The sequence below is a fragment of the Falco peregrinus genome, chromosome 3, assembly GCF_023634155.1.
Source record: "Falco peregrinus isolate bFalPer1 chromosome 3, bFalPer1.pri, whole genome shotgun sequence".
NCBI classification, from domain to species: domain Eukaryota; kingdom Metazoa; phylum Chordata; class Aves; order Falconiformes; family Falconidae; genus Falco; species Falco peregrinus.
The window spans coordinates 92,747,735-92,963,873 of NC_073723.1; the positions used below are offsets into that span (position 1 = coordinate 92,747,735).

Here is a 216,139-nt window from a genome sequence, read left to right on the forward strand (position 1 = left end):
GACTTATACTTGATAATTTTAGTCTTCTCTGGTAAAAGTGCCTAATCATTGGGTCTGGTGAGTCCATTTTGACCATCTGCACAGTTCCTTACTTATTTTATATTCTAGTCAAAGTAATGCTTAGTTAGATCAATCAGTGACCAGCTGATTGATATCCAAATAGCATAGCACACATAGATAGCAAGTCATATGGTATGTCAGTCAAGATTCTGAAGTATTTCTCCATGCTAGTCACTGCAATCACTAATGTTTAAGGTGTAAATACTTGTAGGATCACCTCAGTGCTCCATGACACTGTGGTCCTCACCCTTTCATCCAAAGAATCAGCTTTTCCGCAGTGATTACGTTAGCCATCAGCACTTACAAGGGAATAAACTCTGGTAATCATGTGAAGCAGCCCCTAAGGCCAGCTTGTAAATAACATCACTCATGTTTTCATGCACCTAATGGTGTTACACAGATGCAGCAGTAGAGCTCAAAACTACGTTCCTAAATGATTATGTATTATACGGTATTTGGCTGCCTACACCATTCCATCCTCACCTATAATGTGTATCTGTTGGCATACTAGAACTATTATGAGTTGTACCAATAACTGTCAGGACCAAATTTAAAACGGTCTTCCAATACAGTTCTATGTGTCACTGTCCAGAACTTTTGCATCTATGTGGATCTTGATGAATCAGAAATTAGTGTATTTCTTTGGAACCCAAACACAGCTTAATTATTACTCCATTTTTTCAGGAAAACCCCAACATGCTCTTACTTATATTTATGAGAGGTTATGGGCTCCCTCTGGTGGTTTTTCAAAACCAGAAAACTAGTAGAGAACATAAATAAAAAACCCAGTAGTTTTGTGCATAAAAATTGTTGATCATTTGCAGAAGGCTGCATGCCTAATTCCTCCTCTGTCTGTCACCCCACTTGTTTTTAAGTTGAGATAGTTTCTACTATCAAGGCATTTTACTGTGTTGATGTAGCTTGAGAGAGGAAAAATGCATATTGATGCATCAGAGAGCAATAAGGTAGATAATTCTGCTAAGGGTCTGTGCCTTCATTAATGGTTTCACCAGCAAAACCTGCATGTTTGTTAGTTCTTCAACTCCTGCATTGGATTTGAAATGGCTCTGTAGCTATTTACAGTAGAGAAATATTGTTACATTATTTTTTCTTGGTAGCTACTGTGAAAATTAATGATAACATAAACAGAGAGTCAGACCTCACTCTTCAATAGATGTTTTCTTAATGTAGCATTTATACCTGAAGGCTGAAAGGGAAACAAAAGAAGAAAACCTTGACACCAACAATGAGTTTCTCTCTCTCCCCAGGCGCAAATACATGGATATGGCTTTTGCCGGTGAAAAGAGAACTTGTATAGGAATGTTCCGCACTAATTCACAGCTAATTACAAACATACAGAACATGCAAGGTGAAAACTGCTTCTAATCATGTTCTGCTTCTGCGCTGGCTTGCAGGCGGTCTGGCAGCAGGCTAGAATTTCAGTACAGGCGAGCACGTGGGGGCCGAAGCCCCAGCTCTGCAGCAGGGTTGCTCAGATGCCAGCTGCACATCTGCTGCGTGACTGCCGTGGGAGTGTTTGGGCAGCCAGGTGATTATCAGAGCCCAGGAATGTCTCTGGGACAGTCCCCTCACCCTTTACTATCATCAGTCCCCAGGTTTTTTTCCCAGATCAATTGCATGATAGTCTAGAGAGGAAAACAGGGAACTACCTTTGATCTGTAGGAGTCCAGAGGCATCGTGGTTACGCTTCCTATCGGTTTTCCTGCCTTTGGAAGTAGAAAAGCTTTTTCCATTGTGTTCAACATAAACAATAGTTGCAGGGAAGGGAATAAGACTTGGAATTGAGAAAGAGTTTTACCTGTGCAAAGGTGTGTGGTTGTGTTCAAAATACCTCTGAGTTACTGTAACTTTTTGGCTGACTAATTTGATCCTTCTGTCCCGTTTGATGAAAATTCAGGAAACAAATCAGTTGCATTGAAATAACATGACTTCCACCTTTTTTATTTTGATTGTATTAAGCTGATATTATGGGCTAATTTGGTTGCTGGCCATAGGAAATTGCCATTTAATTTAATATTAAAATCAAATTCAGAGTTAGAAGAAGGATGAGCAAAATCCTGGCCTTATGACAAAAATGGCAATGCTCCCATTTTGTTCCATAGAACCAGAACTTCTACCCACTGATTTAGCAAAGTCTTCTTGTTCAGCTTTGCATATATAATTATATTTCTAAAATCTGTAAGTAGCTCCTATCAGGTGGTCCCCCTGCCTTTGAGGGTGAGTGTTACAGGTGTTATTTGCATATTACAATTAGGAAACATGCCTTTTTCATTAACAATAACTTTTACTCCACCTAAGGAATTTGTTTAATATTCAGACTTTCTGTCGTGAGTGCCAGCAAAGGGCTCAGTCCTGTACGGTGCTGAACACCCTGGCTCCCATCTAGCAAGGCACTTAGGCATGTCCTTAATCTTAAACATGGCTCTAATCCTCAGGACTTCACCCAATAAAGCTAAAGAGCTCAGTACCCTGCAGATGCGACCCCCAAACTTCCTCTGCATTGGTCTTCCATAGTTTTGTTATAGTAATATGGTAAGAATTAAGCCAATGGCATTTAAGGTATTGTTTTAAAAATACTGCACAAAGATAATACATGCTATATCATACAGTGGATCAATTTTCAAACCAGGAAAATGAAGTTTTCTGCAAGCTTCAGCTCCTTTGTTTTTTCATACAATAAGGAACACTCCTATAGCATCTTACATGGTTTTGATTATAGTATTTGTGATTCTTTAAATATTTATTCTTCAGCAGTTAGGAAACTTGGTGAAGGGGAACTTTATAAACATTTATCATGGATCGAGTGTTCACGTGGAAAGGAAATGAGGCTCTCTCTTCCTATAGGGTAGAAGTACCTTTTCTTAAAAGCTGTGGCCTGAATTTGGCAGAACATCTTGATTCAGGACAATGATTGAGCATATACCCGGCCTTACACATGTCCAAGTTCTGTGAAAGTGCTCCAGACTCCCCAAAACACATAAATGCTGCCCTGAATTGGTGTCTGTTCCACTTGGCTGCCCACGGATCACTTCAGCAACATTAGATGTGCCATTGGGCAGTCACAGCACACAGCTCTCCAGACGACAGATGAGTAAACTCTCCCTTCACCACCTGAAAGATTTGTTTGCTTTGCGGTGATTGGCAGTGGTGTCATGTGAAATACCACCAGGCAAATTCCATTTGATTAAATAATTATCACATATGACCAAAAAATGTACCATTATGTGTGAAAACAATTTCAAATTCCCCAAATTCCCTCCACTTCCTTCCTTGCTCTGTTAATTGCTCTTTCATAGGCAAGTGACGGAATTATTGACTTTAAACTAAAAGGGTTCCAGGATAGGTACAGTACTTGGAACTTTAATTATTCTGTGATGATTAAAAATTTTACATAGCTTGTTTAAAACAGCTTCCCCAAGCAGAGGCGGCAACTGTATCACTTGATGGACCCCAAGTAGTTTTCAGCATATTCAATCCCGAAGAACCTTTCCTATGGAGGGGCTGGAACTGGAAGGAGATGGTTTCTGCCTCCTAAGGCAAATAATTAAGGTCTCTTATTGTGGCCCAGTCTTTCCAGGCTCTATCTGGGCAGAATTCCCAGTGACTTCAGCGCAATTAGGTCTATTAAAAAGACTTGCAGGATGGCTTCCAGTTCTCCGAACGGTGAAAGACAATGAAAATGGTGTGTGCCTTGTAAATAAATATGATCAACCAGGTACAGGCACAGCTGCGATTTAAATGGGTGCCTGGGGTCAGGGCAGCACAGCTGGGCACCACTGGCTGCTTGCTGTGACATGGGATCATGCCCACACTAGTAGTGCGGTAAAAATGTTTCTAACTGTTTAACTCAGGTGATACTGAGATGGATACACGGAGCAATCTTGGCCCCACAGAGGCTGGTGGAAGACCCATCATCTCTTCCTGACTTCCAGCCGTGGCTGCACTTCTTTTGTGTGCCTCTCTGCCAGCCACCCTCTGTAAAGACAGCTGCCTCTGTAAGAGGTAGTATGTGGGTCTGGCTGGTGGGATGAGGGTCTCCTGTGATGCTGCAGTGCCACCCTCAGCTGACAGTCGCAACATCAATTGGATAGAGTAAAATAGGAGGGCATCTGTTGGGAAATGTGGGCTGGATTCTTTACCTGGATTGGTCTTCCTCTTCAAGGTTCTTTCCTTTTTCATTTTGTTCTTCATGGTTTAGGCACTTGCTTTCAGGATGAAGGCCTGGCACAGCTCCTTCTGTCATCAATAGGAACCCTTCCTCTGACTTGCAGAAAGAAATGCAGTTCTTTTGTGCTTTTTGGGTTTTTATCTTCTGAAGTGCTTTGTCCAACTCAGTCTTCAAATATCTTCCAAATACTGCTTTGTCTATAAAGGCTGTGCTAAAAAGTGTTTCATTCCTGCTGCTGTGTGCATTTGATTGGGCAACATTTCTGGATTCCAGGCAGATTTACTCCGAAAGTGGCATCCCTCCACCCTGGTCAGTATCTGTTGATGGTATTACTCCAGACAAGCCTGACCTGTTGAAATGTGATGTTTCTCATACTAGCTTCCCAAACTAGCAAAGCTGTTGCTATTTCAGGTGGCTTAAAAATATGTGCACAGTTTGTACTCTGAATGTTTAATAAGCTTAAAACATGAAATATATAATGCAGCTTGAACTTTCTAGTGTTATTTCATCACCGAAAAAGCAAAGTCTTGAGGCTCAGCAATTGCCTTTGTCAGAATGTAAATTCCAGCATGTAATACCCAGGCTGTATGTTTCAGGAAATCAGTATTAACCTATTAGCATGCAGTTTTCCTTGGAGAAGAGCCATCTTCACACTGAGCCTGTATTCCTGCTTCAAACCTTCCTGTCACTGTTCCGTATCCACGACCCAGCCTAAGGCTGCCTTTGACGGTTCTCCAGCCATTTCCTGCATACTGCACTAGCACTAATTGAAAATTTGGGTGGCCTTGCTTATTTATTTTCCTGGAATGTAGTGGGTTATATTTTCATGGCACTTTCTCAGCAGTGCAACGTTTCAATTTCAAAACCGCTGCAATATGAGGAAAAGTACCCCCCAAAATTAAAAAAATAACAATAAAAATCGGCATACCTTTGATTAATTTTTACAGTAGTTCTTTTGTAAAAATATATAATGGAAAAAGAATTCAGTGTTGCTTTTGTCTTTCAAGATCAGAGGCAAGAGCAGCAATTTAAATACATGTACGAGATGATCACATGCAGACACAATAAGGCATGAAACTTTAAATGTACAGATGCCGTGGAAATGAAAAGATAATATAACATGTATTCTTTGCAAGTCTTGCAGAGTTCAAAAGCTACATAATGTGTGGGGAGAGAAGAGAGAAGCAGCCCCCCTGCATGCTCTAGGAAAATTCCAACTATGTCTGGATGTGCCATTGGCACTAGAGCTGTACTTTGCCTCCCTGGATTTCTGCAGGAATGTGACTCCACAGCATCCAGGGTTAGTGTGTCATGGTTACCTCTGTGCTTGGAGGTACATGTGCTTGGGTATGGGCGTCTGCGTTAGATTTCAAGTTTTGATCAAATATTTTCCCCATTCTGTCCCCAGAATTTCAAACCTACATTTTTTCTTCTCTTCTTGACTAATTATTTTGTTTTATTGCTATTTTTTTGGTGTGTGCAAAAATTAAAGGTTGGTGCAACCAAGGGGACCTCAACAAATAGTAGCCTGTTTGGTTTTTTGCTAATACATTTAGGTGCAACTATTGAAGCCTTTTGGGCATCATGTTTTGTTCCCTGGCATGCAGGCATACGGAAGTGTTTAACAATAAATATCCCATTAAGATGCTCATTTGTATCTCAGAAGTTATTTGGAGGAAAAGTGAACTGAAGACAGAGTTTGTTTTTTACCTACAGGCACATACCTTACAGATTACCCACCTATTCAAATTTATAGATGTTTCATAATGGAGACAAAACTGGAGGCTGAAAGGGAGAGAAATTTTAAAAAAGAAAACGTCTGCTCCTATTTCTGAGTTTTCAGGATGCCATTTTTCTGGTTTTGCCTATAACTGAAATTTGGAGACTTTTTAGTCCAGCATTTTCTTGTAAATGGGCAAAATAACAAATAAGCAGGGTGTGTGGGGGTGTGTATGTTTGGTTTGTTGTGGGGTTTTGTTGTTCATTTTTAACAGAGACAGTCTCAAATCAAAATGTCAGCCTTAGCATCCTCCCGTTTCCATTTCCTTCTCTGAAAAGACTAGTTCTCCTTACTGGGGTAGTTCAGATTTGGAGTGGACCTCTCCAGCCTGTTCCAAATCCTATTTCCAGACTCCCTCACTATATATTTCCCAGAGAGAAGGTTGATTTTGGCAGTTGAAAAGTGCCCCAAGCTAAGGGTAGTGTAGCAATCGATCAAAGTCTATCTTGCATGTGCATGTTGTGCTTTGTTACAATTAACAGTGAATTCTGGTTCAGCTGGATATTACAAATTCCCTGAAGTGTAACACAAGTGATTAAATGAACACTTACCTTTATATTTATGGCTGGTTAATTTTGCCTTGTAATCAATTAGGAAAAATGGGTTAAAATGGAAGAAGATGGTGCTCTCCCGGCCCTGTCCCCCCGCTGCACTGAGGGTTTCTGTTCCTTGTCAAGGGTGCAGCCGCACCATCAGCTTGGCATTTGGTACAACTGAGGCACACCACAGCATGGGAGAGACTCTGTGGTGGGCACAAGGGGCACTTTTAAAAGTGGGTTTGCTGCCCATAGAGGGAATTCTTGTTGTTTGATCACCAGAACATAATCTGCTTTAGAAGATTCTTTCTCCAGGCTTTTTCCTTTACTTCTGATGAAAACAGCACCAAAGGGTTTTGGGGTTTGGTGGTTATGCTCTGGAGACAGCAGATACATTAGCTGCAAGTTGGATCTCTTACTGTCCTGAACAATAACTAGCGACTATCACATTTGCAGATGACCATCGATGTACTAAAATCCTCTATTTTTTTTTTCTCCAAATATTCCTTTAAATAAAACACCAGGATTTCTGTTAGGTCATGACTGCTGTTGTCTTTAGCTGCAGCTGATAGCTTTGGGAAATGAAAAAGGGAAATGGAAATTAATCTTGCCAGTTTTCACATGCCATCTTTTTTCTGTTGCTATAAATACTTGCACAAGCCAAAAACATTGTCTAATCCTGCCACTTGCTCATAACTGAATCATGACACAGGTCCTAAGTGGCCAAATGCAGGGGTATCAGCATAGAAGGCTGGCAGTGTGTAGCAAGAGCCAAACACAAGCCTGATACTGATTCTAGCAGTTGCACAGGGCTCTAAGGCACCTTATGAACTTGCCTAGTACATCCCACCAGGAATAGCATCGTTACTGTAGGTGCTTTATCTAGCCAGTTCTTAAAGGCTTCCAGTGAAGGAGGTTCAGTCCATGTCCTAAATAACCTATACCAGTATTTCATTGTCCCTAGTGGTGCAGTTCTTCCTGTTCTCTCACCTGAACGCTCTCAATAAGTGTCTCCCGTTTATTGTCCTGTGCCTCTCAGATACGGGAAACTGACTCTTCACCACTGCTTTGGAATTTTCATCAGACCTTCAGAAGTGGGCAAATATTGCCTGCAAGTTGGATTTGGATGGGCAAAACACAATAAATAATAATAATAATAATAGCAATAAACAACAAGTAGAGACAGGACAGAATATTTGTTCTAACTGTATTTAGATATTGACCATAAAGTATATTTTAAAATGTGTGTCTCAAAGCAGGTTCTGAAAGTGTGTCTGATGGGCACTTGGCCCTTTTGAAAGAACAGGCCTGAAATCTGTAATATGCTTGAGTAATTTTACTGCTATGACCAGTCCCACTACCACAACAGGGCAAGCCACACGATTAAAGCGAGTCAGTCTTGGCTGTGGGCAGAATGGGACTGGGGGGTGTACATAAGGCTGAGTCCAACAGGCTACTTCATGCGCATGCTTAATTTTAAGTATTTGAATTCAGCAGTTTTGGTAAAGTGAATAATAGACCTGACTGTGGTTTAAAGTTAATGGGAACATGTAAGTGCTTTCTTGGATGACAGCCAGAGTGCTCAGAACATTGCTGGGCTAAATACAGATTTAACAGTCTAAATTTAGGCCCCCATCTTTTAATACACTGACCAACATTCTTTTCAGAAATTTCTGTGGAAATTGCTGTAGATCTGAAGTCAAAGCCAAACTCCTCACGCAAATGTACTTCTGCATCTAAGAATAAATGTCAGTAAGAAACACTAAAGACTAGAACTGTAAGTTCATTAAAATCAAATATTGTCATCTACTTAATGAGTTTCAGATTAAGCTGTCTGATCAGGTACCTTTGATTGTACATTTAAGGCATAGATCAAAATCCACATTTTAATGTTAATTGCTTGTTTGATATATTAAAATAATTTTTGTCTCTAAGAAGAACTTTGTAACTCTATCTAATTGATGTAAAATGTAACCTCTTCCTAATAGCATACAGTTGTGATACTAATTTGAATGCAAATTACCTAAAAAGTTAGTTTTTGAAAGAACAATTATACTTGGCCCAGATTGTATAGTCTAACTAGCCACTTTTTGCCATTCTTGTTCCCTTTCCCCAAGCCCTATTTTGTAATTTTCCCTTCACTTTTTCAACACAGAAGAATTAGACATCAGGAGAACGGAATGAAGAAGAGAGAAAAGAATAAGAAAAAGACAGACAGGGAAACTTAAAAAGAAAAAAAAAATACAGTCAAGAAGGGGTTTAGAAACAGATGGAATTTTATTTGTAATATTTGTGTTTATACAAATATCTTTACTTGTGTTTACACACAAAACCTTGTATCATTGTCTTTAAAATATGAATGTGGTTTTGCAAGTATGTGTGTATGTGATACACTTAACTGTGTTATCAGACCTGATTATTTATTATTATGTACCGATTGCCAAAAAGCAGTCCCTATTGTATTACATATTGAACAGCTGTAAATGGATCTGGTCCCTGAAATGCGTGTAAAATAAAGCCATGTTCCTGCAAGAAATTGCACATACACATGAAACTACAAGCTGATAGGCACTCTGGCAAGCAAACAGTGGCAGCGGCAAACGCAGCTGACCTTGGGCTGCTGGTTATGTCTTCTCTCTACAGACGCATGTCAGCAGAGCCACTGAATGGGGCAAGTGAGGGAAACAACTGGGTTCCATCAAAATGAGCCCGACTGATTAATAGTTCCTTGTTACTCCGGCTGATTTTCACTAGGATGTATCGGGAAGTGCTGGCTGCTACTGGAGCAGAGGCATGCTCGCTTCCAGTGAAGGGGAGCCGGGGTGTGCAGGCACTGATGGACTGTCCCACGGGTACAGTTCAATTCAGAACATGAGATCTGATCTCTGCCCTCGCTCAACACAATTTCAGAAGCCTGTGAAAAAATATCTAACGAACATGTTTATTCCCCAAAGTATGGAAATGAAAGCAGTTGTGCCAGAGTTTCATCTTGTGGAAAAGAGGCACAGAATTTGAAATCTGAGGGACAAAAACTGTCAAATGCTCTTTGGAGTGTTCTTTTTTTTCCTTTGAGAAAGAAATGTGGCAAAATTTTGAATTGATTTAGGCTTCAACTTCCTCCCCCACCCCATCTTTTGTTTTAAAATACACACAGTAGATGAAGGTTGGTTGCAAGAAGTATTTGAACTGATGCAACTTAGTAGTGACACACTTGACAGAGCTGTAGTATTCAGCATTTAGTATTTTTAGCTGCACGAAGTAATTTAATAATTTGTTTCACTGGTGCTGTTTAGAGAAACAATGCCTCTGGGTCAGCAGTGCACAGATTCCTTGGATAGGCCTTGAAAGGGAAGAATTAGGGTGGTGTTAGCCAAGAAAGTAAAACAGTGAGAGAATTTTGTGTACTGTTGGAAATGGTTTAAAGTGCAAAACACTGTATTTTTTGTTTGATGTGGAAAAAGTGACTGTATGTGTTCTGGAAGAAAACTCAAAATATTGTGTGCATTAATTTATATGTTGTTTCTCTTGAAGCATACCAGAAATCATCTGGGGGAAACAAGTGATCAGTAAGTTGTTTCTTTCTCTCTCGCCTTTCAGCTAACATAAATATATTTCACTTCATAATTAAGGTTTCTGGCTTAAACTCCCGGATAATGGCCAAAAATTCTGCCAAGGTCAAAGAACTTATTCCTATACCTATTTATTTAGAAAAGAAATAGAAGCTTAAGATTAAAGAGCACTTCCTGGATGTTGGTTTGACAACACAGATACAGGTGATTTTCAATTTAAAAGGAAGCAGAAAACAGATGGCCTTGGGAGCATAACACAGCACAAGAAATCTTGGAAACTGAAATATCTGTATGAATTTTTCATAAAATCTATGGCAGCTGCTACATGCCAACATCTGCAGGAATGTTCCATCAATGGATCAAGAAAATAAAGGCAGGTGGAACCAATGAGTTAAATAAAGGTTGTGCAGGAATTATAGATTTGTTAGAGCAGCCAAGGACAGGTTGGGCTTCTTGGCTCTGCTTCTGGTTCTAATGCCACAGCTCTGGCACGTTACTGATCTCCAGTTCAGAAGACATCTCTCGTGGTCATGGGAGCAACCCTCTTAATTTCAATCAGGCTTAAAGTTAAGTAAACACAGGAAAAAAAGGAGGAGCTGGTGAGTCACAGTTCAGGTAGCTTCAGTTTGTGGAAATTATCAAGTGGACCATCTGTAAGCATTAGAAGACAGACAAGTAACAGTGAACATGGATTTGTCAAGAACAAAAACCAATCTGATTTCCTTTTGCAAGAAGGCAATTGGTGTTATGCAAAGGAGAGAAGTATTAAAAAGTCATGTATCTTCATTTTAGTAAAGCTTTTGGCAATGTTTCTCAAGAATAAACAAAGACAACAATGATCCAGACTGAAAATTCCATGGGGTCAGAGAAAACAGGACTGAGGAAGAGTTAGCAAAATGGGACCACTATTAAAATGGAGAGTTGTATTGAAAGAGGTTCCTCGAGAGCCTATCCTGTACCTGATACTACTCATAAAACATCTGAAGAACAGAGCAGAGACTAAGCTTATTATGTTTGAGGAGGATGTGAAGAAGAGAGCAGCTAAAAGCATGTTAGAGAATAGAATTAGAATTCAGAGGGATTTTGTCAAACTGAAGATTTTAATTTTTTTTTAAAGAAAACGCCATAGGTGCAAGTGTAGTCTATTAGACAGAGCATCATCGGTTCCCCAGATACAGGAACAGGAAAAGTAAACAGGTTTACAGTTGCATAGAAAAACACAGGCTAAACATAAGTCACTGCTGTTAAACTGTTGTAAAAAAGCAAATGCCATACGAGGGGGTTAGGAACAGGAAGACAGCCTGTAAAATAGGCAAAGCAATTCTCTTGCTCTGTTAACCCATGATGCAACTTCAATTTTAGTTTTTCCTTTTTAAAAAAATGTTTTTCACCTGAAGTATGCTTGGCTTGGGATACTGCACTCCCAGAATGACATTGAGTGACTGGAGAAGAGCGTAGCAGAGGTAAAGCTTGATTACTAGTCCAGAAATCATTAAATATCAGGATACTAATATGACTGTTTGGATTAATGAAGAAAAGAACATATAGAGCCTTTAAATATGTAAGAGGCTGTTACAGGGAGGAAGCAAGAAATCCATTTTCTGGGCCCAGCAAAGACAGACCTTTCACTAACAGACTGGAATTGCAGTAGGGAATATATTCAGAGTATACATTAGAAAAAAGACCTTTAGTGATAAGGGTAGGGAAACACTGCAAAAGATTGCCTGAGGAGATGGCAAAAGCACCATACCGGGAAGTCTTTAAGAACAAGACTGAAAAAACAATTTTGTTTTAACAAAGGAGTAGTTGATCCTGTCTTGGGGCAAGGGAAAGGACTAGAAAGGGTGAATTCTTAAGGTCATTTTCAACCTCATGCTTCCTAGCTTTTTTCTGTTCCTTAGATTTCTGTGGTTGTAATATTCACCTCACAAATTCAAATAAAAGTAAGGGAAGGTCTGCTTTGGATTCCACATGTCAAAAAAGTAAGGCAATAGCGGTAAGCTTGAAGGCATTCAGAAAAGGGAACAGTTCTGGAAAGGCGGTTATAAAGTGCAGAATCAAAGTTAATCCATCCAGTTTATCAAGAGAAGGTGAAGGAGTAAATCTGCTGTATGTTACAAACATCTTCAAAAGGAAGATATTTCTGTTAACAATAAGCAGGCTTGCAATGGTGAGACGCTACAGCTAGATGAATTTATCTTTTCAAGCAACCTTTATATTTCTATCAGTTATTTTTTACATTTTAGGGTAGCATGGTACATGTGAGGGTAACCACTGGGAAATCTTCAAAAGGGCAATGATGGATTTGCCACTTCTCCAACTCTTTAAAATAAAATGAAGATGTCTTTCTAAGAAACAACTACAGAAAGATCTTGGTGTGGGAATGGCTGGAGGAAGTTCTACAGCTTTCAATATTCAGGTTAGACAAGATGGTCATAATAATCTCTTCTGGCTTTCAGATCTGTTTACTCAACTTTGTAGAGAGATGTAATGTTTACAGATTACTGTCAAAACTGCATAAATGGATTAGAAAAAGGCATGAATGAACAATTACTCTTGTGACCTCTATGAGGTGTAATACTTACTATTTACCAGGTCTTTGTATTACAACTTGTGATTTCTTTCCTCAGTTTTAAAAGCATAAATTAATCTCTTTATCAGTATCTGGAGTTCCATGGAGTAATATATTACGAGCATTATATATGTCAGCAAATATATACTATATATTATGGTATACACATATATATTCATATTTATATATATATATATATATATATATTCATATATAAGTTCAGCTAAGGCATATGTAGGGTCCTGCCCTGGGAAGGGACAGCCCCGCGCACCAGCACGGGCTGGGGCTGAGGGCTGGGAGGCAGCTCTGCGGGGAAGGGCCTGGCAGTGCTGGTGGGCAGCCAGTTGCCCGTGGGCCAGCAGTGTGCCCTGGTGGCCAAGAAGCCCCACGGGACCCTGGGGTGCGTGAGGAGGAGCGTGGCCAGCAGGTCGAGGGAGGTGATCCTGCCCCTCTGCTCGGCCCTGCTGAGGCCGCACCTGGAGTGCTGGGTCCAGTGCTGGGCTCCCCAGCTCAGGGGAGACTGGGAACTGCTGGGGAGGGGCCAGCGGAGGGCCATGGCGATGGTGAGGGGGCTGGAGCACCTCCCTGGTGAGGAAAGGCTGGGAGAGCTGGGCCTGTTCAGCCTGGAGAAGAGAAGCCTGAGAGGGGACCTTATCAAGGTCTGCAAATACCTCAAGGGCGAGTGCCCAGAGGCCGGGGCCGGGCTCCTTTCAGTGGTGCCCAGCGACAGGGCAAGGGGCAACGGGCACAAGCGGCAACACAGGGAGCTCCGTCTGAACGGGAGGGAAAACTTCTGCACCTTGAGGGTGCCGGAGCCCTGGGACAGGCTGCCCAGAGAGCCTGTGGGGTCTCCTGCTCTGGGGACATTCCAAACCCGCCTGGATGTGACTGTGCAGTCCTAGGAGACCCTGCTTCAGCAGGGGTTGGGTAGATGCTTTCCAGACCTTCCAACCCTGACTGTTCTGTGATTCTGTGATTACAAGAGCTAGAAATCAGCTTTCTTATTTGACACCACACAAGTAATTGCCCCAGAAGGGTAACCTGGGCAATGCTACTGCACAAGGATAAAACGTGCCTGCGAGAGAGATTGTGCCTTCTTCAGAGACTGTACCAGGATTAGTCCAGTTGTGTTGCTGACTTTGGAAGTTTTGAAATGTAGAACAGATTTTATCCTTGTGAGACAGAAAATTTGCTGGGTTTTTTAATTATTTAATTAGTTTTGTAGTGTTTTAATTATTACAGAGTCACCTCACTGTCTGAACTGTACCACCTTCTCCAGCTCTCCAGAACAGGTGGATGGAGATGTCTGAAGAGACATGGATGGAGATTCCCTTCCCTGCACAGGCTCTACTGAAGAGGGTTACAACAGGTGTCTACCAACATTTTTTAGCTCAATGGTTCAGAGTTGTCTGGTCTCTATTAATTTATTTTCAAATCTATGTCTGCCTATATTTGTCAGGTTCTAAAAATAAGTAGCACCGTTAACATTTTGAATTTTAATTATCTACTGAATATCTAAAAAGATAAGCTGGAATGGGAAGCCCCTCTGCGAGCAGAAATACAATCTAGTTAAATGAGTGAAATTTATCAGAAAAAATGAGTAATAAGCAGTGAGGAAGACTGTCTCACTTGCTAATTTTACTTTATAAATTATCTGATTTGACATTCTGTGCTAAAAATCTGCTTATGAACCAAGAAGAGCAAGGATTTTGTGCAACCTGCTCTGGGTGAACCTGCTTTAGCAGGGGGCTGGACTTGATGATCTTCAGAGGTCCCTTCCAGTGTTGACAGTTCTGTGATTATAGGCTATAAAGAGATGTGTGGGGTGACCCACTTTTCTCCAGTGGGTCAAATCTACAGTCGGTCACCATCAGCTTTGTTCTGGAGTCACTGATGGGGTAGGTGATGTGTCACCACACATCAGCTGGGAAACCCACCCACAGCAGAGTCAACAAAGTGCAGTGCACAGGAAGTTCTCGATCAACAATATTAGCCAGGTCCTCTGCAGATCGTAAGAGTCCTGGATACTGCTCTTGGCAGTAGGAGGATTTGCCTATGCGGATGCCTGTGATGAACTTACATACACCATTTATACGGCTTCTGTCACTGCAGAGTTTAGCCTGGTTGTGCTGTTCTGACAGGTTCTATCCTGACCAAGATCTGGATAAACCCACTGCTGATCAGCTGTTTAGAAACAGCGGGTTAAAACCTCTAAAAGGGGAGTCTAGGTTACATTTTCAGAAACAAAAGGCCTCAAAGATTTTTCTCACTTCAGCTCATGTTGGGGGGTTTGTCTCTTCTCTCTCTTAATGAGCCACCTTTTAAGGGCTCTCTCTTAATGAGCCACCTTTTAAGGGTATTTGCAGCTACAACAGAGGTGAAGATGCAGCCAACTCCGCAACAAAACTTCAGTCTGGCACTGAAGTTTGTCACTTGAACTACATCTAAATTAATGATTTAACATGAGTTAAGATTTTAAACTAATTACAAAACCTTTTCTTAAACTCATTACAAAATCTTCTGGGTAGACAGCTCCCTTTATGGACCCCCACTAAAGTCAATGGGCTTTTTGGGCGCAGGTATCCACTTCCAGACAGCATCGGGCAGGGCTGGGACCCAGGTATGCAGCGTGCTAGGTGGGGCCTTCTGTATCACCCAAACCTTTCAAAGCAGTGGTTTTATTTGGCACATCCAGTGACAGGCTTTTAATGGGAAAATGCAAACAAGCTGTCATGGAGAAAAAACATAATTTTGAAATGGGTGACAAATAGCAATTTTTTTTTTTTAACCTGATGCCAGCTTTTCTTGGAGGGCCGAAGAGCTCTCTTTCTGCATTTGGGTATCAGCAGAAAACTGCAGAGTCACTAGTAATGACTATGGAGATAATTACAGAAAAGATAGTTACCAGATGCTCCTATTTTTCCCCAGAGAAATGCTGTGCAATGTTTTACAGAGCCTAGAGGAAAGAGTCAGAAAAGTGCTGTTTATTCATGCGAGGAGATATTATAGCCTATTAATTTAGCTTGAGCGGCTTTAACCTCTGAAAAAAAGTGAGGAAAATTATGTTTCTTGGCTATAATGCTTCTTATGGTTCTTAAGTTCTCTGAGGTTTTATGAAAGGTAATTTGTTTTCCCACTAATGTCCTGGTTTAGGTCTGGTTTGGCAAAACTGAGCAATGGATTCTTCCATCTTTGTTTTTTCTCTCATTGCTTTTCCTCTCCTTCCCATCAAGATTTTGTCTGAACTTGGCTTTCACAAATTAGTTTTGAACAATCCAGCAAAAAGGGGAAAAGGAGATCTCCTTACCCCATCTAAAAGGAAAAAGAGCCAGTGTTCAGAGCCCCCTGCGGTAGACAGCATATTTGGTAAACGACATCTTTACTTTTATTGTTGGTAAAGGAGGACTGATGCGTGTTACCCAGCACTGACAGCCTGCTTGCACCTGGGCCTGTTTCCACCACCCTTCCTCCTTCCACTCACGGCAGCAGGGCCTCCAGGCCCCCTCACACCGCAGGGACCTTGATACGACACTCGGGGCGGCTTTTTTATCACTTATTATTGTTGCTGTTGTTGCTGTCAGCATTGCTATTATAATTTTATTTTCTTCTTGTGCCTCTTCCAGGAGGCGAACAACCGTGCTCCCGACCCCGTCACCGCTGCCCGTTCAGGGAGGAACAGGCACACGAGCGCACAGGGCGGTGCCTGTAAGGGGGCGGCGCTCGGGGGCACGGCGACGGCCGGGAGCGGCTTTCCCACCCAATCGATCGCTCCGCACTCCATCGATTTTCTCGGGCAGCGGCTGGTGGTGCCTGTGCCCGCCGGACGCAGAGGCGCTGCTGGGAGCGGAGCTGCCCCAGGTGCCGGATACGAACGCGGCGGCGGCGGCCGGTGAGTGACAGCCCCTGGCCTCCCGCCCCGCTCTTCCTTCGCCGGGCTCTGCGGAGCCGGGTCTCAGCGGGGCAGCTCCGGCTCCTTCCCAGCTCCCCGGGGCGGAGGCCGTCCCCCTCCCTTCGGCCTCCCCCCTTCTTCCTCCCCCGCTCCCCCGGGGGGGTCGAGGCTCTCGCCCGCCGGGCGGGGCCGAGTGTCGCGTCCCAGGCCCCGCCCCCGCGCGGGGGTGAGGGGGGAAGCGGGGCCGGAGCTGTGATTAGCGGCCGGTGGGGCGCGGGGGTGTCGCTGTCCCCCTGCTGTCCCTCGCATCGCGGCTCTGCCTCAGCCTGCTCGAGGCACCTGCCGGCCGGCCCCGCCCCGCCGCGGGGGCGAGCCGCCCGGCCCCGCTCGCCTCCCCGGGGGCAGGGGCTGCGGGAGGACGGCGGCTGGTCGCCGGGCCCTGCCGAGCCGCCTGGCGAGGGAAGGAGGTGGCGGCTTCCCGGTGCCGCAGCTCGCGTCCCTCCTCTCCCAGCCCCATGACAGGAGACGGGGCACCGCCGGCAGGGCAGGGGGGTTCCGCGTCACCTGTGAACCCCCGGGGAGGGGGGGTCACACGGTGCCCCGCTGGCGGGTGGGTGCCCGCTGGGTGACGGTGGCTGTGGCAGGCAGCCCTCGGGCCGCGGACCGCGGTGTCCGGCCGTGGGCGCGCTGGTGAGGGAGCGCTGTGCAGCGCCGGCGGGGCTGGCCCTGCGAGCCCCGGGCCGGGCAGCCGTGCAGCGGCTCCTGCCCTCGTTCGCTTTGCTGACAGCGGCCGTGCAGCGGCTCCTGAGCCCGCCTGTACACGGCGGAACCAAGTCGTTCCTGAATTAAGGAGGCTGAATTAAGTCGTTCAGCTTAACGAAGTGTGTGTTTGGGTGTGCTGGGTGGGGAAGGAGAGGACATAAGGGAAAGGTGAGCTCTGACCTCTGAAGAGCTGATTACTTGGAGGTCTGATTTTATTATTTTTTTTAACTTTGCATTCAGTGCTACTGTGAAGTTTCAGAAATAATTGCCCCAAATGAATGTGTACTTAGGCAAGTGTAGTAAGAAAGTACCGTAGTAAGGAATGTGGAACAAATCAAAATAACATATACTGGTTGAGAGACAACTGTTTTCATTGATATCTAACTGGAAGTGTTACACTTCCTCTGTGACTTAATTTCCCCCCCCCCCTTCCTACCCATTTCTGCATTTCTCCCTCCTTGCAGTCCAAGAGTCTGTGAGCTGGGTAACCAGATATTTCTTCCTTGTCTCTTCTATATCTTAATTAGGAACCTCAAAAAGATCTCTTACCAAGAGGAGTAGGTGTTTGAAATTGGGAATGATCCCATTTCCAGAAGGGAGTTTCCCATTCTGTCCAGATTAAATCTAGACTACAAATACTCATTCTTTAAATTGAGTTTAAAATCCTAATCTCACTTCAACTTTCCAGGCTTTCTGATCATTCTTAAAATAAGTAAACAATCTTCTCCTGTTGTGATTTGTGTGCATTTCATTACTGTAAACTTTGTGGGGTTTTTTGCTTTTGATAAAGTTGTTGAAACAGTTAAAGGTTTGTTTGGGGTTTTTTTATGTAAACTGCAAATAAACAAACTTGTGGCTTAGGAAAACAGGTCTGTTTTCTTCCTTTACCTTTTGCTTACCTGAAGAAGAAAAGCTCAGTAATTCTTGATTCCCTGTTTCTATGGTATTTATCACAGCTTGCGCTGACCTAGAAAGAAGCAGCAAAAGGCATCTCCTGCTTCTGATTTCTTTCCCATGGATAGCTTAGTTTACAGTTGTAGTGATTTATGCCCACCCTTGGACAACAATGTTTTTACTTAGATGGGATTTCTGTTGTCTTAAACATCATTTAAAACAGGATGCAATTATTTTCATTATCCTGGTATGACTTATGTCAGTGAAAATACCATTCACTTACACTGTAATGGTAAGGGGTTTTTCTATATGGAAAATATAACTTTTTTTTAGTATGTGTCAGAGGTGAAACTATTTAATTAAAAGCATGTTACTAATCAAACTTATGCTGATTTTTAATTTTTTCTGTACAAACTAAGTGTAAAGTTGTCTTGTGTTTTCTTGGTCTTCATTCAATAAATTACGATATTTTCACTGACTTGATAGCTTTTTTTAAAAATGCTGTAATTGCTTTATCAGATATTAGCGCTGAATAGCTAAGTTAATAGACTTTCAAATTAATTCTAGAGAAACTCCTTAGAGTTCTAAGTAATGAAATTTAAAAACAAATAAATTTAAATGAGTCTTTAAAGTAAAATTTTTAACACCTTGCCCTTTGAGCAGTGGATACTGTGTGGAGAAACTGTTTCATCATCAGTACAAAAGGTACTATTCACTAAGTATTTTTTAATCTGTAGTATTCAGATTTTAATTTTTTTTTTTAGTTGTATGATTCCTTGTGAATATAAGCAGAGGGTGTTTTTCTAGCTGTTGAGAGCATTTGAGGCAAAACTAGACAATAAAAATATTTTAATATGTAATCCATCTATTGTTTTCCTGAGGTCCTGTTAGAAAGAAACTATATCCACTGACAGACCATTCTTTATTATGCTGCTCCTCACAGTGAATCTGGACTAAAGCAAAATAAGTGGGTTGACTAGAAAGGCAGAGGCCACTGACTTCTTTTGGTGATGAAAACTTTTAGATATGTTATGGTAAACCATACTTAATCAATTTCTTTCAATGTACTGATCTGTTTAGTTGTAAATCCAGTAAGTCTCAAGTACTGTACTGGAAACTAAACATCAGTTTTGAGTTATTTTAGTTCTGTTTACTCTGTGCTTTTCTGCTTTCCTACTTAAAAAAAAAAAAAAATAACATCTCAATAGGATGGTGACAGAAGACTGAATATGAAAAGCATTCTTAAAAAATAGATTCTGACAGCTATTGAAAGTACCCATGAAATAATCCACAGTTACAGTTTTGTACTCCAGGATGAAACAGCCTGCGCAGCACAGACAGACAGTACCTGCATGTATTTTGAATGGCTGTACATTACTACTTAATTATGCAAACAGGCACAGATCTTCCATGGGAGAAATCAGTAGTACTTCATTTTACAATGAAGGGTAGAAGAGAATACTCAGAAGACCGTACATGTTACAATGACTTGTATTTTCTATATGAGTTTTTCAGTAAGAGTAGAATCTGCTGCTGTACATAAAAGTACACTGAAAGTTCAAAATCTGAAAGCAGCTAAATTAATATCTTTTGGCAGAAGTCAGATGTTAGCTCTTCAGCTTAACTTTGACCTTCTGTCTTGGACCACCTACATTCTGTAAATCTGTGCTGTGCAACATTGTCTTTCAAATTACTTTTCCCAGAGGAGAAATACAGTGCTTGGTAATGGGGGAAATCTTGTTTGTAAAGGTGCTTGTAGGATGGGGGATTGATTAGGCAGCACATGCATAGCGCAGTCGTCTGATTGATGTTTCATCTTTTGCGCTGAACATGAAAGCAAAGGTCAGTGTTTACAGCTTGCAAAGTATCAATTTAAAAATAAAGTCGATTAAAATTTTTGTATCTCAACCCAAAATTTTTCTAGAATTCCTGTCAGTATTTCAGTTCAAAAGCAGTTAGATTGCTCTCCCAGTGTCAAAAGTCAGAGGAGGAGGGAAGGGCAGGAGGGAGAGCTCGTGGTTGTGATCTCTGAGGGTGGGGGGGAACCTGAAGCAGTTTTCCTAGAAACTGAGTAATGAGGGAAATACCTGAAAAAAAAAGGATTAATTGTATGATTGGTATATTACATGCTTTGCAGAGAAAGGTAAGCTAAGTATTTAATATTTTAAACTACACTAAGTCAAACTCCTTCCCCCCCTCCTGTGGAGAAATTGTAATTGTACTTTTTATATTGTTTTGGAAGTATTTAGTGCTTTTTCTTCAAAAGGAAACTGGTCTGTGTAGCCTTTTTTGACAACAGAAGTTGTTAATCAATCTGCAGACAGTATGTTCAGCATTTTCAATTAAAAATACTGTGATTGCACTCAGTGATGGGTGTGAAAGGGTTTCTAATTTTGGGGGGTTTATTTTTAAGAAAAAAAAATTCTGAGACACCAAGCCCTTAATGGATCTGCTTTTCTCTTGACCTTCAGGGAACTACAGCTTCCAGATTTTCAGCTTAATTCTCAAAGGCAGACCCTAGGCTATATTACACAGAAGCCAGTGGGGATTCTGGCAGTATAGAAACGTCTGGATCAGATTACAGTATAAATCAGTGATTTCTAGGTGTATTTAGACTTGTATTTTATTTTTTTTTTTGTTTCCTTTCACTTCATGGATAATCGGAAAGCGATGTACCCTGTATTTGGAAGTTCATCAAAAAGCCTGTAGTAGGTAAAGATCTAGGGCTATGCTGAGCAAAATCTCCCTTTTAAATGCCCACCTTTAAATTAAGGACAAACTAAACTGATTTTCTGAAATAATCCTAAAATGTGTCAATTAAAGAAGCAATAACTTTACATTTTCTATTTAAGAATTATGTGAATCCTGTGACATTTTGTATCTTACTGTGGCTTTAGCATGTACCTTGCTTATTACTGGAAAACTGAAATCAGATTTTTGGTAAAAAGTTAAGGAGCTCTGTGTATAGCTGATGGGTTTTCCCCACATTTCCTTTTCATCAGCATAGAAGGCAGGGGATCTATTGTTTCTGACAACTTCACTAATCTGAAAGCATGGTAATTCCATAGAGGAGGTGGGTTGTTAGGCAGATGAGTGGAAATGAAGACTGAGAGTATGTAAGGCAGAGTCAGGCTGAAATATATCAGAAAAATACCTGTGCACACAGGCTCTCAGACAGTGAAATACTTGAGTGCATTTGACCATGTGAACAGAGAAGGATGCTATAGCATGTACCTTGAGTATTCCCTGAACAGATGCCAGAAAGAGGTGTTCAGGAGACTGCATTAAAAATACAGGAATCTCAGTAACACAAGTGCACGTCTCATCTTTTAAATATTTTTGAAACAAAAGTAATTGCCAAAAAAGTCACACGGCAAATGTTAAATTTAGTGTTGCAGTCTTACCTACGAGCACCCAAGTTAAAACTTCAGCTATATGAACTGTATAATTACAGTGGTTATACAGTGTTTTTATAAAGAATATTGTGTATAGTTACAGGGCTTAGAAAAAAACCTATGGTGTCTTGTTTCTTTTCTCTAGGAATAAAAAAAATGCCATCCCATTGGGATTTATTTAGTTTATTTTCCTGAACTTCTGGATCTTTCTGAATACATTTGCATAAACGTATTTGAAAGTTTTTGATGCCTGAAGTATTGTTTTCAAATTTCTGCCTGTGAATAACGTAAGAGGGAGGGATAATGAGGGTATTAGGATTCTTTATGGTCTTCCTAATTGCTAAAATAATGCACAGAAAATGATGAACAATTTTAGAACAAAAGAGGTGCAAATTGTTTAAGTGGAGGACGGTAAGGCGAATGACTTGTAGATGAAGCAAACTGCTGGATGTTGGACGTGGAAGCAGATGTAGGAAAGCATGTGCTTTGTGAGAATTTAGAAATTAATGGGAGATTTATGGCCATCTGTGATACGGTTTTGTGTAAAGCTGAGTTAATTTTTTTTCTGTGTATGTGTTTATATATAGATGTTTAAGCCTTTTCTTCACAACTTTGGTAGATTATAGTGATGTGTCACATAATAAATACAGACGCTTTTAACCAAGTAGATAACTTAATTTCTGGGGAGTTTTAATGCAGCATATAATAAAAATAGTGGAAATTTTGGGGAGAAATGTCTGTGTTCAGACTTTCTTAAATTACATTTTCTTCTATGCTATCACCCTTTTCTAGCCAATTCGATATGACTAGAACAGACCTTCAGAAAACCTAAATTGGTTTGACTTGAGTCTTGGTAATGAATAGTTGCTGTAACACTGAATATACTAGTGGAAATGTTCGTTTGGGAACTGGTATAAACCAGTATGCAGACCTGACTAATAAATTGGGGGAACAATTAATTTTCAGTGTGAAGTTATGGAACTTTGAAGCTAACTTTTTTTGAAAATGTGTTTGATAAAGTGAAATATTTTTAGGATTTTTTTCTTAAGGTTTTCCTAATCCAAGTTTATAGGGCTAATATTGATGTGGATTATTGTAGTATCAATGGTTTTGTTTAATAATGCCACTTGGAGATTGTCATTGTCACTTAGGTAAACAAATTTTGTGCTGAGGTGAAAATGTGACTCTGGCTCTGGGCTGTTCGGCCTGTATATGTGGATTAAATTAAATTCGTGTGCTGGTGAGTTTGATGGAGGAGGTATGTGTGTTCACTGTAGCAGAGTGGAGGGAAGGGAATTTTTGTTTTCTGTAAAGTAGACTGACTAAAATGGATTTAAAAATTCTTCACAAATTTTATTCAGCTTTTTCTGTTTGAGCAGGTGATATAATTGGCAGATGAAATGGTTTTCTGAACTAAAAGAAACAAAGACCCCCCCCTTTAAAAAGTATCTGTTCATGTGTATTATAGATTAATGTTCTTTTTATTCTATTTTTAGAGGTTTGCTATTTTTACTCCTTGCTGATAGCTCACAAACTCAGTGTTGTACGTAGGGTCATTTATTTCTTCCAAGTTGTTTATAGTATAAGATACTAATGAACAAAACTTCATATTACAGTGGAATGTTTGTGGAAAAATTCAGCGTTTTGATGTAATGGCATTTGTGTGGTTAAGTGTTCTTTGTGGGGAATCTCTTCCCTCCCCAAATAAATAATGTGCCAGAAATCCTGATGTAGATATACATCAATATATAGGTATGCTGTTCATCATAACTGATAAGATGCTGTCATTTAATATGTACAAGGAAAAGGATTTATACTAGTGTAGATTTTTTTGTGACATGTGATAGATAGAAGGTTAATTGATGTTAAATGGATGCTTTGTTAGCCCTTCATCAGCTACTAAACTAGTACAGGGGGAGTGCAAATCATTACTACAAAAGGCCAAGACCAGTATGTTTTCTTAGTGAGGTTTACAGGTCTTTTTTTATCCCTCCCTTCTTTCCCTCCTTCCCAACCACACAAAACATAACCAGCTGTAACGATAGGAGGAGAGAGCAAGCAGCTTTCCTAAACCCACGCACTCGCACTCCTGCCCCCCTTTTCCTCCTCATACCTCAGCAGAGTGACAGCTTCTAGATGTTGCGTGCGAGTGAGTTCAGCTGGTGCTGTGTGGTCTGGGTGTGTGGTCTCCAGCTCAACTGAGAGGCTGCTAACAGAGTGGATGAGAGAGAGCAACACTGTTTACTTTAATTTATTTCGGATGCCGGAACTGTGCCCGGAGTTTCTCCTGAGCTGGGTTCCACAGTGAGCGGTGTCAATCCCTCGCAGCTGCAGCGGGCGCTGAACTCCTCTGCCGAGGGCTCTCGCAGCGTCTGCCTCGGGTCCAGCCTTTTAATCCCTTGTGACTCCGAAATGTTAATGGCATCGCTGAGTGCTGCGATTATTTTGCTTTCGCTCTGCCAAGATATATAGCCATGAAGATGTACCTTGCTGGGTTAAGGAAAGCAGGACTTCTGCGATAACGGAGGAAACAGGAGAGCACGGCTATTGTGAAAGCAAAACTGCTGCGCTTATTCCTTGGCTACCCTAAAACTAAAATTGCTATAATGTATAATAATTCGTGACTGACTGGAATATTCATGAGCCCTTTTAAAAAGAGGAGGGTGTCGTATTATGTCATTTAATACTCCAAATCTTTTCTTTTTGTGCTCTCCATTGCAAAACTTGCACATCTTCCCAAATTGAAACTGATTTTGGCATGTAATGTTGTCCTGTAGGGTGATGTGTTTGTCAGTGTTAATATTGGCTTGAATCAACATGCCGGATATGACAGGGCAAGACAAATGAGGCTTTGTTTTTTTCCTCTGTGACAGTGAAATTACCCCCTTTCTTATGTTTGTTCATCTTTTCATTATAAGTAGCTTAGTGGTGTTTTGAAGAGGTTCGCCCCCCCTCCCCCCAAATGTAAGATTCGTGGGCACTTCTTGTTTAAATTGACAAGTCTTCTTTTATTATTTAAATAAACATGCATAGATTCTTAATATCACTTGGAATTTCAGCATTGTTTAGCTTATTCACTTCCCAGTCTTTTCTGGCAGGCTTGCAGAATGGACTTTGTATTATTAATGCAGTGTTGAAGGCTGTGGAAATTCTAGGGCACTTCAGATCTCCAGAGGGGTTAATAAATGTCAGTTATTTTCACAGTGCTGCTTTGTGGATGCTTTCAAACCTTGGTTTATGTGGATTGTCTGTCTGAATTTATATTGTTGGGAAGATAAAGCACAGAAAAGGTTGCAATAGTGTTTTCCATCATTTTGTAATGGTTTTGAGTACAAACGCAGGAAACTTTTTGCTTTGTCATCCTTCTTGGGGTCATTTGCTGTGTCCCTTCACTGACTCTGTCATAGTGTGTTGTACTCAGGGGACTTCTTGGGTTTTCTAGTGAAAACAAATTATTATATTTATTTAGTGGAAGCACAAGTTTGTGTAGTTTAAGGTGAAAAGGCCAGCACCTAGGTTCTGGAATCTGCGTATTTATTGCTTGTTTAAAAAAGGGTGTTTCATAAATCTATTCATTTGGAAAGCATTTAATGCTGCAATGTTAGTGTGAGAAGAGTACCTTACCTACTGTTTTCAGGTTGGTTTGTCTTTTAGAAAGTAAACAACATCATCTGAGGAATACTGTAATTTGAACATGGGTGATGCTTTGGTTGTTCCTGCTGTTCCTGCCTGAAAAATTTTGAATTTGTATTCTGTCACGTATATATGAGTGAGAACAAATAAATAACTGTTACCTGAAGACTTGCATGCTTGCTTGTAGCTTTAGACTTCCTCAACAATTACAAATAGGCTTTTTCTTTCCTCCCTTCTTGACAGCTTAGATTCCCTTTGCTAGATGACCATGGCACTTGCATTGACCTTGAGTCTGTCTTCCTCCGGGAGAGTCTTTTACATTCAGTGTCTATGACAAACTACCGCTGAAAACTTAACTGGATTTTCAGTCACTGGAACCAATTTGCTATCTTATTTTTGAAGTCAGAAACTCCTTCACTTCAACTGCCAATTTTTCCACTGGTGAAATTTGTAAGGTGGCACCTGATTGTTACTCATCTTCTGAAGTTCAATGTCTTCATGATGTTTGTTGTTTTTCTTTTGCGTTTTGAACTTACCAGCCAATTTAATATCCTTACATCCTGAACTTCTGTTGTTTGCTTATTTCATATTCTGGTAGTACTTCCAGAGTGGTAAGCAGTACTCTGCTTTACAGAACAGATATGGTAGCTATTGGCACTTTGTGTTTCTTTTCTGCTTGCCATTGAAAGTTGAATGGGGAAACCTGTTTAAGAACTTTCCTTTTAAACCAGACGAGGGTTTTCAAAAGTCAAAAAAGCAACTAGACATGTATTTTCCCGTATGTTGGACAATATTTCATTTTTTCATTATTTCTTTTTAAAGTGGCTTTTCTTAGGATAGAGTGAAGGTGTCTCCTCTTTAGCAAGCTTGTAATGTTCAGAGTAGTCTGGTTTTCTTATTTTTTTTTAACCAAACCTTTGTGAGAGGACAGTTTATTTGAGAAGCTCATGTAAAGACAAAGAGATGTTTATGAAAGGCATTTTTCAAGATGGCTTTGTAGTAGGTGGTCTTTGCAGAGGCTTTCTAATTCCTTGCACTTTCATAACAAGAATTATGACAGAATAATATAATAATATGGGTAAGATCATGGGAGCAGTCAAACAGATGTCATCCATGTTAAACTGTTGGGGAGATATTGTGAGGAAATGAAGGTTTTTTGCAAAAAAAAAAAAAAAAAAGGTGGGGAGGACTAGGAGGGAGAGAGACCTCGGTTAGTGTAGAATAACATTGCCCATTCCAAAAAAATAGATGTGTTAACACATTTCTTCAGTGAGCCTGGCTCCTCAAAGGAAGTATCTTGTATAGAAAACGTATGCAATTGCCCCTAGTCCGTATAAGAAGCAGTCTTTCAGTACGAGGGCTGCTTGGTTTTGTATTATTTTACACATAATACATATTTGTAAAGAATATAATTTCTCTTTAGGGCAGTGCATAGAATTGCAACAAAACCTCTTCATTAGATTATTGTATCTTTTCATGAAATGAAAAAGTAATTATTTTTTTCAGCTTTGCTTTGAAAAAAAATTTTTTTAAAAATTAGAAACTTGCTTTTGGGCTGCAGTAGTATACTGGCTAGGCTTCCCGATAAGCAGTTCAGTCATTTTAACTATCGGCATGTTTGTCAGGAGGAGGAGGAGTATAAATGAATTTAAGGCCCCCAAGTGTTTGTTTGATGTTTGTAGTAAGGACAGATTCCATAGAGTTCCTTCACTCACTCTTTGAAATAAATGAATCCAATTGCTGTTTAATAATAATAGAGCATCTCAGTGCCGTAGTGCTTTTGTAATGTGTTGAGATTTACTGTGGTATTCTCATTCCAGTCAGGTATTTTAAAGCAATTCTGCAGTAAGTATGGAAATACTTTAGAAGAAATATTAGACCTTGGGAGGCTCAGCATTTTTATTACATTTATTTAGCTCATCATGAAGGGGGATCTAGTGCCAATTTCTGAAATCCAGAAAAATATGTTGTAATATTAGTTTTGAGTTTTGGTATTGATTCAAGCCAATTACCTGTGTGCCTAGGTATTTTGAAAGAAAGAATGGTTGCAATGCAAGGGAACTGTAACTTTTTTTTTTTTGGCAGGGGGAGAGAATCAACCAAATAATACCAAAGTAGCTTCTATTTCACTTGTTTTCCTCAAGATTTCTTTCTCTCCATATTACCACTGAGTTCCTCAAGATGGCTTTTTTACATCTGTGTTACTGACTAACATTCTATAAAAATTTTTACAAAAAATTGCTCACAGAGGTGCTTTATGTTGTCTTACTGGTATCTAGACACGTGCTGTTTCCTAGCTGTGTATGTGGGGATATGATCCCACTGTTTCTTTACAGCTGTTGTATATCCTCAAGCTTTGCTGAGGATCTGTGAGAACAGCTGCAAAGACCGTGTAGATAAGATTACAAGGAAGAGATGCAGTTTGTCCTCCTTGCTGTAAGTAAACTTGGGCACCTGATGCTTCTCTGAGATCCTCTTTGCACAGGACTGCAGAGGAAACTTCAGACTGAAAGGTCCGAACTTCTGTGCATATGTGTCTTGTACAGGAATAAACAAGACTTTCCCTGCATTTTTTGGATTCTGATTGCTCCAAGTAGTAATATTAGGTATAGCAGTGGGAATTGGAAGCTTAATTTCTATTGTGCTGCCCATTGTTTTGGCAGGTGATGCTGTGGTAATGGCAGAGTTAAATGCAGCACAGATGAGAGGAGAGCTGGGCAAGCATTGTGGCTCCAGGACTATCTGGGTCTGTCACTTTCACCTGTGGCAATGACGTGGACCAACAGTAGTGCAGGTGGGCTATCTAGACAGGAAGGCTTGGGGTAAGGAATGGGAGGTAAGGAAGGGGAATTACCAGGGCGTCTGGATTTGAAAGGAGAATTGGGATATTAACACTCCTCTCCCTCCCTGCTTGAATTTACGGATAAAAAGTCAGAGGGCGAATCGGCAGGACAGGAGCAGGAAGTAGTTCAGCTGCAAGACTAGGACCTGGCCTCGGATTTGAAGTGAGGCAAAGACTGTCTAGATGTCTCTGCGAGGAGGGAAAAAACAGTGTTGGGAAAGAAGGAGTAGGTTATGAGGGAGCAGGAGGGAGGGGACTGCCTGCCAGAGCACAGCCTTCTCTTCTGTACTGGAGATGACTGTCAGCAGATTTCTTTGTAATCTGCTGGTAACAGTCCTCCTCTCCTTCAGTGCTGTTATACCCACAAGGTTATAGATTGCATCTGTTGAGTACTCAGTTCTCTAGCCTCATGTTGGGTTCATGTTAAAGGTTCCAGTATTTTACATACAGACTTACGAGAGCATCCATGTGGCACTAAATTCCTGTTCTCATCAGTTTGTTTTTGCGAAAAACTGGGGAATTAATGTTTTACTAAAAACATAATGTAATTTTTAATGTTGTGAAGTCAACCAGTCAAGAAATATTATGTTTGCCAGTTAAAAACACAAAACCAAAACAAACCACCTTAGTTCCCGGCATATGTTGCGTGCGTTATCATGGGCTCTTACCAGACTTCCTTCATGTACTGGACATGGCTCACATACTGCAACTTACTGTGTTCTTGCTTGTTCAACAGGAATCTGCGTCTCTTATGAATTGTGCACTCTTCAAATGTAGTCTCAAAAGTTCTAGTAGTTTTATGGTGTTCAGAGTACCTAAATCCTTCTTCCATATTAATGAATTTGTATGTGAAATGGGTATTTAAGATCAAATGTATTTTTAGATTTGAGGTGGTTTCTCAGGAAGTGAGTATTTTGGAGCATTGTACAGCATTTCCGATGTTCAGGCTACATTTCACACTGACTCCAGCTGTGACTTTGGGCTGAAGGTGGACACCCAGAAACTGAGAAGAAAAAAAAAAAAAGTCATTGTAAAGTTTTATTATAAGTGACCTGCTATGTATCTGTGATATAGATAGAGACACGATCATGTCCTGGGGGCACTATTCGGTTACTTTCACCACAAGATCTTCCTCCTTATTCCTGCCTTTTTGATTTCTATCTTCATTTTCAGTGTGCGTTCCAACTTCAGAACATGAAGAAAGAAACCCATCGATGGGAGCTTCTTTGATCCCCATGGCAGATCTATCTAGTAATGATGAAAAATTTGGGGAGGTTGTGTGGAAGCAGGGTGTATGAGGATACAATGAATCTATTTTGTATACGCAGAAGTGGCTGAAACAAAGATATTCTGGTATTTCCTAAATGTAGGTGCTTAGAAACTGCAACTTCACTGCAGTTTATTGTTAGGGATGATTTACAGAGGTTCTGGTTTTCAGGGACTTAACTATTTGCAAGTAAAAATAGAAAATATACCTTGATCCAAAATAAAAATAGGTTAGAGAAGCCTTATGAAGCTTGGTTATATTCCGTGTTGATTTTTTTACCAACCTGAACTTTTAAAGTTGTGTACACTAAAGTGTTCTATATGTGTACCTAAGATTTTTGAATGCTGACCTGTTTCATCATTCCTGAATTTTCTTAGAAATAAAAACATTGCTTCCTGTAGGTTATTTTTGGTTCTTACCTTTCCAATCCAGATGAATTCCTATTAGAAACTGATTATAGATAGCTAAATTCCAGAGTACCAAATTAAATTTTTTTTACTAGGAATGTTAAGGATGATGTTGTCTCTTAGCAGAAGAATTCAGGAGTCATGAAATGCAGTAGGTGATGCAAAATTACTGTGGAAATCCTTCAAAGAAACTTTTTTTGCCTGCCTTATGACTTCTGTAAGACCTGTGTACCTATGGGCAGGTTCTATGTTCAGTTGGTGATGTAAAAGTGGAGAAGTTGGTGGGATCTAACGTGCTTCAGGTTCTACTAGTTTGCATCTTACAGCTGCAGAGCTGTACAAAGGAAACTGCTAATAAGCCAAAGGAATTTGTGATCAGTTGCATAGTAAACTAAATGTAGGCTGCATAACATGCCTGCCCTGTTGGTGTTTGTATTACAGAGCTAATTATCCTGACTGGAGTTGACTCCTGTAATTTCAGGTGCAAAGGAATATTCTTCTGGAAATGCTTCTTCAATAATTTTATGTACATTTCTGTTGGGATATTATTTGTTTTGTTGATGTTCTCTGCTACTGTAGTGTCTGTAATGTTTTAATTTTCTCAGTTTACGTTAAAGTTAATGCTTTGTACAAATAAGTGCTGGGGGCTTCTTCCCATGGGACTGTCTGTGGCAGTAAGTCTAATTTTGATGGGGAAGTTATCCGAATGTTTACTCATGGTCTATTACTTAGCTTAGCAATTCTAAACTTTCCAAGGAATACAATAATAGCTTTCTAATAGAGGATTGAATAGGCTTATTAGAATTCTGACATAAGTGATTTAGAGTGTGTGTGATAGTTTCATTAAGCATTTTGAGGGTTTAATATTTTTCTGAATATATTTTTTATTTATAGTTCAGAACTAGAGCTGTAGTTAAAAAAAAGAAAAGTGCAAAGGTGCAGGTATTCTTTGGAGCAAAAAAGACTTTGAGGGTGATGTTCCACACTTCCATTCACATTTCTCTACCATTTTAAAGAACATTTTAAAAGTTTTTAGTAATTTTTACATAATTACTGTTTCTTTAAATGATTGTTTCTTGCTGAACAGACAAAAGCAACTCGGTTTTCAGTAACTGAGTAGACATCATGTCTCGAGCACGGCAGCCTCCACTTGTAACTGGCATCTCTCCCAATGAAGGCATTTCATGGACAAAAGTGACAATTAGAGGAGAAAATTTGGGGACTGGGCCTACAGACCTCATAGGTAAGTTGAGGAAAAAAAACTTCTTTTGAGACTGTAGACTATCACATTTGGAATATGATTAGAGATTTATTTTTTTGCATGGTAGTCATCTGTGTTGTGTGATATGAGGAATGCCCTTTTCACAAGTATGTGCTTGAATCCACAGGGATGCTGGCCGATGTATAACTCATCAGAATGATCATACTTTGCTAGATGAACCCCTTAGCCTGACTTGTCTCATGCTGAACACCAAGAGTGAATGTCTATGCAAGCATACTAGAAGAGGGTAGATGTAATGACATTATCCTTTGTTACTTTCCCTTGCACTGAGAATTTCAGCATGAAGACTTTCGTATCAGAAGTGTTTTCAACATACTGCGAAAGTCACTGAGTGTTGCTATTCCTTGAACTAGTACAAAGGTCAATTTGTGTAACCACAACAGCTTTGTCAAAGCTACACATTATATGAAGAACCATTTCTTTTGCTGTTTTGATTTTAACAATGTAACTTTATTTGAATCATCATAACTTTTGTGTTGAAAGAGGGAACAAACAGTTTTCTCTGATTCTCCTGACCATACAGATCTTGATCATCACTGCTCTGTTGCTTTTTTTTCCACACTGAAAAGTCCTGGCATGTTTAAATTTTCTGCATGTATCTTTGACCCTTCTTGTTGCTCTTCAGTGAATCTCTTTTGGTTTCACTACCAGTCATGGGTGAACATCATTTTGGTTACATGCGGTGTGCAAGATGTGAATACGCTGTGGCATAATACTGTACTTTCACTTTTGTTTTGTATTACTTCCATAGGACTCTGTTTTATGTATAGCTCCTGCTAAGCATTGAGCTAATGTTTTTCATTGTTCTGCCTATTAAAGGCCCATGATTTAATGCTTGAGGGTTAGTAGTTAGTTTGAGCCTGTCATCTGTGAATTTAAAGTTTTGCCTGTGTGTATCGTGTCTTTGTTCACTAAATTTCAGCTGTGGTTTTATAGTGCATCCAGTCAATCACACAAGGCCTGTTCCGCATTTTTTCTAGTGTTTACGGTCTTTACATTTTGAATAAATCAATGTCATCAGCAAACTTTGTAACTTCTTCATGTTGTCTTTTATGAATATCTTGAACATAAGTGATCCCAGCCCATGCCCTGTGGAAACTTTCCTCAGTGAAAACACACCATTTACTGTAATCCTGTTTCTATCTTAACAAGCTGTTTATCTGTTTGAGGATCATATCCTATAGCTGCTTAATTTTCTTAAGCCTTTTGCGAAGGATTTCGTAAAATCTTCTGGAAATCCAAGTTAACTATTACTACTGGAGTTTCCCTTATTTCTTTTGTAAGTTAAGCATATGAGTACTTCAGTATTCATGTTAGAGACAATTTATCTAATTTGTTGTGGAACCATGACTCCTTTGAAGTCCATTGGAATTTTGTTTGGCTTTGTTAGAAACAATATTTCACTTCATGGCTGTAAACCAAGATTCCTGAATTCCATTCATGGTCACCACAATGAACTTTATGGCCAAGCATAAGTTACTACAATTTTCCCCTTCACTTCAGTTTGCTGTCTCTCAGAAGGGGAAGTACTGTTTTCCTGAGCTGCTAGGCAAGGTTGTGGTATACTAATGAATCTTTATTGAGAAATAATCAAATAACTGATGATGTTAAAAGGTGAGTATGTTTCTGTGTATTTGTGTAGTTGATGTAGTTTGATAACCTCACTAGTTTGTTGGTATGATCCTCTTAGAAGTGATCAGTTCTGGGTTCTGGGAAAGAAGACATCTTCTGTACTGTGCCTCAATATTACAGCTGACTTAACTGCTAGTGTTTTTTTCTCTTATGTTTTTTGGAGTAATGCTTGTAACATAGAGCTGCTAATAACCTCACCCTTGGAGGTAAATATAAAAAAATAATGAAATGTCTTTTTTTTTTTTTTTTTTTCCCCTTAGTTCAGTTCTCAGCTTTCTCCAGTATAGTGACTAAGGCTTAAGACATGTAAAGATTTCTTTTCATGGTTGAATTAGGCATGTAAATATTCCCTGTGACTTGAATGGAAACACTTGCAAAAGTGAGCCTTTGTAGGCACAAGATTTAAGCAAGTTTGAGTGAGGGTTTTATAATTTGTTATTTGAGATGCATTAGAGTAAAATGAAAAACAAGAAACTCTTTTATGTATCATAGAACAGTTTGGGTTGGAAGGAACCTTGAAGATCATCTAATTTAAAGCCCCCTGCCATGGGTAGGGACACCTTCCGCTAGACCAGGTTGCCCAAAGCCCCATCCAGCCTGGCCTTGAGCACTTCCAGGGATGGGGCATCCACAGCTTCTCTGGGCAACCTGTTTCAGTGCCTCACCGCCCTCATAGTGCAGAATTTATTTCTAATATCCAATCTAAATCTACCCTCTTTCATTTTAAAGCAATTATCCCTTGTCCTATCACTACTTCATGCCCTTGTAAAAAGTCCCTCTCCAGTTTTCCTGCAGGCCCCTTTTAGGTACTAGAAGACCACAGTAAGGTCTCCCCTGACCCTTGTGTTCTCCAGACCGAACAACCCCAACTCTCTCAGTCTGTCTTCGTAGGAGAGGTGCTCCATCCCTCTGGTCATCTTTGTGGCCCTCCTCTGGACTTGCTCTAACAGGTTCATGTCCTTCCTACGTTGGGGGACCCCAGAACTGCACACTGTGCTCCAGGTGGGGTCTCACGAGAGTGGAGTAAAGGGGGAGGTAGATACCTGTTTATATATAAACAGAATATCAAATAATAGAACATGCCTTTTTCTTTCTTTTAAGAGAGAGCCTTCTAGTAATCTCTTTGTATCTTTGTATCAAATAAACTTTTTTTTTATTTGTAACTATAGCTTGGTACAAAAAGTCAAATCCAGGAGATACCTGTAGCACTTGTTCTCTCAGGGTTTAGTTTGTCTCTTAGAACATTTGCAGCTGCATTTTGCAGGCATTGTAAAATTGTCAATATATGAACTTAACCAAAATTGAAAAGTCTCAGTAAGAGAATTACTTGTGCCTACTTACTGAAAGGCACATGAAAGATTGAACCCAAGTGTGATGTTCTCAGAGATCTTTGTATCATGCAAAAGATTAAAACGAAATTTTATTTTAAGCAAGTTTTCTCTTTCTGGAGAAAACAATGTTGTACCTGTACTATCAAAAGGTCTCCTCCAACATACCTTTATTTGTTTTAGAAATTGTGCCATTACTGTATCTAGTGCGGTACATGAAATGTTAATAGAGACTTACTTTCTTTTGCATTTAAGATGCAGACAAAGGCTCTTACCTTCCATTTCAGAACTGTCAGATCTTGTGATCTTGTTTTCTTGGGAACCGTACAAACCTTCAATGAGTAGAAAATAATTGGTACAACAATCTTTAAAACATTTGTTCAAAGCTTTTTTACACTGTTAAATTGCTATAGCTCAGATCTTGATTTTAAAGTAGTACTTAATTCAAGCATGAATCCAGACCTTTGAAATTCCAGGGTGAAAACTTCTTTATGAAGGGTTCAGACAAATTCTTTCAGGTAGTCTCAGTTCCTACCACAACCTTTTTTTTTTTCCCTCAGAGAGGTTGCTAGCATAAAACCAGAAGAGATGTAATAATATAACGTAAGGTTAAAAGCCATGCATCATAATTGTGTGGGTTTTTTTATTCCCCTCTGAAAAATAAAAACTGGCCTGATTAGAATGTTGTAAATAAATAACAACACAAACTTTTTTTTATTATTTTAAGGTTTTTTTAACGTGTGTGTATCCTATTCCACCTTCGTGCGCACACACACCCCCACACCCACCCACCGTCTCCCTTTATTCAGGCATCTTTTAAGAAACAAATCTATTGTCCTTGTTCAAGTAAAATTGCTTTCAGTTGTAATAAGATTCAGTGCCTTTCTGTTTTTTGGGGTTTTTTTTTTGAATTTCATTTTGAAAGTAGTTTTTGGCAGGGAGTAAGGCATTTTTACATCTGACAACTATGAAAACTGCCAAATTTGTCTGCTGTATAATGTCAGAGACTTAAACTGTGAGAAAAAGTAAGTGTGAAGCTTTGGTACGGAGCCACATGTGCTGACCCTTTTGTCTGTAAGTATTTTTGAAATTGATCAGAGCTTTCTAGAAATTAAAAACAAAAGCCAAGCCAACAGGGGAGGAACTGCTATGCCTGACTAATTTATACTCCAGTACAGCCTTGTCCTTTTGGACATAAGGCAAAATGTTTCTAGGTAAGGGTGTTACTCAAGAAGAATCTAATGAAGTTCTCCAAATCGATGCTATAGAAATTGGGGTCTTGCCAATTCTTCAAATCAATAAAACTCTGATTAGGAATATGGAAATTGTTGCTCTGGATATGAGAAAACAGTCCATCTGTTCCAGCATTCAGAGTCTTGATCTGACCAGGATTGGTCACATTGATCAGTCAGCTTGATCAGCTGGTCAGACTGATTTAACATGAAACCCCAGGAAGCGCTGGACCTTATATTAAGGTGTACCTTGAAACTTAAGTGTTAAGAGGTGTTCTAAAACACTAAAGCTTGAACATACTAAAATATGCCACAGTCTTCCTGTGAGAGAGCTTCATGGCCAAAATGTATGTTATATTGTTATTTCATGACTCGTCATTTGTACTTCTGTTACGAGGAAGTTTAGAAGAGGAAATAGATGAACATTACATGACTATTCTTTTATAAAACAGGGGTAGTTTATTCGGCAGAATCAGTCTTGCATCATGCATTTTGAACAGAAAAGACTGGAACAGACTATTTGTCAATTAATACTTTTCTGACCAAAAAATGCCTCCTGTGTCCACAAAAGTTTAGCTAAACAGATAGGGTTGAAAAAACCATTTTTAATTCTGAATATTTTGCAGTGATTCTTTTTTTTTTTTTGCTATTCAAAGTCATATGGAGTGAACCTATGAAAGATTTTTTGCATGCAGTTTTGATGAAAGTTTCATAGAAGTACAATATGGAACAGTAGTCCTCTAGTGTCTTGTAGACAGAAGGTCTATTGTATAACATGAAGTAAAAGTTGCAGTAGAACAGCCATAACTGGTGGAAAAGATTAAAATAAGCTTCAGGCAGCGCTTGTGTGTATCATATGAAGTGTCGCTACGATAAAAGACCTGAAATCACTTGGGGAACATCTGAAACATGTTTTTGTGACTTTCACTGTAGTTGGCTGTAAGGGATTCGAGAAGGGTCATATGTTTATGTAAAGTATGTGAAGCATCATAAATGTACTTGTGTTACAGAATTTCAAAAGGTACTTCTATTCACGGTAGCGTATTACTTCTTTTCTTTTTCCCAGGTTTAACAATCTGTGGGCACAACTGTCTGCTAACTGCTGAATGGATGTCTGCCAGTAAAATTGTGTGTCGAGTTGGACAGGCTAAAAATGACAAGGGAGACATTATTGTTACTACAAAGTCTGGTGGCAAAGGAACTTCAACTGTTTCCTTCAAACTGCTTAAACCTGAAAAAATAGGTATTTTTCTTGTTCAAATTCACATCTGTTTTCTTTGCTAAACAAATACATGACTGAGTTCCTTTTAAAATAAAATTCATGTTTAAAATGGATCCACCTCAGGACAGTTCTTCAATTGTCTAGAAGCAGAGTGTATCAATAAAATGTGCAAATATATACATAGATAAGCTCATGGTATACATGAAATTAATCCTGCTATCTCAATATCCTGCTAAAGCCCTCAATGACTAATGAAAAGTAGCCCTTTATTTTTCTGTAAGGAATAGCACTAAGCTTCTAAAATTTAAGAATTTTTAATTACCTTAGGTGTACTAGATTAATACAAAATATAAACCAGCTCATGAGCTTCACACCTGAATCCTGAGCTGACAGTTAATCCTTTAAAGAAACTTGAATCCTCAGTGCCATTTCTTATTTGTAATTCAAACCATCCTGAAAGATGGGAAGTCTGAAGTATTTCTCATGAGATGCTTAACGATTGAAATGATGTGGCCAAGCAGACCTCTGCTTAATCTAGAATCCAGTCTAAATACTCTCTGGATTGAAAATATTTCTTTCAGAACACTTCATTGTTGAAGTTGGATGGTTATCTTTTCTAACATAGGGGTTCCCACAAGAACCATTTTAGACTTTTTTCTCTCAGTTAAATAACACCCGATTTCTCCCAAGCTGTACTAAGATCTTAATAATAGAAAGGTGAATCAAGTGCATATGTCACACAGTGAAGCTTTTGGTGATGGGCGAGGAGAATTGATATTTAAAAAACAGGTAAATGGGGTAATCTCTGGTGCTGAGCATCTGATGGGTATATTAGAGAAGGGCATGGCCAAGAGTAAGGCTGGCTGCACTTTTGGCTGAGGGCCAAGACCTATTGTGCCTCACCTTTATGCTTTGTTGTAAGTCAGTCCTGTGTCCTTTGAGTCATCCATCTTGGCATGTGGCCAGAGTTTACTTACTTTTTGGCTAGTGAGTGGCACAGAAAACCAATCTTCCCTAGTATATGCAAATAAGATGACCTCCAGGTAATTGCTCGGTTTGAAAGTAATAGATGACAAAATTTGGACAGATATCAAAATAGTTTGAGGAATGAAAAAATATTAATACTCTGTGATTAGGAAAATGCTCTTTAGGTATATGAAACTATGTGCTCTGTAAGAGGGTAATATTTGATACCCAGCCATGAATACCTTTTCAGCAGCTATAATAAAATAATTTAGCGTAATTGCATCCAGGTTGTTTTGCCATGTATCTTCCAATATATTACCTAGGCATGCATTTTATATTTATCAGGATTTTTCAAATTAATTCAGTATGTCAGAAGTTGATGGTGCTGGACTGCCCTTGTTGTTTTAAGGATCTGTGCTTTGTTTTCTCTAGGTATCTTGGATCAGTCTGCTGTCTGGGTGGATGAAATGAACTATTATGACATGCGCACTGATAGGAACAAAGGGATTCCCCCCTTGTCCCTACGTCCAGCTAATCCGCTTGGTATTGAGATAGACAAGTGAGTACCAAATGCCTTTAATCCACATTTTTAGTGGTTTTCTCTATATGTGCCTTAGTGAATTCCAGAAAAGTTTAATGGTTTACAGGGTAGGGAAAGATTTAAAAAACCCCATACGTATATTAGCTGTTGGTGTGCTCTTTGGTGCTCAGAAGAGTTGTTAGTGCACATTCTATCCTGCTTCATAATCCTCGTTTTTGTACCATCAATTAGAACTGTAGATAATCGAAAAGCCTGATATATTGAACCCCAGTGATGTTTAGATTTTGAGGATTGGTAAATAACCTAAGGCTTTGGATTTATACATTGTAGCTATGGAATACTTACTGTTGCATTTGAGTTTCATGGGGCTTTTAAGGATGTTTAGATTGCTATCTGTTGCTAAAATTGCACTGTAAAATGTGATTTATTATACCACATCAGCTAGTTTATTGAAATATTAATACTGTTTTCCAACCCACAGACTTCCTTACTTTTGTTAGTAAGTACGGTGGAATTTACGACATACTTTTTTTCTGAAATAGAAACTTTATAGTGAGTGATAAATGGAATTAGAAGGCTTTAAATGGGACACTTTTTGGGCTCCAAACCTGCCCAACTCCTAGAAATAGCATCAGGAATAATATTTCTTTTGATCAAGATACCAGCTCTACCAAAACCAAAGGGTATTTAAAATTTAACTATTGCTAGGGGTCTCCTCTGCTGAATAGTCTGTGAGGGGGAATGCATTGGAGAGAATCTGCAGCATCTGTTGTTACCTTGTTCTGATGGGGAACCTGCGCTTTCTCAAAACCCATATGGGATTTCCAGTGGATCAGTCATCACCTTCCAGCCTCTGGCTGTACGTTTTTTTTCCTAGTTTGAGTATGTATATTTCTTTCTTTTCAAAGTACTAACCCAATTTTTTTGTACTACATTGAAGATTTTGTCTCTTTGTAAGTATTTTTCTCCATCTCGTGATGTAACTTCTGACAGGTACTACTTTCATCTTCTCCAGTTTTCCAGTCCTGTTAAAATGTTGACTCTAGGACTGTGGACAATATTCCAGTATCTTACTAGAAGACTTCCTGTCTCTCCTCCAGTCTCCCTTTCCTGTTCATAAACTAAAAAAAACAGTAATCCTTTTTACCACAGTGCTGCACTGGTAACTAGCAGTGAGTGGCTTGTTAGCTGATTCTCTGAGTTGCTACTTTGCTGCTGGCACAATTGCTCGTTATTCTGTAGGGATGGCCTGGATTCCTTTATCCTGACTGTTTCTTTTTGCATTTGACTGTGTTCCTCTATTTGTTTCTTCGTTGACAAGTCTGTCATCTTAGTTCAGATGACAGTCTTTCTACTTAATGTTTTTACCAACTATTTATAAAAAAAATCTTGGTCATAAAGGTGTTATTGGTGATGATGCAAATACTGGTGAAAGAGTAATGTGGGCTTTAGTAAAACTTTACCTACATATGTTCTCAAGTTTGCTTCTTCAAGTATTGGGTGTTTTGGTTTTTTTATAGTTAGTACTTCAGTCCATGTAACGTACTGTTCTATTGGCATCGCATAAAACTATGTCTGTAATCAGTCTTATGGTAGCAAGTCTCCTTTAAACTGATATACTAATTTTGCCTGGTTACTTTATTCAATGAAGCACTTAATCTCAAAGCCAATATAATACGTTCTCAAACATTGTAACAAACAGGTGCGACTGGCTGACATTAAAACTGATTAGTTGAATTAGTTGAACCCTGCAACAGCTTTTCCAATATTTTATCTGGGATTTAAGTCAATATAACTAATTTGATTATGTAGTCCTCTCTCCATAGGTTTCTTACAATACTTCTTTCTGTAAATACAATGGTTATGACATAGTTACTTTTAATTTGTTCTTATTTTAACAAAATGTCTAATGTACTATTTGGCATCATAACCAAAATTGGTAGTTCTTACAGTTCAGACAGTGTTGATGTGATAGATTAAGGATTGTCTTCCAGAAACCTAATAGCATTAGTTTGAGATTTGTTTAATTTAGTAATGTTTGGATGTTTGTTAAATAGAAACCCAGTGATACTATATTTTAAATGTTTCATCTAAAAGCATTAGAAAATACCATGTTAATGAAACCTCAGATTTTATGTGGGAAAAAAACCCATCAGAAATGTGTAAGTACAGATAGGAAATAACCTTTTTGTAAGGGGGGGAGAAATAGGGAAATCTTTGGGCAAGTATAGTATCAAGCCTCGTTTATTGGAGGTGAGGTGTGAAGATTATTGCAAGCAGTGGTGTTGAAAATTACCTGTTTGAGAGAAGGAACACTAGGCAATATAACAAGTAATTTTATAGAGGGATTGAGGAATAAGTTATGGAGAGGGGGAACTGGATGTCAATTGGAAGTCAAATACTCTCATTGGGAAGGAGAGGAAAAGCCTGGTCTGCCCTTGTGCTATGGGTGAGCATGGTATTAATACTTGTGACTGTAGATGGAACATCCTGTGTTATTAATTAGAAAGTGCCCCCTCAATGGAAAAGCTTTCATAATTTCCTTGAGAAATAGGAGCAATATATTTACTTTTATGAAATAATCTCTACTACCATACGGTTTAACTAAACTTACATGTTTGCAAATACTTGATGTGATGGGTGAGTAATGAGAAGTTGTACAAGGTAGTGAAAAAAAGCAATTATAAATTAAGAAAGGGAGTAGATAAGCAAGATACTAGCATTTACTATTGCTAGACATGGGAATAATCTGTCACTAAAGTGATAAATTGTTAGAATTTTGGTGCTTTAACAGAAGGGGATGAATGATAGTTGCGTATACAAGGAGATGGGACTCTGCAGCATAATGGATCTCTCTTTTGTTAATACCTTTGGCTTCTTTAAACTATTTTAAAATGTGTAAAATTTGGGGTGTATTTTAATTTTGAAGCTGAAGCATTCAGCATTGATCTGACTTGGTGGGATTTACAACCCTTGCACCCTAATGGCTGCTCAGGGAAAGGAGTGCCTTATATTAGTGCTGCAAATAGTAAACAAAATAAACATTTGCAGAGAGGACCAGGGAGAAAAACAGTGAAAAACAGATGTGAGAAAATAGGATAGGAATAAGCTAGATAGGAGCATGCTGAAGAGAAGGTAGGAAGTGGCTAGACTGCAGACTGAAGTAAGTCCTTCCTCTAGAAAGTGGTTGTCAGTCATCAGCAAATGATACAGAAGAGACAATCTGCAGCATGGGAAAGAGGTGTATCACCTATCTGTTGTGATTTTTTTTAAAGTTTTATTTCTTTTTAATATGGGTTATGCTTAGTTCTAAAAGTTTCTTTTATGGCTTTTTTAAAACATTGTTCATGTTACTTTGTCCAAATAAAATGTGTTTTAAAGTTAATTGTGGCTTTTGAATCATTCAGATGGATACTTTCAAAGTGTTGCAAATGGGACATGGGTATACTGCAAAAAAGATCTGGTAAGGCGCAGAAGTGCTTTAGTACAGCATTTCATTAAACTATTGGGCAAGCACAGAGACAAATACGTTTATGCTGACTCAGTAGACATAACGATTGGAATTTAGTTGCAAGTGACTGGGATTTAAGTGAACAAAAAGTTTCGACAGTAAATTAGATAACAGGGGGTCTAACACATTCTATTAATTAGAATACTGCCTGTAGATGCATTGTGGAAGTAAAATATATTCTCAAAATAGGCACTGGAATTTTCTTTTTACATTCAAATGTTGCAAGGATGCAAAGTAAGAACTATGGGTATATACTCATCCTCCTGGTTGTTTTTTACACAGTCAAGTTATTTTAAATATTATATTTATATGCAATGTACAAGCCATTATATCTTGCAGCCTACATGTTTAACAGGTAGTAGGTATATGTAATTTCTGGCTGATAGGTTCTTCATATTTTCTAAGAATCAATTGTTGTTCTCATGCCATACAACTAAGAATCTCACTTGCTGAATAGTATCATTTCTGTTGTAATGAAACTTGAACTTGCTGGTTATTATGTGTCAGTGGTGATCCTGAAGTCACAAATGTTTTCCTAGAAGAATGTTTGCACACATTGGTCTCCTTCCTTGCTTATGGTTCTGCGTTCATCTTTCAAAACACAGAACTGATTCCATTAGATGAGGTTTCTTACATTGCAGTCGCTTACTGCATATTGTGTGCGTGCTATGAAGTATTTCATTCACACCAGAAGATAGATACTTAAAATATTTAATCTTTAAGTTCTAGTTTTTTGGTTTTCAGAGTGGAGTAAAGACTGATACAAAGCTTTAGTTTTCCGTCACTATCTTTATGCTGGCTTTAAGTGCAAAGCAGGTCTGTGCCACCTTCCTCCCCAGGGAGTGTTCCTGGCTGTGGTGTTAAGCATACGTAGCCAGGAACGCTTACGGAAAGCTTAAGTAACTTGCAGGAAGAAAAAGAGTATACAGAGCAGTCGCCTCAGACTGAGAAACGTGGAAACCTGGTGTGAAAATACTGACATTTACAGTGGTGTTGCAGTACTTTGGTTTTTGCAGTTTAGAGCTGTTACAAGAGCAAGTTGGTAGTTATGTCCTACCAACATAGGATTGTTCAGAATTTTGAGTGGTTCTGGGAGGGAATATGTGATGCTTGTTTCGTAACGGCACTGGTTGAAATCTGTTGGTGGAAAATTTAGTTCTGTGTAAGACTGGTGAATGAATTGCTTGCTCATTTGTACCACATACTTTTCCTCTCCAGCACAAGTCCTTGCTTAATCAAAGGTTCCCTGCCTCTTTTACCTACTCTGTCAGACCAAGAAAATCCATTCTCTGCAAAGCGGTAACAGCAGTCAGACCTAGTGGTGGTTAGAAAATCTTTGAATAGTGTTTGTTGTTTTGCATGTAGCAGAGGTCATTATGGTGGATCCATCTCGTACATGAAAGCAAATACTGACATGCTAAGTACATTCCACATACTTCTGTATCCACCCACTCAGTACAGATGCTTCCCTCTTCCCACGACGGCTTCCAAAACAGTTCATCTGGGAGGAGGGAACAGATGATCTTACGCTGCCACCTAATGGTAAACATCAGCTTGCTACCATGAGATCGGAAAAGACTTTCTGGAGACTTTGATATTTATTTATAAGTGGCTTGTATGGAAACGCAGTCAGTTTCATCCTTCAATGCGATGGGCTTGTGAAAACGTTTATCAGAGATCCACGTGGAAAAATTATGAAACCTGCAGGTGTACACAATATATATGTGTACATATGTACATATGTATATGATGCTGTACACAGTATATAGTCCTAGTTTTATGACTTTAAAAACATAGTAGCACTTAACTGCTTGTAAGGCTGATGCATCGCTTGCAGCTACCAGCCTGTAACCTCTTAGTAGATATCTCACATTCTGCCATGTCTCAAATATGGTTGTCATTTTGTTGTCGTATTTCTGATAAACCCATGCTACTAGGGAGTAATTGCCAGAGGGCATCCTTGTCTTTTTGCTGTTGGAGATCTTTGTTAACACCTCCTGATTTGTTGTGTTTAGTCTACTCCAGGGTCCCTTATGCTGGTCGTCTTGCATGCATTATGAGCACAGTAGAGCTACTACAAAGCCTGCTTCTAGGAGTCTGACTGGTACCAGACAGAGGGAGGAGTGTACAGCAGCTCTAGCTGGAGCTTGTTTATGCTGGTTGCTATTCAGAATCTGTGTTTATTTAAAGTTGCTCCTTTTGACCTATAAACTCCTGTGGAATTGAGGTTCAAGTTACCTTTTGGTGGCTGTATCCTGTTTTGGGACCTGCGTTTAATCTGCAAATGTTGTCATGTATGCTGAAAAGCATACTATGAGATTTTGAAACTCTGGGAGGAAAATAATCTTGACAGAAAAATCACACCTTGCTAAGCTGCATTCATAGTCAGGCTCTGCTCATGAGTATCCATTGCATTCTGTTGTTGTTACTCAATTGTGACTACTTGGAGGTTGTGATTTACCCATGGAGATACAACTAATCTTAAACCTCTGCAGAATATAAGTGCTCTGTATGTGCACAAGTTCTGCAGTAGAATTTGTAAGAGCCAATATAGACTGTGATGTTAAATTAGATTTATTGAGTGTCAGGCTATAGAGAACCTAAAGTTTGGGCTACTAGAGGGAGTGCCTTGTATTGTTGGGCGCGTGCGGTGCAAGTGAATTGATTGTACCCTGTGTGTTTTGAATCCAAAGCAGACATGCATGGCCTTTACATGGAAGTAAGGACCACTACATTTAATACCGCATGACTGTATTAGCTATACTTAAAATATGTTTGAGGGAAGTGAAAGTGTGTAGTGGACTGAAACCAAATTTATTTTAATTCTAGTTCTTATGAATATAAACAGCATGTGAAATCTTAACTACTTTTATATTTAAAATCGTTACTGATGGATGAGTGAGACTACTTAAAAATGTTAACTACGTGTCTTGTACCGGGTCTGGTTCTGTTTTAAATAGAAGTCTACCTAGCAGAAAGCACTACTATGTAGATCCTATATGTGTACCTTTGCTGAAATTATAAAGGTAGTGAAATATGTGGAGTTATCAAGGATGGTGAACTTCTCTCTTCTTTTTCTGAGGTTTTCTGAATTCAGTTTGTGGTTCTCAAGTTTCTTTTACAGTGATTGCTTTCTAGTCAATGATTAAGTATTCAGAGTTGCTTCCTGAAGTGATTCTTGTATAATGAGCAAATCAACAGAAAAAAGATCAACAATTTCATTGCATGTCAGCTCAGTCTCGGTTTTTGCTACTAGTTCATATTTGCCCCATAATGTTGAAATGAGTAAAACAGAAATACTTTCTCAAGTCACATATGTGCTTTTTTATAAGTAAACCGTAAGCAGATTTTCATGAGAACTTCCAAGGACTTATTTAATTTACTAATGGAAGTTAATGAAACAAACTTGTGTATATGTGGAATCAGTCTCTTTTTAGATGCATCTGGCCAGGCCAGACATTTTAGAAGTACAGTTGCTTTCAGTTTGAACTTTTTAGTGAGCAGCTAATTGTGAAGACAGCTGTACCAAGTCATTACAAGCTGCTTCTATCTGTTAGTGGAAAAACTACTGGTAAAATTTATGATAAAAATGAGGATACTACACCACAGAGTATAATATATTGTTAACAGACTGCACACATTCACATTCATATTTCTACTCTGTTGTGACTATGTCTAAAATATGTCTGCACAGATAAAAGTACCCATAAACGCATTGATAATTTATGGTTCTGCACAAGTACATCTGCTGGGAAAAAAGCTCCTAATAACTTTTCAATGCAGCGAAACATCGCACTGAAGAAACCCCACCCTTCATTTCTGCCCCACTGTCTGTGGGCAAAAGTAATTTGCAGGAATTTATTACATCCCTGGCTAAATTATTGGGGTTTCTCTCCCCCTCTCTCAAATAGGGTTTTTTCCCCTAGGAATTGTATAGCTCATGCATAGGCTTAAACTGCTATGCGTACGTCTTACAATCTTGCAATGAGTAGCATTTGGTAATGGTATATTTGTTGAGTGAGTGTGTGTGCTTTTTGTGTTATATCTATTCTTTTGTCTTCTGAGAAAATGTACTGATGTTCTGAAAAATATGAACAGAATTCTGCTTCTGTATTGTGTGTGTGCACTTATACAGTGCTTGTACTGGAGATCTGAGTCTCTTCTGAGGTAACTGTAATTTTTTTATTGTTTCTGGGTTTTAGCATTAAAAAATGGGTTTGACCACAAAGGTGCCACCATGTGTGGATTTAATAAAAAAGCTTTTTTGGACAGTCATGCCAGGTATCACATGTGAAGTACCATCCTGCAGATTCATGTGCCTGCTGGGCACTTCTGACTACTGTGTGTGAAAAGTAAGATATCTTTACATGTCTTTAAAGGAAGGATAAATTAAAACTTTCTTCGCCTTCTTCCATGCATTGGCATTTTCTGTGCACTAACTGGCATTCATGAAATGCAACGTCATTGGTAATTCTGAATCTTACTGCTTATGTTTATATATTTTTATATTAGTATTATCACTTTTTCATTGAACAGAGAGAAATGTTGGGACCCTCATTTTTAGTTGTTACATTTGCTGCACTAGTTGCTACACTAGTTTCCCCTGTCTCTCTAGTTTTCACATGTCATTGATTTTCCTTGCATCTAATTTGATTTTTTTCTTGGTTTTAAAAAGTATTGTTTAATGCCACTGCTGTAATCAAGTGCTACTGATGAAAGACTTCTGTGCCATGTCATTATATATGTAAGTCCTTTGTATCTGGTTGTGCTAATGGCCATTTGGATATGAATAGAAACTTGTACAGAAAACAACTATTTTTTTTCTGTATAATTGTACTTTTTAATGTGCCTGCCTTTAGATTTGCTTCACTTCGTCTGCTGTTCAAGATAGCTTTAGCTATCTTGAAACATGTTTAGATTACAGAAAAATTAAAACTAACAAATCACTGCCTTCGTGTCCGTTGAAAATGGCTTTTCATACTATTAAATGTATTTCCAATAGCTGACTCCAGATTGCTACTCCCACCCAAGTTTGATCTCAGATGCAAAGTATGGCAGGTTTGCATTTGCATACAGTGTGCTTTGTATAGCAGAGCTCACCTAGCTTGTGAGCATCAAGGAGGGATTTTTATTGACTTGAGTTTGACATTTGTAATCCAAAAATCCAAAAATTTTTAGAATAGAGTATTTCATTTGGAAGGGATCTACAGGAATCATACAGCCCAACTGCCTGACCAATTCAGGGCTTACCAAAAGTAAACTTTTGCCACAAAACCAAAACCTTGTTTGCCACAATTAGTTTCTGAAGATGGGATGCAGCTGTGGGTAAAGAATAGAATGGTGAGTGCACCTGGTGATGTACTGGGAGCACACGATGGAATGAATGTAGCCAAGTGTTAAGTGTGTGTCTGGACTGCAGGATGAAGATTGTCATGTTTCATGTTTTCATCAAAAAGTGCTTTAAATATTTTTATTACACTGACTTTAAATGGAATACATTTTCTGTATGAGTATCTTAGAAGCTACTTGTAATGTCAAATACACTGTTATAAAGAATCTGCTTTTACAAGGAATTGGCTCGCATGCTAGCTTTATGCATTGTAAGACTGAATAAAAACAAACAAAACATGCTGTTTCTCACTCGAGACATGCCCACTTTTGTTTTGTGTACTATGAACAGAGATGGATCAGTATATTCTGTTTTGCAAGAGGGTGATTTTAACTCAGGGTGTTTGTATATAATGGAAGTATGTTCCATGTATCTTCCTTTGTGTTTCCGTGGGACTTGGGCTGCACATGGACCAATAGACAGTGATGGTGCGAGATCAATTACTAGCTGTCAACTGGTGATGTCCTGTCATTTAAAAGTTAAAGATACTGTTCCATGGCTTATAGACAATATTATTTCTTATTTACTTGGTTTGATGTACTGATTTTCCTATTTAAAAGGTAAGAGTTGACTCTGAGTACATCCAGCATTAGTGGTCCTGCATGTGAATATTAGTAATACCATGGTGAGTCTGTCTAGTCTCATTTTCTGAAGGCAGCAGTTCTCTTTCTTTAAAAGCGTTTTGTACAGGCAATATTTCTGTCATGTGTAAAGGTGAAATCAAAATGGTAAAATTAGGTTTACTTAATTAGATTTCAATCTCTTCTTTCCCAGGCAGGCTACATGTGTGTATAATACCAGATTTAATTTCATGGTGAGATACAAGTTTATATTTACATCTTGTTGCAACATGATTTGGTTGGTTTGGGTTTTTTTTTGTTTTGTTTTGGTTTGGGTTTTTTTATAATGTGGCATTACTAATTGTAAGCTGTTCACAAGAACATGTCTCACTGAAGAAATGAATATTCATTTTTCAGAGGCAGATTTCCTCAAAAAGATTTAGAGGCACTGTTTCCTGGGATGAGTGCTGATTTCACTAGCGAAAACTTTTCTGCTGCCTGGTATCTGATTGAGAATCATTCAACAACAAGGTTTGTTACTATCATAAAAATAATTGTTTTAAGTGCAAGTCACTCAATGTTATTTCATTATCCAATAGACGTGTCATTGGTGGTTGATGTTTACAGTAATAGACCTGTAGTTTCTACTGCCTGTGATGTTTCTGCTTGGCTAGAAACGTGAATCAACAAGTTTTGCTCAATGTGGTTATGAAGAAAACTTCATTTTTAACCAGATCTAATTTATGGCTTGCTTCCCCCCCCTCCCCCATGTAAGATGGGGAAGAAGAGAATGTCTTTCTTCAGGCTAAAGCCCTCTGTGTATGAAGAAGTTGGGCAGCATGGCCTTAAGTGGACACTCCAGGGGTTAAGTCATGACTAGAGGCTCAGGATCACTGAACAGACTAAGAGTAAACCAGTAGTATCAGTTAGCTTTTAGTTAACTCTTGTGGAAAATGCTATAGTAAATTAAGTTGGACAAATGAGTAAGATCTTTGAGGTAAATCTCTCAACGTCATTAATGTCTTAATTTTTAAACCTAGTTCATAATATCTACTTACATGAATGCATTACATAAATACATTTTGCATGTATAAGTGAGTTCTGAAACTTTTATCTGCTGGTGTTTGGATAATACTGGAAGCCATTTTTAGTAGAGAGGATGAGCCTTTTTTTTGTTGTTGTTTATAGCTGGGTATTCTGATTAGCATTTTGAAAGGCAATACCACTTTGCAGATTTAATATGTTTTTTGTTATCTTATGGTAGAAACAAGGTTGGATTTGTTTGAGGTTTGGTGGGTTTTTTGGGGGGGGGTTGGTTTTGTTGTTTTTTGGGTGGTGGTGGTTGATTTTAGGAGCTCCAGAAATAACCATTAATCTGCTTGGGAAATTCCTCGCAAAGTGGTGGCAGATTGAAGAGGCAAAACAACAGCAAGAGAACATTATTATCTAATACATATGAAGTGACGGCATGTTTTTATATCCAATAACTAAAAGAGGAGTGATTCAAAATGAATTCTACCTCGCACAACCTGATAACTTCAGGGATCACGAGGTTTTTAAAAAAGCTGGGGGGTTAACAGTGAGAAGGAACAAACAGCTTTTGATGTAACTGTTTTATGTTTGGCACTTGGACTGTTGCTGTTTTGTTGCTCCTTCATGTGGGCACCAGTGACACTGCCAAGGAAGATGTGGAACAGATCAAGAGTTGATTGCAAAACCCTGGGGGCAAAAGTGAAGAACATGGGAGCCTAGGTATTCCGTTTCATTTACATGTGAAGGAGAAAGCTTCAAGTGTTAGCGGATGCATCCTGTAGTTTCAGAGGTGGCTGTACCGCTGGTTTCAAAGGCAGCGTTTTTTACTCCTGTAGCCATGGATCCATTACTAAAGAACAAGGACCGCTAGTCAGAAATGGGATTCATTTGGAGAAGTGGGGCGGGAACATCTTTGCCAGCAGGTTTGCACTTTGGTGACAAGGACTTCAAATTAGGAATATCAGGGGATGGTGATAACAGCTTGAGTTAATGAAGGGACGGAGTGCTACATACGTGGTTCAGTGATGGCATTGAGAGTGCTGTTGGGAATTGCAAAACCAGCTGGAAGGATCTAACCTCAAGTGCCTTTACACATGTAGCCTGGGAAACAAGAAGCCAGAGCCCCACATATGGGATTAGACAAGCACATCACTGGAATAAAGTGGGGTAGCTCACGTGCCTGGTGTTCTATGATGGATGGGAAGAGGCTTTCTCAGAAATACATCCAAGAAAGAACAGATGGATTTGACCTTTGTGTGAAGGAACAGCTTGAATAAATACATGCTCCCTCTTATGGAGCAGGTAGCAGGATGGTTGAGAGCTTGTTAAAGAGGCTGGAAAGGCTAACATCGCAGTGGGATGAGGAATTGAACAAAATCTTCCTTAAGAAACTTGAGGAAGCCTGCACAGAGCAGACCCTGGTTCCTGTACAGGACTTTAACCTCTGTGATTTACAGGAAGGGCAACCATCCAGGAGGCTTGTGGAGAGTCCTGGGAATGTCTTCTAACGTAGCTGCTAGGTGGGCAATCAGGGGTGCTGTTTTCCTAGATCTGATTCGTGCAGGCAAGGCAGGGGACATGATAACCAGTGGCAGCCTTGGCTGTAGCAGTCACAAAATACTTGGGTGCAAGGCTCTAAGGGATGTGGGGAAGGCAGGCGACAGAGTACGTGCCTGGGTTGGGCAACAGTAGTATAGAAGAAAATCTGGTGTTTATAACATGCCAGAAATACCAGTTGGCTGTCTAGTCCATACCATCTTTTGGGGTGTATTAGCAAGGCTGTGTTATGTAAGATATGGGGATAATTACTCTGCTCATTGTTACTAAAGCTGTAGTTGAAGTGCTCTGCCCAGTTTTGGCCACTGGTTTAAAAAAGATAGGAAAGCAGAGACACAAAAACAGGAGTATGTAAGTATCTGTGGGTGTACAGCTTGAATGAGTTATGTGCCTTTAGAAAGGAAACAAGATTAATTCAGAAATAATACATTAATATATAATTTAGGTTAGGTGCAGATTAAAACCAATATTTGATTGCTTAAACCCTGGGACTGTGTAACTGAGTGCTGCAGAATCACCATTATGGAGAGTGCTGAGATTTAATTTAACAGCTGTCTGTCATGGGTGGCTTGGGTACATTTAAGGATGCTGTAGACCCAGAAAATTAATTAAATTACTATTTAGACTGATTTAAGTTACTCTTTTTATCAGAATTGCCATGGAATATGAACGACAGCATAATGTGGTGGTTGTAAAGCCTAGTATGGCAAGGTGTCAGTAAGAACATTGATTTTTCTGGTCATCAGTACTATGAGTTGATAATAAATAATTACATGAGCTTGCATGGTGCCTTTTTAACTTGTACTGTGCCAGTGGGTCAGTGCCTGAGTGTCCATTCTCATGGACTTTTAAAACTTCCTATTAAGAAAAAAAATATTCTTAACACTTTGTCTAGCATCAGCTTAAATACTTCATCTTTCTTGGGGGAAAAAAACCCACAAACAACTTTCATTCAAGTCATGAACCCATCAGTCTAGTGGAATAAAAGATACTAATTTCTGGTTTTAAATGAAAGCTGGGGGTTTTTGCATATTAGCTCAGTTTATATTGGTTTACAAAGTCTGAATCTTAGTGTTGGACGTACAAAAGCTGTATAAAACTCAACAGGAAGAATGGCTCAAAGGGTAGGGTGAATCCAGTCATGTTTTGAATCTAATTATAAATAACTTTTTAAATAAAGAAGGGGAAAAAATGGATTTACTACTTCTCACTTCAAAATGTGTAGTCTTAGAAATATTCTGGAATTGTATAATTATCTGCCTCCTATCATTTGTGCTGTTTTTGCGGAAACACACAGCAACGGTTTAGTTCTTGTCCTCTACATAACCTCAGGTATTGGGAATGCTAAATTTGTGGTGCAGTGATGTTTTGGTTAGCTTATGTCTGTTTTTTCCTTGAAGGAAATTCTTTGTAAGCAACCAAAATAACTTTTTTTTTTTTTACCTCAGCAATATTCTGACAAATATAAATAAACTGTGCAGACATAGTATTAGATCATCAGGTAAGGTGAAACAGTGCTTAAAAGATAACTGTACAGATTTTTTTTAGTTTGAAAATGCTGCTGGTAAGTACTTCTTGTATGCCCAAATAGACCCATCCAGCTATTGAATAATGTGATTTCTGTCCAGCAGATGGAAACAGGAAATAAAACAAAATGTTGTGACATCATTAATATAAAAAGGAAAATGCATGTAAGTGCACCAGTGTGTTTTGTCTTCCAGCAGGTGGTGACAGCTTTCCCACTGCCTAGGCTAAAGTTTGGTTTGTTGTCTTAACATGTCTTTTTCTACCTGTTTAAAATGGGCAAAGAGTATTGGTGGAATTGCCTTATGCCTTAATTTCCTTACTTCATTGTTTCCCTCTCCTCACCGAGGTATAGTGCAGTTTTTTTGATTCCTTTGTGTCAGGGAGATGGGTTTAGCCTGCAGGTAGGAGAAATTACTTTAAGCATGAAAATCATGTGTTATATTTGTGTTTCTGAGCTTGTTCATGATAGTGCTTTTGTAATTAATCCAGCAGCATAACTACTGAGATCATATTCATAGTCATCAACAAAAAGATGATATGCAAGTAATGAAGAATTAGTCATGATGTAAGACTTCTAAAGTAATTGCAGCTGATTGCAAAAAGTAAAAATGTGAAATCAAATGTAAACTGGCAGTAATCTGGAAATATTAGGAAACTAAGATAAAAAGTAACCTACCATACAAACAATAGTGATGAGTTGGCAGTTAATACTGCCCTGTGAAGTGTCTTTCAAAAATAATTCAGTAGACTATATATAAAAAACATACTTCCATAAAGCAGGAATCCATTCAGCTTTTCTTTATTTTTGCACTAATATTGTCTTCGATTCTGAGCTGTATGTCCAAACTCATATAAAAATATTGAAGGAATTCAGAAACAGAAAGTGAAAAAGGTTTGTGAACTAAGCTGCAGAGTTAAACAAATAAACAAATAAACAAATATCTCTTATTAAAGAGACTTCTAACATGCCAGTTACATAACCAGTAGTTAATCTGGTGTGCTAAGTGTAGTGAGTTGGACTATCACCTATTTAAGGTAGTACAGTTAAGAGCAATATTGCATGTTTAAAAGAAATTTCTTGACTAATTTGTGTTATAAAGAAATCTATTCCATCACAAGTGATAGAAACCCTCCATTTGGGATTAAAATTAAAACAGGAAAGCTCTTTGGACTAAAAGTAAGCTGTCATCAAGCAGCACACTTTTTAGCAATTACTCAGTCATTAATAGTTGTTGCAGAAGTAGCTGGCTTGCTTTTCCAAGTAGTTGTTCCATTTATTCATTAGCTGACCTTGTTCGTTGTTTGAACATCACGGGTTTTCTTGTTTCTTTTCAGTTTTGATCAGCTCAAAATGGCTGTTGTGAATTTGAAGAAACAAGCCAATAAGAAAAATGAGGGCAGTCTAGCTTATGTGAAAGGAGGTCTCAGCACATTCTTTGAAGCACAGGATGCTCTGTCAGGTAAATATGCTTTGTGCTTACTAAATGCAGATACTGTCTTTTCTTTTATATTGCGTGTGGTTGAACTTAATATTAAAAATACTGTTTTTCTTCACAGTCCCGTCTGAAAGTGTATAACAAGCCCAAAGTCTGTATTGTGTTGCTCAGAAGCTGGGACTGGCTGGCTGATTATTGTGGTAGTTTTGGAAAAGATGGCACCAAATGTTTATGGAGGCATTTGATGAAACTGCTTAGACCACAAATCCAGAAAGGAGAAGAAATGTTAAACTGAGGATAATATTAAGATGACTTACAAACTGTAGCAATATAAAAAATAGTTTTTATGATGACTTATCCCATAGTCAGACTGCAATATTTATATGAATATTCATTACACTCTGACTTGGGAAATCAGACAGCCTTTATATTCTGCTTGCCATAGGGAAAATGCAACACACTAGTGAGATTAACTTAGTTGTCTGTTCCATTTTTATATATAGCTTTATTTTATATATACACACTTTAAAACATAAAATGTCTCTGAGGTAAAAGCTCATTGCGGGCTGCCATAGCCCCGTCTAGTCAGGGACTGTGCTGAATAAGAAAGTGACAGTGCTGGGCCATCCCCAGTAGGGTTGACACTAGCACTATGCAGTTCTTCATAGCTACGGTATATTGCAGGATTATCATTCCTGATCATTGATCCTGTGTAATGGGTACCATGGAGTAAGGAAACTTACATTTAGTCATAGCCTCAGCCAAGCTAGTGCTTCCATTGGCTTTAGGAACACTGCTTTGGAGAAGTAAGAGGTTTTTCTTGAACTGCTTGCAGGCCACTCGCTGTCTGATACTTTCCACGCGTCAGGGAAAAGGGAAGGTAGTGCTGTCTCACCTGGTGGTCCACCTGTATTACTGCCCCAGGCAGATTAACCTGTGACCTGCCCATCAGATGACAATGTTTTCAGAAGTGGTTGCTGGCTTTTGGCTACCTGCCTAATTCAGTAATTTTTAAGAGAACTTTTTCCACAAGTGCAAACATACGTGCTTTGGTAGTTAAGACGTCTTCTTGAGACATCTGAAGGTTCTTGCTGTGAAGAATCTTTTTAATTCCTAAACCTCTCTATTACCCCACCCAGAACTGACCTATTACTGATCTGTTTTGGAAAACCTTGGCCTAAATCTAGATAGGCTTAATAACAGAAGAGGAGTATTAAAGGATTTAGTGGAAATACTAAAATATGTGATAGTAGTCGTAGGAAAAGACTCTTAAGAAGAATCACTGTTCGGCATTCTTTACCTTTTTTTTTAAGCTGAGTTTGTATTAAATGCTAGGAAGAATGATAATAGGCTATTTGTTTGTAAGTCTTAAATATCTTGAAAATGTTGAAATCCTAATTTTTCTTAAATAGTTCAAAATCCTAAATAATCCTGAACAAATACTGAAATATGATTTGTTTTTCACAACCAAATCTGCTCTGCATATAGAGTATCAAATAGACCAGAAAAGTTAGTAGGATTTACAAAAAGCTAATGCAAACTATGAATGTTGTGAGGTTTTAGAAAGGCTGAACACAACTGACAAGTTTTCTCTTGTCCCATCTACTAAAATGTAGGCTTCTTGCCTATTCTATCTTGCCTTTCCTGATCATTATTTTATTAATATTTTTATGTTCCTACTTGTTCTCTTAACATCTTAATTTATCAGGAACCAAACACATTTGTTTCACTAACTACTATGTTCTCAACCTAAATAATAGCTGCTATACTGTTCTGCATCTCTTATCTGTATCAGTGTTATCTTTACCTAAAATTTGAGTTTATCAGTGCAGTCCTTTAGATAAATTATGAACTCAAACAACTTGGGATGACTCATGTGGTACATGGTGCCACTTTTCATCTGTAACCAAAATGGCTTGGTTTTGTCTTCCTCCCAGTGATACCCCTTAGGTGCTCAAAAAGAAGCAGACTTGTATCTTGTATTGTTATGAACAGTGAATTAAATAATACTAAGAAAGAATGGCCTTGATGCTGTTGTAGAAGAAAATCAGAAACTTGAAGTCTTAATCACTTACAAATCCAAAGCTATAAAACTGGAGTTCAAGAGACTTGTCAATACAATATTTAGTTGTTAAATTCTGAAACCAAATTCTTAATGAGGATGCACTGCAGGTCACAGCTGCCTTGTGTAGCATTTTAGTATGCATTTTTCGTGTGAAATTTCCTATTAAATGTGCCTGCCAAAGTGTTTTTGATTCTTTTCAGTCAAAAAAACCCCAACCCAACACCCTTATTGCCTATCAATTTCAGCTTTGTAATGCAGAACTGCCTATTTGCCCTTTTTTCCTCTTTATGCAGAATATTTTTGAGGGAGCAAAGCTGGAAAAATTTCATCATTTTTGAAAGACTTGAACCTGTGATAAGTATAATCAGCAGCTAAGTTGGATGTGGAGAGTGTTCCACTAGTAGGAAGAAAAAAAAGGTGTCTTTGATGCCACCATCCAGCCCTCCTGCCAGATGTCAAAGCTTTTCTCCAGAACATTTGATCACTTCAGGTTTCTGAAACACAACAAGACTTAAGCATAAGCATTATTAGCATTGTTCTAGAGAAGCAGCTTAGATGCAAAATTTTAAACCCCCCACAAAACAAGCAAAACCCCCATTAATTCTTAGGCATGCAATTTAGAAATTCAAGCTCTTTAAAAGAAGAATGTTTACTTAAAAATCCCGTTACACTCTGGTATGGTGGGTTCATCCTGGCTGGATGCATGCCTGGTGCCCACCAAGCTACTCTGCCACTCCCTTTCTCAGCAGAATAAGGGGAGAAAGTAAGATGAAAAAAAACCTGTGGGCCAAGATAAAGGCAGTTTAATAAAGTTGTAGCAAAAGTCACACATGTGGAAGTGAAGGAAAACAATGTTATCCTCTACTTCCCATCAGCAGGCGATGTTCAGCCACTTCCAGGAAGCAGGGCTTCAGGATGTGTAGCAATTGCTCCGGAAGAGGAACATCATAAATAACAAATGCCCCCCGTTCCTCCTCCTCTCTCTTAGCTTTTATATCTGAGCAGATGTCATACGTTACGGAATAACCTGTTGGTCAGTTTGGGTCAGCTGTCCCGACTATGTCCCCTCCCGAGATCTTGCCCCCCACCCCAGCCTGGCGGTGAGGGGTGGGAAGGCTGGAGGGGCAGCCTTGATGCTGTGGGAGCGCTGCTCAGCACCAGCCGGAGCACTGCTGTGTTATCACCGCCTCTCTGGCTACCAAAAGAGAGCACAGCACTGGGAAGGCTGCTGTGGGGCTCAGCCAGGACCAGTACAAACCATTATTGAGCATATGTAGTCTGTCTTCCAATATAACTTGAATTTCCTGAGCTGCTGCTTTTTAGTTTGGATTTATTTTTTTTTTTTTTACTCAGTTCCTTTGGGAAGATTTCTACTATCTGATGTGTTTTCAGAAGATAGGTTTTTGTTGATGGGCAGAAATTTAGGTTCTCGTGTTTCCTTGTCAGATATCCTAGAACACATCTTCCAACCACAAGTTACGCTTTATAAACTGCAGATCCATTCTGCAGTTGTAGTGCAGAGCTATCTGTCTGCAGTTATTTCTCCTAGGTCTCCCTAACTTGGTGCAGTATGTTACTTTTCATAGGAGGCTCACTTTGAGAGATATAATACTGGCTTTACCAGGTACTTCATACTCATCTATTTGCTTGTCTGTTTATACCTGCTTTTATAATTCATACACATTTAACGGTGTTTGTTTCAAATACATGAACTTGATCTGGGAAATCCTGTTATCACTGATTAAGGTGCAGCTTTTTTCGTTACTTGTGATCAGTAAGATTGGTCTGATCTTAAGTATGCTGCAGTCTGTATTACGCATTTAAATGGGTATTAATATTTTCACAAGTAAGCAACAAAAAGATAAAAAGTTATCCTGAGATGTGTATTGTATTTTGCGATTTAGAAACTGTTTACTAAGAAAATAAGAGGTCAAATAGGCCAGAACCCTTGCTTGGTTGACTTAATTTCTTGGAAAATAGAATAGCCTTATCAGATCCTCACATCTCTCTGCCTGTTAACTTGGCCGACAGTTTGACAGTGACTTTGCTGTGGAGATGTTCAACGGGAAGTTTGTTTCGTCAGCTGAAGGGAGCTGTAAACTGACCTGGGGGGAACTGGGCTCACCTCAACTTGACCCACTTGACCAAACTCCAGTGTTGGGGAGTTCAGCTAATTTATTTCCCATAATTCTCGTTGCAACCCAGAAAGCAACAGTCCTAAAAGGGCTGCTGTTCATATGCTCGTAGGCAAGTTGTGTTTTATTGTCGTGAGCAAGTCATGTCCTGCACAGAAGTCTTTGGAAAGTTAGCAAATTAATTTGCTTCTAATATACTTTTTCAGAAGTGCTCTTTACAAAGAGTCTTAGGCTGCAGAGTTTCTTTTTATTTAATTGAAAAGAAAAAAAATAGGGAAATGACCACTTCAGTCACTCAATTATGCAAAAACATGCAAGTGTGAAATTTGTATTGGCAAGTAAAGAAGATGCTGTGTTGTCTTTGAAACACTGATACGTTGAACAAATTTGAGGTTTGGATTTGACTCTCTAGTTTGCTATGGCAACAGCTCTTGTGCAGTTACAACTACAAATATGGTTTATATGATTTTCAGAAAAAAATCTATAAAAAAGAAGCACTGCTGGCTGCTACAGCACTATTCCTTTTTTCCCTTTCCACTCCTGTTCAGATGTGTGGCCTATGGGAATGCTAGTATGATCAGAAACTTGAACTGCAGTTGACCTTTTGTCTAATACCTAAATACATATGTTAGGTTAATGTTTACGTGGCTGAAATGATCCTATATCTGGTCAACGCCTATTTTTTGGTGATTTTTTTTTTTTTTTTCCTTGCTGTAGAATACTTTTACACTTCAATCCCCTAAGGCCTGTTCTGGGATGAGCATGTCAGTGATCCAGGATCTGATTCAGTATGAATAAGCGTATTCTGTTGCCATTATGTCTGTTAAATTAATTTGCTCTGAAACTAAAACAAAAGAAACCACTGGATTTATATTGAACTCTGAGTCGGACTGGGAATTTCAGAAACTAAAACTTGGTGCTCATCTGTGATGTAAGCTTCTGGCTTTTGAGGAATTGTGTCATGTTTGAATTTCGAGTACATACAGCCAATTTTTCATTAGTGATTCTGTTTGCGAGCTAGACTGATGACTGACTAATTTTGAAGTGGTTATACACTGCTAGCTCTTATCTTAGTTCACTGTCTTTTGTCTTTTTGTTTATTTGTCCAATGAAATGCTAGTCCATAACTTGGTTTTGCTGGGTAGTATGGCATCAGGCTGTTATACCAAGTTTTGCTGTTGTCACACTCCTGTTTTGTCTTATATACCTTTTCCAAAATGGTATGAATTTTTATTAAACACATGGATTTGGGTAAACAAAATTCAAACATACAATTACTACCTAAATGTTATGCAGCTGACTTGAAATGGCTAGAATAGCTCTGTGTTGAGTGCTTTGTGGTGTGTGTCTATTAATGTTATCTTCCTCATCCCATATCAAGTGATAAATATAATCTTTGCAGAGTAAGAACAGCCTGCTATTGTAGCTAGTTATTTTCAATATGGTAATTCCTAGAGGTGCAGAAGGAACTGGGCCATGGAAATAAACAGGCAAGGTGCTGCATGTGTCAGGCATGTATCTAACAGTCTGTCGGTGACTTCAGAGTAACAGTTTACATGCATGTATGTACCCCACAGTAGATGAAAGTTAAAATTATTTCAGTTTAAGAATTCAGATCCTGCCTGCAAGTAATCATGAAGCAATACTGATGTGCTCTAATCTCACTGTCTAGCTTTCCAAGTGGATGGTCGTGTCTGAAGGTTTGAGTTATCTTTGTGCAACACTTCAGAGACAAAAGCTGAATTAGAAGCAGTTGCACAATCATTGCTACCTATTTTGTCCTTACATTTATGAATAAACAGGCATGATGATTTAAGTTTGCTTGTTGAAAACTTTTTTATTCTGATCTCACAGCGCTAAATAACTAGGCGGACATTGCAACAAGCAATGTATGCCAAGAGATGACCTGACAAAGGAGTGTTAGCAAAGTGTTTTAAGTGGTGGTAAACAGTTTAGTCAGGTGGATGCTTCCTTTTCATGCAATGCCTACAATCAATTTCTGTAGCAGACCAATTAGTATCTTAATACAGCTCTAAAAAAGCAAAAGTTCTGTGATCATGATTATTAAAAGGTTCAAACTTGCCTTTCATGCAGGTTCTAGCATAGCATTGTCTAGGGGGTGGTTTTTGTCTCAAGCAAGAGGTGACCTGATTTGAAAAAGTGTGAAACAGCAGGAGTTGTCTCAGTCCATAGTGAAAATTCTGTGCTCAAGCCTGTACCTGCTTTTATGCTGACTGCTCACATAGCTTCTTTTAAATCAGAAGCTCTTTTAGATGTGGAAGCTAGTTACTAGCAGAATTGCTCCAAATGGATGCAGTCGTAGCTTTTAGCTGCTGTGTGGCTGTCACATTTTATGAAGTTTTTGTTTGCTTGCATTTGAAAAACAGTAAATCATCAAAAAGATTAGTTTTGCAATTACAGTTTTCAAATAGCAAATACTGCAGTTCATCGCAAGTGTGCAGAAAATTACTTATGATTAAATTTGAGCCAGACTTGACCTACAAGCTATAAAATGAGCTTAATTTTATGTTACATCATTCCATTTTGATTTCCATACCACTTTTAAAATACATGCAATATTTAAAAGCTGCTTTTATTTCTACCATTAGCTTTTTAGATCCAGAAGGTTAGCACTGTGTCAGTAAAAAGAGAATAACATTTCCTATACTCTAAAATTCTGAAGTATCCTGGCAAAGGCCTGGGTCCAGTCCTGGAATTTTTAGTGGATCTATAAGCAGAATAATAAACTATGCTTTCCTGTCTATTTCTGAGCTATTTGCGTAGAAATACCCCACTTGCTTAAATATAAACCTGTGTGAGAACAAAATTATCAGGCCTCATAATGTTGTTAGACTACAGTTTTTAGTCTCATATTTCTATAAAACCTCCCTTCCTAGCACTATGCTTTCATTACTTTTTTTTAAATAATTTTCATTCTGTCCATTTTCTTTTGATTTTTGCTACTGTGTTGAGTAAACAAGCTTGAAAAAGTAAATGCTAGTAAAACAAAACACAAAAAGGCAATTAGAGGCAATACTACATTTAATATTTTGTAATTCTTGCTTGGTTTAGTAGTGTTTACCAAAATAAAGCTAAGTTTTCTATGCAGTTTGCAAAAAGATCTAGAAATGTTGGGGGAGGGGGGGAAGCCCAAACCACCCACCCCCCAAAAAAAAACCCCAACCAAAAACAACAACAAAAAAACCCCACCAACAAACAAACCCAACACAAACAACCTTAAAGTATTGACTAATGGCCATAGTAAAGAAACTTTGGGGTTTTAGGTTTTGATAGTGTAATGGGTTACTAGCTCTGTTCATGACATGCTGTCTTTACATGTTGCTTTGCTCATTACATACAGCTATGCACTCCTGTTGAATCCATTCAGAAGTTTTTGCACTACATAGCAGTGCTGTCCTCATCTATAGCCTTCTTATGTTTTGTTCAAATGACAGAAAATTGTTAATCTTTCAAGAAAGGAAACCAAAGGCATTTTTATTCATGCATTGGCGTAAATCATGGCAGCATGTTAACATGTGTTCTTCATCCCTCCATTACTGTGCTTTGGTGGCAAGTTCTTTATAGTTACCACATCAGATCCTCAGAAATACTATGCTGAGTCAGTCTTTCCTTTTTCGTATTCTCGTGGCCCCCACCTCCACCCCCCACCCCCACCCCCCTTATTTTCTGCATCTGACTAAAAAGGGTCAGATGTGCTGACTGCTATGTGAGCAGTCAGCATAAAAGCAGGTACAGGCTTGAGCACTAAAATTCATTTCAGGTACTTTTTTTTTTTTTTTTTTTTTACCATATTTCTGGGAAAACGGGTAAGATTTTCTGATACACCAAATGCATTTCCAGCCATCTTTTAATCAGAAAACGGTTGAAAACTTGCATCAATGTTGCTTTAAGCTGAGTTAAGCTGAAGAAGTTTTGAGAAAGGCACTGAGTGATAATCTCAAAATACATTTTAAAAATATCTAATGAGAATGAAACTTGCAAGTCAAACTGCATGACCATGGCAAGTGTGGTTTACTTTGTTAGATTTTTAGCTGCCGAGTAGAAAACCATATCTTTCCTTAGAGTAAATACAACTCTTTTCAACACGAGCAGCAATGAATTAATTGCAGTGTATTTTACTAAAAGACCTGTACTATAGCTTATTTGCTAGATTGAACTTTGCATGTATTTTGACCAATAATAACTAATTCTGAAGTATTCAGTCAGTTTAGAGATTGAGAGCTCTGAACTTAGTCTTTGCACTAGTATCTCACTGCAACTCTCAAGTTTGCAAGCCTTTAAATACTCTGATTTAGCTGGCAAACTTGAACACTTACTGGCAAAGGTGATACAAAATACAGTTAGTTTTCTGGCCTCAGGTGAAGCATCTAGACTCAGCCTCTCCTTATCTTTATTTATTGTGTGCTTCTTAGGGTAAAGCTTCTCAAAAATAGTAAACAGGCTCTCCTAAGCTTCTAGCTGCTGTTCCAACTTGTATAGTCTGTATTGGGTAAGGCCAGGGTCACAGGCAATTCAAGAAAAAATGCCGTCCATCCTTTACTTCAGGCCTTCAAAAAGCTAACATTCTCCTCTCCTTGCTGCAGCCCGTGATGAGTTGAGGGTATGAGGTTGCATTTGAAGGTAACCTGAACTGCTGGCCGCTGTGAGAGGTGTAGGCTGGCTTTCCACCGGCCCTGGGCCCTGCGATAGTTCCCTTTCCCTTACATTGCAGTGGTGCAGCTGGGGCAAGGTTTAGACAAGCTCACTGATCAATGAAGTCTCTTACTGAGGGACTTTTCCACAAGATCTTCTCACTGCATCCGCCTGGCAGCTCTGTGATTGCTAGATCGCGCAAAAGGAAGCACGTGAATGCAGGAGGATGGGGATTGTCCCAGACAGCACCATCCCACTGTTACATGGGTTTAGTACTCTTAAAATAAAAGAGTAACTTGAGTATCTCTAGATTCCTTCCAATCACATTAGGACTGTAGATACTTTTCTTGACTGCATATATTTTTTCTTGTCCAAACTGCTAACTTTGGAGACTTTTTGTCTTATCCACATAGAAGGGACATGTCCTTAGATTTTTAAAAATCAGTTGATGTAAACTAAGTAAGCTTATGCTTTCTGATAAAGCATTTTTATAACATTTTTCACTATGAAAACTTAAAACTTTCCTCAACTTTTGTATGCTTATGAATGCACTTATTGCTAAATCTAAATACGATGTATAAAAATAGCATCAGTACAAAAGTAAGTATCACATTAAATGTGGAAGGAAATACAGCAAATCCTATTGTGTGTACACAGAGTAATTTAGGTAGGTCTACATTTTTCAGTATGTCCTAACTTATTTCAGACAGTGGTCCAAAAATACCTTTTGGTTTACACTACCAGTTACAAAGGCTTTGTATGACTTTATCTGTACTCTGCAGTGTGTTCCACCTTTCAGGAACTTAATGCCTTGTTTTATTTTTATTTTTTGCTCCACTGACATCTTTTTGTCTGCCTGAACACACCTGTGAGTTGGCTTAATCGGGTCGCTCTTCCTGGGTTTCCAACACCACTATTTTCAAACTAAGAATTTCAAGTACTTTGTGCCAAGCCACTAACTTTAAATGCTACCAGTGTGAAGAAATGTTATCTTCCATATTCTAAAAGCAAGAAGAGAGAATAGTATTGCTATTGTATATTCTCATCTAAAGGAGATGAGATGGGGAAGTGCTTTGGAGGTGATGTGTTTTAAAACTTCCAGGAACTGATTAATGAGCATGATACAATTTCTAAATAAGCTCCTTTCAGAATAAAAAACTACAGTTCATGACTTGATATTTTTGCAAGTGTTAACATGGTAAATCATGCTTTGCCAAATCTTCTTGTTCTGTACATGGTAAAGAAATCTTCATGTTTCACTTTCTGTTGCCAATATATGTGCTTTGATAGAGGTTTAGATGTTACAGTTCAGTTTTGGAAATTCTTAGATGCGTCCTCTTCAGGCATAACATTATAGTTACTTGGTCAGTAATTAATGGTTCCAAAATATTAAATTTGAATATCTAACTCTAGGGTTTTTTTATCCACATCCATTTAGAAAGGATCTTTCAAAAATATGCTTCATAGTATTATTTCAAAATACGTAAATTAAAATCATTACACTTTGATGCAGTTCCAATAGTACTTGCAACATTTGGTTTTAAAATATCTGTTTATGTTGTGGTTGCTGTTGTGATGAACTTGCCTTTCAGTATGTAACATTAATTGCAGTACTGTAATTGGCCACCCCAACCAAAACTGGTGTATATAAATGGAATAATATCATTAAAACCTCTAATGTTTTTGTTACAAAATTGTAGAGGCATTCCTGTAGGTAAGTGGTGTCCACATAATTTATAAAATCTGTGCTACAGTTTACTATGCATCATTTTTTAAGATAGACCTCTTAAAATATTCAAGAATCTCTTATTTTAGTTCATTAAGTGTTGATTGTCCTAAGAAATATGGTGTCCTAAATTAGATTTATATTTTTCACTTCTAATGACTTTAATAACAAAAATAAAGAGGCATTTTCAAGAAAGCAAAGTTTCCTGAAATTTTTTTTGTAGGATCAAGGGATTGAAGGGTCAAATTGAGATGTTTGAGAATAATGGAATTCTCTCCCTCTCCCTCTTTTTTTTTTTTTTTTTTTTTTTTTTTTTAAAATATCAAACCCATCCACCCCATCCCCTACATGAAAATTCCTTCTTTGAAGGAGGCTGGAGACTTTCCAAGGGCCATCCTGTCTCAGAACAGCCACCCTCTTTCACTGCTTATGGTAGGACTGAGGTCACAGAGCTGCCTTACTAAAGGTAGTTTCTGTCCTTGTTTCCTTGAATTCTTAATTGGCATCTGCGTAAGGGATAGCATTGCAGAGGAAACCAGTTTGTAATGACTTTTCTGTGTGCACATTATATGCAGTTTGGGGTGGTGTTTTAGACTAGCTTGAGTATAACCAAGTGGGCTGAGTTCCAGGTATCTCCTGGAGCTCATTCGGTAGGTATAGGCATGGAATGCATCTTCTAGTTTTGTTTCATCTTAAAAGAACCCTGCTGACGAACTTGCATTTCTCTGCCATGCAAACCAAAGCAAGGTAAGCTGGGACAATTGGGAGAGTGGTTTCAAAACTGCATTTGTGTGTTGACCAAAATATATCATTACTCACTTGCTTCAAAGCACTGAGCATCACTGTTTTCAAAGGCAGTTTAGCTTAGCTTCTCTTCATTCTACTGAGAACCAGCAGGAAGCAGTAGGAAGCAATTTTGAAGCCTTAATTTTGTCTAAAGCAACAGCAACTGATGGCTATTTGATATAGCAGATTTTACATCTGTTAACAGGTTAAAAATTTGAAAAGAAAATAATATTTTTAAGTAATTGTTTTGTATGTGCTGTATGCATATATTATGGGAATACTACCTTTAAAAAAAAGGGGGGGGGGGGGGCGGAGAGAAAAGGGAAAAAGAATCACTGATCTGTGCCAGTTGTACTGGACAGAGAAAAGGAGGGAAGGAAGGCTGTGTAAGAGAGGGGAAGTAGAAGAAAGGAATATTTACACTCTATTCACTGTTCGTATTTCCAGAGTGGTATAGAATAGTCAGGCTATGCTGGTAAATATCTCTCTTCTGGAAAAATAAAGTATAATAAAACAAAAAACTAATGCAGATACTATGTATTTCCACATCCATTTGTAATACCATGTGGAAATAAGAATTGAGGCTTTTGGCATTTTAGGACAGGAAAAAGATAGCATCTTAAAAAAAAAATAAAATAAAGCAAACTCCTCTCTGTTTTCATGTTGTTTTGAACAAAAGCATGGCAATGCTTCTGTGTAATGGTTAATGCAGTGTGCTACAAGATACTCTTAAATGGTGTATTTTGAGAGTGAATTTTTATAGGTGAAAACAATTGGTAGGGATATGTTCTAGCACTTGATTTTGGGGTCATCCAAATTCCCCGTGACTTTTTCTACCAATTAATTATTGGTAATTTCTTTTTGGTGAGATCAGTGTAAAAACTGCTTCACAAAGCAAAAGTATTTTGTACTTAAATGATTCTTACTTCTCAAAATACTGAACACTTGTAGTACAAGACAGCCAACTGGGATTAGTCTCTCTATGGTCGTTTGGGTCTTTTTTTTTTTTTTTTTTTTTTTTTTCTTCCTTGAGCATTACTGTCTTGTTCAAGATACAGGAAGTCTGTGTCAAAGTAATGGTTAAAATTCTGCAATGTCTGGCTCCAAGCCCTGTCATCCACTAGACTCTGCTGCCATGAAGCGTGTTTCTGTTTTTTATGTCCAACAAGAAAAATAACACTTTTATTTTTAATTTTAAAAATGTTTTAAAGTGTCACTTTGATATAATGTATTCCTACCTATTAAAATGTTCTGCATTTTAACTAGACGTTTTATTCCAGCAATCCATCAAAAACTGGAAGCGGATGGAACGGAAAAAGTAGAGGGATCCATGACGCATAAACTGGAGAATGTACTGAACAGTAAGTTTTGTCCTTCCAGCAGCAACTATTTATGGACTTTGGACTTTCTAACAAGCTTTAATATATTCCTAGGAATATGGTAGAAAGTAGAAAACAGTACAGTCTCCCTTGCCTTTTTGTGTTTGATGGTAATGATTTTAGGGTGTGATAGTACCCCATTTGAAAAAAGTAGTAGCTTTTGCCGTGACTTTCAGTAGCATTTGTGATAACAAAGAGAATAAATATCAAAATAAAGATGTTCTAAAGCTTTTATTTTAAAAGAATTTTGGTGGCATCTCAACTTGGAGTGGACAAAGAAAACAGAGGAGCTATATGGATAGAGAACTGTAGGAGGATGACCAAAGCTAAGTACCAGGATTGTAAGAAGTTTGAGCTAGAGGGGAAAATAACCCCAACTACAAGCTGTTTGCAGTAACAAGGTCTCTGAACAGAATCTTTTTTACTTAATGTGCTGCCATTTAGACTACTTGGAATTAGCATTCTATTTAGGAACTCTGAAAAGCTGTCTGTACTGTCTTTTCTGTTTTTCTGTGTTGGTTCTAAGGTTGCATTGAGAGAGATGGCTTGAATTTGCTGCAGTTCAGTATGCGTTTCATCAGATCAAAAAGTTACTTTTTTTAAAAATTCTGGGACTTCTGCCAAGATAATTTTACTTTGTTTCATTGTGATTTTTTTCACAGAGGAAGGGATGTTTCCCTTAGTGCTGTATCAATAAGCAGGAATGACATGCAGATAGCTGACTCAGTGTTGGAAAGTCTGAGTGTGTTTTATGAAATCAAGAAAGTGACATGGAAGTTCACTGTTTTTTCTTCTCTTGTATGAAGAAAGCAGTGACTGTATGTGTGTTTGCATGGGGAGCATAAAGAAAGCAGGGGGTTTTGTGAACAGTTCTAGCTCTTTTCAGTACAGATACATTAATGCTCGCAATGAAGTTGTTGTTGGACAATTGTTGTTCCCTTATCTTGTTACCTGGAGTGCAAAAAGACCCCAAAATCTCAAAAAAACCCCACCCCAATCAAAAAACATACAAACCCCCTCACACTCACTATATGAAGACTATAGCGTGTGCCTATGTGTGCAAAATATTTGAAACATATAGGATAGGAGGAAAAAGCATTTGCTCAAATTTGCCAGTGCAATCCTCGGTGCTCTGTGCTCTGTATACCATGTAATGCACCAAAGCACAGATTCCTTGGAGGGCACTTTCCCTTTGACAAAAATGCATTATAGATTTAAAATCAAAAAGCAAAAGTTTGTCTGTGGCATTTTCCTACACATAGCAATATGAGACAAATCTACCTATAATATATAATCACTGCTTCATTTCATAAATGCTGGCTGAAATCTGTATGCAGATAATGCAGACTATCTTTTTCAAGCTGGATCTGTAGAGGAGCTTGTGCCAGGCACTTCAGAGTGGTATTAAGTTTGGCTCTGCTGTGAAAAGAATTGGCTGCTTTTCCTCCTGATACTTTGCAAGTCATGATGGGTGGGAGGTAGAGGAGTACGAATACAAGGATTTAAAAAGAGTAAATAATATTATGCAAAGTAGTGTAGGATCAAAGCTTTGTTTCTTGTCTGACCGTTGAAAAGCTTCCATAATCCATGATTAACAGGGCCTGCTTTCAAAAATGACTTCAAATCTTTAGTTGAATTTTACATTTTATGGACTGTAGATGCATATTTTGAGAGACAATTGGTGTTGCAAGCTTGATCACAAATTCCTAAAAATAAGGATCTTTTCCACAGCATCTGAATGTACATTAAGATTGTGCCAAACTATTGCATTGAAATGGCATGGAACAGTAGAAGCACAGTGTAGTGTTATAGGTGGAATTATAAATATTGGGATTTTTTGCTAAATTGTTAAATTTAATTGCTAAATAAACTCTTAAGTATATATTTCTAAAACCACATGTTGTTCTATAATGAATTTCATGAAGAATTATATCTTAAAAAAGGTCAGTTACATTCCATTATGTGGTGTTTTTGTCAGGCTCTGTGAAAGACCACTGTTGGATAACTAGAGCTTTATTTTGAATAAAAAAATTGCACACAGTAGGTGAATCATCTATTTTGAAAACATCGTTAGGCAATATAGGATCTGAATCTTTATCCATGGATTACTTCAGGTTAGATTCCTCATCAGTAAAGAAGAGATAAAGATTGTTAACGTAGAAAGGATTTGGAGGGGTGAGGAGGGAAGAAATTTTGCAGTATTTTCTTAAGTCTAAAGAGACAAACCTGTTTTGCATGAAGTATTGGATTTCATTAAGACAGTAATAAGTAATATGATGTACTTCAATTTCTATCTAAAACAGAAAAAATGCCAGTAGGAAAAAAGTGAAATCGTTTACTTGAGGATTTATACAAAGTAATTCATAAAGTTATGAAGATATGTGGTTTTAAACTAAAGATGGAAATCACTGTGCTTTTCCTGCAGTTGTCAACCTCTTAAACATTTGCACTGAATTAAAAAAATGCTTTGCGAATATTACTTTTAATTCCCAGATAGAGTCCACTGCTTCTTGGCTGTTAAACGAACGGACAAGAGACATGAATTCAAACAAAACAAACGTGACTTACTAGAAGGATTTAAAAAAAAAGCATTTATTATAACCTCAAGAGAAAATTCATACTTTTATCAGTGGTCTGCATTTAAATGTTCAGCTAGCTGTTTTCATTGTGCCTTTCTCCTTAATGGATTAAAGTATTCTATGCTAAATAGTATGCAGTAGAAATAGCTATCCTGACAAAACTTTTTTTACATCAAGGCTTCAAAATTTCAACAAAGTTTAAACATTCTTTAGATATAACAATTATTTTACAAAGACTACTTTTAACATGAGTGGGCCACCCACAGTGTTGACTAGAGAAAATGGCATGCAAGCCACCCAGCGAGACTGATGTAATTTTTTTTCAGCTTTGCTTAAAGTATAGTCACTAGACCAGATAATGTAAAAACTTATACATGCAACGATCAAAAAGGCTAGAACAGTTCCACTGGGGGTTTTTTTGTTAATTAAAAGTAAGTCATGAGTTGAAAAATGCAAATATTCATATGTGATGTAAATAATCCCTACTATACAATAAATTCTATTATTCTGTGTTAGGAAATAATCCTTATTACAAAATAGAATGCTTTTTGGTCTGGATAGAAAAGATTTTAAGGCTGTATTTAATGTATTTATAGAAGAATATTCAGAGACAATACAGAAACTGAATTGGGTGAAATTGTTGACCTTGATGAAAGGCTTGATCCTGTATGCAATGAAGCCAGTAAGATTTTTAATGCAATGTGAAGACAATTTGTATTCTGTTACAGTGACCAGCTCATTAGACTTTTTCAGTCGTGCTATTGTCTTTGACTTAATCATCGGTACTTTTCAATGACTCACTTAAATATCAAACATTTTTAATAATTTTTAAGACTTAATTTGAAAACAACAAAATTGTTTGCAGAACCCAGTGATAACTCTTAAAGCTATGACATTAATTAAAGATAATGAAATTATACTTCTCTAAAAAGAAAACTTGCTATGACTTTTTCCATATCCTGAGATGCATAATTTCATTGTAAAATGTAGATCTGCAGCCAAAGCAAACTATAAAATATCTGCAGTGAAGTTAAGCATTTGAAATAGGAAAGAGTGCTTGTTTTTAATTGCACAGGGGTCTTACCACATTAAAATTAAGTGGTTTACTTTGAAATAGTATTGTGTCAGTTGTAAAATGTTAACACAGTTGAACAAAAAAAGTATAAAAAAATTAGCAATAATTACTCATTTGCTCTAAAAAAAGCCTGAATGACTCATTAAAATGAGGAAAATCTGTATGTCATTTGAACTGATTACTCACTCTGCTTCTTCTTATATTCATCCTTTTAAAAATAGGAGCCAGTAACACAGCAGATACCTTATTCCAAGAAGTGCTGGGTCGCAAGGACAAAGCTGATTCAACAAGAAATGCACTTAATGTTCTCCAGCGTTTTAAATTTCTTTTCAACCTTCCCTTGAATATTGAAAAAAATATCCAGAAGGTATAATCCTTTAAAAATACTTTTGTTTGCTGAAATTAGTCTGTTACCTTTTTCTTGACGAATCTAAATGTTTGTTGTTTGTCTGTTTCTTTTTAAGGGCGATTATGATGTAGTTATTAATGACTACGAAAAAGCCAAGTCACTCTTTGGAAAGACAGAGGTTCAAGTATTCAAAAAATGTGAGATACAAGTTCTGTTATTTGCTGCCTTTTTTGGGTTTTTAACTTAGGGCTTAAAAGCACATAGTAGTCTAAAGAACATGTGAGTTTTGTGGGGGTTTTAATCCATAAAAATTATGGATTTATAGGAATCAGTTACTATAAGCAATATTTCTGGCAAGTTTTCTGAGTGAGGTACACACTACACAACTTAAATAAAATTGGCTGTGATTTCATTTATTAATGCTTGGTTGGATGTAAAAAGCAGTGACAGTGATCAAAATGTGACTTCAGGTATCTCTTACTTGGCATATTGTTGGAAAGACTTCAAAGACCAATTCTGCGTTGTTGTGGAACTGTCATATACAAAATTTTCAGACGTAGCTTGGTTTCCAGATTAACTCCAGAAGGGTCTGATGTCCTAGAAAAATAACATAATTGTCAGTTCGTACCAGTGCTGAAGATACACATAGGATTTATTTCCTCTCCCTACTCCTAGACTATGCTGAAGTTGAAACCAGAATTGAAGCTTTAAGAGAACTTCTGTTGGATAAACTGCTGGAAACTCCGTCAACATTGCATGATCAGAAACGTTATATAAGGTAATCATTTGACTAGTGTCTTTATCAGACATCTGGTGTTAGATGTGTATTTAAATCTGTTTCCTAGACAGGGTAGTGACCATTTTTACTATAGTTGAAATACTGATTTTAAAGCTGTACATATGGTATTTTGAGATGTTATGATTATGTAAATAATCACAATGGATTGGTACTGGGTTGTTTATTAAATGATGAAAAACAGTTCTTGAATGAGAACAATTTAATGAAGGATAATAGAGTTTTGAATTTTTAAAAAATATTTAAGGCATATATAGTTGCTGTTGCTTCCTCTAAACCATCATGTTGTGCAAGCTGTGTCTGAAGTGATCCCTCATAGGTTGCAGATCTCAACACAGATGCCTTATTAACATGTCTTGCACTTTAGCTTGGCTTGATGTTGACATGGAATCATCATGAGCCAGATAATCGGGAGGTTTTAATCCAGGCTGTTGTTTAAATTTGGGTTTGGGTCTTTTACTACTCAGTCAAAATACTGTAGTGCCTTTGTATTTCATGAACATTAACCGGTTCCCCAGTTTCCCTTCAAATTCCTAGATTTTATGTCATTCGCAAAGCTGATGTTGAAGTCTGTTGTAGGCATACTGATATGAGTTGGTTGGACCTTCTACTGGGCGACCTTAACCGTCTTTACAGCCCTGGGAGCCAAACTAGAGTACTCTGGAACATTTGATGGTTTGACTTAGAAAGCTTTTAAGTTTTCCATGTTACTAGGTCTCCTAGTGTGGCTTGAAATTCTCAGTGCTTTTTTCAGTTATCTTAAAATATGTAGACCGTGAGCAACATTCTTAAAATTCTGACACCGGCATGAGGCCTTTGATGTTTTGTATGCTCACCAGGCCCAATCGCACAGGACAAAGCGTGGTATCAGTATATTGGGTCCCTTTACATTGTGAGTTTATGAGGACAATGGCCAGTGTACGTTTATGTATGGTGCTTCTCATTCTTTTGGGTGCTATGTAAATATTGCCTATTTATTGGAATTGCGTTTTAAGGTAAGTAGTTAAGCATTTTGTGTTTCTGAAGAAGTCACTACTGTTTCCTTTCTATGTAAGTCCTGAAAACCTTACAGAGGCGCTTCTTTATCCAAGTCAAGTGTTACGACCCCTTCTAAGGATACTTTGGAAGAATCAGTTGTATGTGTTTTGTGGGTTTGATTCTGGGGTGGGGTTTTTTTCCGGTTTGCTTTGTTTTTCTGTAACCTCTCACTCTGAAGCATTGAATCTTTAAAATATGCCAGCCTACATACATTAAAGCAGACCACGTTAATGTAACTACCAAATGTATTCCACATACAGAACAGTATAATGAAGGAGAGCAGCAAGTGGACAAATGTGGAATAACTTAGTGCTAATGAATTAACAGAATTCCAGCATACAAACTGATTAAATTACTTCCATTACTCTAGATGTGCTAACTTAGTTCTACTAGTGTAAATTTTCTAGAGGTAAGGTGTGAAGAAAGCTTTCTTCAGAGTATTTCAGCTAACAGGAAATTAACAAAATCGTAATGTAAAATTATTTGCATAGCATTTGCTATTTATACAAGGTTTTTTCTTCCTTGGTATGTTTGTTTTATGTGCCTTCAGTGTCTTAAGGCTGAACAAGATCTGAAATACTGTGGGTTTGCCCCTCAGGTATTCAATGTTTACAATTAGGCATCAATTCATATTTTCCTCTTTTCGTTACGGAATTTACACTGATAATTGTTTTATACTGTTCAGAAGCAGTTTACCATATCACTTAACAGCCAAATAGATGTATATTTTCCAAGACCAGTGGTAATTTTTTGTTGAAATTTGGTGTCTAGGCAAAAACTAAAGTCCCCCTTGACACGGAGGATAATTCATAAATGTCACCCTGTCAAAATGGTTGGTAGTGTAATGTTTGCATCCATCCAACCAATCCTTCTTTGACAGTTTATTTTTTGTTTAAGTATTGCAGACAGTTCTCAAAAGACAGAATTTTGCAACACAATCCTAATTAACATTAGATATTATTGTAATACAGCTTTTGTGTAGTTAAACATTTCCCTGCCCTACTTAAGGTAATAAATCAGTTTACTTCACCTTGAGCATCTTGAATTTTTTAATCTGTCCTGAGTCTCGTTAATACAGAATGTAATGGAGCACATTAGAGTAGCTACTGCTTTTTGAAAATACTCTATTGAAAGTGCTTTTTTTCAGTCAGTCTTGAATGCCATATGTATTACTTCTGTGTTTTCTTTGAAATCGCAACAGCTGCCTTCTAATACTCCCCTCTCCTTAAAGACAGAGCACGTTTTACTTCTGTGTATTAGAAGCCCCAATCCTTTTCATTATCACCCCACCCTTTTTTTTCCTTCAGACTGTGTATGATAAAAAAATAAAAAAAATAAATAAAAAAACCCTCACCCCCAGGAGCTTGGTTTACATTTGTTTGTGCATGTGTGTGCTAAAATTAATGAGCTGCCAAAAACTAATTCCTTCTGTACTTACTTGTTAAGGTTACATGATGATACAATCAGGACATACTAAGTTGGAAGAAAAATACCATATTTTATGTGCTTGAGATGTCAGCACTGATTCCAAGTGAAACATGAAGTACTGCACTGCAACCTCGGCAGATAAAGAGCTTGCTTTTCCAACTACTTTACTAGAGGCACAACTGAAAATACATATTAATGTGATATTAAATATATATGGTTTTATTTATTTCTACAAGGGTTTTTTGATGGAATTTTGCCTCAGTCAATGAGAAGGGGAAAATGTAAAGCTTGTGTTTGCTTTGGGTATAAGTGTATCTTAACTATTCTTGAATTTTTAAAATTATCTAAAAAGAAAGAAAGTATTTCTGAGTACATCTTTGGTCTGTTTTAATGAGGCCTTCAGTGTGTCAAGTCAGAGCTGTGATTTTTGGACTGGGTTTTACAGATATCTTTCTGATCTTCATGCGCCTGGGGACCCTGCTTGGCAGTGCATTGGCGCTCAACATCAGTGGATTCTGCAGCTCATGCACAACTGTAAGGAGAGCTATGTTAAAGAACAAAAAGGCAAGGATGTATTTTTATTTTATATATATATATATATTTGACATTTAGGAATTTGGCATTGCCTTTTATTTGACAAGGTTTAGTGTACAAATGATATTTGGGTTTTCCCCCGTCAATTTTGATAGCTTTTTACGAAGTTTTGAATACTGACTTGTATTTTTTTTTTTCTTTATACTATTATAGAAACAAAATAGCGGTTGGAGTCTTCTTTTTGTTTAACTTAAAACTTTTAAGCTCTTTACTTGAGAAAAGCATTAAATTTCAATCACTTATCTGAAGTTTACTGTCCTCAGAATACTTCTCTGAGGTCACATGAAGTTTGGATAGTTGTCTGACTCTGCCAGTTAGATTTCTTTGTCACGAGATGTTCCATTAGTATATGGATATGCAGGGCATTGGAGCATAATGAAATAATGTGTAATTTCTTGATATGCAGTGAATGGGTAACATGGTGATTTCTTGTTCTTTGCTGGTGTGAAGTTTCAAGATTCAGATAGCATTGTTCGGCCACAGGCCTGTGAAGGGGACAAATGAGATAGATAATGTTCTATTAAGACCAATATGAATACTTAGCTGTATTATGTCTCTCTTTGCCAGTGTTGCTTCTTAAAGAAATGTATTGGTTTTGCTTTCAGGTATGGCAGCAACTTAGCTACTAGTTAACATGATCCATCACATCAGCATGTTTTCAAAAGGGAATAGGTGGGAAGCTATTGGCCTGGCATTTCTAGTAGTAAAATCTGAAAACTAGATGTTTAAATTAGAAAATGACTAGTAGTGTCTTGTTTCTCAGGAAGTCTTACAGAGTTTGCTGCTATTTCTGAAATGAGTAGGCATATTGGAATCTGGCCTCTCTTGCCTTATAGGTAACTCCCGTGTTTAGTGTTGGTGCATTTGCATCCCAAACCAAGTAAGGTGTTCTATTCTGAGAAACCACAAAAATTTTACTGAGCTGCTGCAGAAAGTTGCTGTAAAATTGCTGCAGGAGGCTTAAACTCTCTTTAGCAGAAATTACTACATCAGGTTTGGAGTTCACGGAGTGCATCACATATGACAGTGATGTCAGTTAAGCTGTAGTGTGCACAGACAGTCTTGGTTCCACAACACAGTGTGAAGTGCTGTGGGACCAGCTGGAACAGCAGGCTGGTTGCTTGGCCTCTTGGTCAAAATTCAGAATGTTTCCAAAACCTCTCCATCTTCCCTCCTCGTCAAAACCCTGAGACACCACTACCACCACCCCCACAACATACAGCTATAGGGAGCAAAGCACACTTCTAAACATGTACATGGTTAATTAATTCTAAGCCTTCTTTTTCTCCTCTCACTTGCAAAATGTTATATAGCCATCTCTCAGCTTCTTAGCAAGAAAAATAGGGGCATGAATATACTAAGTGCTTGAGACTTTTGTTTTAGTAGGCTCTAGTAGATGCATGGCAAATACATTTAAATGCCTTGGCTTGTCTTGAGTATCTCAACCTGTTTGGTGTTTTTCTTGAACAAATCTGCTTACCTCAGCCTTAATATCAAAGGGGCTATTATGCTAGCAACTTTGTTTGGCTTACAGAAGAGGGAATTTAACTAACTTAAATGATTAGTAAATGCATGTATGAATAGTTAATATTTAATGCATGTATGAAACAAATGATAATGTATTATCACTACAGAGCTCACTGAATTTAACTGGTTTTCTTCCAACCTTTTATGTTGTCCTTACTGATGTAGTTTTTGTACAGATCGTAAAATATTCAAGAACATATTCTAGTTGATGGGATTTTTCTCTTAGTATCTACTAGGGCAAAGGAAGGTTGTTGAATGTGACTTTTCTTTCCATAGATCTTTAATTTTGACATATGCCGGATGGGAGAAGGCAAAAAGAAAACTCGGAAGAATTGTTTTTAACTGCCAAGTAGAACAATGCTGATTGTGATCAGAGACATGGAATGTGTTTTAATCTACTTTAATAGGTGGAGGGTTTTTTTAATAGTATGCTTTTCAAACATTTTCAAACAGGAAAAGTGTGAGGTTTTACTCATAGATATCAAATTGGTCGTGCAAGACCTTGCAGTAACAAGTTAGAAATGTGGTTTATATGTTCATAAATTCACAGGCTATTTTTAAGAGAAAATAGTAATAAAATTTTAAACATTAAAGTCCTTCAATTAAAACATGCTTCCAAAAAAGATTCCTTTGGATATCAAGCATTTGGAGGAAGAGGCAGGTCATAAGGCTGATGCTCTAATGAAAAGGGCATTAATTTTTTCTAGGGTTTTCTTTTTCAAGAGGGATAATAGGCATTGTTTCTAGCAGATGGTAGTCTTCATATTGTGTATGCTGGAATAAGCAGACAGTAGTTCCAGTCCCACCTGGAACAGACCAATGATTTCTGGCTAGTGTTAGCTTAGTTCTGTGAGTTCAAACTGACTGAGTCAAAACTTTTCAGCACAGTAATCTTGAACCTCAGTAGCAGATTGTATCTTATTTTTGCATTTGTGCACAGTTTTTCAATTTTCAACTTAGTTTGTGCCAAAGCATTTTGCTGCTATTTTATTTATTTTCAAAGCAGAGCTGTGCTCTGAGTCATTACACATGGATTTTACTACCTGAAATGGATTTGGAATTAGACTAAAGCCTTTGCTTTTCTTACCTGGAACGTCTTTTTTGAAAACTCTATTAGATATTTTGGATAGGATTTTTGTAGCTGATTGTCAAACAGTAAATATTTTGAAATAATTTATTTGCTGGCCTTTATATGTTCAGGAAGGGAAAGTTAACATTGCAATTATTTGCTAAACAAGCTAAAACCCAAACTAAAGTTAATTCTAAGGAGAACATACTCCAAATTCAGTCACTGATAGGACAAGCCAACAGTGTACTCTGGGGCAAAATTGTTCCAGTTGTCAGCCCGCTACTAGAAGGCTGACCCTTTAGTCATTACAACTTAAATAATTTAGTTTTCTTATGTAGACATAGCATCTTCTCCTGTCTTTTTTAAGAGATTTATCATCTCATCCAGGCCACTAGTAATGGTAGTCAGAACAAATTCCCAATATTCACAAGAAAGAAATCTGTTTTTTTCCATTCTCTGTATCCTTCAATTAAAGTATAGTTGAAGAGCGGAGTGAGCTGATGTACATGCTGAGCTGGTTTAAGGTGCTGTCAGAAAAGCGTGTATTAGAGATGTATTTAAATGCATGTTTGTTTTGGTTTTGTATTCAAATATATATATTTGATCTAAGTGTGACTCCTTCACTCTCAGTAGTAGTATGACAATGAAAAGTTGGTTGTTGTTTTTTTTTTAAAAAAAACCCACAACCTCTTTGCTTGGATATTACTAGAGATTAACTCTATTTTGTAGAAGTACTCAGCAGTTATAAGCATGTCCTAGAAGTACAATCTCTGATGCATCTTGAAAGAAGCAACTGTGGCAAGTTTACAGGGCTATAATGGTCTTTGGAGTTCTCTCCAGGAATTTGTTTCAGGGGTTAGCAGAAGTCCTATGTGTTTCAAATCCTTTCTTTTTTTCAGTTAATCCAACTTGTGTTAATACTATTTCCAAAAACTGAAAGGTATATCAAGTGGTGCTAAGCATTGTCAGATAATTTGGCCATGTGACTTAAAGGGTGAAAACTACCAAAAGCAAATTATTCAATTGGATGTTTCTTTTGATTTCAATAGACAGTTATTAATTGTAAAAGATGCAGTAATCTGATTTTGATTGGTTGCATTTATTTCAATGGGTACAATTAGGATGGGGAACTTTCTCAAGTCCTGTGTAAGAAGTACTTTACAGCAGTGTTTTGGAATATATTTCCCGTGAGGAATATCTCTGTATGTCTAATAATGTGCTGTTTCACATCAGTTTAAACAGCCCTGTTGGTTTGCTGATTAGTTTTGAATTACGTAGATTAACGTTTCGTTATATGCTCAGATACGGTTGTTACTTACCCCTCATTGTCTTTAGCCTATCGATCTCTTGCTCTGTGTAGCCGTAACAGACCTTCATCATTTGTGAGGTAAAAAAAAAATAATGCAGGCAGATGACATTCATATTATGAGAGACTGTTGGAATCCAAGCCCACATGTTTTAAGGAGTGAGTATATATGTATAAATATGACAGTGTATATATATGTGTGTGTGTGTATAGATACACACATAATATATATGCATATATGACAGAAGATCAAACTTTCTCCTGCTGTGAAGTATGAGCAGTCAGGAGAAAGAGACCAAACAGCATAGCCAAAGTCATAATGGAAGCATGAAGCATTACAGAGGGTGCCCAAATCATGAAGCTCCCATGCTTGTGTCCTTAGAGTAAGCATCCTCCTGCTTCTCTGATGGTCAGATTATTTCATTAAAGGTGCAGCTGTAGATACAGGACCCGTGTGCAGCTGGCTGGAGTTCTAGCTCTGCTGTCATAGCAATGCTTGTAAATATATGGATTTATTAACTATTTATGTCTTCTGTTTAATGTATCTGCCTTACTAATGGAATAGGCAGTTGTCCTCTTTATTGTTTTTGAAACCTTTTTTTTTATGGTTATGAAGTTATTTCCTGAAGCATTGATGGATGCCTTTTATAAATCTGATTGCGTCCCACTATTGCAGCCCACTGGAGGGACCTGAAGTAGGTAAAGTCAGTTTGTTGCTGTTAATTATTATGCAGATATGTGAGAGAGAGGGAGATGCAGGAGACTGAATGGATAGGAAAAAGCGCATTTTTGAAGGCTGTGAATATAAGCTTAACATGGAAGAGCACTATGTTCACTCAAAACGGTATTTCTTAAATCTCCAGCAAGAGATAGTTGAATGATAAACTGAATTGTGCTGGTATTTTATGCCTTGTACTGGCTAAAGTTTGAATTGCTGCCTCTGAACTTTGAATTTATAATTTGTAGAAATCTGGGGACTTTCAAACCTGGTACCTGGATAGTAAATGGTTTCTTTCCATTAAGATTTTACATATTGGTAACTTTTAACTGGACTTGGCAATTCCCCTATTATTAGAGCATAATTGTAGATTTTCACTATGGTTTATGCTTCCCAGACTTGTTGGAATATAGGGGAAGATGGGGGATGTAATGACATAAAATGACATGAAAATAAATGCAAATAAATGAAGTTTAGCTTAAAATTTGCCTGAGGCACTGGGCACATAGCCAAAAGGAGTTAAGCAATGGGATTCTTAACATGAGTATCAGCAAAAGAAGCTATGGAGTTTAAGACTGTTTTCTGTGTGGCCAATGTTTTTTGCTTAAACTTTAATAGTGGCTTAGTAGGTTTCATGATCCTTTAAGCTAAAATGGATAGGGACTCTAATCCAGCTATCTTCAAACTGACTGAAAAATTCTTCATTTCTTAATGGGTCTTTCTGAGGTATTACATAAGATCATTGCAAGTAAGCTTTCTGTTAATACCCATTAGAAACTAAAACTGTAAATGGAAACACTAACACAGTTGTAGTGTCATCTTTCTGCTGCCCTTTGGGCTGCAAAATATGTGATATACTACTTATTAAAGGTCCCAACATGGAGACAGCTCTCAAAATGGGAGTGTGCTAGTTCAGTCACTGTGATGTTTGTTGTAATTCTTATTGCTGGGAAAAAGAACAATTTTTGCAGCACTCAGAGTATGATGCAAAGCTCCCCAGATACTGTAAAAAAGCTATGCAGTTTTTTTCTGTGCCAGACTAACAGCAGCTGTATGTAGTGTGAAGGAGAGAGATGGATGCATAGAGCACATTGCTCGCTCTTTGCCACGCTGAGATTCTATTCACCTTGCAATGAATGATCCATCTTTGTTAGATCAGGCAGGCCGGCAAGGCTTGTTTCAAAAGGGCCTTTTCAATTTGTTATCCTAGCAGCTGGTTCTCTTCCATTGCCTTTGCTTACTGTACATCTGGAAGAAGAATTCTTGCAGCTGGGAGCCATTTCATGTCTAAACCACATCCCCTGTCCATAGCAGAAATACTCTTTTGACAGCAAATGTCAAGCAAACCCTTAATGGGTTATTAATTAAAAAAAAAAAATCAATCAGTACAAAAATTGACACTGAATTTGTTTTCCTCTTTTACCACCTGTATCTGTAACTTTGCTGGGTTTTAGAATTTTCAGTAGAATCTGACATGTTCAGAAGTGCAGGGGTCATTATTATTTTATAAAATACTTTAAGGTATCATAAAGACATTAAATATTGTGATTGAAAAGCTGCACAGGTCGTTTAGAATCAAAATTGAAAAGGTTAGTACTACTGAAGATAAAGTGAAACTCTTCTGTGGCCCAAATATTACCTTGGTGTCTGCTCTAGACTTTTAAGTCCTAATTCTGGCAATTTAAGTTAAAGCAGCTTGTTGCTGATGATCTTAGTATCCACTGGAGCTGGTGCTAGTGAAATGACATCATTTTTATTTATGTGCTGAACTTGAAGTGTTTGGCTCTTGCTCCAGTATTTTTTGGCCTGCAGGACTGACAATAAGGCTTACCCTTAGGCTGTGAAATACTTAAAACACCACTGGAAATAATAGGCCAAATTACCCTTTTTGTGGTAAACTGAAAAATGGTTTCATTATAAATATATTAGTGTAATGAAGACTAGCCGTAAGATTATTTTTTTTAAAGTTTATTTTTTAAATGTATTCCAAAACGACGTTTTCCATAAAGTGCAGCAATTTTAATTTTCTGAACTCACCTCTGTGCTAGAAATACAACCAATTTTCTTTAAAATGTCAGAATCCTCATGAATGGAAGGTTAGAAAGAAAACTTACTCAAGAAAAAGAACAAAATGCAGTTATTCATCTGTTGAGCAGGTTAATTTTTCAGTAATTTCTCCTACTCGCCTAATTTCTTGCCTAGACAAACCGAAATGCTCAGTGCGGTGTCCTTGAAAGGAATCTTGCCCTGGTTGTGTCGGTGCGGGCTCCAGGCGCTGTGTGTTTGGTCAACAAGCAACAGTGGGTGGTCAGGCTGTAGCACAGGACAAGGGCCTGCTGTGCACAGGAAAAAATGTTCAAAGGTGTTTAAGGGTGGTAAGGAAGTCTGCCGCTCTTCAGAGAATCTGGAGGCTATAGATCAGCCTCCCCTTGCTATTGTAGCCTGTGAGAAAATTCACTGTAAGATACATAACGGATGAAAGACTACAGTAACTGTATTCACCTGGTTGCACATCTGTAGGGTCTTTTTAATTTAATCTTGCTCATATACATGCTGTCTATGAGCAAGTCTGTGTAATGACTGATGTTTGACTTGCATTGGAAAATTGCACAGAAAAACTACTCAGCCTGAGGTTGGTCACTTTGTTAACAATTTTCTTTGTCATGGCCAAAAGTACTGGCACTATGTTATCCTTCGATCAACCAGTACCTTTTTTAAAAATTTTAGGTGAATGTCATGTAAATGATGCCCTGGGCTGGCAGAATTGCAGGCTGGCTGAGGCTGGGTTACAGAAAGGAGGTGAGAAATGTGTGACTCCAGGAGAAACCTCTGCCTGGGAGAGGAGAAAAAAACAATATTTGTGGAGCGGTGGATATTGCAGAACAATTTTTACACTCCGTTTGGTAATAGTTTTGAAAGCTTTTAAAGATTTCAGTCATTGACTGGTTTGCAGATCATGGAAAAATCTATTTTAGGCAATTTTCATGTTAGTTGTCTTTTTTTATTGGAGGCTGTAACAGGCCGTGTGCCAAGAGCATGCAGGTAACACTCAAAAAAATGGGGTCAAGGAAGCCATAGGTACTGTAGTCACATAAGTACCCTGTAGCAACTCCAGTACTGATAAACTTAGAGTTAACCTACAATTAGGGGTCAGCATAGGTGACTTCTGATTTACAGAAAGTGAAAGCACAAATTAAATGACCTTAAAAAGCATTGCACTTTTTTTAGATCCTTATTTTGGTGAGATTTTACTGGACTGGAACAGAAGAGGGCTGAACAAAACTGTTGAACTATTTGTATTTCATATAGTAGCTGAATGTTTTTATTTCATTCTGTGCACAAAAAGTTGAAACCCAGTAAAATCCTTTAAAAAAAATAATAAAGCAGTGTTAAGATCCTCAAAATTCTGTATTTGATCTTCTCATGGTTTTACAGCTGAAAATGTAATAAGGCTTTAATTATAATGCTGGTTTGTCTTGACTGTTTAGTAGAAGACGAGAATGTAGTACATTTATTTTTCCTGTGTTTCCTTGGTTAAATATACATTTGGCACTGAAGCCACTGACAGATATGCTCCATGTAGATGGTGTATTTTGGAAAAAAATACTTCTATAACTTCAAAGATGTAGTATATTTTTAAAAAAATGAAGATCTGCTAGGAATGTATTGTTCATGCTGTTTATAAAACATCTTAAAACTTGTTAGCACAGTAAAAAGTTAATTTCTTGAAACCTGAGGTTGTGCTGTCCTATATTCAGGATCTAGGAATGTAGAAATAGTACACAAAGCAAGTAATGAATAGGCAGTAAATTACTATTTAGGTAGTTTATTTAGGTTTATAAATATTATTGTCTACAGTCCATACTAATATTAATTTATTGTATTACATTATGCTACTAAATCTAAGCTGCTGGCTCCAGAGAGGGGATGAGTTGGAAAAGTTGTTTGTAAGTTAACTCTCTGTATTTTACAAGATTTATGTGTTAGTGTGCAGTCTTCAAGCGCTATCTTCTGGTAGGGTGAAAGCAAGATCAGTTTTGCTAATGTAGTCCAGATGTTTATTAGTCCTGAGGGTATATGTGCTGTTGTAGTTCCCTGCTGCTGTGTTATACTTGCTTGTAATGCTAGACAACCAATTAAGAAATTAGTTCATGTTAAACTTTCTTTTCCTGGTATGGCTGCAAACTGATGATGTGGTTTTTCTGGTGGAACAAGAGAGTATTCTTTACGTGTTTTCTGTTACTGGTGAATGTATAAACTATTTGGGTGGTGTGGGGTTAGTGTGTTAGCAGCAATACAGAATTTTCAGGTTTTCAGCTACCTCAAGCAAATGGTTTTAATTGAACTAATTCACATTAAGATGTTTTGGTAAGTGAGTCTGTTTTTCTTAATTCTGAGGTTTAATTGGTACTGTCATTTTTAGAGACCATCTGTTTACAAGAAATTCCTCATATTAACAAGGTGTTTGAAAGGTGAGAACCTAAAGTCTATGTGAAGACATCAAAGAGGGAAGTTTTGGCGTATCAGGGTTCTTTTTAATTGTAGCTTTTGTGAAAATGGCATTGCTGCAGTCTTGGGTGGGGTTTAGTATTATGTTTTAACTAGCAATGCCTGTGACAACTGTGACAACTCAGAGTTGTTCTTCTTGTCATGCTTTTTTTTTTTTTTTTTTTTCCCAAACATAATATAGGTATGTTGAATCTGATTCTTACGGAAGCCCAAGGACTATGTGACACACTTAAAATTTCTTGGGGTCTTCTATACAATTTTCTTTTTATTCTGGGTAGAATGTCTGTAAGATATAGAATACATGCCTTTTTTTTTTTTTTTTTATCTGAAGAGGAATCAGTTGTTTTGTTTTTACTTCATTCTGTAAGGTTGCTGGAATGTGTTCATGGAAGTTAATTACTGCAAATTTACAACATTTAAGATATGTTTTAGAAATCATAGCTGTTTAAATCATAAATGCCAATGATGTGTGACGTTACACAGATGTCTGCTATACAGGTAGTTGCATAGTATCCATAATAAACTGTTCGTACTTGCAGCATACATACTAACTTAAAAAAAAAATTCTGAAAGCTTTCAGTTTTTTACTTTCCGATTATTTTGTATTTTTAGTTCATTCAAAAGGAAAAGTCTTTCCTTAAATTCTTGTTCAAACTCATTGCAAATCTTGTCTGGAGTGACAGTGGATAATACACTTAAATCACTGCAGCAGTTTTCATATTGCTGAAAACTCATCAGTTTTAAAGGCATCAAGAAGGTGAGTTGTTTTTAATAAGGGATGTAGGAGTTAAGTGGTGAACAGAATCATAATACAGGCTAAAGGTAGCACAGATGGGTTCACCAAGACAGTTAATGCCCTGCGTCCGTCAGGATTGTGAACAGTGTAGCAAATTGGATCTATTTATTTAGGCGTCTCATAGTATGAACGGTAATAAGATGGAGGAACTGACAGCTCGGTAATGACAATGCCACAGTGAAAGGCCACAGAAGATCTCTTTAAAAGCCCTTGAAGATTTATGGGAAGAAGAACTTATTTCAAAAGCAACTAAAACCCAATACTGTCACCTATTGGAAGTTTGCAATAGGTTTCACAATACTATTGCTGTTTTTTAAGCCCCAGCTGTTGAAGTGACTAGGTAAATCTTTACAGCCATGCTGGTCTGACAGCAGCATAAATTCAGAATAAATATCCTTCAAATCCTTTTTACTTTGTGTTGCTCTTGCATCTGAGCATTACAGTGTTACAGCTGGTGTTCTTGCTGTGTGGCCTTCCTGTTATTTTAAGTGAATGTAGGTAGTAAAGGAAAAGATCAAGCAATATAAGCTCAAACACCAGGATTCTCACTACAAAATTCAGCATGCATCACCAGGAGAGGTTTCATCTAGGTATAAGAAAGAATTATTTTTTTTTCCTGTGAGATCAGTCACTGAAGTAACCTCCCCAGGGATGTGGCAGGTTACCATCGCTGGAGGTTTTCAAGATGCAACTGGAAATTGTGCTAGATAGTCCATGTTCCTTTTCCCATGAAAGGCTGGACCAGATGATCTTTTGAGGTTCCATCCAGTCTGGGCTGTTCTGTAATTCTGTGAATTGTGATTCATTTAAGTTTAGCTGTTACAGCTCAGTTGGCCAATGCTGAAATAATTTTTGATGGTTACTTTCAGAAATGTATTTGTAAGGTGAAATGCATAAAGCAGCATCTTAGACTTTAAAAGAAATATTGGCAGTGTTACAGTACATTAAAAAATCATCATGGCCTGCTCATTACTGTATGGTGTTTTTCCAAAATGTACGTTAGACTCCAAGTATCCAGCTCCACCAGATTAGATCATTGCTTAGGACTTGCTGATGGTGACCTACATATGAACAGGCACACAAAGGAAAAAGATAATTATTTGATACACTGGGAAAAATCTTGTGTGTTTGTAGTTGTGTGTAAGTACAGATCGTTTTACAAACATGCACAGGCATACAGTACCATTAGTTCACCTGCTTCATGATGGATGGATTCTTCCTGCTGGAATTCTGTAGAAGTCAGGCAGCTAAGAAGTAGTTGAACACTCTGCCCTTAACTGCTTCAGCTGGAGGCAGAACAAACTTTTGCTGTTGAAAAGTATATCTAGACATATATGAGAAAAAAAATGTGTGCCATGTCACTAATGGCATAAATACGTATTTATCCATGGCTTTCAAGCAACTAATTGTAGGGCATTAATTAAATTAAAACCAGAGAAACGTACAGACCAACGAATGGTGCTTGTGGTTCTGGCTTTTCTACAGGAGTCAATATGACATTATTGCATAGTGTTGATGTAGATGACTAAACGGTCTAAATAAGCAAAACTAAGAATGTTCCTCTGAATAACTTTTGTCTTCTGTCACTTCTGAATTAAAATAGAATTTCACATGCAGCATGCAGTTTCATGTCAATTGATGTGCAAAATCACTGTAACTTTCTTTCCCCTTACCCTTCTCCCTAGGCAACTCATTGCTCCACAGCCCCATGCTAGACCTGGACAGTGATGTGCGTCCGTCACCAATTGGCCATCTCAGTCAAACTGCATCATTGAAAAGGGGCAGCAGCTTTCAGTCTGGCCGTGATGATGGTAGGCATCGGTCTTATCTGGAAAAACAAAGCTGCAGTTTCCTATGTCCTGTGTGCAGCGTAGTCGAAGAAAGCCAAATGGAAATCCACACTCTATGTGTTTGGTTTGGTTTGTTACCAAATAAAATTCTTTATTCTCATGCATTACCATTGCTTACTAAAGGGGTCCTCTGTGTTTTTTGCAAGCAAAGTGTAGTTCATAGCTGAAATCTGGTTCTTAAAATATAGTCAAAGTAAGGAGTATTTTTTTTCTACAAAACCAGATATATTATTTTATATATATATATACACATAACCGCCTACTGACTACTACCTTTTGCTGTTGTTACACCTTTTGTGTATGTTTACTAAGATGTCCCTCCTTGCATTTTCTCCTTCTTTGACTTGACATATCTGGTCCTTGTTGTCTAATTCTGTAAACCCAGAAAAGGAAACATAGTGTGTGACTAAGCCTGAGCAGTGTGTCCACAACCAGCTGAGCCCTTATGTGTTGTTAAGTGTCTTCAGCACCCTTGTCCAGACAACTTCATTTCAGGAGTCTTTCAGCGGTGACATCACGAGAGACACAAAATGTTTTTTTCATAGGATAGGTCATTTCTTACCAAAGTAATTTTTTGCAGAAAGCAGGTTTATGTAAAAAACTTTCTGCCTTTCATCTGCTTTGATGTTACTTTCTCCCAATTCTGTGGACTTCCTTGAAGCACCATCTATAAATATCTGATTATTTTTAGGTTTTTTTAAGCAAAAAGAGGAATGAAGGGAATCTTTCAAGAACACCGAATGAGTAATGAGTATTGTACATTTTTCTGCTGCCACAGCGTATCTTCATGTGCAAGACAAATTGCATCACAGCTTGAGGTCTAACGTTTGTATTTCAAAATGTAAATTACACAGACTCTTCCAAATATACATGTATACCAAGTAATTACGTTACTGCAATACTGTTACCCTTGTCCTTTCTCAGCCCAAAGCCTTGCATGAAGTTGATTAACAAGTGTTACAGAGCAAAGCAGTAAATTTTTGGTTGCTGTTGGATACTATCCACTAACAATACACATGCCACACTTAACGTAGCAAACAATATCCACAATTCAGTTTCTTTTTCCATTATATGAATTGTTTTGCATGCGTTTCTGCTTAAATAGTTGTATCTATGGAAGGCAGTTCCAATTCAATCAGTTATCTTGCTTTTAGAGTCTTAGTTATGGATCCATAACCTCTTACAAACTGGAAAAGATAAGTCTTAAGCAAGCTTTGCAGATTCTTTAGCGACCACTTTAAGATTCAGTAGAAAACTGGAGGACTGGAGCATCATAATAAGCCACCACAAAGACCCTAGAGTGGAAATGAGTGGCCTCTGAGTTGAGGGTTTTTTGGTACTTTGCACGTGCCTACTGCATGCTTAGAAACAATTGAAAGCTCTACTCAGACTGGAGAGCTAAAGTGAACCAACCACTTAGGATATATGTGCTGGAGCTGCCATTGCAAATATGCCGTGATGTGCTCTGTCTTCAGGTTGCTTGTATATCCTTTTGGGGTTTAGCAAGTTTGAGGAATGACATCTGAGGGGGTTTTGGTTTGGGGTTGGGTTTTTTTGTTTGGTTGGTTGTTGGGGTTTTTTAGGTGTTGGTTTTTTTTTTTTCCCCAATGTGATTGACAGTGATTGTCCCTGAGATTGTTTGAACAAATTATTTTGAATTCAAAACTGCAGCATTCAAATAACATTCAGCTCTTTCTTCAGCATATGTTCGTGAGGATATGTAAACAGTAAGTCTAGTTTCATCTTTAGAATGTTATAGCAGAGATTATAATAGAATAAAAGAAAATTTCTGCTTTAATATAATTGGAGCTTTCTTTAACAACAAAGTCAAAATATCCTGAATTTATTGCCAGAATGTCCTTTTGGCATGATGTGCAGTATCTTATTCTAATAAAAATCTGCTGTCTGCAGGCTCAGGACTAAGCCTGAACTATAATTCCTGGAGGGGAAAAGAATTTCATACATGAAGTAAATCTTGCCAGTGTGTTTCCAGTTAGGAGCAGACATCCCTGATTATAACCTTGGGTTGTTGCTGGAGCTTTTGGCAAATATGAAATGGTTTTTTGAAGAAGCTGAAATCTTTTGGTTAGAACTTGGGGTTTGTTGGTGTTACAGAGCCTCTGTTGCTGTAGTACTGTTGGCACAGCTTCCTGGCATAGTCACAGCTTATGTTAATAAGAGGGGTTTCCCTGCTTCTGAGTCTAGTCCAGTTCCCTGACAGTCATAAACCAAGCTGGCAAAAGTAGTGCTCTGGCATCCTATCTGTGTCCACCTTGTGAGCTTTGCTAGTTGAGTGTTGAAGTTTTCATGCCTCCTAAGCAAATGCTTCACTATCAGCAGAGTTACACTTTAGTTATGTCAGTCTCTCTCCAAATTTTGAGCTTCCATTGTGATATTTTAAAATAAAAATAAAAATTTCAAATACTAATCCAGAGTCCCTAAACCTTTGGCCATGAGGAAAAAGAACATTTTGGGTAGTGCAGCTGTTTATTCATCCACTAAAGAAATGGACCAATATTTGACCCACGTCTCGACAAATGAATGCTGCTGAAGGCATACTGTATTTCAAGGAGATTAAGGACTGACTACCAACACGATAAAATACTGAGGCTCTGGTGAAGCCTACTAGTTACCTAATGTGCTATTAAGGCAGCTATTTTTGCCTAACTGGTGAGTTTCTGTTCTGTGTGGACAATATTCTTTAGCAAAGGCAAAAAGTGCTGTTTCATCCAATGTTTTTCTGCATTTCCTCAGTTATGATAACACCATGTTTTTAACTTTATAATGTATAAAAGACCAGATTTTATATAAAAAAACTGCGCACACCAACAACAATTGACCTCTGTAACTGTGTGTGTTTTGTTTTTCAAAAATATGCAATTTCTTTTTCCAAGTATTTTGAAGTGGACTCTAATTCTTGAGGTGAAATATAAGTCTCTTATCGCTATTATACCAATACCTTGTGTATTATTGAGAAAGCTTCAATGGAGAAAGCAGGTTAAAGGAAACTTTGTGAAATACTTTTCTATATTTTCTGTGTTAATTAGTACTTTTCTTCTGTCCCTGTTCAGCTTTATTTTTACCCCCTCCCTGTCCCCAACCTCCCTTTGCCCCATTTGATAACAAATTGAGAAAAGTTATCTGCTGCCAAAATGTAAGCTGTTTTCCTGATGTGTTTTAATAGCCAGTGTAGTAGGTTTGTGAAGTGAGAGATACCACAGTTACATGTTATGATTGTGTTCTTCTTCCAGGAATCTCATTATATGATTAGCGATACATTTATTGAGTTTTAACAATGATGTTAGAATCCCCTCTGTTTTTCAGATAAAAGATTTTACCAAACAAATGAAAATAAAGGTGAGAGGTTAGCAACTTGCCCCGGGGAAATAAAGCAGATTTTCCAGTTTCCGTTGTCTGCCTTAATCACTAGCCCGTCCTAGCTGCCCTGTTTCTTCAGCACCACCACCTGATCATTTGAATCTTCTACTGTCTTGATAGCTTTCATGTTATCTTACCTTTTAGAGTGGTTTGAAGACAGAAGACCAGCTGAATGAATTGAATAGATACCCCTACAAAGGAGCCTATTCTTTATATACTGTCATAGCGCTAGCATCTTGTAAGCATATGACAAGAAAGAGCTTATATATGTATACTGTTTATATTCACATATGTGGACCGGGCCTTAAACTTTTTCATTCCTGCCTGAAAGGTTTTGTATTTACTGCTTAGTCATTTATATAATACAAAGCAGCGGCAAGCTAGTAGTACAGTCTTTATTATTCATTCAAGTTTTTCAATTTTGCTTTTTCCATCTTCTCTCCCACTTTTAGCTTGGCGATATAAAGCTCCTCAGCAAGTTGTATTTGTTGAAAAGTTGACAAAACTTGTTGTAAGTCAGCTGCCCAACTTCTGGAAGCTCTGGATTTCTTATGTGAATGGAAGTTTATTCAGTGAGGTATGGGTTATTCTATATAAATGACTTTTTAGTAACAAGCTCCGTAATAATTATGTTTGAAGTATTGTATTTCACTGGAAGGACTGATGACTTATTTTAATTAGAGAGGTTTATAAAGCAATAGACTATTACACATTTGAGAGATGCTACCTTGACTAGTAAGATGTCTAGCAATACTAACTAAATATAGAAGTGAGATCTTTATTTTAAGTTTTAAAAGAATGCTTTTATTTAAAAGAATAAAAGCATACAGTGGAATTAAGAGTTCTGCCAGTAGTGTGTGTTCCAGATGCTGGCATCTATATCTGTGTAGTTCCACCTCTTACTCATAGCTGGCCAGCTGCCCTTCATCAGTGATCTGAATAGCAAATTGCATGAAGGATAGAGATACATAAAAGACAAAGTCATATGGAAAAATATTGTTTCCTTTCTGTGGAACAAGAGTACTCATTTCTTGATCTTTAAGTATTTGGAAGTGAGGATAGGTTCAAGACCACAGTTGCAGAATGACCAAGGCCCAGAGTAGTATACACAGACATACTGTAGGGACTCTAGTCTGGAAGTGCAGTCAGGTGCAATCAATCACCTGTGCTTCTAGTCCTTCTTGCTCAGATGATCTGAGTTTTATAAATTATGTAAATATAATCTTGATAATCCAAGGGGGGGGGGGGGGGGGAGGGAAGGTAGTGATTCATGACGTTCTAGTTTTGTATGTACACTATTAACAAATTTTGAAAGGATACATTTCATAATCATTTGATACGGGTAATAGTCAATTTACCATCATAATCATTACCGGATAAATACAATAGCTTTGTGGTTTGTGTTATTGCTAAAATTTGGTCATAGAATTACATTATATTTTACAGAGAGTTCACTTCTGGTTCTCAAGCCGCGTTGTTTCTTTTCCAGAAGGGGAACTGTAGTGATGACGTACTCCCAAAGGGCAGGTCTGACAAAGACAAACACATCATTGAAGTGTAGTGAAAGGCAGCTCTCTGTTCCATCAACAGATTCTAAGGCGCTAATTTACACCTCATCTGCATAGCTATCACTGGGAAGTCCTGCTGACTGCAGTTTGGATTCACTCATTCTGGGCCCTAAAAAACTCTGAAGACAAGGTCTATAAAGAGATGTAGAAATAGTTAGGACAATACAGAGCAGGTGGAAAATAAGCAAGCTTTTGGACATGTCTATTATTCAGATCACCTTCTATATCGAACCTAAAAATTCATGCATCTAAAACTGTTTAACTGTTGCTATATCATCTCATCTTTCAAGATTTTTTTTGTCCTTACATGCTTACACTGTCCTGCTGTGCTTAATCCTTAAGTCATAACAGCTACAAAATCATCCCTAAAGCAGAACTGCAGCTTTTGGTAGAAAATAAAACAAAAACCTTGGGAAAAGGAAAATTGGAAGTGAAAACAGTGAAAATTTTGCCATTTTCCTTTTCTCTAACTAAAGAATTAATTTCTCAAGCAGTTATTCTATTTATTGCCTTGGTGTGTAAATCAACAGATTGTTTTCATATGATGATACTAATAGGTGCTATAGCCCTTTATATGTTGAACACAAACTAAAGAGCGTTATAGCTCCAGTGAAATCGATTCTGTTTGTGATCCTCATTGTACATGAAACAATCAAAAGAAAGATACGATATTTACTCATAATATTCAGTGAAGGAAGTAGAATCAAGAATAAACCTTAGTACTGTTGACTTTCAGAAGAATAATTAATTTCATAAGGGAAATGACAGCCTTTATATTTGACAACAGTATCATTGGAAATTAGACTTTACGAATTCACCTGTTAAGTTATCATAATAGGTTTTTCAGAGTACAGTGAAAAAGAAAGCAATTTCTAGAGAAACTAAGACTTGAACTGTAAACAAGGTTGAGAAATTCTGCTCATGAAAATGACTGCAAATGGAAAATGCACTGATCTTATGTCATGTCTGAAGAAAACTGTTTCCATGTATTTAAGAAAAAAAAAAAAAAAAGAGGAAGAGGTAGTTAGGTAGTTTTCCTGTTAGTCTTTAAGGCACGCTTACTCTTCTTCTGTTGGGCCAGATTCTGAGCTTGTGAGAAATTAATCCCCATACGTTTGATTTCTTCTGCTCCTTTGGTCCTTACGGAAGCCCCCCAAGTTGTTGGGGAGAGAGGCGGGATGGTACCCTCAGTTCATTTTGTGTGGTCTGCATGCCACGATGCACTGAGAGTGAGTGTGAGGAGAGAGTGGCATAAGCTAGAAGACTTCTTCTAGAGCACCTAAGAATATCTGTTAGACATCACATTCAAGACTCAAGGTTTACATGTTTTTCTATCAGAAACCGTACAGATTTTAATTGTCCACGAAGAAATTTCTTTTACCACATGGCTTGCTATTTATTGTCATTCAGGAAGCAAGGTGATTGCTACAGTTTTTTAAGAAAAGTCCTGTGAAAAAGGTATAGAGGGTCATTTCAGTTAGCTTATTAAGTCCTCAAGACATTTGGAAAACATGGAAAGAAAATCCACATATATGAATTCCAAACTGTATTTTCTCTTGTTCAGTTTATAGGGTTTTGGGGGTATGTGGTGGTGTTAGTTCTGAAAGGTCAGCTATATGCCTTAAAACATTGTCAGTTAAAGATTTACGTGGTATTTTCAACAGTTTAAAAAGTTGAGTTCTTTGAATCACTCTAGGCGAAGTCACAAATGTGAGTAGTAACCGTTGGTCTTACCACAAGATGGTTTTGGTCTGTCTGTGCAGGAAAGGTTTAAGGTTGGTCTTCAGTAAAACCACTAAGAAAAAGAAAAAAATAAAAATCAAAGATCTGTGAAATTATATTTTTTTTGGTGGTTTAATCCAGCTGTAAAACAGTGTGAATTTTAAGTTGCTACCTGAGGTTTAAGGGAGTGCAGCTTATTTCCTTTTTAAGGCATTAGAAGACAGAAGTGAATATTACATGCAGCAGTAACTCAAGTGGTGTTCTCAACTGAAAGTGTATAATTCGGAGCCTTAAAGTATGAGTTTCATAGTATGTATTTTCCAAAACTATTTGACAATTTTATTTTTCTTTTAGTTTTTGATCACTTCAAATTATTTCACCTTGAAAATCCTTGAAAACCTGAAATGCTTTAGCAAAAGAGGGAGTTTGAAAAATACAGCTTTTCAAATGAGTGACTTGAAAGCGAACCGATTCTCTTTGAGAACACCCTCTTCATGGTGTTGCGCTTTTCGCCCAGTAGATGTTGCTGTACATACATGAAAGGAGATTTTCTAACTAGAAAATCCTAGATCTGCGCTCAACCCAGTATTTGAAATAACTTTTTCATTATAATTTACTGTGTTCTCAGTAGACTCCACAGAAGGCTAGAACTACAAACAGGAAGACTATTAGTCAAACCATGGGTTTTTTCAACTCTGTCTCATGCAAAGTACTCGTGTTCCTCAGTTTTCAAAGAAGTGAACTGTCCGTGAAGATACGGATTATTTTACATTTGTTACTATTACAGAACTCTTTAAATGAGAATTGTCAACAAAATGCTGTTGCTTACACAAAAACCCCTCAGTCCTCCCCCTCACATGTTACCGTTCCAAATTGCCCTCATGCCAAGAAGTATCTCCCATGTCACATTGATGTCCTTCTCCAGGCCGCTTTCATGCTGAGGAAATAAGAGTTCCTTCATATAAATTTGATCCACAATTGGGCTATATATGTTTTAGCTCTCACTGACATGGCAGTGAGAAAACTTCAACCTCATGAAGTTTGTATTGCTTGAGCTACTCTTACGCTTGTCTCTGACTTTGTCTTAAAAAACACATTGTCCCTCAGGTTTAAACATTAGCACATTTGTTTAGAGAGAGAAAGTCTTTTCGTATTGAGATGCCATGAGTTAGTTTTTATAATTGCATCATAAACTCATGGGTTTTCACTTCTTCACCTTGAAACCCCTCTTTTCAGAATTGTTTTAACAGTGGTTATGAGATACTTACACTTTTCAATTTTCTCATTTTCACAAGACTGCTGAAAAGTCAGGCCAAATGGAAAGATCAAAGAAAAACGCCAGGCAAAGACAAAACGATTTCAAGGTAAGTTATGGGGGGAAACCCTTGCTTTCTTTCAGTTGTCCTTCAGAGGTATATACTTTAGTGTCACCGCCTTGAAAATTAGATTTCTTAAATCATCTATGTGCCCTGATACCTCCTTCTCCTCTACTCCCTACCATGTAGAGCCACCTGTATGTAAATAATACATTCCAAGCTGGTGTGTGTGGCAACTACATGGCTGTTTAAGTGCTTTGATAGAGTTTTTGCGTGATTTTTCTTTCCCTTCTTCTGATGCAGAAAATGATTCAGGAAGTGATGCACTCTCTGGTAAAACTTATCCGTGGAGCTTTGCTTCCATTCAGCCTCAGAGAAGGAGAATCAAGACAGTATGGTGGCTGGGAGATGAAATCTGAACTGTCTGGCCAGTGGCTAACACATGTTATCCAGACTGTAAGGTAAATGGATCTATGGACCTACAAAATTATGCTAGTCCTGGAATATGTGTGTTTTTAAAACCAGTTGTTTTGTTTATTGTGTTAAGTACCCTGAGTAGTGAGAATATTAACATTTTCAAAAAATAGGATTAAAAAAATCACTTATGGCAGATTTAGGATTCTGTGTGCAAGTATAATTAATAATGTCTCATGATATAGCTTCATTACATAATAATAGATTATGTTTTTTCATTACCATCTTATGAAAAAAATTGAATAAAATACTTGTTTGGCACAGGGTAAACGCTCCACGAATGAAACAGGATTTGGTTCTTTAGGGTAGAAAGCAATTAATCTGCTTCATTTACTACAAGTCTTCCCCATCTCTGCCAGAATGGGTGAAAATAGAATGCTTCTTACTATAGTATCATTCTTAAATTATGTTTAAATCATTCTTAAATCATAAAAAGTTGTTTTATGGAAGGTGATATTCCTGCTTATAATGTCATTCTACTTACAATTATATTTGTTTATAAATTTAGTAATGTGCATGTCATTAATTACAAAACGTCTCATTAATATACAGAATGTGCTTCTATTTGTCTATGGAGGATATAAGAATTGTCATTATTTTTTTGGAAACTTGATTATTACCTGGATATGATACTATACTTTTTATCTGCAGTTTCCAAAGTAGGTGACAAGCGAAGCACAGAGGAAGAAGAGAAAGGGGTATAGTCACATACAGATATTCTTATTGCAGATGGATGCAGACGCATCACAGTGCTACATACCTGTTAAGTCTCCTTGACGCTTTCCCAAAGTCTGTTGTCAGTTACATTATCTGTACTTCAAGCATTTAGAAAAAAATTTTCCATGTGAAGTTTCTTATTCTAGCTGAATTTTATGGAAAGCTTCCAATTTAAGAAGGAGCTGACTTGGCATTTGATGAAAAGATCTAAAGGGGCAAGGGAACAGGCTTTGGCACCAGTGTTGCCCTTTTATGAGAAGCAATCCAATTTCACTGAAATTATAAAATTCTAGAATTTAACAGTTGCACATCTGTAATATCGACTTGGAAAATTTAACCAACAGATTCTCTAGAGGTTGGTTGTGCTGCCGAGTCCTGCCATCCAAGGTATGATCCAGGCTGTGAGGTTATAGGATATGTGAAAAGACTCTTTTTTTAGAGATTCTCCTCTCGCTTTCTGGCCACTGCCCTGGTAATCAATGACTGAACTGAGAGCTGGGGGAATTTTCTCTCCCTCCCACTCTTTTCCCCACCTCATGTTCTTACTGATGCCTGTGCTGGCAGTTTAGTAGTGAGCTAGACTTTAATGCAAAGCAGTCAAAAGTAGAGAAGAAAAGGGGCAGTCTGGAAGAGGAACTGAACATACCGTGATGGGGTACTGACCAGTGATGACCAGGTCAGAAGCTTTTGCAAGTGCTGCAATTCTTTTTGAGCCCACACACTTTGACAATCCAATAAAACCTTGTGACACAACAGCGATGAAGGTGAACTCTTCTCCTGAAGAGTCTACACATTGCATAAAAACCTTATTTATTGCAAAGTTATGTAATAGCTTAGGTCTTATTTGTATAGTTTCTAACATAAAGTCATTATGAAGTACATGACAGAATTTCACTCTTTTCAGCCATCTCACAAATGATTTACAGTTCTATTTGTATGGAAGAATGTTGAAACTTACAAAATTAGATAACGAGTTGTCATTACATCTGTGTGATCTCAGTTTCTCTGCTTGTTTATATGTATAACACAGCTTAAAGTGGGGTGGTTGCAGGGTCTTTCCCTTGTACCCCATTCTGTCATTGCCCAGTATGAATAAGCTCCAGAGGATAAATTAGAGCTATGCAATAAAGTGAAGCTATTCAGAAGCTTTAGCTTTACTGTAAGGGTAGAAAGGTATGTATTTGTTAAGGTGAGTTATAGGAAGAAAAAGATTACCTTAGGAATGTCACAGCTGTGTGCTCCCTTAGAAATGAAATCAATGCTAGACTGCACAGAAGTCCTGTACTTAAACTTCTCATAGATCGGTATTTACGTGTTGTGTTTCCTGGATGGCTGAGATAGTAGATTACATAAGTCTGCACTAATTCAGTAGTTGTGCTGAGTAGATAGCAGCCTTGTTAATCGTAAGGGTTATGATGGTTGGTGCGCAATACCAGGGTAAGGAACTGAAGCCCGCAGGTGGATGATTGGAAACGTTCCAGTTAGTACTCAAACTTGTTTGCTTGTGCCTTCCTGCTTCTGTTCCTTGGCATTTTCTAGTACCTGTGCAGTAGGGCAGATGCCAGTGGCGGCATTTGAATTGTCCTTGCTTAAATATGCAAGAGTCAGATAAAAGCAGTGAAACTCACTTTGTGCCCCTAACTAAAGTCTGAGCTCAACTGCAGGCTTTTAGTTAAAAGCCAAAATACTATTCGTCACAAGCAACTGCTATGTTACTATTTCTACAGGAAGAAATGGAAATGAAATGTTTCCATCCTCAGCTACAGTAGTTGGTGATTTGTGCCCAGTCAGAGTTGGGGGCAAAACAGTGAATGAATGCACTCTTCACTCCTTAAATGTGTATATTCTTGGCAACCTGATGCACAGCCACATCATCATTTATGGCAGTGACTGTTGTAATGCAGATAAACAGTATCTTGGAAACCCTGTTGTGGACCTAGGATTTGATCTAGGAATTCACATAAAAACCGCAAAAAAGCTACTCCTGCTCCAAAGCCATTACTCTTGGATCATAAGACAAGAGATGGATGCAGAAAGGTAGGCAGGGAAGTGCAAGAGGTCAGTGTGAAAAGTTGGCATGTTGCTGCGATGACATTAATTATTGTAATGTTACAGAAAAATAAATCTGTATTTGCAAGCTTCTAAATTAAGTAAATAATTAATCTTCTCTGAATAGGATAACCAGCTTTCAAAGATACACTACGGATGGAGCTACTGCATTCGCATGCACAAAAAATGTCTTAAAAAGTCAATGAAGTTATATTAGCTTAAAAGATCCTGCAGATCTACACTTCAGTCTAACTTTATTTGCTTTCTAGGCTTAGTTCTGAATCTCTTACTGCACTCGAGATACCCAACGATATGCTTCAGATCATCCAGGATCTTATTTTGGATCTTCGTGTACGTTGCATTATAGTGACCTTACAACACACAGCTGAAGGTAATAGAAGGCTGCAGATCTCTTTGCTTACTGTCAATTTTTTTTTTTTCTCTGATTAGGCCAAACAATGTTCTGGAAGACAACCATGTTTGTTACAGGCATTGTAGTGGCAATGGATTCCACTGAGTTCTGTAATATCTCACTAATGTTACTCAAGTATTTCACTTTTCTGACAGAAATGTGTGTTAGGAGTTTTTTCTTCCCTTAGTTTAATGAATACAGTAGTTTAGGTCTGTTTCCTTTGGGTTGAGACAGTTTTACAATGCCAGTGATTTATCTCATGATGCAGCTTTTCCATATTGGAAATATATTTTATTTTCTTTTTTGAGTTCTCGAATGAAGTGAAGAATGAAATAAGTAGTGTCCCACTCCCAAGAAAAAAAAAATCCCCATCCCTTTATAAAGTATTTTAGTTGTGTGTTTTCCAAGGCCTTTTACTAACATTATAATCCCTAGGCTTCCTGCTGTGTACACAGTTTTTGCCATAAATGTCTGGATTGTCAAGGGCAGTAACACATTCTCTAAATCTAATGTGACTGTATGTGCATCAGAGGCCATTCATCTTACCATTCTTTTATTCAGCTTCGAAACTTAAATGTGAATGAAGTAAATCTTCCAGAAATAAATGTGTCTCTTAAAATCAGGGCAGATTGATCTACTAATTCACTTAGCTTCCAAAAGACTAATTACCTTCAATGTTAAAAAAAAACAAAACTAGGGCTTTTTTAATCTTAAAGTTTCATCAGGTTTTAATCTTTAACATGTGATTCATCATTATTTTGAAGGCTGACATGGAACTAAGTTTTTTACTAAAGCCTGAAGTGTGCAAAGCACGGGTGGCTATAATAAGCAAATTTTTAAATTTTTGGTGACATAGCATCATAAAGCCTCTGTAGTTTATTTAATATAATTTTGATATGAATTGTATTCTTAGATATCAATTCTTTTATTATATCCCATTTCAATGTTAATGTTACTTTTCTGCTTTAATATCAAGCTAGCCATACAAATACATAGTCTTGTCTCTTTAAAACTCTATACAGAAAGTATTACCACTGTTTCAGATGTCACTTGAAGTATGAGGATGTCTTTTTTGCTTTTCTTCACTTAGCACAATTGAGATCAATTATATATGTTATTTTATTTTATTTTACTTAAGAGGTAGGTGAAACGGGGGGGGTGGGATTTGGTTGGTTGGTTTGGTTTTGTGTTGTGGGGTTTGGTTGTTTGTTTTTAATTGTACCATGAGGATGGTCCTATTGGACTGACTGCCCTCTGTCCAGCAGTTGTGACTGATTCCTCAGATGACCCGACTGTTTCAAAGAAAGAAAGTATCTAGCTCCAAACCATTTTGCTGACAGTTCTTAGCTTATTAAATCTCTGAGCATCTGTCTAGCTTCTCCAGTGCAGTCCAGAGAGCTCTGATAAGTGATTAATGATGAAGCTCTCAGCAAAAAAAGTCTGCTGTCTGACTAGTTTTGCCTACTTGTTGCATCATGATGATAGCCTAGTTCTTTGTTCAGATCCAGTGTTTCTGCTGCTTACATACTGATTGCTGGCCACATGTGTTCTGTGGAGGAAAAACTCTTGTGGTAGTCTGTGCCTTAGGTTTTTATAAAAGATTTACCAGTCTATGTGTGTACAATTCTCTGTATGTCTGAACATCTTTATTCATACTTTTTTTTTTCCTTGAATCAAAAGAAATCAGATCCCTTGAGATTCTAGTATGTTATGTTGGCTGGATAATGTATCTCTCTCTGATCTAGCCACTACCAGCAGCCTTCCTTGACTTCTGCTTCCATCCCCTATCAGTTCTGTGTGTTGGCTGTATCCTCAAACAGGAGAAGAAAAAAAGATGCTTGCCTGTCTGATGACTCTCATTCCATGTTGTTGCACTGTCTTATCTATGGAACCCTTTGTTTTCTCTGTTGTTTTTTGCCGGCTAAAGCAAAGTTGCATTTGTGCTGTGTGTTTAGATGTGTTTTTCTGGACAGGACCAGGTTAATCAGGCCCTTGAAGAAACTTGTTTTTAGGGAACCAGTGAAAAAGTAGTTAATGGATACTCTCATGGAGCTATGTAGATGGATCTCGGCTGTAGTTATATCTTTAAAACGTAAGTCAAAAAGGTGCCTCCTGGACTTGAATCTCAGCTCTAGAATCTCTCTGAAATATGAGCTGCATAGATTGCTGATAGAAAGTTCAGTCTCATCTCCTGTTGCAGCTTGTAAGTTGGTAAAGGCATTCAGATTGGTTAAAATTTTTAACAGAGCTCTCTAATGGTAGCTATTTAAATAGGACACATCCGCCCACACACAGGGGGTTCTTGTTGTCTTATGATAAACATTATATACTCACACTGGTCCTGCGAAGCAGCCTGTGTTCTTTCCCTCTTATATGTGTTCAATGGTCATAAAGGTCATGAAAGTCAAATTATGTGAATGCCAGACTAGACAGGGGGTTTACATGAATGTATCTGACTGGAATTCAGTGAGCAGTGAAATACAAGAAAGACATTTGTTGTATTAGCTCAGAACAGAATGCAAAGTTGAGCAGCAACAAAAGCATGTAAAGGCTGATAAGTGCAATCTAAAGCCTTGCAAGAATATTGGTTGAATTAAGAGGTTTACTAAATAGGCAAATGAGTAATTATTCTGCACAATCCTTTAATACTTTTTGTCCTCACTAAGCCTATACTTCCGTAAAATGTAGCATTGCAGGGTATGACACCATAACCAAGCTTCTTAATTTAGCTAATTAAATCACCAAGGTAGTGAAGATACCTTTCAGCATGCATTAGTTATCCTCTTTTCTTCAATTTTGGGGAGAGATGGTAATTCACCAAAATTTTTGCTCATTTAAAAGGGAGTTTCATGGTGTACAGACAGTTCTGATGAGTAATTTGTGTGTGAAAAACTGTATGTCAAAGCCCCCATGACCTGTACACAGTTCATCTTTGTTCTGTTTACAAGTCAATTAAGCCTTAAAAAAAGTGATGGTGCAGAATGCGTGCATCCATAGAGGAATTTTGTTTACAGTGCATCAACTTTTGATTTGCATCTTGACTTAGCTCCTGTTAGCTTCAGTATGCCTATAGAAATTGGCACCTTCTGATTAGCAGAAGAGAGTGGTTTTTGCATATGCCTTCATGTATTTTTGAAGAAACTCTAGCAGCATGTATTCTTGACCCCAAGTGGGGACCCTGTGCCTCTTTTATAATTGTTAAATATGAATTATATGCTGCCCTTTCTGTCTTTGCTAAAATACTAGGTACTTGCTCTTTCCTTTTTAATTGAACTGGAGTGTAATAGACTAGAGACCTGGGTTCTTAAGTGCAGTATTTTATGTTGTGATTAAAAATTTACAAAATAAGAACAAACCCAAAGCCTTCACAATATTCCTTTAATTTTAATCTTTCCAGTAAAAGATGTGCTTCATGCAAGTCTTGCCATGTATCATAGATACGGTTCTCTGTGTGGTGTCACCAGCATACCATGTATGAGTTCCATTCTTAGTCACTTGAGAATGCTGAAAGCTTTGAAGCTTTTAGTGCTATTTGCTTGTATGCCTAGTCATTGCAGTCCCAATGTCTGTGGTTTAACTTTTCAAGTTCAAGGAGGTTTTAATAATGAAAATGAATACCTTCTCCTTCCCCCTCCCCCTCTTGCTCTGTCTTACAGATATAAAGAGGTTAGCTGAGAAGGAAGACTGGGTTGTTGACAACGAAGGTTTGACATCGTTGGTGGGTATACTTGTGTGTCTTGTAGGCACATTCTTTGCTGTATTATTTTTTTTTGGCAAGTGTAATGAAACTGGTTTCTGTATTCTCCAAAAATTGGGTTATTTTGGACTTTGTATGTGTGCATACTGGTTATCTCTAGTTTTATTAAAATATGAAAATATAGGAAGATTAAAAATACAAACTTTTTTGTGCAGATGGTACTTACTTACAGCACTCTTAACAGATTTCCAACACCAAACACAAAGTTGCCTTTTTTTTATTTTCTTCCTTTACCAAAATTTTTATTTGTACTCCTTAAACCATTAGGTCTGAAGTAACTTTTAAGTGATAACGCTAGTACTAGACAGCAATATTTTTGAAGGTACAAAACAGAAAGAAAAAAATATACATAAAAGCTTTGCGAATTTGTGAGACATGTAAGAACTGGGCACCAAAATATGTAGCATGACTTTCTGCTCTAATTAGGGTAATTAAAATGTATCAGTATAATTACTACTGACCAGCATGATTTTGCTGAGATAAACAATAATACCTTTCATTGTTAAGCATCTTATTTTAGAGATGGTTTCTTGAAGTAAAAAAATATTTTTGAGGTCACAACAAGTTCAGTTCACATGAAAATGCTTCATAACTTAGTAGGCACACTACCATGGAATTGGTCTGTAGCTAGATAAATAGGTCACTTATATGTTATAATGAGAAATTGAACTGAAAAGCAACTAATTTAGGAGATTGCCTACACACAAACAACAGATGAGTTGAAACCAAATTCAGATAAATTAGTGAGATGCTTTCTGGAAATAAACAGTAATGAGTAATGCCTAAAACATAGCAAGCTCGTTGTAGGTGTGACTTAAAAACAATCTGCGAAAGCAGAAAGGGCCTGTGGGAGGGAGAGTTGCTTTGTGTATTATCTAAGGCAATGCTCCACAGACTGCTTTAGTTTTTCTTATTTGCTTCTATAAATACATGTTTGAAGTTGAGTAGGAGGACATTAAGCAGTCACAGTATACACATTTGTAGGAAGGAGTGTTGTGGGGCAATTGTAGTATTATAACCAGATTTACAGCCTCTAGTCGAGGTTTCAGTTGCCGCAGACTTGGGCAAGTCCCTTAACTTTTCTGGTTTTTACTATTCATCTGTAAAATGGAAGGAGGAGGAAGGATCTTCCACAAAAGCTTTGTTTCTTTATGCTTTTGCTGTATCCTAACCCATCTTTGTTTAAAAACTACTTAAGTCCTTTTTGTATTCAGGAATTGCCCATGAATTCCTTGTACACAGCACTTCTCGAGATACTTTTTTGAGGCTTGAGACATGCCAAATTGTGATGGTGCGAGTTGTGTTGTCTATGGACAGGACTATGTGTTGTCATAGCAGTGTTATTTATCTACTAAAGTAGAGTTAGTTCATTATGGTAATGTTAGAGCAAAAATTGTACCAAAAATTAACCAGTATAAACAAGGACCAGGCAGTCTCCTTGGGGGACGTTTTAGATTTAAGACAGAAACTGATTTTAAGTTTACAGGAAATACTGGTTGGTAATGCCTTCGGCACTTATATTCCAGGTAAAGGATACAGTAAGACACAGAACCAACTTCCCTCAGTTTCATAATAGCCAAAGAGTAACATACCTGAACAGCTTTATTTTCCTGAGGTGTGATATGGTTTTTTGTGTGGAAACAAAAACACAAGAGCAGCTTGAACTGCTATTCTCTTCTTTTAAAAACAATTATTACAGATTGTCTTAGTGGGTTTTTTTCCCCCCGTGATTTTTCAGGTTGCCATGCAGGCATCACTTTCATGATCCACCTCCACCTCAGCATTTACAGAAATAAAAGTTACTTCTAAACCTAAAGCTGGTGACAAGCCATAAATTATCTACTGGATGAAAAACAGGTTTACACTGTTTAGAAGCTTTTTTTGTCCACCTCTTTGACCCAAATCCAATAGGATGATGTCCCTCTTTTCTAGAGCAGTGACACTTCTGAGCTTCAGTTGCCCTGTACAGCAGCTTCCTGCCTAATACCAGCAGGCAGCCTCATTTAAAAAAAAAAAAAAAAAAAAAGTGTGACTTAACAGGGAAGAGAGAAGGACAAGGAAAAACTGACTAATAACTGATGCTGTGAACTTGTTCACACTTATAGAGTGAAATTGATCCATGCATCAAGACATTTGTACTTCAGGTTTGGAAACCTGAAAGTAAAAAAAGGCCCCCAAACGAGTGGATTATTTTGCTTTCACATGAAGGAAAAATTTCAGATGGGTTTTCTTAAAAACCTTTTGCTGAAATCAGGTGCAGAAATATGTGATATCCCAGGTGAAATTCGATCCCAACTTAATAGGGGGGAGAAGAGATGGTGTCACAGGCATCTATACTCTAACTGTCAATATATGCTACCACAAATAAGCTACAAAAATCTTTCATAACCCTTTTAGAAGAGGCTGTTTGGCGTAGAAGTCTCTCATTCAGATTAAAAAAAATGTATGTTGATCTATGGTAATAATTCTGTGGAGAAGTACAGAAGTACATCACTACAAAATGGTCTTCTGGTAATACATGAATCAGATTTTGGGGCAAGGAGTGGGATGGGGCATAATTTGAAAATAAAAGGCTTCCTAGATGGCATGGAGCATGGAGATTTCAATGTATTTGCGTAGTATATACTTGACATGCCTATCTAAAGCTAACAAGTAATTTGCCTTTCAGCCATCCCAGTTTGAACAGTGCATTATCCATTCCTTGCAATCTCTTAAAACTGTGCTGGACTGCAAACCTGGAGAGGCCAGCGTAAGTTTTGATTTATGCTGCTTTTTGTTGTTCATTTTATGTAAATTACTATTGGGTTTCAGAACAAGAACTCTTAAAGAATGATACAGGGGTATAACTTTCCTCCTTGTGTACACCCTTTTCACTGCTGCTGGCCTTTAGAATTCTGTTTGTATTTCCTTTGTTAGGGGTAATTGTGTGTGTATGAGGCAGATTGAACCTATATTTAAATCTTTAAAGCTGTTGTATTGGAAAAAATGCTACTACTGTAATTTTCAGATCGCAATAGATGTTATTTTATTTACATGGAGGGGGAAAGGGAGGGGCCATTCCTAGGAGCTACTCTTCACTTAATGTTGCATCCAGACTACTTGAAGAACTTAAATTCAGGTTTTTACTTATATAAACTTTATTCTAAATCAGGAGTCCTGATTGTCCCCATCCACTGAATACCTTGAAGACCTGATGGATTGTGATACTGATGTTTTCTTTCAAATTTCAGTGATCTAAGGGAGTTTAATACTTTTCCAAAGTCCCTTGAGCCCCTCTATGTGGGTATTGTTTCTCTCTCTCCTCCCTTATTTTAATTTTTATGCTTAGCTTGTCTAGTTTCTTAATGGACATTACTCAAAAGAATATTCAGTGCATGGTGAATCCTTCTTGTTAGGGTGCAAAGATCTTTGAATATCCTGGGAGCTTTTGCTGCAATTCAATTAGCCAACAGATACGTATCACATGTACTAGGTGCTAGGACTTCTTTCCTTTTCAGCATGTTATCTCTTCATGCTTGTCAAACTGTTTGTTTGGACTTGTATTCTCTCTCTCCCTATTTTTAGAGCGGGGAAGAATTGAAATTGATCCATGAGAAAACACTGTGTCCCGGCAGCTATTCCTATAATTGCATCATCTCTTTAGGGATAGGTTACTCAGGCCTGCCTTGAGAATAAGGCCATGTGAAACTGTTCTGCTAAAATAATATGCTTGCATCTTTAGGTTTTCCAGCAGCAGAAAACACAGGAGGATGTGTGCCAGTTGAGCATTGGGATCATGCAGGTACCTTAAACGCTTTTAAGAATGAAATTGTGAATGCAAATGATCAACAAAAATGTGTGCTTTGTACCCTGCCCACCTCCCAAAAGGTAGCTTAAGTTGATGACTCTGTTACTCGTCTGATACGCTCTGGGATACTGAGAAATGTTTGACTTTAAAAGTATATAGAACTTACTAGCTGAATCTAATGATATCAGATCCTCAGATGGTGACATATTCAAGTATTTTACTGATTGTGACTGTTCAAGATTTTTCTGACAGTTGAGGGATGCTTGCTGAGCTGACGTCATCTAACATCGACATACTGCAGCAAAAGGAGCAGTGCTGGTTTTCATCAGCTGAAGATCTAGCCTTTAATTTTTTTATCAGAAACCAATATTCTTTGCAACAAAGTCTGATATTAAAAAAAAAGATATAAAAATATATACATAATAGCATGCTTTAGGCTTTTGAAACATTTTTATAGTTTTTTCAAATAAGAAATCATAAGCCAAAGCAAAAAATGGATTGTAGTGATGCTTCTGTGATGTTTACTTGGGGATCAACTGTTCAGACTGAACACCTGAAGACTATTAATGCCTTTTTTGCATATCAGCAGATTATCACTGCATAATTTCAGACATGCATGATGAAATTCACTCTAGCAGGATTAAAAACTCCTGTGTTTTTTACTATAAGTAAACTGTGATGCATATAAATTGAAAATATGCATTTAAAAAGTGTAACTAAAATGTTACTGAATTTATGTAAGGTTAAGACAAAGAAAGGTGGTGATGATTGTTCTGCTTCTATTAACTATAGTAAAAGTAAATTTAAGAATTTTTTTTTTTATTTTTTTTTTAGTTCTGGCAGAAAATGTAGATCTTGCTTTGTTTCCTAGGTCTTCATAGACTGTTTGGAACAACTGAGCACCAAACCTGATGGCGACATAGATACAGCACAGTAAGTGAAATAAATAGGACCTAGGTGTAGTATCCTGAAATTGTGAGTGCAAGTCTCAAATTTGAGTGGTGGTGTGGTTTTATCCCATCTGGTATTTCATATTTCTTGTGAATACTTTTGCCTCTGATTAGTGATGCTTTGAAATAAGAGCAGATACTTTTTATGTCAAACAATTGAGTGACATCACATAATAGATGTTGTACAAGATAATGACTTTTTTTTCATTTTATTCAATGACAGGAGTTCTGTGCTGTAGAAGCGGGTATGTTGGTTTTGACATGATCTTACACAGAATGAGTTGTCCTTGTCCCCAAGTAATGTCTAGTCATGGAGAAACAGCCTCTGCTGTTTTTTCTTCCCTTTTATTTTGGCTGGTTCTATTGGTATTTCTGCTAAATTCTTGAAAGTTTTTGTTTGATAACTGCTTATGAGCCATTTACTTCAGAGACCAAAACAAGTCAGAATAGCCCAAGTTTACAAGAATTCTTTGTGAAAACCCAGAGGCTTGGCAAATATTGGTACCTGCAATATGCATTAGAAAAGGCAAATTAGCTGTGTTCCTAATGCCACTTTTTCTTTACGATTTGGATGACTTTGGCTGGATAGGCATAAAACCAGAACAGAAGACGTGGCAAACCAGAGAAATAGAAAATTGAAATGCTTTAAGAAGGAAAGGTCTGTAGCAAGACTAGTACTGTCTGTTCACAGAGTTCCTGCAAGCTTTGTGGACATCTTAGAAAAACTGAGAAAATTGGCCTGCTGCTTTATCTGATGTGAGGGGGCTTGAAACAAGATTCTTGTCTTCTGTTCCAACTGTTCATTTGAATCCACTGTGAATCAGATAATCAAAAGCACTATACTACTCACTTTTTAAACAATTTTCCTAGCCTTTCAGTTGACGTTTCATCTCCAGATTTGTTTGGAAGCATTCATGAAGACTCAAGTCTTTCTTCAGTAAGTTTGGCTTCTCTTTCTAAAAGCTGATGTGAAACTTAGTATTTTTGAAAGTTACAAGAATGCAGTCCTTTTTTATTATTGTTTGGGTTTTGTTTTCCTTTTTTAGAGAGCAATTCTGTATTCTAGAGACATTCCCTAGGTACATATGTATATAAGCATAAGAAAATACAAGGATATAAGACTCTTCTTAAAAACACTGTTTGTTTATGATACCTTAGTGTACCATCTTAAGCTAACTAGTAAAGACATTTTTTGAAACCAAATCCTTCTCAGAAACTAAAATGGCATCATTGAAATCAACAGAAATAGCACTGATGTTAAGACAGCTGAGGATTTGACTTTTGATTTATCACCTTGTATTAAATTATAAGAACTGATCTGATTATTAGTTGCTTTTTAAAAACCCTTGAAGATACAGATACTCAGTAACGTATATGAAATTACTTTAATAAGAGTAAATTTTGATTATTTGTTTGGATTTGGGTTTGTTTTTTAGGAAATAAAAAAAGTTTTTTAATATTTTTGGCATTTTGACTTTGGTTAATTCTCTTGTAGTCTGGTGCCTGATGAAAAAATGTAATTGTTCCGTGCAAGAAACCTAGTGAGAACCTTTTGTGAAGTTAATATTCCTTAGCACAGGTTTTAAATGTTGTCAGAAGCCCAGCGTTGCCTCGTTTACAAGAGCAATAAACATTCCTGCTATAATAAAGCATCCCAGATTGCCAAATCAGGCCAAGTTTCTGAATTGCAGACTATAATAATTAGTTCTTTATATCGTGTGGGGTTTTTTGCAATGCATAGATTTAAATATTAAATGTTGACAAAGTAGCTTTTTGTGGCCGTGACAATCTCCCATATGTCATAGGTATGAGTGTTTAAATAAAAATAAATCAATAATTTTAAACAGTTTAGTTTCCATGGTATCATATGAATTTTTTTCTGTAAATCTTCTCTTTCCTGATTAATAAGAACAGAGAAAGCAAGTGACAAGAGTAAGATTTATCGCTGTATTTTTAAAATTCTTAATTTTTGAATAGTCTGTATACCAAATGATTATAATTTAAACTAGTAGGCATCTGCACATCTCAATACGAGTCATCATGTTACTGGAATATGAAACTGTCAGTTCTTTTGGGTCTGAAACCCAACACCATTCTTAATCAGATAAGTGCTACTATGATTACTTCAGTGCCACATACTTTTGTTTTCAAAATGGTGTTGGTGTTGATTTTGTATTTCCATCAGAGGTTAAAAAATGTTTTGCCATTGGGAGAAGGAGAGGGAAGGAGGGAAGGCCAGACCTATTTAAATAGTAGTTCTGTCTTGTTTGGTTCTTAATCTGTTTGGAAACTATACCTTGTTGCACCATTCTTGTCATTTTAAAAAAATCATTGAAGAACAGATAGCCACCTAATTTTTTTACAAATTAACAGCTGAAATTACATCATGTACTTCTGAATCTTCTGATATTTTAGAATGGGTGAGTGCATTCATTCAGTACCTGTTTTGCTTCCCTTGTGTTAGCCAGCTTCATGTGCAAGTGAAGATGATATTTAGTTAATTTTATGATGGTCATAATTCTTAGCGTATTTCTTGAAACAAAGTAAAAGCCAGAAACAGCTTCCTGGAAAGCTGTCCAAACCTAATTTTTTTAAAGGAGTCTTAACCATGTTTCTGTATTAGTCACAGCTGTTCCAGTGAATGCTCCAGATCCTACGTGTTCACACTACATGTTCAATCATCATAGCTGATACTCACTCAGTTCTTGGTTTTCTATTGACAAAAACATTTGTAAGCTACGCTTTATTTATCAGCATGTTTATCAGGCACAGAATCAATAAAATAATATACATTTATGGTATTGGTCATGCTGATACTTCTTTTTTCTAACTGTATGCTCTTTCTTCTCTTAAAACAAATTTTTAGGAACAGAGGCTTTTAATTGCACTCAGTAACTGCCGTTATCTGGAACGTCATACCTTCCTAAATATAGCTGAACATTTTGAGAAACATGGCTTTCAGGGTGTTGAAAAAATAACTCAAGTAAGTGAGAGCACTAGAATGAAGTATCATTGCTTGAAGGAAACAATTCTTGTTTATTTTACTTCCTGTGGAAATTAAGTGCAAGTGTTCAAATGGCCAGAAGGGCTCTTGGCTGAGCTTTCTACAAATGAGTGGGACTCCAAGCATTAGTTGGACACAATAACAACAACAATGATATGGTTGTATGTGTTCCTATAAGGCTTAAATAGCTGGTAGAGAAAATAGGACCTCTTGTTTAGGACTTGTGTGTTCAATGGCAAAGCTTATCAGATTTCTTAGTAAAACTGTTTAATGTCACTGTGTTTTCTTAATGCAGAAAATAAAAGAGATTCTTATCTCAGAAATATACTTGATAAATTATTTCATCTGGCAGTCTGCATTACTGATAGCTGTTGTTCATAAACTAGTTCAGCGTTTTTGTTGTGCTTTGGGTTTTGTTGGGTTTTGTGTGTTGTGTGTTTTGGTGGGGTTTTTTTTTTTTCGGAGAACGAAAATGTCAAAGTGGGTGGCAGTAACTGTCTCATTTTCCTGCCTTTTTGTAAAGATTAATCATTTTTTATGAGAAACGTTGTGACTTAATCCTTAGGACCATAAAGTTAGTTTATTTCCAGAAACATTTGTTGGTTGGAAGTAAACATGTTATCTCTTCCAGTACAGGGTACAATATTTCACTCCAACTGATGCTGCTACTGTGTAGTAGATCTTTAGTCCTATTCTGCCTCAATGTTATTTGAATTGCTGTGGCTGAAGTAATGTTGGATAGCATTTAAGTGGGTTTGATATAATTTGTATGGTTAGTACAGTATGCAAAATTACTCTGGATATTGCCATTCTTTGCTATTGAGACAACTGAGAGTTGAGCTAGGTATGGTTAGTGTTGTCAATATAAGTAAATAAGACATCTGTTACATATGTATTCAGTGCTCTGTACAGCCATTAAATACAAAGTATTGCCATTAAAAGTCTGGTAGGTTTATAAATGACAAAATTCAAGTAAGTTGCAGATTAATTTCAAATCTGCGTTAACCCTTTGAAAGCACTGACTGCATGTATGAGAGTTATATCGGTAATGCTAGCTGGGAGAGTTTGGATAATTATTCCTTTTAAGCGGGCAATTTTTGAACACTTCATTAATTTGAAGGGAAGCTAGAGGCTCGCAGAGGTTTAGAGTCACTGATGGATTGTTTCAGTTTTTTGATCTGTTACCTAAACTTCTCTATGTTTCTTAATTTATTTAACTGTTTATTAGATAAATTTGCAATAAAGAATTAACAAAAATTTTGAAAAATTAGGTTTTATCTGAGAAGACTTAAACAAAACTATATTATTAAATTCTTTTAGCTTTTATAAATCTAATTTTAAAGTGAATTTTGTAGCGTATGTTGGTGAAAACTATCTGTTGTTTGATTGGGGTTTTTTTAAGTTGCCTTTGTTGGCAGGGAGATCGTCATTATTACCTAATATTCTGGAAATACAGAAATCATAAAATGGTAACAAAAAACCATGTCCTTACATTCTGCTGGCTATTATTTCCATTTTCTTCTTAATGTACCAAATATGAAGTTACATAAAAAGGCCAAACTTTACACTTTGCTTTAGCACATGCTGTCTTGGCACACACTTATGGTACTCTCCAGTAATTACATTTAATTTCTACGTAACTCTTTTAAGTGTTTTTCTGTGGAGATTCTTTAATTCAACTTTTTATCATCAGTTCAGTCAATTCCCCCCCCCAACCCTGCTTATTAATTATGTATCCCATAACATTCATCCTAGCTTATTGATAAAGCTTCTGAATAAAATTGTTTCCATAGTCCTGATGCTTAGATAAAGCAGAGGGGTTACTAGGATAGAGGCTCAAAATGGGATTTAATACAAAAATTGAAAACTATAGTTACAGGGAAGTTCACAGCAGAAAGATACTAATGAGAGATTTCTATATTTTTATGAGCATTTACCCCACCTGAGAGTCAGGAAAATGGATATATACAATGGACCTTGTTGTAGATTTCTACTCTGCCTCACTCCCCGGTCCTGGGCTCACAATAGCATTCAGATGAATTGTTCTTTCCTGTAATCTTTCCACCAGCTGAAAAACAGGGTTACCCACCACTATCTTAATTGTGCATTGAACTTGAAACAGCTTGAAGAGGACTTGCATGGAAGAAAAAACCTGTACTGAATGTACAGATGATCTTTTGTATTGAATGACTGCAGAGTGAGGGTTGTTTCATAGAGTCTTTGAATGGGTCCATGTTTGCAGGGACTTCCCGCTGGATCTTGTACTTTGTTTTTCCTAGTAGTAGTACCTTATTTTTCCTAAATAGGAATGATCTAAGGATAGTTATTCTCCCTAATCATAAGAAATTGAAGTGAAAAATGTCTTGAAACCCATTCTGGGTTTACGTTTCTGTGATCCCGTGTAAGGCAGGGAAGAAGTGAGAATTCTGTACATTTTTTGGTGTGGTGTTCTTTTTCAAGCCTTGAATGTCAACGGGCTGTCAGGTAGAAGGGAAGGATGAAGAAAAAAATAGCCTTCATCATCTCCTGGGACCAAATTCTCAGGGCCTCATGAAAATCCTATCTTTGGAATATAGGTCCTCTTGTGACAAATTTAAAATTTGCTTTGCTATTTCTTAAGCTTTTACTCCTAAACATAAATACATTTAAGTAGAAGTAACGTGATGTTTCTCAGCGTATTTTATTTGCATTTGGCATCCATCACTATCCTAAGATACTGACTTTCTACTTTCACGTTTTACGATATACAGGGGGTACATACGTTTATTAAAAGGTCTTGTATCAAACATAGTTGTTCAGATACAATGAACAAACTGGGCATATCCCTTTAGTTTTCAGTGTGGTTAAGTTGTGTGAATTACTGAAAATTGCATAGAGAGCTGTTAAAGAGAAAAATTCTGCAGATGTTGGTGAGCTGCAGCTTATTGTTGTACAGAAGTGCCTTGAAGTAGGGTGGAGAAGTGCATGTGTACAGTTTCAGAAGGCAGAGACTCCTAAATAAATCTGTGTATTTTTCAAATATAGAGCAGATAGTGAGAAATTGTAATATTACAATTGGTAGATGTTAAGTATTATATGAGAATCTTAATGTTTCAGGATGGAAATTATTATGGGCATATTTTAAAGCATTGACAATGTTCAGTTGTTTTACCTTACAAGACCTCCTGACATGCACTGGAAAAAAAAAATCATGCCATTAGATAACTGTGAAGTGATCTGCCTGCTTTGGCATTCCCTGGACTTTTCCCCAAAATGTCTGTTGCTGAGCACAATCAGAAAAAAAAAAATTATACTGAGTAGGATGCACAGGTAATATGGAAGTTCCTAGTTTTTTATATAAGTAGTTATGAACTGAATTGCTACTCTTTACTGAAAGTTAAAGAAGGCATGAGATAATTTTGGGGGGGTATGTGATTCAATTCTTGTAGCTAATGACTGTTTGTTATGTTCTTTTTCTTCCTTTTTTTTTTTTGTTTGTTTTGTTCTTCAGGTTAGTATGGAATCCTTGAAAGAGCTGGATCAAAGACTGTTTGAAATGTACATTGAATTCAAGGCAGATCCGATAGTTGGGTCATTGGAACCTGGCATTTATGCAGGATATTTTGATTGGAAAGATTGTCTTGTTCCAGCAGGTAAATATCTGCTTATTAAACTCTGAAGTTATTTTAACAGTGATTGATAGGAGCTAAAATATACTGTACAATTAAAAACTTTTTTCTGGTCTGAGTGTTTAACTTTTGACAAGTTCTTATTATAAGTTCTTTCTCACAGACTTTACTTAATTCCTAAATAATTTTCCAAATGCCCCCAAATGATTAAAGCAGCTTTTATCATTGATAATCTCTTTAATACTTGTTTTTTGTGATTATTTTGCTTCATTGCTTAAACATAATAGAAAGAATTATAAAAGACATCTTTTGCTGTTTTTGTATGAAATTCATTGAGATTGTTTGGGACTTTTTCCGGAGAATCTGGCTACTTTTGTAATGGATGTAATTACAGTTCTGAAAAGATAAAATTATGAGAAAATGCAGACTATAACAGTAGTTCAGCAACGAATGTTAAACCGCAAAAAAAGGGCAGTTTCGAGGTATTTATAATGTCTGAGATGTTAGTCATTATTTAGGTGCTTTAAGAGCCTCTGTTTTAAGGAAGCATACAATAACTGAGTCTGCCTTTAAGTAGTGAATACTGTGCACATCTTAACATTTATGTCCGTTGAACATCTAATTTGTCAGATCTAAAACTAATAAATCTAAATCACTTATCACATGAATGCCTGGTTAATACCAAGTAGAAATTAATTGCAGTAATACAGTACATGGCATTTTGAAGATGATATTATATTAATTTTTGACAAATCAATGATTGACAGGAGAATTTGTACTTGTTTTGTTTGTTTGTTTCATAGAGTTGTATATGGCAAGCTTAGAAATTTTGTGGTACTTCAAAATTTGGTGGGGGTAATTACAAGAAGCAAGTTTGTGATCTGTGAATCAGGAGCTGCAGTGCTGGCTCCCTGGGCCTTAAAAACAGAAAGATCTTAAGAGTTTATTACCCTTGAGAAAAGCGTCTCTTCTATTTCTTGTTATTACTTTTGTGCTCAGAATATATGCTCTAATACAGTTTATAGCGGAAACAACTTAGATTTTAATCTTGCACATTTAAATTTGTATCTGAATAATATATAACTTCTCATCATGTTTGAAGTATGGTTTTGCTTGGCGTGTTTACATTCCCACCAGCTAACAAATACAAAGAGGAAGAAGTTGTATCAGCTTTTTATATGCTCATTTCTTGATCTAGTGAATTGGAATCTACTTACTAGACCTACATTGCCTTTAGGATTATTCCGTAGTATTTTTTGCATTTAAAGGGAATATTGAATTTTTATTAGAGGTATGCCTTAGCCTGCTTGTTGTCCAGTTTATTGCTGGTCTTGTGTACTTTTTCTGCAACTTGGAAAAAGTCAAAATTAATGTGGTGGATATTAGAGGCTCTTCTTCAGGCTTACATAATTATAGTGTTGGCTAAGAGGTGCAATTTGAAGTAATAAAAAAGTTGTTTGGTTTTGTTTCATTTGGGGTGTTCTTTGTTAATCCTCAAGCTAGACATGTTAAGAAGGAACATATAGTCACCTCTTCAGTGCTTCTCCACCTTGATGAATAATCTTTCTGATGGATAAATTCTGTCAAATGTACCTTGCTGGCTATTGGTATAAAAAGTGTTGTGGTTTAACCCCAGCTGGCAATTAAGCATCACACAACCACTTGCTCACTCTCACCACCTGCCACTCTCCTGGTGGGATGGGGGAGAGAATTGGAAGGATAAAAGTGAGAAAACTCGTGGGTTGAGGTAAGAGTTTGATAATTAAAATAATTACAATAATAAGTTGTAATGAAAAGGAAAATAATAAAAGAGACAGAAATAAAATAAGTAATGCAAATGAAAAACAATTGCTCACCACTGACCAACTGATGGCCAACCTGTTCCTGAGCAGCAGCTCACCCAGCCAGCTTTCCACCTAGTTTATATGCTGAGCATGACATCTTATGGTGTAGAATATCCCTTTGACCAGTTGGGGTCAGCTGTCCTGGCTGTGTCCCCTCCCAGTTTCTTGTGCCCCCACCAGCCTCCACACTGGCAGGGCAGCATGGGAAGCTGAAAAGCCCTCAACTTACTGTAAGCACTGCTCAGCAACAACTAAAACATCAGTGTGTTATCAACATTGTTCTCATGTTAAATCCAAAATGCAGTACTATACCAGCTACTAGGAAGAAAATAAACAGTCCCAACCAAAACCAGGACAAAGAGTAACTTTTGAGTACCTTCAGTTTGTCTGGTTATAGCAGTGGTTAGTTGACCCTGAAAATATTTGATGCTCTGAAGATAAAATTAGTAGGTGACTGGTAAAGCCTCCCTCTTGGAGGAGGTAGATGAAATTCATTATTGAAAAGGACTGGGCGGGGAAAAGCCCCCACGTCTTCATGGGACGTATGAGAATCTCACTTTTTCCAGTATTCAATCAAAAAAATAATAATAATAAAATATAATCGCCCAGCAGGCATAAAATTTATTTTTCCCAATAAACTAGTTTTCACAAACAACATTGTATAACAAGATTATAGCTGAGGAAATATACACAACGTAATCTAAAAGATGCAGTTAGTACTGCTGTAGACATACTGTTTTTTCATTTTCCTTTTAGAAAAACCCAGAACAAACAAAGCTGTACTTAACAGTTTCTCTCGAAGTACAACCTGAAAAGTATCTACTGTATTAAACTAAAACAGCATACACATGACTGGGAGTGGGTCACGCTGAGTCAAAAACACAGGTCACATACATTTGTTAAAGATAGTCATTGATTTGTTGAGGGGGAAAAAAAATGACTTGTATAGTAGAAGGTATTATCTGTTTTTCACTTATCTTGGAATGCAACATTTAAAGCTCTGATTTGAGTCATTTGCCTGGTTTAGATCTTGACTTTTGTAGCCTTAATTTTAAAAAAGAAAACAGTTGATGGTGTTGGCAAGGCAAAACATTTAGGCCTCTGTTGTTTTCCTGAGTGGTACTGTCAGTGATGTGTAGTGTTGTATAAATAATGTTACTCTGTGTTCCATAGTGGATACAACTGTGCCTGATAGCCAAGACGTAGTAGTTTGGCCTGCCTTTTTTATATGGTGTTTCTGCATTAGCTTTCAAATAGTACTAGTTGTAGTAAAAAAGCAAATTCATACAAGAACAGTGGGGCTTTTGCAAGGAAAGAAGAGGGCAAAGACATTAATTTTCCCATGTTTAAAAAATAAGGTAAAGGCAAATAATTTCCCTGATGCAGTTTGAAACTTTCAAATGTTCCAACTGGCAATTGAAAATTTTACCAGAGTTGGGGCATCTTGATGCCACGGATGTATCTTTTACAAAGCACATTTTGGAAAAATGTGAGTGTGAAAATACTCGAGAATTGGTTAGGGATAACGTTAAGAATTTTCTGATGATGAATTTCCCGTGTTGCTAGTGCAGCCCAGAGCTTTGAGATTTTCAACAATTGTACTGGCCAAGCACTAGCAAGTATTCCTTTCTTGATGCTCCCCCTGCTGTTACCGAGCAGAATGAAGAAGCTGGAAGCCTGAATAAATGCAGAAAACGCCTTATCTGGGCTATCAGGAAGATGGGGTAGGTGGGATTGTTCATGGGGAGGATACCAATGCTGGTAGAACATAAGGTAACTGCAAGGGAGGGAGCAGACTGGAATTAAAACCTTGTGTTGTGAAGACTGGTATCAAGCAAGGAATGAAGGTGGAACAAAGTAGGAAACCAGGACTGGATGAGCAAGACAGAAACATAAATTAGAGTAGGAATTAGAAATAGAATTAACATGGAATGAATTGCAAGGGATTATATAAAAAGACAGACTTGAAGTGCAAGTAAAGGGGCAGAGAGGTCTGATACTCACTAGATCAGTGAGCTTACCGAAAGCTGCAGTGTAATTGAAGAAGTCCCCTCAATCTTGCACTTCTGTCCTCTAGGGATGAAAGCCTATTAACGTTACTGATCACTTTCCTTGCAAAGCTGACAGAAATTACGTATGTATGCCTATATGCTTATAGTAACATTACAGGCAATGCTACATGTTATATAAAGGCAGTACCACTGAAATACACAACAATGGCCTAAATGTTTTGCCTTGCCAATGCCATCAATGTTGTTTCTTTTTTAGAATCAAGGTTACAAAAGTCAAGGCCTACAACATCAGCCAAATTACTCGAATCTGTATAAATCTACTGTACAGAAGTTACATGTATGTATTGCCAATTCTGTTCTTGAGCCATATGGACCAATGCAGTAAGAGAATTTTCTGGTTTCCATTCTAGTTTTGTATTTGCTTTCTTTTCAATGTCAGTAAAAATTATGTACAGAAAAAAAACTACACAAAGACAATCAGGTATTATCCAATCTTTAATTATTTTTTTTCCCCATACGGGTACACTTGACTTGCTTCATGAAATGGAGGCTGTTTTAGAGATAAAACTGGGTTTTGTATTAAGTTGAGCCATTACAGGCAAAGATCTATCCTCAGCTGTTACAGGTATTGAGAAGTGAATAAAGCATAATCTGGGAGGGGTGAAAACTGTCGACAGGATTCTGTCTGCAGAGCTTTCTATATCATGTTAACAACTCACTTAAGTATTTTTATCTTTATCTTTAAAATGCCTTCTTTGACTTCTGTCAGTTTGAACATTCGTGTTTAATTTGACTACTTAAGGTCTTGTAATGTATAGAATATTCAGAAAAATCTTATCCAAAACCCTTGATCTATTTCATTGGCTGCTTCGCAGTCATCAGTCTGTAAGTACTGGGGACAGTACTTCCTTGCACCATATAAATCATTGTGGAAATAGAAAGGAAATAGAAGAATAAATGAACAGTTCTGAAGAAGAAATTAGAATGAAATTAAGAAGTCTGCCTTTTGAGCAAGCTTTGAAAAATAACGTAATATTAAAGTTTCATACAGTGTTTCAGTTGGAATATATGCCTTGCTCACTTAAGCAATTGTCCTGTAATTATCAGATATATACTTATACATATGGTTTTTGTTACAGTTTTAAATCTAAGGAAGGGCAAATTGTTTGCATGGGGCAAATTTTAATTTAGCCTATGTGCTAAAACTTTTATTGTTTAGTTTTTAAAAATACATGCTCTTTTCAATATGAAAGTTCTGAATGTCAGAAGGAACTTGTGCACAATGTAATTATATATTTTCCCCTTTATTTTGATCTAAGGTGTGACTGCTGGTGTTGGAAGGCAGTATTTTTAACTTAATTAGATTTATTGTTAATAAATAACTTTCATTTAAATTTTCACTTTAATTTGTGTCGACTTCTGAGTCTTTACAGCAAAGACTTCAATTTTAACATGCAGCAATGATGAAATGTAGTTTGGTTCTCTTTTCTTGTTTGAAATGTTGTTCTAATTTAATCTACAGTATTAACAGAATTAAGAGATGAAAGGAATAATGTGAAACATAATGTTAATCAGTTGCCGAGTATGTTTTTAGAATTTTTTTTGTGTATAGTTGTCAGTCTGCTAGTTCAGCACACAAGGTTTGTTCATTTTGTTTTTTCATCGCTCTCGTTTGGTAGTTGAGTGTTTTGTTGTTTTTCAAAAATTCTGTTTTAAATGCATGTATTTTTGTCTCAGTCACCTGACAAAATTGGCTCTGTGATCTTCTCTGGATTCCAAGCCTATAGTGTTTTGGAGGGTGAACAAGGTGGTTGCATTACTCTTACTATAGTCTCAAATTTATGTAGTAGTTGTCAGTGTGGCTTTGTTTACCACACAAAAAGTGAGTGTTCATTTATTTTTCTGAGGAATTCCGGTGGTGCTCTCTTCATTAATTAATTTGAAAAGCTGGCTGCTTTGCAGTCTAGCCATTTACTCGAAGTTCACAGCATATGGAGTTGCAGAGGCTAGTCTAAAAACCTTTTTACAATATGCATCTTCTGTGTTTCACTGGTGGAGTCAGATATTGGATGATTGGTGGGTTGTTTGGGGTTTTTTTCATAGTATTTAAAATTTCACATGCATTGAACGTTTCAGGTGATTTTGCACTTTCAACTGAAAGTTGATTGTTTTTCAGATATTCATTCTGTACTTGGCATAAATTGAATATAGTACGGTTAAATCTGCATTTATTCTTATTTGGCATGTTTAGGGAGCATTGTCTGAAACATTTCAAATATATCAAATGCCACTCTTACAGTAAAAGATTAAGTGCGTCAAATCTGCTAAATCAGATTTTATATACTTGTCACATCTCTTATCTGTTGATTGTCTATTTTAAAAATGTAATACAAAACTTCTAATGGCAATAGCCTGATGAAAAGGTACTCAACAGTTAAAAATGAAATATCAAAAGGCATATTTAATTTGTAGTTGCACAGCGACATACTTGTCAACCCTAACTTTTCTTCTTTTGTTTAATTTGGGGCACCAGCACCCTGCTTACATGGAAGATGACAAGTGCATTTACATCTTAAAAACATTTGGATATAGTAGAATATTTTTTTCTTTTTAGAAATAGGCAATTACTTTTTGACTGAAATGTGCAAAACAGTTTGGTTTGAAATATCTGTAACCCTTTAGATTTCATCTAACGCTTCAGAATTACCCTAGATGTAGGGGATTTTGAACTCCAACAGATCTCAATCTATGGATGATGTCCCATGTTTAGGAATTTTCTGTCATTTTATGCTTTTAGTAAGGCCAAATTCTGCTATTTTGATGCAGGAAATTATGATTTTGCAGTTCTATTGCATATAAAAAATAAATGCCGTAATATTAAGTGGGGAGAAAAAATGCGTTTTTGCATTGGCAAATAAAGTTGCTAAAGGACTTCTCAACTGTGCTTTTTTTGTTACAAAATGCCAGTTGTTTAACTGTTTGTGACAGTCGCAGACATATTCCACTAGCTAGTTATTATTGTCTAGCTACTGGAGTAGGAGAAAGGTACAGGCTTAAGCCTTACGTGTCTTACAGCCTGCACATTCTTGCATTGTATTTAATTTTCCTGCAGTGTTTCTCAAGTTGGAGTTTAGAGTGCACAAGGGGGCTCAGCCAACTTTAGCTACTGAAAAGGGAACGTATCTTTAACGGGTAGGAATTGAAGAAACAAAGTAATTTCTTCCCCCTGCTGCTTCCAGCCGGTCTTCTGGGACGTTGGTATAAAGTATAGCTGGGTCTCTTTTCTTGCATCCTGGAAGAACTGAGCTGCAGCAAGCTGATCTAGGAATGGCAGGGGGAGGGGGGGAAAAAACCAAAAAACAAAAAAGAGACCACATAAACACAGAGCTGCATAGAAGGAAAGCAGCACTTGCAGAAACAACTGTGTATCGGTGCTGGTGCGTTGTACCTTTGTGGAGAAACTGTTCGGAACACCAGCACGTTCTTATACACAGTACTCTTTTAAGTATTCCAGTTAAAATAGGCTATTTTTCATTTAAACAAATGGCATTTGCAACATACATTAATAAATTGATTTTTTGTCATTCATCCTGGTAGGGAAATATTAACTATATTTTGTATCAACAGTGGAATTTTTATTATGATGAGTTGAATTCAGCATCCTTAAAGGACCTGTTCAGCCAGCGAGTATAACAATCCATGTGTTGTATGACTGCATTTGGTTTACCACACATAATCCTTCACAGAGTAGAATCATGTACTAAAATTTCAAAGTCAGGTAGCCTTTAATTAATTTTGTCAAAACCATTATTTTGCCACTTGAAATACAAGCACAAATTTCTCTGCATGTTTTAAAATACCTTCATTTGTGTAACTTAAAATTAACCTCAGACTTTTCTTAAATTTCACTTTCAGACATTCAGGTTTCATTATATTTCTCACTTCTGACAACAGTTAGATTTCTGTAACTTATTACATTGGTGTCTGAATTATAAATATTAAGAGTCATTCTAGCTGGTGAAATGGAATGGACATTGTACCTTCTCTGTGCTTGGAAACGGTTCCAAAAGATGAGAACAGATGAAGGAGCTGTTTCTCCAGCTTTCTGTAGTTTCTGCTGACAGGTTATCTTTAACTTCTGGCTATTCCAGAAATCCCAGTAGAAACTGTCCTGGAGAGATATTACATTTTCTGGTCCCTGCCTGGCACATACTGAGTTGCACTTGCACATAGACTTTATTAGGTGCTTCTTGTGCTTCTGCATACTTCTTGCATGCAAGATTTTTTTGCTGCTGGTTTTGAATTGGATTTCTTGTTGGCTGGTCTCAGCAGACTCTAGGCTTCACATGTGCAAGTATGCAATAGAAGTTCATCTGCAACTTCACTATTTTATTTCTTATGCTCCCCCCTAGTTTGCATGTCTGCCTTTACTCACAGTTGTGCTGTATAGTGTTTTCTGCTATTAAGCCTACCAGTAGTTGTTTACTGGACTGTCATCTAGTGTGGATAGTGTGGAGATACAGATATATATCTCTCAGCTTCTCTTTTGCTTTACGTGTTAAACCCCTTCCTGTAATGCCTTGTGGCATTTCTGTGTATGCTTTGCTAAAGACTATCAAGCTCCAAAAACATTTTATCTTCATTCTCATTTTTCATTAAAAGTTGGAAAAGCTACATTCTTCTCAAACTGCAAAATTAAGTGATCAGCAAATTTGTAAATTGCCTATTTAAAGCAGGGTGTATTTTTAAAAGGGATACAATATATAATACAATATAGGGAATATATTGTAATACATTACAATACAATAACACAATAGAGGGGAAAAAAATTATCATCTGAGAATTTTGAAGACGTAAGACAGGCTACGTTTATACTGCTTAAGGGATGGGAAGAGCATGAGTACAAAAGCGTTGTATCTATAAAAAGAAGTCTTGCAGTGATTCCTTGGTCAGATTGTACCCTGGTCTTGTAGCTTGAGAATTGTGTCTGCTCATGTATCCTTTCTAACTGACTGTATTAGAGTGACTTCTAATACCCAAATGAGATTGTAATTATTGCAACTCCAGAGGATTTACTTATCAGTAATGTCTGACAACTCAGAAGTCTCTTTTGCTGTCTAGCCCATTGTAGGAAGTTGTGCTGTACTGGTCTCCTCTTTGGCATTTCAAAGACTCATTTGATCTTAACCTAGAAACTTGTCATCAGTTCATTATTTTCTAGTTCATGCAGTGTTAGTTTGCAGTCCATCTCTGGGTGGACATATGCTAATATCCACAAACTTTTTTTTTTACTTTTGTTGTTGTTACAAGGAAACCTAAATATTCTTTTAGACCTTCAGACACACTCTTTGAGAAACACTCAGAAGATATTTTAGTATTATTTATTATTTTTATTACTGTATTTGATAATGGAATCTGATCTCTGCATTGCTCAAAGCAGAAAATTAATCGGGGCTTGGAATCAATGGTAATGTAGAAAGGAGAAAGGGCAAGCATCACTTTTTTCCTCTTCCAGCACGCCTTATTACATGCATGAAGAAGGGGATAGCCAAACAAGTTTTGTACTGCTCCAAACCCTTCAATAAAACTTAAGTAGTAAATAAATCATGTCATCAGCAGAACAAACTCAATGGTCTAACATACTGTCATAGTGAATGCCTACATGTTTACTTTGCATTTGATAGGCACAAATGCCATCTTAGTATTTACTGTTTGGTTTACTGATTGCTGTGGGTGCTACAGTGTTACCTGAACGGGGCAGGAAACAGTTTTGGAGCACTGGCAGGCTGGGTTTGCAGGTTGGGTAAGTGAGTAGGATTTAATGGATGGAAGTGTGGGAGAGGAAGAGCTCCGTGGTACTTCAGGTGGGATTGGGAACCAGAACTGAAGACCAGGGAGGTGAGGTATGATAATGTCATAGTAGAAAATGCCAAAAGCTTAAAAATCCCAAGTCAATAGTCACTATTACTATTATTTATTTTTATTTGATTATTAGTATGATTATAAGCAAAAAAAAAAAAAAAAATTAAGACCTTGGTTGTGATTGAGTGGGCTCAATGTTAGACTTTTCCTTTAAACGTTACCCTTAGAAACTAGATATTTATTAATTTTTTCATCCTGGTAATGCTCAAGATAGTTTCAAAGCAATCTTTAGCAAACTGAGATGTAGTGAAAAAAGTGGAGTGAGGAAAGGAAGTCACATGACAAGTAAAAGTACCTGTAGTCCCAAACTGTGGTATCAGGTCTGTCCAGGACTCCTTAGGCTTTTTAACTTAGGCTTATTCTCTTCCTACAAAGACTTATTTCCACAGGTGTGCTCACTGTAAGTGCTTTGCTGTTTTTCACGTTGTATCCAATTGGGTAGTGTTTGCTGCTAAAATGCCTTGGGACTGCTCTCTTCTTGTACCCAGACCTGTTTTAAAGTCCCTTTGGCAGTCTCTAGCCAGACTCCAAAGGCATTCCTGCTTACACTGCTGTTGCGTGGTTCTCAATTAGCATATGGGTCTTGGCCTTCTCTATTGACAGAACTAGTTTTTGACTGTATAGTATTTATCTGATGAGAGATTAAGTGTGTTCTCTGGGTTATCTTTACTTTGTACTTAAATGCATTTACTCTCTTGGAAATGTTGCGTTCTTCGTATTGTACTGGCTAATGCATACAATTACATGTCCTGTTCTGAGGTTCTCAGCACTGCGGAGAAGATCCTGTGGAAATCAAGGCATCCATTTTAAAAGTTGGGTTCAAGGCAAACTGATACTCTGTAGAAACTGTGGAACTTTAAACTGGGGAAGAGTTTTTTAGATCACGCTGAGATCATAGTCACAGTTTCAGAAGACAGTGTGCCTGGGAGCCACTTTCAGAAGACAGTGACCTGTGAGGTCAAGAAGCATTTACAGATCATGATTAATATTTGGGAAACTTTAGCGTGGTGGTGTTACCGACTCATAGGTGACTGTGGCTCTCATTTAAGGGTAATGGTTGATCTTTAGTAGAGGCTTGCTGCTGTTTGTAGCTAAGTCATAGTCCTCCAGCTCAAATTATGAAGGATCAGAGTTTTGTGTGTGATATTTAAATGGGAAGTCCCAAGTTTAAACTTTGCCATTGGTGTAAATAAACGCAGCTGTATCAAAATTGTGGGATTTGTCAGTGCAGGGCACTGCCTGTGGGGTTCCTACAGTTCACACTTGTGCTTAGAGAGCGGTTTTGTCTTGTTAGCCTTGAAGTATTAGGTACTAGTTAGAAACAATCCATAACAGTGTGTGTTTTCTCCTGATAAAGGTGCTTAGTGTCTCGTGGTGGGGATTCTTCAAGGGCTATACAAAACAGAGTGTTGCAGTACCTCCTGTACTACCTTTGCAGATGCAGAAAATCATCTTAAAATACCTGGGGTTTCTCTCAGAACTCAGCAGGGGAGGTCCAAAAGCCTTGATGCCCTTGGTAAACCCACTGGTCAGTTCACAGTCTTGGTTATGGTTTGAAGTGTTGCATAGGGGGTTTATGGTCAAGCATAAACAATGCTGAATGCAAGATAAAAGAGGAGTGATAAAAACAATTATTTTCTAATCCTTGAATGTGTGCAGTAGTTAGGGATGCTGTAGTTATTAACATTTTTAAAACACTGTTGAAAATACAGGCTCCAAGATGTACCTTGCCACTGGACAGCTGCTGAACTAGCAGAATGGGAAAATAGCTGTCTGCTCGTTGCTTCAGCATCTTTCTCTCCAGGGGTGTGTGCATGTGTTTAAGTTGAAAATTCTAGTGTAAGAAGAAGTCTAAGCTTTCTATACAAGATTTCTGTACAAAATTCAGCCTGGAGCGTGTTCTCTCTGTAGCCAAGTTATCAGGCCCTTGAACTCTTTGCTTTTTAAGTGGGAAAATATGATAGGCTGCTAACAGTACAGCAGATCCATTGTAATAAAAAGCTTTTCATTAGCTTAAAATTTCTTTACATGACGAATAGCAATTTAAATTTAATGAAACACTTAAACTTTATTGATGTGTGGATGAAATTATAGTGTTGGACTTGTTCAGCGGTTGAAGTAATTCAAAATTATTAAAAGCCTTTACTTTGAACTGTGAAAAATCTTAAGCTTTCCAGTTGTTGTGGGTCACTCCTGAGTCCAGATAGCTTCCAAATGTTAATTTTGGACTTGAACAATTTTTAAGGATCTATTGTTCAGGTCATGCAAAGACATTCTTCATTTCAAATCCATGCCCTTTTCAAAATGCTGTTGGGATTCAGTGAAACTTGGAAGTGAAAAACAATGAAATAGTAACACTGGAAGCCAGTGCAAGTTCTCACCTTCAGTCTAATAGATAGGATAGATATGCAGTCTCACTGAATATTGTGCTTCACAACAATTTGTGATGAAGTTTTTCTTACACGTATTCTATACTGTGCTTCACAACAATTTTTATATTTTTTTTTTCCTTTTTCCTAGCAGAGTAGAGGGCAGTAAGGTGGGAGCTTTTTGTTTTGGTTCAGTTGTTGGGGGTTGAGGGTATTTGTGCTTGTGTTTTTTTTACTGCAGTAACATCTCTACAAGCTGATGTGGTCTGGTTCCAACTCACTAGTTATTTAAACAAATAAAATTCTATGTGAAATCCAGTTTATGGCATTTTTTGCCAAAAATTTAAGGTATACTCTTGTGTGTAATTATTACTGATTTGCTGATCTACGTACATTGGACTGCAGTACGTGGTGCAGTTTTAAATACTTACATTGGTAGAAGTAAGGGCTGGCTGAAAGTCAAAATTATGACTCCCTCTTCAAAGTCATTGTAAGTTACCGGGGGGGAGGGTGGGGAGCAAACCCCAAACAACTAGATTTTACCATCGAACTCAAATTTGAGAATTTGGTGAAAAGGAGCAAAGCGTGACCTTGCACTGTGTCTTCCAAGGAATTCACTGCCTCTGTAACCAAGGTCCCTTTCTCCGCTCACATCTTTCCCGTGACTCGATACTACCGCCATGCCTCCAGAACACTGCTACCTATTAGTGTTTGCTTGTAAGCTAATACCCTGGCTTTGATTTGTTTGCCAATTTGCTGAATTTAGTTACTAAGGACAAATAAAAATTCCATGTATCCACAAATGGTACACAAAGCAATTCGGAAGAAAGTATGTAAAAATATTAACACCCAGTCCTGTGGTTTCTTTCAGTGTGGTGGCTGACTGCTTGAATTGTTTGAGTTAAGAACATTCACAGACCTTTGTAGAATCAGGTTCCAAAAGAATTGCGGCTTTTATATTATATCTGTGCCGTCTGCGTGTTACCATTGCACTTCTGAAATGATTCAATAGCAACTTTAAAAAAAAATAAATCATTAATTGTACTAACAAAACTATACTGTAAAAGTCAGGAAAATTGTGTATCTTATTGCTGCTAGTAATCTTTTTGCTCAAAGCACCACTTTTAAAGTTTCTTACTTTAAAAAAAAAAAAAAAAAAAGGCAAACACCACAAACTAAAAACCAAAACCCAAACTTTTAAAAAGTATATCTGTCTGATGTTGCTGTAATAAACACAGGACGTGTGTCACTGGTGACTAAGGTATGTTTTCTCTGTAGCTTAAAGGTTAGGCAGATGCAGGACATACCTGGACACTAAAATTATTAGTGTCTGTATTGTTCCAAATACTTTCTTTTTGAAATTGGTCTCTTTTGGATCGGTTGGCTTCAGTTTTCTCATTTCTTATAATAATAATATTTGAGTGACAACTGAAGTAAATTCATAAACATAGTATATCTCTAAGCCCATTCTTCATTTATGAAATTGCTGTCATTTTGCATATGACAGGCTATTATTACAGTACCAGTGACTTCAGGAATTATGAGAAGAACACACAGTTTCCTGAGTGAGTCTGTGTTTTGAAAGGTTTTAGTAATTTTAGGTTTTATAAAATCATGAAAGAACACCTTCAGGGTGCCTTAAAAAATGATGTGTTTGAAAGAAAGAAATGAATATTCCTGCATGCTATGCTTGGTTTGTGTTAGTGAAAGGAAATATTGCTTGAGATTTTTGGATTCAACTGTTCTCAGTTTTGATAGAGATGTTGATTTTTAGTATACCTTACAATTAAAGAAGTGACTTGCTTTTCCCATTGAATTGGTCATTCCATATCTTTATGGTACATATAGCTACCCTCTTTTATCTGTGAAACACATCTTTTTGAATTGATGCTTCTTGCCGTTACATCAATCATCCTGTATTGGGGTATCTGGGGGCACTGTGAAGGGCTTAGTCTCTGTTGCTGACTTTAACCCCTACTGACACCACCGCATGTGTGACCAGGCATTAACCTGCACATTTGTAAAGTGAGAGATATCGCTGGGATTGTCAAGGACCACCAAATACGATGAGTTATCACACTCAGACTTTTGGAAGCCTATGTTAAAATTGTGAAGTGAAGGGGTACAATTGGTTTCCTTTTTCTAAATGGCTTAATTGTGAGGAATTTGGAAAATGCTTTCGGTAAATGACAAACGAGGTACAGTACTGGCAATGATATGAGTACCAGGCTTCAGAAATATGTAGGTACTAGTTTTACAAGATGATGATACTCTTAGTATGTCCAACATATGTCCACAACTTTGTGCAACAATTTCTCTCTTTTTCTTAAATCTGGAAGAAAAACCCAGAGTTTTTAAGCAGCAAAGCAGTGTCTTGGTCAGCGCGTTCTAACTTTATTTCATGAGAAAACTGCTGATGCAGATGGCTTTTTTGAAAATATGTCCAATATGTATCAAATATGTATTTGCAGTCTGTCCCCTTTTTACTGTATCTTGCCTTCAGTGTTTCCCTTGCTTACAGACATTGTAGACTTAAGAATGTTCCGTGGCCAGAAAGGAGCCATTAAGTTCCCATTCTGCCAGATTTCTTGGATATACACAGAAGGATCTCAATCCTGCATTACAAGCTGCTAAAATCGGTGGGAACAATCACAAGGGACATGTGCCCTGCTGATTTTTTAGCACCTTGCATGTTAACACTCTCTGCTTTGTCAGAAGAAAATCCTTCAGCATTAAAATTGTTCTTATAGTGGAAATCTACTGATAACAGAACTTACATACAAAATGCTATGACTATTATATGCTGAAAATTAGGGGGGGCAGAGGGAGGGAATTTGTTAAAAACTTTCCGGGGGGTGAATAAGCAGTATTTGCTTAGGAGGCCATCCTACAGCTAATGGATTGCTGGTAGAAAAAGTTCAGGTAATACTGAGACCTCCTTAAGATGTATTAATTTTCATGTCAAGAAGGAGGGTTTGTTATATCTAAGTGTCTCACACACAAATTTCATTTTTTCAGACCTATTTTTCCCACGCAGGAAGAGCAATGGTTTTGTTTTGGATGGTATATATTATGTTGTAGTTGGGTGAAATGTCTTTTCTTGAAATACAATTATTTTTTTCAGTCTCAAACCAGCTACATCAAGTATCTGATAGTTGTGACTATTCAATACTGTTGGGTTTCTCCTTAAGTCACACATATATAGCCACTTAAATTCAACCAAAAAAAGACTCAACAGCCCCAACACTGTTACTACTGTAGAAGCATTTTTTTCAAGTGCTACTAAATCTGTAGGGCAGCACACTGTTGGCTGTGAAGTCTTTGTATCCCTGTTCTGTCTCAAGGTCACATTTATGGGTTACACCCACATGTTGATGGGGCAGCTGCGCATGTAGAGCACTGTTTAATGGCTGTAACTGTGCCAGACAATTTTGTTAAAACTTAAATGAAAGCAACAAAAAGACAAGTTTCTATGCATGTATGTCTCAAGTACTGAGCTTAGCTAAGGGTCGTTGATGCATTTGTTTACAAATGGTGATTTGAGTGAGCTGATACCTGTGTATGCTTAGATTAAGAGGTACAGATGGCTATAAACTCTGAAGTAATTTTATTTTATCACATTAGGTGCTTTGTTTGGTTTAAAGGCGTTTGATTTTTTTGCTTTTGCCATTTACATTTCTTGTTACCAGATTAGCAGGTTGAAATTTTGCTTAATCTGCAATAATTCAAGTAATTTGAGTCTTTATGGTTCAATTCTCAGTATGGTATGCAGCATCCTTTGCTCATGACCTTCAGGTCTGGGTTGGTAAAAGGCCTTTGACACTTTGTTACTGTCTTTGAATGGAATAAATGAAAGTAAACCCATCTCTTAACAAAACTCTGCTAAGAAAATGTTTACAAATGCATATCAAATTGGTCTTCAGTAACCTGCCCATCTTTTAAGTATGAGATGCTAGCAAACATCTCTTCTTCCCAAATGTTAAGCACTGTTGGGTTTTGCATTTCTTGTTGTAGTGTTTGGCCTTTACAGGTTTTGCTCCTTATCGTCTTAACAATAAAGCAGGTTGTATTCTGCCCTAAGACGCAGTGGATTTTATAGTGTGTGGTAAGGATCAGGAAGCAGCAAATATTTGGACTGAAGACTTCTTCAGCTGTCCCTCAAATCCTTCTGGCAGTTTAGATGGAGAAGCAGAAAGTTCAGAACAGCCTCAGCAACTTCTCTTTGAAAGACATCTTACTTTGGGCTGTGCATGAGGGTACAGAACCAGTATTATTCCCTTGCTGTTCTCTTGTATACTGAAGTTCATGTGTAGACAAAGGTGTTAAACACAGGTATTGACAGTCTTTAGAGCTCTTGCTGCTCCAAGCGAGCTGAAACACAGAAACCTTCAGGTTCTTTGAACATCATGACATAATTTCTATTGCTTGAGTCAAAATAGTTCAAAAACTACAAGTAACGTAAGTCGTCTTGAAAGCCTTCATGTTTAATATTATTGGAAAGTAGTTTTGTGTCAAGGCCTTCAAATGACATCCGCTGTGTTACATCTACATAGTGTCACGGCTGTAAGTAAGAGCAAGACAACTAATTCAAATATCTAGTTCGCTGGCCTTCGGATCTCAAAATATTTAGCTAGGTTCTGACTCTTAGCACTCAGGCTCTGTCCTCCCTTGCTTCAGAACTATGCTTTGTAAAACCACTTTCCCACATAGATTACCAGTAATTTCTTCGTTGAATTTCAGTTACCGATAGCTATCCTTTAGGTGACTTTTTCTCTGGTTCTGAAGGTGCTGTATATTTATAATTACCATGAGCTATGCGGAGAAGAATTTCAAGGAAACTAATCTGATTCACAGTTTAATTAGTATGGAGCTAGTAAGAACAATAGATTTATCAAAACATTTTCAATTTTACCAAGAAAGACCTGCTAATGAGCTATTTATAGCACACTTGTATCTATTTTTATCAGTAGTCTAAGGACTGGCTTAGGACAAACGGGTTAAAAAACAGGAAATGTGGTTAAATAAGTGGGTAATCTCTCCAGAGAGTTTCCAGTTTGCCTACACATTCACATTTTCTTCTGAATGTACTTTCAAAACAACACTTCAGTACCTTGAAATCCATCTCCGTTTAAAGGAGGGAATGTTTCCAGCAATAGCAGGAAGTGGCCTAGTGAAAAGTTTTACATTCTTTGTCGAATTCAAATGAGGTTCTGGAGTCCCTGTCTGTAAGTGGTTTTTTTCTGCTTAAGTAACATTGGAGCAGTTGTATGACATTTCAGTTAGTTCAGGTGTATTATATGAATCCACGAAACTCTGTGAACACTGTAATTGTATCTTCCATTCTAGACTGGTTTTAATTACTTTCCTCCAACTTTACTCTTTCATTTACATGGGGCTATATTTATTTGTTAATATACTAAGCACATAATTTTTTAAAATATATATAATCATGTTTGGAGGTAGTGAAAATACTGTTATTAATCCGACTTCATAAATCTTACTGTGAAGGAATTTACTGAACATAATGTCCATTTAACACTCTAAGAGGTGGTGTCCATATTTCTTTGGGCAAAGCAGAAGCAATAACTAGATGAAAGCCATTCTTTGCACTCCTCATTACTGGTTTTTTGACAGCTACTAATTATTAGCTTTTTTAAAATCAACTTGAAAATTATTTGTGAGTCAAAATGAGGAGGGACTATAATAAATAAATAAAGCTGCCTAAGTGGTGGTAAAGGTTATGACCTGGCAGAATTCTGGTTTTAGAGCTACTGCCAAATAGATGTGTTCTGCTGTTAGCATTCTACAGTTTTCTAAAAATGTTTTTATCCAGGGCAAACAACAAAGCGTGATAGCAAATATATTTTTAGTAATTGGAAAGAAATAAACAGGCTTGTCTTGCAACCTTAATTTAGAAAACAGGCCACTGGTAGTACCGGTATTTGAAGCTGATTTCCTATCAACCGTCTTTGAAGGGAGAAACCTGTGTGTTGTTGTAAAGAGTAGAGGTGAGCTGCTTTGTTATGTCCATGGGGAAATTCCAAGTCACATTTCTATTTTATTTTTTTTTACCTTTTTTTTTTTAATATATTTTTTTCAAACATCTAGGGGGTGTCAGGTTAGATGATACCACTGTGTGGGTGGGGACGCTTCAGTAAAATAGCATGACATACTCACGTACCAGTGCTGCAGTTCATGAAAGGCAAACAAGTTAGGTTTCTGTCTATTCCACAGTTAGGAGACTGTCTTGAAAAGTATATGCTTCTTGGAGATTAGAACACTTTTCTAAATGAAGTATTGCATTCACTGTAGTAATTGCAAAGAGTAGCTAGCTTTTAAAATTATTTTCCAGAGACATTAAGTGATTTAGGAGATTTTCTAATGGGGCAAATACAGTTTGTTGTTCTAGAAGCGTACAAAGTTTTCATTCATAATGTAATTTTATTTATTTCATTTAATTTCTATATTAGAATTAAATGGACTGTCAGCCACATTATATTTTCCCTGATTATAAAGGTTACATTGCTAAATCGTTTAGGGAGACAACACCTTTATACAAAAGTTTTGTGTAGCCTTAGGCGTACTCTTGGTCCGCATGGGTAGCAGATGCCACTCTCTTCTTTCATGTCATCCAGGGTGCTTAATTCTAAATCCAAATTGCTTGTCTATTATTTTTTTTCAAATTCAAGTTAAGTGCCCTGACAGAGTCAATAAATAAATCCATACCAAATAGCTTCACAATACCAACACAATGTCAAACATTTTTGCTATACATACTTCATAGCTCTGTAGCCTCACTCTCTGAAGTATGTGTCATGTAAGGTATATTATAAGTCATGTTTATTTGGAATGCTGCATAGTAAAACTAAGAGTATTTTGGTGTTCATTTTAATTTTCACTTTTAGTCTGTGCTGCTGCTTGTTCATTTCTTAGGATAAGGTAGTTGACAGAGCTTCATCATGCTCTGGGAAGTGTCAGGCAGTCATCTGTAAGTGTAGGAAACCTAAGAGCTATTCTGTAGATCTCTTAAATTAAAATTTGTGTATGAAGGCATGTCTGCACGGATGCTGTTTTTTTTAAATTCTTCTAGCAACTTCTGCATGCAGACAGTGCTGAGTACTCTGCTGACCTGCTGCGACCTCAGGCAATGTTTTACTACTTAGTGCCTCTTTCCCCTCCTACCCATTCTGTCTTACCTGTTTATATTTTTAGTTTTCAAAAAGAGTTTAGTTGATTTTAGTCGGAAGTTATCGGCTAGGTTAGATTAAAAAGTGAAATCCTGTGGTGTGTGTCAGGCCGTCGGGTGGCTTCATGTGTCAGGAGGCATCCGTCTAACCTTGAAATGCCCAAGGGGGCTGCACGGGGCAGGACAGTGCTCGCTGGGTGCATTGCGTGACATGGTCTGCCTTTCCAAGAGCTGCAGAAATACAAATAACAGTCTGCCATCCCACAGGGTATCCTGCTAGCCCATAGTACTGCTTTTGTAACATGAGTTTCGTGGAGGAAGAAGTGTCCTGACCACACTAGAAATCATGCTAGAGTAATTGTAGCTGAAGCAGTTGTTAAATACTGCTGTTGCTTCAGCTGCATTGCAGCCAGAGCCCAGAGGAAATGTAACAGTTAAATCAGACTGTTTAAAGAAGTTACATGGCTTTGTGGATACCATTCATTAGTTTCTTTTTTAATGTGCAGTACACAGCACTGATTAACGACTTGCAGTAGATGTGTGCAGTTTTTTTCCAGCAGTTTCATATAGCAGATAGAGAAGAGCTGCAGGAGCTCAACTGACATACAGTTCAAAATACTTTGTGTATGACTTGCGGTAAAGTTCAGCACTGTATATCTGAAGCTTGAAGATGAATGCTTCCAATATCAAGTCAGCTAAATCTGGCAATAGGGTATAATGTAACTGAAAAGCATATATATCAAATAATTTAAGAATCGGGTGCCTGCCTTAGAACAGAGCAGATGAAATAATTTTTTTCTATTTGTCCTCTAAATTTACTATCAGCATAGCAAATGAAATGTCTAGGAACAGTCAAATGTCACTGCTGTGCATCTAGGTATAAAAAAATATTAACCTCTTTGGATCACCAAATTCTGTTTGTTTGTTTTTTTGGAGGAAAGTTTTTATTAAAAAGTAATCAGGGGAAAAAAAGTTTTCAGACTGATTAACTGTTACTGGCATAACTCACTGGACAGAAATAAATTGTAAAAATATTGCATACAATTGGATGGGTTTGAAATTTGAAAATTCGAACTCCCAGGCATCAGTTTTGCTAATTCTACCAAGTCATGTTCAAGGCTCAAGGCCAACAAATTTAGTGCGCTTTCTTCAGAGGCACTAAGAAACATTGCTACCACCAGCAGCAGTTGCTTGCCCATGCAAGTACTGACCTCCTGCAGGGGCCAGAATGTGCTCTGTTGTTTCCTAAATTGGTGGCTCAGTGCCTGCCCAAGACTCATTTATGTTTCAGTCCCTCAGAGCCTAGGTTTCTAATAAGCCAGTCAACTCAGTGTTGAAAGCAGGGCTGGTAGCATGGTCAGCATATAGAGAACCATGCATTGACCTTTGGTGAATCCTTCTCCTTCCTTCCTTTTCAAAAAAAAAAACAAAAAACAAAAAAAAGGAGGGGGGGGGCAGGCAGAATGGCAGAATTGAGTGACAGCTGTCAAACCGTAGAACTTCCTGTGAATGTTTTTTCTAATCCTCCACAAGAAGAGCTGCAGCTTTTATTCCTGCCTGATTTTTATTATACTGTGAATTTGCCTAAGAACTTTTTTCTTTTGACCCTTCACAGCCTCACATCCTCGAGTCTGGTGTGGTTTGCTGCTGATGAGGAGAGGTACCTGCTGACACCACCTACTTTTTCTAAACAGTTCTGTGCTTTTATCCTCCCCTCCTCCTTTTTGCACAACAGGCAAGCTGATGGGCTTGTTCAGCAAGAAGCAGCAGCCGGGATAGCTTCCCAGTTGTCCATCTCGAATGAGGTTCCGATCTCACAAGAGTTAATGTATGTCAAAGCCAAGCTGCCTGGTTAAAATTTCCTGTGTGTTTCAGTTGTCTTAGCTGAACTTCAGTTCATTCTTTGAAATCTTGAGTCTGCTGAAGACGTAAAAAAGTTTGATGCTCATATCCTCTCTCTCTATCAAGTTACTCTAGAAGGACTGGGAACATGTGAAGACCTGTGTTGGCTTCTGACACAGAAGCAGCATCCTGATGTATTCGGTTTTACCGTGTGTGCAACTTCTGCTCTATTCATGCATGCAAGTTTTTGTAGCCTCTTTGTGTCTTAAAATTACACATACAGTATTGCAGTTCCAGCTTTTGCATGCTTATTCAGTTGCTTTGGAGGTTTCATAGTAGAATGCTGTCATCTAAGTACTTGAGGGAAACATAGCTCTGAGAACTACATGTGGGACACTGGTAGCCTTACACCATCTGAAGATCTCTTGAATGACTCTTGCATTGGCAAGCCAGAAGTTTAGTTTCTGTTACTCCTCAGAACCACAGATCTTTCTCCCTTCTGCTTTTCCCATAGTTCACATAGTCATCCTTGCTACAGCTTTACAGTATTGTTAAAATTGCTTGTAAATGTAATTTTTCTGACATTTAATTTGTGGGAGGAAAAAAAATTAATAGGTGATGTAAACTAGAGATTAAATTTAATGGGAATCTTGTTAGATGTTTCACCGGTAAAAAGTACAGTGGAGGGCCCAAAATTGGAAGGTGCTATTTTAAAGTTTCTGTCAACCATTGTGGTAGTTGATGGCTGAAATTGTCCTTCATTTTTGTGTCTTAAGTCTTCCCATCCATTTTTCTTTAGAGCAGTATTGGGTCTTTGTTTGTGGCAGCTAGAATTCCGGCAACTTGAGTCTTCAGTGTTAAGAATAGAGTGGGAGTGGAATGCATTTATGCTGTAACAGAATAATAACATTTTCCTGAAAGAAATTGCAAGGGCTTGTTGAGACTTTCTTTAACACATTTCTGTCAGAAGCTATAGAAAGGCATTGTATTTGTGCTTCAATATGCTAAATAAGAGGTATTTTAGACTTAAGAATGTTATGTTTCACTTGATTAGCCTAAATGTTGCAACCTACAGTTATATGGTGCATTAGCTTTCAGTGCTGTATAATAGGACTGGCAGCATGGTGTCCCAAAAACTGTAATTGTGTGGGCTGCTGAACAGTCGTAGAGAAAGCTGCACAAAAATTCTATTCTAGACAGAATTTTTTCATTTTGAAATGAATTTCACAACAAATTCACAGTTGGATGCCACCGCTTGTGTTTCCAGTGAATCACACTCCAGAAAAGTAATACTTTGCTTCAACAAAGCCTGCCATGAAGTGTGGTGATATAAATCAGAAATTGGATATTTTTTAATTGTAATTTTTCAAAATATAGTACAGTTATTAACTATGCCTGCAGGTCCTGACATTCAGATACGTTTGGTTTTGTCTCTACACACAAAATGAAAATCCTTCACAAATAAGACAAAAAGAAGGGCTGGGGGAAATACCCTTTTTACTTATGCTCTGTTCATGATAGGAAACTGACTCCCCAACAGCAATGGTTGTCACAACACCACATATTTAATAGCATAGTCAGCGCAAACCTGTAACACAGTGACCTTTAATTTCTAGCCTAAGGTTACCGATGGTCAATTCATTTCTACCTTTCTTTCTTGTGACAGTATTTTTCTTCAGTTTAGCTAGTTCTCCCTTCTCTCCCTGTATGGATCAGCTTGCTGGTGCTTTTGGAGTGTAATTTCGGCTTCTTTCCATCTTTGTTTTTTTTTTTAGCTTACCAAGACAAGGTCTTTTAGACTATTAGATGCTGCAATTAAGGGAACTAGTTTCATATACATGAACTCTTTAAACTGCATAGCTTTGCACAGTTTGTGCTGAATTATCTGCTCTTAAATTGCAAAACCTGTCTAAGAAACTGAGTAAATACTTGAGGCGATGCTGAGCCCCCTGATCCTGCAGTCATAGCAGGACTGGACCTGCTATGAAAGGTCAGGAACACCTAATTAGTGCTACTGGAATTGCAAGAGATAATCTTCTTTAAGCTCTTAGTTCACCTATTTGTCCTTGTATGTGGTGCAAGGATGCAAGATAAAATGTGTTTGCTTATGCCCTTTCACTGAGATTGAAGTTAACAGTTTTATCACGCAGCTGGGATGGCCTAGCAATATGCAATACCAAGCTACTGTCACTTTGTTTTTATCATAGATTCCATCTCAATTCCATTTAGTCAATTCATTCTCAGTTCTTCAATTAGAAGATGTAAATGAGCATGTTTTAGCTGTCCACCACCAAAGGTATTTAACACCTGGTGCTAATGTTGCTGAGTATTTCATGCTTGTAGAAATCAACCGTACGTGGTTATGGTAACTGGGTGACTAAGAAATATCTTATGGGAGGTTTCCACAGACATAGCTGATAGGCAACTTTTACTAGCACAGTCAAAAGCTGTTTAATTTGGGTGCTCTCAGCAGCAGCAGACAGAATTAGCAGCTCCTATCCTGAGGCAAGCTGCATGAACACAGGAGAAAAAGCACGCTACCTCAGGCGCTGAAGTGGGATGGGTGGGAAATGAGGATTCTTCCTTGGAACCACATCACCCTCTTACCCAACCCACCCGCTTCAGTCTCTGTACACTCCAGCTTTTCACTCACCTCCTTGATAACCTTCTTCCCAGCTCAGCCCATGGCCTCCTCTCTGCAGCCCCCCTCTGTACTTTCATTATGGCTTCCCAGCTGTGCCAGGGGTTGAGTGAGATGCTTCATAAGAGAACAGTCAGTTGGGGCAGAGAAGTGCTGCTTAGTTCAAGAGTGAAATTTTGATTGACTAATGAACATGTTCTAGCAGTGATCAGGTATCCATAGAGAAGGGAGACCAGCAAAGTCTTAATGGTGCGCGGTATTTGTGCAAAAGTAAAAACACACAGTTTCCGCATGAAAGGTCCTACTGTTACAAGATGAGGCTGGTAGGCAACCAAAAGATGAATACCACACAGATTTGCAGAGCAAAATCAACCCTTTGCACCCTGAGATTAACTGCAAACCAGCTCCCAAATTTGTCATGTGCTTCTTGATGTGATTTGCATACCACCGTTCGGTGCCTAGTTCAGTTGTATTTGCTTCTGGGACGTGATACAAATTTTGTCCTCTGTGATATGTAAGCCTGCTGAGGATTTAAACTGGGGCAGAGTGAAGTAGAAGAAGGAAAACAATAGAAGAGGAAAAAGGAAGGGGGTGTTGCATTTCCACATACACCTGTGATCTTTTGGTGTGGTTCGAGTACTGATGTGTAGCGTTCTTTGTTTTGCAGATTACAGGGGAGGAGAAAAAAAAAAGTCAAGTTTTATAAAATTTCTGGTATTGCTCTATTTCTCCCTTCCTTGTTGCAAAAAATCACTAAATCACAAGAAATTATAAGCTTGCGACCCAGCATACTATGCTGTTTGACTTGTCGTTGGTTTAGCTTAGATGGAAAGAATGAATGAGATTTTTCAAGAAAAAAAGATAGCGAGAAAAGGCATTAGAGATGTTTTGGAATGTGTGGGGAAAGGCTTGTATTTTTCTTTACCTTTATCGGTTATTTGCATCTCTGCCAGTGTGAAAAATAGAACATTCCTTCTTAAAAGGTCTGAATTCTTTTTTATGTTCAGAAACCAAACTGCTTGTAGCGAGAGCATTAAAATCTTTGATGCTTGCCTGTTTGCTATGAACTTTTGAAACGGAGGCTGTCTTGATACACGGGCCTGTTTGCAGAGCTCAGCTGTGTCCTGACTGCAAGCTGGAACAAAAGTCACCACTCTTGTGCTATTCATGGGGTTGTTCAGCGTATCTCCCTGTGCTTTCCCCCAGCACCCTTGCTTCCAACTGGAGACCTGTGATGCTCTCCAGTAAGCACCCTCCAATTTAAACTCCAGGGTGCATCGCATAGTGTAGATGCAGGCAATCAAAGTGTTCCTACCTCATGCAAGAAGGTCCTGTCACCCTTTCATCCTACTCTTATAAAATGTTTGTCCATAACTGTCTAAGTAAGAAAGAGCTAGCATCTCCTTTTTAAATTCTGAGGTGAGTTGTAGGACCAGTGGTTAAAAAAATGAGCACAACTGAGATGGCAGTTGAGACACTGCTCTGTTCTCCCATAGAATAACTCATTTTGATGATCTTGGATAACTCCTTTTAAAGCTGTTTTTCACAGAAGGATTAAGTTGCTGCATTGGCGTTGTCGGAGGAAAGGTGGAGCAAGTAAGATGAACTGATGAAAGGTTCACTTTGTGATTTTTATAACAGAAGCCTTAATCACACTGTGATCTCTGAACTGTGTGCTCTCACCAGTCTTTGTCCATGATTCTTATCTTTTATTGTTGATTAAATATAGTGAAGGGAGTGATGGGGTCCTTGCACTATCTCTGATTCATGCTAGAGAAATCAAAAGTCATGTGGATCTGTAACCCTCTCATTACTTTGTTGCACTTCCAACATTTATGCATACTTACTAAAGTTAAATGTTTTCCAGTTTGCCTTTGCCTACAAAGTGAAGTGCCTAGAAAAGCAAATGGGGCAGTTGTACATTTTTGCCTATTTTAGATCTTATACAACTGGAGTCCACGTCTGGGAAGTTACTCCAGAATTACAGCAGTGTAGGGGATGAAGAGTCTGTCCTAACTAAAGCATACCCTGCTGGATGTCCTTTTGTTTAGAATTTCCTTTTTAGTATAAATTGATAACCATTTCATGTGCTTGGTAAATAAATGCTTACTTGACTTTTCCACCCTCCCCAAGAGGAAATTTCTGCTAAGGCATGGCATATCCCATAAACTGCCATGAGTAATATTTTTGAAACAGCATTCAGAGAAACAAGAGTCCTTGCTATTTCTATCTGTAATAATAATTTACAGTCAGAGAAGCTGATAAAGTAGTAAGATCTTCTTGAAGACTCTTGTACAAACAAAAACCGTTGTCTTCCCTGTTTCTTTAGAACTTACCGAGTTGTAGTGCGTGTTCTGTGCCATGGTATGTGTATTCTGGTAGGACATCTAGAATTTATTTTTTAATAATGGTAGGGGTTTTTTTATTAAATTGCAAAGTCGGTGAAATTAATTTGCCAGAGAAGAAGAATACCGAAACAGGAACCTACTGGCTTTTTTAACCTTTTGCTGTAAGGAAATGTACCTTTCTCCATTTGATTTGAAAAAGGAAATAGACTGGTGGTGTGGCTATGGAACTTTCTCTTTCTGCCTCTGATTGCAAAAGTGCTAGTAAAAGAATGAAAAGAAGTAGTACAGTATTGAACAGTAGAACATTATGGCTTTGTTGAGAGAACAGAATGAAAGTAATTAATTCCCTTGTTTGGTTTTGTTTCAGGTGTTAGAAACTATTTGAAAGAAGCATTAGTGAATATCATTGCTGTGCATGCAGAGGTGAGGAAAAACTTCAGATTGCTTCACGCTTACATTCATATGAATAATTTCAGTGTACTCTGTGTGGTAGATCCTGACTGTCATCACCCCTGAAAACTGTACCTCTGTTGAAGTGTCTTCGTTATAGATGTGAGTGCTTTGGGTTAGATTCAGCCAACCAAGTATGCAGCTGCTAACTTCTTCTAAAGGCCGAAGGAGATCAACAGTTCCTGTTTATCCTCTGTAACACTCCATTACATCTTTTTGTTTCCACTATCTGATGGAAGAGGAAAGCTGAAGTCTAAAGCTCAATTCTTCCCTTTTCATGCAGATTAGATATAGATCGGTACAATGCTCACTTTCTCTGATTAGCTTTGTTTTCCACAACATACAAAAATGTGCTTGTGCTTCGCTTTGGAAGAGATGTTCAACATATGCTGCTTGGTCATTCTCATACATAGGATAAAAGTGAAAACCTAAAATCAGAAAGTTTTATAGTCTTTGTACAGCACAAAGTGTGTTTGAAATACTTAAGTAGGTAATGACTTATTATACAGAGTGTATATTAGAATTAAAATATTATCAAAATAACATGCTTGCAGAGCTGCAGTTATTTGGCTTTTTGTGATAATATGCAGGAATTTTCTATAGTCCTTTAAATTACAGCCTCTGTTCTACATCTTCCTTCCTTCTAATCATCAAGTATTACCAGATTACTGTTGCTCCTGGTATAAGCATTGGTAGTAATATTACTCTTACTTTTAAAATATCACAAGTATAGCTATGTATCTTCTCAATCTAATTAGAATCTGATGAGATTCATTTGAGGCTTTTGTTTAGTTTATTCCTCATTAAACTGCAAGGATTCATATATAGTGAGATATTTTCAGAAACTTTAAATTTAATTTGCAGTATTTTTGATTCAATTTTCTGTGTTTAATTGTAGCAGTTTTCACAGAAGCATTGCTGATTTTACCAAATGCTTCTGAGTGAAGGAATAAGCAACTCCAAAAATATATACCAACATGATATTAATTTTTAATGTTGTTTTTCACTGTAGTGGAAATTAATAAAAATGAAAGCAATGAGAGGTGTTGCTTTAAAAAATTCAAAGGCATTTGTGCCTTAATAAGCTAATCTGTAAACATGTATACTCGTTAAAATGCTGGAGCAGAAAGGTGCTCTGCCTTGCTGACTTCATTAAGACCGATACCGATTTTGGCCCAAATAGTGTTGCCTCATAAATTTCTAGACATGATATATTACAGAAATATGAAAACATGTGTCAAGATGAAACTCCCATTTCCACTGTTTTCTGGTGAAATTCTGTAAGCTGGGTCAGATTTAAGTTTAGTTAGCAGGGGTGCAAGTTTCTGTAGTTTGAAACAGCAAAAATTAACCATCAGCTGAACGGCAAGCATGGACTGGAGTGGAAAGAAAATTGTTTCTCTACCTTTGAGTTCAAATTTAACTGAAATCAAAATAAGGGCTTCTTGTTGCAAATTTGTGATGATTCACCATTGCTGAGAATTTTTTTTTCCTGGATTCTGTATAGTAACTTCAAGAGTGCTCGTTGTGGGCACAAATAATTTCTTCTCAGTAGAAGTTTTTTGGGCGTGTTCCTGGTATATTTGTGTTGAATTGCTCAGCAATATCTGCTGCTGAGTAAGATGACCCCTTCACAAATCGTTACTGGTTGGGTTTCCCTTACCGTACAGCTATGTATGTCACTTACTTAGCTTTTGTGGGTCAAAATAGTTAAAAACAGGCTGCACATTTGAATTAGCAATAACAGCCAATAGCTGTGGTCAGTGTACTTAGCCTGTGGTACAGACCTGCCTTTTGGAACGGTCAGCTTTATGGGATCCCTGATACATGATTCATTATTAAACCACTGAAAACTGTAGGAATCCTGCATTCTTCCCCGCCCCCCCCCCCCCCCATTTACTTTTACACACATGTATTAATATTTTCTGTCAGTTACTATATTTCCTTGTCAGACATGAGATCTAAACTTCACATAAAGCAAAAGTATTCTAGCAAAAAAATCATTCCACTACTTAATTTGTTAGACCATTTTAAAGCAGAAATTGGGGGTAAATATTTAAAAACTCTGTGCAGTTCACTTTCTTTCTTGCACCACTCCAGTCACATCATCTTCAGTTCCTTGTGTCATCTTTTCCCCCAACCCACTGCAGTTTTAATGCAGCTTTATCATCACCTTTATGTCTTGACACAGGTTTGGTCTGTCTAACCTATAATCTCACTTCCTCCTATATTCCAACCTCTTGGCCTGCATTTTCCCCAATTCTGTGTAGAAAAATCTTTTTTTTTTTTTTTTTAATTCACCAACAATTTCTCGCTTCCTTAAAGGTCCCTTTAAGGAAGATTGGTTTCTTCATGCTTTCCTTCAGACATAGGTCTGATGTTCAATTTGTGTTGCTGTCATGATGCAGTCACTGTTCTGAACCTCCAAATACCACTTTAAGAAGTTATACAAATAAGTAGTTTAAAAAATGGTCTTGTTGCATAGAAAAAATAGTAAGGTGTAATGTTTTTGCCAGAGAACTAATAAATGGCAGAAGAATGGTGGAAGAATCTAAATGAAAATCCATTAAAGGGCCATATTCTCAAACCCTTTCAAAGGCTTCTCTCTGCCATAGAGCATAGATACTAGCCATTTGACAGTGGTCAAATTCACAGGATTCTAGGAGAAATAGCAAAATATGTGGATAAATAAGGCTGAATGTATAATTGGGTCAGTCAGTCACACAACCCTGAATTAAAGGTGCTCTCTGCAGAACAGCAGTCTCTGTACAACCACTTCACTACCTGCACCTGTCAGCTGAGAGCACACGTTTTGAAGTTGAACTGCTTTTAGGCATTGTGAGAAAGTTGTCAGTATCACATGCTTTTAACAGAAGTGATTGGTCAAAGCACAGGGCAAGCATCAAAAAAAATCCTTCATATTCCAGTTGCTGTTGAAAATTTTTTGTTCATTGATAAAAATTAAGTGGTCCTAAATTGTTTGATGATTTTTACTGTAGAAAAATATTTCTGTTGCTATAGTTATTGTGTTCATGATTCTTCTTTTGTAAAAATCAGGTGTTTACCATTTCCAAAGACTTAGTTCCTCGGGTAATGTCAAGGGTTGTAGAAGCAGTCTCTGAAGAGCTGAGTCGACTGATGCAGTGTGTTTCATCCTTCAGCAAAAATGGAGCTTTACAGGTACCCGAATACTTTGTACTGTCAAACATCTGTATCTAGAAAACAGAATAACAGAGATATATAATCTGTGTTATTTTTTGGATTTATTGTAGCAATGAAAGCAGAGATAAAAAGGATTAGTATCAACCTATTTCAGATTTATGAATGAATACCCTTTGGGAGACTGGTTCTTGGATTTGATTATATTTTAGTGTTGCCCTTGTGTCTGAGTGCTTAAAAGGTTAGCTGTATCCTGTGAGATAAAAAGCATCATAATGGTATCTGTTTGAAATGTTGTTATCTGTCTTTGGCCTATCATCAAGAAATTACTTTAAAAGAAAATAAACAAATTTGTGATATTTTGAGATTTTAAAATCTTGAAAATACGACGCAGTAGGGTCTTGCAAGTCTTTGCAAAACTAGTCACTGTTATGCTATTTCTACATTAGCACTTTGCAGCATGGGTAGGACAGACACTCTTAAACAGCCTTCTTCATTTACGGCTGGATTGGTAGTCATACTTGCTATTGGATAAATTTTAAAGGACTAAGAAAAAAATCTTTTCTAAAAAAAAAAAAATATCCCTTTGAATCAATGATTGCTATGGCTGTAACAGGCAAAAAGAGCAAACTCCCAATTTCCATTGTGCATTTTTGCATGATGATGGGAAAATAATTATCCAATTGCAAGTCTTATTTTCCAACTGCTGGTAGTAATTGCATTGGACAGAGAATTAGGGTAGAAAGATCGCAACCAAATAAGATTGATTATTTAAAACCGAATCAGTGAATAGCACAAAGCTACCCATATGTCACTTCTGTTTGACTAGATAGCCCGCTGTATGAACTCGCTGCCTAAACCCATAATTGAAAAGATTTTCTCTCCCTACTGTAAATTTGTCACTCGTGGTCATTTTCTGTTCCTCTGAACGTAGAAAATCCTGTTTGGCAGGCAGCAGGGGTGTGAGAATGATCTGAGCCTAGTCAGGCTGATCAAAAAATACCCGTTCCTGAAGAGGAGCCTGAATCTGTATTCCCACTCCCATGACCCACAGTTTTGCAGGGTTAGCCCTTCTGCTGTGTTTATTTAGGCTGTCATATCTGAGAATATGACACTTCCCCATGGTACTGCTGCCTCCTAAAACTTAGGAAAGACTCCAGAATCTTATGCGTAGGACTTCAAAAAAAGTCCAAGGCTGTTCAGCTTGGAGCACCATACAAAAAGAGGCGAAACATTCTGTGTTGAGAAAAGCATTTCTTTGCTTTTATAAAGCAAAAAAAAGTATAAAGTATAGAATTGTATATAAAGCTGGTGGGTGGCTGTGTCATATTTTGTGCCAGAAAGTTCTGGCGCTAAAAAAGCCTAAATTTCAGCTGGCTTCCTACCTAGGGGAGAGATGAGGTTGAAGACCTAAAAACCAAAGCCTTTCATTAGAACTGGAATTAGATGTCTGTGTTGCATTATAAAAAAGTTTGTTTTGGAAGATTAATGTCATATTAGTTGGGTGTAAATGTAGATCAGTTTCTGTAACGGCTAACTGGTTTAAATTTTATCTTTATGACGAACAAGAATGGAATGTGAATTTACATGAAGTTTACTTTCTATTTTTAAATAAAATGACTTAAACTATTGATCACATGCAGAATGTTTCAATTTCATATCAAACCTGTGATGATAATGATTGCTTTTCAAAGACTAAAGGATGACCAATGAAATCTGTTTAATAGTTGCGTTCGTTCTCCACCACGGTTTGCCTAGGTGAAAATTAATACCTAGATACACAGTGCAGTGCAGGAGTAAAATCCTCAAGCTTGTGTGCCCACCAAGTTACAGAGAAGCAGCAGAGCACAACCATTTTACTTCCTCATCTGATGGAAAAAAAATAAATTCAACAGGAAAACCAAGAATAAAATGTGTATCGACAGATTTTTGTACTCTTGTGTTTCCTTCCTCCCTGGCCAGACTGTGCTGTGAGAAGTTAAGCTCACTGTATCTAATTTAAAAAAAAAAATAATAATCAAAGTTTTATCCTTCTGTCTTTCTATCACACTACAGAAAAGACAGAATAGAATTGAAGATTTATTGCTTTTACTGAGTGACAATCCAATGGTTTTTAGACTGCTACGTAGTGATTGTAGAAACAGTTTGACTTGAATCAAAAGTGTGAAATTGTTCCTTTTAGCAGTCTCCTGACATCACAGCATGGCAACAAAAAATAACAGGAAACAAACTTTTGAAAGCCAAGACAGCTTATAACTGCAGCATGCAATAATATTTGGCTCTCAAAAAGATGAAACTTTGGGATACTGGTATTCACTTGGCAAAAGGACATTGTGTCATTTTTTTAATATTTGTGTTTCTGTCTTTAGGCAAGACTTGAAATCTGTGCATTGAGAGATACCGTGGCCATATACCTAACACCTGAAAGCAAGTAAGATGTACTGTAATGTCTGGTTTTTCAGTGTAATGGAATTCTTGATAAACATGCAAAATCATATAATGTAGATTAAGGATTAAGAAATTTTGCTTCAAATAGAACGTGTGATATACTAGATAAATACATGAAAAACAGATTATTAGCAAGGTTTTAATAGATAACTTTTTGGTTTTACTTGAGTTTTTAGAGAAAAACTAGTATTTGCCACTCAAAAAAAAGAAAAAAAACTTATGAACAGCAGTACAACTGCTGAGGAAGATTACACTAAAGCAAGACAAAAGCAGATATCGCTGACTTTTATGCAGTTTTTCATAGCAGTCTCATAAACCATATGGCAAAGAACCAGCCAGACCAGTCAGAGAAGCTACAGAACCAGACAGTGGCAGGATCCCCTTATAGGGATATGGAGAACTAGGGCTCTGTGCAAGCTTGTACAATACCCTGCTCCTTCACACAGCTGATCAGGGAAAGTGAATTCAGCTTCACACTGCCTCTTAGAATGAAAGCCTTCAAAAGGCTTTCAGCAATTTAGCATTTCTCAGTGAGGTGCAAGACAAAGATAAATAGTGTGGGACACACACATTAACATAGAGAAAGAAAAGCATTAGCAGCATCAGTGGCTGATGCAGTCAAGGCATGTAAAAACAGGCTATGATAGCTGTCAGCAGTTTTGAGTAAAGCTGATTGAAATTTCTAGGTGATTATGTCAGGAATTGGATATGGGCAGGTTCATTCATTATTTTAATTACCTACATTTCTGTTAGGGTTGGCATTACACGTTCCTGCACATGGCAGTTTGGTCATCTTACCTAATCAATGCTGTAGGAGACACTGCAGGGCTTGAGGGCCTAGTTTGTCCTCATAGTGTCACAGATAGTGTCTTGTGGTGTCACTGCATTCAGTTAAGATTTCCCTCTCCTGAGTGTCTGTTATAACGAAGACCTCTACGTGAAAACTACTTGGCACTGGCTCAGATTGGATAAAGTAGAAGTGGTACTGTCCCTGATCGGCATGGGGCAAAGCACAGTGAACCCCGGGAGCTGGAGCATCATACATGCCTTTTTATTCCTGGACTTGCCACTAGTAGTAGTTGCCACAATTCACCGTGTTAATCTTTTGTTGACAAGATTGTACCTATCAGTGAAGGTCCTGCATCATTCCTTGTACTTCTGTTATCTGTTGCACAAAGAGGGGTGAAAAGCCCATCTTTGGAGTAACTCGAAACTTGACTGGATAATGCCCCAAGAAACTTCTAACCTGAAGTTGGCCCTGCTTTGAGAGGGGGGATGGACCTAAAGACTATGAATCTGTGTTACCTCAATGCAAGCCTACTGCAACTCTCTCTGTTGGCCCCCTTCTGCAGGGGAGAATGCAGTGACCTATCTACTGAGCATAGAAAGCCAAAATCAGAGTTTTATCTGTGCTTCACACTCTGGTGGTCATTTAGTTTGAGGCAGAAGGCAGGCTGGCAAGTGTAATTCTTGAAGAGTCCAGGATGGTCAAGCACAGTCTTAAATCAGCTGCTGATTTAACATTTCCTGTTAATGTATGGGATTCGTCACATAGGAGACCTGCTTGAATCCATGATCACGTTATGTTCCATTTTTACATGAATTTCATCGTGTCTCAAGTTAATGTTTTGTTAATTCATTGAAATAAGAATGGATAAAATATAGCATATCTCCATGGAATTCATAGAGAGAAACTGTGAATGCTGAGATTTGTACCAGTGGAAAATGAGTATTTTTCTTTTCCTTGCAGCTCAAGCTTTAAGCAAGCTTTGGAAGCCTTGCCCCAGCTCTCAAGTGGAACTGACAAAAAGTGAGTATAATGCACCCTCATGGCTCAAAAGACCAGAAAGGAGACACTGCTTTTTACTCTTATATCAGAACTTTGTTATGAGAGAGTTAATGTTCACTAGTTTTGACCCTTCTGAATTACAGAGCAGAAGCCCCTTTGGACAGAGATAAGCTAAGTCTTTGTTCGTCATGGCCTATTAAATTACACAGAAGAGCCAATGGCTTTATAGCATATCCCTCTTGCCTGTCCTAGTCTTATCAGTTCAGTGTAGCTTTGTATTTCTTTTGCAAGTTCAGTCTGTTTTAGCCTTTGTTGTTAAAGTTTCTGTGAGGTCTTTGTCTTATCTTACTGCATTTAGCAGCAGTAAAGAAAAAAGGCCAAGGAGCCAAGTCCAAGCTTTTGCCAGCTGATATATAAGGAACTCTCAAAACTGGCCTGTTTCATTTTAAAAAAATAAATGAGAAGGGTCTGTGGTCCTTCCTTAACATCGGGAGGAATTTTGGGTTCCTCCTTCCCCACCATAGCAACCTTTGACAACCAAGCTGTTTTGGTGCATCTGACCTAGTATTTGGTAGGCTGTTTTACAAGTGTAGCTTAATGAAGAGTAGTACGGCAAAACTAGTATGGGTTTGTGATGAGAATATTAGTGTAAGTATAGATGTTTTGAACTTGAGATTAGTATTGTGGTATTTCGGGGAACTGAACTGCATCAAATCAGTTTGCACTTAACAGCCAGAATTTAGAGTATTTTGTAGACACATGAAGAGTTGTTTGTGTAGCCCATGGTCTACTGACATGCCTTCTTCCAGTCCCCTGTCTGTTTATTCAAACGTGCTCCTTGCTAGTCGCAACAAGTCTCAGGATACCTCCTTGCCTTACTTACCTTTATGCTTTATTAAAGATAGGAATCCGTTTTGAGTAAGGAGAGTTCTTTAAACTCAGACTTTCTGAAACACCTGTAGAATTTTTTTTTTTATTTTTTTTTTTACTTAGTCACAAGCATTTGAGCTTCATGGGACAGATGATAATCAATAACTGCATCATTTTTACATCTACCTCAGAGTTCTGAGCCCTAGACAGTGCAAAACTTGTTCGGTTTCCAGGTCGTTACACCACAATTGTCACCGTTGCAGGCAGCTCATTGTAATCTACACATATTTGTGTAAAATAACGCACGTTTGTGTGCTGATTTAGAGCTGTTCATTTCCCTTCATTCACAGTCATTACTGTGATACTAAATGATGAATGTGGCCATAGTCATCTTCCAGAGGACTTGCTGAGGAAGCAGATACAGTTTTTGTGGTTCAAGTTGTTGTTGTTGTTGGGGTTTTTGAACATACAGTATAATTTCTTATCTTACTGGCTGCTAAATAATCACAGCTTGCCAAAAAGTTGAGGTGATATATGTCTGCCCTATCTAGCTTGTTTCTGAAATAGAGCAAAAAGTTCAGGGAACATATTCTTCCCTAGAATACAGGGAAAATAAAACACACAGGCAAGACCGTAAAACTTCATGATGCATCTCCACTGTTACAATAAATATCCCCTACGACAGAGCCATCAACATGCTTAGTCCTACACCTGTAGTTTCTGGATTATAATAAATTTTATCCACTGCACCAAGTACCTTCTTGGCAGCTATGTAGGTGTAAACAAACCATAGTTATGCTCCAAAATGAACTCGGACGTAGTTTGTTATCTATAAAGAACAAAAACACACGGTTGTCAGTGAATTAGTATTTCTTCTGAAAGTCATACCATCTCTGATCTTTCAGCCATGATACTTAAGAGAAACCTATGAATACCTTCCAAAGTTTGAGAAAATTCACAGTTCAGCTACACACAAAAAGCCATAGTCTTGATAGGGATAATGGTTTTGTGGTACATAGTCTGGCAGTTGGGATTTTCATTACAGAAGTATGTTATGATGCTCTCTACCAGTCCTTTTGCCACTGTTTTGCAAATACACTTCTCTCAAGATGATGATCTTTATCTGGAAGGAAAGCCATATAAAGGGCTATATTATCACCCTGATAAAATCTCTGTGGCTAAGTCATCTTCTGGCCACAGATCATCCTCACACATTTGGTACACTTCTAAATACCTATAATATTCATGTATTTTAGTAGACCCAATTTTAGGCCTTTTATTTAAACAGAGAATGTACTTGAAGTCACAGACGGAATAGCCAGAATTTTTGGTAATTGTTACCTTTTCAGAATCTGCCAAAGTTGTAACTATTTTCCTTTTACAGGTTACTTGAGGAGTTACTAAACAAATTCAAAAGCAGTATGCACTTGCAGCTGACCTGTTTTCAAGCTTCTTCATCAGCAATGATGAAAACATAGACAACGACATAATGCAGGCAACTCAAGACAAGTGTGCTTAAACATCACCCCTCTTGTCTGTACTTAATTCCTTTCAAGTGTCCAAAGAACAAAAGGAATTTCACTGAACAAGAAATTTGAGATAGAATTCTTTGAGAGAGTAATGGTATGGGGTATTCTGCTGAGTGAGACTTCTGGTCATAAATACCTTGATAAAATGATTTTCTGTCTACTGTGTTTCATTCTGTGGAGGGGTTTAAGCAGATTTTTGTTTACATACGCTCTTCTTGGCTGTACGTTCATGGAGAAATATTCATTGGTGTACTGCAGTCTGTTTCATTTGTTAAAAATACATTGAAATGGGTTTTTAACAAATGTCACCTTAAATGTGAGTATTACTCCTGTTCTTCAGTGTAACAATCTGTTACTTTCTAGAATTAGTGATACTGATGTGAGTGGAAGACTCAACCTCTATAAACTGTTGAGAAGTATCTAATAAACATTACTACATACAGCTAATTAGTGTTCAGTTACAATATGGAGAAGGACACTGCTTCTTTGCATTTAAAAATTGCCATTTTTTTGTTGTTATCATCTACAATTTTGGTGGTTGTAAGTCTTGATTTCTTGGGAGGTTTTATTTTCTTCCTTCTTTTTTAATTAAACATGTTCCTGCTTCTTGTTTCTCCTTTCAGTTGGAGTATTGGTGGTAACTTACACATTTGAAATAAGCTCTCCTTTCATTGGCAGTTAACAGAAAAGTGCTCTGAGTTTATAATATCAGTAGAAATTAAAAAAAAAAATCAAGTAAAATATTCTTTGGTGTTAAGGAGTAGAATAGTTAATAGCCTCTTGCATAGTCAAAAATAAGGAGCAGCACCATATGTCACTGGTTTTGCTGCTTCCTTCTTACTCATCTTTTCTTGTTCTTACAGGCTCACTACCACTGTCTTCCTCTTCCCTCTTTTTAGTCAGTCCATTTTTCACCACCAATTATTGAATTTGTGTGGAGAAGAATAGGGATTCAGGAGGAAAGAACAGATTTGCCGCCATTAAGATGTAGTTACACAAAGATCAAGAACCGTTTTCCCAACAGGGGAGATTTGACACTGACTTTCATTTTAGGACTTGATACAAGATCACAAAATATCTGCAGGAAGCTATAACAAGAGAGCAACTAATAGAAAGTGGTCGTCTTTTGGGAAGTGAGGAGCAAGTTTAATTTTATAACTGAAATCATGACTTAAATAATGCAGGAATAACTTATTCTTTCTGTATTTACAGTCATTTGGAGTGGGACTTTTCAGAAACAATGCAGAGTTTTCAAAGTTTTTTTTAATGTCAGCATTTTCTTCTGCCAGTTCAGTTTACATGCTTTAAAAATACAATGTACAGTCCTTTTAACATGAAATAACTGAAGAAACAATTTGATGCACATGTATTTACTCGTTAAAAAAAAAATAAAAATATGTGTAAGTAGTATTAGCATGTTGAATGGAAGTGTGAAGTTTCATATGTCATTGTTGGCTTTCAGGGAGAATTGTTAAATGCCTGGAGCAGTGTTGTTCTGTTAAATGTTGTCCATTCTAAGCTGGTCATAGTCTCAGCTGCTGGTATTAACTGAACTAGTCATCCAGTTAGCTCAACTTGTTAAAGATTTTGCTTTGGAATAATAAAATATTAAGAAATATGGTCATAAGTTCTTCTTTAATTCCTCACTTTCCAAGAAATGTGGTTTCTTTATATATATTGCTAATCTACATTTTCTACATTTGTATCAGACATGTCCCAAAGTATCGAAAACATTTTATCATCTGTACTGAATTAATATGTATATTCAGGCATCTCTTTATTCTAATATTATTCTCTTAGTCATCTTCTGTTACAACACCTTGTTGCTTGTCTTTAAAACCTGAAGTCAGGTGTTTGTGTTTAGATGCTTTTCTGAAGTAACACTTCAGAAAATGTCATTGACAGCTGACAAGAGAATCTCTAAGGGACTAAAATGTTACTTGAATTCAACCCAATATGAAGTAAATGCTCGCGGTTAAGTCAGAGCACTGTATTTCAATAAATCCACTTGGGGGAACTAAGGAAGTCAGCGAGCATCATGCTGCAGCACTATGTTGTGGAATCCCTTTGCGTGGAAGGAGCTGGGACTGCTGAGACTTCATAGTCAGCCTACAGCAGGCTGCAGTTCCTCTGAAAAGAAAATTATAGAAAACAAGAAGTGGTCCGTGTGGGTTTTGCAGAAAAAAAACCCAAACAAAACAAAACAAAACACAGCCCAAACCTGTTCAAAGATACACTGAGTTTTAAAAGTGGAAAAAGATGGGGAGACCACAACAAAATACACAATCATTTGGGGCTTGCAGAGAAAAGAGAGGCAGCAAGGAAATCAAAGTAACAGAAGTGAAAGGTTCTGACATTTAAAGCAAAGGTAAATGCTGAAAACAGTACAAGAGAAAATAAAGTGAATTATTACATGAACTTTGAACCTCTAGAAAAATCTAAAAATACAGACTGGAAAGAAATTGACACAAATAAAAACCTGGGGATGTTTTTTTCTCATTTAAAAGGAAAATTAGGAAGTAACAAGACTGTAGAATATATCTTGCTAAAAGTAGGTAAAGAATTATAGAAAAATTCAATTGTAATATGCTGTGTTGAGATATTCAGCCTCTCAAGATGTTAAGGCATTCTCCTGTTACTGTATTTTCAACATCTATTTTGAATAGTCATGAGTTCAGGAGGTAGGCAAAGAAGTAATAAAAAACAAGTACTGTATCAGTGTAATGAGTGTGTGGTTCATTTGTGAGTATTTTTTATAATTTGTTTCTTAAATTCCCCAGTAAAAGGGGGGGGGGGGGGGGGGGGAATAGGGAAAAATTCATTATATGCCTGGATGTTAACTTCATGAATAGGTCATATAAGCAGCATAAAACAAAGAAGAAATCCTGCCCCTTCTCATCCACAAAATGTTTCTTTTTTAAATTTATATTCTTTAGAAAATGTTATGAAATGTGCTAGTAGTATGTCATTGTCAAAGTTAAACACCTTCCTATAGCTTTTTAAAAGCCACTTAGAGAGTTTAAAAATATGAAAAGAGCCGTAGTCCTGCTAAGTTTCATGCATGTGCTGAAATTCAAGCACACGAACAGACATGAGACTTACTTGCTACTTGCTCAGAAGATCTTCAAATGTTGCACATGTGCCTGTCTTTTGAGGGTCTGGGATGTTGTGTTCTGTGGGCTAAACCCCCTGTGTCTTCCTCTAATTGCATAAGAAGACCCAGGACTCCAACCAGTTTAATTTCACTATATGGCAGCGAAGGAAAGGAGAAATCTCTGCTGAGCGTTGCAGAGTGACACTTTGTAGGGGCACTTTCGGCTGCAGCAATAATGTGTGACTGTCGCCTTGTAAAAGTACGTCCAGCTTCCCAGCCTTCACCAAAGCTCCTGCATCTCCCTGAAAAGAGGGTGCTTTATGTTGGAGGTGAGATTTTTATTTTTCTTTCTACCCAGACAGCCTTTTGCCATCCAGAACTAAGGAAACATTTCTCAAGTGCTACCGTATTTCTGTGGCTGTGTTAGTAAGTAGAGAGATGGAGGTAGAATAGAGCCATAAAAATTAGTGTAATACTGTACAGAGTGCATGGAGCTAAAAAAAGATAAACCTAGTTATTGTTTATTCTGATTCTGCTTTAGTTAAAAATACTTTTACATATGTTTGGAAAAAACAAGAATAAGAATTGATTTTTGATCTAAAGGAAGGTGTAATGGCAGTGAGTGCTTAAAAAAATTATGATGATAGAAGAATTTCATGAAGCTCTTTGCTAAGCCTGCTAAATGACAGGCAGAAAGTCCCTCTCCTGCAAACATCTAGCATCTAGCTAGGCAAAGCCCTAATAAATATCATTAAAATATTCACAAATTTAACTGCTTTTTAACTTTGAATGTAGTGATGGGCATTTTCTGTTTCTAATCTAAGAGAAGGTAGAAGATTGCCTTCTAGACACAGTTTTGGCCTTGTGAAGAAGGAAACATCATGAATCTTTTGCCATAGTTGCGCACAGTCATCAGAGACAACACCACACAGGGGCTTTATCCTTCCCAACCTGCTGCCAGACCATGTTTAAGTCAACTCCAGCCAACTTCTTTGGACCTGTCCTGCTAAAATACTCTTGAAGCGCTGTGGTTTTTCCTGAGAATATTAATCGATACAATATTGATTATGTCAATGCATACAAATAATGATCTTTGTGTGCACACAGGTGTCCGGACTCATTAGCAATGAGGGGGTTAACTTGTTTTACACACTATAAACACGCTGCTGTTTTGGTCTTTTCAGTCTATAATATTTCTAAAAATTAGGAGATCCTTAACCTCATCAGAATACCTCAAAACTGCAAAAATTATCTCAGTGCTCCTGCTGAAGCTGAAGATTCTGAAGTCAGATTTGAGTCTTTTAACGTGGTAAAGCTTTAGCTCTTTGGGTCTGGTTGATTGGGTGCATCTTACCCTGGGACAGAATGAGGGACCCCTGGGGTACGTTACAGCTGCAATCTATATCTGTCAGGAATTGTAGCTCCTGCATGGCACTTAGCATGTTAGCATCAGTCAGGAGTTAGTGATAGGCTCTGACTACTGGGAAAACAGGCAACAGCACGTGCATTGTTTAACTGGTAAGATATTAAATATGTTTTGAATCAGTCAGGCTTTCAGGTCGGTTGGAATATTTGTGGATTTGTTAAACGTGAGGATAGACTTCAAACAGGGCTTTCGTCCTCTGGTCTTTCGGCATTTCTGGCTTAGCAGCGCGCCTTGGGGAGTGCCGGGTGACAACCCTTAACCAGAAAAAGAAAATAAAATTCATTGTAACTTGTAAATTTGTAAGATTTTTAGGAGGGAAACTGGTGGCTTTACAGTTCAAGGAAAAAAAACCAACCAAGCAAAAAATCCTGCTTGAATATTTATCCCTAATTACATTCCATCCTGTCCATATACTGCTAAATTCAATTTACCTGCTATGTCCTCTTTAGCAGTGTTTCTGTTCTGCATTAGATGTTAGCGTTAAGTATGCACACATTAGGGTGTTCACAGAGTTAAGACTGCTTCTGCAGTGTTAACATGTGACATTGTTTCTCTTAACATCATTAAAGGAAGCCATAAAAAAAAATGCTCGATGGTGAATTGTAGGCAAAAATAATTTTGTGCAAGCTGCGTTACGTGGTATGGGTATTTTGGCTTCATGTGGTTGACAGCTTGTTTTCTGACTTTGCAGTACCTAGTAGAGGTTTTTTGGCATGAAATAAAAAGGAAAACTGGGAATAAGAGAGACAGAGTTTCCTTAGGGAACATGATAGCCATGTCTGTCTTCACCTTTTTCAAGTTCCGTTTTTATAGAGTGCTGTCAGAGATTAAAGAATTCGTGCAATTCAGCTCCCTTTCTCTTTGTGCGGTTGGAGCTTCAGAGCTCCAAAAGCTGGTCTTTAATGAAGATATTAAGAGAGCATGTCCAAAATGGTGTATTTCTTTCAGAACAAGGTGTTTATCATGTAAATTATATACTTCATTCAGTATTACTTCACAGCCCAAGGGGGCTTTCATTTGGAGAGTCATCAGTGCACCCTTGAAGTACTGCAAAATAATGTGTGTTGGTGAGTAACTGAAATGACACAGTTTGCAACATTCATCATTGCACAGAACAGTGAGGGAAACTTGCTGCTTTTGGAGTAGCAGCACTGACAGGTCTGCTGCGGTTTATTTTTGGGATCAGAGGGGCTGGGGGGCTCCTTTATTGCACCTAATTTATTCTAGTCTGAACATCCAAGAAGACATCTGTGTTCCTTTTCTCTCATGCCTTCACTGTTTAAGGCTTGTAATAGATTTTGTACAACTCTTCTACAAGCAGCCCTCCTTGAGGTCAAGACCAAGTAAGGGAAATCTTCAGCCAAATTCCTTTTGAATTGGAAAATTTAAACAACTTGAGGAAAAAGGAGTAAGACAATGGAAAGTGGAATCCAGCCTTATTTGTAACAGATGCTATTAACACATGCTTAGTTTTATAGTCTATTTTGGCACCCTTTCACCTCTTTCTTCTGAAATAACTTTAGTATTAAAAGTTCATTGCCAGTCCCAGGCAAAAATGTCTAAATCAAATGAGCTGATAGTCTCAATATAGCTCATTAAAAAAGCATTAAATACAAGTTAAGGATTAAGAATTCTCTTTTCCTTCATTCCTGAAATAGGCTTGGGGGTGCAGGTAGGGGGCAGGACAACTTTGCTTTGCACTGCTGTGCATTGATGACACCTGTGCGGTGAAATTAGTGCAGTTCTGATGTGACTGCAGATAACCAGGACAGCAGGCTCTGTGTAGACTCAGACCTGAAACCCAGCATACCTAGCTATTTCTAGATACACAATGATCTAGAAAAAAGCCACGAGAATCTTCATTTCAGTGCCAGGGGGTTTCATGCTGAAGTGCTAATGCAGCAAAATTTTTGTGGCCACAGATTCTGCTTCAGCCAAGTGGAGTATGTCCCTTGCTCTTCTTGGTTCATAAGCAGATTTTTAGCACAGAATGTCAAATCAGATAATTTATAAAGTAAAATTAGCAAGTGAGACAGTCTTCCTCACTGCTTATTACTCATTTTTTCTGATAAATTTCACTCATTTAACTAGATTGTACTTCGCAGAGGGGCTTCCCGTTCCAGCTTATCTTTTTAGATATTCAGTAGATAATTAAAATTCAAAATGTTAACGGTGCTACTTATTTTTAGAACCTGACAAATATAGGCAGACATAGATTTGAAAATAAATTAATAGAGACCAGACAACTCTGAACCATTGAGCTAAAAAATGTTGGTAGACACCTGTTGTAACCCTCTTCAGCAGAGCCTGTGCGGGAAGGGAATCTCCATCCATGTCTCTTCAGACATCTCCATCCACCTGTTCTGGAGAGCTGGAGAAGGTGGTACAGTTCAGACAGTGAGGTGACTCTGTAATAATTAAAACACTACAAAACTAATTAAATAATTAAAAAACCCAGCAAATTTTCTGTCTCACAAGGATAAAATCTGTTCTACATTTCAAAACTTCCAAAGTCAGCAACACAACTGGACTAATCCTGGTACAGTCTCTGAAGAAGGCACAATCTCTCTCGCAGGCACGTTTTATCCTTGTGCAGTAGCATTGCCCAGGTTACCCTTCTGGGGCAATTACTTGTGTGGTGTCAAATAAGAAAGCTGATTTCTAGCTCTTGTAATCACAGAATCACAGAACAGTCAGGGTTGGAAGGGACCTCTGGAGAGCATCTACCCAACCCCTGCTGAAGCAGGGTCTCCTAGGACTGCACAGTCACATCCAGGCGGGTTTGGAATGTCCCCAGAGCAGGAGACCCCACAGGCTCTCTGGGCAGCCTGTCCCAGGGCTCCGGCACCCTCAAGGTGCAGAAGTTTTCCCTCCCGTTCAGACGGAGCTCCCTGTGTTGCCGCTTGTGCCCGTTGCCCCTTGCCCTGTGGCTGGGCACCACTGAAAGGAGCCCGGCCCCGGCCTCTGGGCACTCGCCCTTGAGGTATTTGCAGACATTGCTAAGGTCCCCTCTCAGGCTTCTCTTCTCCAGGCTGAACAGGCCCAGCTCTCCCAGCCTTTCCTCACCAGGGAGGTGCTCCAGCCCCCTCACCATCGCCATGGCCCTCCGCTGGCCCCTCCCCAGCAGTTCCCAGTCTCCCCTGAACTGGGGAGCCCAGCACTGGACCCAGCACTCCAGGTGCGGCCTCAGCAGGGCCGAGCAGAATCACCTCCCTCGACCTGCTGGCCACGCTCCTCCTCACGCACCCCAGGGTCCCGTGGGCCTTCTTGGCCACCAGGGCACACTGCTGGCCCACGGGCAACTGGCTGCCCACCAGCACTGCCAGGCCCTTCCCCGCAGAGCTGCCTCCCAGCCCTCAGCCCCAGCCCGTGCTGGTGCGCGGGGCTGTCCCTCCCCAGGGCAGGACCCTGCACGGGCCTTTGCTGAACCCCATGAGGTCCCTCTCCGCCAGCTCTCCGGCCTGCCCAGGCCTCGCTGAATGGCAGCGCAGCCTTCGGGTGGATCAGCCGCTCCTCCCAGCTCTGTATCGTCAGCGACTTGCTGAGGGCGCTTCTGCCCCTTCGTCCAGGTCACTGATGAGTCAGTTGGACAGGACCGGACCCAGCAGTGACCCCTGCGGAGCACCGCGAGCTGCAGGCCTCCAGCCAGGCTCTGCACCGCTGAGCACAGCCCCCTGAGCTCCGCCATTCCGCCAGTTCTCAGCCCACCTCGCTGTCCCTCAGCTAACCCACACTGCCTGCGCCCACCTGTGAGGGAGGTGCGGGAGACAGCGTCAAAAGCCTTGCTGAGGTCAAGGTAGGCAACATCCACCGCTCTCCCCTCACCTACCCAGCCAGTCATTCCATCACAGAAGGCTGTTAGGCTGGTCAGGCATGATTTCCCCTTGGCGAATCCAGGTTGACTGCTCCTGATAACCTTCTTTTCCTCCACATGCTTAGAGATGACCTCCAGGATGAGCTGTTCCGTCACCCCTGTAGTTTCCTGGGTCCTCCTTCTTGCCCTTTCTGAAGACTGGAGTGACATTGGCTTTCCTCCAGTCCTCAGGCACCTCTCCTGTCCTCCATGACTTTTCCAAGATGATGCAGAGTGGCTTATCAGTAACATCTGCAGCTCCCTCAGCTCTCTGGGGTGCATCCCACCGGGGCCCGTGCATTTGTGGGTGTCAGGTTTGCTTAAGTGATCTCTAATGTGATCTGCCTTGACCAAGGGAAAGTCTTCCTTTCTCCAGACTTTCTCTCTTGGGTCTGGGAGACCCTGAGGGCCAGCTTTAGCAGTAAAGACTGAAGCAAAGATGGCGTTCAGTAACTTCACTTTCTCTGTATCCTTCATCACCAGGGCACCCACCTCATTCAGCAGCAGGACTGCATTTTCCCTAGTCTTCCTTTTGCTACTGATGTATTTGAAGAAGCCCTTCTTGTCCTTGTCCTCCCTCACCAGATTTAATTCCAAATGGACCTTAGCCATTCTCATTGCATCCCTGCATGCTCTGACAACATCCCTGTATTCCACCTAGTTACCGTCACATTTGCAGGGGCAGGTGCCTGCAGTTGAGTACTGCTGTTAGCTACAGACATCCTGCTACACTTGAAATGTAACTGGAGCCCTAGAGCTGAACTCCCGTACCCTTCCGCAAGGCAGGACCCCCACAAACATGCTGCAGTCTGGGTCTTCAAGACAAGACCCTAGGTAGAGCATACTCTCAGGCAGTGGATGTCTCGTTTTGCGTCCTCCCTTGCCTTTCACAGCCATGTCATAGCTCCTCTGCTGTAGGTTGTGCTGGGTTAGGGAGTCCCCATCCCCATGGTTTAAGCTGTGCAGGAAGGAATCCAAGATTTCTTTAGCCTGAAAGCAGGAGCAAAGTGGTGTTCAGTTGTCTCAAGTGAGAGCTAGGGACAGGGAAAGACCTACATTTCAGTTTTGAAGACTGCTGAAATGTTGTGGCTAAGGCATGTTGAAGGATGAACTTCTGACTTCTCTTAAGAACTTGTGTAGGTGCATCTTCAAGCAGCTATGTGTTCTTGAGACACCTTGTTAAGGTGCTTTTCTTAACATGTTAGGAATGGATTCTGCTGTGATACTGAGGCATTGCAAAGTTGGACACAACACATGGCTCTGAGGAGTGTGAGACTGCTGCATCACAACCCTGGCCCAGCCCTCCACCTTTGCCTCTAATTCATCATCATTTGCATCAGATTGCTGAGCAGATGGTTGCCAAAACACAAGGGCTGGTGCAAGGAAGAGGGCAGGGACAAGGGACACAGAACATATGGTCCAAAGCTGGATGGGCTGAGAGCATCCCTGCTTGAGGTCAACAAAGTGCCCAGGGCTCACCTCCTGACATGAGATCAGCCTTGGTGCTTCCCCTGTGATCACATGCATTGATGCCAGAGCAGAGAAGTCCTTGAACCTGGAAGTCCTTGAGCAAAGTCATGGTACTTCTGGTTGGCTAACACATGGTAAGCCTTTGACGCTTTAGTGAAGGCAGCATTGCTTTAACTCAACCAATACCCTCATGTGCAATCCATGAGCATATTGAAAACTCCCTTTCCAAATCCAGCATAGCTTCTAGTTGCACACTGGGCCTTTGATCTCTGACTGGTAGTGCGTTTTGCAGGAATAAGCCCCAGAACCTGTGAAAGCCAACAAACACCGCCCATCAGCTTTAGTAGTCCCAAAATCACATGCCTGACACTAGCTAACTGAAACAGCAGAACTGTCCCACCAGGTAGGCCATGGTGTCCCCAGGAGGTGGGGAGCGGGGAGGTGACTCACCCCCAGCCAGCCGGTGAGTCAGTGCCAGCGGCAGGGATGGAAGTGAGATATGCAAAGCCCTGGGCCTCTGCTCTACCCAGCAGACCGCACCCAGCCTCCAAGGCTTCCTGCCAGCCCTGAATTGTGTCAGGTTTTATCTGCAAGGTGGGTTTAAAAGGGGAGAAAGAGAGAGAAGAAAAGAAAGGAGGAAAGAAAGAAGGAAAGAAAGAAGGAAGGAAGGAAGGAAAGAAAGAAAGAAAGAAAAAGAAAGAAAGACAAAGAAAGAGAGAAAGAAAGAAAAGAAAGGAAAAGATAAAGAGAGAGAAAGAAAAAGAAAAAGAAAGAAAAAAGAGAAAGAAAGAGAAAAGAAAGGAAAAGAAAGAGAGAAAGAGAAAGAAAGAAAAAGAGAAGAGAAAGAAAGATGAAAGAGAGAAAGAAGAGAAGAAAGAGAAAGAAAGATGAAAGAGAGAAAGAGAATAAAAAGAAAGGATGAGAAAGATGAAAGAAAGAAAAAGAGAAAGAAGAAAGAACGAAAGAAAGAGAGAAAGAAAGAAAGACCCCCCCAAAGCAAACAACCCACCCCACACACACCCCACCCCCAGTTCTCATGAATGAAAAATCACCCAGGCTTCAACTTCTCAGCTTTTCTGGGAGCAGCATATCACTCAAATAACTGAAGAAACACTGTGGGTTGTCTCTGCCTCCTATGACCTTAAGTCTGACTAGCTAGCTTTTACCGAGGACAGCAAGTGATAAACGTTCACTGTTAAAAATGGTTCAGCCTTTCTGGGGACCATTTTCATCAGGTTGACCACTTTGTGTTGAACAGCTCACAGATTTTGCTCTAAGCATGACAACTTCGGTGTGCTACAGAAATGAAGGATGAGTCAAAAGCTCCCCCGCTCCCCCCATACCCACCTATATTTAAAGAAAAGTAAAACCTATACAGCACTAGGGCTGTAATAATCAGACTTGTACACGATATGGTCAGCCCTGACTGACCACGTGGTTGTAAACACTCATCTGGAAATAGAAGTTTGAGGCTTATTGGGAGGTGTTATCAATATTCATAATGTTACATTCTCTATAATAGAGCGTTTTTCCCATCACCCGGGTCCAAGATGAACTCTGTTTGCAACATCAGTCTGGTTGCTTTACCAGTGTTGTTTTTTTTTTTTTTTGTTTTGGCTTATACAAGTATGAGTGAATCTCACTAAATGACTCCCCTTTGAAAGTGGCTGATGACCAATCTGCCATTGAACATCCTTCCTGTGCTTTTATCATGCTGCAGAGAGCAGGGAGGAGAACAAAGCTGCATGGGGCTGGTGGAGTATCATCTGAAGTGACTTACCACACCACAAAATTTTAGGCTTTTTGGAATGATGCCCCAGGCATTTATTTCCTTCTTTTCTTCATCTTGTTGGGATTTTTTTCCCCCCATTTCCCATATCTGTGTTTTGTTTGGGTTTTCATCTACTCAATTCACCATGTTCCACCCAAACCCAATGGCTGTCCTTTTCTCAGAGTTTTAGGGCTGGTTGGTCCTTTTGCGTTTTGGGTTTCATTTGTTTTCAGTTTAGTTTGGTTTGCTTGGACTTCCATTGGGAAGGGGTTGTTTATGTATTTGATTTATTGGAGGGTGGAATTACTTGAGGGGGATTTTGCAGTGCCAATGTCTTGTCTTTTTTAAAAAAAATCCACTTCTCACCAATATATTGTTTCAGTCTTAACTTCAGCATAACAAAAATTTTCTCTGGCAAAAGGGAATGTGTTTTACAAGATGTTCTGTGACATAAGAAATTGTGCCATTTTGACCCTGGGATAGAAGAGGATGTGCAGTGGCAGCGACACTGGCAGGAGATAGGGGTGAACAAAGGCTCAGTTTCCTCAGACCTGTCCCCTGGTAGATCTACACCTGCTCACAGACACAAACATGCACTTTTGCTTTGATGTTTGCCCCACAGGATGAAAACTTGGTCTAGGACTGCTCTAAAAAGCATGATGCCTTCCTCAGCATGAGGAGGAATAAGCGCTGTAGCTTTAGGAGACATAGACTGCCCTTCCTGCCTACCTGGTGGGAAATGTCACTGCAGCATCCCTGCAGTTCTTAACATCTGCACAAGATTACATCAAGATATTTTTTCCTCTGCTGTGCTGCTGAGCTTTTCCTGTCAGCACTATGGACTTACCAGGCTTTTACTTTTTCTGTGGAGCTATTGCCTCAGCAATACTCTGTGGCAGTGAGTCCATGGGTTAACACTGGAGAGAAAGTGAACACCTACAAGTTTTTTCTCCTGTGCTCACGTGCCATTTAGACTATTATCCTAGCCTATGCAAAGGACTGCGTGTAACACTTTAGCATATACATTTGCTTTTTTTCTTGTGGGGGACAACTTTAGTGCTCACTGTATGTCTGAGTACTACTAAGCATACTGGGGTGCTGCTGTTCCCATGCCAGAGCATCCCCTCGTGCATCAGCTGTTCCCAGTTAAAGCTGCAGCAGCCAAGGCCCATGGTCTCCAACACACACCTGATGCTTCCTCTTTCTGTATTTGCCCTAGGCACTGTGCAGGTCAGGCTGTGGTTTTGGAAGCACTTGTGCATTCTCATTCCATGGGGATGGGATTTGTTGCACATCCTTACTGCTTCCCACCCTTCCCAGTGGTGCTCCAGGAAGTACCAATGAAGGGGAGAAGAGGGACTAGGACACGAAGGGAGGTTATTGAAGAGAAAGAGAGAAAAGACCCAGAGGAAAGGGATGGAGGTGAGTCAGAAAGCTTGAGGGAGAGCAAATTAGTCAGTAGTCCCCAGGGCAAGTGCAGGTCATCCCTGGCGTGCAGTCCAGAGACACCTTCCCTGCTCCAGCTTGGGGAAACCGAACTTTTGGTGCCCAGGTGGGGTGGGTGATGCTGCCCAGGAAGCCAAGCCCGGACATCAGCAGGAGGGTGTGCCGGCTGGGATTGCAACCCCACAGTGTGATGGGGAGGCAGCCCTCCTGCATCCTGTGCGTCTCAGGGCACCCTGCAGGCCCCGAGGAGGAGAAGCAGAGATACATGGGGCTGGACTCTGAATGTGGGGGCAGGCAACAAAGAGCGTGGCAAGCCTTTTCCTGGGGCTGCTCAAAACCTCCTCAGATGCCCCAGCAGGTCCGCAGGACTCTGCCCAGCCCAGCTACTCGCTCAGCAAAGGTGACCTGGGCAGGACGGTCGCTTGTCACCCTGCAGCAAGTCGAGAGATAAGGACGAGAAACTCTCAAATACATTTCATGGAAGCCAGCTCAGAATAAAAGGCAGCCCTTCATTTCAGGAAACCTCATTTTTCATTTGTAAAACACTTTCATTCAGAAAAAAAGGAGGTGGGGGAAAAGTGGAGTGCTACTTCTTCCCAGCCATAGCAAATACACCTGCACAGCAGCTTTCATTCTTTGAAAAATGTCAAAAACATGTTTTAATGGGGCACCAGCAAATCCAGCAGTTGCCTGTTGCTTCCTAATTACAGTTGCTTGTAATTTTGTCAAATGACAGTTGTTTGGGCTAAAATATCCCAGGTTGGAGTCTTCCCCAGTATATTTTCTCTGCCTGGAAATTCTAAGCAGTTGCTGATTGTTTAGCTGGAAGAAAATATGTTCTTTCTTTCCACCCCCCCATGTTTCAAGAAATTTGGTGACCTTTTCTTCATGCCCCCAGGCTTTGGAAAAAGGACTTGAAATGTGGCAGGATTTTGGCTTGTGTGTCAGGAATGTGCTGCTTGCCTGGGAAAAACCTCCATCCAAATTTTGCCAAGTTATAAGCCTCTGAAGAGATAAATCATCTTTCTCACAAGCGCTTGCTAAAGCTGGACAGCTAAAAAAAATCCTCCCTAGCTTTATTCCAATCTCATGGCTCTGTGTGAGCACCCGGAGGTCTGCATCTGACCTCAAATCCGACCCAAGTAAGTGAAACTTGGTGTTGTAGCCCTGAGGGGCTTTGTCCTTTTGGAGTCCTGGCTGGGGGAAGGTCCCACTGCCGCAAGCCCAGACGGCGCCAGGCAGCAGCAGCCTGAGCCCCGGCAGTGCCCATGGCAAAGCAGAAGGAGCTGGAGGGGAGGGCACGCATGGCTTAGGGTGCTAGGGATGAAAGACAGAGGGAGAAATTGTGCCTTAAGGATGGTGGTCGTGGGCCAGGGAAAGCAGTGAAGGAGCAAGTGCCTGGAGCATGTGAGGGACACACTGAGTGAGGACTAATCACGAGGACAGCAACTGAGAATACTTCTGTGAGCTAAAGCAGCAGGCTACAGCCAAAGGGTCCAATATAATGTAACCACATCTAATTGCTTGAATTTGCGCTCTCCCTTCCACTTCTGTCTCCTTAAGCTAAGGGAACCACACACCCAGGCACACAAACACCACACAGAAAAGCCCAATGCTGATATTTCTTAACTCTTTCCCACGTAGCCTCCATAATTTTCTCCTTTGACTGGATAATAAAATGCAAAGTGCCAAATAAGAAAAAAAAAAACAAACCCAAGGCAAATAAGCAATCTGAAACTTCTGTGATTGAAGAGACTTCCTACGAGAGTTCAAGGCAAGGTACTTTCATCAACAGGATTGTAAAGAGGTGGGCTTGTAAATGATGAGTGAGGTTGTAAATAAAGGGTGGATTTTCTGACAAGCTGAACACCCACCACTTCAGAGCCACAGTGCTGACCAGCAGCTCTCCATCATGGGCCATGAGTCCTTCCTGTACTGAGACCTATACCAATATGATCCCTTATCTCTGCTCTTCTTTCCTAGCTTGACAGAGAGAAGTTTCATGTGCTGCAGCTGCATTCTCCAGCTGTCTCTTTTGCACCCACCGAGGTACCTACCACCAGGAGGAGATGGTGGTTAATTCCTCTAGTCAGCCCCAATCCTTGTCCAGAATTCTGGACTTTCCTTTGTAATTTGAATAATGGATGCAATTGCTCAAAAAAAAAAAGTTGTTGGGGGTTTGGGTTGGTTGGTTTTACTTTAAATAGGTCTATTTTCATTACCACCATGATCCTGGTCCTTTCCTGTGGGCCCATCTCTCCAAGGCATGGTGGAGAAACCTTCTTATGGAGCTGAAAGAATGCAGGGGAGCTTGCTTTAATTCCCAGTTTAGCTGCTGGTTTTCCCCTCTGACCACTAGCAAGTTGCTTGGTCCATTCAAAAGCAAGTTCTAAGAGAACCCCAAGCCTACACCTATGCTCTCACTGCCACCACACAACTGCTAGGCACCATCCCATCACCGGTCCAGCCAGCACCTCAGAGCCCAGGTGACAGGCTCAGATTGTAAAGTGGCCCTCCAAGCTCCCCACCAACCCCACAATTCTGTATGCTCTGTCAAGACCTCAGCTGTCAACGCAGGGCTAGAAAAGCATCCCACTAGCCCTGCCTGCGGCTACATGCGTGCCTGATCCCTCCTTTCTCAGCTGCCCATGAGCGTGGACAAGCAGGGAGCAGCAGCAGGATCTGCTCCTGAAAATGCTCCCTTCAGCGCCAGCTAGGACACCACTACCCAGGAAAGGGTAGTAGCTGAGGTTGTGGGCTCACAGGGGGTTGCCTGGGGCTGGGCACCTGGAGGGCTGGTTACAGCAGCCCTAAGTACCCAGGGAAGATGCAGGTCTGGTGCCTACGACATGAAGGGGTCCCTGGTGTGATCTCCAACACTTCTAGACATATGACTCTATTCAAAAATTTCTGCCCTTGCATTGAGTCTTTTTTTTGAAAATTACTAAACCCTTGATCTTTTTGTTATCAACCCCTTCTTTGTATCATTTTTCCAAAGGTGGCAGTGGAGGAAGAATCTAGTTAAGTAGCACTTCCATTCTCCTGCCGCTTGCCCCTTTGATTTAGACAGGAAGCTTTTGGGGACAAGAAATGTCCCTTATTAGAGCCTACTGCACCAGGTAACCTCATTTGGTTTGGTGTCTAGACAGTAAAGCAGAGGAGAGCATTAACAAAAACCAAGCACCCAAATGCCTGAAAGTTCGTGTTTGACAGCCTCAGGCTCACCTTCACTGATGCTTTTTCAGAAGTTATGCTGTACCACTAGAAAAAGAAAAAATCAGGTTGATTCTTTAAAGTGACCAATATAGAAATATGTCCCTCACTTTTAAATTCCCCAACTTGGAGCAGAGCAGCTTTAGTGTTTAAAAAGAGCAGTTTCTGTTTATCTCTGCTTATAACAATGTGGGCCAAAATCTCATGCCTATGTGAATCTTTTCTAGAAAAATACTTCAGGCTGCTCCAGTGATCTTTCTGGCTGTTATGAATCTGTTTACGTTGCCATAGTTTTGTAAAAATGCCAAGAGAGAAAGAAATTGGCCTCCTATTTATGTGTTTTGAATTGCTGTCATAAGCAGAGACCTCGATTCGTCAGTTTGGGAATCCATGAACTAAATGCAGCACCTCCTGAGCCGTGCTGGGGAAAGGGCAGCGGGAATGCTGCAGCTCCTCAAGGCATTTGGTTGATGGGGCTGGTGATCTTCTGAGCTGCTTGCAAACTGAAAGCAACCTGCTGCTGCCTCCAACCTCAAGATGCCTGAAGGTACACCATTGCTCTTTCCTTCCCTTTAAATATGGATTTTGAGCTAAGGTGTGTCTTGGAGGTGGCACCAGGCACCTCCCTTGAAAAGGCTGGAGGCTAATCCAAGCACGTATTGCAAAAGCTCTGTGTCATCCTACAATGCAGGGAAACAAAGCTCTTAGTTTTTTTCTTTCTTTTTTTAAAAAAATAAAATTTCAAAGCAGCATAATCAAGCTGCAAAACTAACATCAGGAAGGAAAACACTAATGAAAAATGCCAATTCCCTAGGGGAAAAGAGACACAGGTTTCATTTAAGGTAACATTAGCCCCCCCCCCCCCCCCCCCACCAACAGCTGCCTGGTGGGTGAAGGCTGCTCTCCGACACAGCTGCTGCAGAGGGAGCTCCCCACGTCCAGCAGCAAGCCAGCAGCTCCAGCCTGGCCAGCAGCGCTCGTTTATCCCCACTGCCCTCCCCCTCCCCACCGCTTCGGAGCTGCAATTCATATAGTGACTGCTGAAGTAAAATCAGGAGAAATGGGGACTACTTGTAAAAGAGCTGGAGTAAAGGCAAGTAGCACCTCGGTTCTGTTTCTGAGTAAGCCTTTGTTTTTAGAAAAAGCTGGGTGATGCACACACAACCCCTGAGCCAGCTCAGACCCCTGCGCTTCCACGCACGCCTGCTGCAGGGCTGCCAGGAGCTGCTGGCTTGCAAGGCACAGTTTTCCCTGTGGCCCCTGCCTCACCACCCACAACCACGCTCCTGCTGAGCCATGCAGGGCCGATCCTGGCTCCCAGCGAGGTGCCCCTCCAGCCGGGTGCTCCTCAGAGCACCACCCCAGGCAGCAGGGATGCCGAGCCTCAAAATCGCTGCTCTTGGCAGTGGTGAAGGGGCATCCTCCCCACCACTGAGCCTCTCCTCCATCAAGTTCAAGCCTCCCTTCCTCAGCCTTGGCCACGAGCAGCCATCCTCTAGGGACAGAGCTGTCTGCTCTGCTAAGCCACCTGCACCCACGCAGGGCACAGGCGTCCACACCAGAGTGGACATGTGTCTGGGTTGGGCCAGCGCTTGCATCCCAGTTCCCCCACTGGTGCAAAGTACTGCCCAAGATTTTTGAGTGACTGCTGTTTGATTGTTATTTATTTTATTTTCCCTTGTTTCTTGGAGGTTTCTTTCCCCAGGAAAAATCTTAATGAAATTTTGCTTTCCTCCCACCCCTCACTGATTTAAAAAAACACAACAAAATCCCAATCCTCAAATGTCACAAAACTCACTGCTTCTTCTGCAAAACAGAATTCTTATTGTCCAGCAGCCCTGACTTATTGACAAGCAGAGGCAAAGCAGACAAACCTGTGACTGCAGTGTGTGTGTGTGGGGGGGGGAACAAAACACAACACCAAAAAGCCCCAAGAATGAAAAAATACAAACACTCTCCCACACGGACGCAGCTCCATTCCTATTAATGATGCTGCTGCCACAAGCATGGCTCAGGCCACAGAGCTGTGAGGTGCTGGGGAGCTTGGGGCCAGGGACATTCCCATCACCCAGGACAAGGGCTTCTCACCTCTTGCCAGGCTGGAGAGGGGTTTAACATGGCACAGGGCTATGTAAACATCGGGAAGTTTGTTTTCCTGACTGTGTGAGACACAACCCGAAGTCAAGCCAGTGCAGGCAGCAGCAAGGCAACTGCTGCAAAAAAGTGGCCACCAGTAAGGCACGTTGCCTGCCTCCCTGCCTGAGCCCCATCCCTCCTCAGCCAGTAGGGCTGAATTACAGCGAGGCAGAAGCAGTGAGAATAAACAGATGGTGGGGTGTTGCAGTTTGAGTCCAAATCAGTTTGCCTCATACAGGGCACCAATTGTTGCAGCACAAGCAAGCTAGCAAGCTGCAAAAGGCTTTACCGTTCGTCAGATTCTACCGTCCATGCTGTTTCTCCACCCTCCAGAGGCCAGGCCACACTACTCCTTGTCTCTGCTACGCTGGAGCTTTCCTTTGCTGCTTCTCCTTCATCCAGGACCTCCCCTCCCACACGCCTCAGGGCTATTTAACCACTTTGCAGGAACAAGCTACAGCTGCACATCGTCCATGTCAATCAACCCACCGCCTTCGAAGCAAGGCCACAGCTGCATATTATCAATGTCAATCAACCCACTGCCTCCATTCTCCTACAATGGGGGTAGAAGGAGGGGAGAGCAGGAGGTAGTCCCATTCAAACCGGGTAAGAGAAAACAACTTTTTTTAAAAAAAAGTCACTGGTGTGAAGTTCCTGATGCCAACCACAGAACAAAAGGAACAGCTTTTTTATGTAAGTAAATGTGTCGAGTAGCTGCTGTCTCTGTATGGCTGGTTCACAACAGCTACAGGGGGAAGTGAAGCATCCTGGTCCCTCCCCAGTGATGCTCACCTCATGCAAGCCCCATTACAGAGCAGCAGGAGCTGCCTTTCCAGGGGGGAGAATGACAACCATTTCAGACAACCAGGATGCCTGATACCATCAGCTGTGGACATGGTCTGAGCGCACAGGACTGAAAAGCCCTGGAGCTGTGCAGTAAGACACCATGCATCACATGGTCACATGCATCGCTCTTGCTAACTTTGCTTTGGGCACATCCTTGGGTTATGATATTTTTTAGTATGAAAACCCCTCAAGCGATTTGGACACCCATTTCAGGGGTATTAAGGCATCTCTGACTGCACAGGAGACACTGCCTCTCCTCTCACGTTTTCCTGGAGATGATTCCACAGCTGGTAGTGACGTGCGGAATTAGTTATCCCCATTTCACATTATTTCTCCATATCAGTAGGACTATCCCACAGGTTGTTGCAGGACATGCTTCCTGCCTCTGTCTTCCAAGACACCCAGCAAGCCTGGGAGGGCTGTGCTGTACAGTGTGGCAGCAAGTGTATGACTGTTGATTTCCAGCAGATCATGCTATAGCAATGCTGGTTCTTGACTGCATTTGTTACATACACCCTGCCGTGTTCTCCTGGTGTGGCCGGTCCTTGTAGCATCACACCGTACATAGCTCCCAGCTGGGCCTGTCGGTTCATGGTGCTTAGTGATAGAGGGATGCACGTGCACTGTACCAAAGAGTTTGTAGTCTAATTTGAACCAAGACACAGACAAAAAGTCACCAAAACCATTATGGGAAGATCAGGATGGGCAGAGGGGAGGCCAGACGTGATGCCAGTTCAAGGCTGAGCTTTTCCAGATTTATGCCACTGTATTCATCTTTGAAATGACAGAGGTGAGTCCGGAGCATCTCCCCTCTGTTTAAATTGCCAAAATATATTAGCTGGGGTAGGAGGGGAAGAATCTATGTGTTTATTTTATTTTCACTGTTGTGCATTTGAGGAGAAACAAGACCTATTAGGAGGCTGAGCCTGACCCACAGTAAGGAAGGAGTGTGGTACCAGTCAGGGTGGTAGTTTCCAAACTAGGGTAAGAGCTGTAAATAGGAGCGCAGGGCCGCAGAGGGATCCCTGCTCCAGTGCAAGAGGCATCATGTACTTGTCAGCTGGCGCCTCATCAAATACAGGCCAAATTTCTGTGCCGAGAAGCTCCTGCCTCCTCTTCTGCACACACTTACTCAGTTCTCTGCAGACACATAGCAGAGACAGCTACAGCCCCGACTCCCCAGCACGCTGCTCCCCCAGGGACCCAAGGGGCAGGGGGCTGGCTACCTGCCATTTGCTGCAGGTGAGCGGTGAGGAAGGCTCAGTCTTCAGGCCACCATGTAGTGCTCCCTCCCATGCAAATCATGTTCCCCTCCATCGCTGTCACACACCTCCATGTGTCATCGAGCCATGCTCCTACCAAACTGGAGGTACCTGCCGTGCTCCCTCCCGGCCGGGAAGGAGGAGCCAGCCCATGGGTGGGGGCCACGCCGGCAATTCTGCACGTCCTGGTGATGGGCAAGGGCTGCCAGCCGCGCTCACTGCCACGCTCCTGCGGGTGGTGGGCAGAGCCCAGGAACTCTCCTGAGATGTTCACTGAAAGACTAAGCCGCTGAAAGGCTGGAACTAATTATCTACAGACCATTTTCTTTTAAAGTGAGTTTTGATAAAGAAGTGTTTCTCCTTATGCAAAGTCACCTGAGGTGATCAGAAGGAAATTAACATCCTATAGGCTGTCCAGCAGAGCGCCCAGCACCATTGCAGGTGGCCTTTTTAGCTTAATAATGGGGGAAAGATGAATAAGCAGAGAGGCAGAGACAGTGGAGGGTGTTATTACACACTTTTGGATTACCACGTTTGATACGGCCATCAGGCAGAGTCTGATTCACTTCTGGAAACACTTCAGCCCGACGCTGCAGCCAGACGGCTGAGCCTGTGGCTGCCACGGGGGCCGACAACTGCCACAAGCCTGGAGTGAATCAGCCGTGGCACGGGCAGCCTGCTTCTAGGTACGGGGCACCAGCTGGCAGCAGGCGGTGGGAGCCCTACCACAGCGCGGAGAAAGAGAGCAACTCGGCACTCCCAGCACACAAACTACCATCTCCAGCCTACCCTGTGCGTGGCGATAATATTTTTTCTGTTTCACCCACAGAGACCTCGTCTGAGTACCCGCCGCACCAGCGCGCGCTTTGCAGGCAAGCTCAGGGCGCTGTCTGTGCCCCGCGGCACTGCAGCATCGTTCCCATGGAGGCCCCTCATCTTTTCTTGTAAAAGAATCAATTCAAGTAAATTCTGACTCTATATTCCCACCTTTGCTTGACAAACAGAACAGGGAAATGCCATTAACACGCAAGCGTTCCTCAAACCACCTTGTTTTTGCTAGTAGCTCACTGCCAGTCACAGTGGAAACAACACCACTTCCTCCCACATGCTGTCAGTGCCTAGGCTGTAACTATTCGCTTTTAATTGAATTAGCCAGCCCATTGCTTTTTTGTTATCCTATACAAAGCAGCTACGTTCTGCAGACACCTTGCCAGAGTGACTAAATCAGACGGTGAGATAATTATTTCCACCACATCACTCGCTTTGGTTCCAAATTGGCCATCAAAACACAGGCGCCTGTGAGGTTCATGGGATGTCCTCAGCAGTTACGTAATATCACAGACCTGCTCCCAAATAACTGAAGTCGTCTCTGTTTTTCAAAAACTCAGACTTTACTACCTGGGGTGAAGTCTCAGCCCACAGAATCAGTGGAATCAGGATTTCAAGCCTCCCCAGCCCCCAGCCCTGCCCCACTCCAGCTTCTCAAACTATAAGAATTTCACCAACACCTCAGTTTCCACTAAAATACTGCTAATTGCTGTTGTTACTGCCATCATTAACATGAGTGAACACAGTTCATGATACTCCACAGAGGGGAAAAAAAAGCTTTGTTTTAACCTTCAGCATAAGAAATGTGAAATGTGCACGTTTGCTTTGTGTATCTATCTTAGAACTCACCTGCTTCCAGCGTGTTTAAAAGCAGATCTAATTAAGTTCTTACATACAAACACAGGACTGTTTCAGGGGTGGAAGGATGGCTTTGGATAGCCTTTAATCGTGGGTTTACTCTCAACCTACCATAAACTTTTATCTGCCCCTTGGCAAACCTTGCCAAGTGTTTCCCCACACACACTGAGGGCAGGATAACCTTCTCGCTTACCAGGCAGAGGACCTTGCCCCGTGCTTGTACAAGACCCAAAACACAGGGGCTGTGATCTTGGACAGGTTTTACAGGTACTGCCATCAGCATGAAACCTCCTCAAGCATTGTGTAGATGCCCTTTGCCCAGTGCATTTGGCCTCTCCCCTCCACCCATGGGATGGAGGAGAAGAGTGGTGGTTCCCCCAGCCCACAGAGCAGCTGCAAGGGTCTCGAGGGGAGGTGGAGATGGCTCAATGTGCAGGGTTGGCTGCCGGCTCGTGGAAAGGAAAGGATCATCTCTGCTGGATCAGCTGGTTCAAAACAATCCCATGCTTGCTGGGTGCATGCGCTTCCTTGCACCCATGCAGCTTACATCAATGCCTTTTGCTGGGAGTATGGTCATGGCGTTGCTGGTCCAAGGGGCTGACATTTCCCAGAAATCAAAAAAGTGTTGACTAGCAATGGCAGCTAGTACCTTTGCATCACTGGTGATAAAATTAATGATTGATTAGACTATTCACTACTGAAAATCAGCCTTTCTGGCCCATTAAACCCTTTGCAGTCTTGATGAGTTTCCCTGGTGGACTGAGCAGGAATTGCTGGTTTTGTTCCAAGAGTAATACCCTTTGCTTTCTCCCTCTGAACATGGAGCTGGAGAGAGCTGGGCAGGAGCAGGAGCGTGTGGGTGGCTGCGAGGAGATGTTTACCTGAAGCCAAAGGAGACTCGCTTGACACTGTTGAGGAACTGAGGAATTATTCAACATCCCACTTTCACTAAGTCTTCACCACACCAGGACCACTTGTTAACTTTTGCTCCTCTTAAAAATGTTCTTCAGGCTGCTCACTGCTCCTTATCTGATCTCTGGGCTCTCAGTTCCTTTCATATGGCCACCACCTTCTCTCCCTCAGCATCATCTTCTTGTCCCTCTGCCTGGCCTTGCTGTGACCTCAGCTGTATGGTCATGGCTTTGCTGCTGTTTTCAGCCTCCCCTTGCACCTCTGCACAGCTAAATTCTTTCAGGACCTCTCCAACAGCTTTACACCTACTGCTTTTCTCTCTCTAGAACTGGGTCCATTCTGTTTAGCTATATCCCAGTTCAAGATCTGCTTTTTCCCATTCTCCCAGTGTGGGTGAAACCCTCCTGGCAAGACCTTCCAATAACCCTCTCCTCCAGCTCCTCCAGACCTAGCCACACAGCACTGACTCCTCTAAACACAACCAGCTCCTTATTTCTGACCATCACCATCCTCTTCCCTGGCCTCCCTTCCTCCTGCTTGCCAGACAACCAGTGGCTGGAACATTCCTCTTGCTGTGCTATGCTGCTTTCTGCCCCTTTCATCCTTCCAACCTCTTGCTCAAGTTTCTTCCCCTATTCCAAGCATGACCCACTGCACCGTATTCCTCAGACTCTCCCTTGCCCTCCACTTACACCTCCACTTAGCAGCCCCACTGCTGCCTTCCCCCATGGCTAAAGCCACCACCATCCCTTGGAGAGCCCTTTCTCTCCCTATCCCCTCCTCCATCCTCCCCTGGGGTGGCCTCCAGGCTTGCTCCTGGCCCACTCTATGGTGTCGCTCCCTCACCACTTGCAGACCTCTTCCTGACCCCGTCACAGCTCCCATTCCCCTCACCCCATAACTGACTTTCCCTATGCAGCCACAAGCAGCAGCTCGTACCTGCCCTACTCTTTTTCCGGCCAGTTTTAGTTTCTCTCTTCCTTTTTTTGGTGGGGGAGGTGGAGTGGGAAGGCTGTCTTTATGCATTGATTTTTATTTTTTCCATGCCTTTCTCCACATCTGCACATGCCACCTTATTTCTGAGAAACAGCTGACTTCTCCTGGCCAAAACCCACTTCTCCACTCCAGACCTGCTTGCCCCTTCACTTGTGAAAGGCAAATCTAATTCACCTTAGCAGCATTTAGGGCCTAAATGGCCTTAATAATCCCCAGCTAAACCTGGCAACTGAACTGTCCTCCACAGCTGCTCCTTGCATCCACTGGGTCCACACCTGCAGCCACCCTGCTCTGCCTCATCCATCTGAAGATGGAGAGTTTTTCCCGGGGAAGATGCAGTTTGGGCGGTATGGTAAAGAGCAATGCTGATAATCCTTGCATCCTGCAAGAATAACTTCAGTACCAGTCCATCCGCAGGGGTGTGCTGGAGAGGCTGCACATCAGCCCTCACCTTCCCCTGCCAGAAGCCCAGCCCACCTCCCTAAGCTGGTGACCAGGGGAAGGGTTTGTTGGGACCAGAGCTAGTCGTCATCCTGGGAACACCAAACATGTGAAAGGAGGAGAAATGGGTTTATTGGGGCCTTTGGAGAGTGTGGTTTGTTTTCTGCAAGACCTCGCAAGAAAGATGGACTTTTGGAGCAGCACAATTGGCTGCCCATGTCCTGCAATGCAGTCTCCAGGGTTTAATAAGGCACAAGGCATCAATGGACACTCCTCCCCAGGTGAAGTCTAAAAACTTAAGTGCCTAATATATGTCAAAAGCCTGCAGCAAATGCCCTTTTGCATGGGCTCACTTGATCTTTCTTTCTCTCCTCTCCCCAGCCCAGTATTTTTATAAAACTTCTAGGGTACGATTAGCACCCTTTTCCTAACTCACATGGGAATGAACCTGGCCAAATGTGTAAAAAATCATTTTAGAGGGTGAGGGTGGCCTGCTAGCTGCACATGCGCACACATATACTGTATGAAAAACCTTCATGTTTCACTTAATTATTCTAGCTTTAATATGAACTTTGCAAAGAATAAAAAAAAATAATCAGTCTTCATAATAATAAATGAAGCCAAGCCAAATAACCTTGCAAGTATCTGCACCTAGCAGGCTGCAGGATGGTAAGTGGTGTAGGAACTGTGCTTTAGATGTAGAAAAGAAAAAAGAAAAGAAAAAAGAAAAAAAAGAAAACCTTTCCCCCCAACTTCCTGCATTAATCCTCTTTGCACCCCACCCTGTGCACTGAAGAACCCACCACCACCATCTCCCAGAAATGAGCTCACTGGTTTCCAGAAAACACTGCGCAGTCCCTGCCCCGCGGCAGGTATCCCGGGTGCCCGGGGTGCCTGCAGCTTTTGCGTGAGCACAGATGCCCCCACCACACAGGTCTAGACCGCCAGACGTGGGACAGATCCCCACGTGGGTTAAGCGTGCAGGGGAGCCAGCGGGGAGCAGCTTGGGGGGGTTGGGTTCGGTGGCTGTGTCGCTGCTGTAGTGGATGATGAAGGCTCAGCATGGTCCCTCGGCAGGAGCTGACCTATCACAGCTCCAGGCTGATTTCAAACTTCCTTTTTGCGGTTTATGTCGCCTCGATTTATTCATTTCCTTGTAATTTACAGATAGACATCAATGCTTGCTATATTTAAACAGTGCCTGTATCTGTGTGGGGATTATAGGTAAGCCATTTTATTTGCAGAATGATGGTTTTAAAGGAAAGTGAGACTTCAGAGTCATCCTTCAAGCCGTCACCGTCTTGTGTGCGGGTATGACCTGGATCCGCGCCCAGGGATGCCAGGCAAACCTCTCCCCAGCCCACAGTGCCTGGGACGCACCTCACAGCTCCTCCACCTTCCTGCCACCCCATCATGGAGAAGGCTTGTCCATCTCTCCCCCTTCTGCTGCACCAAGCCCAGCGACCACCCAGGCTAATTAGTCTAAATAATAAAATTATTAAGGTGGTGCAATGAAAACTTCCAGGATTTGGTTATATTGGGGCTAGGAGAAGCTCTGGAGGAAAAAAAAAAAAAAGTGTTTCGTTTCAAAGTAAGAAGTGATTTTGCACTACTCCCATGCAAACAAGTCATTTGTTTCACCATTTTCTCTCGGAAAGTCCAAGCCTGGTGAAAGCTGCCATGACCAGTGCTTCAGGATGGTAACCTATGTTAAAAATCACACAGCAGCAACTCCTTTGAATGGAGGGTGTCCAAATATTTTGGGAAAAGATGAGATAAGGCATGAGGATAGCATAAATTTTTCAGACCCGGTCTGGGTTTTTCAGCTGTGTTGTGAAAAACCCCTTGCTCTAAACAGCTCTGACCTTTCCTATTTCTTGGAGACTGACGTTTCTACAGTAGATACATGATGAGGTCACTCACCCTGTTTTTGAAGTCTTTCTCTCTCACTACTCCTCACATGGGTTTTTTCTGTGGGAGGGGACAGTCATGAAGAGGGCTAAACCTCCTGATCATGTGTGAAAAAAGGAAATGAAAATAAGTTATTGGAGATGTAACTAGACCTGACCTGTAACTTTAGTTTCTGAGGATATAAAAATTATGAAACCCAGGAGAAAGGAAAAAGGTAGGGCATCTCGCTCTAAAAGTGATTTTATCTGAAGCTAGATGCTCTGTGCTAGAAACTGGAAATGCTCAGCCTTTGCTTTTACGAGAGAATTATGAATGGCTGTAACAGTAGCGTGAGAAACAATTGATTCAATCACCTCCTCAACAAAAAGTAATTTGAATGTGGTGACTAGGGCTGAAAGAAGCTGCACACCAGCTTCCTATGGGAAAACCTAGCATAAATGATTGCCACAATTACATTACTTAGCATTTCATGGGTGAGCATTTCTGCATTCTGCTGAGCATTTTCTAGGGTGAGAATCACAAGTGGAAAGACCCAAGAACATCCTACTCGTAACTACAGGAATTGTGGTGTTGTCTAGAGGCTCGTCTTTCAAGGTGGTGCCCCATCATGCCTGGCACTTTGCAAATAGTAAGACGCACTGCCTGCCTTTAGATCTTGCTATCAGTGTAGAGGAAGATTGAGAAAAGACCCAAGAGTGAGCCAACAGTGTTAGCTAGACCCACAACAAGGTATTTGGCAATGCACATTACCAGATGGCTGCAACCACCAGTAAAGAAGAAAATTTCTTCATGACTACGTACCAAGGCTGGTAGACCAGGAGGAGAAGGCATAAGGCTACATGAGATAAACAGTGCCCTGATATAGGAGTAGGACTTACCCACAAACAGAGACAGGCTAATGCATTTTGGAGACAAACTGCAGAAGTGCTTGCACCTGAAAGTGTCTGACCTCTTGCCTGCGCTGCGCTGGCCATCCCCGGCTTGGAGAGAGATTCTGCATCTTGCAGAGCTGAAGAAATCAGGGCATTCCTTTAGCTGCTTGATCCAGATTTCAACATTTGCTCTTCAGGGAGGGAGAACGTGCAAGGTGGACAACATGGTGAACATGCGATGAAATGCATTTCATGCACATGGTGATGAACACATTGCCCTACTACTGATAGAGCTGAGAGCTTGGCAAGTGTATTTGCAATTATCACCTGCTCAAACCTCACCAGGTTCACGTGGACATCCGCAGCACTTCCTCTAGTAGGTGGTTTCATTGATACTACACAGACAACATTTCTGCCTGGCCAGGAAAGGGATTAAAAGCTGGGGTGAGTAGCCAGGCCAACTGGAATCCACAAGTGTTTGGATCTCAGACTCTTCTAGAGCAAGAATGCAGAAGTTGGGTCTTGAAAGCAAAACGGACCAAGCCCAAGGGTCAAGGATGAAACCACTTCCCAGGACACACATCACCTGTGGTTTGTGAAAAGAAGCCACCTAAATCTGTCTGCTCTCTTAGCCTGAGAGGCAAAATTTGTGCATAATTCATGACCCGTCTTTTGAAGGGAGCAGGAAGCAGCAGCCAACGCCTGGGAGACCGATTTCAAAGAAGTGTCCAGCACACAGTCCCATGCCTGGCCTCAGCCAGCAGCACTGTAACTGGAGGGGCAGGAGACTGCCAGCCAGCCTGCAAAGACGCATGAGGCAGCTGCACCAGCACCGAGGAAACAATAAAAATGCATTTGCAAAATGCAGTCCTGTGTTTCATCACCATTGTTTCCAGGGCATGAAGCTACTCCTCTCTTAAGAGCTGAAAATAGGGACAAGGCTCTACCCTTCCTTGACTATTGCCTTTTTGCAAAGCACCACCCTGCACAGAGCCACTCAGACATCAGCTTTCAGGTCAGACTCGGCTAGTGCAAATTGGAAAGAAAGATAAATCCAAGCCCAGAACCAAGGCATCTGGTCTGTTTTTCAGCGGCCACTTGAGCACAGGTGATTGCCTTACCCTCTTGTCGGTTGCCAAAAGGGCAACAGCAACCCATCCAATCTGCAGGTTAATCAGTTATTTGATGTCTACAGTTCAAGGACTGTTATTTTGAGACACCTAAGTTAGCTTCTCCTAGACTGCCATTTCAGCAGGGTCAAGGCACTGAGCATTTTGCTGGCACTCGGGCAGCTGGTACCTGTAGCGCAGCAGTGGAGCTGGTTGTGGGATGCAGCGGATAGAACCACCCTGCTGAGATGCAAGGTGGTTATATCTGCTGCATCCTGGCAGGGTGGTTATATATATATATTTATATATATATATATATATATATATATATATATATATCTGGGATACACCAGGATGTGTGTGCCTGGCTACACACTTGCAAGCCAAGTGCTCGACTGAGCTGCACACCAACTGCTTCCTAACTGCTCCAAGTCACAGGGACCTGCCGACTCCTCTTTGGAGCCGACCAAACTCTCAAGCATTTGATTGCAAATAAATAACTCTTAGCCTCTTACTAGCCAGATCAGATTTCAAATAAAACACACCCTGGCAATCTTTAAAATCCTGCCATCCATGTTCAGCTAAATCTGACATCTAGTTCTGCCTGGAAAAGGAGATATGATTGTTTTGAACTAACTGGTGTTGTTTTTTTTTTTTTTATTAAGTACTCTTTCTCTCCCCCCACCCCCTCTACAAGTATACACAGACAGTGACCTGAGAGCATGCAAGAGAAAATGCTTTACTTTTTCCTGAAAGCTCTTTGCTAAAAGTGGTGTTTCCCCACCTCCACGCTGCTGACAAATGCTGATGTAAACAGCATGCATATGCCCGCCTAAAAGGCCACAGGGGTTTTCACGTGAATCCTGTGTTTTTTCCACAAACCCTGTTACACTGTATTTCAGCTTAAAATGTATCTTCTCGTTTCTGGTTAACCTGCAATTCCTTTAAGGCTAATATAGTTCACAGCAATGGGCAAAACCACTTAGCAGAACCGAATTTTGAATACAAGTACTTCAGCTGCAGAGCTCTGGCGCGAAACACTTTCAAGAAACAATTGTAAGTGTGGCCATATTAAAATCAGAGAAACCGATACTGACACAAATGGCACGCTGAAATCATTTGAAAAAACACGAGCTAGGTCTTCAGTGTTGATGGGAGTAAAACGTGTCATTTATAACGCCACCGAAATCATAACAGGAAGGAAGTAGACCTCAGAAACTATAAACAGAAGTTAAGAGAGGTAGGAAGTACTTCAAATGCTTTCACGTAGTGACTGTAAAAAAAAAGATACTAAAAGGAGAAAATGTTTTCAGGGTTTTTCTTGTTTGCTTTTTTTTTTTTCCACTTTATGTATCCATCAGCTGTTTTGAACAGTAAGAGATGGCCACAAAAGTCCAATGCAGCTTTAAAGGCCTCACTTGCAAAATAATTTAGGATACAAATCAACAGCTTGATTTTCCTTCCACTCTTCCCCCTGCCTCATCCCTCCAAAAGAAATAACTCAACAGCTTTCCTTGGTTAAAGTCAGCCTTTCACCTGCATCTCTGTGCATTCAAATGAAGCCATTTGTGTTTGGCCAGAACACAGACGGTACTCTCCTCCCTCCCTCTTCACAGCTCCTGACTACCAAATTCACTCCTATTCTTAACTTCACTATTCTAGTTCACTTGTCACCCTCCTTTTCACCTATTCCCTGCATTTCTCACTTGAAAGCACTCTGGCAACTACAGCAACCAGTAACCACCACCTCCAGCTCCAGCTGCCAGCCCAGCAAGCAGCAGGCAATGGGTTGGAGGGTCCCCGAGGGTTGTGCTGGGCAGGGGGGGCACCAGCCCGGTCCCCAGCCCTGGAGGGCCCAGAGGGGCAGGGGCAGAGCCCTCAAGTGTGTGGCAGCACCAGATCCCCAGCTGCAGGGCTCTGCTGCATCATCTGTGGTCCAAGAAACCAACCACCAAAGGGCAACCTGCCTGTTTTCCCTTTTTCTACTAACTGTAGCTAGCATCACAGACATTTTTGTAAGCAAAAATCCTTACCTTTTGACCTTACTCTGCACTTCTGGCTTAGAACACAGTTCCCCATAGACTTAGCCAGCAGTGCTGCCCAGGTTCACAGTGCACATCCGCACACATTAGATCTGCCCCGCTACTGAAAACAACACAGATGAATCAAGTTGGTAGGGAATAAGGACTTTATTCTAAGATGTGAGCTGAAGCAATGAGCATATGAAGCAACAACCACTAGAAAAAAGTGAAAACCACATCAAATATTTGTATTGTACCAGTTCAGTTTGAACACAAAAGTTCGCTTTCAGTAAAATGTATGCACAGGCCAAAAGCATATGCAGAAGCTCTGAGGGTCACCTAGAGCAGTGCTTCTAATGCCTAAGAAAGAGGCCTCCCCTATGAAAATCTTTAAGCCAGGAAAAACACTTCAAGTAACAAAGTAAAAATGATCTGTTAATTCCGCTTGGCACTGTGGAGAAGGAGGGGGATAATATATCCCAAAAGAGTATGCATCTTTAAGATGTATAAACTCAAAGTCCCTAGAACACAAGTCTGCTGCCAGACCAAGTACCGGTTTTTCTTCCTCATTTAAAACGTCAAGTGAAGTAGGTCTGTTAAGCACAGGGAGACTGTGTCCTGGAGTTAAAGCTACTACGATCACGCAGTCTGCTCACCAGCAAGGAAATTTCACTGACATGCATACTCAACAGACCTCTTCTCTTTGAATTTGTAACGGCAACCTATCATTAAAAGCTGCAAACTGCATCAAATTATACTTCTGTATTGAAAACAAACAGTAAAACAAATATTTGACTGTCTTAATATAGGAAGCCAAATGCTGCTCTCCTTCAACTCTCCCTTCACATTTGTTTCAGTACCACTGGGAGAAAGCTGCAAGTGCACATGAAGAGCAGAGCTGGCTCTGTAGAAGTCAGAGGTGGTGGCTATTTTAACCTGGCTCATTTTTGTGACATCAAAAAAGGGCTAGCAGGACCATTTCTGTGCTATTTTCAAGGTCTGCCAACTTCATTCTAATGCATTATATATATATATATATATAAAATGCATAGTACCTTTCAATTATACAAAAAAAGTAATTTATTTTTAAACCTGCTCTTTGGGACTCTAGAATTTTAGTGGTTAATCCACTAAATCCACAGGTAATACGAGCTGAATGGTCACTTTTCTTAACACAGTACCATAAATGCATCACCTTAGAAACTGCTTATTAAGGGAGTTAATCCAGTAACAACAGTGGTGGCAACAAAATTGTCAGGACAAATGTCAGTCAGGCATTAAAAAAATATGTCTCTGAAGAATTGCATTGTTTTTAAAAAATACACTGAAATATTCTATACAAGAATATAGGCATCACACTTACAAATCTAAATTTATAACCACTTACATGTATTAGCTATTCTCAATAAACCATCTACATTTGCTACCCACCTATAGTAGCTAGTTTCAAATTGGGAACACCACAAATTTATGTACCTTCCCTGAGATCAGTAATCCAAAATAAATAGCCCTGCAAATGTAACAGTGTAAACTCTGGATTTAAGTCTTCTGTAAGAATCAGTCCTCAAAACCCAACAAGAACATTAAGCAAACGTAAACATAGCAATCATTTTGTCAGTTTTGAGTTATTCCCAGCGACAGTGGAACCTATGCAGGATGTAGCATCCAAACATTGAAGACCCATCATTTGTATCATACAATATGGTTGTCCCCGTTCACTTTCCTATCATTGAACACCTGAACGTGTCCAGCTGTGATGTGGATCTCCAAATTGTGACCCAGATCTGTCCCTTCACTCTGCATAATCTTTGCAGTGCCTTAAAAACACTCTTTCTGAAGATCTTATTCTTGAATAGAGGAATGGCGAATAGATCTGTGATAATCCTCTGGACTAGTCACAAGTTCTGGTAAATCATAGCCTCTCAGAAGATGTCCACTGTTTTGCTGAGCAAAGTAATACAGCTGCCTGGCAAACATTGGTTCAACCTTAAGAACAGACAAAATGTTAATCAGACATGTGACAAAATTTCATGCTCCTTGTCTTAGTTATTTATGGTGGGTTTAAGCTAAAAACATGGCAGATCAAAACAGTTCTGCTTACCAGAACGGGAAAAGGGTTTCAGTGGTCTCACTAATCTCTGTTTTAAGCTAGACCTTGCCTGTTCTGCTGCCGAGTGCCTTGCACACACTCCTTACCTCCACGGCCTTCTTTTAGAAGGGCACATACCAGTGACCCCAGTGATGCATTAGCCACTGCAGTCCCTTGCCAGCCCCTGGCTGTGGGTGATGCTTATGGACCACACATGTCCGCAGCCACTCCATGTGCTCAAATGCACACACAAAGCACTGAAAGTCTCATCTGCGTTGTAAAGTACTTTACGGACTTAACCTGAAATGCTGGAGCCCTAGGCAGACTGAGATACATTGCCAAATGACTGTGTTTGAAATTAGACTTCAATCTAACACCAAGGATACTCTCATTTCTGCTCATTCAAGCTCTGATGAGGAATCTGTTCAACCACCACGAGGGATCTGTGTGATTTAACGCTGCCTTCACTTCTGTCTCTTCAGAAACCACCACTCCCCCTCAGGCTTTGGGCTCTGACTGCAAATATTTAAGTTGCACATTGAGAACAAACACCTGAAGCTCTCTTCACCCTTGGGGGATGGACAGGTTGGACAACTCTTCTCCACAATCCTCTCCTGCTGATCAGCCAGCCCCTCCATGTTAAGACATGGGCATCATTTTGGAGGAAAAATAAACAGTCTGTGGATCCTGCTTCTGGGAAGGGAGAGAGCCAGAAGGGATCGCTGCCTTGGAGCAGGCCCACCAACCTCCTTTCCCTACCCCTCGTTGGCATTCACAGGCAGCTGAGCACCCCCTGTCTCACCATGGGGGAGACAGGAAAGCAGCGGGGCAGGGGAGCCACAGCTGTTCGGCGGGATGGTGGAGCTCCACCATGAGTCCACAAGCCAAGACAGCCCAAGGCGTTGAGCAGGTTGAGGAGCAACTGCTAAGGGGGAAGCAAAGCTCTGAAAAAAACAGGAGGTACAGGCTCACAGAGAAGCTGCCAGAACAGGAGATGGAGAAGGGGGCTGGAGAGGGGTTGCCAGAAAGGAGGTATGGATGAAAAGCCATAACAGGGATGGAAAAGAGTTTAAGGAGAGACAGGGGTGGACAACTACCTCTAACCAGCCATTGCATAGCTTGGGATGGATCAGGATGAGCTTCCCAGCTTCCACCCCAGAGACTCACTAAGCAGCAGTGAGTGGTACAAAAGCCAGGCAGCCAAGAGGTGGCCATGGCTTACAACAAAAGCCTGACTCGGGACCCATGCTGCTACTGCAGGGGCTTTCAAAAATGAAGAGATGACAGTTTCCTTCACAAGGATGCCATAAGCTAAGCCCTGCCGCTAACGTGTGCATTATCACCTCTCTTGTGGTTTTATGGGCCAATACAGCCAATTTAGAAAGTACCTGGTCTCAGTCTCTGTCATCACCCTCTCCCAGACAGCATCCCGAAACACGAGCTTTGAGTGTGTGTGAACTGTGGTCGGTCAGCCCATGAGCCTGCCTGAACCCTGAAGCTGCACAGGCAGTCCCTGCATGCCGGTAGGGGCTGAGGTCCCTGAGAGGCAGGCTGGGGTTCTGGGGCACCTCCAGGTGCAGCGGTTGTGAAAACACCACGTCTGGCCTGGCAGCCCAAGGAGCTGCACCACTGGGCTGGCAGTAACAACACAGCCCAGCTCTTCCAGGGTACCTTTCGGCTTTGGGTTGTGAAGGGATTTGCGAGGGATCACAGATGGCACTTATGCTCTGCAGGGAGGGAAATCAGGTGTTCCACCCCACTGAGGGCTACCAGTCAGTCCTTGGCAGATCTGGGGATTCAGCTCTAGTCTTGATAGTGCTGCGTATTCCACGATTTATTACCTCCCTCACAACCCACATGAGGTAGAAAGGCCTGACTGGCAGATTCACACCCTCCGAGGAATATGTTTCTTTTAGGTAAGGCAGAAGTCCTACTTACATGGGCTGTAATTAGTTTCCTCTGCCTCTGTGGATCTGGAAATTCCTCCCCAAAGCAGAGAGCGACCTGGTACCTCGGCAGCGGACGTCCATGGTGAGCAAAGGCTTGCAGCTCTGGGAAGAGAGAAAGGGCCACGATGTGGGTTAACCCCAGCAGGCAGGCAAGCACCACGCAGCCGCTCACCCACCCCCACCACCAGGACGGGGGACAAAATCAGAAGGGAAAAAGTGAGAAAATTTGTAGGTTGAGATAAAGACAGTTTTATAGGTAAAAAGAAAAAAAGACAAAGGAAAGGAACAGAAAACAAGTGACAGAAAAAGCAATTGCTCACCACCAGCTGACTGATGTCCAGCCAGTCCCCAAGCAACAGCAACCTCTGGCAAACCCTCTCCCTGCAAGTTTTACTGCTGACCATGAGGCCGCATGGTATGGAATATCCCTTTGGTCAACTTGGGTCAGCTGTCCTGGTTGTGTCCCCTCCCAACCTCTTGTCCAGCCCAGCCAACTGGCTGTGGGGGCAGAGTGAGAGCCCTGACACTGTGCAAGCGCTGTACGGCATTAGCTAAAACATCCCTGTGCCTTCAGCACTGGTTTGATCACGAATCCAAAATAGCACCACACAGGCTGCTATGAATAAAATAACTCTATCCCAGCCAAAACCAGTACAGACCAGTAAGAAAGACTTTGTGGATGGCTGAGCTCCAAATGGGTGACCCTGCAGCACAGTGGGAGAAGACAAATTAACTCTAGGGGAGGATGAGACAGGTCAGGAAAAAGACAAGAGATAAGGAGAAGATACTGAGTTTGGAAACTTTCCCACAGATCAGTGGGAGCTAGTTATAACAACACATTTTTTCTATTTGCTTTGCCTCACAAGTCATTCCACATGCAGAAAAAATGGGATGCCTTCCAATTAGTATTTCTGTTGGGCTTCGGCAGCAGAACCTCCTGGAGCAGACACTGGTGGTAGCTGGGACCCACTTAAGTGGACACCCAACAGCAGCACTGAAACCAATGGCTCAGTAGAGCCAGAGACTCCAAGTACTGCCAGACACAACGTTCAGGCTCAGCTACACACAGTCGTGAAGCCATTGTCATCACTGTGCCTAGTCAGGGTCGGGGAGGCAAGGAATGATGAAGGACCTTATTTAAGCCATGCACTGAGCCAGCAAAAGAGCCTGTGTCCTCTGTGCTCCTGCACTCTCTTCACTAACCCACACCCTTGCACAAAGGGAAAAGGTCAAATTATATAATTATTCCAATAGTCAAAGTGTCCCCTATGAAAGATAGCAGGGGTGGCCTTTATAAGAGACTTCCACTCGGACCAAAATCACTATGTTGTATTTTAGATACTGCATTTCCTTCCAGAAAAGAGAAAATTCCATCTAATGCAATATCCTTGTTAAAGTCTGTGTTATGTGTAGAGTATTTCTACACAGATGATTGGTAAAGATTTCATTTTTATTTATAACTATGTTCACACTTTCTGCAAAAAGTTGAAATTAATATTAAAACCTATGTCTTATAATGAAGCGCCGCCTGCTAGACAGGGAAAGGAGAGTCTTTCAACTTGGCATGACAAATGCATCTTTTCCCAAAATACACCCCTGCCATTTCTACTGTAACTGCAAGCTTTTCAGACTATGGTGTGAATTCAATGACTACCACAACAGCATTCCAACTCTGGCTTGGGACTACCGGTCATACTGGGAGGGTCAGTTATAAAAGTAAAGTCTCCCCCAAGCCCCCCTAAAAGTGCTGTGAACTTTCTGGAGCTATGCCAGCAGAGATGAGATATTTTCCATGGGACCCTGCTTCCCTCTGTGCTGCCACGGGACAGGGCAGGTTGATCCACCCAAGGCCAGTCCAACCATACTGCTAACAGGGAACTTCTTCCATCCTCCTCTTTCCCTGTTTTACTTGGCCTCAGCAATTCTCCAAATCCTGAACACCTGTGGGAGTGCCCCTGGCACAGATCTGGAGAAGAAAGCCCCTTCTGCCCCCCCCCCAGGATAATCAGGGCTTGAGGTCAGCCTTGTGCAAAACCCTCCACTCTCTCCGTCTCCCTTTCCAGGCTCAAACGCCTTCTCCAACACCGCAGGGCTCCCCACATCCCTCCCCAAGCCTTCCCCATCTCCTGCTGCTCTAGCATCAGCCGCCCCTCCTTCTGCCAAGCCAACCCTCCTCTGGTTGCCACCTTCACACTCCCAAATTCTCTTCCTCTATCCTCCTATTCTCCGCTGATTTACCGTGCTGATTACGCAGTGCTCCCCAGAGACCTTCCACCTGGCTGCTGGTTTATTGCCATTTGAGCCTGCTCAACAGTACAGGCTGCTCAACGCAGGCCTTGGTGCTCCAGTGCAGTCTGCAGAGCAGGGTCCAGCCCCTCAACAGGGTCCTGATAGCTGCAGTCAGTAGCAGTTCTGCATCTACCCCTTTCTCTGCTGTTCAAGATTTCCTCTCCTGGTAGAGATCTCCTGCCTCTCTTCCCAAGGACAGCCCAGTTTCTAAGGGGGAATCCCTAAGCTTGCCTGCAGTCTGGGATCTCAGTACACGCAGATGTGATATGCCTGTGGCAAGTCACTGACAAACCCAGCTGAGCATCAGCACATGCAAAAACCCACTTTGCACACACCACAGACTGTGACTTCAACCACATGCTTGGGTTTGCACAGGCATTGGTGCATAAGTAATTTAGGAGGGGGAAAAAATAACTATTGCTTGAGCTTATCTTTGGGGTTAGGTGTCTAAAAGGAGAGGTCCTGTGAACCGTTTGGAAGAACCCAGAGTACATCTAAAAAAACACCTGAGAAAAGGGAAAGGGATTTCCAAAACCATCATCAGAGGCAGAATTATACATCTTTAACTTAGCATGTGATTGAAACCTTAGCCAATGCCCTGACCTCAAATTCCCCTTTCTAACTGTCAATTCTCACATCCATATGAGATTTTTCTCCTTAAATGCACTTCTTGCTTCATCATTCTGCTAGGATTGTGCATCAGACCTGGAATATAAAGTATGCTTAAGCTGTTGGTTTGGGTTTGGTGGGTTTTTTTGAATTTTGCAAGGCATTAATTGTCCTGAGAGAGTCATGCCAGTGCTGGCGTCCTGTTCTAATGGGAAAACATGCCAAAGCACGGGCACACTGTTCACCTATAGTGATGCTACACAAAAGGACCAATGTGTACTCCTGCCACCTGAGCTGTCCTCTGGGACAATGACCGGCTCCCACCAGTTTTTCTGGGTGGGCAGCTTTCCTCCCTCTAACCGCTCAGAAGTGCTGGGAAGTGGGGCTGAGGCTCTGCCCCTTCCCTCCATGGGCTGGAAGGAGGTGGCACTGCCCCAAAGCATGCCCTTGCCCCCTCTGTACTGCCCTGTGCAAAACCAGACCCTCCCACGGAGCTCTGGAGAGGTAACGCACCTCTGCGCTTAGGAACTCCAGAGCTTGTGAAATCCTTTTTACCCCAAGATACCCTTCAAACACTGGCAGAGACAGAAGAGGTTTTCTGCTGGATTTCATGTTAGTATTTGTATACTCTGAGCAAGACCTCAGGCTCACTCTGGGTCAAGCTAAGAGCAGCGCGAGCGCAGACCACAGACCTACCCCAGGACTTACATTAGCAGATCCAAGATCAGGATCCACTTTCCTCTGTCACTCAGTTTGTGGAGAGACTATTTTGTTAGGTTCCTCCTTACGCTTCTTAAAGAGAAGCGGGGGTTTTGAGTGCCACTAGCTGAGCATCAGTTCACTCCTAGGAGCTGGTTTGTGCAGAGGCATTTGCATGTGCACAGAGAGCAGGATTCAACGGGATTATTCAGGAGTCAGCTACCCCTTGACTATGCTTGCCCAGAAGTGAGCGGCTATTCTAACTGTAATTCATCAGATAACGCAAGAAGAGCACTCTTGTGAAGCTGATGTGGAGAGTGACCAGGTGACATCTCCAGAAACAAGATCAAAGCCATAGTGGAATTACCTGCTAAGAACTGCTGAGTGTCAAAGAGCTTGCATGTTTGGTCCCGCTCCAGCTTGTTGGGTCGGTCACTGCACAGCGCCAGAGGCCCATCCCAGTAGATCCTGCTTTGGCAAAGTCTCTTAGCATAGAGGCCATCAGGTGCCATCCACAATATTACTCCTCGTTCCAGATGGTTCAGTAGCTTTTCTATGTTCTTCCTCTGGCCATTATCCTCTGGATAAGGGAAGATAACTTGGTCCAGGCTGCTGACCTCATAACTTTGGCCATGGGATATCCTACAACCTTCAGGACTAGAAGTTGTCACCTCCTTTACCAGTATTTCACGGTAATATAAGCAGATGTGGAGTCGACAATCTATAAGAAGAAGAAAAAAAAAAATCATTGTGATATGTTAGTATGAATGTTTTATATTTCAGATCTGCACTGAGGACAGGAGACAAGTCTGCATGAGATTTCTGAGCCTGGAGGTCACCACCACCCAGAAGCTCAGATTAGCAAAAATCATATAAAGAATATAAATACTAAAATTTTGGGGGCACGATAGCATTAATGCTCTCTCAGCATATTAGATGGGCTGCTGATGTGAAAATTTGGTAGGAACTAACATCCCGCAGACTTCACATTTCTATTCAAAAGGAAAAGCGCACACATGAAAAGTTGTCACATTTTCCAAGTTCACATCAGAATGACTCCCCCGGCTCAGTACACTTCCTCAGCCTTAACCAGGAAGTAGCTCTGCTTCTCCCCAGATTTTGCATAAAAGAAGCTTCTGCACAGGGGACCTGCAAACTTGCACCCAGCTACCTGACGAGAAGCGACTGCTGGCTCCCGCTCCAACAGGGCTGGATCCCAGATCCCCAGCCTTACTTTCAAAGGGCCGTTTGGTCAACTTGGCTCACCCCTAAGATCTCACACAGCACTGAATATACATATATACACACATATATACATACATATATATACACACACACCTACACACAAAATATATGTGTGTGTGTACAATATATGTTTGTATATATGCATATACACAAACACATCTATATATACACACATACAGACCCTGATTCAGGAGAACAATCCCGCCCAAGGAACCTGCTGAGCGTCACATTATAGGTTTATCCATTATTTCTGTGAAAAGCACATTCCCACACCCTTCCCCTGAGTTATTCTGCCAGCATCCAGATGTCTGCAGACCTGGCTGAAATATCTTCCCTTTTCTTTCCTGAATGCCTTTCTTTCACCAGGAATAATGAGGCAGAGCAAAGCCAGATGACACCAGCAGGAGCACAGCAAGGTACCCAAGCAACACCAGTTTTTGTGAGGGTTCCTCCCTAATGAAAAACAGAGCTAAAGGTCACTGACCCCACCCCAAAATTTCCAAACTCCCCTGGGAAGACCCGATTTGGAGACTTATCAAAGCAACCCAGCACTAGCACCGTGAGCCAGCGAAGCACTTCCACTAACTTTAACCACCTCCATCCCTTGGAACTGGGGCTAAAGTACCCTGGAAAACAGAGGCTTAAGACCACACACCTAATTCATTCATTAAAGAGGGTTTTTTTTCTTCTTCTTTTTTTCTTGTCATCAGAAAGAAGAGACGGTGCCAGGGCAAGTCAGAAGTGGGGCTCTCTTATCAAGCTCCCCAGAAAGCCCAGGGCATTACAGACCTTACCTACCTGACAGGGCGAGGGCTTCACCAGACCTTATGCTTGGCTCAATCGGGATTCCAGGAGTCTGGGACTCAGGAGGGGCACAAGCGTAAAAGGTTCCTGTCACTTGACAACCTGTTTTCACAAACAAAAGTCAGTGACAGCTGCCTAAATCCTGGAAGAAAAGCTTGGACAGAGATCACAGCGATGCAAAAGTGAGTTTTTCTGGGCCCCACCAAGAACTCTCTCTTTCCCCTTTCTTCTTAAAAAGGTTCCTTTTCCCAACTTTGCCAGGTATCCCAACCCTACCAATCTTTCCAGATGCTACTTGGACTGTACTTTGATGGGGGTCTGCATGAAATACTCCCTTAGCATTTCAGTATTCCCTCTTTTTCCTTAGCTGATGTGTTATTCTATTACAGAAGTAATTTACATTTTTAACTAGACTACAGTGCTCTTGAAAGTTGCCTGCATAAAGCAATCCATTTCGTATAAGGAATTTTACTGAAGACGAGTATAACAAAAAAGTTGGATTTAATGCTATTTAAAAAGTAGGTAAAGAAAATTGTGCAACAGGAGATTCTTAGGATTTTATTACCAGGACTACTATTAGACTGTTCCAAGAGATGCTTTTCAGTAAGTGTATTATATCATGGCCGATTGATGTTTTCCTCTGTCTTTTAATGTCAATAAAAGTCTTTGGAGGATGACATAAGTGGCTTGGAGTCAAGCACATGCTACCTTTCCCAGTGGCAGAACCCACCATGATCAGCAGCCGGAGCAATGCGGAGCAACCAATCTCACTGGGTTATTGAGCCCAGTGAGAAACAAAATACCACCCACTAACCACTGCTTCCAAATTCAGCAAAGCACCCAAATGTGTGTTTAACTGCCACAGAGGATGTACTTCAGGGCAGAGTTCATTCAGCTTGCTACCTCCATTTTTTATTAGCAAACAGTTCAGCTGAAAGCAAAGGATTCTGCCTAATAATTCCAATATACTGCCAGCGAAATTTGCAGTGCACTGAGCATTTACTTTTTAGCAGACCCAAAGATTTCTCTGCACTAAAACCTCTGGAATGGTGTCCTCTGAAAATGTAGTATCTGCTCTAAGAAGTCCTTTCTCATTTCCCATCCTTTCCTGCCCTTCTGAACCAGCTGCTTCTCCTCATGAAGCAAATGCCTGCGTCCTCAGGTGAGTTATCCCGCAAGGGTCTACAGCACACGGTTCTGTTGCTCTTATGTTTTATCCCCTGCAGCCTTCAGCATTGCCAGTTTTCACAATTCAGGCTTTTTCCTAAGTATGCAGAGCTTGGAAAGCCATGATTATGTTAGGCTCTGCTACTGTGAGATCCTCAGGGAATGGAATGTGTCATTATTCTGTTTCTGCTGTACCAGCCCCAGGAGAGACTCAATCCATGACAAGTTGTCCCATTGCTGCAGCACTAAAATAAAGTAATAATTTCAGCCTTCCTCTCAGAAGAATAATGCCATTCTAATCCACAAGGCTGGAGGGAAAACCTCACTGATGTGTGTCTCAAAAGGTCCAAAATCAGAAAGCAAAGCTAAAGAACACATTCCCGTTGGGGTTTTTGGGGGGAGTTGGTTGGTTTCTTACAGCTCAGGACTTTTGCAACAGCTGAAGACTTTTGGGGACTGACTTGTATCAACCCAGAGGACTGCACAGCCCCCACACTGCACATATGGTGGCAGTGAAAGCAAGGGCCAGGGCAAAGGCTCTTGCCACAGATGCCATGGCTCTCGTTGCAGGGAGCCCAGCACTCCTTTCCAGACACTTCTGTCAATTCCCATCAAAGCCACAAACAAAAAACCTGAAATTTGTCATCCTTCTAGGTGAGCAGCCTCAGCAAGCAAGCCTAACCAGGAGAGTCTTACCATTTTCACAGCCGGGCCCTTGCCAGTGGTGACTGCGAGCTGCAAAGGGGACACTGGTGCACTGGTAGGGGATGTCGGGATGTGGCTGCTCCGGGGCAAACTCCCTCCAGTTCCGTTCATGGGGCACCATGTAGTTTGGTACCTATTCAATTTAATGAGATAGTCTTTTACTCAGCAGCTATCAAACCTAACGCTATGCATTGCATCAGCTTTCACATCTCAGTTCCTTGATTTTCTCTGCCAAACCCCATGGAAGTCTAAACATTGCCCAGGCTACATGAACAGCACTTTGCCACCACCACCAGTGAGGCTTTCAAATGAACTTCTCACCACTGGTGTAAATAATAAGCAGGGTGGAATAACAAAAGGCCGTCAAAGCATTGCTGGTAAATGTCTGCTTGGAAGAGCAAGGCTTCATTGGGAGCTTACATTCTGGCATGGACAGAATGGCAGTGCACTAGTATCTGTCATCCAAAAGAAAAGAGCTATTACTCAGGGATAAACAACACCAAGGGAAATAAACTGCCCTGTGGCCTCACATGACATTAGAAAAGTTGCTTCTTGATTTCTCACTTTTCATAATAAAGTTTCTTCCCAGAGAGAACTAGAGCACCATGCCAGCAAAGAGACACAGCACACAGCACAGAAATTATGCTGCTCAATGTACAAGGACCAAGTGAAATGCATAACTAATGTCATACCTGAGATGGTAGTGAAGTGTAAGGAGATGTTATTGGAAAGGGATGGTTCATCATTAATGGTTGCTCCTCTATGCTGATCTGTTTTGCACCTATGTTCACCAGAGAGATGAAAATAAATTATGTCGACCACATCTTAAGGAAATCTGAAATTGGCACATTGAAGACAAATCCATACAACCTTCCTTTGAACAAGCAGAGGACTAAAACGCCCTCCAGCCCCTGTTTGGGACAGGATTCCCAGCCCTCCCTTGCAGGCAGCTCCAAGAGGCAGTCTCTCCCACTGGGCTCTCCAATGCCCCACAGGGATGTGCTGCCCAGCCAACCCAGTGTGCCATGATGCCCTCCCTGGGCCCTGCCAAGCCTTTGCCTCCCACAAGACTGGGCATCCCTCGCTCCCAGCTCTTCCCCCTGCACCAGTTACCTACTGTCTGGCTCAGAACACTTCTGCTTTTCCCTGTATTCTAAACCTAGATCCAGCAAGCAATTTTTATTTTTCCCCTGTCCCCTGAGCCGCTTGCTTGGCTCTTGCTACACAGAACTGGCAGGGAAGCTTCAGCTAAAAGAGCAGTTCCTCCAGCAATGTGCCTGTCTGCTTCTTCCGCAAAGGCTCCCTTTCAAAGCTCCAACTCAAACGCCAGCAGTCCTCCTGCAGACGCAGCCTCTTCAGTCATCAGAACAAGCTGCACTTGAGCCCTGCATTTTGTCTCCTTAAAAGACTTAAAAAGACTGCAGGGCTATTCCAGAAAAGCCCACTTCACTCCTCATATGCTTACAATGAAACATATTCACACTCTGTTACACAGGGAATTTGAGATGCTTTACCTTTTTTAGCTCCTTCTGGCACAATTCTGTACACTTTATAGGGATCTGAGATGTCCAGCTGGCTTCTCTCCACCAGTTCTTCAAAGTCATTGCTCTTGTTCAAAGCACACCTTAATCTTGTCTTCCAGGTAGGGGGATCTGGTTTATCAATGCCCTCTCTGAACTTTCCTTTAAAAAGAGCCCAAGCCTGGAAAGATTTCAGATAATCAAAAGAGCAAGAAAAAGAAAAAAAAAAAAAAAAAAAGGGTGAGGGGGGAGAAAAAAGAATCAACTACAAGGTAAAAGTCCACAATACTTGAAACAGCATAGATGTGTGTGCTTATATGTGCATGAATTTACTCCCATCAGGTTTAGGCTAAAGAAAAAAAGCAGCATGGTAAGGCAGGAAAAACACTTAAGCAGGCACAAGAAAGAGGAGAAAATGATCCCAGATGAACGTGGAAATAGATGTGCTGCAGTCCCACAAGCATTTAGCTCCCACAGAGAAGTGCGAAAGGGCGGGTTGTCTCATCCTGCAAACACAGGGGCCAGCAGGGCACAGCCAGGGCCACCAGGCGGGCAGCCAGCAGCAGCGGGCACCCAGCAGAGCCAGCCTGCAGGGGCGGGTGGTGAGGACACGGTGGTGAGGGGCCACTGCAGAGCACCCCTCCTGCCCCAGCTGTGTCCCCGACCCCGGGCTGAGCCCTACCTTGAAGAGGGCGGCATCCTCCTCGCGGTTGTAGTCCTGCTTGCCTGCGTGCTTCCAGGGGATGCGAAAGATGCTCTTCTCATCGTTCTCCCACACCAGCCCCGGGTACTTGCCGCTGTCTATCTGGTCGATCAGCCACTGGCGGAGTTTCCCGTTGCCGCAGCTCACCGAGTTCATCCCGCACTCGCCCGGCTCCAAGTTCATGCCACTCGTGTCAGGGCTCAGGTGGGGGGTTTTGGGGTGCCTTACCAAGCCCACCTCTCCACACACGCCCAAGCACCAGCTCTGGGGGGGGGGGGGGGGAGCTGCAGAGGAGGGGAAGAGAGGCAGGGGAGGGGGAGAGGAAAACCCACAGGTCAGGTGCTGGCTGAAGTCCCCGTCGGGAGCCCTACCAGCAGTCCCCAGTCCCTGGTGCCACATATATCATGCCAAACGGCAGCCACAGCATGCGGGGGGTGGGGGGTGGCGGGAAAAAGTACAGAGCTTCAGGAAACCGGCCACAGCCCCCCACAGCCCTCCCCAGGCACCGCTGGTGCTGCAGACTTCGACAGACTTCCCCCCCGTCCCGACACTGTTTTGCATGAACGTACATGCGTTGTTGAAATTTTCATTGCAAGTGACTTAAGGCACAAACCTCTTGCCCTTCTCAGAGCTCTTTTTTAATGAAAAAAGAAAAAAATCCATACAAATGTATTTGCATATGACAGTGCATGTATGTAACGTTAGACGTGCACGCACTTTGGAGGGCTTCACATGCAGTTACGATTTATATGGCATCTAACTATAACATCGAAGTAGTTTTCACAAGCTCACTTAAGCAAGACACATTTGAACACACGATGTCCTATACATATCTACTCCTCCAACTGCTCCCAACACACATATATAGTAACATTCAAATCTATACATTGCAAATACCTAAAAGTGGAGACAGCAGCCCACGGAGCCTGGCGTAAGGACGTTATCCCCAGGGATGCAGGAGCTTGCAGCCAGCCACACTGAGCCCTAGCTACACCCAGGGATGCACACACGCACTGGGAGCCGTGCGGCTCCACAGTGATGGGCACCTGCTGGAACAGTCCTAACGTGAGGACACCGACACCAGTGATGGGGACCTGGCGTCAGGTTTGTCTCCCTGATCTGGAAAAAGCGCTCTGTTTATATAGACTAAAATACCCCAAAGCATACTTTGGCAGGGTTTCTTTCCCCCATTACTTCTAATAAAAAAAGCAATCCCTCACCCAGCCTTTGCCCTGATACACAGGGCACTTTCCGTGACCCTTGTCAGACAGGTCCGCACTACTGCGGGCACATGGGCAGCTCCGCACACCTGACCTCCCTGCACACCAAACCCCATCCCGCAGCATCTCCCCTGGGCTCGATGTGCCTTGGGGGCCGCGGGGACCGCGGCTGCCTCGCGCATGGCCCACCGAGCCTGTGCAAAGACCCCCCCCGAGTCCCTTCCCCACCCCACCCCTAGCATGAAGCGGATCCCCCCCAATCCGTTCCCGTGACCCTCCCCAGGGGCAACCGGCAGGGCCGGGGTCCGGTGCGCGCCTTCACCTCGGGAGCTGATAACGGGGCGGGTGTTATGTTTTTGGCTTTAAATTAGGGGAAAAATATTAAATAAAAATAATTTATAAAAATGGCCAAGCGGCTCGCTCAGGTGCCGAAGCACCCGGAGAAGCCCGGAGGGGGGATGCCGAGGTTCCCGCAGCGCCCACCCCCGCCCCCCTCCGCAGCCCGGCGGTCCCGCGGCGGGGCCGCTCTGTGGGGGGGGGCGGGCGGGCGGAGCGCTGCGGCCGCGGCCCGACGGGGCGGGGGGCGGGGGGCGCCGCCGCTTACCTCTGTCGCGGCGCTGGGAGCGGGCAGGGGCCGCCGGCTGCCGGGGCGGCTGCTGAGACGGGGTGCACCGCGACTGGGCCGGCGGCACCGGGAAGTTTCTTTATATGATGGAGGGCGTCGTGCCCGGGCGGGGGGGAGGCGGGCCCCGGCCCGGAGGTGGAGCCGGCGGAGGGGAGCGGGGACTTTGCGAGCTGGAAAACATCTGAGGCAGTGACACATGCCCATTGCTGGTAAACACACGCCGCGGGGCGGGGGGGCGCGCAGCCCGGCGCCCTCTCTGCATCCGCGTGGTTTTTTTTAAATCTATACAGACAGATACATATACATAAATAGCGCGGGGAAACTCCTACCTATGATAGCCAGGCGGCTTTTACTGTAAAGACTCAGCCAGCTACACCCACCAGAAACGTGCCAGACGGCGCCGGCCGGGCCCCCGCGCAGCTCGGAGAGACGGCGGGGGCATCCGCCCGCCCACCCACCCACCCACGGACCCACGCCGCGCCCCGGGGCCGGTACCCCCTGCCGGCATCCCCTGCGACCCAGCCCGGCTTCGCACGGGCCACGGAGCCGGGATCGCGGAGGGGGATGAAGAACCGCACACGCACCCTCCACACCCCCGCCCGCCTTGCGGAGACGAGGGGCGAGCTGGCGGGCTTGGGGGCTTTTCCCTGGCGAGCCCGCCCCGTGCTTTGCAGCCCGTAAGGTGTGAAATGGGGGACAAGGTGGGGGGCAGCAGCGGCGCCCGGCCCCGCAGGCAGCGAGCTCCGACGGGGTGGCGGCAGCCGGAGCCCGGGGCAGCCGCAGCCGGGAGCGGCTCCCGCCCCGCTGCGCTCAGGGGATGCTCCCTCGGGAAAGCTCCTCTGAAGTACCGGCACCAGAGCCGGGCTGGGCGGTGGGTGACCCGCTCGCTCAGCTGCCTGCAGAGTCCCCTGCGCTAGCGTGGTGGGAGCCGGGGGGGATGAAGAAGCGAGGTCCGGGCTGACATGAAAGTCTTTCTTACCGCCTTTCGGGTTTCAAACACGTGTTTCAGGCCACGGCACTTTTCTTGTTGTTGTTCTGTTTTAACGTCTCCAGCACACATCCACATCCTTTCTGCCGTAACGTATCAGATCAAAAAAACAGTCCGCGCGCTGTGCTGGCAGGCCGCCGGCGTGGAGGGTACACGCAGAGTTTAGGATATTAATTGCAAATCTTCAACGCCATCTTCTGACATTTACATGTAATTTTTGCCATGTTTTTGAGGGAGAAGTTCAGGCATTTTCAGGTATCGGGTTTATAACACGCTATCCATCCTCTAAAGAAAGAACTGGCAGTGCCCATCCAAAATCTTTTCAGTCACGAATTAAGGCATCTTCAAAACATTAAAATAGATCTTTGAGATTGGAGGTGACTGCCACCATAAATCAAGAAGAGCAACCGCAGCTTTACCAAAAGGCATCTGAAAGGCTTTCTAAAAATCCAGTTTCGATCCCTAGGCACAAGACTGTGTAGCACTCAGGGTGCCAACTGTAATTTCATTAAGTATAAAACCGCCCTAATATACATCACTACAAAATGAATACTTCTAATGCCTTCTCTCTTTTGCAGCTTTTAAGACAGCAAATTCTGGGCCAGTGTGAAACATGCAGATTTGATCTGCATTAGGGCATTTCAGGTGAAAAAAACCACCTTTCTTAAATGCTGGAGAATACTTTGGAAATAAACAGTTGTCCTAAGAGAACCATGTATATAAATAGAGAGGTAGATGAGTTACACATTCAGAAATCTTTAAGAGAAGACGAAGTCAAACATAAAAACCCCACACATATGTGTGTACATATGTGGGAAATTACCTGGGTGGTTGGTTGCTGTTCTTTGTGCAGTGAGAACTCTTACCAGAACTTTACCTCCAGTTGCCTAAATGTTAGAGGGGATGGGATGCTTAAAGCCAGATGCCACATGCATGCACACTTGGCCTTTGCAAATAATTCTTCTCATAAGTGAGACACGTTAATGTCATTAGCCTTGCTGACTTCCTTACTCAGGGTTCCTGGACATCAGCCATTTCTATTTAAGAAAGTAAAAAAAAATTAGGACCATCATTTTGGTCTGTAAAGCAGAAAACTCTGATCAATAACACAACTGTGGTGTCTGCATTAAATGCTGCAGCAGTGCGCCGGTAAAGTTTCGTTGGGTGTTTTTTTGCATATGCTAAGAGGCAATTCCTCCCTAACTGGCCTTGCTGGTGATCTGAACACTTAACAGCACCTCACAGCCTGCTCATCTTTTTCTAGTGATTTCCTCACCATTGCGAGTGCCTGGCTCTTCAAACCTCACCCAAAAGCCCCACTGCCTTCATGGAAGTTTTCTGTGTCGATGACTGAAGTCCTCTTGTGAAAACACTCTTGCTGCTGTTTAACCACGGCAGTCACTGCTGGGTCCTCTGTGTTTCACACTCTTAAGGTCACACTGACTAAAGGCATGCCAGGAAAAGTGACTGTTTCTTCTCAACAGTGGCTCGCAAGCCCTCAGCACCTAGAATGCTGGCTTCTGCTTTCACCAAGCCCCTCTGAAGTCCCAGCTGACTCACCTGGGAATTGCACCCAAGGCAGAAAAAGAGAGAGATGTCAGCTCAGACCAGCTGCTGAGGGCTCTCTGAAATGGGTCCTTGTGGAAGGGTTCAGTGCTGAGCCAAAGGGCGCGTATGTTAAATGCTCTTGCACTCAGGAGTTTACTCCTCCTTTCCTTCAAGAAGGTCGCCCTTGCTCTCGGGAGGGGGAAGGCTCTCCTGCCTCCTTAAAAAACCACCAGGTAAACCCAGTCTCTAAGCCAGAGGGACCTGTTGGACATACGCTGGAGGCAGTCCGCCCTTTGAGGATTGTGGCTCCTTCTGGGGCTCTCCCTGCACTGAAGACCATGAAATCCCCTTGGGCACCAGTGCAGGGGGAGTTCCTGGGGGCAGAAGAGGAACCTGCTGAGGAGGAGCAAGGGATGCCCACTCTCTCGTGCTGCTCCTGCCTGGGGTGGGAGGGCTGCACCGGTTGCACTGGCCACCCATCTGCCTGTGACGCTGGTAGGACCATGCTTGCGACAGCAGGTCCCAGTAGGCAGTAAAGGTCCAGCTCACCACACACTCACTGAAGCCCAGAGCAAAGCTACCAGTGAGCAGGAGCACACCAGCGAGTGAGCTCCTTCCCCAGTGGTCCAGCTCTAGTCTTGGCTCTTCAGGGCTCTTCAGGAACCCAGCAAAGCTTGTGCTAAAACGGTTGACAAATGACATTGGTAAATGCATTTTCAGAAATGTATTAAGCCCTTAAAAGTGGTTTTGAAAAGCCCACAGCTGCTTTTCTACATCTTTAACTGCCCCAAATCCCCTTTCCTGAAACGGAGGTGTTTGAAGGGCTCAACACCTTGCTGTTGGCACTGGTTTTCACTTGGTGTCTGCTTCCCTCAGGAGTCCTCACAAATCCCTGGTTGCAAGTCCCTGTGAGAAGATGCCCTCCACTGCCCAAAGCAGCAGTGCAACCAGACCCCAAGAAGTGGCACTTATTAAAGCCTCACAACCCCATGCTTCAGTCAACAGCTCTGAGGCTTGGGACTGAGTTCACAGGTTGCTTACGCAGCAGAAAGACCTCTATGGATGGTATTGATGGAATTCAGAGACACCATGGAAATCTGGGGCAGATTCCCAATTGCTTTGATTTATTCCAGCAAAGCACCTGGGTCTATAAGCAGTCTAACCTGAGTTGCAACAGGCAGTTTTAGGCATCCTCTGCTGTGGAAACTTCTGGTGTCATAAGCACATTTTGGGAGGGTATTTGCAGTTCCTCCATTTAAAATAGAGACTCTTGAAACAGTGTTAGTTTGTCATATATCTTCCATATTACTAATTACACAGTCATTTTGAACTGTTAGACATAAAGCAAACCGGTGTGTGGCCATGTCTTTTAATCAGAAGAGTCTCACAGTCCACTTGAGATTCTTTCGGGTGGATTTGGCGTACATTTTGTTTTCTTCTCACGTACTTCCCCTCTGCTTCGTAGCCAAGAATATTTCAAACCGCCTTTCATGAGGCTGCCTTCATGCCTGTGTCTGGGACTGAAATAGCCTTTCACCGCATGTCCTAACACCTGAGATATCCTGTGCCTTTCCTTTGAAAAGGAAAGTTTGTCGTGCACATCCAGCCAATGCAGCACACAAGCAGCAAGGCACGCTTCCCCAGTGCTGGGTAGCCAGGCCAGGAGCTTAGAAGCCCTAGGTTGATACCTTCACCTCTGCAAACCAACAGCAAAATTTGTATGGACTCCCTGCTCCCCAGGGAAAGAGGTTCCTCACCTCCTGGTTGAGCAGCAGGCTGCTTGGGCAGCTAGCGTTGGGCTGACGGCGTTTTCTTTATTGAACAGTGTTGCTGGGACTAGGGGGTGAAAGGCTTTAGCAGTGTAGGCATCACTGCCCCGTCTGCATCAGCCAGCCGTGCCCTGAGGGCTTGGGTCCCATCAGGCACCTGAAGGGAAAGGTCATACCATTGGCATCACACTACGAGAAGTGAGAGCTCCACCCACAGCAACACTGTTTGCTGGATGCTGGAGACTCTTTTGATAATAATGTAATCAATATATTTCCATCTTATGGCACTTCCAAGCACTAATTTACTTTTTCTGGAAATCAGAGGTTTTTCCATGCTCTCTTCCCTCCCCGGCTCTTATTTACTTTTCTACATGTTTTCAGGGACCTCTGGTTATTCTTGGATCATTATTAACTCCCTTCCCACCAGAAGCCCGATAACATTTCCATTTTCCCAAACACCACACTGAATTGCTGAGCTAGGATCCGGAGGGGTACAACTGGGCAGCCCTTCCGTGACCTGCTTCGGATGCTCTCTGATACTCCCCGTGCAGACTGAGAAAGGAGATACAGGCAGAATGTGTCTTAGGAGCATATTTCTGGAAGGAGCAATAACTCATGTTCAGATTTATGGAATATTTCATCAATATGCAGAAATGTGTGAAAAGCCATACAACCTGGAAACATCCATTTTAAGATAGTGTAACCTTGAGGGCAAAACCTGCTGGAGGGTTGCTAACATTTATTTGTTTCTATTGCAAGTACAGGAGGTAATTAACAAATACCACTGCTGTCTGAGGAAAATGCCAAGTGCCCTGAAGGACTGCAGGGAAACCGAATGGTAAAGAAGGGATTTTGATTTGGGAAACCAGAGGAGCAAAGAGGAATATGAAGGATAGGAGCTGGGTATTGCTCCAGCATCCCGACTCCCTGTTATAGCCATCTGGAACCACAAAGCATGAACATTTCCAGTCTAAAACTAATGGGAGGAGTGGGCTTTACGCTTTGGGTGCTCTAAGTTTTATTAATTTTGTAAGGGAGAAAACCCTTGGATTTTGTGTGTCTGCGCACACGCTCACGTGCCTGCATTTTGCAGGGTGCTGGTAACGATGCCAATTTTGCTAAAAAGTTTTTTTTAAAGCTCATTCTGTGCTCCTTGAAAAGCCACAAGGCAGCTCTGGATCACTGCCCGCTTGTTGTCAGCCCAGGCACAACAAGGTGGAGCTTCCTGAAACTTTAAGAAACCCTGCAGTCATGTTTGTGCTGGATACATGAACCTGATGATTCCACCAAGCTGAGGAAATCAAAACGTGAGTGAGTAGCGTTGTGAATCAAATCATCAACATTATGAATAAAAACAAAATCAAGAGTTTGCTGCTGAATGAGCAAGAAATTGGGCTTCTTCTATGCCAAGGCTGGATGTGAAGTGCAGCAGCTTACTCCAGAGAGGCATCATTTTCCCATTCTCCTCTTCTGCGGTGGCTCGATTTCTGAATATGGTGTCGTCCTCCCTCCCCATCTCCCCAGAGCAGTTCAACCTATGCTAGTCCAGCCACTTTCATCAGCAAGCAGCAGTCCTGAACATAAAAACTAGATGAAAAATCGGGGGGGGGGTGGGGGGGGTTGGGGAAGAAAAGAAATCGTAAGTAGTTTTCAAATAAAAAGAAAAAGGAAAGCATGGTTGCCGAGAAATTCATTTAACAAAGTGAATTTCTGAACAGGTCTATAAATGTATTTGTGAAGAATATGTTTGCTTTGTCTTGCAATAATGCATTTAATGTCTTGAAATAATGCATTTAATTCACAGGCATATTTGTTATTCGCTGTTACCATCTACGCAGCTGACATGTTGATGACCTTCACCTCTCTTCCAGCTCCCCCAGATGAGCTGAGGCAGGGAGGGAGCAGCTCCCTGGGGACATGAGCCCCGAGCCCCGCAAGGATCTTGGTCACTCACCTGGTGCTGAAAGGAAGCTCTGCTCCCACCTGCTTACACTCTTCCGTGTTTCTTTGCTTCTTGGCATTTGGATGAAGAAACCAAAATCTTTAAGTTTTGTGGAAAGGGGAAACACTCAATTTTTTTAAAAACCTCAAATTTTTACCAGTCACCATTTCCATTCTTTAAAATACATTGTATTAAATAATAGTAAGTACCAGTACCGATCCCTGTTTTTTCAAGGATCGCCCCAAACACAAAAGCTTTGGAGATACAGCCTAACCTGATGAAGTCTGGGGAGGTTTCTGGGCCTTAAAATGAAAACATAAAGTTCAACATGATGTACTGCTGCAAGAATTTAAAATTTACAAGAAATATAAAATTTTATTAAATAAAATAAATAAATAAAATTATAAAATATCTCCATCATGGAAGCAGGTTAAGAAAAAATCAAATCTTTTTCCTGACTACTTGTAAAGAAGAATAGAGAACATTTTTAGACAAATATTTTTTCAAATTGTTCAGTTTTCATATGAAAACTCGAAACCTAATGTGTCTGATATTTGACAAAACTGGGGAAAAAATGAAAAATCTGTTAGTGTTCTCTTTTCAAAGCTTTAAAAATGTATATGTGTTTATTTGCTTACCATAGGCAGAACATTTTATCAACTTTTATTTTGGTGCATTCTGGTGGGTTGGTTTTTAGGTGCAAAAATTTTCATTTCCTAATGACCTCCAGTAAACACTTAAGCATGTTCTGGTGCTGGCCAGGAGGTGCTTGAGAACAACCTCTCCCTTAACTCCAATAATTTAAAACTTGCAGCTCTGCAGGGTGGCTGTTAAGGACCGCCCGTGACTGCTGGTATCAAGGCAGGGAAACCTTGGCCCTTTGCCACTGATGTGGGGCACAGAGTGGCCACGTGTCCCCTGTTCCCTGGAGTGACGTGTCCATCTCAGTCCTGCTTGGGAATTCCAAGCTAGTCTTCATCTGGCAGAAGGGGTAAATCCAAATTACAGTTTCGTTTTGCGGGTTTTTTTAATTTTTTTTTTTTCATATCCAACCTTCTTTGGAGTTAAAAGATGGAGTGGACAGGGGGTTAGATTTCAGACCATCAGTCCACCTGGCCAAATTTCTTCAGCTATGTTGTGTCCTTAGAACATTTCCCTTAAATGTAGTTTACACACTGCACTCAAAGACTTCCCAAACGTGATAAATGCTGACAAAAACACTTACTGGATCTCGTTCACAGAAGTTAAACCAAGGTGGGGATGGTATCTCACTGGAGTGGAGAAGTGGGACCGCTCCAGAGGTGGTACCCAATCTAAACATGATTTATGAAAGTGAAGGACAAGATAAAGGCTGAATTCATGCCCTTAGAAAAACTTCCTTTGGGGAGTGAATTTCCAGATTACAGAACACAGGCAGAGGGCTGGGCTGGCTGCTGTGGGAGTGGGACAAGGATGCACCCAGTGATGCGGGGGCTGCCACCTGGGTGTGTGGGCTGGGGTGGGACCCCCAGTCTTGAGTCCTTTCCTCCATCAAGGAAGAATTTCCAGGGATTTGGGGCACACTGAGCACTGGCCGGCACGTTGGTTGATTCCTAGCACATTTTGAACTTCTCAAGAGTCTGTGGCTGGATGAAACCCAGGATGTCTTGGACATCCTGGGATGTTGTGAGAGTCCTATGCTCAGGGGAAGGAAGGCTTTCATACCAGCACAGTGTAAGTATTACGCTTCTGTTCATTTATGTTGAAGTTCAAGCCCACCTAATTTCTTAGGTTCAAAAGATCAACTTGGTTTTGCGTATTTTGTGGTTGAAGTTCCACTTCAGAGAAACTGAGCTGCAAGGAGCTCAGTTAAATCAGAAAACAATTCAGAGAGGGAAGGGATTAGGGTGACACAACAAGAAAATTCACTGAAAACTAAACACTAAACATTAAAAAAAATCACAAGATCTATACTGTATATGTATCACCCATTCTGCTCCTGCTACCTACTACAATCCTCTATTGAATATAAAACTGTCTGGGTTTTCTGTCCTTTGGAATTGGAGCATCTTTGTGAAAAGCAATGCAAAGCAGGAATTTAAACGACAGAGAAAACAACTCAGAAGGGAAGGAGCTTTGGGAAGTCTCACAAAAACCATAGATGGAGGGGCCACTGAGATTTCCCTGCTTTGAAGAAACTGGGAGGGTCTCCTCTTGTCTGTGGCCATCATAGGGGGGAAAAAAGTTGTGGCACATATAGCCCTTTGGAAGGAGATGTTTCAGAGACCATAGATATAACATACCCTGTACAATTTGAAACATGATTTGGTTTCATCCTATCTTGATTAGTGAGGGGTAAATCCTCAGCCTGGACTTACTGAGCAGATGGCAATGAGATGCAGATGGTGGTGAGAAGGAGGTGGTGGAGATGGTCTAGCAGTTTGTGTTACCTTCTTCTTTTTGATAGACAAAAGAGGAACTCACAGCCCCAAAGGAAAAATATTCAGTGAGCAAGGGGTGCTATATTCTAAATTATTTAAAGAAAAAAAATCCATTTATTAGTTGCTCTTCTTTAGGCAGCAACACAAATAACCTGCCTGTGTTTTTCTGTTGAGGAGAGACCTGACTCGTCATTCACAGCAGCACAACCCAAGTTTGGCTGTCATCTAGGGGAGTGAATGCAAGTCCTAAATGAATATACAGTGGTATTTCACTTTGAAAAGAAGCGGGTCAGCCCCATTAGATGTGCAGAAGAATGATTTAAAAAGAAACAAGTCTTTCTAAACAAGGATTTCGGTGGAGGGAGAGAACGGGAGATAGCAAGCACATCTAGTCAGAATTTATCCTGCTATCAATGATCAGTCTAGCACGTACATAAAGCAGTGAATGCTTTCTGAAAGTTTTCAAAGACATGAAACACCTTCATCAGCCGCAACACCAACAGCAATCAAACGTTGCTTTACAGCATGGCACCAGATGAACCACTAGGTCCTCAGCATTTTCAGCTCCGGTGCTCGGATCACGGGGCAGCACAAACCGCTCAAGAGGCCAGCTGCCCTAGGCAGAACCTCTGGTGCAAGCTCTTGCAGGTGGGACGTTGTCCTTCTGCAGCCCTGTGACAGTCAGGACATTTGTGTTGCAGTCCTCCTTGCCAGGTGCCTTTATAAATGAGAGGGATCGGGAGCATGAAGAATGTTTGACACTATGAAGTTTTAATAAATTGCTCACAGTAACCTATCTCTTCTGGGATGCCAGTGTCTTTTGGCCTAGAGCAGCTTTGGCCTGGGTTTTCCATACCATGGAGTAGGGTGGAAGGGGCAGTGTAACCAGGCTTCTCCTCCTCACTGATGCTTGATCACCCCAGGCACAGGGCCAGGTGGAACAAGGAGGTTGTAGTGGGGCTCCCCAGGGCTCGCCTTGCATCACACCCCACAAAGGAGCCTGCCACACACAAACCTGCCAGGGAAGAGGTGAAAGCTGGATGCACAGGGGCTTTCCAGGCAGCAGGCTATTGCCAGGGGCCAGGAGAGCAATGCGGAGAGCTTCTGGGAGATGCACGTGGAGATGCATGGCTGGTAAAGCCTGGTGGAGGGAGGGTCAGGGATGCTTCTCCTTCCCTGGAGAGCCCGATGGCACAGTTTTCATAAAGCCTTATTTCCAAAGATGCTGAGAGCATGTCATAGTCTGCTAAGAGCAAGCAACACTTGGGTGATGAAAGATAAGAACTACCAAACATGAGGGAAAATACACAATAGCTGAAACGTTGTCAGGAGGAAACTTCACAATGTCGTGGCCACTTCGGAAAAAGAGACTTGGCTGCTTTTGGAAACGTCTCCCGGAAGAGTGAATACGTGAAATTAGAGCAACATTACATTACTGCATCTCCTCCCACCTTCCTCCTCTCCAGGTCACAGCAGCTTTTGGTGTCGCCACTTAAGGAAGGACCATGGCAATTGCGGCGCTGCGTCCGCACTGAGCTGGTCTGGTCCAGAGAATAGCATTTGGGACCCAGTGAAGTTTAGGTAGAAGAAAAATCTTACACCAGCTGTTGGTCTGCAGAGGTGCTGGCAGGAACTGGGAAAGCCCTGCACAAGCAGAAGCGCGCACACACACAGGGTTTCCTATGGGCACTGTTTGGTTTTATGCTACTGGCTTCACAGCGGCTGAAGCAAAGCACACTGACCACCAAGGGCAGATTTGCAAAAGGAGGGTGGGAGATATGCAGCGGCAGTAGGGCGCTTCTTTCCTTTTAGTGACATGGGAACCGCCCCCCCCCCCCCCTTAAAACATTGTCCACCTTGCTTTGCTTTGCTTTATCTTAGGAAAATTCTGAATATTCTCTGAATTCCGCCTGACAGTTGATGCTGGGCCACAGTGCCTTCTGAGGAGTTAACAGCTGCAGCAACTGTTGACAGCTGATGCAGCCTAGACAGCCCATTTCATTAACTTTTGTACCAGGTTGCTCTATTCTAATGGTTGAAAAAAAAAAAAAAAAAAAAAAAAAGAGAAGATCTCTGCATGCATGGCTACTCTTGGTTAGCATGAACAGGAAGGATACTCTGAAGGGTGACTTACTAGTGTGGGTGAATGCTTCCCTTTTGAAGCAAAATAAAGTTTTTTCACATTGCCAGTGATGCAAGCTTGGACATGCACACTTCTACTGAAGGTGCTGCATGCTAGAAAACACCAAGAAATTCCCTCACCCTCTTAGCATTACTTAGCATTATTATTTTTTTTCTTTTGCTGTGGATTGGGTCAAAAAATACTGTGCCTGTTAAAAAAACTAAAAAAAACCCCCAACAATCAAACAACACAAAAAACCTGTGTGTTGCCTTCTTTAGAGCAGATGCAATTCTGGTTGTGACTGAGCGAGAGGGCACCATGGGCTACTGGTCTGAGCAAGATGGCATGGATAACTTGCCACTGGTTTTCCTGCAGCACCCCAGGCCCATCATGGGACAAGTTCATCCTTCATTATCACCTCTGGATATTCAGACCTACCAGACTTACGAAGGCCTCCCAGATCCCCTTGCCCTGCTCCCCAGCTCTTACTGCTTGAGAAGCATACAGATCGCTGCCAATGCTTGCTATAAAGAGCGCATTGTCCACACTGCTAGGGTTTTAAAGCTTCTCTAACCTGTTTCACAGGCATTTAGTCCTTGCAGAAGGGAGAATTTATTTGCAATGTAATGCAATGCAGTGCAATGGTATGAGAAGTAGAGAAGCAATGTGATTTCATCTTACGTAAGGAAAAATCCCGTTACATCTCTTTATTACTACATTTGCCTTTCCACCACGCTGGTGCTGCAGCAGGCTGTCTTGAGAAGGGAAGGGGTGACGAGGGGGAGGGAAAAAAAAAAAAAAAGAAATGGCCACTTGGTGGCCTTAAAATGCTGCTCAAAGCCCCAAAAAACCAGATCCTGCTGTCACTGAGCTCAGGAGTTTCTCCACTGGCTGCTTCACTGGGGGCGAAGTGTCCGGGCCAGGAGTTGCTTGTTGCACAGGGACAGACAGTCCCCGTCCTGCCAATGCAAGGGGCTGCCTGCTGCTATCCTGCCCCAGCAGCTGTGAATTATGAGGTTTCCCTCCCCAGCTGCAAGGCAATGACTTTTTTAAAGACTTTTGGAAAAGGACAAACAGCAGCATTTAAAGGGATGAGGACAAAATTCCCTGCTGGCACAGCACTTCTTGAGTAATGGTAAATGCTCTACATAAAATGGCACACGTATCGGGGCTTCTGAGGCATCTCCCAGCTGAGGATTTTACTGGCACAGTTACTTCCAAGCCTCCACAGCACTGACAGCACCAGATTACTAACAGCAGTCCCAGGACACAGCTTCCATGATGTTGTTCCCTGTTCACCTTAACTCCAGCCTGAAACCCAGACCAATATCCATTTAATGTGTAATGTAGCTCAGTTTGTCAGGGCAAGCAGTGTCTACATATTCCAGTAATCCTATGTTTGGGGTAGGTGTGTGTTTCCATATCGGATAGTCAGATACAGTCCTCCCTGCTAAGGGCTGGGAGAGCTCCAAGGAATGGTGCTTTATTTTTGTAAGGCGAATGAGGATCATATATTGTTGGAGAAGCAGCAGTACAAGCTATCCTCACTAAGTTGTTTTGTTTTGTTTAAAAAAAAAAAAAAAAGAAAGAAAGAAAGAAATGTCTGACAGGGACAAGGAACTCAAGAACATCATTACTGCTGCCTGAGGCTCATTTGGGAATCCATATTACAAGTGCTGCTCCAGCTCTGCTTGGGACCAATTCCTTCCTCTCCCCCCAAAGGTCCCCTTGAACCAAGTTCCTATGATTTTGATGCTCGCCAGAGGCTGAAAGGATCCTCTGGGAACTCCCAACCTATAAATTTACTTTATAAATTACTTTAAAATATTAACTCGCATTTCCAGAGCACAGGGGCCATTCAAAAAAGGTCCATAAGGCAGAACAGTGTGTTGCAGCATGGAAGAGTGATACGGAGTGGCACAGGAACAGCAGAGTGTCACCCCCCACCTTCAGTTTATGAATGCACAAAGCAGCTACAGCACACAGGACTGACGAGTGCAGGTGCCTCCAGTGCCTCAGGATGAGGATAATTGTGGAAAGGAACCGATGCCATACCTGCAGAACTGGGAAAAACTAATCAGCTCAGCGCACACTTTAAATGAAGCTCCTCAGAGCTTAAGAGAGCAGTGGCTGTCCACCTGCAACATCATCTTCCAGCTACATTTTTGGGTTCCTTTCACCCCTCCACGTACGCAGAACTTTAAAGTACAAAACATCAGTACAGAGAGTGGAAAGCTGGGCCTAACTTTCCACTGCACAGGAGAACATCAGGTGTCAGCAGAGGCTCATGTAACCTACATCTGCAACTCCTAAATCTTGTAATAGAATTATAGAATCACAAAACGCCAGGTTGGAAGGGACCTCAAGGATCATCTGGTCCAACCTTTCCTGGCGAAGGCACGGTCTAGACAAGATGGCCCAGCACCTTGTCCAGCCAAATCTTAAAAGTGTTCAAAGTTGGGGAATCCACCTCCTCCCTGGGGAGACTTCCAGTGGCTGATTGTTCTCATTGTGAAAAGTCTTCCTCTTGTGTCAAGTCTGAATCTCCCCAGGAGCAACCTGTAGCCATTACCCCTCCTCTTTTCTTCGTGACTCCTTGTAAACACGGAATCTCCATCCTCTTTGCAGCCACCCTTTGAATACTGGAACACGGTGATAAGGTCTCCCCCAAGCTTCCTTTTGTCAAGGCTGAGCAAACCCAGCTCTCTCAGCCCTTCCCCACATGGCTTCTTGCTCCTCTGATCATCTCTGTGGCCCTTCTCCGGACCCTCTCCAGCCTGTCCACATCTTTTTTTGCACAGCAGGGACCAACACTGAACCTGGCATTCCAGGTGCGGCCTGACAAGCACTGAGCAGAGTGGGATAATGACAATTTTAACTCTGCTGGCGATGATGCAGCCCAGCATCCTGCTGGCTTTCCTTGCCGTGGCAGCACGCTGTTCACTCGCATCGAGCTTGTGTCCACCAGGACCCCCCGGTCCCTTTCCACAGAGCTGCTCCCCAGCCTGTGCTGCACTGCTGGATTATGTTCTCCCAGGCGCCAGACCTTGCACTTGTCCTTGTTGAACTTTGTAATTTTCCTGTTAGCCCACTCTTCCAGCCTATCCAGGTCTTCCTGCAGGGTGGCTCTCCTTTCCTAAGTGTCCACTCCCCGACTCAGTTTGGTATCATCAGCAGACTTCATCAAGGTACACTTGATCCCATCATCCAGATCACTTCTGAAGATATTAAACAGCATTGGGCCCAGTCTTCCCTACTGGTGCAATTCATGCTCTCTTCTCACATTCCCAGTCCTCACCTCAAGTATTACAATGGTGCTGGACCATTGCGCTGCCAAGTACAGCTCACTAGCAGTCAGTTTGTCTATACACTCTGGACCAAAACCATCAGTTTGGTTAGTCGTTGTGTTTTCATTTTTAATTTTTTTCTTTTGGTGCATCGAGGTACAAGACTCCTTGAGTAGTCAATGTAATTCTCAAAGAGGAGCCGTTTTCCTTTCATCTTTCTGTTTACACCCAATAAGCCATCTTTCCTGCCCTCTCAGAAAATCCAGAACAAAAAAACCCCCTTAACTCTACCTGACTGTATCATTCTTAGGAAATTTACACTGTTCCTGAAAGTTCCTCCAAATTTTCCTTCCAGCTCCCACAGGTGCCACTATTTGCTTGTAGAGCTTTCCCCGTGATAAAGCAGCAGGAAACCAACAGACCAAAATCAAAGCTCTGCTTGGCTTTCCTCTAAAAACATAATTATGCTTTTCTCTTACCTTCACTGAGCCAGGCCACTACAAACCCCATCAAGAGGAGGTTACAACTGTTGCATCTGTTACAACTGCTCACCTTCAGGGTCTTAACAAGCGTGCCCTGTGACTGTCCAACACACCAACCGCGACAGAAACTGAGAATCATTGGTGCAAAGCTCTAGAAGACTGTAGGAAAAAGAGAAATTTCATGACAACCCAAAGTCATACAGTGATGGCGAGCTTTTCTTTTCCACCACATTCTATATGTTACTTCTAAAGACTATCACAGCAGGCATCTGCATAAGTCAAACGACTGCCACATTTATTGTTCAAGCTATCAGGTGCCAGGAGGATTTTAAACACACCATCTTGCTGGAAGTTCTTTTGAAACAAGATTAGGCTATACTCTGTCCGTAGTCTCGCTTAAATAAATTACCCCTCTCTGGAATGTGATCTTCATAAAATCATCCCACACCTACTTATTATTGGCAGGCGGAAGGGAAGGTGTATCTTAACAGAGGTGTTACTTTTTCTGACTGCTGTGACTTCCCTCCAGGAATGACTTTGCATCTGTGGGGCCTGATAAAAATCATCCCTGAAATGTGAAGCTCCTGTCCCCTAAAGCTGCAACAACGTGTGACAGCCCAAGAATACTGATCACCCCGCTTTAAAGCGTGGCTAAAAAGCAAAACCGCCCAAAGCATCATTGACTTCTGGAAATGTGCATTAAAAGCTTATCTTAGGATTGCACTCGATGTTTAAAGCTTCCCCTCCAGGTCTTCAGGCTTATCCTCTCCCAAACAGAACACGTTCAACATTACCAATGCACAATCAGCTCCCAGTTGCCTGGGGTACCGCTCATCCATGCCACCAGCAAAGCACGCCATGGGGCTGTGCTCAGCGCAGGCTGAGCTGGGCAGGGCCCTTAGCTGAGCCCTGTGCGCTCAGACCGGGGACGCCAGCCCGCTGGGAAGCCAGGGCATGCCTGCGTTAAGCACAGAGCCAGCTGGGATGCATGGGCAGCAATCCTCATCGCTGTGCAGGTTTTACTCTGGGTGGTAGAGACACAGCCCTGTTTATTACTGTTTCCCAGGAGATGACGACCATTACGTGCAACTTCATGGCCAAACATTCGGCAGGTTCTGTTGAAATGGGGTTTCTAGTGTCTCATCCTGTCCCTTGTCAAACAAATGTACTCCTCAACCACAATCTAGCACAGCTTACAGAAGCTCTGCTTACTTTAATTGCAACTACTTGCTTAAAATATCCACTGCCCATTTGCCCTCCCTCTCCCCCTGACACGCACACGGGTGGAACTTCTCTTGCTCAGAGGTTCATGGGACCTCATGAAACACAAAATTAGAATATGGCTTCTTTCAAGAAGCTACTAATGCCTTTCTTCTGTGACCCACAAAGCATTCTTGTAACCAAAGCCACAAAAAAGGAAGTATTTTTAAATGAGCCATGTGGATTGATTCACTGATTACTGTCTCATCCTCATTATTATTGTTTCCCATCAGAGCTGGCAAATTACTCTCAGAGCACTCACCAAACCATGCTCTCCTTACTCTTACCTCGGCTATTTCTGCAGCCCAACCCTCACCTGAGTTATTTTCAGCTAGGTAAGTCATCTGCTACTTTCCAACCACCCTAATACGCATGCTTCAAATAAAAAAAAATGGATAAACTGACTTGGTTGAACCAATGCACATCAGCAGCAGCAACCATCTTCACTCAGCCTTGAAGGGCTGGAGGGGTTGAAACAGTCCTAATCACCCAGCTTAGTGCTGGAGGCAACCATGGAGAGATCAAGGAGACCTTGGCCATCAGCAGAAAGACAGAGGGTTCTCCAATACACAGTTTGCATCTACTGTGGTTGGAAATTAAAGGCAGTTTTCCTTTTTAACGGAGGTGCCCACAGCGCTGCAAGTGCCCCAGCGCTGCTTGATGTTCAATATGTTTCAAGACACCAAGGCTACCGAATCACCCAAACTGAGGCACGAAGGGTCAGCCCCCCTCCCCCCACTGACCCTCCCCCAGAAATGACCCGAGAAGTGGCACTGACTGCATTTCACACAAGCGCAATGCATTTAGAGAAAAACAGCGAAGTCAAGGGGGAGTCCCTTCCTCTGCTGCCTGGAACTTCCAAGCTGTCTTTGGAAATGAATCAAATTCATGTCTTCCATGAAACAGTCCAAAAGTAGCAGCAGCAGCAGCTTGGCCAAGGAGGCGCTAATTTTGTTCCTCCTCCAGTTCTCATCTGCCAGAACAGCTTTGATTAGATGTATTCACCATATGCACTTTCTTTCCAGAACAAGCCTAAGGGAAAATCAGGACACAACTTATTTCTATCATCGTAACCATGCATCCAAATATAGGAAAGAGCGGAGATTCCTTTTTTTTTTTTCCTGCAGACTTTTTCCTGGAGTGCATGGAACGTATCTCATCAGATCTGTCACCAGCCTTTACCGCGTCACATTTAGGTATTCCAAGGCTTTAATTTTTTCCATATGTTATTCCTCCTCCGCTTGCCCCCCCCATCATTCTTGACATCACAGACACATTACATATCCTTACCATTTAATTTTTAACCAAGATTTATGTTCAACAGATGCACCTGTGGGATGAATTTTGTATAAGGCAGTCACACCCAGAATTCCTCTGGACCTCTACTTCACTCCATCTTTTTCCATATGGAAAGACAACAACTGCACTTTATGTAATTCATGTTGGAATATAGCGACTGGTACCCGGGGAATCAGACCTTGATTTTTCCCTATTCCCATCAACACCCAGCAACCATCCCATGCAGCACAGTGCTTCCTATGCAGGTGGGACTGGGGTGCTGACAATTCGCAAGAACCCACCACAGCTCCTTACCTGGCTTCAGAATCTCCCTGTTACAAAGCTATTTTAATACCCCTCAGATGGGGGGGCAGATACTCCATTTAACAATACACAACCAACATTCATGCAGTACTTTTCATCGGGGCCTTCACAGAACTGTACTAGGGAGTCATAACACATCTTCCCCGTTTTACCAGAAAAATGAAGCAAATCTGAATCAAAGCAATTTGCCTAGTCACACAGCAAGTTGTAGGAGATTTGGGAACAGAATCTCAAACGCTTTCTCAGTCCAGCGTTTTATGGATGGGACAAAGGTGGCTGGCTCAATATGCCTCTTTGATAAGCCAAACTCAGAAGATTTTTGCATCAAAAAGGACTATTGAACTTCTTATCCTGTCTTACTGCATTCACAGGTGCTCCTGTAACCCTTTCTATGCCACTTCGGAAATTCACGTGCGTATCAGGGATGTATAATTCTAAGAGAGAAAAGCCCAGCTAGAAAGACATGAGATCTCACAAGACATTTCTACAGTGCAAGCAACTTGATGTAAGGTGACAACCTCAGCGAAATAAAGGTCAACCCTAAACATGTCAGCAGCCCCACCTCAGTCCCTTGAACAGAAACTAAGGTTAAGGAAGAGGAGGAGTATTTAAGATTATTCCAGTGATAGCCACGTGCAGAGCGCACTTGCAGTGGATTAGTACGTTACTATAATATATCCTGGTGTGTTATGTATTGTGACAAACCTTTTCCCATTCCTCCCCCAAACTTATTACCGACGGTTAACTGCGGAGTCATACAGCCTTACCCAGCTGAGAAAAAACAGAGGTGTTCACCCTTGCACAGCCTCAAAGATCTGCAGAAATGCAAATGGGTTTCAGTCCTCTCAAACAGAAGAATAATTATTTTCCCCATGGTAAATAGTAGCACTAGCCAGCAAAAGCCCAGTCGGTTTACTTGTGTGCAACAGAGGCATCCTTCCACATCTTGCAAATGGGCCCAGGCTGCAGACTTCTGCAAAAATGAGGCTTTACTCAGAGGACACAAGCTGTTGCATGACATATCCTACCTCCCAGAGGAGTGGAGATCTTTATCAGGTCTAATAAGGACCTCACTGCAAACCAGTCATTAGCGAGTAAATAAACACACTGCAAACTAGTCATTAGTGAGTAAATAAACAATCTATGAACAGAATCTCATGTCCAAAATCTGAGGATTTGACCAAAGTTTGAACAGCACTATGATTTGGGTTTTTTTTTTTTGGGGGGGGGGGTGGGGGGTGGGTGGGTTCTTTTCTTCTTTTGAGACATTGAAGGATTACTTAAATAGTTTTGCTGGGAAAGTGACATGCTGTAAGGCTTACTTGCAAAGACTTCCAAAATGGAATCCTTGGGAAAACAAGCAGTAAGCATGCATAAACACAGCCGTAATTCTGACATCTTCAACGCACACTTTCTCCAAGCACAGGGCAGAGTTTTCCCTTACTTCCCAGCTTTCAAAGCCCCATCCTGCCTTAAAAAGCAAGGAATAGCAGAATCAAGCAAAACCGCTGGTTTTAATCGGCAATCTGTATAGATCCACCAATGAACACTGGCATACAAATAAAAGTTTAATATCCCCTTTTAATTTTTCAATTGTCAGGTTCAGTGCTGTCATGGATCAGTGTTACTTTTCCAAAACATCCAGTGCTTTCCAGGAGCCAGACTGCCACAGAAGATAAGAACATCCACAGAAGTCATGGCAGGCTTGGCAAACAACCACCACCACCATAACAGGACAGATGGGTAAATAGCAGAATTGTACTTGTTAACGCAATCAATTAAATTAGCAACCAACTTCTTTTACTGAAACACACTTACAGGAAATACACTGTTTGCAAGCCACACATTGGTACTCACTCATCCTGACTCAAGAGTTCTGGGATAAATAAAGAATAATAAAAAAAAAAAACCATCACACATACACACACCCCCACCCAAAAAAAAGAAAAAAAGGTAAAAGGAAAGGAGGAAGGGAAGAGATTAAAGAAATTGTAACAAAAATCCCATCCCCCATATCTGAAACTAAATAAAAATTCACTTGCTTTCAGAGAAAGAAGGGAAGAAGGAGAATCAGAACTCAGACTTCTAAAGAGACTATTTGTAAATGCATCTGCCCAGATCTAATGATGGTATGAATAGATGACCAAGCGAGCAAACAACACTTTGCACTTCAAGTAGCTTGGATATCTTGGTTCCAATATCTCTATTCATAGTTTGATGAATAATGGAGGGTACAAACCTGCACATTCATATCTGCCTCAACTAAAATGGAAACTGGTGTTTCTGGCTGAAAATCCCATTCTTCAGACTGTTTGCAAATGATTTTTGCTCCCAATTTACTGCAGGTGTCTTTGGCTCACACAGCAGAACTAAGTCTCCTACAAGGACTGAGCTATGCATTCAGTGGCAAAAAGATCTCCTGCTCATGCTTCATTAGATGCCCACTCCTAATAATTCTGCTAGAAACTACGTGAAAACTACAGGAAGTCATCTTGCTACTCACAAGCTACTCACTTTTGGTAAACTGCGGTTTGTTGCATAATTCACTAGAGCAAAGCACACATTCAAAAAATGTATAAAGGAGAATTTATTCCCTGGGTGAAGTCAGAAGAGTAATACTGGACAGCAGCTAAATGTAGCAATGAAATAGTTAAACATATAGGAGCTGAGGCACATGGAAAACGAGAACCACATTTAAAACTGTGCTGAGAACGAAGTGTGAAAATAGCTGTTTCTGTCGCATGCTTTGCGTCTCCAGGGGTTTCTACAGAAACACTGTACGGTGCAAGATCATCTTCCTCATGCTGTCTAATATTTTCTAGAGACCATCTAATTTTCCCTCTGCCAGTACAATCTTCCTGAGGAAGCGGAAGGACTCTCGCAATTTGCTGGCAAAGCCCAGACTCCTTTCAGGTTAATGAGCACATCTAAGGACATGCGGGTTCGCCCTCTGTTTCCCTCACTTCACCGCAGGGTAGGACAGGACTACCCGAATCAAATCCGAACTGCCATTTTCTAGACTTCACAACAGTTACATACGATACTGCATGAAACGAGATACACAGTTGGGAACAGTGGCACTGCACCATGGTTGCTTGCGGCACAATTTTTACATGCGACGTGGATAAAAATTGCCCTTGAGCAGTGCTCAGTGGTCAAATGGAGGACAGAGCGGCAGTGCATTTTTCATTTGGAAACGGCAGTTTTCCTTTGGGGGCAGGGGGAAGCCTCCTCTAAAACTTAAAGAGATTTTCCCAGTTCACAAGGGATTATGTTTTAAACGTGTTTTCCGTCTCATCAATGCTATAGCACACATTAAGACATTGCTACGGGTAACAGGAGAAAGGAGGTAACTACACTACTAATTCAAGCCTCACGTAGCAGGCTGCACGGAGTTTAAAGTCTTTTCATAGGAAGACAGGAAAAGGACTGAAACACGCTAATTAAATTAGAGCCATCCCACTGACACTGAGGACGAACTGACATATCCTATGAACAAGGGCATCTAGCACATTCAGAGCTACCTACAGACACATTAACTTTGTTCTAGCAGAGGATATTATTAATTAGTTGAATCTCTGAGATCCCTTAGGAAACGTCCACACATTCCCAGCCATCTATAAACTTAACAAGTGCTGGGAGAGGGAGGAGAGGGCAAAACAAAAAGATCCAAAACCCACAGTGGTGCCTCAGCATCTAACTCGTCTTCATGATGAGGAAGTCCCACTGCAAGAACAGTTCGGCCTTCAGCAACGACTACAGTGGCCATGAGATCTGGCTACTTAGGTATGACTGGTTATACTTTCAGGTTGGTGGGTTTTTTGTTTTAGGTTTGGGAGTTTTTTAGTTGTTCAAATGCCAGAATTATCCTCTTAGCAGAGAGAGTGTCAAACCAGAAATTCAGTGTTATCTGTGTGAATTTAAGTAGGGCTTTTCCCCCCCTTGCACTGTTAAGTTTTTAATATTTCCCCCCCCCCCCCCCCCCCCCCCCGAGAATCATCATCTGCCACTTGCATCAGCTTACTCCAACAAACAGCTACTGAGAACCTTCAGTCTTGGTGGTCTGTAAACTAGCTAAGTTTTACAGCCAA

General features: G+C 40.4%; 2 protein-coding genes across 3 annotated transcripts; one reads left to right on the plus strand and one right to left on the minus strand.

Annotated features, from left to right (window-relative positions):
- The first annotated feature begins 16,479 nt into the window (after positions 1-16,479).
- Positions 16,480-150,166, plus strand: EXOC2 (exocyst complex component 2). 2 transcript variants are annotated; one of them, XM_055798805.1, is made up of 28 exons: positions 16,480-16,595; positions 30,883-31,038; positions 36,336-36,512; positions 37,890-38,016; positions 47,876-47,989; positions 52,910-53,034; positions 65,656-65,736; positions 69,630-69,775; positions 69,873-69,954; positions 70,433-70,535; positions 73,465-73,583; positions 85,224-85,349; positions 89,219-89,343; positions 93,352-93,420; positions 93,676-93,833; positions 96,882-97,003; positions 100,681-100,742; positions 103,450-103,530; positions 104,503-104,562; positions 105,440-105,501; positions 106,389-106,455; positions 108,385-108,501; positions 112,013-112,154; positions 138,662-138,717; positions 141,802-141,924; positions 144,273-144,334; positions 146,102-146,161; positions 148,395-150,166. In XM_055798805.1, exons 2-28 carry the CDS (start codon positions 30,921-30,923, stop codon positions 148,486-148,488), a joined length of 2,778 nt encoding a protein of 925 aa, XP_055654780.1. In that variant the 5' UTR covers positions 16,480-16,595; positions 30,883-30,920; the 3' UTR covers positions 148,489-150,166. The 2 variants fall into 2 exon arrangements, with proteins under 2 accessions (XP_055654780.1, XP_055654782.1); XM_055798807.1 differs by lacking the exon at positions 16,480-16,595 and adding an exon at positions 27,943-28,073.
- A 28,987-nt stretch (positions 150,167-179,153) lies between these two features.
- On the minus strand, positions 179,154-193,075 carry IRF4 (interferon regulatory factor 4). Its single transcript, XM_005239076.2, has 8 exons — positions 192,763-193,075; positions 192,075-192,261; positions 191,253-191,341; positions 190,552-190,693; positions 188,683-188,790; positions 187,007-187,360; positions 183,032-183,144; positions 179,154-180,990 (listed from the first exon to the last, which is right to left on the minus strand). The coding sequence occupies exons 1-8, from the start codon at positions 192,964-192,966 to the stop codon at positions 180,847-180,849; spliced, it is 1,341 nt and encodes a 446-aa protein (XP_005239133.1). The 5' UTR covers positions 192,967-193,075; the 3' UTR covers positions 179,154-180,846.
- Positions 193,076-216,139: the final 23,064 nt, after the last annotated feature.

What these genes read in the sequence shown, in the direction of transcription:
- IRF4 (XM_005239076.2), bottom strand. Translation starts at nt 192,966, where the DNA reads ATGAACTTGGAGCCGGGCGAGTGCGGGATGAACTCGGTGAGCTGCGGC. An exon ending in AGGGCCCGGCTGTGAAAATG is followed by an intron (nt 188,791 to 190,551) that starts GTAAGACTCTCC and finishes TTGTGAAAACAG; the next exon opens with GTTGTCAAGTGACAGGAACC. An exon ending in CACTCAGCAGTTCTTAGCAG is followed by an intron (nt 183,145 to 187,006) that starts GTAATTCCACTA and finishes CTCTCTTCCCAG; the next exon opens with AGCTGCAAGCCTTTGCTCAC.
- EXOC2 (XM_055798805.1), top strand. Translation starts at nt 30,921, where the DNA reads ATGTCTCGAGCACGGCAGCCTCCACTTGTAACTGGCATCTCTCCCAAT. An exon ending in TCAGTCTGGCCGTGATGATG is followed by an intron (nt 85,350 to 89,218) that starts GTAGGCATCGGT and finishes TCCCACTTTTAG; the next exon opens with CTTGGCGATATAAAGCTCCT. An exon ending in AGATTGTCTTGTTCCAGCAG is followed by an intron (nt 112,155 to 138,661) that starts GTAAATATCTGC and finishes GTTTTGTTTCAG; the next exon opens with GTGTTAGAAACTATTTGAAA.